Source organism: Poecile atricapillus, chromosome W, assembly GCF_030490865.1.
Source record: "Poecile atricapillus isolate bPoeAtr1 chromosome W, bPoeAtr1.hap1, whole genome shotgun sequence".
NCBI classification, from domain to species: domain Eukaryota; kingdom Metazoa; phylum Chordata; class Aves; order Passeriformes; family Paridae; genus Poecile; species Poecile atricapillus.
Genome location: NC_081288.1, coordinates 30,017,380 through 30,238,606, shown reverse-complemented (window position 1 = coordinate 30,238,606; position 221,227 = coordinate 30,017,380). Strand labels below are relative to the sequence as shown.

At 38.6% G+C, this 221,227-nt stretch overlaps 2 protein-coding genes across 2 annotated transcripts; one reads left to right on the top strand and one right to left on the bottom strand.

Annotated features, from left to right (window-relative positions):
• Positions 1–68,763: 68,763 nt before the first annotated feature.
• On the top strand, positions 68,764–181,090 carry LOC131591914 (anoctamin-4). The gene is made up of 27 exons (XM_058863032.1): positions 68,764–68,833; positions 80,356–80,466; positions 85,974–86,110; positions 90,566–90,724; positions 114,851–114,951; positions 115,208–115,309; positions 118,016–118,060; positions 122,680–122,811; positions 132,357–132,463; positions 134,362–134,417; positions 134,950–135,071; positions 141,397–141,531; positions 142,280–142,376; positions 142,895–142,955; positions 149,647–149,729; positions 154,952–155,092; positions 157,120–157,284; positions 160,864–160,900; positions 163,303–163,414; positions 164,422–164,479; positions 167,274–167,371; positions 169,780–169,922; positions 170,925–171,077; positions 172,325–172,472; positions 174,914–175,033; positions 178,005–178,110; positions 180,899–181,090. The coding sequence occupies exons 1-27, from the start codon at positions 68,764–68,766 to the stop codon at positions 181,088–181,090; spliced, it is 2,991 nt and encodes a 996-aa protein (XP_058719015.1).
• Positions 181,091–187,111: 6,021 nt separating this feature from the next.
• LOC131592397 (sodium-coupled monocarboxylate transporter 1-like) lies at positions 187,112–213,791 on the bottom strand. The gene is made up of 15 exons (XM_058863872.1): positions 213,129–213,791; positions 211,039–211,104; positions 207,082–207,133; positions 205,505–205,572; positions 204,476–204,630; positions 202,939–203,079; positions 198,809–198,938; positions 197,218–197,306; positions 195,748–195,860; positions 194,380–194,447; positions 194,003–194,089; positions 192,794–192,987; positions 191,493–191,596; positions 189,695–189,780; positions 187,112–188,219 (listed from the first exon to the last, which is right to left on the bottom strand). Exons 1-15 carry the CDS (start codon positions 213,459–213,461, stop codon positions 188,088–188,090), a joined length of 1,818 nt encoding a protein of 605 aa, XP_058719855.1. The 5' UTR covers positions 213,462–213,791; the 3' UTR covers positions 187,112–188,087.
• Between the last annotated feature and the right edge of the window lie 7,436 nt (positions 213,792–221,227).

Here is a 221,227-nt window from a genome sequence, read left to right as displayed (position 1 = left end):
TGCTGGTCACCGTGGAAACCAGGCTTTTGATGAAGAGGTTGTATATCTAGTAATACTTTGTACTGAGTTCTGATTACAACAAAAAAATCTACTTTTTTTTTTTAATTCTTTCACATCCTCTTCTGCTCCAGAGTTTACTTTTTAGAAGGTAGAAAGAAAGAAGCTGCAAAATAAGATATTTGCTTTTTAAGTACAGAAAAATACTTATTTCAGCAAAATAGGAATCCATTTTGCTGAAACAAGGTTTTTATATAAGGCTAGAACATACAAATGGAAGTGATGGCAAAGGAATTTAAGGCTTAACAACTCTTTGGACATGCATCAAGCTTAAAGGCTAATTGCTTCAAAGAATATGCAGAAAATTCTGTAAATAAAGCAGTGCCTAAAACCAGACATTTGCAGAAATGCCTCTGCATTCATAAACATCCAGACATCCAGCACAGTCTCATGATCTCACTGAAGTTATTCATGCACACTGTGGGCTCTTAGTCCAGAAACACTACCTTGTATAACTTAGCAACCCTGAATTTTGTGCTATGCTAAAAGCTTTTATTAAAAATATTGTTGAAGTTTTTCAGTCTATGTTTTTCTGAGCTCAGGTATATGAATCAGGCAGTGAACATTTGCAAGCTGAACCAGAAGAACCTGTAATGACTGAATAAAAATGGTTTTACACAGAAATCTGAGGATTGACTGACATAAACTTCAGTACAACAGCTTCTGAGACACTTCAGAATAACATCATGTGAGGTCATCTTCATAGGAGTGGGAAATTCTCATTTAATGGGCTTATGTACAGAGGAGAGCTGATCCAGGTCTGAGGTAGTTTCAGTGCATATTTTCAGATGCAGTCATTATATTGCCCTCAGACTCACAAACAAGTGATAATGTTCTTGCAGCATGAACACATTGTTCATTCTTATTTTGAGCAACTTAACTGAATACTAAAGTAATAGTAAAACCAACTGTGAAAAAAATTAAATCTAAATGTTCATACACATAAATGTGACTGATAATACATTTTTCTTTAAATAAGGAATTTTTGTTATCAACAATTATTCCCTTACCAAAATTTATTGAATTTATATATTTTTTAAGTTTTAATTCTATGTTTTACTACTTTTAATTTAATATAATGTTTTTTAGTGTATTATTTTCTGGTCAGGTGCTAATATTGCAGTTCAAAACCTCATCTACATTCATTATATCTTGTGGACTTTCCAAGTCTCATCTTCCTTCTTTAGCTGTGGAAAGTACTCCCAAGATTTTGCCACATTACTCTTTTGGAGCTGACAGGGTTTGTTGAGGTTCTGTGGAATGACTTGGCCCTGTCAGACATGTTTTAAGTTTTATTGATAGAATATTTTTTAGTGGAAGGCTATAGAACCATGTTTCCTAATTCTTCAAAATATAGCATATACAGAGGAGAGTTTGGCTCAGAGAAAAAGCCTCATTTTTTCTTTCAGGCATACTGTTTAAAATTTTCTTTGGCAACTGAGGAGACTTGACACAGACTTGAGTGGCTTAGTAAAAGTATTTTATTCTTAATGTTGTTTTACATTGATTTACGTTTCATTTTGAAGCAACTTAACAGTGCATAACACTTCAAGCATGTCAATGTCTAGAAATTGTTTGCATACATGATTAGTGGCAGTTTTGATGTTTTGGTATTTCATTTAAAAATATGATTATTCTTGTTTCAACATTTATATGAAAAATAGATATTTGACTCTGCAGATCCTGTGCATGGCTGTCTTTAAAAAAAAAAAAAAACCCTCCAGCTTAATATGCAATAGGTTGCTTTTCAAAAATATTTGTTTTGATGCATATAAGACTGATTTTTGTGTTAAGTTCATGCATTTCTTTCACTCTGTTCCTTGCTTATACAAAGCAAAAAAGCTTCTGCTTAATAATTCTGGAATTTTCTATTATGGTAACAAATATATTAATTTAATAAGCTGGGATAAATTTTTGTATTAATATATCTTTATTCAGAGCACTTCTGGTAAAAGTAAATAGTTAATCAGTGCAAATGCATTAGTAAACCAGTCTGAAAATACAAATATCTGATCATTCACATTTACATTACCTTAAGTTATTTAAATAGTTGTTTTTACTTTTGTAACTGAATTAAAACACAGGCATATTTTTAAGGTCTAGACCTTCTGGTCAGTCCTCTGTAAAGGCCCTTCATTTTCCAAGCTAATTAATCATAAGTACTGCTGAGACCATGATGGATGACCTAGCAAAATACTTTAGCTAATGTGTATATTTTAGCATAGAAGCAATCTTTTTACTTTAGTGGTGCTTTCATGTTCTTTAGGTTTGACATTCAAATGTTTTGATCAATTAAGTCTTGAATGCTCAGGGTGGTTGATGCCACCCCAGCGACAGGGTTTGGTTCTCTGTGCAAATGACCTCAGAGTGCACCTTTACCATTTGTAAGGAAACTTGCCATCTAGAGCCTTCTGTGAGGTTTTCTTTATAAAAACTGCTTTGGCAGCTGAAGTAATGAAAGAATTTAGTCAGCATTGAAATAGAAATAAAGTCCTTTTACTGATTCTACAACTTTTTGCCAAGAGGTTGGACTTAGCAGTCCCATAGATTTATTCTTGAGAAACTTTGACATTCTGCAATGCTACTGCAGAAACACATGTGTTTAAAAAATCTTCAAGTCTTCTGATGGTTGACATCCACTTTGAAGCTTCAGAAGGGTTGTCCCTCCTTATTTTAGTTTATAATTTTCAGCTGAGAAACTCTGTGGTTGACCCCACTGTGTGTGTGAAGGTAGATGTGCTGAGGAAGTTAGTCTCTACTAAGAGTACAAATTTCTCTGAACTGGGAGTCAAAGGGACACCTGGAAGGCTTCTTTTGCAGGCCAGACTTGTCTCCTATGCTTTTTTGCTGCAATGTGGTTGATCCCAGTGGAGGGCTGAAAGCAGACTAAAAATGGAAACTTTTGTAAGGTAAGCATGCTACAAATATTCCAGATGGTTTGGTATTCATGAAAAAGTGAGATGGTCCTGAGGGGACTGAAATACCTCAAAAGTTACCTAAGCTTGGAGAAGTATATTAGAGAGCATGATGGCACTCTGTGATCAGAGGGCCTGGAGGGCCAAGAGGGATCTCACTCCTATGCTTTCATATTCTAGTGTCTGGGGATAAAACTTGGGAAATGGTAGCTCTACTTGTTAAGAAACAAGAAACCAGGAGTGGTTTTGCTGCTTATTAAAAAGCAGATGAGAAAAAACCAGAAGATCAGGAAGCTGCCAGTAAATGTCGATATGGGAGCTAGGAGGCTCTGCTTGGCCAGGAGGTAAATGGCTTGGTGCAGCCCCTGGAATGCCCACAGGGCTCAGCTCTGGGGGAATGCAGCTGCCCCATTTCTTTCCCCCTACAGCAAAAAAGGTGCTTCAGGAGTTTCAAGTGATAGCTCAAGGAAGATTCTGTCATCTTATAAAATAGGTTTTGGTTCTTTTGTTCTCCTCTGCAACTTCGTCACCAGAAGCAAGCTTTTGGCTGACAGAATAGAAATGTACTGCTTTCACCTTTTCAATCTCGTTATTAAAAATGAATCCCAATGAAGCTGGCAAACTTAATGTACGTTACTCCTCCAGTTACAGTCAGTATGTATAGGCAGCCACTTGGGAGGTAAAAAGGACACTTCCTGCCAAGCTGCAAGGACAGTTTAAGGACTGGTATTGTGAGGAGCCAAGTTACAGGGAGAAATCTGGTCTTGCAGAGACTAGTGTGTCCTCACAAGCAGAGGTTGTGGAAAACCAGTTCAATCCTTTCTTGGGTGCCTCATGCCATGTTTGCAAAGGGTGGTGTAGAAGCTGTAATTGTTTTGCTTCCATGCTGGTGTCTTGAGTGGATGTGATTTTTGCACCAAGGATTCACTTGTGCTGCTCTGGCACAGCCATTTTGATGCCATCAGCAGGGTTTGTGTTTGCAGCCCCTTCCCCTCGGGAATGTGCTGCTGCCTTGGGAATGTGGCGGCAGGCATGGCAGGATGGGCCGTGCATGGCAGGAGAAGGAGCAGCAGCAGTTTTTGAGGTGAGCTGAGCCTGGAACTGCTGTGATGAAATCTGCAGGCTGATCCATGCCAGTCTCCTTCAGCTCACTCCACCAGTGCCCAGATGGAAGTGACAAAAAGCACAGTGCTGGATGCAAGCACGTGGAAGGGGCAGAACGCTCAGCTCAGCCAAGGAGCAGAACATTGGGGCCTGCCCATGGTGGTGGTGGTCTCCCAGTCACCTTCCTCACCCACCTGACTTGATAATGGAGGAGTGCTTTGTTACTGCTTTGGTCAAATCCCTGCTGGGACAGGAAAACTGAGGTGTTTGATCTGGTCAGGAATTTATCATCTGATCTAGCTCGCCAAAGGGAAACCAAGGGTAAATTGGAAGATACAGGGGAGCAAAACCCATCTCACTTTCTTGAGGCCCACTCTATAGTGGCAGCAATCAGGACAGCTTGACCCCCTCATTGTCCTGGGGTCATATGGAATTATAAATGTAAATTGTTTTTCTGAATTTAACTGTACACCGAGTTTTACCTTAACAATTTTTTTTCCCAAGTCTATGGCTATGAGACTAATGGTTCTGCAGCATTATGGAAATTTAACAAAATCTTCCTTTCTGAGCCCCAGGCAACAAAGTGACAGAAATGTGAGGAAGAAAGGTGAAAGGGAAGAAAAACAGCTTTATCTCAAAAGTTGATATTAATCATTTGTTTGCTTTATTTTCTGCATGTCATAGATTATTTCAGCTGATTGATCAGTCTCATTTGGTGTTCCATATATGTAGGTAAAAAAAATATCTCTTTTCTGGCTTTTCATTACTTCTTGCTCTACAGCTACTTGTGATGATCATATTTTCTTAAGTCATTTTCTTCCTGATGGTCTTTGTTTAGTGTGGAAACAGAGATTAATCTGAATAACCAAACTATTACTTCTTTCAGGGCCACAATAACACTCAAATCCTACCTCTTACATATAAAAATTAAGGGGACACAAAGTAATATTTAAAAATTGCTGTTCTGAATCTGTGTCCCTAGGAAGCATGGAGCATATCAATATGGAGAATTTTTGGTTTAAAAGATCCTTTCTCTTTGAGCTATGACAAGAAAAGGCAACTTACTCCCACTTTCAGAAATGTCTTCAAATAGAGTTTTACTTCAGATGATAGAAATATTTAAGTTGAAAAAACATAATAATAAATGGGAGTTAATACTTCCATGTGTGCCCTGGTCATTCATCATTCTTGGGTAGTATTGGGGAGGCTGAGGATGTATCACAATAAGCAAGTAGTGTTTGCTTTGTATTTCTAGCCTCCCTTGTCTAATTACCTGCTGTACTTTGCACAGGACATTCCCCCCACAGCGTGCATGGGGAGCTGCAGATGGAGTGTTGTGATGTATCATTAGTGCCAGCTGGACACTGCTGCTTGCACGATGCTTTAACAGCAGAGTAATCAGCACCTAAGTCAGCAATCTTTCCATCCAGTCCTAGTTTCATGTCATAGCAGCAGTTATCAAATATCTAAGTAACACAACAGCTTTTTCCATGGGGATGTTCAAGTCCCTTGAAACTTCTTTCCTTGCATATAATTTATGGGGGCCTCAGGCAACTCTTGCTTAAGACCTAAAGCAACTTTAGCTCCTGATATCAATATCAATTCTTTGTAGGCCCTTACAGGAACAGCTTTATTGGGTTACATGTGTTTTTTCTTCATGAATGTTTCTATTGAACTGTGTAGGACTTGGTGCTTTTTCTATCTTCCAGGGCTGGCACATCAGTGTGTAGGTGTTTTCCATTTTGCCAGCAAGCGCTTCTTCATTTTCTTCATCACAAAGGAGAAAGCACTCCAGAGTGGGTGAAATATTTTTAAATTAAACATGACAGCAGTTACAATGAAAATAATAAGAAAATAGTAAATTACAAGTTCTCCACTAGAAGGATTTTGGATATGTGTGTGTGTATGCAGAAGGGATATAGAAACTAAAACAGTGAATATTAATGAATATGATATGAAATTTAGTGAATGATCTTATTCAAGGAGAACCATTGCAATGTTAGTGCCTTTTTGCTTCTTGTGCTTTCAGACTGAGGTGTTCCACTTGGCAAATACTGATGTTTCACAAACTTTTGGTATTTTGGGTGCTTTTTTCACCCTAGATTAAAATTTAGAGAGGTGACAGATCTCCCAAAACTTTCTAGACTAGTCCTGTGTGTCTAAGCAGCAGATCTGTGGTTACATGCAGGAACTATTGTTCTGCACCTTTAACTTCTAGGTGTCCTGAGGTTACCAATTTCCCACTGAGCTTCCAGTATAAGTGTTGAAGCTGGATGAAATTGGATGGCAGAGCACACTAAAAATGTGTTTTTACAATGTCTCTCTTACAAAATTTGAAAAACAGTATTGAAATTACATTTTTCAGTTTATTTTTATTTACAAACAATTAAAATGTAAAATTAAAAAAATAAAAATAAAAATAATTTTTTTATAAAAAAGAATTAATTTTTTTAGAAAAGGAAATGCATCTAAATTAACAGGGAAGGGAGGAAATCAATACAAGGGTTTCATAAGGCAAGAACTAAATAAAGCATTTCTGTTGATTTCAGTCAAAATAGCTTACATTGTCCCATAAAGGTTCTCCACTTAACTAAGCCAGAAGAATCTGTAAAAATATTGCAGAAAACCTTTGTCTTCTTTTCCTCACTATAACTTCAGTTTACCTGCCAAGCTGAAGAAACTGTCGTGCTGACATTTTTAGGCTCTTTCTACACTGGAGAATTAACAGTGGTCTAAAAATACTGTGTATTTTAATCCACAGGTTTTATGTATCACCATAGCATAGACAGAGATAGAAATCAGTAAATACACACAAAATATCAAATTTGTCACAAATAGATCCTAATTTTATTGCATTTTGTCCATTGCATTAGGTCCTAAGTCCCATGAGATAAGATTTATCTCTTGGTGGGAACCCAGTTCTTTTGAGTGCCTTTTATAAGGTATTTTGCAGGGGCATGCAAGGTGTTATTAAAAGGGTTTTTTTTAATTACTATTGTCAGTGTCTGGCAATATTTATGAATGTGTCCTGAAGAGATGCATTTACAAGTGTAATTTCAATTATATACACTACTTAAGGATTTCTATTTTAATTTCCTCTTGCTTTTGGTATTACAGAGATCCAACAGGATTATTGACAGTGACATCTCTAAAATTTATTTTTCTTACATTAAAATTCCATTAAAATCTAGAAAGCACAAATAAATTATAAATTTTATGGTTATTTTATTTCTGTTTCATACACAACATTTTAATGGTTGAATGCCTGAAAATGGTCTGTGCTTCTGAATGAGCTGATATATTGAACCAGCTAATTAGGTAGTAAGTTAATTTAAAAAGTAACTTCACTTTCTGAAAGAACAGTTAATATTCCCATTACTATTTCTAAGAAGCGCTTAAAATATTTCTATAGAAGAAAAACTCCTTTAAACTTCTATAAAGAACTAAGATATGGGGAACTCACCCCAGCCTCAGTAGGTGTGGTGGTATTTAAAAGGTCATCATCAAACAGAGTCACTTTTCAGAGTCTGATACTTTTGAAACTTCTCAGTATGAGATCTTTTATGTAGGTTCTTGCTGGGAGAAGGAACCCAGTAAAAAAAATCTCTTCATTTCTTGATTCTGCCTGAAATACCTGTTAAAGGAATTCAGGCTCTTTGATTATGATGTGCATATGTGTGTGCATGTTCATCACTGGCTATTATTATTTAGTGGTTATCACTAACAGTTTTGCTGCTGTTTGTTTCTATTTGAGAGATTTCCTTAGTTGACTGTTCTTGAAGTCTGGTGGGGTATTTTAGAGTTGTAGAGTAATTTAAGTTAGAAAGCATCTTGAAATCGTCTTGTCCAGTTCCCACACTGGAAACAGGAACAGCTTAGATCACTTTAGATTTTTATTGTTTTGAAAGAGATTCATTCTTACTATTTAATAAAGGAATGGTAAGCCTCAAATCAGAAGTTAGTAAAATACTTTGTCTCTTCATAGACATCATGCATTTTTAAATATTATGTTTAATTTTAAATTATTCTTTGTTTAAACTTCTTAAAGGTCAGCAGTGAACATGTCAAGTATTTAAATGCTCAGCAACACTCAACTGTTGTAAGCTCTCAAATGTTTGTCACATGTGCATGCGTCATGTTGGGGTGTCTGTCCCTAAAGGCCCTTCAAATCTCAATGGCCTGTTCATGGCATCTAACGCTTTCCCCCAAACCCCTGTGCTACATTCTTAATGTTTTGTTTGCAAATCCTCTCACCATCTATTTTACAAATTGTACTAGGAGTAGGTCTGGATGCAGCTATGAAATAGTATTGCAGAAGCAGCAGTACACCTGGACACAGGGCACAAATTACCGGGGGATGCTCTATTGGGGCTGCTCTGATCATTTACCCCTTCTGGGTCCTTCCTCTCTTCTTCAGCATTAACTTCAGGTCATGTTTTGCTTCCATGAAGCTGAGGGATTAATACATGGTCACCTGCAATTTGACCAGAGGTCTGACACAGCTCTAAGACTCTGCTTTAAGAGTGGGCTGGAAAGCCCTCATAAGTGTCTGAGGGCCTGTCTGTTCCTGGAAGGTGGTACCTGCATTCTAGATGTCATCTTTCCCCTTTTTCCTTTCAGGACCTCAGTGTAACCTCTCCATCCTGTGTGACATGATGTAACCTGCCTTTCTCCTTGCAGGTTACAAAAGTCCTACCAGCTCCTCTCTAGTCTACAGTCTGAAAGGGATCTGCATGATCCCTTATATGTGAAGAATATATATATTTATATATATATATATAAATATATATTTGTAAAAAGCTTTTTTTACTTGCTTTGTTAAAGGGTTGTTGTTATTTCTGAATCTTCACCAACTTTTTGATCTCACCATCTTCTACTGCTGGTAGTTCAGTGCTTAAAGACTTTCACAAAGGTAGTTTTCTTTGAGCTATCATAAAACTTGTTTTGCTGTTATGAGTTTAATTTACTTAGTTAAGGAAATAGCTAGAAATAAATTGAATATTCTGTACCATTAAATTACAATCTGTTAAGAGTGCTTTAAATGCTTCATATGTTATGACACTTGTTTCTTGTTGAGGTGCGTGGTACAAAATAAAGTTAATATGAAATTATGTAGGAGTAGCATAACTGATGATGATTATGATGTTTTTTGAGTTTTAAAATATTTAACCATTTAATATTTAATATTTTTTCCCTTTTATGAAGAACAACTTTAAATCAAAACTTCTATTTGTTGGTCCATGCATGTTTGCAGCTTATACCTACAAGCTTGGGCTTCAAACAGCAATCAATTTGTTAGAGGCCCCTTGAATTTGCTTTAACAAAACATGTTCATTATGCTTTAAGAAATACTACCTGTCTATAATTTTCTTATTTGATTTATGGAAAGTCTTACTGTGAGGTCCTCAGTTGAAGACAAATGGTATTGTAGATACTGGAACTGGTAATGGTTGTCTTGGTATGAGCTGTGTTCCTCAGCTACCTCTCTGTATGGCACTGATTTTACTGTTCCTTTAGGAAGGTGAAGAGAAGGTGGGGAGAACATTCTCATTGTCTATTTGTGCCAAAATTGTAGAATTTTGAGGTGTTTGGTGTGGATCTTTCTGTTTGGTTCTTTTTTTGTTCGATAAATGCAGGTACATGGATAACAACAATGAAGCTATTTCTCTTATATAAAACAACCAGGAAAACTCTCCATAAGTGAAACAATCCCTAAATATTGTCTTGCTACTATTTCCTAGATGAATTCTTTTTAGATAAAGTCTCTGGAATGCATACAGGCCCATTACTGATTTTTCAGACAAAAGATGGCTAAGAGACATCAGTTTGGGTGGGGAGGGGTTGAGGTTTTGGGGGTTTCTTATGAACAGCTTTTCTAACAGGGGCTTTGGCTTCATCATTGAAAAGCTTTTTTGGATTTTTCCTTTTTTTTTTTTTTTTTAAGTGTTAGAGCAAAAGTCGTGGAAGCTCTCCTAACACAGAATGAAAGATGCCTCAGTTTCTCTCCACGCAGTCTTGTCAGTTCTGTAGAGCTTCCCACCTGCATTAGGTCTAAACTTACTCTGCAGAAATGGAAATGTCTCTAGATGGTTACTTATTCTCTTTTCCTCTATTTTGATATTTTTAGTACTTCACAAATGGATGTATAGATTTTTTTTTTTATTTTTTTTAATGGTCATTTTGATTTTGCTTAACTGATACCTTTTTCTCGAAGTCTATCATACTTTTTAGCTTCCTTTCCATATGCATGTGTTGTTCAGAACCTCCATTATGCAATTTAAAATGATGCAGCAGCAACATGATCTTGTGGACCACCCACTTTTCTTGAAAATGAGGTTGATAAAATTTCTGCTTGAATTGACATTGATAATTCCTGTTTCATGGCTAAGAGATTTGAAAAATTAAGTCACTTTTTTATAATTATGGATTTTTTATTTATCTGGAAGTAATTTAAGAACATTTTATATTTTCAAAGGAAATGACATTTTGAAGCATGATGTCTTAATAAAATTATATTAATTTCATAACTGTAAGATAAAAATTATAAAATAGGAAAAATATTTGCTGTATTGACAGACATGAATATTAATGCATGTTTAATTCAGTAGAAAATAAGTAAGGTTTCTTTCCAGAAATAACAGTATTTTAGGAATTGATTTTTTACTCAAAACATGTTGGTCTGTTAGAGTTCTGATTGTAGAAAATCAGAATTTTCCATTCTGATCCACACTGTTAAAAGCAGAAATATTCAGTAAATATTTCTGTTCTGAATTTAAGGGGAAAACTGATAGCATAACCTGAAATACCTCATTGTAATACTCACTCAATAGTTTCTAAGTAGAAACCACCAATTATTTTAGAATAAGTAGAAAGATAACTACTTTTGTAGTACTTTTAAATAATTGTTGTAATTCCTAATTGAGCTAAAAAAGAAAAGGCCCTGAAAAATTGCAAAGGAGCCACATGACAGAGGAAAATATCAGAAAACATCTACATTTACCAATATGACAACTAAGCAGGGATTTTTGCCAGTTCTCAATAGATCAATGTAGAGGTTTAAAATCTGATAACTGAAAGCACTTCCATCTAATGCATAATAAAAATAGAAAAATCAGAAAGTTGAAGGATGGTCAAGTCAAGCAGTACCAAGTGCTGATTTTCCTAAGTCACTTTCAGGCAAGATAAAGTTAGCAGAGAGATAAAATTGTTGCTCTCATCACCCTCCTCAATACCAGACACAGGAGCTGGGCTTGGAAACACTCACAGGTGTCAAGTAGTAATCTTTCTCTTGGCATTGCAGTCTGTTTTGAAAGCTTATTGCAAAGTTTAAATGTATTTTCTTCTGCTGCTTCCTTCTTTTCTCATATTCACTCCTGTATATGCTGTATTTTTAATTTTGGTTATCTATATATGCGTTATTATCTGCATATATCTTACCTGCACTAGTTGTAAATGGTAATTGCCTTCCTTTGTCATTTATTCTTTTGATCTGCCTTCACCTGTGCCTACTCCCTCAGGAGGAGTTCTCGTGTTTTTTGGACTAATTATGTTTATGATAAGGGAAGAATAAATATCATGCATGTCTTGTTGACAGTATGAAATCAGCTAATTAAAGCCTAAATAAAATGCAAGAAAGTAATGGGCCTTCTAATGTCCTGCCATCTGAGGGGAATTTTTTTTTTATTAAAAGAGCTAAAACTAAACCAAAACAAAAGAGAAAAAAAAATACATAAAAATAATATCTTCTGAGCAATATGGGATGGCAGCCTAGTGTTCTGCTGTTGTTGCTACTGGAATTTGTATACTTTTGCATTATATTTACACTTTCAAAAATTTTGGAACAGATTAGATGCATTAAATTGGCCTTTAGATTTTAGTCTGTGCTTCAAGATGTAGAAACTGATTTACTTTTTTTTTTTTTTAATGTTGTTGTTGTGTTAAGCCTCCTCTTTCCCTGAGCTGTTCTCCTGTGTTGTTGCCTGATGTGAGCTACAAGTACTCGATACTGATCAAGTAATATGGGTACCACTGCTGGGGATGCTTTGATGTCTGTTTTCCCCATGCTCCCCCCTGACACTGCATGGCCTTTTCATCTTCTGAAATGTGAATATCAGATGTATGATATTCATGATTATTTTGTGATACAGCAAAAATTCAGGACTGACTGTTCTAAAAATGTTTTGAAAATGTAAGCATCTAACTTTTTCTATTGGCAGAGTGTCAGCTTTAAGTAAACACAGATTTCCATGCTGTGTTTAGGTTCCTTACACTATGGACTGAATTGTAAGTATGATCAGAATAGTTTCTCCCCCATAGCCAAATGCAGCCATTTGTATCTTAGAATCAGGAACATCCCTTGAAAGTCACAGTGCTTGGCAGCTTTAAATCTGACCTGCATCACTTTACTGTGTGACTTGGTTCAATGGCTTAAATACCACAGGAATATTTCTCTCCAGATCCTGGATATCCTTATTGAAAATTAAATAGAGGTCTGTTTTGGTTTTATGTTTGTTTTTTTTAATCTTTTTTTGGTGTCAAATAGTATGGTAGAAAGCAGTAGAGCTTTTAATCCATCTGTCATCTTGGCAGGTGCAGGGAGAAGAACTTTGGTCGTGTGTTTTCTGTGGATTTGATGCTGTCTGGGGTCTGTGATGTCATGTCAAAAACCAGCCCCGGCTCTAACAAGGCCATTCACAACATGCCGTGAAATCTCTTACAGACTTCTTTCTTTCTTCTAAAAGATACCTTTGAAGAGGAAGCAATGATTAATGTATGCTTTATATAGGGGAGGAACGGGATGATAAAATGACGAGGTTAGCGACGCTGATACTCAAACCTCCAAACTTTTCTTGCCTCTGTAGGACCGCAGAGGAGCAGCAGGCAGCCTGTGAGAGCAGCAGCCCAGAGGAGGCTGTGTCTTTCGGGGCGCTGCTGCTGGGAGGGGCGGGCAGGCTGGGGCGGGATGCCGTGCCCGCAGGAGCCCCTGCCGCCGCCGCCAGCCACACGAGCCCCGCCGTGCTGCCGTGCCTTGCCCTGCCCTGGGCAGCTGCCAGCCCTCGGCTCCTCTCATTGGGTGCTGCCAGCGGCTGATTACAAATGCTGATGCCGCTTCTGTGATCCTTTCCACTTGGAGGAGAAACCTCTTATCCCCACCCCCGAGCCCACCTCTAGGATGTAAGTAATGGTGAGAAGATGAAGATGAAAACAGTGCGGTGTGAGTGACTGGAAATCCAGCGGTCTGGTTTAGCTGCAGTGTTGTGTAGGTGTCGTCTTCAGACTTCTTACCTTTGGTTTTTCGGCACAAACTGCACAACTGCTTGCAGGTTTCCGAAGGCTGTGAAAGGACTTCCCGTTTGTGTGTTAGTGTTTTCTGTGTATCATCGTATTACCTTGCTTTTTCCCTGGACAGCTGTGTTCAGAGCTTCATGTGGAAATCTTTCTGTTGAAGAGAGATAAAAAGGCTCCTTAATCTGATTCTCTTTGGATCTTTCTATTTTTATGGTAAGTGCCAGCATATATCGGCTGAGCGTAGCTTCTCTGCTGCAGTGCTCGTGCTCTCTCCCTCTCTCCCTCCCCCTTCCCCATCTGTTTTTCTCCCCCTGTAGTCTTAGATAAGCCTCGTGACCTTCACTTAATATCTCGTCATAATTTTCAGCATCTCCATAGCAGATAAGTAAAATACAAGTTTTCTCTTTATTTTGCTCTTTCCCTCCTCTGACCCAGAGCTCTGAAGTATTGACTGCAAGCTGGGTACTGCCTCTTTGTCCTTGAAACGGGAGCTTTGAGCATTGCTCCCGATTGCCTGTGGCAGCAGCGGGGTACGGCTCTGGGGAGCTGCAATAGAGACTGGGCAAAGTGACCGACTCATTTCCCTAGGTCTGTACCCTTGCTCCGAGGGCACAGATATCCCCTGCTTGACCAGCCACGTAGAGAACTCTGAAGCCTCTCAGTGCTCAAGTGTGAGCACACATGTGGTTTGGACTGGTATTTGCTGTCGTTGGCATGGGACAGATGGGCTCCTCCAGCATTTTCGATATAAGCCTATGGCATCAGGTGTTTTTAAATTGGACCTTTTGCATCTCACAAGTGCAGACTAGCTGGGACAAGAAGTTACAGAATAGGCAACCTGATAATCCTCATCCCTATCTAGTCCTTATGATTGCAAATTCTTAGGTCTTTGAAGTGTTTTTACATCTCTGCTTTTAAATGTTGGAAAATCTGTTCTGGCTTAATTTGTGCTCTAAGCTATTTTAACAGCTCTGATTTTATAAAAAGGAAAGTTTCTTATTTAGACCACAGTAAACTGTGTCCTTAGTTCTGGTTTAGGTTTTGTTTATTTTTTCTTGTTTGTTGCATGAGATTTAAAGTAAAACAAATATCCGGATTCTGGTAGTTAGGTGTTTTCCTTTGCTTTTAGTATGAGCGAGCTACAAAAGTATTTATTTTAACTTAAATGTGTTTCATGCTGTGGATTCATTATGTGAATTGACTATGCATAGCCCTTACAGACTGCAGGAATAATAAAGTCTCTGCTACATCTTCAAAGGTCCACTGAAGGCATAGTTATAACACTGGCTCAGACTTGTCACAGGGTGGTCTGACTTCAAGCAGGGCAAAGAGATGTGTTTTTATACCTTTGTTTTACTGAGGTAGGATAAGAATAAAGCTTTTATTCTGTCTCTGCGTTGCCTTTTCTGGGTTTAACATGAAATATGCTGGGGTCTGGGAATTTTTTTCTTTGTTTAATGTAGCTTACATTGTGACTTAATAAAACAATTTCATTCCTGATTTACCCTTTAATTTGGGGAGTTTTGCTTCACATGAGCTAATTAGTTGAACAGAGTTTATGTACTTCCTTTTCCCTCCCTAATGAGTAAAAACTTTAGAACACTGCTGTTATTTTCAATACCCTTAATTTATTTTCTGTACTTGGAGGTGATGTCCCGTTGTATCGTAAGCACGTATGTGTGTGGTGGGGGGGGAGGGAAGCCCAGGTTAGACAAGAGGCACAGTGGGGAGGAGGAGGCTTACCCAGATCTGCAGGTAGAGGACTTCATGCTGCAGTGAGGTACCTGCTGCATTGCCCTCAGAGCAGGCAGCAGTGCCCAGCACTCAGCAGCCCAGGTCTCAGTGGTCCAAGTCATCTCCCCACCAGATCTTGTGTTTTGGCATCACGTAGAGCCCACTGGTGCAGCTGATCCTGACCCTGCTTTCCCTTCTCACTGATGCAGTGAGGGCACGCTGCAAACTTCCAGCTCTGGTAGGGAACAGGCCAGCTTTGACAATTTTGCAGCTCAAGGAACTGCCTAAAAACATTTACCTCCAGAGCAGCCTTCCCACTGTCTGCTACAGAAAGGCTTTGGCACTACTGGTCTGTGTGTTACTTAACCCTTTTATATTAGTAATGAAGGTGCCTGAGTTTGTTCTCTTCCCGTTTCAGAGTGCAGACACGATGACAGCAGCAAAGAAACTTTTTGCTGCAGAAGATGTGCAGGGCTCCTGGTAACACACACAGAGAAGCTGTCCTGAGACCCTGCACAACCTGCAGGTTGTGATATTGCCTTGGAGGAATTAGGCTTAGGCTTTTCTTGATTAAAAGTAAAAAGTGATTGTGTGCATGCATTTCAATTTGGACTAAACTTGGACCTATTTTTTTCCTTAAAAACAATAGGTTTTGCAAAATACATGCACCACTTAAAATATTCTGAAGATCTCACAGTTAATTACGGCCCTTCATGCTATTATTTTTTAAAATATTATTGTAAATTCAGATATTCCTATGCCCTCAAGGATTAACAATTAATCAGAAGTGTGGTTGTCACTCAAAAATTATTAATGTTGAAGTAAAATTGTCTTGTAAAAGCTAATTTTGAATGTAAGTGCATAATCATATCTGTCATTGCCAATAAAAGTTTAAAAGCCAAAGTGCATAAAGTAATGTGCTTTTTCAATAACCTTGAGGCAAAAGGAAGAGAGGAAAATTATTCTGAAGTATTTTCTCCAGTTTAAACTATAGAGCTTGCAATGGGATGTTTGAATTTGGAACCTAACATCTGTGTACTGCAACAGAGAAGTCTGTGCATCTAAAATCCTTGCCAGCACATCTTGTTGCAGGCTAAAGGCTTGAAAAATAAAGATGCAATTCTCTATAACAGTCTTGAGAGGTATAGAGAAGAGTGAAATTCCTCAAATTACATAAAATTCAAGAGGTAAATGTGCTGTTCATTTCTTGGGAAATCTATGAATGCTCTAATAGGGAATGCATGCATAGTACTTCCTTGTTTCACAGCATGGTGTCATGTTAATTCCTTTGCAGGGTGGCTGAAGACTGCATAGAAAACAACTGCAGGGAAAAAAAAAAAAAAGAGCTCTGTTCCTTAGCCAGCCAAAATCACCCAATGGCTTGATGAAGTCATCGCATTTTTTTTCTTGTGTATGATCAATATGCATTCTTCACTCCACTTGTCTATAGAAGCAAGTTTTTTAAAGCTTTTTACTCCACAAATATTCAAAAATATACATTTATGTTGTGAATCGAAATGGGTATGTTTTTACAGAATGCTCATTCATTTATCCATACTGCTTCAGTAATTTTATGCTTTCCATCTGCTCATATCCTTTCTGACAAAACCTATGCAGACAGCTATTGATTATCACTGGATGAAGAAATCAGGCAGTGAATTAGCCATGCTCCAACTTCCCCCTCTGCCCCAGACTGGAAAGTAATACTGAGATATTCATGTTGCAGAGCTGAAGTCATCAGCACCAGGCAGCACTCTGGCTAGTGATTTTTTTCATGCTGTATCAGTTGTGCTTTTATCTGGCTGTTTCTTCATCCTTCCTGACCCACTAATGAGCCCACATGAATAATCAAAAGCCAACTGCACCTTCTAGGCTTTGTTCCTTATTCATAGAGCTAACTTCTAATGTGTTCCTGGACATATTATCCCACTTAGTCTGCAGATTTTATCCAGGATGATTTCAAGGACTTTGTAACTCTAACGTCACAGATATTACAAACCTGTCTCTATATGTTTCACAGCTTTAACAGGTGAGATCTCTTCAGTGCAGTTGCTACTTCTGCAGTTCACGGATGTCTGGAAATCCTGTGTGTGAACACTGTGCTGCATAATCTGTCAGAAGTTTAGTGCTTTGGGGAAGTACTAGGCAGGGTGTGTGTGTGCTACTTGCTTTCTCTGTGTGTGTGGGGAAGGATTAGCTTTCAGGCATTGTAAGGTGTGTCCTGTGTCTCCTGTGCATATCCTGCCTTCTTGATAAGTGCCTGCATTCTGTGCCTGTCATATCTCAGGAGGGGATTGCATTTTCTGCTGTTGTACAAGTGCATAGTGCTTTGTGCAGGTCTGCCTGATTCTTCATGGAAACCGTGGTCTTTCACTTCATGTCGTGCAGGTTTGTTTCTTATGTAACTCCTGCACAGGAAACACTGGACAACCAAGTGAGAGGTGTTCTGTGTGCTACAGAACTTTCTCCTGCATAGCAAAAGTCACCATTGTGTTGTTCCAGACTCAATGTGGTAACAATGGGGCAGCACCAGGCCTGTTTGACTTGACCAACGTTAAGTGTTCACATTTTAGTAACATGAGGCTGTTTCAGCATTGGGAACTCCTCATTGTATAATATAGGGAGAAATAACAGTTTTGTTAGGAGCTATGGGTTAGTTCTTCAGTATTCCTGTAGAAGGGATCTTGGCACTGGAGCAGGCAATGCAACTGTTCTAATAGTTATGAATAAAACCCAGACCAGGATGACTATCACTAAGGCTGCAATTAGGTCCCCAAATAAGGGACCTAGTGGTGTACAGCTCTCTGCACGAATTTTACTCTAGGAAAGCACAGACCTGAGAGAATGTTTTCAGGAAAACCTCATATTTCTAAGAGCTGTATGTAGATATGAATAATGCTGCAATACCAATCCTTCAAAACAGTATCCCTTTATGACCTCAGGAGGAGTTACTGCAGTCTCACCTCCAAATTCAGCTCTGAGAGAACACTAGTTCCCACCAGATGATGGCCTTTGAACATAAATCCAAATATTTCCAGACTCAGCATTTGCAAGCTAATTGTCCAAAGGAGGCTTGCTCTCCAAGGATTTTGAGCAACTTGGTCCCTCAAAAGCCCATACTACCATAGATAAATATTTTTTAAATGATAAACAAATCTTCTGAATGGGTTCTATGGACATGAGTTCTAAGATGCCAGGATTATGTAGGTGTTAATGATGATCATAGGAGATGAGATTCTCATGCTCTATACAGAGGTTACTTACAGAAGTTTGCACTTCCAGAGGGTGGTTGAAAATATGCCTAAAAGAGATGTCCTAATCTTCTTTAAAAAATTATTACTTTTTAATATGAAGCTAGGAAGAGTAAGGTTTCTGTATAATTTATCTGTAGGGTTTATGTCATTAGTACGGGGAGATTATTAGAAGAGAGCCCACATCAAAACAGCTTTTCTACCTTTGTCCATTTGGCCTTGTTGCAACCCCCTGCAGTATTAACATTAATTTCTTGTTTTATATACTGCTTACAGCCTTCAAATACGGAAAAAAATTTCCTGCCTCCCTTCATTTTTGGATGAGGAAATTAATTAACAAAATCACTTGAGAAGAGGAAGGCAGAATCTCCTCTGAGCCAGTTTGCTGCATGGAAAAGGTGGTGATTAGCTGGCTTGGTGATTAGCTGTTTTGGATCAGCAGGAGATATATCCCCATTTCAGATAATTTTCTTTGAAGAAACTGGTTTTCATTAAAATTAAGCATAATACTTTATACATGATCTATTAGACCACCAGAGACTTTTTCTAAATGGGCTTGATACTTCTTGGGAAGCCACTCCCTGTAAAATGCCAGTTAAAATCCAGAGCTTTGTGAAGTCCATTGGTATTTGTCCATGTATCCTGGCAGGCACACAACCTCTCTACATGTTGTTCATCTATCCCCCAGCCTCAATTCAATTCTTGTTTGTGCTCTGTGTCACTCTCTCTCCATTGTTTTCCCTTGGTATGTACTTTTTTATCTTTTTACATATTGATTTGTCTTCACATTTTTCAAAGTTTGGTTTTCTTTTGTATTTGAGGGGGTGGGGTGGGTGGTTATAACCATACTAGTTGCCATCCAATGCTGAGTTTCATCTAGGCAGAACACTGCTCTGATTCAGTGCCTAGGGAAAAGGAAATATTGTTCTTTCTAAAGACAGTGTCTTCTAAGAGCTTGGTCTGCAGCCCCAATATATAGAGAAGCATGCATAGGAAAATACAGAACAAGAGGCAATGACAAACAGGTTTGGCAGGACAAAAGGACTGGAACTCAAGTCAAGTAAAATGCCAGCCTTGTTAACATGAATATTCTTTTCCTTAATCTAGCATATAGGAAATAATATATTTTGTAGCTGTGGAATTTGAGATCAAAGAACCATAGCAAAGAGGAAGTAAGCAGGTCATACTGGTCTGAGTTATTTCAACCTCTCTGCAGTTTCATGCAGGCAACACTGCTGTGGTTTATGTGTAGTGTTTTTGAGGCTATTGCCATAAAAATTCTGTATTTTAGATGAGGGGGAGAAAATTAATTAAGTTGAATGCTGATCTGCTCTCAGGAGAAGGAAAAGCATTACCTCTTCTAATTTCTTGTTGTCCTTTGTTCCCAGGGAAAAATCTGCAGCATTTGATTTTCTAGACTATGTAATTTAAATAAATTCTTCCAGACTGGTGAAGATTCCTGATCACATTTAAACTAAATGTAGGGTAGTCAAGTTTCTACCCACAGATTTCTTTCAGTTTTGAATGATGCTGAGTGTTGCTAATAGTTTTTCTATTCTCTGCCTCTTTATGATAACCACCAGATGAGCCTAAACCTAAGAAGTTCTTTCTAACTGGTCACACTGAAATTGATGTTGAGCCATAGTCAGAATTTCCTTATTTTCCTTTATAATGTGGGATTTGTGATTTGGATTTCAGAAATGCCTTGGCAAAAGATTGGATGACCTTCTACTTCAGCACGCTTCATGAAGTTTACTTAGTTTATATTTCTAATAATAATAGACTCTGAACTATTCTGATTAATATATTATGATATAATTCTGATAATACAAACAAGTTTCTGTCGGTATTCAGTGTCCCATAATGAAGTTGCTACTGCAAGTTTTCATTGCATTATTGTCACCTGGAACATTTCTGCAAATAATGTATGCATTATAATGTAAGAAAAATACTACTTTCTTTTCCTTTTTTACCTAAAAACTAACATGATTCAATTGTTTTGTGATTAGTACATTATATTAATATACCACAACTTTTGTGACAAAATTTAGGTCTAAATTATCCAGATGCTTCCTGTAAAGCTCAGTCAGATCAGCATTCAGGTAACTCTTTTTCTGTGGTTTTAATTCTGTCTATTTCAGCTTCTGTGCCTGATCTTATTTCTTACAATTCTGCATTTTGTGCTTCTGCTTGTTGCTGGACTTCCTGTCCTTTGACCCTCTTCCAAGCTCTGCTCCATTGCCCCTCCAGCATTTCTCTGCTCCTTCTGTTCTTTACCAGCTCTCATTACTGTGTCCAGGTGTCCTGCTCATTTACTAGTGCTTGTTTTTTGCTTAAAGTTTTGAGCCTTAATGAAAATATGAACTCAGACCACTGAGCTGTGGTACTTCAGCATTCCTTGCTGTGCAGGTCACCGTTCTTTGCAACAGCAACCAAAACTTTCTATGAATTGTTTGTGAAACAGTGCAATGGGTGTTAAAGGTGACATTACAATGCATGAAGTGGGAGCTCAGATTTCAATATGATTAAGCCATTTCCTTACCTTAAGGTACACTGCTTGAATTGAAATTTAATATATGTTCCACTGAGGAAGGGATAATAGGTCTGTGCTTGTCCTGATTCTCCTTGTGTGAGATTGGTTGCTAAAGGGTATCACCTCTGTAAATTGAGAAGGGAGATAGGACATGTACTTCCTTGCACTTCCAAGAGGGACAAGGGAGAAAGAAGAGAGATGGGTGTGGCATATATCCACTGGGGTTTTTGGTTGTTTGTTTTTCTTTTTGAGGGGTTTTTTCCTTTGTTTGGTTTTGGTTTTTTTGTTTGGTTTTTTTTTTTTTTTGTTTGGTTTTTTTTTTTTTGTTTTGTTTTTGGTTGTTTTTTTTGTTGGTATTTTTTGGTGTTTTTGTATTTTTGACATTTTGCTTCAGGATCAGATTGTGATTAAAAAAACTGTGCTTCTTGGAATTTCTATGTGCTTTAAGCTACCATGTGATAGCATGGCAATTACCGCACAGGGACTTGTTCATTGTCAAAGATTTACGTGTCTCGCTCATGATCACACAGAAATACAGGTCTTGGTTCAACCCAGGACTCTTGAAACCTGTGCCAGTACCCTGCCCACGCCAGGCTAGCCTGTTTTCCCAGAGTGACAGTATAGGGGAAGTGGAAATTTTAATACTAGCAGATAATTCTAAATATGCTACATTCAAATACACAAGGTAAAGAAAAACCTTTTAATCTTCTAGTTTCTAAAACAAGTAAAGGACCTCAGAGTAGCTTTTAAAAAATAAAAGTGTGGGTTTTTTTTTTTAAATAAAAGGTTTTTTTTAAAAGACAAAATCATATTGTTACAGAGTATGGAGAAATGTTTAGGTTATTTGCTAAATAACTTTGATAACATTGCAGCTTGTCACTGCCTGTCTAAAAATTCCAGTTGTTTGTTTCCAGGGCATACCATGACACCTGGTTAGTTTTTGTCGTGCTGTGATTAGACTGCACTCCAGGCTAAGTAACTTGTAATTGGTGTGTTTCTCTTTTGCTGTTGTCAAACATGTGTCATCTTTGCTGGATGGAGTCCAGGGGAAAACGTGTTCTGAGGCCGTGCTGTTAGCGCTTACATCTTTTGAACTGCATTTTTAGAAACAACTGTAAGCCCGTCAAACAGTTTTAAAACTTGGGCATGGCTTTGTGAGTGCTTCATTGCACTCTTGGATACTAGCACTGCTAGTTTTATTTTACTGAATACCATAGGAGAAGGCAGCATCTAAGACTTAATAAATACTGGAATATTGGTTGGCAGTATTTATGCGATATCCTGGAGACTTCAGTCACATGCTCACATGCAGTGTTTTCCTTGAGTAGTCTTTGTTTCTTTTTATTTTCCTTGTGAAATGTTTTATTCTATGATCCAAACCTGGCTCCAGACAAAACCCAAACAAGTATTTCCTGATATTTGTATTTTTATTGCAATCACCACAATTTCTGCTAATGTCTAATGGCAAATAATTATCCTTCATGGAAACTATGATGTAAGAAGATATTTCTGTTCTTGGTGTCATCTATTCTTATTACTTCATAGATAAGGAGCTGAGGTTTTTGATGTGAAAGGGAGAAGTGTTCATTAGCTTAGGGTCCTGAACATGAAGCATCAAGAGCATGATTTTTTTTTATGTTTTAATCACATTATAGCATTTTATATTATAAAAATTTGGCTTCAGTGGACCCTGACTGTAGCTGTGAGTGCCACAACTTTGGTGTTTTCTGCTGGGTGCTGGGAGCAGTGACATATCCCCTCTGAAGTCACTTCCTTAGTAGCATAGAAAGCAGAGGAGGGTATAGAGTTGAGTACCTCAAAACCCAAAATCTTTGATCCTGAGATGAACCTTTGGCCTCATGCAGTTTCAGTGTGTGTTTCTGTATGGCTTTTCCTATGCACAGAGAATGGGCAGAGGCCAGGTCGAGCTGGTGCTTATCATGGAAGTGTCCATCCTAAGTGCACACTGAGGATAAAAATTCCTGTGTGAAATTAAAACCCACATCGTGTTGCATAAGCACAGAAGTGCTGAGTGCATTTCACAGATGCAGCCTTCATCCTGGCACTTCTTGGGTACTTGATACTGCAAACTCAACAGCCTTCTGGTATAGTTGTACTATGTGTCAACACCTAAATATTTTTAAAATACTTCATAAAATCCAGAATTTTCATCCTCTGATGTTGAGAAAAATGTTGGCTGTACATGTAAGCTATTTGAGAGCCTATATTTTCTACTTCCTTGTCTTGAGGATAGTGAGGGATGAACTTGGTAGCAATGGTTGGAATTCCAGGTCTGGTAGTACTGTCAGAAGAGGGAAGTACAGCTTTTGCTACAAAGCTCCCTGTTGATGGCACTTGAGGTCCTCTACAGACCTTTTTATCTTGACATTAGGATAATTCTTCCTCCTTCATGATGTGATGTGACTGCTAGCCATGAGATCCTGGGAGAGAAGCTCTCTACTCTTCTACCATTACAGTGATGCCCTTGAGCTGTAAGAGGGGAAAATGTACACCACATCTGTTGCTGACAGAAAAAGAAATTAGGCGGCCTATAACTTTAATCATTTTTTAAAAAAAAAATAATTTTTTAAAAAATTTTTTACAATAATTATTTCTCAGAGATAGAGGATGCATAGAGCATGGATATATGGATAGATATTCACAGAATCAATTAGGTTGGAAAAGACCTTTCAGACCATCAAGTCCAACCTGTGACCTATCACCACCTTGTCAACCAGACCATGGGACTGAGTGTCACATCCAGTCTTTTCTTCAACAGCTCCCAGCAGCAGCTGTGACACCTCTACCTCAGTGGGCAGCCCATTCCAATGCCTAATTATGCTTTCTTTGAAGAACCTTTTCATAACGTCCATCCTAAACCTAATTTTCTCCCTCTGGAATAGTAAATTTGCTTTTAAGTTTGCCAGAGCAGATTTCCCAAGTCAGAATTGGCATTTTAAATCTTGAGGCATCTGTGTTTGTATGTGCATGGTTAGTGATTTTATAGCATATTCATTGATGTGGTTAATACTTTAAAGCTGCTTTTTAAAATAAAAAAATGATGTTGATTAGCTATTATGTGAGCACAAGTTCTATCTGTACAGTTTCAGTGTTATAAGTAAATCCAGTTAAATTGTGGAAGTGTTTTCATTCCTCCTCATTAACATAGTTTTAGCAAAGAACTTTACACAAGTAGTAAAATTGCAATTGATCAAATAAAAAAAAAAAAAAAGAAAAAAAGAAATAAAATTGTTTTAAGTGCTATGAGTAAGGCAACTAATACTTTGCTCATGTACCCTTGAAAACAGCACGGGCACTGTCCTGTTTCAGAAGCTTTGCCAGCATCTGGCCAGTGAGCCAAGGTTACGGGAATGCAAATTTTGAATCAGCAATTGCCTACTAAATGCTGCTGGAGTGTTGTTGGCAGGAAGATATCACAGCATGGCATCATGGTGTTTTGTCACCTGCATTTTGCTGTCCCAGGGCAAGAACAAGAATTCTATTTAATGCATAATCCCAGGAAAGGGCCTGAACCTGTCTCTCTGTTGGGGTTCAGTATATACCTTACTCTGGCTTCAGCTGAAGGAAAATCATCACCTAATTTTTCATGCTTTACAATAATTTATTTTAATTATTTAGGGATTGTGATATATTAGGGGGAATATCATGGGCTGAATATACTTTGAAGCCAAAACCAGAGAATTGGGGAACTCAGGAAACAGTACTAAGGATGTTCCTCCAATCATTGTTTATCACTTAGGAGTGTAATTGAATACATTATTTAAATGTTTTCACATGTAATCACACTAACAATTGTATGCTAAAAATACTAATTCTCAGGAGGTGGAGGGAGCCATTTGGACAAATAGAAGCATGCAGAGCAAGATGGTAGGTTTAGTTACCCTGCATAGCAGTTTTAAGGTACTAAGCACCTAATTCTGTGTCAAGGAAATTAGAGACTTATTGATTTCCTCTAAAGAATATACATAAAATACTCATTTCCCCACACAGACCATTTCCTTTCAGCATAAGCAGGCATTTAATAGTTGATTTAGGGCAAACCAGGCTTGCAACCTTCAATAACTAAGCCAAGGGTCACCTCTGTGTTGAATTTCATGCTTTGTGAAAGTCTGGAGAAATTTTTCCTTACTCTTCATATGAAAAGCCTGACACACCAATAATATTATACCCTGTTAACTGCCAGATGCTGAGCACTTTGATGCAATGTTAATCCTCTGGGTCTAGTGTTGCCATTTTGCTGAGCAAGCTCCAACTTCAAGTGAGATAAAATAATTCAGACGCAGGTGCTTTCAAAAAAATGGAGTCATGCAAGACACATTTCAGATCTTCTATGTGTCAATAGGAATTTATATAATTGAAATTCTTTGAAAAAGTGGGAGAGAATCCAGTTTGTTGGGAAATTGCAAGTGAAAATGCATGCTTGCCATTTTCATTCCTGCAGAAGTATTGCTTGGCTGAGGCAGAAGCTGCTGCTGATCTGTAGTCAACAGCACCCCAGTAGCTGAAGTTTGCAGCATACAGCAATACCTGTCTGGTTAACTTAACAATAAATTACAAAAAAAAAAAAAAAAAAAAAAAAAAAAAAAAAAAAAAAAAAAAAAAAAAAAAAAAATTCTAATCTAGCTTGGTGCTATATGGGTATCAGTTTTTATAAAGCATAGCATATTATTTTGGGAGTTTTAGTAAATGATCCATACAATTAACAGCAAATGAGCTTTGTCTCATTCCTGCTTGGCACATTAAGTACACCCTGGTTTCATTCTTTTGCTCAGTTTGTCCCTTACATACAAAGACAGTAAGCACTTGAGACAACAGATTTTTTAAAAAAAGTTTTTTGCTTTTCAAGGTTTTTTAAGAGCATATGATGTCCAGTACCTGAGATTGTGGGATCTTGAACCCTGTTGGAAACCTAATAGTTTTTGTGCCTTGTACAGATTTCTAAGCTCCTAACATTCTTTTGTCTGTTTTGGGTAATGTCATAGTCCTGACCGAGAAATCTCCATTCCTTACAGAAAGTCCCATAAAATCCTGAAGTCAACCCAGCAGCTGGTACAGTGAGGACAAGGACTGAGCAACTCTGTGTCTGGTTTGGACAATTAATGGTTGTCTTGAGTAGAAATTCTTTGTGGAGCTGAGACGTGAAATATCTTTTAATTTCTATGCAGTTTTTTGCCTAATTCTAATTTCTGGTGTTTGAAGAGGAATAATGCTGCTAATGCAACAGAAGTGAATGGCAGTAACAAGTGGAAGTGTGGACGATGAGGAATAGCAGGGTCAGGAGTTTTCTCAGCACAATTTGCAGTTTGTGAGCAGCACAGATGTGGAAAACTTGAATTTGGATCTCTGTGGATTTTCTGTGGGCATTCAAGAAGTCAGGTACCTGGGAAACAAGCAGCAGAGTTTGCTTCTTTGAGGTTTCTCTTGCCCACATCAGAAAGGTCACTTAGTGATGTTAATTAGCAGTTATTTGTGGTAATGATTTAGTCACCCTGCATAGATCAGCCTCCTGCACAAGGCTAGTCTGCATGGAGCAGTTTCCTGCTGTAGGAACAGTGTATAAGGCTATAAAAATCAGTGCTGTGTCATTTTGTGTTTAAATAGATTTTATATTCCATGGGGTTGAAAAACAAATAGAAAAGGTGAGAGGGGAGGTTTTTTTCCTCCCTCTCTTCCTTTAGGAAAAAATCTGTTTTGTTTTAAAAGGCAATTGAAGGTAAAGAATAATGAACAAGGGTAGGAAGTATATTTTAGATATAACATTTGCACATAAAAATTGTGGAATGTGTGAATGAGGATAAGATACAATGTAATGAAAATTGCATTGTTCACTGCTTTAACTTTTTATTGATGTACATTTCTTTCTTTCAGAGCTATACTCAAGTCAGCACAAAAAAAAATTAGGTAATTAGTCAAATAAATGGTCTAAATCTTCATGTCATAATCACAGATGACCCATGGATTTTATGGGCTCTAAATTCTACATTGAGTTTGAGATCTAAATTGTGAGAAATTAACAATTCCTTGCTTAAAGTCTATTGAATAATCTACTAAGAAAAGAAAAAAAAATGCTTTTCTGCCTTAATAGTATTATTTCAGGATCATTGGATAGAAATAGCCATGAATTAATCAACAGTTTAATTTGATAATTCATTTTTATTGTGAGCCATTCACTTGCAGACAGAGAGAGTGCCTTTGTTCTAGCTAGGAGAATCGCTGGATGTATGTTCTGGTCATTGGAGATAAAGACCCTGACAATTTTGTTCACACACTACTAACTTTATTGGTGTTGTCCTCTGTGCTGCGGTGTACACCCTATGCTATTATTTTTGATGGAGAAGAGCAATTATTATGTTTTCTCTGGACTAAAACTTACATGCTTTCAGATTCCTAAAGAAAACTAATCTTAAAAGTTTTCATGCAATCTTAGCCTTGTGCACTTTCCCAACCAGAAGGGACACAATCTTGGGGGGCTTAATTCAACATGCTTCTACTGCAGAAACCTCAGGTGTGACAATTTATGTTCAAAGATGATCTGATTTAGCCCATAGTCATCCATTCTGCAGTTTCCAGAGGTGAACATGAGATGTTGCTTAATTCAAGACTGAAGTGGAGAGTGCTTCTTGCCGTGGTTGTATCTGTGAGCTTGTAACAGTGGGGTCTCTGAGGAGCCTTTGTGAGGACATTGGAAGGGAAAAAAAGAGATGATTCTACCACAGCATGAAACTGGGAAGAAAGACTTCCATATCTACATCAGCATCTACTGATGCTGACCATGCTTAGCTGGGACTCCTAACATTTGCAGGCAGCCCAGAGGGGAAACTACCGTAGCATGGGCAAAAGCACCACTCAAACTGGGCAGGCTCAGTGCAGTTCCTTTGTAAACCTGCACAAAACTTGCAGGTTCAATTTGAATAGAATTAACCTGAACATAATAGAAGTACTATCATAAGGAAGCTAAGCTCTTTTAATTTTTTTTTTTCCTATAGTCATTTTTCAACCTAAACAAGGTATGGATTGCCTCTCAGTTTATTTTATACTGGTGTGAAAATAAATACATAGGGGCAAACCTGACACTAAAAAAATCATAATAAAGCTAGTAAATAAAAAACTTTTTTTTTGCCATAAACATCTTAAAGTATCTGGACAGTACTTACACATTTTTATATCTCCCTTATGCAGTGAATGAACAAAAATAAGGAGAAAAGTAGAAGAAAATTATAGAGTTTTTAAAAATACTGCAGTTCCCACACAGTGACCTTTTCACAATCATAACAAGACAGTATATGAAACATAAAATATGAGTGCTAGCTTAAAGATGAAGGATCTTACAAATTTTTAAGTGGGTGTTCTTGAAAATCTAGATTAAATTGTATTTCTCTACCTTTTCACAGGGCACTCCTGACAGAAACTGGGTTTTTTTTCAGATGTCTTTTTGACTTCAAGAAATAATTTGGGACAATAATTTTAAGACAAAATTGCCATGTATATGATCCTGTTTCGCAACTTTTGAAAGAAAGAGGAAACAAAATATTGAGATTTAGGAAAGGAATATAAGTAGTAGTGAAAGAATTTTTGAACTACATAATGCAATTTCATGGGGGACATACATGGATGTATAGGATTTTAGAGGGAAATCCTAAACCCATTAGGATGTGATATATGGAACAATCAAGGATTCTCACCAGGGAGGTCCAACAATAGGTACAGTAGATCATCTCTTGTTCAGAAATCCACCCCTAGAAATTACTACGATATGAATCAGATTGAATGGATTTTGCAGTGTGTATTTGCTTCTGAAAAGCTGCAGAGCAAAGCAGCCAGACTCCTTACCCTGCCCTTGATACCCAGATCCAGAGGAGCTGCAGGGACACTGCACAGGCTGCTGACTAGGGGAGAAAAGCACTAGCTTGGTGGACATCTGTTCACTTTGGCTAACTTGTGTCACGTAGGGATAATTTATCTGAGTCCTGTTTCCCAGAAATAATGAATGAACACAGAGACAGTCTACACTGCTGTTGGTCTCATCATCAACTTGAACAAAACTTCTTCACTAATACCGCAGTCATACTAAACAGCATGAAACTGCCAGTTGCAGGATGATGACGATAAAACCATCCTAATATTACAGTAGATACAAGAAGATCTGTTAATTTTAAATATGTGCTTCTTTGGGCTACCTTTTCAGCAAACTGCATTGGTGGTAGAGTTCTTTAAATCAATTTTCCATTACAATGAGATCAGTATTACAATGAGATCAGTATTTGAAAATTAAGCGAATCACTGAGGTTCTTAATTATTTAATGGCTCATTTATTTATTTTTTTTTTTTTTTTTTCTGAAGAGAAGCAGGAAATTAGGTAGGGGGCTGATCTCAGCATAGCATATCTAGAAGATGGGAACCTTCTGTCCAATTCTGCCAATATTTTACTTTTTGAGTTTTGGTCAAATGACTTTGCTGGTTAGGCTTGGTAACAGACGCTGCTATAGCTGCACCAGATCCATATGGAAATGAGCACCTCAGGCAGGAGAGATGCAACTTTTCTTCTTCTTGTGTGGAATCACAAGAAGATCACATTCACAGCTAATGATGCTGCACTGATGACTGGAGCATAGACAGCTCTTCATGTCTTTTCTTCTTGTGGGAGAGGTTCGAAGGATGGATCAGCCAAAGTTTGCAAATAGAGGATAAATGTCTAAATTTGAAGTTGTAAATTTCTATTGAAAAGAACTTGGGTCTATATTGCACGGGAAATAGCATAAATTTGCTTAATTTAATTATCTGCCTACAGGCATGTTTATCTGTAATAGCTGTACCTGATGAGATTTTAGCATCTGCAGTGGGCGATGGGAATGAGAGTTGGAAGAAGGTCACTGGTGATACAGCAATATGTAGGGTGCAGATTCAGCACTGGATGCTGTGTTGAGCACAGTCCTTGAATTAAACTGGAGTTTATCACCTCACTTTTAGTGTATTTTTACTTACGTTTGCAAGTGATTTAGAGAAATGCTCTGCCATGCTGTCAAACCAATGACATCCAAGACTTCCTGAGCTTCTGATAAAAGGAAATTGAAGGTCATTTCTTAAGATCAGCAGGTTTATCTCTAATCCAGTGCAGTAAACTAAATTGACTGTGTATTTTGCAACAACAGCAGAAGTTTCAGAAGAGCTGGAGTGCCTCATCCATTGTTACAATAATTCAGATTTGAGTGAATCATAAGGAAAGGCCGTAAGATTTTAATGATGTCTTAAAACTGATGAACCTCCAGAGAATGTGGTTTTGTTTTGATTTTTGACTTAATCTCTGAGTATTTCTGACAAGCTCAGTCAGGTGGTGTTCATGTCCCTAATGTCCCTATTGTTGCTAAGATCTCCATTACTACACTATTCTTCCTGAAGAAGATATTTAAAGCTTCATCATACTGTTGTATTCTGGAGAATATATCCAGGGTCATGCACAAAACAAGTCTTTTATAGCTGAAGTCTATTGCTAAATTGTAAATGGATTCCTGTCTGTATAAGGAAAAATATTCAAAGTATTGGTCCAGATTTTCTCAAATGCCGTCCTTTCTTGTAAGAAGGGTAAAAACAGTCAGAGCAACAGTTCCCAGTTCTTGTACTACCATCTTGATACCTGACTTAGCAGATGCCTCTGCTTGGTCAGCACCAGCAAAGCACAAGCAAGGATTTCTGCCTTCTGCTTTAACCCACTGCCTCTGCCCACTCTGCAGGGCACAGCACTGGCTGCTTTCCTGCCTGATCAGTGTTCCCCTCCATCACTGCTGATCTCCATTTGGCAGCCATTGCCAAGTTATGTCCTATTTGTACTTTTCAGATGATGTAGAGGTGAAAGAACTGACACTGCCGATTTATGATTACTTTGGTCAAGACCACTGCAAAGCCTGGCATTTCTGTTAGGTGACATTTGGCATTTCTGGTCTACACCACTGATGACAGGGCTTTATTCCACAGGGGAGTGCTGCTACCCTAGGGGATAATTCAAAGCGTTTCTTATTCGTTCCCAAAGTCAATGAAAGAATTAAATTCATTACTCTTATCAGTGCATGCACACAGACAAAAATAAAATTGCTTCAAACACGTCACAGTTAACTGCTAGCTGATTTCTCTTTATATATTTACAAGGGTGAGCGAACAAAGGAGCACATCTTCAGCTTCTAGATGAGTATAGCACATGTGATAAACATATGTTTCAGTTTTGGATAAGACTTGGTGATCGTATTCATGTTTCTGAAGCCTTACTGCTCAGCAAAAAAAAACTGACAAAATTTCCAAACAAAGCATCTTCCCTGGGAAATGATTCCTCTTGTGTCAAACATTGACAAGGCATCAAGGAAAGTGAGTTATGGGCAGTAAAGTAAGGAGACATTTACTTGGTTGTGCTTTAAATCTTTTGCCCCCACGTTTATTTGTGGCAAAAAAACCTGTCTTGAAGCTCCAGGAAAAATGGTACAATATTTTTATCCTCTTGCTTTTTCTGATTTGGAGGTTTTAATGTGTTATCCTAGAGGCAAGGATAGTTGGAGATACTACAGCAGTACCTATGAAAGCATCCACAGTGCAAAGACCAGTTTTCTAAACCAGTCCACGTGAGTGAGTAGGTCTAACAGAGTAGGTAACATTTATTGGCACATGTCTACTGGTTTTTGAATTATTATATTTTTGCTGCTTGATTGTGCATTGAAGCATGCCCAAGGCTGGAGGTCACCTTCCTAGCATTGAAAGAGAAATAGACTGATGGTTTTTAATCTGCTGCAGCCATGTCTAAACCAAGAACAAGCTGCATGGATATTGGCATATCTCTAGAACATTGTTCAAGTCTAGCTTTGGTGCGTATGTTGCAGTGCTTAGTCTGTGACAAGTCTGATATCACTGGAAATTCTGACAGCAGGAGGAAGCAGTAAAGTGTGAGGAAGCCCCATCTATTTCCATCTGGATTGTTTGGCTCTTCAGAAATGCAAGTCAACTGGTTTGGATGGTGTAAGATAACAACAATCCCTTTTGCTTCACAGGACATTTGAGCCTGCTTGTAAGCTCTGGGAGTAAGTTCTGCAATCACTTAATAAAACTTCAATGAAGTGTTCGTCTTTCAGCCAAGCACTAAATTACCTGCCTTTCCAGGTCACTAGCTATGTGCTGATTAAGCTCTGATCTCCATTTTGAAAGGGTTTCTGTCATTGAAACAACTGCTCTATCAATCCCCTCGCAGCTGACATAGCCCCTTCTACTGTCCCTGTGCTCTGCTCAGCTTCAAGCAGGCAAACCACAGGAGCAGCTGAAGAGAGAGCAGGAAACATTGCGGGAAAATGAGAATTCATCCTCCCAGCTAATTAAATTCCTGATGCTCTCTGTTTGGCGAGGTGCAAGGAATCACTTCCATGTAACACAGCTTGCGCTTGCTCCATAAGTATTGAAGCATGCACAAAAATGTTACGCAGGCATAAATTTAAAAAATAATTTTGCTAAATGAGAAGGCTGCATCCAGTTCTGTTGTAGACAGGACAGCCACAGCTGTGCCGGGAAGGCAGAGCTTGCAAGATATTCATACAGGAGAACACTTAATGAAAAAAAGGAGTCAGCACCACTGGGATACAAACTATATGTGGAGGGCTGTCCAGTGCAAATAGAATAAAATTACTCACTAGACAGAAAATACCATTTCCTTCCTCTAATCCTGCACATTTTCAGTAATCCCAGGCACTGCTTGGGGTAATGCCAATTTAATACACAGCAATGTAGTTACAGAATGTCTCTTTACCTTGAAATAACACAGTCCTGATGGAAAATTTGAGAGTATCAAGTCAGCACTGTAGATAAAGCAAATCTGTGAATGCTACAAAGTGGAGCAGAACCTGCTAAATCAGATTATTTCTTCATCTACATCATTGTGGTTGGCAATGGACTGCTCTTAATCCTATAAAGAAGAGTAAAGCTTCTTCAGAATAAATTATGGTTATATAATAAGTAGTATGATTAGCATAATACTATGGTGATACTTGGGAAAATTAGGCCTTTTTTACTCTTTGAGATGAGTAGTTTATTTCTGTGAAAGACAAGGTGTATTATCCCATGTGTCAGAACTTGTAAAATTGCTAATTATCCTGTTGATCCAGGACATGTAGGAATCATTTTGTGCTGTTGGCATTGTTGGCGTTTGTTTCTCAGAATATTGTCCATGTAATGGATCTAAAATGAGCTAAAACCCTGTTATTGATCCAGCGGCTTCAAACCAGCAGTTCGTAATGTCAGAAGGGCAGGAATCAAGACAGAGGAAGTAGAACAAATAACAGAGCTCCTATGAACTGACCTATATTTGCATAAGCTTGAAGGACTCTTTACCTGGAGTCTTAGCTTTGGGATATTTCCTTCCTGCTACCTTGCACTGAACTGAAAGTGGTGAGACACAAACTCCTGAGTGAGAGACAAAGGCGTATTCCTTTCCTCTGAAAACCAGCCACAAGGTAAAATGTGACCCTTCCCCCCACATCAGCCTTGCAGAGAGCCAGGAAAGTGGGGAGACAGTAGTTAACGAGTAGGAGCTCAGATTAAGTAGTTGTATGCAGGAAGTTATTTTAGGAAGAGCTGCTCTCCATTGGTAGAAGAGCTCCAGCAATGTGTGTTTGTGGAAATGATCATCCAAAGCCTGTAGGGGTACTTTTAGGGACCTTTAGGCTGTGCTGTCTATTCACTTTTGTCTAGTACCTCTTAGACCTGTAGTCAGTCTTGCATTAGACATATTTTGGTCGATTTTACTTGCCATTATATTCCTTATGTCAGCCTTATTTTTTGAGCATCAAAACTGAATGTAGTGCTGTGAACAGAATAAGGTATTCTGTAGCAAGGAACTTGTAGTCTAATTCAGGCACAGTGACGCACAGGCATACATAATATACATGATAAGGATGCAAATTCAAAGTAATAGAGGTGTCTTGGGAAAAATCAGTGCTGCAGGCTAATTTACTACTTCTGAAGAGCTACTAGACTGCAGAACATAATGAAAACATCGAGCAATTCAAAAGATGTCTTTTCCTTCTTTTTACTCCTTTTTCCCAAAATGCTAATTGCTGATACATCACCAAATGGAGGGCCAAGGCTCAAAGAAAATAGAGAGATAACAAAATTTGGATCTTCTCTGTGTTCCTGTTTTCTGAAATGGAGCCCAGAAAAGAAAATCGAGGATTTCTTTACTTTCTTAATGGGAGTATGCCTTGTGAATTTAGAATTTCATTAAGATAACAAAAAGAGAAGATGGGTTGAACCTGGATTACATCCATTATTGATGTAACAAGAGTCCTGTTGGCAATGTACTGTGAGCTTCTCAGAAAATATTGAGTTTCTACTTGGCTTTAAGATTAAATACCTGTAAGATTGAGACACTGGACATGGCTTTTCTTGCTGAGTATACATGCAGACTGATAAGGTAATGATCCTAAAAGGTAGATACCAGGGGTACCCAAAGCAAACCAATCCATATTTTAATCTGTTTCCCAATCTAAATGTCTAGTGGGGATCTACACAGTTACATGCACAAGGAAAACTCGGGAAGCTGTGATCCTATTGAATTTGCTAGCAATCTTTTACTTTGCATTTGGACTCTTGTCTAAGCCTTGATTTTGTGCCATTTATGGTTCTTTTTTAGGAGTGTCACCCAACGTTTCTTACTTTTGTGGGTCTAATCACATTTCATTTAAATGTTCAGTGATCACAGTGAAGGAGCTGTCAAAAAACGAGCTTTGTATACCAAACACATAAACATCATGTAGCAATTTTGTCACTGATATTGATCCTTCAAACTACACCTGAATCCAGAAGTACCTATAAGGTCAGAAGAAGCAGAAGAAACACAGTTAAAATGTGTACGGACAGAGAATTTCTCTGCAGACTTTCAAGTGGTGGCTGCAAGTCCTTTCAACAGTTGCATCCCTGACAGGTAGTGTGTTCTCAAGGAAACCACCTGGCTTCTCAGGAAATATACTGGTTCCAGTTGAAGAAAAATGTGAAATACAGGACAGTTTTTGAAAGACAGTGATCAAAAATGGAAGTGGAGTTTCACACACACAGACGTACAAACACGTGTACCCATGGATTATTTGAACAGAAGCACCAATAAATTTAGTGAATTCCAGAGAATTAACTAAGTATTTCTAGTGAGACCAAGTACTTGTTTGTTAGCATTTTGATAACACTACAACTGAGAGTCAAGAACTGCTTTAATTTTGTTGGTGGGTCTGTCATTGACTCTTGTGGTAGATGAGCTACTAGCATGGCAACGTTGAATTTTTCTACTTTTCTGAGTATACCTATTTTCACTTGCAATGTCTATAGGTTGAAAGTGATACATTTAACAAAGTTACATGGACAGGTCTTCACAGTAGATGTTTCTGGACTGTCTTCTACGGTGGCCAAAGGGGTATCACCGAGGTTGTGTGCATTTAGCAGGGTAAGGCCAGGAACTTTTCTGTCTCATGTTTTCTTTATGAGGGTAAACCCATTAAAGACTCTAAGATATTCAGTTCCTGTGGGGGCTGAATTAAATACCTCTCTCTAAGACTGATTAATGCTAGGAACAAAAACTGTATGTCTTTCTATGGCATCATTTCATGAGGTTGAAGAAATTCTTTGACGCCTTTTAAAAAATTTGATTACCATTGGTTATTAGAATGCCCACAAGGTATCTCACCGATTCATATATTCTTATGTTCACATTACCCATGTATTATGTTGTTGGTGAAGTATTTTCAACTTTTCACAGGAGTAAGTTTTTTTTTTTAGCACTCTCTGGTCAACAAATGCCAGATGCCAAATACTGATTTGAAAGTACTAATTTTCATTATACTTCCAGCAAAAGGATCACCATCACACTTCAGGGTTTTTTTTCCTCTCAATGCACTGGTATTATAGCACTGTAAAAATTATAGGACGAAAAACAAGTGCATAAATGATTACTTTGGTAAATACCTTTGAAAACAGCAGAGGTGTCTTTCTTATGTTTAAGAAGCATTCTCTTAATGTTTGATTAAGACATCATTCTAGAAAAAGAAAACCCTCTGGTCTGTATCTTTGGAAATTAAGTAAATTATCGGATTCCCAAGAGAGATAAGCACTAAGAGTTGTCCACAGAATCCTGCAAGAGAAAGGTTAACTCTGTACTGAGGGTATCAAAAACCTAGTTTGTAGTCTGAAAAAAAGTACTCATGCAAATTTAGTCTGACAAAACTGTGCCCAAAATTTTAACATTTTTTTGAGCAAGACAAAAAACAACCACTGGCTTTAGCAGCCAAACAAATACCCATTTGGTTGTTCACATTGTGTGAGAGCAGCATGCTGCAATTTTGCAAACAGAACATTTTTATTATTTAATTAGTCTCAAAAGCTAAGCGATTCAAAGAAATAAACTGAGTCCATGAAAATTAAAAAAAAAAAAAAAATTAATAAGAGCAGGCTTGGTGCCTAAGGGCCTTACTCATGAATGTAAAAATGACTGATTTTGTTACCAGCTGTGTACTCTGGTAAATAATGGGCTTGAGCTTGCAATTTCCTCTCCATGTGACTATTTTCTCTGTTTTTTTGTTAGCCAAGATTACTGATGTGCCTTTGAGTTTGCAAGACCAAGTCTATTCAAAAGATGAACGTGATGGGAGATAACACACAGAACCCTTGTTGCCTGGCACTGTGAATGGGAATTCTGGGTTTCTGCTTTTTGTTATGGTGCCTCTTATGCTGTGGGCTTTGGTCTGTCCTGCTCCATGTGTGAAGGCAACACTCCTGTGGGGAGTTAATGTGCAGGAAGAGGTTATCCAAGGCATTATCAGAGTCAGTTTCTAAGAAAGAAAAATTTGACTTAGGAATGTATATGGAAAGTCCACAAGGCTAGAGATTCATGGGGTCTTAGGGGAAATGGACCATTGTCTTCAATGCAAACAGCAAGGTCACTGTGAGGCTAATACCCACCTGTCTAGTCTGCAGCACATATTGGGAGAGCAGCATCAATTCCTCTCCCAGGCAAGGAATCCTTCTGGAAGCATTTTTTTATTTGCTTTGCAACTTTGCTGTCAGTTTCAGGGATTGGTGTAGCAGATCCATGTTCACAGAATCACAGAATACACTAAGTTGGAATGGACCCACAAGGATCATTGAGGCCAACTCCTGGCCCTGCACAGGACCATCCTTAGATCAGGATGTCATACTGCGTGTTTGAAAATATTGTCCAAACCCTTTTTGAGCTCTGTCAGGCTGGTGCTGTGACCACTGCCCTGGGGAGCCTGTTCAGTGCCCAAACACCCTCTGGGGGAAGAACCTGTTTCTAATACCCAACCTAAACTTCCCCTGACACAGCTTCAGGCTATTCCCTTGTGTCCTGTCACAAGTGTCACCACAGAGATCAGTGTGTGCCACTGTTTTTCCCCTCACAAGAAGTTGTAACTGCAATGAGGTCTTTCCTCAGTCTCCTCCAGGCTGAACAGGCCAAGTGACCTCATCTGCTCCTCACACAGCTTCCCCTTCACACAGCTTCCCCTTAAGGTTCTTCACCATCTTGGCTGTCCTCGTTTGGATGATCTCTTAGTATTTTTTTATTGTGGTGCCCAAAACTGTGCACAGCTCTTGCGGTGAGGCCAACCAGTGCACAGCAGAGGGGACAATCCCCTCCCTTGCCCAGCTGGTGATGCTGTGCCTGATGCTCCCCAGGACAGGATTGGCCCTCCTGGCTTCCAGGGCACTGCTGGCTCATGTTCAACTTGCCATCGACCAGGATACCCAGGTCCCTGCTGGACCAGTACCACGGCACTGCTCTCCAGCTTCTCATTCCCCAGTCTGTCTGTACCATACCAACAGGGTTGTCCCATCCCACTTGCAGAATCCAGCACTTCCCCTTGTTGGACTTTATATAGTTGGTGATTGCCTAGCCAGAAAAGAATACTGAATAGAATAGAATATAAGCAGTATCAAAATCTAATAATTTCTTATGCGTTAAGAAAAAACCTCTCTCTTCCAGTAGTTGCTGCTAAGCTACTCATAATAACATCATTTTAAGTACCTCCATGACTACTATCTAAATGTCTTTCCAGCTGTGTGAACTTCTGCACCGAGTAGTATATTCAATATCAACAATAGCACAAGTATTCTTAGTGTTTATTTGTAGCTTGCCTGCAATTTTTACTGGAATCCTTTCTCTCTTAATCCAAATGTCCTTTTAGTTTGGGGCTTTCTTCTGAGTCCAACATCCAGATAAAGTAAATTGCTAGAAGACTATAGAGTTGAGAAGGCATTTTGGAGCAGTACAGGATAACCAAAATACGGGGGAAGGTAGAAACCCAGTCTACAATCCAGGGTTCTGTCAATAGACGCAGCAGCTGATGCACTGCCCTTCTCTTGGGGGACACCTGGGAACGCTCCTGTGGCACCTGGGAACAGCCCTGTTTCCACCTTCACTGGTGGGACTGTCAGCTGCCCGAGTCACAGGCCACTTGCTGACAGCAGCTGCCACTCTTGGACCCTCAAAGCCAAGACCTGAAAGTATTTTGTTGTTAACGTAAGAGATAGGACTTTCAGAATGTTGTCCTAACAGCATTTGCTAGAGAGGGCTAAGGAAATTCCATCTCCTGTGGTGTCCCAGCTACTGCTGATTTTGTCTCCTGGAGATCTGTTTTGGGCATCAGGTCAGCTCACACAAGTATGGGTGAGCAAGGACAAAGGACATAATGAATATTTGGTAAAAAAAGCAGCAGGCATTTTCCAACTACCTAGGCCTGCAGCTCCTTGCAGCAGGAACAGCCAAACAAAAAGCACATTTGTATTTTTGGTTTTTCCGCCTCTTAATTTACAGTTTGTTTTGGCGAGTAAACTCAGCACATCCAAAACTCATCTCTATAAGCAAACAGATACAAAACTGGGAAGAGCAGTTGATTCCCTTGAGGGCAGGGAGGCCCTGCAGAGAGACCTCAACAAATTACAGGGCTGTGGCAGCGTTGAGGAAAACTAGTGGCAACTTGAATCAACTGGAAACTGAAATAAATTTAAATATTTATTTAGAGCATTAATACATTTATCTCTTTGGAATTTAAAGCAGTGGCATCATAATTCAGCAGAGCTCCCTCTCACCGCTACTCCATAGCAAAACAAATGCCAATATGTGACATGTGCTAAATACAGTGGAAAGAGAGTTGTTTCATCACTGTGTTGTCCTGATGCTCCCCAACTACAGCAGTAGGGACTTACCTTGCTGCTTCCTCCACTTTTGTTTACTGTAAGTGCTTCCTGACATTGCCTTTTTGTTTTTTTCCTTCTAAAATTTACAACTTGCTTTGGTGGGTAACACCCTTTGGCAAGGGAGAACAGTGCTTGCAGAGAAAGGCCACAGGTTATAGGGGAGAGAAGCCAGGGAAAGCTTGGCACTGCTGAAGTTCCTCTTACACCCTCTACCAGCTGATCTTTCATTTTTCCCTCTGACTGTCAAAACTTGTATTGAAAATTCAGGCACTTTTGCAAATATTTTATTTCTCTGCTTAAAAAAACCTCCAGATTTCTTTGTGCAAGTGTAACTGTTGAAAAATAGCATCATGCCTCTGAAACTCCAATTTTCCATTACAGTATATATCCTCTTAATTGACTTTTTTTTTTTTTCATTTAACTAAATGCTGTATTCTCAGACTATCACAAAGGTAATAATATTCCTGTTACACTGTATTTCTGTTATTTCTTTCTTGTCTGGCAAATGCTTCATCTACTCTCCTACTTTTTTTCCCATTCACCTTCAGTTTGGCCTCCCCAAACTCCCATGCAAGGAGTTATCCATTATCAACATAAGGCATATAAGGTTCATAATATACTGGGTGTACTGCAATCCATTCATGAAGATTTTTGACAACAAGGCTGAATATCAGGCAAGTCTACATCTCCTGAAATAACATTTTCTGTATTAGTTTTATGAATTGACACAAAATAATATGTTCTCCTATGAGCTGTTCCAAGGAAATAATTGGGGAATACTTAGAAATTATTAAATTATTCACTGTGAATGCCCAAAGAAAACATTTATAGGATTTTCACAAAGTCCTGAAAACTTGTAATTATAGGAGGATTTTTTTTTTTTTTTCATTAAATGGGCCATGAACAGCAGGGAGCACAGGTATCTTCCTGGGAGGAACAAGAATTTATTCCCTCAGGCAGCTTGGCTGTAAATAAATAGAAGTTTACATACAACATTTCAGAAGGCAAGCAGATTCAAATTTAGTTAGTGAGAAGTAAAATAGGTATATAGAGAAGACCATTATCTCTTTGGCAATAGATAAATATAATTTTAAGTTAGTATAAGGTAATGAGGATGAGGATAGAAGCTGTGCAAAACCAGGCACTTTCAGATCACAGAATGAAAATGTCTGGTGGAAAAGATTAATGCAAAATATCTAAGCTAATCCAACATTAGGAAAATTCAGGTCAAACCTGGGATTAGTGCTTTTTGTTCTCTACTGATAACCTTGTTTCCATACCTACCTTTCTCACTCTCATACAGTTACTTAAGCCCCATATTCTTTATGTAAAAAAAAACCCAAACCATGCCTCTTACAGCTCCTGTCTCTTCTGTGTTGGGAACAACAGAACAGTGCTAGCCTGGTGCCTTGAAAAGCTGCAGATGAGTAAGTGCCAGAGATGGCACTGAACAGCTGTTCCTCTGGGCAAAACTCATCTGTGCATCTGTGAGTAGCTGGGCTTTTTGTTGTTTTATATGTGAGTGGCAGCAGCAAAGTGAGGGTGAAGGAACAGGGCAGATTACATAAAAAAAATCACTCAGATTGTTTTTGCCAGATATTTTTGCCTCTCTGAAGCATCTGCTAAAGTGTTTAGTTATTTTTTATGACATTATAGAATTGTTGTTTCACTTATGTTAACAAGATCTTAATATAAATTCTGTTGAATTGTTTTTGAGAATCTTTTTTTTTTTAGCAAATTTTTGGTTTATAACAAATGCTTTTTGACAGGTTGGTATGTCTTTGCTGCTTTGATGAAAAACTATCCATGTTTTGCTAAGACAAAAAATCTTAGAAAATCGGAATTAATTCATAGGCAAAGGAAAAGTTATAAAATTGTGCTTCAAGATAGGAAAAAGAGGCACAAAGCAAATATTTCAGAATTTATTTGCCCAAAAATAAATGACAGCATATGTAATATTATATAAATTATTTATGAATTCAGGTCCAATTCAGTAGTTAGAGCCTCATGAAACAAATAGAAAATAATTGAGGAGATGACAGTTTCTTAAGATCTTGTGTCAACAGAAGTGAGGCCCAGAAGCCTGTCCTCATTCACTTCAGCAGCAAAATGTTGCTGTGTTCTCTGGCAGAACAAAGATAATTTTGAAACTCTTCCCTCCCCCACATCTCAAATTCTGGCACTTGCAAAGTAAGGTTACATTGGAGGGCAATCCAATATTCAAAGGAAACAACTGTGTAAGATTCCAGAGTCTCAATACTCTGGCACTTCCGAGGTAAGGGCTGTGGGCAAGACTTGTATGTAAATTGTGTAAAGACCCAGCTGAGAAAACACTTCTAAGACAGGCTAAAATGGCTTTTTAGATGTTTCAAACCAAGTGATTTCTAATTTGGAGACCTAGTAGAAAATGAGTACATTTTAAAAACTAAGAGAAAGATACATTCAAAGGCAGAAAGAAGAGGAAGAGGAGAGACTGATTTAAAAAGTGGTATTTAATGTTATGAGAGGGAAAACACAATACTGCCAAGGCAGCTTGCTTGTTCTACTGTGCAGGCAGAGGAGCTAATTTGATCTTAATATGTTAAAAAATTACTGATCCATTGATACAGTACAGGATTGTTATACTGATAAAGAAAAAAAAAAAAAAAGAGGAAAAGAAATAGCACCTTTATGAAGGAAGAAAAAGAGAAGCCTGGAATTTGTTAACTAGTTAGTTTGAGATTAATCCCTGAAAAGAAAAAAACAGGAAAAGTTACTTAGCAAGTAAGCTGTGGAATCATATTTAGATGGTAACAAGGAGATAAGCAGCAGTCCCTAGATTATGTCAAACAGAAATTGCATGGAAGCCATCTGATTTTCTCATGTGAGAGAGGCTAATGTTTACTGGATGTGGGAGAAATAATAGTTGACATATTTCTTGGCTTCAGTAGAGGTTTTCACAGAGTCTTTCATGACACTCATTTGCAAACTACTGAAGCCTGATGCTCATGAAACTTTTACAAGGTGTAATATTGTACTGCATTGTTCTGAAAAAGAACAGGCACAGAACAGACGTCAAACCAGTTGCCCTGAAATGCTGAGTAGCACAGGACTTGTTACGGAGGTCACCTGGAGTTTGGTACTATACAATTATTGATAGAACAGCACAATCTGTGACATATGTAATATTATATTCCATTATAGATTTTATATCTATACAATTCTAAGTACATTTACACATTGCACAAACCTGTTAGATATGCTGCAGCAATGTTGAAGGGCAGGGGTCAACCCTAAATAGCCATAAAAAACTGTAAAAATGGTCTGGGGAAAAAAGTTGGATGCTATTCAGTTGGGAGGACCACATTTAGGCAAAAAAAAAATCAACTGCAAGTGTGGAGGATGGGGAATAAGAAGTGACTGCTTTCTGGAAAAAGGTCTGGGGGTGGGGGAGTTACAGTGATACAAAAACTGAGTATGAGCCAGTAATGCTGTACTGCTGCAAACAGGCAACATACTGGGGTGTAGGAGGAGGATAGCTGTGTGGAAGATACCTGGAGAAATCCTCCTTCTGTTGCTGGCACACAGAAGATCTCAGCTGTAGTATTTTGCCTATTTTGAGGCAGTCCCCTACTAGGAGGAGGTGGAAAAACCAGTGGAAGAAATTTTGGGAGAGAGAGCAGCAAGAGCAGCTGTAAAACAAGGTGTGCAGGAGTTCAGCCAAGGAGCTGCTGGTGCTCAGTCTGGCAGAGTCAAGAGTGAGAGCGTGTTTGTCCCTTCAGCTGTGTTACATCAAAGGCATGACTGTCTGGTGGCAGACAGGAAAGGAGTAGTCTGATCTCTCTGTCCACAGCGAGCAGATGGAGAAGTGACCTTAACCTGCAGTAAAGGAGCTTCAGAAGTTAAGGAAAACCTTCTAATCATGAGGAGAGTGAGATGCTAGAGAAGACTGCCTGGGAACAGGCAGGGGCCTGTGCCATCTCTCCTGGAAGATTTCCAGGGTGGGTTAAAGTAGCTTCATGAGTTTGGTCCCTCAATAGTGAATGTAGAGCAGAAGCTGGGTGATCTTGCAAGCTCCTTTCCTCCTGTTTCCTGTGTTGCTCTGGCCCTAGCTCTGGCAAAGCAGGATTTGTATTTCTCTGAAAAGCTGTCACCTGCTAAACTCCACAGCAAGACACCTCAACACAAGCATCACCCACCTGGCGCTGTTGGGGCACCATTACAGCACCAGATTTTGGGCACCATTTTAATATCATTATAGGCATTACCTGCTCCTGTTAAACAAACAAGGTCTCAGAGTATCTTTTGTGGTGCTGCAGAGCTTTACATCAGACTAGGCTCTGACCTTTTGGATCCAGGCAAGCTGTCAGGCTCTGAGCTAGGTGTGCTTTCATATCTGTGGTCCTTGTGGGTGCTTTCTGTCTGTTAGCATTAGTACTATAACACTTGCTAATGTTTCTAGTTTGCAAGGTGTGAGGCTTCTTTAGGGTGCCTCGTGTCTCCAGATAGTACTTTAAAAGACCCTTAGTTACTATATAACCTCATTTCATATAATGAGTTTTATCTTTATTATGTCTTACTTTTTAAATATCCCTTGCTACATCTGAGAACAGCTGTGGGTTCAGAAATCATGTCTTCCTGAAAGGTTACAGTCTGTAACATCTCTGTAAGAGTTTGGCTGCACCTGGAGTCACTCACAGGCTGTCACTACAGCACTGTACAACATCTGCCATCATCTGAGCAAATATCACCCAACATTTCAAAGGGGCTTGCAAGGTATAGAGTGATCACATTTTAACTGATTACTTCAAAAAGATGTTTGTCCAATAAGAGCCGGTGACAACTCAGTAAAATGGAATAGGTTTAGGTAAAATTATTAGCAATGCTTACGTGCTTTAAACAAGAAAAGGGGTGGATTCTAAGGGTATAAGGTGGTAAATGACATAAACTTTGTTTTATGTTGGCAAGGAACTTCTGATGGCATTTTAATTCAGATCTGTGTTGACAAAAAAAGAGTTAGTTCACTTGGCATCTTTTATCTGCCTTCAGCTTTTGTATAGGCTCAGTATCTACTATTACCTCTGCCTTGCTATTGTGAATCTGAAGAAAAGTTTTATAACATGTGTAGAATTGGATAAGCAATGCACTGACATTTTTAAGAACTGTATGGCAAAATCATCCTAGAGGCATCCCAGGTGGTAATTATGTAGTCAAAAATCATTCCAGTCAAATGAAAATGAATCTTCCTCTGTGAGGCAACTTATGAGTGAAGAAGGCTCCATTAGTTCATTGTATTTCATAGCCGACAGGTAGAAGAATTTTCCACAAGGAAATTTGAACTTTGTTGCAAAGGGTTTGGGAATAGCAATTTTTACTCTTATTTGCAGGAAATACAATCGTGCTAGAGAATGCTCATGTTCAAGGAAGGATGTCATGAAAAAATGATTGTTTTTGTCAGATTCCCTAGTACAAAATTAATGGCTTTTTATGTCTTTTCAAATCCTGCATTTGTGGGAAGGCTCCTAGTGTTGGCAAGAGACCCATCCTGCACATCTCCTCCCTGACTTCTCTTGGTCTTTATACTTTCTTATTAGCTTATGTGAGCTTATTTACACACTGCGTATTTTTCAGCCTTGAAATTACTTTTGTTGAAGTCAGTTGCTCAAAAGCTCTATGTTGAATGAACCCATGTTACTAGAAATGGTCTGCTTTGCCAAGGGCCATGCAAGCTAACAACCTCATGGGTAACCTTCAGCTCTGGGATGCTCTGTAGTTTTGTTTGGAAGTGTTGCTCTACCTTTCTTGCCATTATTTTTGCAGCTTTGTTTGAAACATTACCCCAAGGGAATTGCTCAGTGTTCTACATTTTGCTGTAGACTGGCAGATCTTCCTTCTTGCCATAGTGTTCCCTAGGGAAATCAGGAATGTTAATGTTGTGAGGTTTAGAATGTCATCATGACTGTATTTTGTAGAGATGGCAAGTAAGACTGCTACTGTAGTAATACTTATGATGACTGATAACTTGTTCAATATATATATTTTTTCAAATTATTTGAAATGGGTTTTTTTTCAAATATGTGTTAGAGTGTATACACTGAAGGAGAGAGGCAGAAACATCCTTGTTTTGCATATTCTCTTTGGTTTAGCTTTCTGATTAATTTCCCATGGGTAGAACAGAGGCTTAAAATAGACTGCTTTTATTCTCTAGGTTTGTTTTTTTGTTGTTGGTTTAGTTTTTGGGGGAGTTGTTTGTTTGTTGGCTGGGTTGCAGGGGAGGGGGGGTGTTTATTATGCTTATTCATTTTTTTTCATTTAAAGAAAGCTGAGTTTTTTCTGGAAGCCAGGCAGCCTGAGGTAGAAATATGTTGTATATGGATTTGGTACCTAAGGATTTCCCTTTGCATATCAGGAGAGAAGTGGGCCACAGAGGCTTCAGAACAGATTTGTCCTGTCATACTAGTCTGAGCAGTGGTATTTCCCAGCTGTTAGAGGAGAAGCAGGCATTTGCTTTCATTAAATACTATACCTAAGTAATACTCAGCATACTGAAATATTTGTGAATAACACAAAGTTTAGGACCTGCTAGAAATACTGTTTTCCAAGTTCTGATTTTAAATTGTAATTAATAGATACTTTCAGTGAAGGCAATAATATGATGATGTTTTTGTTCTTTTTGGGAGTAAATTATTTTTACTGTGAAATTTACATTCATGTTTTGGCATTTAGGTGTTTGTATCTGGATGTAAGACTTGAAACACTGGATTAAATCCACAGCATATTTCAAAGCTACTTTTGCAATGACAACTTCATTTCCAGCACAATTTAAAAACCTTCCCATAATTACATGATGTCCTGTAAATAAGCTGTCTCCAGAAGGCTTTAGAGAATTAAATAAACAAGGCAATATACAGTAAAAAAATAGTGCTGCAAAGACATTGTACTGCACTTGAACAAAGGCAACCAGATTAATTAAAAGATCAAAGATAGAGGAAATGGAGGAATGCACGTTTTAAGGGATCTGAAATGAGACAGAGAGCAAGTGAAATGGAAGACTTTTTTGAAAGAAGAAAAACCTTTGAGTGATAGATGAGGCTGAGTGGCAAAAGGGTATTGGGCTCCCAAGAAGTAGAGTGGCCCAGGAAGCCAAAGTAGCCCCAGAGGCGATGCAGCTTGGGCTAGAACTGAGCAAAGCCAGGGAGGGACAGAGTGCCAGGAGGACAGTGCTGGCTCCTGACAGAGGTACCTTGGACAGTCACAGAGGACTGCAGGAGGGAGCAGTCAGTTCTGTTTTCTCTGCTCTGCCCAAGCCCTTAAAGGGAGCCTGTGGACAAGACAAGGGGATGTGAAGCAGCACCATTTCAGATTGAGAGGTATTCTCAGAAAAAAGGTTGCACTCCAGCCCTTCATCCCCTGGGCAGAGCAGCAGACTCCAACTCCCCCCATTTTGGGACTGATTTGGCCCTCTGTTGTCTCGGCCCAAGGTCACAACACTGCTGGCATCAGCCTGAATCAGGGCTGTCCCCTCCTGTCAGCAGGTCCTTGCAAGGTCTTCACTGAGTGTGATGACATGTTTCTTCTGGGTAGTGGGCAGAGACCTCCAGGATGACACTGCCAACTTCACATTTTATACATGTCATTTTGAACTGAGCTGGTTAGCAGGATATGTCATTAACAACAAGAGCAGAGCCTCTCTGGGAAACAGGGATACTTTCTATTATGGTCACTTGTCAGTGATTTATTACTTTCTTTTTTCCTTGTAAAAACTGCAGGTCAAGATTATTATACCATCAGCATGAGGTATGTTAGTATGAAACCATAAATGTCTGCATTCAGAGAAAATTATAGCATGTCAGTGGTGCTACATGGTCTTTTACAATGTGACATTGCTTAGGGTGTAATTCTGCTGAGGTAAAATGACTCTTCGGGTATGAAAAATTATTAATAAGCTCCCAAACAAGTCTCTTAATAAAACATACATAATAATGGGCAGGGACTTTGCTTTTCTTTCTTTTTCTTTGCATTTTCCCTCTGTTTGTGAGGCAGGGGTCTGCCCCTCTCACCTTTGAAGGTGGGTGACTTTCACAGGGTGATGTGTAAGACAGACTAGTCATCACCTTCACTGTTGTTTATTCTTGTGTTGTTTCCTAAGTTGCCTTGCAGTGAGTTTTCTGTTTCTCATGATTCCAGGTAAACCTGGTTAAGAGAATCTGTGGTGAATGGATTCTGCATCTTTTCTCACCCTTGCTTCTATATGTGTATTAATATTAATAATAATTTTAATATTTTATATAAAAATGTTTATTCTTACTCTCTCTGACACTCTGGAACTGGTAGGTTTATGACTGAATTTTAGAGGTTACATACTTTCTATTGTCCTTGATAATTCATTAGCAAATATAAAAGCAGGAAATGAGAATTTTTCTTTTACTAAAAACTTGAGGAAGAAAAATGAGAACTAGAGAGAACTAAGAATAACTAATTACAGAAGTGGAACACAGCAAGTGAAAATTTAAGCTCGCTTTTCTTTTAATAACTTCAAAACTCCTTGTATTGTATACGTGGAAATAATGTTTTCATCTTTCCCAGCAATGAAAAGAAAATCACTATTTCTTGTGAGTCATGTAGCCATGTGCCCCTGCATTAGGCGTTTGCAGATGCATAAGTGCAGTGCCATCCACTGAGACCTACATAGACTGGTCAGTGCTCAACCTACTTTTTCTATAAGATTTATTTCTCCCTTCAAGTGGTATGCAGGTTGCTACAGGTTTCTATTTTCATTTTTGTCTTTGCCGGATGGATGGGTGGGGTTTTTTGGAAAATGTTGTTCAAACATTTGTTGAGGCCAAAAGTTGCTAAAGCTTCACAGATCAACCCAGACAAACTGCTAGGCTTCAAATTCCTCTAAATGAGTTCTCAATAACCTACCACTTCAAGTTCATATTTTTGAGAGATAGTAGTAAAATTCCTTCTATGATCTTAAAGTTTATCTGCTGGGTTGAATGGAATTGGGGAACTTTCCACTGGCCCTCCATGGGGCTAAATTAGAGAACATCTAAAGGAGAGCAACAGAGATGGTAAAGAACCTCGAGGGTTCTGAACGAGGAGTGGCTGAGATCACTTGGTCTGTTTTGCCTGGAGGAGACTGAGAGGAGACCTCACTGCTCTTGTTTCAACTTCCTTGAGAAGAGGAGGGGCAAACACTGATCTCTTCTTCTGACCAGTGACAGGGCCCGAGGGAATAGCCTGAAGCTGTGTCAGGGGAGGTTTAATTTGTGTATTAGAAAAAAGTTCTGTTTACACATGATATTTCTAGCCAAAGGATCAAAATGCATTTGCATAGGCCAGGTCTTAGAATGTGAAGGAGTCACCTGCTGTGTTACATGCCTTCTGCCACTGAAAGTGAAGAGACCCTCTCTGTTTTTTCTCAGACTCATGAATCCCCCCTCTGCTCTGTTCCTCATTGGCACTGTATGATGCCCTAGGGTGGGTAAACTGGTATACTACTTTGCTTTTCCCTGTCCTTTCTCATGAGATGCTGTTCATCTCAGGATGTCATTCCATACATCTGCTGGGACAGTGCTCAAGTCCCCTCAGACAAAATCCAGTCTTGCAGGGAGGTCTCATCTCTCAGCAGGTGAAAATAGATTACAGGACGTAGATTTCGTCTCTTGCAATCTGCATAGCCATGCAGTGAAAATTTTTGAGTACCTGTAAGAGCACTTATTTTTTGTCATTTCCCCAAATTACCTTTAGCCTTCAGCAAGGCATGATAAATTATTGACAGAGGCTCAAGTCTTTCTCTCCTGTTCCAAGGATAAACATTGTGGCACTGTGGAAAGTACATGCTGCTTGGTATTTCTACTGCCAGCAACGAGCAAGAGGCTTCAGTTTCTGTATAAAGCCTTCTGTTTCATCAGGGCTGCTATCATGTGTGCTGAGCTAGTGGCTCTGGGCCAAGGCTGCCATGGCTGGCCTCTCTGGCATAGTGGTTCAGTACTGGATAGTTCATGGGTGAGCTCTTCACTAGTATTAATCATAAAGTAATATCACAGGATTGCTGGATTGCTCAGTGCCTTACAAACCCAGACAAACATCTGGTGCCAGGTCTTGGACCATCCCCAGTGTTCACTGGCATGTGCTAGCTGCCTTGAGCACCCTCAGAGTCTGCTAAGCTATGTGAAGGATATGGAGGTGTAACTGATTGTTATTTGAGTCCTTTTGTCTCACTAGTCTGAGTGTTTCCTGGATGACCTGGCTGGCATCTTTCACATGTCCTCAGATACCTGATGTTTGATGGATAGACAGACAGACCTACCCCCCTCGGTGTTCTTCTCCAAATACTTGTAAAGAATTGAATGTAATTTAAGATCATGTTCCTGGATTGTCTCTACCTCTGCTCTATTTCTCCTGCAAGTGTCCTTGCTGAAGCTTTGACACTTGGTTCAGTTTAAACTTCACCTCTAGACCCTGGCTGGTGTTTAAAACAGATCAGCAGTACTTATGAAGTATCAATCAAATATACTGCTGAGCGTCATTGACTCTCTTGATATGATGGGGCTTCTCAGTGCCACAGGAAGTGATAATTTTGTCCTAGGGTAAACAGGGTGTTGTGTTTTTGACATGTTCTAGATAGGAATAATTCCTACTAAATAGGAATTTATATACAGAACTTTGGTCCCTGATTTTAGGACTGTGAAGCCTTCCACCCAGAGGATCTCGTTCCTGAAAGCAGGCTGTTGACTGTCAGCAGGTGTGATTGCATTACTGTCAGACCAATCTTAATGACCCCTCTGTGGTTAACACAATCAAGTGTTTCAGGAAGCTTGGTCTGCACAGAGAGAAAGCAGAAGACTTATTGCTTGAGCTCTAATCACCCAGCACCTTGAGGGCACCATCTTGCTGTCTTCTGCCAAAGCTGTTCTCAGACCTTGGCTTGTCCTGCACTTCTGCCATGCAGTGTGGAGGATGTCCCTCTACCTCTGCAGACACTGAGAGGCAGTCTGCTCTTTCATGGCTATCCTAGGGGCCGTATTTTTGTGTAGCAGTCACAGATTGCCTCCGGGACATATTAATAATTCTTGGCCACCATTCTTCAGGCTAATCGTACCACTTAGAAGTGCTGCAGGAGATTACATTTCAGCGATGCCCCCATCCAGCTAGAAAACTAATTTATCATACTGGTCTAATAGTAAAATTTGCAAATTTAACAGCTGAATTGTGGGCAGCTTGTTCTGATAGTGCTGAATACTTTGTTACTTGCTACATTCATGCTGCAGGTCACTTCCATCTGGAAATGATGAGGTAGGTCCAACTGTGGTCTGGATTTGAAAGGAAGAGGTTGGACAGTCACACTGCCCAGTGCTAATGAGGAAACACTGTCAGGAGGGTATAAGCTGTATCTTCCCCCTTGACAGGCAAATTCATTCCTCTTTTCCCTTTTCTGGGTTCTCTCAGTTTAAGCCTAATCTCCTCATCTGGTACCATTAACACACCTCATTTTGAGTTAGTCCCAGAGTGGCCTTCCTACCTGGAAATACTTATGTATGTTCGGATTGTGTCTCTGCAGTGCTGCCTTGTTAGCTGGAAACATCCACAAAAGTTTTGTCTCTGATTAAATGATTCCTTTATTTTTCCAAGGTTATCTATAGCATGGAGCTTCCAAGTTTATAATGCAAGTATTTATTTTTTGTGCTGAGTCTCCCTTTTTTGAGAGTAAGGTGAAATAATCCAGTATCTGTGTTTAGTCCCATTCTGTGCAAGAACAAAAATTGTCCAGAACTTCTACTGTGTGTTCAAATGTTTCAGACACTGTATTCAGCTACTGTCCTATTCTGTATTCAGTGTATACTGTTCACTGTATTCAGCTAGTGTCCTCATTTGCTTTTTACCTTCATGTCTGGGTGGGCAAGCTTCTGGGAAGACAGCAGATACATATTAAGGAGGAAAGGTAAATCACAATATGATGCTGAGCTGGTATATGTGTCTGCCTGTGTTAGCCCAGGGATTTCTCAAGCTGGTTCTCCAGCCACCTGCCCCCAGTGCCATTCTCCCTCTGTGTGCTGGGCTTCCTTGAATTGCTTTTGGTTTTAGTGCAAGGAGCTGGTGCTAACATATTGGTGATGTCATTTGGGAAACATCATCAGCTTGAGCAAGGGTGACAAAAAGATTAAGTTCAGCTAAACCCACTACATTTACTTTTGGCTTATTTGGTTCATTTAGTCTTTTATTAGATGAAAGAAATATACTTCCAACTTCAGGCTCCAAAAAAATTCACAACTGCTCTATTTAAGATCACTTTACTGTTCTGCAACTTGCTCATATTGAGTAAATGAGAATTCTGGCCTAAAGAAAATGCCAGTCACAAGAAAGGACAGAGTCACAGGAAAAGTAAAGGAAAATACAGGTGAAAAAAATACAGATACAGAGCACATGAATACTTCAGTATTCTTTGTAACTTAACTTATGCCTGAACGCAAAATTAGCCTCAGCCTTCAGACACATCACGGAGCGCTTCAAGTGTGGTCGATCTCATTTTGTTCTGAGCTATAAGGTGCTCTGTGGAGACCTTCAGCAACTTCTCTGCTATGAGTACATAAGGAGATTGAAACTCCTAAGGATGGATTTCTGGAGTGTGGCTTGTCTCCATAATTCTTACAAAGACCCTTACTCAAGAGAGAGTATGGAGAATAGTTGCAGTTTAACCTAACTACAGTCTCTATAAAGGTTAGTGGGTAAAAGAATGAACATACCTGGTAATTATAGAGATGACAGCTTTGAAATATTTGTACCAATCTAGCTGTTTGCACATTGAACTCCAGTCTTCCCCTTGCTCAGAAAATGTATTTTTCTTTGCTTAAACTCTATGTGCTGAAAAGACCAGGTCTGTGGGACAGTAAAAACAAACTGGATTTTCTTTAGGGAGTGTTCAGCTGCCAATAGGTGAGATCTGTCCCTTCAAGAGGAGGCAAAAAGACATGGGGATCACTACTTTAAGAGTAGCATTGCTGCTCTGGGCTCTGGGAAATGCAATGGTGACTGTTTCCTGATCTATTTGCATTGTGTTCATACCTGAAACTCTGATGCCATGCAGATAATGGTTTTTTTTCCTAGAAGTTCTAATAGGTGATTACAAAGCACATGGATTTACTAAACTTTATAATAATAGCAAAGACGCAATAGTAATTATTTGTGTGTTCTGCCATTTTTAAAAAGGTGTTTTCTTTCGTTATCATCATGACCATGTGTGTCGAGTGTAAAATAATTCCATATAATTTAGGATATCTTGCATTTACCACAACTAATGCGGTAAGATCAAGTAAAGAGGCTTTCTTGGGTAGTCATTCAAAGTAGAGTGAATAATGCCCAGGCACTGCACTACATAAGTCTCAGCCTCATTTTCCTTCTATTGGTTTAAGCCATAGAGCTTTAAGGTCAAGCAGGTCTCTAAAACAAATTTAATTCTTTGTATTAAAATCAACTCTGTCTAGGTCAGACATTTTAATTGTGCATGTACAGATACTTTTGCCTAGAGAGATGAATTATTAAACACATAATGAATAATGCAGTTGTCTCACAGAACTGTGGTCTTTGTGTGAATAAAGAAGCCATAAATTTCTTGCGTATTGAATTGGCACAACATTTCCCAGTTTAATTTGCCAGTGATTTCTGCAGTGACATTTTATTCAGGGGCAAGTTGGATGACATAATGTTGAAAATTGTATGGTTTTTAGAGAAGAAATGGTACTTTTCCATCTTCCAGTGCAGGAACAGAGCTGCACAGTTGCCTGTTCCCTGGCAGCTAACACAGCTGTGTGGACAGCCAAGGTTTAAGGTAGCTCTGCACATCACTGGGGAGAGGAGAAGTCAATAGATGGAAACACCCATGTGAAATTATATCTTGAGCCATGGAAATAAAATGGACAATGCCTTAGGTAAAGAGCTTTTCAGTAGTGACCTTTGGTTTCTAGGCTTTTTCTTCAGGAATGCATTTCACTTCTTTCTCTTGCCACACAATGTCACTCTCCCTAGCTGATTCCCTCTGCTGGTTTTTCTATTGAGCTTCAGCTACCCCAACCATTCCTTCCTTGCCTTTCCTCCATCCTATCACTAGTATAACCTACCTACCCTGCTGACTGCAGTCTGATCACTGGAAAATGTTGCTTTTTCCTTCAATTCTTTTGCCTAGGGATGTATTTTCTCTTTAATTTTTAGGTAAAAATAGATGTTTCCAAAATTTTTCTGAAAATATCTCTGGAGCTGAAGTTGCAATTACACAGAGGTTATGTTCTTTAATCTTCAGGATTAAGGTGGAATTTTCATTCCCATTTGTCTTGCTGAGAACTGAACCCTAGCACATTTCTTCTTTAAAGAAAAAAACTTTAAAAAGGGAGAATTTCACTTTTAAAATTAATCACCATGGCAACCTTTGCAGTGAGTTTCCAAACATAGGAAGTTGCCTTTAAGAAGCATCCTCAGCTAAGAGAAAGGTGAGTTTTTACAGCTTCTAGCAATGTTCCCATAGAATATAAGGTTTTACAAGAATCGGTTAGAGGGACTTTTATATGCAAAAAAGGAAGTTAAATTATCCTGGTGATTTTAATTTTTTATGCTGCATGCTAACTAGTCTCATCATAATGCTGGCTTAAAATAGACTTGGAGAACTAGATAGAGCCTGGTGGCAATACTTGTGATATCACTAGATTTCATCTAAGTAGATATTTAGTTAACAATTTGCCAACATTTCTCTCATATTTAAAATATTATTTTTTCTTTTTTCTACTTCTGGACTGCCTTTTCATGCATATTCAGAATCTCAGTGAGAAATATTTTTAAAATCAGAAAGTGAGGTAACAGAATAGAGCGGGAGAAAGCAAGTTGTTTATGCATTAAAAGAAGAAAATCCTTCACACATTAGAGTTCAGTGAAATGTATCTTTAACAATCATCTCATATTTCTCTCAGTACTCAGCTGGGTTATCTTATATCCTATTTTTGGTTAGATCCAAAGAATACGTAATTTATTTTCCCACTGGAATTTCCCCAGTGAACATATTGTACATCAGATGGAATCTTAACATTTTCCCTGAAATGGTAGCTCTGGTGTGTGGTTCTGAAATAATCAAAATAAGAGCATTTTAGAATTAAACTTTCTGTGTCCGAAGTAGTTGTAAGACTGGGAGAAGGAGCTTACATCCAGAGAACTTCAGTTGCTGGGTAGATTTCAGATTTTCAGGTAGGAGGCTGATGTACTGGCAAGAGAAAGCCACTTTTTATCAAATTGCAAAAATACCATGGAAAACTAAAAAAAAAAAAGCCATCCGGTTGGTTCTACCCAGGTTGAATATAATGATCCAAAAGCGTACCAGGGTGTGTGGGAGTGTTCCCACACTGCGTGTAGGAAGCAGGAGGGCAGGTCAGAAAAGGACTTTTTTTCTCCTTTCATGCAATCTCTAATTGTGAGGTCTTGAGGTGCCCACAGGAGGCTGCCACGGCCAGAGTCTGCAGTGGGCATGGTGGGCTTCATCCATGAGCACACCACCCAGGTTTGTTTATTTAGCTATATAGCCACAGTTGTAATTCACTAGTCTTGTTCCCTGCTTGGAAAAAAGCAACCTGGTTCTGCTGGGATTAGGGCTAGCTGATGCTGTAAACACTCCAGTACTTCTCCAAGCACTGCATATCTGGAAGAAACAGATTATGAAGCACCTCTAAGCAGGTGTAAGTTTTAGAAAGCTTTTTAAAAATTTATTACATTAATGTAGCAAGTCATTTAAAGGTGACAGCCTTAAGTTCAGTACCTGAGTTGCTCAATTAAAAATAAGCGCAGTTAAAAATAAGCTCAATTACTGCATTACTCATGTTATGTAATATCTTCAGAAAAGTTTAACTTTTAGAGCAAACTTAACGATGAAGTTATTAACACTTGTCTGAAATGCGTGCTTTTTTGAGATATTTCTGCCATCATGCAGTGGTATTTTTATTCCATGTAAAATGTGGTTAAGTAAAAGATTGCCTTTTGTGCTTTTGTAATGGAGGGTAGAATCAGTGTAATCTGAAGGGTACAAGGTCCTGTGAAGAGTTTCATATTCAATTCCAAAGTCAGCTGAAGCTTGACAAAGTGTTAGGTCAGCAAGCAATACATTTGCAAAATACCATTGAGGCATGGGATGGTGTCTGCAGGAAAGCTGGGAATGGGTCATTCCAAGTGACTGCAAGCTGAACAAGAATCTTTCAAAATAGAAGTGGCTGTTGTGAATTACTGTGGCTAAGTTTCTGAAAAATTGGCTGATGGATTGAGTGTATGCAGTTTGGCAGATATTCTCCTTCCCCAACCCATCTGATAGATGGGATTATAGCTGGCTCACAATCTTTCTCATACCATCCGTCAGCACATAGTAAAACCTAGCGCATAATCATTTTCACTGAGAAAGTCATGTAGTCCTGCATTAACAGACAAAACATTCATTCCTCTTGAAAGGATGAACGGTAGATTTTGTACATCATAAATAACAATTACAGTTTTAGAATAAAGGAGATGAGATGAAATGAGCTGTGCCCTAGCACAATAAGAGAGAAAAAAAATAATTTTCATTCATTTATAGTATCTTGCACTTGTAAAAATGAGGAAGAAAGCAGAGAGGGATTTATCACTTTGCATGAATTAAGAACATATATGGTCTTTCTATTCACTGAATGTGAGTTTAGAGTCAGTGAAAATTATCACTGAATTCTAAATTGCAGATATTCAGAGACTGGATTGAAGATTGAGATATTTTCTTTTGATTGAAGGTAATATAGAAAATATTTTGAAATTTACAATGAAATTCTAAGAAGGAAAAAACAGTTATGGATCTGATAGGGGCACCAAATATCTCAAGCGTATTTGGACAACAATTTTTAGGACTTATGAATATTTATGCATCCTCCTTGTATTTGGCCTCATGTTTTCATTCTGTAAAATGGATTGCTAACTGGAGACTTGAAAGAAAAATAAAGAAAGGCTCAGTATTGTCAGTGATGAAACTGTTTTTATCTTGACTGACTTAGATTTACATTTTAAAAGTCCTGTAATGGAAAAATGTATGTTGAGAGGAATAAGTTTTCAGAGTTGCAAAGGCAGAAGCAAACCCAAAACCCAAACAATTTTTGAAAAAGAGAATGTGTCACAATCAGTTACTTGCCGTGGCTTGATCACTGAAGGTCCTGTTGTCAGAAGTTATTAAATGAAGACCATGCCCAGTTTTAACAAGGAGAGGTGTCACATAAGGAGATGGAAAACATCAGGAACATTATCTGGAATTACAGAAAATGCTAACAGATCATATTCTTATCTAATATTAATTTTCTCACACATTCATCCACTTCAGTTCTAACTCATCTACATATTTGACTTCTAGACAGACAGTATACTTTATTGATTGAAGCATTAAAATCATATATGGAAATTTATTCCCAGATTTCTGTTCATGTAATTGTAATTACAACTGCTGTGATTCATCAAAAGCCTCTTGTTAGCTGGCTCACACTGCTTTGTAAATGAAGAAAAATATTTCTGGTTGATGGTTAACTACTCACAGAAATTTAACAAGAGTATTGTTTCTAAACCCAGACTTTTCAGGATTTAGAACTGTATTCATAAAGGATTAGAAGGAAGAGGTGAATCCAGTGGGACCCATGGTTTTCAGTGCCATTTTGATTCTGTAGATAAGATGTAATGTGAAGAGGTACTCTTGGCTCTTTCTTCCAGGGAGTATATAGCACAGCTTTATAGAGTTATGTCTAACCAGGCATCTCCTCTGAGAAGGAATGAGACAGGTAGATTGGTTGTTTTTATGTTGATGGGACTTGGGTGGGTTTTTTTATATCAAAAATGCCTTTTGCATGTAGAAGGCTTGATGTTATATTTGTTTAGGGTTTTTTTTTTTTTTCACTGACCATCTGCCCATCAGTTTCCTGAAGTTTAATTGCCCTCCTAGTAGGCTGTTCTCTTAGTTTCTCAATAGACTCCTGCCCGTGCATTTGAGTTTTATTTTTGTGGATGTTGTATCATCACCAGAGCAGAGCACACAACCACTTTTAATTGTTCAGATACTGCATATTGATCAAAGACAGACCCAGTTATAACATGCTAAGATCTTCCCAAAATCACTTCAGAATTTTATAAGCAGTTTTGGTGATGAAATTTCAGTTTAAGATTTGTTCATAAATATTCTACACATCTTTTGGTGGAGCTACTCAACCATGGACAAAATGGTACTTGTGAAGAGAAATTGACTCTTTGAATCCTCAAAACCACTTCAGAAACCATTCAAAACCATTTCAGAACAAATTCAGCATCATTGTCAGACTGGAATGGTCTTAAAAATATAATTTTCAGTATACTTGCAATAATTGCAAGTGTAACTTAGAGGTATTTTTAATATTTTTTACATATTCAGTGAGATTTTTTTAAAATATTCTTTTTTATTTTCACTTGGTGGTTTTTAAAATGAATGAACAGTAATGGGACATTGAGTGTCAGGGTTATGAGTGAAGAAAGGAAATGTTTTATGAAAGAATATTCATGAATGCCCTTTTGCTGAGACGACATCAATCACAGGAGCTAAATTTAGGCACAGGTTTCTTTTATTATAGGTTCTTTCTATAATCAAGCTGGTTTGGGTGGATTTAGAAAATTTGTGTCTCTTCTGTGCCACCTCTTAAAAAGTAGGAACATCAAATGAATAGCCAGTGTTTTATGTAGTGCATCAAACATACCTGAAGGTCTATCTTGTGTATTTTGCATGTTTTTCTGAATTGCTAACATATCAGAAAAATATTTATGAAGGAACAGTAGGCCTTGCCCTTGAACAAGGCTGTTATTCAGTAAAGGCATTAAAACATGGACTGTCCTTTCCAGTACAAATCTGTTAGAGGCCTTACATCCTAAAATGCAGCTACTGCATTTTTATAGTGTTCTGCCGTTTCTTCTTCATTCTGCTATAAAGAGCTCAAGAAATTCAAATGGTATTCATGAGAAGAGAGCTTTTTTCCATCTCTATGGAATCTGCCAAATTCAGACAATCACTATGTTGCTACTGCTGTCTTTCAGGGTTTATTAGTCTTCCATCAGAAGTACAGTCTAGCTCAGAAGAATAAGCCAGACCTGTGCTTTGTTCTATCCAGATAAGCGTAAGCTGAGAACAATCTGCTGGATGCCTGTGAGGAACATATGCATAAACATGGCAGGTTTACGTGTTCTTTTCAATGCTGTTTTGTTACTGTTAATGGTCTGAAGTACTGCCAGAAAGATGAGGTGGCAGATGGACACAGATGCTCATTGGCATCTGCTGCACACTACATCTGCCATATCTTCTGGGAATCACCTTCACTTTATGGCCATTTAGAAAGCTTGGCACTGTAGGCTTTATTACAACCAAAATCATTACTTGCCAGGAGGGAGCGTGCTGAAAACTAGCGGTGCACTAAAGAAAGACAAGTAGCACGCGTGGCCCAACATTTCTGGTAAAACTGGCCCTTGTTAATATGTCTGCCATGGAAGAGTCTGATCCAAGCATAGGTGCTGCAGCAAGCGGGGCTGTGCATGCCGGTGCTTCCTCCTTGCAGAGCAATGCCCATCCAGGCTCTGCTGGTACTGACCACAGCACGTCCTTCCAACCCATACAAGAACCTTCCCCAGGAGGGCAGGAGGACTTCTGGGCCTCCACCCACTGGAGATCCAGCGTCAAATCCTGCACATGTGAGATGCTAAAGCCTGGGACATGCCCACAATAGACAGTTGTTTCAGGACATGACCTGTTTACTCAGATACATACCTATCCAGATTCATACCTCTCCAGATGCATGTTTACTTTAAAAACATTTTAGTAAAGTTTATATATTGTTGCAACATTATCTGTAAGATATTTTTCCTGTTTGGCAGAGAGAGAAGTGAATTTCATTGTCTTAAGGCCTGCCCCTGAAGACATTGGCTGTGGTAGTAGATCATCGAAAGTAAAAGTTAGCTGATGGCTGACAAAGCTGGCTGTGAGCATGGAGGATTTAGACACCCAGCCTGCACAAGGGCCAGTATCTGGGGCTATAGCACTGGCTGGGTGCCGGCAGGAAAGTGCACTTGATGTGCTGCTGGAGGGTGTCCCAGAGAGCATGACCAGGGCCTGGCTCTGGAACAGCAAGAGGGCACTGATGACAGATCAGTCCCCTGGAATGGGATGCAAAAAGAGAACGTTAAATTAAGCCTAGTTGCTGTGCTCAAAATCATTACTGTCTGTGCCATGGAGCATACACATTCAGACTTACCTCTTACCAAAGAGATGTCTTCTTTGCCCATCTGTGAAGTCTCCTGAGGTTTTTTCCCTGTTTCATAGATGATGTCTCAGATTCCACTGTTCTGCATCATGGAGAATATCTGATTAAATCAGATAAAATGAGACTTGTGGTATTTGCAATGTAGCAGTTGACATTCAGGCAGGAAATTACAATGGAAAAAAGAGAATTCTCTGCTGTTAAATCTACCTACACTTAGAATACATCTGCATGGATGTGCTCCTTTTCATTCCTTGGCCAGTAAAAAACATCTGAGACTTGACTTGGTGCTTTGTTTCACAGAGCACTGTGGTTTGCCCCAGTGTCTCTACCATTTGTTACTGCTGTGTGTGCATTTACCTTTTATTCTATGGGTAAAAAGCTCAAAATCAGTGCAAACAGGTTTAATGAGAATGCTCTTGATTTTGAAGATCAAAATAATAGCTACTTGCGAAGAAAGAAAATAATTTTAAATGCAGTGCTTACCACAGGTGAAAGTAAGTTTTAAATCATCTCAGTGTTGAGCCTATTTTCAGCTAGTAAATGCTGTGCATATATAATAAAACGAATAAGACAAGATTAACTGCCTCTTAGAGTTTCCAAATCAATACGAGGCACTTAAGGAGACAGATTCAATCTTCAGTTATTTATTTTTTTTAGGAAAAACTGTGTATAAGAAAGAAGTGTTGACGTGATGTTTTTTGTTGTGACAGAAACTGAAATATGTATCTATTGTTTTTTGTATGATCCTACATTCTTCTAATGCAAGTCTCTTCTACTTGATTATAGAAGCAGTGAGTCAAAATCTACAATATCCAATCCACAGAAATTCTAATATACTTGCTTGCCATGTCCCCATTTGAATTTATTTTGAGCACATTTCTACATAATACTGAAAATATTTCCATCAGAATTTGCTTCTGGACTGTTGAAACATTTCATCTTGGTTGGACTTCTTGTGTTCATTGTATTTTGTTATATTATTTTGATTTGTTTTGCTCTTCGCTTTGAATGTTTATGGTTTTAATTATTTCTTACTATTTGTATATTAAAGCAACATTAATTGATGATTGGCAGATAGTGGAATACAGATAGTGTTTCAGTAATTGAAATGATAATTGTTTCTTTAGCTTGCTCAGAGGTAAGTGGTATTCTATGTTATAATTTGTATTCTACTCAATTTGCTAGATTACAGCTTCCAAAGCATCAAGTTGTTTCAAAAAAAAAAAAAAAAAAGGCAATATATTCCAGTCCAAATAAGTTCTGAATCAGTTTCTAAACAAAATTTTTGACAGCAATTCTTGACTTTGGGGCTTTCTTTTCCTGAAGAAAATGTCAATTTTTTGATAGAAAAACACTTCACTGAAAATGTTTTATCAGTCTCAGTTTTTGATTTCTATTGTCTTTATCAGATTTCAAGGCACGGTATTTTTCCTCACTGCAATTTTCATACTGGGGCAAGTAAAGGAACGTTTTAAATTTTTTTTTTTCCAATTACTCTTCAGCATGCATGTGATTCTAACACTAGTGGAAGTCCAATAGGAAGAATAAAGTAAATCAAAACAAACAGTAAACAAACAGAAGGAGAGCAGTAAAAACTACAATAATAAAAATGCAGACAATCTCCAGAAGAGTTCAGGCATCTGGGATGGTGACAAATGCCACTGGTTTAGGGTTGCTGGGTGAAGTGAGGTATAATTTACACACATTTGTTAGGCATTTATTCCAGTAGCCCAGTAAATATGACATACACGCCCTCTACAGTGTGTTTGTTTCTTTGTATAGAGGAACTAAAGAATAATTGTCAGACAGATATAAAAGTACAAGACTTAAAACTTAATCAAATTAGGCACATCGGGGGTGAAAAAAATTCCGTTTATTCACCTGGGTTCATACAACTTGCATAGGCATGGTGTTCAGCACCATGGCCCTGCAACGTGCCTGCAACAATCACCATTAGTTCAACAGCAGTTCTAAAGAGCATTATATTCATTTAGCCAAACTTTTTATTTATACCAAAGGAAGACAAGTGGTTTATCAGAGTGTCATGTAGACCATTAAAGTAGGACTGTTATGACTCTCTTCAAGACATTTTCATGACTTTGTGCTGTTATCTTGCCTCTCAGGGAGCACTATGGGAGTCCTTCAGTTATGCTAAATAATCACCGTTGAATGTTAACTGGTTGTAATTTGATAAACCACCTTCAGGGTTGTGAAAACAACCCTTTTGATGGCCGGCCTAAGGTGGGCATGATCTTTTTATTCATGAGGATTATGATAGACTTAAGTTAACACTGGCTCTGGATGCAGTTTAACCACAGGTAATGTAGCCACTTTTGTAGGGAAGAATAAGCTATTCTGATCTAAAGCCCGTAAGCAAAACCTATATTCCCCTGGAATCTGCGGCCCTTTAGCAGTTCATTTCTAAATCATTGAAGATAAAACTGAATAAATCCCAGTTTGTCCACAAGCCCCTTCTTTCTGGAGTCCTGGTTATAGTTCAGATGTGCTTTTGTTCAAAATGCAGATCTTAACATCACCGGTGACTTGCAGGCTTGGGATGATGCTAACCTCCTCCCCTGAAAGGCAGATAATGGAAAAGAAAGGTAATGCACTGGCAAGTAATACACCTTTGTGAAGGTTAGTTTCACTGATAGAAAAGGCTGTACAGCTCATAGACAAGTAACAAACATGAGTCCTAGAAAGCAACTGATGTGGAAAAAATGCAACATAGGAATGAAAAAAATAATGCAGCATTGTTTCACGCAGCCTTTGCTCGACATAGGGACCTCAAGAAAATAGTTAGAAGAAAGAGTCCTGAGTCACTGAAAAGTTGCCCAAAGAGCTGCCAAATATGACATGGAGGCAGAATCCATCTACAAGTATCTTGGGGCAAATGAAATGACAAGAGAAAGAATAAAACTGGAAATTTCATTGCGTTACTGCGTAAATCCTTGGTGAGAGCACAGTTGGAACATCATGGGCATTTCTGATGTTGCTTGTTGAATTTTTCTTAGTGTGCATTTCAGGTCTTCATCCTTTGAAAAAGGCAAGGAACAGAAGGGTGACCAGGGATGACTGGAGATATACAACAATTAGTAAGGAGCAACAGTTTAAGCTAAGTCTCCTGAACTAAGGCATAGAGACAATAAAGCAGGGGGTATGATAGAGCTCTGTAGTATCATGAGTGGGAAAGGAAAGAGGTCATTCATGATCCCTTTCAATACAATATTTCCATGGATAACATGTTTCAGACAAAAAAAAAAAAAAAAGTTATTCCTCCACCAGCACCAAAGCTGTGTGGTTTCTTTCCATGGAAAATTATATATGCTAAAAATGGATGTAAATTCAGAAGCCAACTGGAAAAAAAAATAATAAAGAATAATGAAAGGAGTAACATTCAGGGAACATCATCTGAAGCTACTACAGATTTTGGAAATCCTGTAATGTCTCCAGTATTTGGGAGGAAGCAGGGTGGGAAGAGCAATCATGCAGAATCTCAGAAAACTGAATACATGCAGCTTGTCAAGATGTACAGTATTAGTCTTTCTCTCCAGTCAGTGCAGTTCCTGGGAAATTCTGTAAGTAGTAGCTTTTCTATTTGCTTACCTGAAGGCTTGAAGTTGTGAGGTGTTTTTTACATCTAATGTAGTCACAAGTATTTCAACATTTCCAAAGCTATACTTGAAGCATAATCCAATCTTAGATATGATTTCATAATCACATGTTATCGGTGGCAAGGGACTTGATGCTGCATTAAAGAGATGATATTTAAACTTTTGAGAACTGATTTAATCTAATATGGAAATCCTAATGATGTTGTAACATTTTTCACCAAGTTAAGGATGCTTTCTGGATGTATTTTATATGTAAGTAATAGGGTGAGAAAAGAAAAGGGAAATGCTTTTAGACTATGCTTTCAGGCATGTGCACAGAGGACAGCAGGAGAATTTTTTTCTCATGTTCCTGCATTTCCACCTAGGATTCAGAGCAAACAGAAGAGTCCATCATGGTATCAAGCACAGCTGTTTCTCTGCTGAATCTCAAATTAAACTGAGTTTACATGAGAAACCTTTTACATTGCTGTCATTTCTGAGATCCCCTTTATCAAGGCTATCTTTAAATTGTGAAAAAGCTGAAGCTGTCTGCAGAGCATCATTGACTTTAATGGGAAATGTGGCAATTTGTATGAGGTGAGGAAAGAGCACTTAGCTTATTAAGGTGGACAAATTAGCTCACTTTCTCCTTTCCTGTGTGTAAAAGTTGAAAGTAACTGAATATCTCATTTTCCCATTTATATACTGCTCCTTAAAGCCTCATTTTCTGCTCTCTGCTCATGCTTACAAAGTGCTTCCTTATCATCTTGCTTATCTTTGCCTTGATGACTGCAGACTTTCCAGATTTCTGTGGCCCTACATGATATAGCACCTGAGATTCTCTTCCTCACTTCTTTCTCTGTGCTCCCCTGTACTTGTTCTGATGTGAAAAGGGCCTTGAAAAAAGGGCCTACCTCAATCTGCTCCTAAAGCCCTCCACATAGGGCTTAAACAAAGTAAAAGACACACATAGAAAAGAGAAGTAGAGGAGTAATTGGTCTCCAACAGGAGCACTGACGCTAATGGTACAAAAACTGAAAGGACTTCCTGCCAGAACTACTTTGTTATCCCAGGGAAGATCTACAAAGCAGGTCAGATCACTTGAGGCTAATCAAGCACTGTTAGCTAATGGATTGTTTGTACAACTTTGTAACTCTGCACTGTATTATTATTGCCTATTCATGTTCATGTAATCTCTGTCTAGAGACAAAAACTTCAGAAAGGAACCTATAAATAAATGCCTGTAACCCAAAGTGGTACAAGATGGAAAAAAACTGGGGCTGACACCATCCTGACAGCCACTATGGTGATGCCTTCTCAGGTGGAGAGATGTCTCAATCCCTGCCCAGTATAATTTGGACACATGGCCTCTCTGACCCAAATTCAAGTGCAAGAGTCTTCTCCACCAGCACCAGAGCCATGCCACTGTGCTCTGTCACATAGAAGAGGTGCATGGTGCACAACCAAAGCAGATGTCCATCAGATGCATTGGCAGAATGATTTCTGAGTAATGCAGGATGTTGTTCATCTTTGTAGCATCTGATGAGCCAACAAAACAAATATCCATCACACAGAACTTTGCATGGGGGCATACTGTAGTGTTTTGAACTTTAATAATTTCTCCTTCCTTTTTCTTCTTTATGTTATGATTTTATTGCTTCATGACTTGGAAGTACTTAATGGCTCCCTTTTAGTGTTCTCATATGCAGGTTTTATCTGGAGCATTATATATCCCTAAGTGCCATAAGTGTATCACCACTTTATAAGAGAAAAATATGCTCAATGTGGAAGGATTGATCGTTTGAAAAAATCTATAATAGAAGTTATCCAGAAGCGGGATAGAAGCTGCCTTTCTATGCTGACAAAGTGCTCAGATGAGATGTATTGGCAGGAAGGTAGTTAAGGTCTTTTTCTCACATGAACCTCCAAGCTCAGAGTCATGAGAGAACAAAAGGTGAGTAAGAAGAGCAGCTCCTCATGGAGTCAAAAAGATTGTATGAGAAAAATAAAAATATGGATAAGGAAGAGAAAGGCACATTAGGATTTGAAAATAAAGGGAAGGATTTTTGCTACATGCAGGAAAAGAAGAGAGCAGAGTGATGTGTATAATACTTAGAAGTTCAAATCTCATCCAGCTTCAAAACACTGAACTACTTCCCATTCTTACTGCAGCCAGCCAGGTGCAGATAGCTGAGCCCTGTCCAGAAGCCAGTCCTCAAATTGAAAGGTTAGCTGTGGATGCAGGACAGTATTTAAGTCTTTTACTTGCATTTGCACAGAAGCCCTGACTCAAAGTAGTGCTCATGAGCCATTATATTGAGCCAGAGGGCAAGGCAGGAGAATCTCCTGATATTTTTAACATCTATGTTACTTGTCAGAGCGTATCAGTGTGCTTGTACCCAGCTACTGAATATGAATGCCAAGCTCACTTAAAATCACCCTGCTGCAGGGACAGGTACAACCAAAGGCCATACAGCCAGGCATGCAATGATAGGGGGATTTTGGTGTCAGCACCTATATGGCCAAGCCTAAAGGGAGGAGAAAAACTCCACCGAATACAGTTTGTCGCAGACCCAGACTACAGTGTGCTGCTGGAGAACTTCTCTTTCTTTCTAGATGTCTTGTGTGGGTATTGTCACGCTGCAAAAGAGTAGCTGATGTTAACTTTTAACATCTACTCTTCAGAGACCTCTTTGCTGTTTTCTCACATCTCTGATACACAAACCCTGGGATTAATCAGCAGCGTGGGTTATTTGCAGGAAGAATAGGGAGAGTTTACTCTAGAGTCTGCTTAGTGCCAATAGTTCACCATGTTTTCATCTGCCATAAGCTACATGCATTGTTCCCAATCTCTTTTCTACTTCTGATTCCCCTGCCCTTTGTCTGTGCTTTTCTGCACGTTATGTGGGGATGTATCTTCAACTGCCAATATCTCTTTTAAAAGAACTTTCGCCCACATGAAAACAAGGTAATGCTGCAGCTTGCTGCAGTATTACTGTCTTACATCTTTTTAGACTTGTAGTTTAGCAAAAGAAGCACACATAGAAAAGCAAGACCTGATCTTTCTCTGGAAAAACCTGAAATTATAATTAAAAAAGGACACTTGCATCTTTGTCCTGTACCTGTTCTTGGGAAAATAATGGAAATTAATTCTCCTAATAAAAGGATATCTTCTGTGAAAAAAATAACTGTAGCACCAATAAGGTTGGAGTGAATAATTTCCAAATATATTGTATACATTTGTGACACCCTTTGTGTGGTTGGTTTTGGGCACTTTTAAATATGTCTAAAGAAAATTTTAAATGTAAAGTTTTCAGTGATGCTGGAACATTCTTTCTCATGTAGTTTGGAAGTATGATTTATCATCCTTCTTTAGTAGAAGAAGCAAAACATTGTATATAACCAGCAGCAAGTTGTTGATGGAACCTAATTTTGGATGTGATCAATCTGCAAATTCTGCAGTTCTCAGGAATAGCAATCTGGAAGCAGTATCTTTTATTTTGATGTCTGAAAAAAAAAACAAAACACGTGCTGCAGAAATAGTTTAGGAAGCTCAGTCACAGCTGCACAAGAGTTTATAGACCATTTTCAGAATGTGAAGAAGCAACTTAACTTGAACCTCCAAGTAATGTAGCAGTCAGTTTATGTTTGGAACCAGTTCCTAAAATAGATCCCTATTTTCATGACCAAGTGAAAGCACAGCCTTACTGAGATCCAGCTAGAAAGTGTGTGTTGATGACAGGCTCAAGTTTAGTGCTGAGCGCTGGCTGACTCCACCGTAAACTTCAGAGGGATGATTGCTTTAAACGAGGCAGCAACCTGTGCTGATGCTTAAAGAAAATGGTTCTAGTTAATTTTTTGATACCTTAGGGATAATTGCCCAGTATTTTGGCCATCACAATGTCCTAGTGACTGCAAAAGAAGTAAGGAACCCATTTTACAGTTGTGGCTTAGCTTCTCACTCTTTGAATCCCCGTACAGTTAGCATGGTCAAAGAAGGCAAGCTCATTGTCATTCTGTTCACATGGATTGGTATGCTGCCTTTCTCAAGAATAAGGTGATTGGGATTTGCTCTGTATCCTAAGGATGTGATTTCAACAGTCTTCAGAAGCTGGCAGTTGCATTAGCCCTAAAACCAGGAAGTAGGTGAGCAGCTGCTGCAGGAAACTCCTCATGCTTTCACATTTTTTGCAGATCAGCTCTGGAGTCAACAAGCACAGGCAAGTATTGAGTGCACAGCTTCGATTCTGAATGCACAAAGCAATTGTAAAAGAAAGCAGTTTGCACAGCCTTTGGTCCTGTCTGAAACCCCACTCTTTTCACAAATTGCCTATGGAAGTGGTAGCTCTCTTCCCCTTGGTAGTATATTATCGATCAAAGTGTATTAATATTGCAGAGATTCTAAACCTCTTCCGTGACCTGGAGGTTCACATACATTGACTTCCAAGGGAGCTGGAAAAGCAGAGTCATTAATGCATTCTTGGATATTTCAGTTCACAAAACTGAGCAATCTAATCAATAATATCCAACGATTTTGGGTGACTGCTCTTTACAATGTGCTTGCAATATCCACATTTTCAGTTGTCAGGGTCTGCTTTTCCATATGCTTTTTAGTTTGCTTATTTTTATCTGGTTAGGGTGTTTCATTTGTTCTTTTTAAAAACAAAATTAGTTTGCTGACAGAGGCAATAAGAGTCACAAGTAAATTAAGCAAAAAAACCAGTAGCGTAGAACTATCATTCAGCTTTCTTGCCCAAAAGAGATTGTTGACGATTTTCATCCAGAGTATGCTGAAAGCAATTCAAGTAGAGTTGGAGCAATTGCATCAATATGAACAAGAGGAAGCCAGAATCAGCAATTTACTGTAAGATAGCATATCTTTCTAAGACTGTGCATTAGCAACATAGGAAATTTCATCTTTGCTTTTCTCTTTGGAAAAATAAAGCCTGTTTTTTAATCACAATTTCAGTCCAAAAAATGATTAAGTGATAAATTTGAGAATTTTGGTGTGAAAGACGATTTCCAGTATTGATGATAAGATTTCACAAGACAAGAGAAAGTGGATTTTTTTTCCAAGCTTAAGGTCTTTTTATCGCCATGTGTAGCCTTACTGCTTTCCTTAAAACAGACCTTTATTTTTTTCCTTAAAAGCTACTTAATACCTCACTTGTAGCATCCTTTCCATATGAGAATTCCTAGTACAGGTAAAGCCTCAGAAGAAAAGAAATAATTTTTGACAAGTTCTAATTCATCAATCAGAAAACTGTCATTTAATAAACTCTGTGATAGCTCCATCATTAATATTGTCCTTTGTCAGCTGTGTGGATATTTTGAAGGAATGGAAGATACTTCCTCCTGTAGACCAGTAAAATGGTAAACCATGACAGTGTATTAATTTAAATATCTATTACTGTGACTGAATCTGGTGTCTACACTGAGCAGAAAAGGTGTTCCCATCTTTAATTTTCAAAGAAAATTAATATTTTAGAGTTCTCTTTTTTTTTTTTTCCTTTAAGAAGATGGTTTCTGCTCCATTTTAAAGCCCAACATTTCAACATTTTATACTTCAATTATTCCATGTTGATCTCTTGTATCTAACAGAACTAATTCTTATTCCTGTCAGGTATAAATTTATCTATTCATGGGGCTGAAAAGCGTGTGCAAGTCTGTCAGAGGAGAACTGCAGCAAGCTACCCAGTGTCACAGCATCCACCTGTGGATGGGCATCCCTCGATCCCACAAGCCAGAGGGTCAGTAAAAATGGAAGCCTCATCTTCTGGATCTACGATTTCATCAGTCACTGGTGGAAAAGCAAAAACCCATCAGCCAGGTAACAGATTTGCCTCGATACCTTTTCCAGTCCCATTTCACGTGTGATGTGCTATGACATGGCAAAGCTGGTGTTAATAACACAAGGTCATGCTTGTGTGGAGATCAATCTGTAGATTGTCAGAATTACCGATTGATGTCTTGTTCCCATTCGATGTTTTTGTTGATTATAGATTATAGGGAGTAACAGCTGAAAGGAGGAAATAAAAATGTAATTTTAATCATAAAAACCCCTACGATGTATAGTGGTGTCCAAAATGTTAAGGCAGAGAGATTTGGGATATTGCTTTTTAATACTGCTTCCCTTGTATATAGTTAATTTTGATATGCCTTGAGCTAATTGCTCTAGAGGCTACAGACATCCCCCATAGTATTCAATAATTGACACTAAAATTGGTTTTGACCAAATACTCAATCCAGGGTGTAGATCAAACTCTTTCTTGCTATAACACTAATAAAACCTGTGGATCTGCACAAGATCTTACAACTTAGGTTAACTGATTAACAAAATGAAACTTTTCAAAAGAAAGTCAGAATCTCTAGGGAACCATCAAATTCTAGCTGGCATCATGAGTTCATTCCTTGTTATGATAATTGCCAGTGCTATTTTAGAAATCTCTTTTCTTATAGCAGGGGAGTACATTTGTACTGGCCATGCTCCGTCATTCTTCACAATGAAAATTAAACTCCAAATTTCTTTCCTGAGCAGAGCAAATTAAAGCTGCCCGTGAAGTCAATTTTGTAGCATATTTATTGGAGTGTCTCAGTAATGTTCCAGTGTTGCTGCCCAAAAAAGAGCATGATATATGATGTATTTAGCTACTTGGGTGCTGGGAGGCAGTCTATTTGCGTGAGAAAGACAGTTCTGCCTGCAAATTCTTAGTGCACCCCTCTTAATTTCCAGATCTAGTAAATGGCTTAATTTTCATAGAAGTTAAAATTTTAGAATATCTACTGTAAATTGCTATACGGGTCTACTGCCATGAGTTTCATGGACTCATAGTATTTAGTCATCATAATCTTTGTCAACACAGATTAAAGAATTTAGAGTGACTCATAACCATATGTTTTGTTTATTTTAGTTCTTCTGTTCACTTGTTTGTCCTGTTTCTTCAGCTTCTGTCTTTTTTTGTTGAAGTACAGAAATTACTACTACTGAAATGTTGCTGTTGCTAAAGATATATAATGATGTATGCAAATATTAAATGATGTGTAAGCAGCAAATTCAGGCCTCTGATTGAGAAAAAGATCCCTTTTTATGTGGACCCCAGAGGTTTCCTAAAATGAAGCTCATTAGTGACCATTGGATAATGATTATCATTCAGTATATGAGATTAGTTTTATCTGTCACGTTCTCCTCTTAGGACAGTAAGAGCATCTATGATCTATGGAGAACATTTTTTGTGTGACAGGAGTCTTCTCTAACTTATATATCTTCATCTGAAATGAAGTCATTTCTATGATTTGTGTCTGTCTTTTCAATTCTATTTGAGACCACTATATTTGTGTTCGTGTCCAGGTTAAACTGCATTTGTGCTGTATGCAAATAGATCTAAGAAAGATTATGATCAGCAGCAACAGCAATGAATAGCACTCCTAAGAGGAAATTCTAATTTAAACAAAAAATCCTACGTTCCTCACTCAGTCACAAATTAACAGCTGTAGCTACATAATAGGTTTAAGACATCAGTTGTCCAGTGGTAGTACCTTATCTAAGATATCATAAGCATCTTGATATTTCAGAAAGACTACATTCTTATGTATATTAATTACTCAGATAGCAGATGTTAGAGCATTCTTTTCTAAGCTATCATCCTGCTACAGCATGCAGTAAGTTTGTAGGATTTTGTTCCTTCTAATTTTAAATAATTCATTCAATTTAGGTTTTTCCTTCTATTGGACTGCTGTTATCACTATCAAGTAGCTCTCACAGTTGGAGTAGTGTATGCTATACTCACTTTTAAATTTTCTTTGTCCACTTAGCAAATACTCCAAACATGAAGGCAGTCTAGCATAACAGAATGCATTTTTGGGACTTAAAATGGCATTTAAATTCTTATCAGTAAAAGAAACTAGGACCATGAAAAGAAATAATCCTTGATAAAGTGCAGGTTGAGAGTATTTTTTTCTTTGATAGCACTCTACTTCTATTTTCTTCACAACAATTTTTTACCCTTTGCACCACTTCTTCTTTCAAGAATGACAACTTTTATTATCTCTCATTATTTATTTGACAGCAGTTTCCTTTGAATGAAGTTCATAGGTAGCTGTATGCTAAGGACAAGAAACAATAGATACTGTTCATTGTTCCAGCATTTCTTTCCAGTTACTTCCCTGCCAGTTTTATTTGTAACTAGTAAGGAGCCTGAGGCTCATGACTTCTATTACTAATCTGGGTGTTAGAGTGATTAGGGAGCAGTGGATTGTCTGTACTGTACCTTATTTAAAAATAAATAAAGTTTTTAAACTTGTTTTGTGCAAGCTTGCAGAGGTCCTGCTCAGCCATGAGCAGAACAACAACTTCCAAGCTTAGATTTTAAGCAGATATAAAGGGATCAAGTAACTGGAACAAAACAGAGGAAAATGGAGAAACAAGTGGAAGAAAAAGGCTGTTAACAGGGAAGGGAAGACTCCTGGCACCTTTGCAGGTGCACCCATATGAGGGAACTTTCTCTTAGAAAGAAGGAAAGCAAAGACAAGTACAAGCAATCAGATGATCAATTTAGTTGTACTGACATTAAGGCAAACATGCATTTCTTTCCAAAATCAGGGCCAGCATGTTTTCAGTTTTGAGAAGACTCAGTTATCATCTTCCATCTATATGAGCAGTTGTGGTGTGTTGTGGCTAGAGGAACACAAGGCTACTGAAATCGAGAGCCCAAAGCCACTGGGGCAGACTGTTGGCTGCAGGGAACTGGCACAATTCCTCCTGAAGACAGTGTAGAATAGTCATGTCTGTGCTGCTCACAGGAGGCTCATTTTGAAAGCAATGGTATCATCATTTAGGGTCTCTGTAACAGCAACAGAATGAAGTATGAAACTAGCCTAGTGGGGGTTAAGCTGTCATCCCAGTCCGTTTCCTCAGTGTCAGTGTTAGACAAACCTGGGGACAAAATATCCCTTGCCTCCCTTCTGATGGCATTGTGTCTTTGCTGTGCAGCGAGCAGTGCTTTGGTTTCTGGGCTTCTGTCTGCTCTTCCCATTGTTAATCTATTCATAATCAGGACAATGTTACATTCCTTCATTCTCTTGGTGACAAATTCCTTTTTCTTCAGATTCTGCACAACTTGTCAAGCCTAATTTTTCTAGGACTCCCTAAATTTACAGGCTGTGGAAAAATGTCTTATTTAATATGTCTAAGCCACAGTAAAGGAAATAATTTCAGTGTGTGAAACTCTGGAATCTTCTTAGTTATTCTCTACTTGCAACATTTCCTAACACTTGTTATCCATTTTGTAACGACAGGAATTCAGAGGTTCCCTGGCAAGATTTTCTCTCTCTCTGTGCTTCTGGTAAAACCTTAATGCATTTTGAGGTTTAGATATATTACTGTATATGCAGTAATGTAGATTGTAATTTATATCACTTATACAGTGAAATCAGTGCTGCAGGCAATCTACAAAACCCTGAAGGAAGGGTTGTCTTTGAAATAATTTATTTCCAAAATTTAGTTAACATGTTAACATTAACATAAAATTTAGTTAACATTCATCACTCTGGGGAGCATATAAAAATATTCTAGAAAATTTTGCTTTCAAGAATTTGCTGTTCAAAAAGACCCCTTTCAAAGCCGAAGAACTGTACATTTTGGAAAGGACATTCCTTTCTACCTGAAATTGTATAGGCATGTCCATGATACTTGAAAGAACTTTGTGTGCTGAAAGGACTGGTTTCTGGCATTATGGTGAAAGTCTACTGGAATTCTCATTGGAATTCACTGAGAAACTTTTCTTGCACTCTCTTGCTTTTTGTGATAAGAAAGAAGTATTTGATAAATTACAAGTTTAAAAGAAGGTATGTTTGCCTTGGACAGGTTTTTCTTTATATTTGGATCCTCTTTTTTTTACTGCTTATCAAGCTATAGTATTTTTATTGATGACTGTACTTACTGAGCTTGTAAATAAGAATAAAGAACTAGGGGGATTGCCCAACAGAAAAACTGACTTGGCAGGCGAATAAAAAAGCATGGTTCTTGAAACTAGCAACCAAATTTAAAGGAAAAAAGGAAACGTGTTTAATAACCTTAGTCACAAATTAATTAACTTTGAATTATCAAAAAATTTAGGACTGAAGCCTTCAACAATGGTAATTTACTGTGTAAAATATATCTTTTTCTCATCACAAAATACGTATATGCTTGTTAGCATTTACATTTGATTGTAAATGGTCTTTTGAAGATCTGCGTTAGTTTGATGTGACTTGCTGGTTAAATCACATTTTCTTTTCTTTGCTGACTGGCAGGATGTGTGGCATGCATCTTTCCTAGATTAAAAGACTAAAACCCTGCAAATAATTCTGCCAGGAAGCTCTGTCATGCAAGTATTTCTTGGCAGCAAATGCATGCGTGGCATGGGGATGGCTGATGTCAATTCATCTAGAAATTTGAATTTGCACTAATAGTAATGCTGTTATCTTACTTGTCTAAAATTATTAGGAGAACAATCTCTTTCAGTATGCCTTCTACTGGGTGTACATAGAACTCTCTCTCATATGGAATGAAGCATAGAAAATGCAAGCAGATTTCAAAAAAGTTCAGTATTCCCCTTGTTAAGCTAATTTTCATATTAAAACCCCACATGTTTGCAAGAACCATCCCTATGCAGAAGGGACATTAATGTCAAAGAAACCAGCCTGCATATTTAACTTTTCCCTTTATCTACAGTCTGTGTTCAAAACACTGTAAGTTAGACACATGGAGCAGAATTTCTCCCATGTTGGTACTTCAAGCGTGATCTGTAAGCACCTCCCTGCTGAACATAGCTCGTTCATTCTCCTGAATTCTCCCGGAATTCTCTCTGCAGCCTCTGCAAAGCTCCTAAGGAGGAGAACAGTTTGCCTCAATCACCATGAGGACCTTTTGCCACCGGGGTGAGTGGCAGGACACCACGTGGTGATTATGCAGTACTTGGAAATTAAGAGCTGAAGTAGCTCACAGACGATGCAGACCTTGAAATCTTCTATCACTTTGCTTAGTCATTCAGCCTATTTCATTCAGCCCTTTACTTTTCTATCACAAAAGTGACTTATTTAAAAATTCCTGGTCTTAAGGTATCAAGTCTCCTGTAGTGGTCATTCTAGCACTTTGGAGAAGACTTTCGCAACAGCATGCTAACAAAAAAAGAAAAATGCTAGCAGAAAAAGCACTGTTTTTCAATGCTATCTCTTTTGTTTAATTTAAATGTATTTGATGCAGGCAGAAATTGCATCCCGCTGTATCAATTTGTGCTGCATGTGACACACGCAAATACTGAATCTATCTGAGAGGGGCTTGTGCATGCCCTCAATAACGGGCTTCAAAATTAATATTAATAATTTTAAGTGGTGTCTTTGAGGGTGTTTTGCTTCTCTGGGGCCTATGTGTTTTTAAAATTAACTCTTTTCAGAGACTTATTTTATTTCCTTTCTTCTTTGATCACTCTCCTGTTTGCAGTTATAAAAAAATCTTTCATTCAGCCCTGCAATCAATTATGCATGGTTACTTTAAAATCAGTACAGTTCACCCTCAGATTTCAGCTCTCCTGGCTGTTGTTAGTTTACAATATGTAGTCACCTCACAAAGGCTGCAAAATGCTGCTCTCCGTGGATATTCCTAATTGTTCTACCATCAGAGTTTCCTTTCAAGGGGGAAAAACAGGAAAAGGCTTAGGACTAAACTCACTGATCTTAGAACAAGGTTATAATGTCCTGAGACCAGTGTAATATAGCTGTCTTAAAACAACCTGACCATTCTATTCTGAAGAAAATATACAATATATAAAATTTTGCAAAGTTTCTGGGAAAGTAACGACACATTTAATCTGAAAAATAACTTATAATTCAAGGAACAGTGAGAGAGACTTTGAATAATCAGTTATTATGTTCTTGTAATGCTTGACTGGAAAATGGGGCTTTTTCTTAGCTCTATAGTTCTTGCTTAAAGGGGTTTAGTGTTATGCAAGACTCTATTTCTATGTTAAATATATTACATATATTCCAAAGAAAGATTCTTGCGGGAAGACTGTCAAAAGATGGAACAAACTAGCTGCTTCTTTGGCAGAAATGCTTTTAAAGTCAGAAAAGGGATTTGGCTAAAGTAGGGTTGCATAGTGTTACTAATTTCTACAAAAGGTTTGTATCATTCCAAAAGATAGCAAGACCTCTTTCCTAACACCAAGCCTGCTGGTTCATTCTGATATCTCAAAATTAGGCCAGTCCTTCCTTTATAAGTAAAAAACAAAACAAAACAAAACACAAAACTCCAAACAAAAAACAAAGGAAACCAAAAGCAACCCAAAACCAACCAACCAACAAAAAGCCCAACCTAAAGCAAAATGAAACAAATCAGGAGGCAGGCTTATTCCTTGGATGAGTAGATATGCTACAGGTAAGTGCTTCTAGGGTTCTAATGGATCCACTAGAAATCTCAACCAATGTACTATGGTGCCAAAAAAGCTCAAAAACCCTTAAGAGTTGCATAAAACTCATCACAGCTTAGACCAGGTATAAGGGCAGCAGCAAAGCAAAAAGGTGACATAACTTCTCCGTCCTTTGTGTCTGAGAACTTCCTTTGGGTCATACAGACCACTGACTGCTCCTGTGCCATGTGTGGGTGGATGTCTCAGGAAAGGAAATGTGTCCGCTCCGTGCTGGGATCTTCACAGAGGCACAATATTTCCTACTCCCATCCTTGGGAATGCAGTTCTGTACTGTTTTATGCTTTAGAGGTCCAGTGGAGCACAAACCATATGACTTTTTGAGGTCTTCTTCATTACTGGTGGTTAAAATAGAAAAAGGGAGATGGCACTATAGTTTGATGCCTTATTAAGTAACTCTGCTTTTGATGCAGATGATGTAACTTTTCTCTAAAAAATCCTTTTTCTGTTTCTCTGTTTTTGCTGCATCTCTTCTGTATTTTTCTTTTTATTCTTGGATTTCTCAGCCTCCTTTGGACTGAATTCTTTTGGGATCCTCCCTCGTGGGGGGCCCTGCTTATCTCAGTTCTTATGATTCAAAGAAAACTCCCGAGCTCATTAGAATCTTGTTTCTCGTGTTTATTAACAGGTGATCTTAACTTACCAGTTAACAGATTAACTTAACAGGTCTCTCCAGGCTGGTTACACAAGGTTAATCTTTGCAGTTTGGCACATTTCTTTCTTCTGATGGTACAAACAAGGCCTTGTGGCACACTTCGTGTCTGATGCACAAAATGGCCCCGAACTACGCAGTTCTTTTATCTTTATACCTATTTTTACCCAATTAACAATAGCCACGTATATTATTTTTCTTAATGACCCAATGACCCATCACCTCTGTGATGCACTACGGCATTTTCTACCCAATCACTTACTATTACCCAAAAACCTCTAGGAGAAGAACATGAAGAAGAAAGAAGAGGGGACAAGGGACAACACCCTAAATCCTCCATCTTGTCTCCTGTTCTCTAAACTAACTTTTTCACCCAGTGATTTAAAAAAACTTTCTAATCTACACACACTTTTAGCTTTTTTCATCTACCTTTAACATTTGTTTTCATGTATCACCATGAAAACATGCTCATGAATTTCATACTATATGAAATTCAGTGTTTTTCTAGATCTTATAACTAAGTATCAGAAACAAGGGCACACACTCTGTATTCCAGACTCCAACAGATGACCTGCCAAAAACGAACAGGAAGAAGTCAATAGAAAATGTGCCTGAAGGAGTGATTCTTTATCCTTTGTTGACATGGGTTTGCCTTGAGGGACACCATGCATAGCAGCTTTCTACTTCCTTCAAAGAAGTGGGTCTGCTAAGAAGGAACAACTTCTCTGTAGAACTTGTATTCAATACTTAGTGCAGCTAAACAAACCTGCTCATCTTAGAATTGTATTTTTCTTGCTAAGTATCACCCTCTTAGAGGTAGATGGCCCTGTGACAGAGGCATCCACCCACATGGCAAAATCTCTTTCACTACAAGTTGGAATGATCTTGTTTAACATCAGTACCATATTAACTACGTTGGTACACAAATTGCTTCTCTGATACATTTGGTCATTTTTATATTTAGAAGTATGTTAAAATTCTGACTTAGGACAAGCCATCTCATTTAGCCTCTAAAAATTAAGTCTTTTAAAAATTTCATTTGTTTTCCTAACATAATTCATTGGGACCCTTCAAGACAAATAAAGGAAAAAATGTTGTTTTATGCACAACTTTATGTATCAATGAGTAAATCAGATGGAGTGCCATGAGGTAATTTAAAATGTTATTTCAGTTGAACTAGAAAGTCTCAGTAAGATGATAAAAATCTCAGACTGATCTTTACAAAAAAAGTCATATTTTTTAAAAAAATCTAATATTTACTTCATTTTTATATGTGTTTATTTCTCATACTTCAATGGAAATTATCTTCTCAGACAATATTGCTTAGATTTTACTCAGTGGGATATGTCATTGATAAAGCATAAATCAGCAGCTGCTAAAGCAAGAAGGAAATGCTAAAGGCAGGTTAGTGATCCATCAATAGCAACAGTGACATCGGATACTGTCTTTGCATGTAGTATTGGAGATCTGTGGTAAGGTAAAGAAAATAAATTTCTGGAACATGGATGAGGTCATTGTGGCTTTTTCCAAAGAGCTGCTAGTTTAAAACCTCTGTCTGACAACAAGCCAGAAATCATTCATTTGGCCAGTCCACAACCCATCACATGGGTGATGTTTCTCTCAGGTAAAAAAATGCGGTAGCCCCTCCTGAAAAGTAGATGCTGGCAGAGGGGGAGGAGGATAGAAGCCCAAGTGCCTAAATTCAAGTCTTTACTGACATGATAAAGATCATGGGAGAAGAAAGCATTCCTGCAATCCCTAATTTAAAAGCTACATTGTTGGTAGATACATTTTTTTCCCTTGTGTTGGTGAAGGCAAGTTTGTAATTAGCCATGTGTTTTATCACAAATGATTGGTAGAAGATTATGGCTGCAATTTTTACTGAAATAGGACTATGCATCCAGATGCTTAATCTGATACTTGTGCAGTGAGGCCAGGTATTAAGGCTACTGTGAATCAGACCAGCATAGAACACTGTCATTTCTGTGAATTGCTGAAATCTCCCTATACTGCAAGAGGATCAAATACAGGAGAGGAAATTCAAATGCAGCAAAATTGTCTTGACTTCATTGTCTGAACTACAGTCAGGTTTAGGCTGGTCATTTTATGACCACTTCCTAGGCATTTCGGTTTTTGTTATTTAAAGAGGGGCTTTGAAGTCAGCTATGCACCTTCTCCAAGAGTTTAATCTTATTAAAGGTCTATGGTTAGATAGTGCATCAGATATCAGCACTTTGGGACCTCCATAGCTGACTGCCACTTTCTTTCTCCCTGGCCCAATTACTTCAGGTCTGCTGGAGATGCTGCAGGGATCCTGCAACCTTCATCTCTTCTGAGGAACGGCAACTTAAATGTAACAAGGATGGAGGGTTTGGAGGAAGAAAGGGTATTTTGTATTTGTCCGTATTGTCATTAATTTGCTCTAACTAGGGTTGAAATGCAGGACAAAGGCTGTTGGAGGTGAAGATGCAAGTATGAAATGGTATATGTTAAAAGTGGTAGCTGAGTATTTAAGAAGAAACTGAATGACATAATTTGCAAAGCTCCTTAACTGAATTGCTGTCCACTGATTTCTTTTCTACTTCCATCATATTGTTTGTATGTATGTTTCAGCAGCTGGAGTATTTTTTTCTTGGGCCTCAGAAATCTCTTTTGGGGCAAATCTTAGCCTCTCATCTCTGAGGCCATCTGCAGATTTCCCTAGGCTACTATTGTATGAATAATCAGTTATCTCACTTAAGAAATTCTCTTTGTTCTACATCATTAAATGCTGACTCCTGCTGCTGCTATGATAGATCGCTTTGCAGGAATCTACAAGGGGAGTTATCTCTGATGTTAACAGTGAATCTTTGCTGTGGAACAAAAGAATACGCTGAAGCAAGCATGAGACAATTTGAATTTATAATATTTTATCACTGAAAAATAATAAAGGATTAAGCTGGTCAAAGTGTACCCATTTTGAGATCTGTATTTCCAAAAAGTGAAGAAGGGCCTTTAAAATACTTTTGAGTAATTTTGTGCCTAGGAATATTATTTCTTGCTCCCATCAAGGCAGTAGTGAGATCATAATTTGGCAAGGAGAAGGGGAAAATACAGTGGACTAGCCCAGAATTCAAAACAAGAGCAGCTTGCTATAGGCAGATTGAATGATGAAGGGAAATGATGAAGGCAGATGAAGGGAAAATGAAGGAAAAATGCTTCCTTCTAAAGCATAAGTGATAGCATCTAGTGAAGCACAGTAATCTAAATGACCTGAAAGTTTGTTCTTCCACCTTGACCTTTTTGTCATGAACTCCTTTCCCAGATATCTCCCTGACCACTGAAGGTCTCTGCTAATTCTGTGCATTAGGTAGTCAAGAGCATCATCTCTAACAGATGCCTTTGTGAAAGGTTTTCCTGCTACCCTTTGAAAACCAGTTACCAGAGGTACTCCCAGTAGTTCCCTCCCTCTCTCTGTCTGTATCCAAATACTCTGTAGCCTTTTGCCCGTTTTCTGTCTACTCTTGATATGCAGCCACCCTTCTGTGCATGGAAAGTGTCTATTTCAAAACTTTCTGCTTTCTTTGTTCATGTTGAAAGAGCATTGAAATGGGCAAATCCTGTGTCTATTTTTTTGTGTAAATAGGCTCGAAACTGTAACCAGCCAGAATAAGTTTTTATTCTGCAATGCTTTTAAACAACAACCATTATATACCAGTGTGAATCCATTTGAAATGGATTCCAGTGCTGGACTTCTTCCTAGACTATGTCATGCCATCAGGTTGGCATATGAGAACTTACAGTGCCCTGCATCTGAAACACGCTGTCCATGCTCTTTTTGTCCTAAAGGCTGTCTTCTGTCTTGCAACTTTGTGTGTGTGGCTTTTTTTAGTCTGCTTGTTCCTCTGTTATTTGTAACAACATCTCTTGTTTGTTTTCACATTTGGGAGCTAGTTTTGTAGATGGTATGGTGAGGTGACGCTCATGACATGGCAGCATATGGTCACTTGAACGAGGGACATGCCAGTGGCGACTCTGCATCATTGCTGATAGCAGAGAATGTTGTTGCTTCATTCTATTTAGCTTTAAATCAGTCCATGTTCTATGTGAAGTTCCTTGGTTTGAAGAAAATTTGATTCTGCTAAGGAGGAAAAAATGGAAATATCTTCATTCAATGTGTATGTTTCCTCACCTGAAGCCCCTTGGCTGGATTTTGTACTGCACTGTCACAAACCCCATCAATCTCTTCAATTTCTTCAGAAGGAAGAGAGGATTTGCAGGTTAACCAGCTGGAAACGCAAATATGGATAAAACCAGAAATACAGAAGACAGATGTGGACTTTTCAGAAATTCTTAATGCAATACAAGAAAGTAAGTTCTTCCTTGGATGCAAAATTGTGTTTATGGTAGAAGATTCAATTGAGATGTATTGAAATTATAACTGAAGGCACACACAAAGTGATGAACTGAATGATAAGTATCCATTATTAAAATCTCTCAGGATATTCAGTGGATAATTGAAGGCTAGTAAGAAATCTTTTACTATCAGAGAAGTCATAGAAAGATTTGAATTGCTGTGTGCCATAGGATTCCAGCAGTATATATTTTCTATGCAGACATAATCAGAAATAGTAAGATTCCTGATAGTTTAATAAATTCTTTGCACTCCTGAGGGGCTGTGTGAGCAGTTAATATGTTAATAATGTGTTAATAATGACATTAAAATGCTGAAGTCTGGATTTGAAGACCGGATTTGAAGTTCCAGTTGTTCCAAAGTGTTGGGCTATATTCACATTTTTGCAGCTGGTATTATTTGGGAGAAGTCATGAAGTTGTTACAACAAGTGAAGGTCCATGTGTCTTAGATACTGCACAAAATTTTCTGGTTTTATATGTAATGGACTGTGGACTAAGAATTAATTGGTTTACCCTTTTTAAATCCAACTGCAGAATGGTCTCAACGCTTGTGCTGGAAGTAGTGCAACTCTTGTTAATAACAGTGGAAGTCATGCCCCCTAACCCAAAACTGATGCAATTCTGGAATCCAATAGGATCTGGAATTTCAGTGAGAATTTTTCATAGGAGTTTGAAATTCTTATGCAGGGTGAGAATCAAAATGCAAGGCATGGCTTCCTGGCTTCCTTATTTTCCAGTTTGATTTTAAACTGGGTGTTTGGCATAAGAATTTTCCAGAGTGCGAAACAGCAGCTTGCATTTTAGAGTGATAAAGGATGAATGAGAAAAAACCCCAGACTCTGCCTGTTTTTTGCCACTTGAATAAGGAACCACACAGAATCAAGCTGTTTAATGGTGGTATTAGTTGGGGGTGGAAGGAAAATGCTTAGGTTAGTATGATGATGGGGGTAATAATTTGAAAATGAATAATTTGAAATTGAATCACCTTATTACTTAAGATACAGGTTTAGGATGAATTCCATGTTTTCTGATTTAAAAAGCTTTTTCCATCAGGAAATCTTAGTGTGAGGTTTTGTCTTCTCCCTTCTCCACACCAGCACAGCCCAGATAAAGGCCTAGGAGCAATTGGGATGCAGACTGGAGAGGCTGAAAAGCCACTGTAGGGTCTTCCAGAGGTGAATAGACAAGATAGCTAAACACGGATAAGCAATTTAATCTGCGCTATTTCAAGAATTAACATTTTGATTTATGGATTAGTCACAAGCCATTTGAGAAGGATGCAGTTTTTACAGCCTTGGAAGGGTTTTTCATTTAGGAAAAGGAAAGGAGTGTTTTTCCTTTATCCAGCCCAGACACAGGTGCTGTTGGGAAGTTAACCTCCATGTCCTTTAGCTACATCTCCTTCCTCAAAGACAAAAGGAATTTGTAGAACCCACTTTCCAGTGGCTCACTGTGTGTCCAGGAGGGTGTTGTCACCTGCAGTCTGTTGCAAACACCATCTAATTGGGAGAAACATGTCTAAAACATGTCTAAATATTCTTTCTAGGGTAGTTGCTCTGAACAGTAAATGTTCCTTTTATTCCCTTTTGCTTTAGCATTGAATGATAATTTAAAAACAGGCTAATAGTACTTCTAGAAACCAAATTATTTTTCTTGCTAAGATAAGCTTTGGAATATTGATCGTCAGCTAGCATTATCCAAAGTGAGAGTATACTTGATGGCTTGGTGGGACTTTTGTTAATAAAATAACAGCAGAAACATGATATCTGAGCATGTTTCCATCTTCTCACAAAATAACATAGGTCCCATTTTTTAATGAAAGTTCTTATTTTTAGGCACTTCCGTTTCAGCATCCTCCTTCAGAATGTTAGAGGAGTTATCTTGTTTTTGAGTCCTACCTTATATCAGCATCTTAATCTGAAGTGACTTGACCCACTGAGATTGTGCATGGATTCCTGCTCAGAATTTATCAGTGTCCAGTTTTTAGAATATGTAGTTTTACTATATTTGGGATAAAAATATTTTTATACCCACTTTTTTTTCCTTTTATTCTTCAAGGGATTCTGACTTATAAAGGAATTTTGATTTTTTTTCCTGCAAAATAGAACAGGAGGGGGAGAAAAGAGATTGCATATTTATGCTGATCTAAAACCAGAGGGAGAATTCTTATTATCTCCTGTAGCAGTGCATTTGCTGCTCTGTATTCCTGTTAAATTTCACTGCTTAAAAATACATGACTTTGCAGTAGCACCAGCCTGTCTCCCAAATGGTATTTATATATATAATAAAGCCATTACATATCATTCTGTTAAGGACATTTGTGGGTATATGCACATCAGGGTCTGAAGGGAACAAGAAAGGTGGAGCCCTGATTATCCTTTTCTGCAGCATTTGGCCATGTAGGTGTTCAGTCCATTGGAGTGGAAGGGCTGAGCTACCTACAGGCAGCAGAAGAGTTATCTCGGAAGTACCATCACCATTACTAATCTAAAGCAAACAGGAATTGCTATATAAATTATCCACTTGGTTTTGTAGAACAGTATTTTGTTAATTGCTTTTTAAATATATAATGAGTCTTGGGGTAGAAAAATTATTTCAGCAAATGTTGGGGGCCCGTATTTTCTGTAGTGACCAACTGGCATGCCAGTTACCCGTGTATTTCTGATATAAACAATTTTCCACTGCAGGCAATTTGGAAGAGTCCTGGTAGCTAATTTCACTAAGCAGCTGAGAGTTGCTTCCACAACATCTTCACTGCTGAGATGGACTGTATTTTAAAATGACCTTAAAATAAGATTGTTTTTTTGGCTTCTTCAGGAACATTCAGTAATTCTGTGTTTCAAGCCTCCAGACACATTCATTGTCTTATGCACCCAGTTCTGTATCTCAAAACATCCACTTAAAAACTATGTATTTTGCAACCCAAAGCATTACCAGCGCTTCAAGAGGCAGAAATTCTAGTATCTCAGAAGCCTCCTCTTTTATACCAAGGCAGTCTTAATGTCAAAACAAAGTTAGTTTAAATTCCCTCAAGTATAACAAACAGGCAAAACTTTCATTTTACAGCTTTCATTGATGCTGCCTGCAACAGATATATGTATCTTGAATAATCTTCAGAAAGCTTCACTATTTAATTATTTTGGGATTTTTTCCACAGTTGTTTTCAGATTATGTTGAAGTTTTAATCATATAAAGATTCATGTGTCATCGTCATGGAGGCACTGATGGGTTTCAATTCAGTGAAGTTCAAGTCATTCAAAATGTTTTCTCTTTCAGTTGTTCTTTCTGTTGAATATTGAGACGAATTCTCATACGAACATGTGCAATATCTGGTCATGATCTACATCCAAATTATTATCTGATGGGGTAGAATATTTCTAGTCTTGACTTTTGAAAGAGCAGGGACAGTGAAGGACACAAGGTTAGGCTGTGCTGTGCTTTGTTGTTTCTCTTTTTTTATATATATATTCTCTTTTCTTTTATAAGTATGTCTAGTATGATTTTTTGTGGATTGAAATTAATGAAGGTGGCGAAAAAAATCTGTAATATTACTGCAACAAATTGGATTATAATAAACAAATCTGTTTATTGCCTTTTAAGACTCCTAGAGCCTCTGTGGTTTCCTCTAGGACAAGTTGGAGGCAGCCACAGTGACACTGAGGAGCTGCATGCTCTCTTCACATATAACTAAACAACACCAGAAACTCAGAATCTCTCTTACAAACTATGCTGCTTAGGTTAGGTTAGCACATTAACCTAGTATTTAGAGTGGATTAATTCAGACATGAGGTTTTCTCTGTTGTCTCTGAAACTTGTAGTTGTTTTCCAAACAAAACTCTTGTAATTAAAAATACAATGTCTTTCATTAACCTTGTCCTTATTTTATGCATGAAAATGAAGATGAAGGATTCTTGAATATTTTGATTGCGTTTTCTTTTTTGATTATCTAGAGATGTAATAATAGATTTCAGATGGTATAAAAAACACACACAAAAAGGGAGGAAAAATTTTCTCCATGCTCATGATTGACAAGGAAAGAGTAGTATATTTAAATTGCAACATATGTCTGTTTTAAGGATGAATATTATGGATAAGACTCTCCTGCTTGTGAGCATGGAAAATAGGCCACCTGCAGAGACTGGGGAGTTGGTATCATCAGCAATTTTTTGAAAGAAGTCTGAAACTGGGCTATGACCCCTGAAGAAGGGAAAGGTGAAAAGGAGGTCACAAAATGCTCATGATGGCTGGGAACAGTTAGTGGCTGTTAATTTCTGGCATCTATCCAGTCTCTCCACGGTGCAGGAATGGATTTTTATACCTGCAGCCAGTAGATAGAAATGGAACTAAGTTGCCACCAGCAATTAGAGATTTTTGGCTGTTAATATAGATTCTCACCAACAGGAATTACAATTGCCTGTCACTAAATTAGGGGAGCTGAGGACAAGCAAAAACAACAGTTTATTGCACAAAAAAATAATTATTCCAAAAGTCATTCAAGCTTGCAAGAAATGTGAATAGGGATAGGGAGTTAGACTAATTTCTGTCAAGACTATTAGATATTTGCTCCCACTGTAGTCAGTGGAAGAGGCTCAGAAGCTGGGACCTTTGGGGGTCCCTTCTAACAGCTATAACTCTACTTTCATAATTTTGGATTTTGCCTGTGAAGCACGAGATTAGAGAGCTGAAGTCCATCCACAGCTGAAGCATGATCCTCAGCTGAGGCATTTTTCTTCTCCTGGAACACATCTCTTCATCATGTTTTTCACCAGACCTGTAGCACATGGAGTGCAGAGTGAACTCACCTGCCCTGCTCCTCCCATCTGGCAGTCACTCCAGACCTTAATATCTATACCTTTTTTCAGGGTTGGTTTACCACAGCTTAAATCTGTAGATGTAAGCAATTGCTTCATGCAAGACTGAGGGCTGTGTGGTAGGTGGATCTGAAAGTGTCAGATTTATATGCATCAAAACATGCTAAACTGTGAAAAGAGAAATATCTGCCTGGGTTCATTTACTCAATGCCTTTCAAGAAACAGCTTTTATTTAAGGCCTTCTGCCTCTGGCTACCCTGTAGATCTGTACAACTTTGAACTTCATACTTTGTATAGTAGGTTAAAATTCTGCCTCCTTATAAGAAACTTTCAGAGACAATACTAATCCAGAAGGCAGTCATTTAAACCATTTGCCCCAAAAAAAGCTGTGAAGGTAGCTCACATCTGTTTTATTGTGACAGCAGATTGTTTATTTTTCATGAGAGAGGTGTTGTGGTGTCCTAAATCTTTATGTGGCTCATTGATGAAGAAAGCATTCCAACAATGCTCATCAGATTTTAAAACTACCATGGTATATACTTAGACCAGAGCTAAAAAGTGAAGTGATTAATGGGTTATACTGGGTTATACTTGCTGTATTCATTTGGTTCAGTGGTGATTTGGATGTATATTTTTATTTTTTGTTTTTTAGTAGCTAAGGATGTCAACATTTTTTTTGATGAGTTAGAAGGTGTGAACAGCCCTTCCAAAGATGATGATTCCCTGCTTCACCATGGTAACTTGACCAGTACTTCTGATGATGCCAGCAGGCTGGAAGTTGTGGGAGAGGTAAGGATATGCAGAATTATTAATACTATATTTATTCATGTCTATTATAAAGATGTAATAAATGTAATTTGATTTACAATCTCATTCTCTACCATCAAATTGTGTCTAATCTTTCCCATGAGAACTGGTTTTCCATTCTAAGATTATAATGCTGAAATATAAAATATCTCAAATTCAAACCAGCTATACAAATCTAAGGCTTCAGTGCTTCTGAAAATGCTGGAAAAGTTTTTCCTATATTCATTCTTTAAGGGGAAAGAGTATGAAGGGGATTTATCTACAAGTCCCTTGAGAAACATGGGTGTCAGTTATGAGATCCAATCCCTTTCCATGAAGAACAATTATGACATGATGGTGCATAATGGTGATTCAGGGAACATACCAGGGAGGGAACATTCTGCACATAGTCCCTTTTAAAATCTGTCTTCAAACAGGCTCATGGACCCATGATGAAAATCTGGGCCTTAATTCCTTCCTGTGTCTTTTGCAAAGAAAGAAAATTATGACCTTTACCTCCCACTGTCCTGTCAGCCATGGACGTTAGGGTTGTTTCCTCAGTGAGTGAAGAGACTTCTTTCCACCACCTCAGGAATGGGGCTGCATCAAGACTTCTTACTGGACTGGACTGACTTTACCTGCAGGTTGTGCCCGAGGTGCTTTTGGCAGAGGGCTGACTGGAACAGACCAGAACTGGCAAGGATCGTGCTAGTAATTAAAAAGAGTGGAAAACCACAGGACATTGCTGAGGGCCCTACCCTGACCCTCTTTTGTTCACTAGTTTTGATAGAGTTTAGAAGAGGCAATTAGAGATTATCTCTTTCAGGAGCTAGAGGGTTTTGTGGTGCAAGATCTTTTGTGCAACACTGCTGAGGGGAGAGCCAGACATTTTCTTTGTTCTAGAAATTCAGCCCATAGAGAGCTTCACTCCTCGAATGTTTAGACAGATAATTAAAGCAACAAAATTCAGGGCACCCTGAATATGTTTGACCTTGCTCACAGTTTCATCTTCCTTAATTGTATCTCTTCCCTAGCTTCCCATACAACATACAAAGGACTCTTTGGCTGCTTGCACCATAATAGGTTAATCTAACATGATATTCCCATGTTGCATTTTGGGACATGGTCTTTAGCAAGAAGGAGCAGGTGAAAGGCACATGATTTTTGTAAGTTAAAGAGGAAAAAAATAACAGAAAATGGTCAGAAGGACATGCTGCTGTTAATGTAATAATATTGAAAAAACAATACCTCAAAACCTTTCTTTCTTTCTCTTAGATGTGTTCTTTTTAGTTTTTTTTAATGGAAAGGGAAAACCTTTGAGGGATATGAACAGATTTAAGGGGTCATTTTGTAACCATAACTGAGGAAAATAGCAATGTAAGTCACATGTAGCTAAAAGATGGATGAAAATTGAAAGTCTTAATAGGACTTCAGGGATTCTGCAGACAACCAAAAAAAGTTTCAAAGTACTTGGTCCCTGCTAAACTCTAGAAGGAGACGATACACTGTTCAGATGTTGTATGGTTTATATGGGTATGTGTGGGTAAGCCCTTTAGCCTAAAGCTCTCCTAACATATGCATGTATATGAGTCATGTCTGAATGCTGATGGCTCCCAGCTGAGCACCTGAGAATATAAAAACTACTGTATTCCTTGGAAAACAAGTCCAAATTATATAACACATATTACAATACAGTCATAAAGCTAGACTGAAATTATAAGCTTCCTGTTAGAGTGAAGTCTTCACTGTTCTACTTTCTTCCAGCATCCTTTTTTAGACGAAAGAATGGAGGTTTGACATATCCACTACACCACTTTTTCACCAAAAAACAGCAGTCAGACCTAGTGCTACATATTCTTTCTTCATCAGTTTAGGAAAACTGATATTTTGATGTCGTAACACGGGTAAGGAAGATGAAATACCTGGAGGAAGATAGGACAAACTTCTGTCAGCATAAGCCTGTAATACTTGGATGATGCAGAAGTCCTGTAGCTGACGCTGCTGAGCCAGCCCTGACTGTCTCTGTATCATGTTAGATCCTCAAGAGTTCTTGCAAGTCTAGACTCAATCTGTAAAGTTGCCTTAGAGTCTGTGACAGAGGGCCAGAGAAAGGGTTCCTTCTCAGAGGCCGTAACAGTCTAATAGGGTTTATCAGTCTGGATTTGACATGCAGTGTTCCTAAAATGAAAAGTACAAATAAGGGTGTCCAAGCTACCTTTCTGAGTGAAAAACTAAAATATTGTATTTGGTAGTTTTTCTCAAATTCAAGAGAAGTAATTGTCCCAGGGAGTCATATTTGTAGTGGAGGAAGTCTAACAAGTCAAATACCTTGGCTAAATCTCATAGATACTCTTTAATATAAGGTTCTGCATTCCCTGATGAGTCAGTACAGGGCAAACCAATTTTCTTCAGAGAAAGAAGAAACAAAGGAACAGGCAAATCAATTTTTCCAGTGAAGTCACTACTGCCTGCAGAGGACACATTCCTCATGGTACTCTCAGGATGGGTCTGAGTTCAGATGAGGAGTGTACATTTGAAGTGGATCTCTCAATTACCTCTACCCATGATTTCTTTGCAGTCCAGAGCAGTGTTGGATTTTAAACTTGTATTCCTTATGGATGTAAGTCCAGTGAGTCTTTTGGACCAGACTACACAGGACCCAAAGTGAGCCCTTAAGCCTCACAGCAGGTCCTCAGCATGGGCTGTTTTACCCTACAGTTCCTTTCCTATTACGCCAAAAATACATGTTGACCCTGACTACTGAACAGGAGGCTTGTCAGGAGGATTAGAAATCGCAATAGGACCACCAAGCTGACCCACAGCTTCTAGATCTCCTGCTACACCCCTCCTTTATTTAAATAACCTTAAATACCCTTTGGGCTGTTGAGGCTTTTTTTATGTCTTCTCAACAAAGATTTTAATGGGAAAAGATAAAATGTGCCTCCTGAGTTGTTTTCACATTTAATGTTTTATGAAAAATACTTCTCATATCTTGATAATATCATTTATCAGCATGATATGCAGTATAGATATAAATAGTTTGCAACTGTTTCTTCCTTAGAGATTAAATCTTTTTTCTTGCTTTCTTTTTGGGCTCTAAGAACTGTTCCACTCTATCAAGTCTGCCCTAAGTTGTGTCAGGAGTTAGGCGCTATAATGAAAGAATGATAGAAAATTCCCTTCTTCCTTTAGTGAACTGAATGTACCAAGGGGATGGGACATTTTGGGTGCTTTCATTGGTTTTCCCATTTAATCAAAATGCCTGATGAGAATCAGAAAGATAGCTCTTTGAATGGGGAAAATTGTTTTGAGGAGGCTTTCCTGTAAAAATATTTTTTACTATGATAATCTTCACTTCATGATTTAAATTCAGAAGCAATTCCCTCATGGAGAAAGTATTTTGAAAATTCCCTGCTTCCCCCAGATATGAAAGGCAAAATATTCTTTTTTTTTTTTTTTTTTGTGGGTTTGTTGGTTTTTTTTTTTCAGAGACTTGATTGTATATTACAGGGCAGGGCTATTTTTGGCAAGAATAGCAGAGTAAGTTTTGGAACGGCAGAAGTAAATTAGCTTATCCTTCCCTTCAGCTTAGACCTGGACTGATCTTGAGGTTCCTGGAGGTCCTTGCCCTTTATACTGCTCAGAGGGAGTGCTGTTTGCTCCCACGTATCCTTCACAATGTACATTTCCTGTAAGAAACACTCCAACCATTGCAAACTGCCATGCATTTCCAACTTGTCTGAAAGTGAAAGTTTAAACCCTGGGCAGGACTTGTATAATGTAGAAGTAGTTTTTAAGAAAAGAGACAGTATTTATTGCTTTTATTGTTTTTATGTACTGCTACGCCTAACACCAGGAATTATCTCCAAATAAATCCATCCTCAGCTATTCCTTAAGTGAGGGATAGTCTGTAGTTAGTTTGATGAGGTATGGCAAGGTCAGTACAGAACCTTCATATTGTTGTCTGTGTCCTATGAGGCAAAGTAATGAAAATCTCTGGTTTTAGTGTTTCTCCCTACAGTAAATCTTAATGACAATGTTTTCTTTTCACATGTACAAAGACATTCAGCCATATTAAGTTACTAATTCTAAATTCACATTTCAGTAACACTACTCTCTGCTCTATTTTATAATTAAGAAATTATTCCTAACCTTATGAAGGGTGGTGGGAGAGAGAGGTTTGCTTGTGTTTTCTGTTCTCTCTTATCCCATCCCCATATATCCAAGCATTTTCCTAAGACCTCCTGATGCCCCTTAAGATCCCTTTAAGTAGGGAAGTCTGCGCTCCTCTCAGATGAAGTCGGAAGCACTGTATGTGAAGAGCCTAAAACTTGAACATCTTGTTGTGATTCCTTATTTTTCCTGTTGAGTATTATGGAAAACTGATGATGCAAACAGCAATGCAGCAATTATCAAGGCAAATTAGCATTACCGAATTGCTTAATTTTCTCTTTACAGGAAGTACCTGATAAGAACAAAACCAATGGACTATATTTTAGAGATGGGAAATGTCGGATTGACTACATCCTTGTGTATAGAAAATCCAATCCACAGACAGAGAAGAGGGAAGTATTTGAAAGAAATATCAGAGCAGAAGGACTTCAAATGGAAAAAGAAGTAAGAGATCTTCCTTATAAAAACTCTCATGTTGAAGCTATAGAGAATCTGGGGGTATGGTTTGTTTACTCTGAAACTCCTTCACTCTGTTGTAGCAGTAGAAAAATGCTTTTAAGCATGCCTAAATATAGGCCAGAGCAGTGCAAAAGTGTAGCCTAAAGAAAAATCAGGCACAGGGATTAAAGGCCAAAACAGGCCATTACAATCATCTTTTTCAACGTTATGCACAGAATTTCATCCAGTGTGCTGTGCAATACAAAAAACAAAGTGTTGCGTTTGAATGGCCTAAATTCTACTGAGTGCAATGCATATTTCTGCACCTAGATTTTCTTCTAGCTACATGCTTCACTATGGTACTCTTTCCAGAGACCTAACTAGATCTCTGCCTTCCTTTACCTATCAGCTTAGGCACAGCGAAAAGTGAAAAGTATTTTAGTAGTTTGAAAACAGCTTAAAGTTTCTCCTTCTGTCTTAACCCCAAGCATTGAAATAATAAAAGACCTAAGTCAGTAGGTCTTTTATGGAGTATAGAAATTAATGCAAAGTGTCTAAAATGTACTGATATGTTAGGTAGCAGGAACAAGGTTTAGAGAGACCATATCTCTTTTGCCTAGCCTATGATCTTCCTTAAACTTCGATAATGTGCTTATCTGGGCTTAAGCCTCACTTCCATCCAGAACAGCTATTGCTGAGTGTTTACTTCTATTTGTGATGGTGGACTGACACTCATGCTAGTATGCAGTTGCGCTGCCACTGATGGAAACAGAAGAGGAATTTTCAGGACATAGGCCTTGATCAATTAAGTAGGTGTTGCACATTGTTTCCCTCCCTTTCACTGAATTCTTGATACATGTGTAAATATTCTGTATGTGTGCTGGAAATGCACCCTTCTTTGGAGAACACTGGGGAGGAATAAAGGAAAGCCTTTACAGAAAAATGAAAATGTTTCTTTTCTTTAAATGTTTTTGATTGAACATGGGTACTGGTGTATGTAAGTGTATTAGGAGTGTTTTACTGGTTACACAAAAAGTTACCCTGAAAGTTACCATAAACTATTCCGTCAAATAAGCTGGAAATCATCATCTGTGAGTCATACAGTGCTGCAGTAATTGATAGATGTTTTCAGTGCCAGAGGTTGTTCATTATTACATTTCCTGTGTACGTGCTACTGTCTATAGGAATTGTAACCCAACATCCATGAACATGAGAGTGTTGCTGCAGCTATTCACCTTCACATCCTAGAATTCTGCCCTGCTTCCACCAGGAGAGATGCTGACAAAGTCTCTGAAATTTGAGCAGTATAGAAAATGAATGGGGAATGAATCCTCCCTATTAATACATATGTCAAATGGTTTCAAATAAATTTTTTCCTACTTTGTGCTTTTTGCAGATTTATTACTGTGCTAAGGTCAGCAGTGAAAACTATGAAATTGCTTTATATTTGAAGTATTATGAAACTTATTGCAACATTCTCTGCTGAAAACTTTTTCAAATTGATGATTTAAGTGCTTCCTATAGAGGTTTTTTTGGATTTCGAGACAGTTTATTTGGACTTTGCTGCTAGGCTGCATGAATGATCTGCCAATCTGATTATTCATTTCAGTTTCTATTTTGCTACTGACATGCAGTTTTATTTCTTACTAATCTCATTTGCCCTTGGTGTGCCTTCTTGCCAGCATCAGTAATTGTACATTTTCTAAACTCCAAATGATCAAAATGAGGTTGTGCTACATGGCTCAGGCTAATGTTTTAAAATCTAGGGTAGAAATCTTTTTTAATATATGACTCTGACCTAAAATTAAACCCTAGCATGTACATTTTATGATCACATTTTTTTCTAAATTTAAATATAATCCTGAAGGAAATATGTACATTCTTAGAACACTCCCTCCCCCATCCCCAGAGACTAAGAACAGTGCTGATTAACACTTAGCTTTAAACTGAGTGATCACCTAGTGTCTAGATTATTTCTCATTATTTTTACTTCTCCTTTTTTTGAGACTACACACCATTTTGAGTGTTAATTCTGGAAAATCTTAACCGCAGGGTTTATTTCGAGTTCTTTATTTACATGCAATATACTGCTTCCACTGAAAAAAGCTTGCTTCCAGATGAAATGAGAAAACTATCTGTGGCATTGGCCACAGAACATATCCAGAGGTTATAGGTGGTAACTGCTGGACTGAAAGAAGCTTTTTGCCTTCTGTGAATTTTGTTGTTGGTTCGTTCTCCTTTGACTGTTCATATCTTGATATTCGATTGTGTTAGCCCCATACTTTTAATGTGAAACCATTGGCAGAGAGGAAAACTTACAGAGCTATCTATCCACACTGCAATTTCAAACCCACACACCTCACTGCAGGGAGGGAGAAATGCACTGCAGTGCCTCTGACAAGTACAGCACAGGGAAATTCCCAGCAAGTGGTGAGTGCAGGGAGCAGAGTGTTCGCTTAGCATGAAATGAGAAAGTCAATCTGAAGCAAATTCACAGCAGTTGAGATAACTTCAGGTACAATGTCAAGATCATGTAGCTGAGAAAGGTCTGAACAGGTGTATGTTTCTGACTCTAGGAAAAGGTGATAATGTTTTGCAGATATTCTCCAATGAATTCACACTCACAGTCATCAGCTGTACCACACCACTCTGCCTTGGAAGTTCTGCCAGATTTGGTGCTCAGTACATGCAGTAGTAAAGAATGAGGGGATCCCAGACCAAGGAACAGATAATGAAAATAATGAAAATTTTAACAAAAAAAAAATAAAAATAATGAAAATAATGATTTTTAAAGAGTGAAAAAAATTAAAATAATGAAAATAAAATTAAATAGTAAAAATAAATTGAAAAAATTAAATTAAATAGTAAAGGTTCTAAATTGAAAGTGGCACTCTAAGAGTGAATCCTAATTGAGTGGTACAGCACAAGTCATTTTATGACTTTTTTATTTTTATTTTATTTTATCCCCCTGCTTTTCTGTGTATATTGGTTCTGGATAAGATGAGTGTGTTGACACTATCAGAGTCAGACATTTCCAGATCACATACAGATCTGTATGTGATCACATCCAGAGATGCTTAAAAAAGGTAATAAAAAATTTAGGTCACTCCTGGAAAAGAAACTGTATTTTCTTTTTAGCCAGGTGTAAAATTTCCTCGGTTGATTTATCCTCTTTTCCAATGTCTCACAAGTGAGATAAGTAACTAAGATATCCTGACTCTGAGATCCTTGATGACCCTGCTGCTCTCATTTTTCAATACTCCTTGAAAAAGACATATGTGTGGGGAAGGTGGAGAGGACAGTCTCCAAGTGGAGCACGTTCTTATGGGAGATGAGGTACCAATCACACTGTACGTTTGCACTGATACCATCTCCAAATATCACATGAGACTCATCCCTTCCAGAGCTGACAGGCAAAAGGTTATCAGGGTGCTACTGTCCACATTCTGATGGTACATTTCAAATTTATCTAAATACAAGATAAACCTGAGATTTACATCAACCCACTGGCATGCTGAAGAGAATTACTTGTGATCACTTTTATGTGAAGAGAAAATATAGATAGTGTCTGTCATTCCAAATTAAATGTTCATCTCTGTGGCCCAGCAATTTCTGGAAAACCTGTCTTTTCAAGAGAGAATGAAGAGTCAGAATTACTTTGAGCCCATGATTTTTTTTCACAAGACTAAATATTTATAAATTTAACCTCTTGGCCAAAATCTGGAGAACTATACTTTTCCCAAATTATTCCTGCAGCATGAATTACTCTTTACCTGTCCTAAATTACCAGGTAGAACTAAGTTGCTGTCAAGAGCATCCACTCAGTTCTGGTACGTAAATACAGTATTTTAGATGACTTTCAGTAAGATACTTTAAACTATACTATGATAATAGATCAGGAACTGAGGTACCCAGCATGCAGCAACTAACTTGTATTACTCATTCACTTGCAAACTTTTTAAGCTGCACTGTAAAGTAATGCAAGTGCAGGACAGAGGCAAGAAATTTATACTGAATTTATATGAACACAGACCACACTTGCATGTGTAATTTGTACCAGAGAAGAAGGTCATCTTGCATTTAACTAAAAACAGTGTATCCAGAATTAATGTGATGTTGGGTTAGGATTTGATCATGTAGCCCTAGGAATGGACCACGTTTAATTTGAGCTTGGCATGATTTTTTTTGGTATTTCTGCTGCTCATGACTATGCTAAACTAAGTCATACAGATTATTTCTACTACTAAATGTACTTGATCATTATGCATAATGATTGTGTCCAAAGCTTTCAATTTATAGATTATAAATTGATATCATGCAGTTTACTTGAAAAAGCAATTGACAGACAAGTAGAAAGCGAGCGACAGAAATGTAGTAAATGGGAACTAACCACATAAGTAGTGAAAATAGTATTCAGGCCTTTTATTTTATATATTTTGTATATTTATGGTAACTATTGTCTCGGTATAAAAGCAAGTAACTACTTTAAACCAACAGCATTCCTTACTGCCCTGGAAAACAGGTCTCCTCACAGCTACTGCATGCAGAATGTGCTTCAAAAACTAGCTTCAGATACTTTACAAGTAACAGCCAATCCGTTTGGACTTCTGCCAACACATTGATCTTTGCATCTCCCTGATAAAAGACGTCAATGTAGTGCTGGTCCAGTTTCCAGAAGAATCCAAGCTATGTGGGTTTTTGTTTTACATGCCTGATTAAAAATTTAAACTTTGCCACCAGAAGTGTCAAGCTGTCACCAGGGCACCTCTAATTGCATTCACTCCCTGCCTCAAGCAGCAGCTGACATTTCTGGTACAACATCTGGCAGCAAAAACACAGCTGGTGTATACAATAGGCAGTAGAAATATATAATAGGTGTTCTCTGGGGAAAACCCAAAAGGACAAGAAAGAAAAGCACAGTATAAGCTTTAGTTGCGTTGTATGACCAAATATCTACTATTGAGTATACTCTGAATCTTAAGTTATGTTAACATGACCTTGGATGTTAACTTTTGAAATCTTTTTCAGTAGTTGATGCAATATAATTGCAAAGTACTATCATTTCATGGCTTTTCAAAGCAGACGTAGGTAGATTACTGAAGAGCTAGTAATAGTTGTGTACAGCAGTTTCTTTAAATGTGGCTCCTTGCTAGTGGGGCAGGACATTAGAAGCCAGAAACATGTATTCAGTAAGATACTTATATTTAGCATCAAGTTGGAGTCTGTTTTCAAGATGATGAATGTTGAGAGAAATTACAGATGACAGAAAGAGCACGCAGAGTATCTCCGTGACTTTTAGCACATCCCTGAGTGTAAAAGGAAAATCAACTTATGACCATGTCAAAGTAAGGTAAAACTTGGAAATAAAGAACATGAAAAAGCTAAGAACTTCAAGGACTGAAACTTCTGAGTGCTAACTGTGTTCAAAAAGTGATGATGTGAAAGAGATATTATAATTGACAGCTATTTCTTCTGAACATAATCAATTACCATCATCTTTCTGGAAAAAGCATGACATCTACTCCTTTTTGTTATTGTTGTTAGTGCTGCAGAGCCAAAACTGTTATGAGAGACTGATCTGCTTTTTTCTGGTTTGTGCGTCATCACTGCAATTGTTCATGAGATTCCTGTTACATAAATGCTTTTTCTGATTGTGATTCATGGGTAGAAAAGAATTAAGCTGACTTCCAGACCCCAAGTGGTGCTTGCAGATCTGAGTTAGAAAAGGTGTTTTATAAATGTAGCTTATGTAATTTAGTTCTCTGAGTGGTGCACAATAAAATCTCTGTGCCTTTATAGTTGATTCCAAGTTTATTTTCCTGTTATGACTTTAGTTTATCCAGTTATTGAAAGAACAATAACTTTTTTTGTAGTTTATTGCTCCTATAGAGGTTAGTTTAATCAACCAGGCATACAGTTTAATCCAGAGTGCTTAGTCTACGGCCAACTGATTTTTTACAACTTGCCAGGAGAGTTTGAGTGGTAGCCAGGAGCAAAAACTGTAGGTGAGCTGGAAAATCTTTTCCTGGCTGCTAGTTTTTATTTGCTGATCATATCCTTTCCCTGTCGTGTTGAGCTTGCTCTGCACGTATCAAAAGCACCCATCCACTAGAGAAAAGGATAGCTAAGGAAATCTTCCACCACTGAAATTATATCAGCTGTCCTCTGAGCTTTTTGACAGCCAGAAAGATCACTATGAGCATGCCTATGTGAGCTATGTTCTAGGAGGCACTGGGACAACGGTGAGAGTGGTGATTATCTACTGAGCATGCATGGTAGGTCAAGCAACATGCAGGATGTCACCCATGACTAAGAGGTTTCCTTTAGGCCAAACTGGAGTTTGGACAAAAATAGGCTTTATTTTTGGAGAAGATGAGGCCTTGTATTGGGTTTGTATGGCCAGGTTTTGGTGGTAAGTGGGGCTACAGGGATGGCTTCTGTGAAAAGCTGTTAGAAGTTTCCCTCGCGTCTATCAGAGCCAGTGCCACACAGCTCCAAGATGAACCTGCTGTTGGCCAAGACTGAGCCTGTCAACAACAATGGTAGCACCTCTGTGATAAAGTATTTAAAAAGAGGGAAAAGCCTGCTGCAGAACAGCAGCCAAAAGAGAGGAATGATTCATGTGAGAAGAACAACTCTGCAGACACCAAGGTCAATGAAGAAGGGAGGAGAGGAGCTTCTCTAGCTGCTGGAGCTGAGATTCCTCTGCAGCCTGTGGTGCCCACCAAGGTGAGGGAGCTGTGCCCCTGCAGCCCATGTAGGTCCACAGGAGAGCAGGTATCCAACTGTAACCTGTGGGAAGCCCACACTGGAGCAGGCTCCTGGCAGGACCTCTGGCCTCTTGGAGAAAAGAGCCCATACTGGAGCAGATTGGTTGGTAGGACTTGTGACCCACAAAAGACCCACACTGGAACAATCTGTTCCTGACAGACTGAATCCCATGGAAGAGACAAATGTTGGAGAAAGTTGTGGAGAACTGCTGCTTGTGGGTAGGACCCAAGTTCGAAAAGTCAGTGGAGCACTGTTTCCTGTGGAAGGGACCCCACAATGGATCAAGGGAAGAGTGTGAGAGGAGGAAGGGGTAGCAGAGACAACATGTAATGAATTGACTGCAGCCCTCATTCCCTGTCCCTACATACCATTGGGTAGGAGGAGGTAGAGAAATGTTGGAGTGAAGCTGAGCCTGGAAAGAGGGAAAGGATGGAGGAAGGTTTTATGGTTCTCTAAAACCTCTCTAAAAAAATAGAGGTTTTATTTCTCACTATCCTATTCTAATTTGATTGATAATAAATGAAACTAATTTCTCCAAGTCAAGTCTGTTTGGCCCATGATGGTAACATCATGGTGGGTGATTTTTCTTTGTCCTTATCTAGACCCGTGAGCTTCTTCTTCTATTTTCGCCCCTGTCCTGATGAAAAAGGGAGTGATGGAGTGCCTTTAGAGGGTAGCTGGCATGCAGCCAGGGTCAACCCACCACAGGTGTAGTTCAATGTTACTCTACTACTGTAACCAGTATAAAAAACTCTGAGCTTTCATGGACTCTAGTAATTCCTTTCAGTCTCTCTTTTCTGATACTATTATTCAATATGTAAATGTCTACAGCTAATGAATTTACAGTACAAATTATGCAGCTTGAAGGCTCTGTATTTTCATGAGCAGCATAACATATTATTATTAGCAGGTGCAGTTTGTTATTTAATGTTTTAAGAACTTCATCTGACTGCATCCACAAATCATGGATGGGGCATCAACATGACATAAACTATGCCTGCAAAAAGGGAACCAGACTGAAAAGCAAACCTTAGCACAAGCATTATAAATGAAAGTGCTTCCAGCTATTTAATTTTAAACATTGGGCTGTTCATTTCATCCCAATTCAGCCAGAGCAAGTGGAAATCAGACTGGTCTTATTATCTAATGCACATACGAAAAGGAGTCTCTTTTCAGCAATGTTTCACAGAAAAATGTGTTGGTACAAGCAGAACAATGTGCTTTCCCAGGGAGTGTTCTGTACAAAAAATCTGTGGTCACTAAAGAGTGGAGAAGTTTCCAACTTCCTGAACTTCTGAGAGAAAAGTTTTAGATTTCAGATGCCTTGTCCACTGTACAGCACAATGGCAGTTTAGAAGAAAAGTCTGAGGAGACAAATGAAAGTCTGGATAGGTATGGTGTGAATTCAAATTTCAAAATGCAATTCTTAAAGATAAGTTTCTTGATATCTGAGGGAGACCATAAATGAATATGTTTCTCAGTTGACAAGTGCCAGCCTTTAACAGGGCTTTGTAAAACTAGTAGGCTAAGCAAATGTTGCTGAAAACTTGATCCACTTTTTAAAAAAATGTATTTTTCAAAGAATAGGGAGGTAATACAGAAAATACATAGATAACTGAACAGGAATTTAAAAGCTTCTGACATACTTCTTTCAGGAAAAGGCAAAATTTCTTGTCAAAGGATTTACTGTCATCAACATCCACAAATCAGAACATAAAAAATATTTTGAAGGAAAAAAAACAGATAGGCAACAGATTAAGAAAAAAATATCATGGTTATATATGAGATGCCTCTATATGTCAGAAGTAATTTTTCCCTTTAAAGTAACTGGTCTTAAACTGCAAATTATTTTTGAGGTGCTGTTTCACCTGCCAGAAACATCAGGAATAAACACAATGCACAAGGCTACAACCACTTAATGCACAGTGAGAGTTTTCACTGCCCAAAGGTGACATGGCTAGTTTGTTGCAACTCTCCCTTATAGTAAAGGCTTAATAATCAAAAATCTAAAGTTGTCTCTAGAAGGACAGAGTATATAGAAACCCAGCAGTAGGCTTTGTGGTCTCATTTTATATTAATCATTTTGGTGTTAAACTTGTTTTGAGAAGACAGTTCAAGTTTAAAGAATCCTGACCTGAGGGAAAAATGCTTCTGAGATAGCCATACTAACTGAAACTTCTGTCAGCCAGTTAGTCATGTCCTCCTGTTTAAAGTCTTATCTGGTTTACAAAACTCTCTCTTGTGCAAAAAATATATTTTATTTTGTTATCTGAAACCTCTTGAAAGAATCTGTAGAAGTACATTTTCGACAGTGTGAAAACCTTTTTTTTTTCCTCTTGGAGGTCTTCATGGTACTCTACTTACTGCTCCTTTTAGGTACAGCTTGTTTTTGTTAATAGACTCAAATAGACATTTCCAATTATAACAAGATTGACTCCCTTTTCTTAAAATATAAGAGTTTTGTGCTTACTTTTTTTATCTAAAAGCCATCTTTTACACCTTTTTAAACTTCAATTTTTTTTCAGAAAGAATTAAACCTCCACAGTGAAAATGTAGATAGGAGAACAAAATGGAGACATGTACATCTGGAAACCATGACTCAATACTTTGTCTTGCAATATGCAAAATTCATGTTCTTCTCTTCAAGAAATTTGTCTTTTCATATTTATACTTCTGCATCTTTTTGTGCCTTATAGGTTAATAATCTATTCTATGACCTCATTTTCTGGGGAATCTGGAGAAGCTCCAGAGTGCTGGCAGGAGGGCATGTCTGAAGATCAACTTTGTGAAGCAGAGCTGTCACCAATGCTAGATCAGGATGGCCATGGCTTTTTTCTATAGAATTCTATGGATTTTCTATAGATTATAGCCTGGCTCTTCATCACCAGAGTTCTTGAAGCTGTACTGTGAGTGTTACTGCTATTGGAAACTGTGACTTTCTGAGACAAGATTTAATTAAAAAAATGTCCTGAAACGGCAGTTGAGAGGATAGAAGCTGTGATTTTTAGTACATTCCAGGTCAATGTTCTTGTGCAAATTTATGGATTTTATCATTAGCTTCAGAAATTCACAGGAGAAAAGAATTCCAGTAATGAAATACAGAAAGTACTGACCAAATTCAAGAGGCCTTTTTAAGTACAGAGAACACTGATGGGAGGCTTTGTTATTTAAAGATCTGCATTTCCCTATGTCTTCTCTGTGGAAAGAATGAATAGGGTGGGATGGGGGAAATGGATGGCAGCCAAGGCCTTGTAAAATGTTCTAAATCAAATGCTGCCACTGTGATGTCTCCCAGACACAGCTGAGCAGTGCACTAGAGGCACCCATGAAGGTGCAGTTTTAGGAAGAAACGTGGCCTCTGCTGCTGCAGAAGTTGATGTGGGTGGTGAGGAAGGTAACAGGAGCCCAGGGAAAATAAGTAAATGTACTTATGTACAAATGCAGTTGTACTGCAGAGCCCCAAGAGGAAAAATCCAAAAACATTTTGGCTGTAGCTGTTGACAATGTACATAATCTGGACAGGTAGGAACAAGTCCTTAATATGCATCAGTTCATCTCATTCTGAGGAAAGTAGAACAAATGAATTACACCTTGAAGGTGCCTGTTCCTCTCCATTGCAGATATCTAAACTTAGTTGCCCTGAATCACACCTGTGGTGTCTGCTCCTTGGGAGTAAGCCTTCAGGGAACTTCTCAGGATCAGTGGACTTAGAGACATGATAGTGCCAGTGTTTTGATACAAATATAGTGGCCTGCCAGTATCCAGCTGGGGAAACTGGGTCAGACACCTGTCACACACCATATCTATGAACTACTCAAGATAAGCCTTTTTGTTTGCCCTCTGTCCAAGTGTTATCTCTAGTTTTATATTAATAGATCCGTGGATCGCAAGATCATCCCCAGCACTGGTATAATGTAAAGTATACAGCTAATGGAATTGCATGTAAACTGAAAATTTCCTTTCCAAAATCCCCAAGCTGTGGAATGGATTCATGTTTCTGCAGTTTTTCCATTATTTGTTCTTATTTTTTGTTCTTTGATGTTTTGACTGGAAATGGATGAGTACTTGCCATGCCCATTTACATTTCCATCTCAGGCTGGCTTTTCGTCTGTCTTATGAAAGAAAACACAATTTATGTCTCCTTCTAATGTATTATTCCAGCCAAAAGGCACAACACAAAAAAGATTTGGGAAAGGTGAGCGCATTAGAGTTTTGGGAAAGGGGGGAATTTAGAATGATGGTGAAAAAGCATAAGAGGACACTAGAATAAAAATGTGTAGGTATATCCACATTAAACCATGGCAAATATGTAAGAAAAGCCCCCTTCTCATTTTATAATTCCCACTGTAAAAATGTGAGTGTAAAATCTGTTTGGAAATACAACACAGGCCCTTAACATCTTGAAGCAATTGTTTTGTATTTATGGAGGCTGTCTTAACAGAATGCAACAAAGGAGGAAGGCAAGGAATTTATAATCACTAGTATGATTAGACCCAGGAAAGAATTTTAGCTAAGGGAAGGGAAACATTTTGAATACATGAAAATATTTCATTTAAACAGATTCAGTATTAAACACCTGATATTAAAATGTCATTCTAGTTGTTAAAAGGCTATCTTTACAGAAGAGAAGACAGATATAATCCAGTGAAATATCATAACATGCTATTTTGTATGGATAGTTTTTTAAACTAAATCAAAGTGAAAATGTGCCCGTGTTTCCTGATAAATTTTTAGAAGCCTTGTCCAATTCGCTGCATTTTCATAAAATGTATTCACGTTGGTGTTGCAGCAAAATACTTTTCTCTCTTATATGGCATCACTGCTGATCACTGAAATGTTCATACAGGACTAACCATGCTTCGCTAGCAAAAGTTTTTATATGCTATCTTCTTAATTCATTTCATAGATTATTTGTAGGGCACAAAGAATATTTTCCATTAGACAATATGTTACATAAAAGAAAACCTCATTTCCTAAACTCATTACTAGATTCTTGATGCAGAAACAATCTAACAGAAACCTTTGCAATAGGGTCTCTGGACCAGCACTTCATTTCATGTGACTTTATAGAAAAGTAAATTTGGTTTAACAGACTGGGATGTAGTGCTGGGCCACAATTTGGTTCAGGTCTCATCAGGATGTATGTGGACATGAATGGATCACTTGCATTTGCATTCCTTATCCTGTGTTCAGAGATTATTATAGTCAGTTCCTAGAACTCTGAAAACTAACATGGGAACATGAGTATGTGTCAGGTTTTCTTGAACACCTAGAATTTGTATTTTCTAAACAGTGCATATGCACCTCTCTAAAAACCTGTCAGATATTGTAACTCTACAGCGAAGTCCTGGAGCACTGTCAACAAACTATTATCAATATCCAAAAGCCCTGATCGCTCTCATTGTGTTATTCCCGAGTTCCTAGCCACTTGTAGATTGAGTTAAGTGTATACCTCTAACAAAGAGAAGGTATGTTCCTGGTGCCCTTAACAGCTAAATTTTGATCTTGAAGCCTGCAAAAACTGAAGCTCTTAGAAAGCAATTTTAAGTAAAATAATAACATATTCCACAGTAAGTATAACACACAGATACTGTTAAAACTCTGAAGGATATCGGATGTGTTTGAAGAAACTTATGCTTTTAATACCACTTTTGCTTGAGTCCTCTGTGATTTTATCAAATAGCTCTTTATTGATTTTCCTACAGTGAAAGCAAAATACGTGTGTGGATGTGGACAGAGTTTAAGTAAAGAACCATTTCTGCCTTCTTGACAGGGTTTATTACAGCAATATCCACATGAGAGCATAATATAGGACTTCTCCTTTTATCCCAGGCTAAGCACTCTCAGCCTCTCATATATTCCTTACAGCCTTACATGCCAAGTCCTAGAAATTCTTGGCTGGTGTTAGATAGGATCTGACCTAAACCTCTTTTTCTACAATTTAATCCAGTTGTTTCTTGCCTGATTGAGAAGGAAAACAGAGTGCAGTTCATTCCCTTCCTATTCGTAACTATTTGTTACTTATTTTTAAAATGTTACTGTGGTCTCTGCTTAGCATTTTCTTTGGTGTTTTGAATTCCACAGTGTTTTGAACAATCTTTTTCCCCTAGGTCAAGTTTCCCAAAACTCTTTATTATTCTTATTGTCCTGCTCTGATCTTTCTTTAATTAATCCATCTATTTCTTACTCAGGCTGTACTTTACCCTCTGCTGAATAGCTGTATAAAATAAAGGGCTAGGGATTTGAGTACTGTATGCTCTTGACTTGATTATTTTTTTTTAATCTTCATGCAGTTTACCCTAGTCTGGCTTCTGTTGCTGGCTTCTCTTCTTGATTCTAACAGTGATATTTTATGTGTTCATCTTCTCTGCATTTAACTCTCAGCCACCTCTCTATCTTCTGTGCTCTGTTTGTCAAACACTAGAGTGTAACATGAGACGTCATTTACCTAAACACAGAGCATGGTTTCCCCCTCCCCCATTTTCCTTTGCTCTTTGTTATACATTAAAAATATTCATATGTTAGATGAGTGCATCACTTTAGGCACTTGGTGACATTTCCAACATTAGACTTTCTATTTGTTTGTCAGTGTTGCTGCCACTGCACTTTCCACCAACGATGTACAGTGGTGATGATTGCTCAATTGTTACCTAGAGCTCTTTATTATTAGTATTTTGATATTTTTCTGTTAACCTTTCATGTTTTAAAGGGGAGATGGCATCTGTGTTAAATGAGCTCTTCACTTAAAATCTGCCAGAAAAAAAAATATTTTAAAGCTTTCAGTTTTCTCCCATTTTGGGCTTAAATACCATCTGGACAAAGCAAGAATCCCCACATTCTTGTTCCCTTGGCAGTTTGGAAAATTCAGTATATGTATATTTTATACAAGATTCCTCCATTTTGAAAGTTAAGATGGCTTCCTGTAACTTTTTCAAACTGAAATCTTAAAAAATAGAGATCTCTAATCTGCTGTGCTCCAGAAGCTGCCGTTGACAGAGATCTGATATTGGAGCTGCCTCCATGGTACATCACACACAGGCAGAGCGATGGACAGCACTGGTTGTCTTCTGTGGTGGTGAGAGGAACCTGATAAGAAAAATGTGACTTTGATTAGGAGATAAGCAAGCAAGATAAAGATGGGATTATGGAGGAGGAAGCAAATATACCACTGAGAGAAGTATTTGTCAGTTGTGTTTCTGGATATGTGTGACACACAGAAAGAGGGAGGGGGAGTTGCTTTGAAGTATTGTCCTGCAGAAATTAGTTAATTTGTGTAATTTTGTAATCTTTCCTTTTCTGAAGAGCAATATGACAACTGTGGACAGTAGGGCAATAACATTATTTTAGAAAAGAAATTCACAAGCTGTGCTACTGTGATGACAACAATTCAGTTCAAAGCTCTCAGTCCCTAGTACCAAGGACTAGGGGAGGCCATACAATTTTAATACCATTTCTTCCCTGACTAATTCACCACTCTGTTCTGACATTCTAAAGAGGTTATGCACGATGGTGTAGGTGTGTTTGTATAGCACAAGTAATTATAGTTACTCTGCAAAGTTGCATCAAATGATGCAAAGCACATTTCTACACTACACTTCTTGGGCATGTTGGATGTTATATTTTAAATACTTGTCAGGAGCAGCAGCCTGCAGTGTATGTGCAATTATAATACTCTAAGAGGTGGTTTGTCGAGATAGTGCTCTGCAATTTGCAAAATTTTGCCCATTGTCTAGTGATGTGACAGTAATGGAATTTCCCCCCAGTTTTAAAATATCTTTTGTGATATTCATTAAGCCAAAAATGCTGTGTTTTTGAGAAAATTCCTTTCAACAAAATTATTATTATCTATAGACCTATTGGTGTATTAGCCATATTCATCTATGTCAAAAATTATCTAGTGGAATTATAATTTTCCTGTCAGGAAATCTTTGTAATAAAAGAAAATGTCTATAAAAATGCATCTATAAAGAGCTTGAAAAACTGGGATTATTAAGTGAAGTGAGATCTTAATTTTATTTACATGTTACATTTCTATACTTCTCTGTAGAAGAGAACAAAACAGATTGCTGTAAGCATGTTTGTTCCAGAGGTACAATAGATGAGAATTTCAATTCTACTCCAAAATTTTACACTGAACAAAAGGATCTGAATAGTACCACAGAGGTGTAACTTCTGTTTTGTAACTTGTTACACTTTTGGACTGTGAATTCTCTGCTGCAGCTCTGAGAGGCACAGCCCGTATAGAAAATGGGCAAAATAATAAAAAACATCTAGAAAGATTTATCTATCAATAGACAGAAGAGACATTTATATTTTCCTAAGCTGAACAAGCTACTTTTTGTTAGCTGGGGACTTCTTAAAGACAATAATATTTTTTTATCTCTAAAGAAGGACAGTATTGTCCATTGAGCAAAGAATCTTCATTACAGCAGTTTCCATGGTACAAGTGAATCTGGAGAGGGGGATTCTTTGTCAGTGTATGTGTTACTTGTGGCCTTCATTTCACAGCATCATAGGGATCCCAAAATCCAAAATTTTTCTGCAAACAATTTCAGGATTAGTACCACCACTTTGGAACACATGCAATCAGATCAAAACTAATGTTAGCTCATGTGATAGTGATGTCTTTCAAGAAAATGAGGACTTGTTTGTTTTCTGCAACTCCTCATTAAATCTGCATGTAAGAGCTCTAAACTAGCAGAGAAAATCATCTCTGTGCTCTATAACATTTATCTGAACCATTAAAATACTGAGCTCCATCTGGTGCTGCTCTGCTCTTGTGTGTCATACAGGAGGTGTTTTCATCCAGCACCTTATGTCAGTAGGCACACTGGGAACAGCAATAATTGATCAACAGTAGAGCTCATGTTTAGGTGTCTGCCTTGACAATCCATTGTGCCATGTATGGGCATTGCTTCATCACAATAAATTAGAACAGTCTGAAGCCAGTTCTTAATTTGCCCTTGTCATAACTCGACCTTGTTTTGTTTAAAGCATGCCTAACAAATGAGGGGATTTGTACACAGATGCACAAAGGATCCAGAATTTGCCTTCCTAGTTTAGACATTATGTATTTCAATTTCACCTTGTCTCCAGTTAAATTCTAATTACTCTATCTTTGCTTAAGAAAGTGGAGTTTTTCTTCTGTTTCTGATGTGTGCGTTTTTAACATCAGATGATCCAGTTACATAGAGAAGTCAAATTACTTCGAGCTTAGCTGAGCAGACAGGTGAAAAATCTTGTACACCATGAATTATTAGAAATTTCCGCTCTGCACTAAACTGTAAGATTTATTTTTATGATCAACATGAAGCTGTGGTTTGCTGAAGACAACACATTAAGATGAGTTTGCCTTTATCTCTTGGGGCTTTGTATTTAATTTTTTGTGTACAGTCTGAGCATGGTTTGGGATTTAAAAGAAGGTCGTTCTATCTAATTATTTCAATATGAATTGTGAACTGAATAGCATATTCTCACCATCACATTTTGCTTTGGAAAGAACTTCCCTTTCATGTAGTAATGGTGGTGTATCTGAAGAGATGGCTACTCTACCATATGCTTTGGCATATTTACAAGACAACTTTCCTTGTAAAATTTTGTTTACACACTTTTAGTGTATCAGATCTCTTGATCTTATCTTAGTAAGACCACAGAATGCTGTTGCTCAGAAATTCATTTTGTCCATCTTATTAAAGAAATATAACAACTGTATAATAACTGTATAATAACTGTATAATAGTTTGTATATAGGGGAAGAAGAAAGGGAAAATGGCTTGTTCATGTCTCTGCCTAAATGAGGATGGCAGGAAAGTTTTGCAGCAATGATTTGAAAAATGTTAAATTAATTATTAGATGGCTCCTCAAACTCTTTCCAATTCTGATAATCCTTGCAGTAAGATAAGTAAGGCACAGAAAACTGAAATATTAGTCAAGTGAACAAGCATTTGAGTCACCCAGATTAGCAGAATTTATGGGTAACTGTAACTAGTAGAGTTGTGAGTGATTCACATTCTTCACATGCATCTTTCTCCTTCATTTAACTGGATCTTGGTTTTTCTTTGGTGATTTTTTCCCCCTGGAAAATGAGAAGCTGCATTAAGTCTGAGAAGGAGCAGTCAGAGTGAGCTTCTGTGACTTTCTTGCAGAGGCACATGCGGGTTCTGCACAGCCAGGAATGGTGCAGAAACCCAGCCAGGTATTGCCAGTCGATGTAGTTATCCCAGTCCTGCCAGCATGGGACAGCACCTGAGGTAACAAGCTGTGCTAACAAGCATGTGCATTACCCCACTGCTTCCCCCAGGCAGGGGCTAACACCTCTGCCTGTAACTACTCATGTGGTGGGTGTGTAGCTGGCTTGAAGAACTTGGGGCTTGTGTCATGTGGACTGAACTGAACTGACAGTGACCTTAAGAGTAGTCTCTTCCTCAGCTGTGTTCCTGTTGAGCTCATGCATGTCTCCCTTTAGAAGAAATTTTGAGTTGCACCATCAAATACAGAGGTATACAGAGAGAGCTGCAGGGCAGTTCACTGTATCCTGGAAAGAGTGGGTGCTGAAAAGACTTTGGAGTCCGGATTGATAGTCATATACATATTTATTGTCTTCCTTGATTGTATGAGCTGAGAAACAAGACCCTGAAGAGGGAGTTGAGCAGCCAAAGAGCTTCACACTGCTGGAGCATGGGCAGGTGCTCAGAACAGCTGGGCTGCTACCAACACTTCTGCATCCACGTGGAAGTTCAGCTGTGACCTTTCTGTCCAGAGACACTCTGGTGCCCAGAGAGGTTGCAAAGTCTTCAGCCACAGAGATATTTAAGACCTCACAAAGCACTCTAGTTGTCCCTGCTTAGAGCAGGAGATTTGACCAATGGCCTATATTATTCTATGGTGAAATAAACAGCTTATTCTGTTTTCTCTAGGTTATTTGTATGAAAAAACTGTAAGTGTGCCTGCATTTTCTGTTTGATTAATTATCATGTTTGTGAAATTAACTGTTGGTCAAAAAATAAAGTGCCTTTTTCTTTACCAAAGCACTGTTTCTCCAATAAGCCCCTAAAAGCAAACATGAATATTTAATGGACAACTCATTAAATGTAAGTATTTTCTACTTCAAAAAATTATTAATGAGAAATAAATCCATATTGGAAAAATATCAGTTTTATATTTTACACTTGGGATAAATCACGAAGGAAGCTGCCTTATAAAATGTAGTTCAATTGTGTGATGTATTTTTAATGGCCTGTGATGTCAAAAGTAAAATAATGTACTGAAGAGGCCTTTCTTTGTCCCATAGAATAGTCAAAAAGATTTGATGATGTTAACTATCAGTGTATGAAGCATTAATTTTTTAATCTAAAATTTGAGCCCATAACTGATGTTTCATGTAAAGAGACAATGTGAAATACAGTTTTCATAAGTAAAAATGCATTATTCTGCCCAGAGATTTTAGCTATCTATTTCACATGTTTATAGCAATTTTCCAGTCCAGAGGAATTAAAAGATATTTGTCAGATAAAATCCATATTATTAGCTATTTTGTCACAGAGATCTTACCCAGATGGGTCTAAACTGTATTCATTCAGTATTTGCTGATGGAATTATCAAGAAAAGTTTTATCATTACCTCACAGTCCTATCAACCTTTTCCATTAAGATGGTCATGCTGCAGATATTTCTAATTCTTTCCTCTCCGAAGTGCAGTCCAAGCCAGAGGATATTGTTTCCATGGTTGATTTACTACATCTAAGTTACCTTACTGTAAGATCCATTCTGGGGATTTAGATGATTTGTTGGAATTAAAGACTTCCTTCTGATGTCATTTCTTATCTTACAGGAATTTGTATTTCTCTACTGCAGATTGTGAGTTCATCATAGCACAGTAAATTTACTGAGCAGTGAGATAGTATTTGCATTTTACTTCTACTCAAGTAACCTACCCTGCTCTTAAAGATGTGCTCGCACTCACACATTTTTGTCTACACAGAAGGACACTGCAAGCATTTTCCCTTTTTCTGTTCCAGAATTGAGATCATGTCAAATGCTACCAGAAATTAAGCACTGTAACAATGACACCTGCTCTGAGCTGGATTAGACAACACATTGCCTGAATGCTGGCAGGAAGCAGCCACCTGCCTGCATTACTAACTCCACTGGAGCAGAACCACTGCAAGTACTTTGCAAAGTAAAAAAAAAAATCTCTACTCCATCATCACATTTTGTCATGAGATTTCATATAAAAATCATTCTAAATTGTAATCATATGCCTCTGTCTCCTTACACCAAGTTATTCTACATTTCACAGTCAGTGTCCTTAGGTCATAATTGCTTTTATCAACGGCTTCCTATTTTTTACATAGGGCTATCTTTTTTATTCTTATTTTCAACCTTACTCCTTCTGCCCTAAAGTTTCTTGCAAGTTAAAGGCTTCTTAATATCCTAATTAAAATGTGAACAATATATTCCCCTTTTTCACTAAACCCATGCTTTGACTGTAAGTACGTGTGTGAAAGATATTGGCGCTGTTATTCATTAGGTTCTTCAGAAGCATGAATGTGGAGGCTTATGTTTGTGAGTATGCAATACTTTCCCTGAAACCAGATTGAAACCAGATATTGACAGTATCTAAATAATTGCCCAGTGGTAATGTATGCACTGGAAAAATCTTGGCAGAATAGACCTTCTGTTTTTCCAGATCTGTGGAGTTACCCACATGAATTTACATTTACTTTGGTTTTGCCAAGGAAGAACAGTTTAATCAACTAAAATTTGCTGGTTTTTTTTTTTTTTTCCACTTAATTCACTCCACATGGCAAATCAATCTGTGCTGTTAAGTAATTCTCAAAAACAGTGGAACGTGTAGTAGTTACTATTTACTACTCTGCGCTAAGACATCATGCAGAGCTAGATTGCAGAGAGAATTGTTACTAGAGGGAGTATGTTGATTTTGTCTCCTTTTATGCTTTTCCTTGCATAATGATCTTACCAGAAATTAGTTAGATTTGCCAAAATGTAAAGAACTGTTTCTGTTCTGGCTTTTTAACTTGCCTTGTAGGATCTTTCTAAAATAGGTGACATTAATTATATTGTTGAATCTGTTTCAAAGTCTTACTTATCTCATTTTACTTTTATGAGGAAGGCTTTTAAGGGTGAAAAGAGACTCAGCCTTGAGAAATTTTCTCTTAAATGATAGTAGGGAAAACACCTTAACGGTAAATCCTGACTTTTTTGCCCCATTGTTTTGCATACATGAATGAAAACCTGCCTAGTAGCCTCAAGGCAAATATACAATGACACCGTTCATTTGGAGACTCTGTAATTTTATCTTTCTCCAAGGTTATATGCTGTGAATAGGTTTTCTCATTATCTTAACTTTTAGACTCAAGACATGTTTATTTCAAGGTGAGTACCTACAGCTACTTTTGTCTTAAAATTACTTGAAAATATTATTGATAATGAGCTAAAATTAGCAAGGAGGAGGAGAATGTTCAAGAGAATATTTAACAAAAGATAGTAATCTTTAGCCTTGATCCTGGAAGGCAGCCTGCAAATACAGCAAAGTACAGGCTTTTCAAGAGACAGTCCATGTCAGCATAACTCTGCTTCTATTCAGACTAGCAATGATAAGTTCAGAATTAGCAGAGTCAGGTCAATAGCGAATACATATATATTTAAATCCTGCCATCCAAAGACATTAGAAAGCTTGCAGGAATACATGGGAGTTAGTAGCCAGGACTTAACCAGCAGTTAGCACCTCTCAGTGCCTGCTTTAGAAGGAGAGAGAAAACATAACCTTTACAAGCTTTCCTCTACCTAGCTGATGACTGTAACTCACCACAGCAGGTGTTTCTGCTTTTGGAGTTATATAAATGGCTCATAAATGGCTTTAGTTTCTTTCACTTACTGCATGGTGATACTGGAGAAGAAAATGTGTTTTGTTTTTAAATGTGTTTGCAGTTGATTGAATTTCTTTGGGGAAATAGCAATGTCTTTATAAATTTAAGGGTCAAATAGAAAGGTGGCCTTGCCAGCAGGGCAAGTCTATGATATGTGGACCTATAGAACTCCCTGTGTACTGGGACTGGCAGCAATGATACGATACTAATGATGTTTGTCAGTGAAGCCAAAATGTATATTGACTATTTGTAACCCAGACTCTGGTGATCTGAATTCTACCATACAAACCTATTTTGAAGATCAGGTCAATTAAACTAAATATACCTTGCTACTGCTTCTCAATGAGAATAACAATTAAATGCAGTTCTTGTGATAAATAAGGGTGTTTTTAAAGGAAAACAAATCTGGAAAGCAGTAGTTTTAAGCTAGCGTTTTTCTATGGAAGAGAGCAGTTCTTCCACAGAAAATATTCTTTTCTCCAGCCAGTTTCAGTCAGTGGGTTGCCCTAAAGCAGTGACATCTCTGCCTGTAGAGATACTTAGTACTCAATGGGACAAGCTCCTGTCCAAGCAGGCTGACCTAAGTTAGCCCTGCCTTAGCCAGAGGCTTAGCCCAGATGAACCCTAGAGGTCCCTTCCACCCTAGATGAATCTACAGTTGTCTGACTCTGGTAAGTCTCTTGTCACCCTGGCTTTACACTGCTCTGAAGGATGCCGAGAATGTTTGTTAGTGACCAGAAGAAAATCAGGTTTTTTATGGATATTCCTCCTCAATAAATTCATTCAAAACAACCAATTTATTTGAACACTGGTGGCCTGAAGCTTATTGGATGGTGATAACTATAGCCACTGGTGCTACAGATAAATTCCAAACATTTTTTTCCATTTCTGTGTTTGCTAAGTGTTTAATCTCATTGGTCTGCCCCCTTAATTGCTCTGCTTTTCTTTCTTCATCATCTGTACATCACTTCATAGCAGCTTCCTCATGTCAACAATTGTCTTATTTAAGTTTCCAAGGGGAATAACATTACATTGATTTTTGTTTGCACGTTCCCATAATGTGAAATTGAGTTTACTTCTCCAAATCATTTAACGAGCCAGCCCTTGAAAGTCAATGACAGCAGATTAATGTTCCTCTATTCTCAGTTGGGACATTTATAAGATGAACGATACTGAGTCTAAATACTAATCTAACCAAGAGAGTTTAGTAGATTCCATTCACTAAAGTATTTTTGTAATAAAGACGGTCTTCATTATATTATTTTTCCAGATATTTGGTTAGCTATTTACTCCTTAGATTATGTGAGTGTGACATCTCATTCAATTTGTCCTCCATCTGGGTTTGTTATTCTCTTTCCAGTCTTGTTTTTTCCAGCCTTGCTTATCTCAGCCTTGCTTAGTGCTTTCCTTTATGAACACTGACCCAAGAGAAATGGATTTTTATATTAATAATTTAGCATTTTTGTTTCTTTTTTTTCTGAATATAACTGAACCTGCTAAGTGTATTTTGATTAGATTTTCCATTGGTTAGATCTTCTGTTGGCAAAGCTGATTGACATATTGAAAAAATTTTGATATGGCAGCATTGCAAGATACAGAGTAAAAAATATCCTTTAAACATCTGTATTGTGATAGCTGTTTGAAAGGTTTTCATGTTTCTGCATGAAAACATGTAACACATAAGATACCAAATTTAGATAGTGTTCACTTGTGAAACAGCATCTTCACAAGTCATGTTTGGCTCCCACATCTAGTATGGCTTAAATTACGCTATGCCGGAAAATACCTATAAACTTCCTGTTTAACAGCCATCACTAAGTTTAGAAACTGATTTCAATAAATTTCCTCCATTTCTCAGTTTTTATTGGTGTGGCAGTACTGTAGTTTCTTTCTGTATCTTAGATGGTTCTTTTGAGTTTTGGTGGATTTTGTTCTGTTTTGTTTTTTAATCCAAGCTGTTAATGACAAAAATTGTCAATCCACTGCTGACTTAACCTCAGCTTTGAGAAAGCAGTTTGCAGGAGATTTTTAGAGTGGCAGAATTTAGTTTTGGTTTTGTGGCATCTCCTTGCTAGATTCTCATGGGAAAAATAAAAGCTAATTTATGAAATGTACCTATAAAGAAAAACATAATTAAAGCCTGATTTAGAATCCATAAAAGTCAGGGAAAGAGTGCAAGTGAATTCATTGTCTCTGAAGAAAGTCTCTCGGGGGCATTTTGTTGTTGTTGTATCATTTTGTATTTAAATATTTTTCAGAAATTCATCAGCAAAGATGAAAGATTTTTTTTTTCTGCAGGTTTTAGCACCAGAAAGTCACTCATTCCTTTGTATGTTAAATCCATATTTGCACCCCAGTAATATTTTGAGTACAAATATTTCTCTGTGTCAACAAATATTATATTTGTTTATAAAATGTTAAGTCTATCATGACTGGGTTGGGATTTGAGGTTGGATGGGTTTTGGGCTTTTTTTTCCTTTTGTTTTGGTTGCTTGTTTGTTTGTTTGTTTGTTGGAGTTTTTGATGTGCAGAAGTCATATATATGTTTCTTAAATGTTGGAGTTTTCATTTCTGTCATGTCACAAACTAGTAATAATGCTTTAACTACTCTAAGGACAAGGACATGCAAATTCAATAATTCCAGCCTCTATCAGGACAGTGGAGGGAGAGTGTAACAAATATAAATGTCAGCCTCCCACCCATATAGTCACAGTAGTTTCCAGATAAAAAAGACTAGATTTAAGAACCCCTGGTAAGTTGTGTCAACAAAGAAACATTGAATATAGGACAACATCCAAAAAGCTGGGAAATCATCCCCAAAGCTAACTAACAATTTTCTTGCCTAGTTTTCTGTCATCTTAATTTCCTTTTCTCATACTAAGTACATCTTTACATATTTCTTGGAATGCCATCCACTTGATTGTCTAAAATTGTGTTGTATGTAACTTCATGAAAATTTAATTAATATTCATTAGAATTTGAACATTTCGTCTTCCAGTATTATCATGTGGCTCTCTGTGTTTTCACATCAGCTTCCACTAAACCTGCTGTAGCTTTCTTGTAGAGCACTGTGTGTCCTCCTGAGTGCAAACAGAGCTAAATTCCTCCTCTTCTCCTCTTTTCTGCACATCCTCTGGTCTTTGCCAGACAGCTTTCTGTTAAGGAGCAGCCATGCTGATGTGCATGCCCTGCATAAAGTTCTCTTCATGTTGTGTAGACTCAGATAACCCATAGGTGCACCGGTCTGCCCTCCATGTCCTCTTTTCCATGCAAAGGAGGGACACATGCTGGCCAGAAGGGAGTCACAGCATGGCTTTCAGGACAGCAGAAGAAAAATGAGTTGACAAAATACTGATACAACCTTTCAAGAAGAATAAGGAATTGCAGAGGGACACATTGACCTCTGACTATGGTTTCTTTGTTTTTCACTTGAGAAAGTAAGCTCTGGTGGCTGTTTTGTTTCTCTTTTGCAGTCATCCCTAACAAACAGTGACATCATCTTTGTGAAACTGCATGCCCCTTGGGAGGTCCTGGGCAAATATGCTGAACTAATGAATGTAAGAATGCCTTTCAGGTAGGTGTAGTTGTATTTTGTCTCAACATCCAAAGCCACACTGAACTGTAAAGTTAATGTGATAATAACACCAAAATGCCTATAGAAAAGCTCTTCTATAAGATTCCACACACCTTTAGAAAATATAAATGGAGTTCCTTAGATACCACATGCATTGCTGTTTCTTGTTAAAGCCTACAATTTCAGTACAATACTGGTTTGAGATTAAGATGGGCTGTAGCAGTGCAGCTGTTTTCATGGGGTATTCTGTCCTCAGGCCCTTTAACCCCTTCAATGCTGGAGCCCCCTGCATACTTGTGCGGTGCTGTTTTTTAAATGGACATTTCATTGAAATCAATGGGAGGTCAAGAAGATCCAGGTACGTAAGGCAGCACAGAAAGTGCATGTCTGTTTGACGTATCTGGTATGCACCTGTAAATTGCTTGTGTAGTATGTAATTAGTATCCCATAAATAAGTATAAATAAGTATCTCATCTAATAGGAAAACACTTTAAGCTATAAATGCTTTTTTCTGTGGAGAAAATAGAGAACTTATATTAAACGCTACTGATAACCAGATTAATTCCACATTGAAATTCAGGTAATTTTTATAATTTATTAAATTTGCATGTTAGGCTATGAAATTTTCTATGTAAAATATTGCTTTTACTCTTCTGGTTATCAGAACTTTTAAAGTCCCACAAGGACTTTCACTGGAACTGACCACAGCCCATGAACTGAGAGGCCTTGATTCTTCTTTCAATTAGCAGGGTTTTCAGTATAAAGCTCCATTGATTTTAATGTAACTACTCCTGAACAAGAAAAGAATGAGACCCAGAATATGCAACTAGTGAGCTGGTGCCTTTGTAAGATTCCTTCTCTTGTTTCTTACATAAGTATGAAAAATGTCTCTGGGTATGAGAGACCCTGTAGTGGTGGAGAACTCATAAGGAAAAATGGATATGTATGAAGGAGAAAATTGCAGGCTTATTTTGTATTTATTTTGTTTTCATATTCACAGCAACTCTTCAACTGTTCTTTCTTATGCTTTAATTGCTAAAGAGAAAATTCTAAAAGTAATCACAAGTCATTGAAGCATAGTAATATTCTTTTTTATAAGTGTTCTAGCCATAGAAACAATGGATTAGGCCAAAAGTGTGCCTTCTTTGACTTCTGTGGCATTCCTTGAGATGGACCTGCTCTGGCAATACAGTGCAGTCTCATGATTCAGAAATACACCAGAAACTCTGAATTTAGTCATGGAGCACCTTGTTCTTTCCTGATCCCTCAGAAGATAGCGAAGTAGGTGTCATACAGATTATATAGTAAGCTTTGAAAATAATGAGGTTTTCTTGACCTGCTTCAGGATCATGGCTTCATTCTTTCTACATCCACAGAGAGAGAATTACTACAGCATTGTTAAGAGGAAATCATGACAATTCACTAGTGACTGCTGGGCAGGCTCTTCAATTTTATCTTAAAAACAACAATACGGTTTACCATTTCAAAAAAATTTTGCAAAATGTCCACAGGTCTAGATGGTGTGTTTCCAGATGCCTTTGTCTAAGCCCTTGTTTTAAGAGCTGATGATTGCTTATTGCTCCTGATTATTCAGGTTGGAATTGTGCAAGGTCCATGCATGACTGAAAGAAATCCTTGTTGTTTCAAAGCAGGAGCAAAAAAGTGGTGGATACCACTGAATATTGGAAGCAAAATCAAGAAGTGGATGGCATCTTCAAAAACACTTAGCTTTGACCTTTCTCTGTTCCTATTGAGTAGAGCAAGATAAAAATCACTTTCCAAAGAAGACTGGCCAATATAAAATAGTTTAAAAAATTTTACTTCACCAGCACGATATGGACTCTGAAAACAAAAATGTCCAAAGGTTCTGAAAATTAACCTGGAATACTAACCAGTTTTTTTATCATTTATAAAGCATTAGTGCTGTCTTATTTTAGAGGACTTACTTCCAAGGCACTAACAGCATTCCTACACTACCTCTACTACAATATTTAGAATATGAGTGGTGTAAGCCTTCATTTTCCAGAAGTGGTATAGTTCACAAATGGAACCTCTCAGAATACACAGAAACCCCCTTGATTTAGCAATGACCTTCAGTGGATGACAAAGTCAGCCTCTGGAGGAGGAATTCAGAGTTTGCTAAGGCGCCCACATCTTCCAGTTAGGAGTATGAATCCCAAATCCATAGTCAAAAACCCTCAGATTTTCTTAACTCTCATGAAGATGCGATCTCTGTGCTGAAGGCAATGTGTCAAATCCTGATAGCTGTGGTATGATAGGCATCTATGAGAAGAACAAGAGCTGCCAGCAGGGGAGTGGCACGGGAGGTGGACTCTGTCCTGGATCTACACATGATGGTTAGGGGCTGCTCTGCGCTGCAGGGCTGGGCAGGAGGCAGGCTGGGAGTGGGTTCAGCATGTGTCTGCTCGTGTCCCCTTGTCTGCTCACTTGCTCATTTGCTCTCACACAGCTTATTGCACTGACAGCAGAAACCAGCCTGTCTGAGGGGCAGAGGGAGCGGCTGCACACTTGGTGGGGTGCTGAGCACATGTGCATTTGCTTCTGTAGCCTATATTCTGTTTCAAGGGATGTTATCCCAACACAGTCACCGACCCTGCTTGGTACTGCATGTGTTACAGCATATTGCAGCACAAGGTACAGCTTTCCTGGCTTTTCTAAGCAATTCCCCCTTGTGTTTCACCAAACACAGCTCTAATAAGTCATCGCTAGTAGACGTCATATAATTTTTCCATATTTGTGTCACTCCTATAGAATTCCTGCAACAGTTTATGAAATCTGAAATAGAAACGTCTTTGGATCCCCTTCTTTCACACATGACAAATAGCAGAAAAGGAGGAAACAATGGGAAAATGATGACCTGGCAATTCGAGTGCCACCAGTGTATGTGTGGCTTCCTGTGACAGTTCTGTTAATCTCTCTTTTAGTCTCTTCCTCCACCTCTTACAGGCTTCTGTCTTCAATCTCCTTTCCTTCCTTGCTAGTTCATACTGTAACTGACGATGGGTTTTCTTCTCGACTGGCTTCATTTTTGCTGTTCTTCCAGGAGAAAAATCTATTACCTGCATCGCCGATACAAGTTCATGAATAGGTGAGTACAATTCTCATGCCAGCCCAGTGTATGGTCATTTGAACCCAATAACAAAAATAATGGTTGAAGTCATGCTGGAAGGAAAAGTTTATCAGTTGTGTTTGTAGAAATGATGAAGTTACATACTAGGACATCTGCAAAAAAAAACAAACAGAAGTTGCATTTTTAAGGCATTTGCATTGTGAAAGAAGCAATTAATTTTATCAGTTTTGCCTTTTTTAGGAATAAGAAAATATTTTTCAACTGATGGAGTCTTTAAAGAAATAGAAGTATGCTAGTGCAAATGATGTATCTCATCCTTTCCGTGTAGCTCATTAGGGAGTTTCTTGGGGTTAGAGTACCACAGTTACAGGGTTTTTTTCATTTCCATGAACCTTGCTTACTTGTAATTGTGATGCCATTATTTATTTATTGCTTCCTTTGTGGGGATGTTTAGTTCTTTGTTGGTAGATAGGAAGCCAATGAACCAAGCTTGAGAGATGTGTATTTTCCAAGAATCTTTGAAGTATTTTCACTCAATTATTAAATACCTTTAAGGTTATGTGTGCTTCATTCCCAGTTTATGTCTGACTTGATGCAACGAAACCCTTTCCCTGCAGCAGTTTTCATTTGCTTTTTGATGCCTTGGAAAATTAAATGAAAATATCTCCAAAATGCCTAAAAATGATACAGGCTTGGCAAAAACCAGATCATTTATATATCTACATTTATCTATCTACAATTATCTCTCTCACTGTATGTAGCATATGTGTATGCCACGGGACTGCTGATGCACTTTTCAAAGGGGTCTAGCCCCTGACCTACTGTTTTATTGAGGTCAATAGAAATATTCCCAAGAACCTCTAAGACAGAAAAATTAAATTTGAAGAATCTGCATTTCAAAGTAAACAGCCATACCATTTTGATACATTTACATCCATGGGATGATCACTCTGCAATATGAACATATTAAAGAGCATTTTGGATATGAAATTATGCCACAGTGTGTTGGTAAGTTGACAGCACCAGCATTGATATCACATTATAGAATTTGCCTTTTCATAGTAGTGCTCATCAGAAGAGCACTTCATGGAGTTGAGATATTTTATCCCTCTTTGGCACAGGGTAAAAGATGCACATAAATATTTTAAAACTTGTTGATGCTGCTGCACTTTCCATTCCCGCCTTACAATAGATACTATTGCAGCTGTTAGCTTTGGAATTGGTCTTAACTTTAAAGAAGACATGGCTGCTTTGACTAAAGCAATAGATTGGAAGAAGAAGGTGAAGGTTGCATCATTTATGTGTGTTATATGAAGTTTTGCTTCACGTTCATTTTCTTATGAGTTAGGATGCAATTTGAAGTCAGTATGGGAAGAGGTATGATCTTTATCTGGTATTTAGCTCCTGAATGATGAGAACACTTGGATAAATTCAGTTTTTATGTTCAGGTCTATAAATAGTTGCTTGAGGAAGAAAAGCTGTAAATGGATCGCCCCAGAGGGGAAAAAAAGAAAAAATATTCAGCTTTATTTTCACTTATGTGAAACTTAGATATATGTCTTCAATTAAAACCTCTATTTCTCTAGTCCTAGTTCAGTGTAGATTACAAGTACCCAAAGCCTTTGTCTGTTTTTTGAGTTAATACAAATATTATGCTGACGTTTGGGTAAAATTTATTTTAGAGAGGAGTTTCATCACAAGACAAAAGCCAGAGCAGGTCTCTTGCAACTTTCGAGCCTGACTCGAATTTTCTCTCTGAAAAATTCTAGTGTTCTCAAAACTTCTCTACTTTAAAGGAAAGACGGAGTATCAGACACCTTATAGCACCTGCATCATGGTTAAAAACTAAACTAATAAAATAGCTAGCACCACAATATGCATAAAGTTCTATGAAAGTCGACCCACTCATAAAAATCAGTCTCAATTCAAAACCTTTCCTTATTTTACTAACTTTCCTTTGAAAAATGGTTCTATCCCTACCCCACTTCATGGTGAGAAAACAGTTTCTTTAAAATTATTTTAGAAAGTCTTTGTGTGAGTTAAACACAATCTGTATCTTTAGAAAGAGGCGCCGAGTAAAGCCTAGACTTGGAGAGCAGGGGCAGGATTGAAGTGGGAGAGCCTCTGTCTTTGAGGCACTGTGTGAAGCAGCTACCTTTATCATCCCATCTCTCCTGGATAGGTCACACTGCTTTCCAAACAACACTCCCCTATTCCGCTGAGTATGGGGAAAATGAGGCATGGATTAGCCTTGAAGAAATGATTTTAAAAAATTAATTTTTAGCACTGTGTGTCTGTATTTGTTAGGACCAACACCATTCATTCAGCTTTTTCCTTTTGCGAGATGCTCCTGTAGAGTACAAAACCTGCACTGCTGACTGACGGCACTGTTGGAATGAGCCGGAAGAAATTCAAACCTTTGGTCATTTTTCTTTTCCAAGGAGATAACTAGGGGGGCTTGCTTTCCCTGCAGAAGGCTGTACTGCATGTTCTGTGCTTTGCAGTAAGATTTTGCAACCTTCTCAGACCCGCTTGCCAGCAGGCTGACTGAGCATGCCAAGTAATCTGAGTTTTGGGAATGGCAAACCGCTCGAATTCTGGGTACACTCACTGAGAAGCCAGCATGAATAATGCATCGCTGCTAAGTGGGGAAAGCACTCAGTCCCTTTGTGCTCTGCTTGTGTGGTGCGATAAACCTGCAGTAGGCAGTATCTCAAATATGCACATTGACTTGCAGCATGAATGGGAAAGGATTGCAGATGGGCAGGGGTGCTAATAGCTCAGAGAATTCAAACAAGTTTAATTAACAAGAATGGAACAAGATATTTAGAAAAACCCTCTTCCTAATTCCCCCTCCCTTTTCCATACCTAGACACACTAAGCCTGTCGAATATACGGTAACACAGGGTTTACTGAATTTACAGAGGAAAAACCAGAGGCCAAAAGACAGGGATTTCCCCCGAGAATTTACTTTCCCTTGGCATTTCTATCAGTGGCTACACAGAGTAGCTCAAGGCTATCATGCTGGATGCTGCAGCTGGAAAGTTACAATTGGTCAGGCCCTTTAGTGCCCTGGGATCTGACATCTCACCTGCATTCAGCACAGACATTTGCAAACTACCTTCTCCTTTGCTCCAAACTGCTGGGTCAGTGCAAACACTGCCCATGGAGAGGTTATGATTAATTAAGTGTAAATCTTATACAAAGTTTGCATACATATTCCAGTTTTTCCAAATAGTCCTGATGATAAATTTGCATACATGTGTAACATCTGACACCCCTCACCTCACATTCCAGATTGAGAGTGCACAAATGGGACCAAAACAGTTACAGCTGATTTATTTACAAATTTGAAATGTGCTCATGTTTAAAAATGAACATTAACTTCCTTATCCAAGATTAAAGTTCCTGGTGGAAGAAGGCTGAATATTCCAGGAAAAACTATATTAATTTTAAATGAAAATATGTAACATTTTCACATCACTTCCCCATATATTCAGCTGCCTGGATATGGGTTGTCCTCTCTCAAACTGACTGTGCAGAGGTACCAGCATTTGCTTGTCTTAGAGTTCTTATGTTGGCTCTGTCAAAAAAACAAAAAAACCCAAAACAACAACTATAAAAAAAACCAGAAACAAACGAAAACAAAAAAACCCCCAAAACCCCAAACAAACAGCCTCCGCAACCATATTTCCAGTCCTTGAGCTTCTTTCAGAACTAAGCTTTAAGTTCAAAGGAAGTAAATTCTTGTCCTTTAGTTCCACTTCTGGAAGCGTTCATCCAGTGTCTGAAGAATGGACACACTCAGTAATTTGTAGTCCGGGATTTTTGCAGGGATCAGTGGTTAGAACTTGGAGTAGAGCTCACTGTGCTAAACATAGCTTTCTTAAGTGTTTTTCATTATAACATTCTAGTATGGATTTCAATTTGGTTTAGATTATCTTCTCCAATGAGCTCTGATTCTTCCCTTCGTTTCACTGCGTATCTTTGCATGAGCACACCTGTGGTTAAATTTGCCCTTTCTTCAGCTCAATTGTTGTTTGTTTTCACCTTCTAAATGTAAGAATCTGCATAGCAGTCACCTCTTAGCCTTAACACCCAGAGTTCTGGTTTCATGGAGGTTGTAGTGTTGCAAGAAACTTCAGTTGAACAAAATTAACAAAGTAGCCTATTTTTTAATAGCTTCAATTGCAAGGTAAGAGCCCATACAGAGAGCAAGAATGGGATGTAACTTGCTGAGGTTTAGCTGCCAAAGATCTTTGTCACAATCTCCAATGTTCTAACATTTATATGGCCAAAATCCAATGTTGGTTAAGCCTGAATTTTAAACTAACTGAAAATCTGAGAAATAAAGGTTTAGAGACATGCTGAGCACTCACTGGGCTTAGTAAGATTTATGGCAGCATGTACCATCAGCATTGCCTTTTCTGTTGAGACAAAATAAATGCTCCTCTGCAGAAAGCTGGTTATTAGTAATCAAGTTCAGCATATGTAATTTGGTCTGCCTCAAAAAAAGTCAAAAGACATTGCACCTTTCCTAGCTGCAAATATTAAGTGTCCTAGTTTGACAACCTGTGCTTCATAATGTAGTTAAAAAACCAATTATCACAAATGCTCATACTTATCATGTGCTGCAGGATCGAGAAACAGATAAGCAGGTTCCGAGGATGGTTACCCAGAAAGCCAATGAAACTGGATAAGGAAACACTGCCAGATCTGGAGGAGAATGACTGCTATACTGCTCCATTCAGCCAACAAAGGATCCATCAGTGAGTATTCTATCATATCTCTGCTGCAAGGTGAAAACTTTTCCTTCTGAATTCACCTTGGAAAAATTGATTTCTTTGTTCATGTCTTAAGGACCAGTGCCTTCATGTTAGTCCTTTTTCACTAAGAGGGAGAGATAGCAAATCTACATTTCTATTAATTAAAGGTCCAGGTCAAAGCTAAGGAAATCAATGGGAAAGTTCCTTTTAATTCACTGGAATTTCAATTACATCCTTAAAGGGGTCAAATGGCTATTTTCTCTCAGGTCAGAATTGTAGTTGTTCTTTTTCACTATAAGATGTGATTTCAACTTTTCTCAGCATTCCTTTGTCTTTAGCACAGTCAAACCTAGTCCTTCATCACTGATGGCTGAACTACTGATACTTGCATTTCATTCCTAGTTATAACTGTAGAACAAACAAAACTCTAAAGAAAACAGACAATGTCAATTTGATTGCATTTCTCTTTCAATATTATGGAAACAAAACTTCTTGCAAAATGGCAGTGTTTAGACAGTTTTTAGACCTAGCAGTGGCCCTTTTCTGCCAATAGCACCAGAGCTGCACAAATGTCAGAGAAATCATTTGGGTACAAAAAGCCTTTATTCACTTGCAAAATGCAGAGCAGAAAAACCCCAGATAACATTCACAACTCATATGGAATTTAAGGGATGTCAAATTTTGGATGTCTTAAGGGTAGTTACAATGTTTGTGATATGGGAAACAGTCATTGACTGAGAGGAAAACCACAAAGATTAGGCAGCTCTGTTGAAGGTACTAAAAGAAGATGCAGAATGAATTAATTACAGGTTGCTCAAAATTTTGAAATATGTGGTTTTATTCAGGGAGAAGCCAGGTTGATAAAGTTCTGAAGTGCCTCATTTTGAATGAATAGTTTTATGGGGATTTGATTGACTAGCTGCAATAAAAACCAGTAAAATAAACCTCTGCCACAAATGGCATCTTTCCAAGTACAGCACAAAAACAAGAACAGGTGCAAAACTCCAGGGAAATTTCAATAGAAGTCTGTTTGATACAGAGATGGGTCAGTTATCGTGCCCTGCAAGAGGAAGAGTAGGTGCAAATTAATTTGAGAATAGACCAGTGATACTAAAAAAATAATAAATTGGGATGTCAGCATTAATGTTTTTATTACCAGTAATATTAGCTGCTAGCTTCCCTTAAAATTACTGCACTTAGGAAAGGGGTTGGTAGTTTGTTTTGAGAGATTTTTTTTTTGTGGCTGAAAGGGGAATTGACATATATGAACTAGATTTTTTTTTTTTTCATTCTTCTGTCTTGCTCATATTCATGTTGGTAAATTGGCAGGAGAGTTTATTAAGTAGTGCTAGTTTCATTAACACTCCTGCTGTTGCTTGGCGCTTCTTTTCAGAGTTCAGTCTGAATCATTGCAGGCTTGGAAACTTTACTCCCTGGCAGGCCTGACATTTTCTGCTTAGCCTTCTGTACGTAGTCTTCCTTACCTTTTGTGTGGGGGCTTATAAAACGTTGGCTGAGCTGGTCTCCTTCTCCCAAATGATGCTGGCTCTGACAGCAGTGGTGTTCCTCTCATTCTCCAGCCTGCTTCCTGTGTTGGGATTTTTTTTTTTCACTCAAATTTTGAAATACAATTTGACTTGTTCAGTATTTTTCTTGTGAGTTGCATGCAGGTATTTCTAGTTTTTAATCCAGAGACCCACAATATTGTTTTAGGAATGTGAAGATAAATAATCACTGAAATTCTTGAGGTGCTGAAAAGAAGAATTTCCATCTACAGTAATGCTATGATAATTTAGCTTTTGTTTTGTCAGTGGTATGAAAAGTCCATACATTTTGATATTTGGGACAGTTGAGGTTTTGCTAGAGCACTCTCACCATACCATATTACCAATACAATGTAATTATACTGGAGGCTACAAAATTGTCATGGGAAAAAATTGCCTGTGGAGTTCAGTCTTCCACAAGCACATCATCCTATATGCTAGAAGAACAGTGACAATCTCTTTCCTACTCTTGGGCTTTTAGCTGTGACTCTGCCTCCTCTTCCACCACATAGTTGTGCCAAAACTGATTCAGAGAGAACAGGTACAGGACAGGAGGAGTCCCAGTACTGCACCAGTGCTCAGCTGGCTGACCTCAGTGCTGTTTAAGACTTCATCGAACATATGGCCATTTTTTGAGCAAAGAAAATGTTTGTAACTCATTCAGTCCTTGAAGTCCTCAGAGAATGCAGAATAAATGCAAGGCTTTTAGTCCTTTTGCAGTGTATTAAGGTAGTAGCTGAAAAATGCCACTAGTGTCTGCTTTTTGTCAGAACTTATGTACAGATTATGGGTTTTAAGTTTATAGTAGAAGCCATTAGATTTTCCTGCAAATCTAGAATCCTAAGTGAGAAGGAGAGATGAGTGGGAAGTACATTCAAACTGTTCTTTGAGCAATACCCACAGGAACCCAAAATATATAATCAGTCTTTTAATTACACTAATGAGGATTTTTCTGGCTATTGTACAAGTATTTCTGGAAAGCCAGATCTGTACTTTTGGCAGTTGAAAATGTTTTAGATTTCTGTGTTGCCATAAATCATTGTTTATCCATGACATGCTTAATGACCATGAAGTAAATCACTCACAACCATCTTGGATGTATAAAACTCCATATCCTTAGTTTTCAAATAAGAGCTTCATGGTCTTACAGTAGATTTTGCCATATACCCTACCTGGATGCTGCCAAATTCTTCCTTTTTTCCCAGTTTTCTGTGCTTTTTGTTTTCTAAAATACTATGCCTTAAATATTTATAAGAGCTTCGCTGCATTTGACTTTGTCCAAATATTGCAATTGGGGTCTAAAATTGCTTATTTCTTCCTTCCTTCTTAGCTTCAGATGCCTTTCATGTCATCAAAGAACTGCCAGTTTATCTTTTGGGATCTAGCCACAGTTTCCAAATAAAGGGCTCCAGTCTGATGCATATTTTATAACATGATCTGACTAGAGACTTCATTTGTAGTAGTTTCTTTTAAAAGCTTCGAAAGACAACAATTGACAATACTTACAATTCAATGTCTGGGGAGGAAATTAATTAAAAGAAAAACCTGATCAGAACTTATTTCCATAGGAATTAGTATTTTTTAAATATTGATTTACATTGAGTGTGGTAAATTTTAGTAGATCATATCAATAGACTTCTTGTTTCTTGCATTTTTCTTTCCCATTCAGAAGGAAAAAAGCCAGATGTGGAGAAATTCAGCTTGCAAAAAAAAAAAAAAAAGTTTGTTTGAAGAGGCACAGCTAGCCATCTGTCCTTCCTCCAAAACAGGCAAAGAAGAAAACACAAGAATGACATTTGCGAGATGTGCCTGTAACTTTTGCAGCATGGCTCAGGTTTTCTATTGAAGGAATTATAGCCTTCTTCATAGTGTATATCAAAAAATTGTCTGTACAAGAGAAGACCAAAATTCATCTTATTTCTTTAGTAATAGAAAATATCTTTTTGGAGGGAAGAAGTTCCACAAAACGCTTTTTCCTTTTTTTAATTGTGTGGAATACAAAATGATAATTTTCAAGATAGGCTTCTGAGTAGTATCTCTTTTCTGCAACCACAGTTTGGAAAAGGCCATGTTTATACCAAAGTATTTCTTCTGAAAATTATCAGTTACAAGAATGCGTAATATGTAAAAAATGTTTACAATTAGACACACTTAGTAGTTCTTCTACTACATCTTAGCTATTTCATGTAGTCAGCTGCTAGTCACTTGGGAATAGTAAAACTAGCAATTAGCTGCAATTTTTAAGATAACTGTACACTTGCTAGCAAAATATGTTAATTGCTGTTTAGAGATTTTGAACTCTATACCAGGAGCTATATTCCTCTTTGTTTTTTTCTTTCAAAAGCGATAAATTCTCTGATTAAATATTAATCTAATATATAATTGAATAACCACTTAAAATAAATATTTATTACTTAGTGAAAAAAAAAAGATTAAAAATTTACTCATTTAGGAGGACTAAGATAGTAACTTGATTATTTAAGCAAAAGTGACCCTGCATACCAGAGGTTAATGGAGTTCTTCTCATTTGTATTATACATTTGTATTATATACATTTGTATTTGTCACCCTGTGGTACATGAGTCTTGTATTTTCTCCACATTTCCAAGATATGTGTCTCTCAGGATGGAGATAATTTTCAAGCTTTTTCTGATGTTCAAATTGATCTTAACAAACCCCATCACTACCAAGATGATCTGTGCCCATGTTCTCTTGAGCCTCCTTACCCCAAAATCATGGATAGATCAGGGAGCTGCTGCAACTGGAGACATGGCACAGGGCTGCATGGACACTTACTTGTTTTGAATGAGGATGGTCATTCTGGTGTTTAAATACATCTACAGTATAATAACTACACATTTATAAATGGCTTTTTATAAATGAGGAATCATGGTTTTGTAAATCCTGTTCTCTCTCAAACAAATCCTTGTGCTACCAAACATGGACATGCCCTGCAACAGGTTTTTTAAATTCCCTCTGATTCTGGAAGTTTTAATTGTCTGACAAATAGAACAAAACAGAGCATCCCTGAAAAATACGAAAGGCTCCTTCTATCTCAGATGAATATTTCTGAGTGAACTAATTTAAATTAAGAAGTGATCTGGGGGAAGGGCAGAGGAAGGTGGAGAAGAGATTCAGCACTTTCATGACGTTCTGTTTTACTTCAGCAGTTTTGAGGCCATGGTGACAAATTGGAAACAGAGAGAGCCACTACAACATTCCTCATCCCAAAATGACCCTGTTTTAGGCATATGATATGAAAACCCCCATTAATAAAATGTCCTTTTACATAAGCAGAACAGTCAGCTGCAGCCTTAAAAGTCAAGCAAAAAGAAAATTAGCAAGTGCTAATAATACAGCCATTTTCAAACAAATAAAGTAGAGAAATGTGGGGTATTATTCTCAGGGGAATAGTGCAGACTCACATTGTTGCTGCTGCTATAGCTGGTGATTTACTTTGTCTATGTTAAATGAGCTAAAAACCCGCTATTATCTCAGCCAACAACAGGCTGGCTGTTGGCTCAGTGATTTACCTGGGAGTACAGAAGGCTGGGCATTTCTCCTGTGCTAAAGAATACACTGCTCACATAGTGATCACTATTTCCAAAAACATCTGTGCTCTTGGTTTGTACTGCTTCCAGCAGAAGGTAATTTTAGATACGGTGAGTGCCAGATGTCAAATGTTTCAGTGTCTGTGGATCCCACAGTGCAAAGATACACATGGATCTGTGCACGCATCCATCCTTCAGACCTGTGTCACCAGACCACAGGTGTTCAGCTTGCAGCTTGTTTATCTTGCCAGTAAAGCAGAAAATAGTCTTTTCCTGTCTTTTGCTTTCCCAAAATGTATAAATTAAAATAAAGCAAGAAAAGTGAACCCACTTTTTTTCGAATGTGTATTCAAAGGTTCAAGAGCTATATTTACCCTGTAAGGGTTTGTACAGCCTGCAAAATTACCAAAGAGAACGTATGAGCAGGAATTCATAGGAAATTTTTTCTTGGTTGAATTTGCACTAATCTGAGGCCTTTCTTTAGACAACAGCTTTGCTGTGCTTTGCTTCTATCCACAGAGAGATAGTTTGAAATTTCCAGTTAACAGTTTAGTTATGAAGGCTACAAATATAGTTTGAAAGCAATTAACCTTCACTGACTCTTCATGTCTCTTACAGCATGAGTGTAAGAGCAGTATTTCCAGAATGACGTTTTTGAAAGGAGTTTTAATTAAGGATCAGCTCTGGAACCTTTCCTTCCAAAAGTACTCCCATTATCTTTTTTGGGATTTTCCTTTTGAGTAAGGACAGCTCACACAAATAAGATTTACAGGACCAAATTAATGATTATAGCTGTTGTGGAACTAATCACTGGCTTTATCTACCTATACATTAACTTCACAGGTAATTAAAATTGTAATGTATTAATCCTTACTTATTTTTTGTCTTACAAATGAAGCAACAAAATGATCAAAACCTTCAGTGAAGAGTCTCATAAATAAAGTCTAAACCCTTATTGAGCCTGAAGACAAGCAGTATTGCTCTTATGAATATTCAAGTCCTTGTGCATGGTGAAAATCTAACAAGGGCAGCAGAAACAGAACAGCTGAGGAAATTCTTCCACCTAAAAGCAACAAGGATTAAAACACTTGCTAGAAAGCCTCTGCTTTATACAGTTTATAGCTCAGTAATGTCTGATAAATGTTTATCTGTACCTAGTTTGAGATTGTTTTAGCTCTGGCCCCTGTGAACTGAAATTTGAAGTGTGAGATTCTTCACAGACTGAGAAAATCTTTCTCCTCTGAATTCTTCACTGGATGCTGTAGAATATGGAATAGCTTTGATGGTTATTCTGTGAATAAGGATATACCACCCACATTCAGAAATAAGACAAACTGAAGCACAGAAATTTGGGGGGAAGAGACATCCATGAAGCATGGGAAGAAGGGGTGGTGGTTGAAAGGGGTAAGTCCTACACTGAGCTGCCTGATTCTCCTCTGACAAGAACAACTCCTGTGACTTTTGAGATAAATTGAAACCTCCCTGACATTGTCTTAATTTATTTCAATGTCTAACTGGGATGTTGTAACACAGATACAATCACCTGAGATATTCTTGACCTTTCCACTCATGTCTGCCTCTTTTTGTTTCCTGTGCCAGAGGTCCCTGCCCCATTGATTATGGTGATGCTGCTCTTTCTGGATCTACAGACAATTTCACAGAAAAAAAGCCAGAGTATCTGAGTTAAGAAAATTTTAAAAGCCCTATGATTTTTATGTTCAAAAATAAGTGAGGATTATTTTTTAGGTGTTACCACATGCAATTCTATCCCAAAATAATGATGTTGTTAGGGATGGTCCAGGATATCCAGATGACTCATTTTTGACACCCCTTTTTCACCTTCTCTGAACTCTAGCATCTCTTCTTCATCCATGTCTTCATTAATAACTTTGGAAAACACTCCAAGGGCATGTTTTTGGCCCACTCTGATCATGGTGAGTTCTTCCTCTCCTCTTCCCCTGCTGCCCTCAGATGCCTTTTACTGGCACAAGATTGGGCAGGGCAGGATCTCTGCAGCTCATATTCTCACAGGTGTTTCAGGACTGCTTCAGCTATTCTGGAATAGGCAGAGTTCTTCATGGCAGTTATTATGCTGAGGTGTTTGCATCTGCTTCACCGACACATCTGGTTATTTCTTCTTGCCCATATGAGAGTGAAAGATATAATAACACAATTGCTAAATTTGCAAATGAATGCAAATGACTTAAGTGTTTCTTTAAACAAGTGATTATTTCTTTTGTTTTTTAGAGTTTGCATAATTCTTGATTTTTGCCTTTTTGCATTCATGACTCATGAAAATAGAAATGCTTAAATACTAATACAACTATGAAACAAGTTCTTCAGAAAATATGTTGAAATGGCTACCTCTGGTTGCAGTATGAGACAGTTGTGATAACAGATGGGCAAAATAACCTTGTATTACAAGGAAAATAGATTAAGGTGTTATCTGGTTCCATGTTGCAGTTTTCCCATATGCAGTGATTTAATTCACAGTTGAATCCTACAAGAACTTGTAGCTAAATCAGAATGAAAATGAGTATGCTGTCTTGATATCTGTGAAATTATCTTCACAGTTCTTTAACATATAGTGCTGTCTGGGAGGTGAGGTCTTGGATAGGCAGACAGTAAAAGAAAATTAAATAAACAGCAAAAATCTCTAATCGTTCATTTCTGTTTTACTCCTGCCTTTTAAATTGTTTCTGCTGCTGTGACAACTGCCTAATACAGAGTTCCAGCTTCAGCTGAAAGCAATTGTTCTAACAGATTCAGACTTTAATTTTTTTTATATATAATTTCAGCATATATGATTTTCAGCATTGTCAGCATTAACATCACATGATGACAGTATTTCTTTTTTTCTCAAAACACTTTTAATAGTTATTATCTTACATACTGATTACTTTAAACTGAATTTGATACAGGTGTAGCATTAAAGATATATCTTTATATCCACATGTCTTTTGTATCTGAAGGATAAGCTCAGTCTTGCATACCTTCTGTGTAATAGCAGCTTGGAATGGGATGGTGGCCCAAAACTGTTCCTATGCAGAAAAGGCAGTGGCTGGTGGACACCAACAGCATTTGCTGTTTGGTACCAGCCTACTGGTGGTCAGCCAATATGCATAAATCAAATTCCTTTTGGTAGATACTGTAGGGCATGAGTAGGACTTTGGGGATTGCAGGGAAATGGGAGGAAGCCAGAAGTACTGAGTGCAGTAGTGAATGGACTGTAGACAGAGAAATGGCCTGTGAGTATCTGGGGTGGAGTGGCAAAGGAGACGTGAGATAGTTACCTCTAGAAAACCAGGTTTCATTACTTCTGGCACACTTGGAACAACTTGTCTTACATACCTTTAGGATTTTATTTTTTTTTTAACTGTTGGCCTTTGAAGCAGACCATAAGGAACTTATGTACACACTGTATTGTATTCAAAATTCAGCTGAGAATTTTGATAATAAAGAGGGATCAGATGAAGTTCCCAAAGTCCAGAAGTTGGACTCCTCATTTTTCAAAATTACTGTGGAGGTGCAAAGCCGTATATTATTTCCCAGGGGTAAAGATTCATTCTGAAAAACACCCAAATTTTCATTTGGGTAAAATTACCTGAGGGGAAAACTGAGCAGTGAATTTCACATCGTGCAAAAGAGAAGGTAACGTGAATCCACGCCAAGCTCCTGATTATGATCTCATTTAAGATCATATTTGTCTAGTGTGCTGTCCTACAGACTCATCTCTCTATGACACCTCTATGACCTTAACATTTTATTTATCAGTTTATTCAATTCTACAGCTCTTCAAAACCACAGATGAGGAAACCAATATTGCCTCCTATCCACAGGATTTGTTGGGTTTTTTTTAATTTATTTGGACTCACCACAATTCTGTCTAACCTGTTAAACATAGAACCTGTATTCATACTTAATAAGTGAATTCTGAGACCTAATTTTCTACAGTATTTTAGCTTCCAGGACCAAATGTAGGAGTATATGATACTTTAAATTTCTAACATAGTATTCAGTAATAGTTTTCAGTAAGAGTGGTTTACCAAGTAGATGTTTCCAACTGACTCTTAATGGTAAAGCATAACAAAAAAGCCTGGAACAGATGTGAACTTCTACTGCTGCACTTGCAAAGATACCCTTTTGCAAATTTTCGTGAAGAATTTAGTAGTTTTCAGTGAATTATCTAAAAGTGATGCTTATCATAATGAATACTTAAATATCTTCTATCTTTCTCCAGACTTCTCCATGTAATTCTTTGTTAGAGCATGAATACTGCTACTGACAGAATCTCACCTGGCTAATCATCTCTTAATCAAGTGTCTTTAGTTCTCCTTGCACTTGCCTCGTGCTGTAGATTTTTAGAGTGCTACAGAAATTAATGGAACTAAATATTTGCCTAAACGTGTTATTACATATTTCTGAGATACCCTTGGTTTTTATTTTCATGTAGCTTCATAATACACAACAAAGATACTTTCTTCAATAATGCTACAAGAAGTAGAATTGTACACCATATCTTACAAAGACTGAAATATGAAGAAGGGAAAAACAAAATTGGTAAGTACTGAGAAATGTGCTTTTAAATGTGTGTTTAAAATAAGAAAGAAACCCGCCTGGCCTCATAACAGACTCTTTTCCTTCCTTTTTAACCACCTCAGTTTTGACTGTTTACATCTCACCCACTGCTGTTGTATGGGCTTTGCCTGGAAGATGTGATCATCCCCCTGTAATATCAGTCAGCTTTCACAGGCACGTCACCACATGGGATTTATCACCTCTGCAAGGGAAGAGGCTGATTTAAACATGAAATATGAACAGATTACGAGCAGTGGAGAAGCAGAGAGACTCATGTAGGAAAACCTTTATTCTTTCATAAAAATGTGCTTGGAAGGATGGCAAGATTTGTGCTGCTCTGAGCCTCTGCATCTCAGGCTACAGGGCTTCTCCCTGGATACCTACCCATACCTGAGGGAGATGGAAGACTGTATCTCTATTGTTGGTGTAAGTCAAAATGGAGTTCACCATTGATGTCCTCAGTGCAAAGAATGCTATGCATAGCTGTGGCTTCATTTTCAATTAGTGAGTGGAGGGGAAATTTGGAGTGGCCCACATGCAGGTCCAGGAGAGCAGTCAGTGACAGAGGAGGGATAGAACATGAAACAGTGGCCCACCTTCTGTCCAGTCATACAGAGCACATACTGCTCAAGTACCACACAGAGACAAATATAGAGACAATCTCCATAAAATTCTGCAGTCTGTTTAATTTCCCTGCTGTTTAAACCTCACCTTTCCTGAAGAGGAAGAGAAATATCCCAGAACTTCACTTTTTTTTTTCTTTCTCAGCTGCTGGGATGAGGGCAGCAATAGCCCTGAGCAGAGGTGATGTTGCATCTAACCCAAACACCAGCAATCCCTGCCTACCTCAAGATCCCAATTTCCCTCACATATCAACTTGTGCTGTACCTATAAAGAACACAACCTTGCATTGATCACTGGGCAGAGCAAAGCCCAGCTCAGCTGTACAAGTTTTACTTTTCTCACAGTGACACTGGAAGAAAGCATATTCTGCCAGGCAGATACTGATGTTACCGCTGAAAGTGTTATTCATATTGACTTAATACTTCTCACTGCTGTGTTCTTGCTGCTGTCTGTCCCCTGTGAATGAGGAAAGGAATCAAGACTCTATGCCTTTTGGTCAATAGAGTTTACATACCTCCAGGTTCTTAGTGTGGATGTTTTATTTTGCATTGCCTGGTAACAGTTCAGTCCTATTTTGATGACTTTTCAAGAGAAAAGCACCAATATCTCAGCAAGCATTATTTCTCAAGGCTCTCATTAAAGAGGGACAAGGCCTGAGTGAGTGGGTTGTATGGTTACTTCTTTGTGCCACATAGGAATGATTTTGGTTCAGGTTCCTGGTTTTCTTTCTGGTCTTGTACTGCTGCAGCTTGCCTTCTTCCTTTCTGTCTGTCCAGCAACTTTCATAAGACGTAAGTTGAATGCATTTTAGAAAGTTGTTATCATATGGAAATAAAGAGTTTCTGTTGCTTTATTCATCTGAAATTCAAAAGTGTCAAGACCTTCCCTGAAGTTTTTAGCTCCCAAGATATGCAGTCTTTCATCCAAATAGTTTTGTTAGACCATATTTTATAAGGTTGAACTTTAAACCTGGTGTGAGGTCTTCAATTGCACTGAAGTTACACTAAAGATAGATTTGGCAAATGAACCTTTAAGCCTCTAGCATAATAAATTATAGATTCTCATTAATATTTGAACAAGTCTTTGTGTTATATCTTAGTTATCAAAATCTATAGAAGATTCATTTCTCTACAGGTATCGTGTACTGTTAATTTGCTTCAATCTTCATTTAGCCAGTTGATGAAAATGTATTTTGCTTTTTACTTAGCAATTTTTCTGCTCCTATTGGTAAATAATTGAATACTTTTGATTCTTAGGTCTGAATCGATTGCTCAGTAATGGCTCCTATGAAGCTGCATTTCCTCTTCATGAGGTATTTTGCTCTTTTTTTTTTATTATTTTTATTTTGAACAGACATTTCCCTCAAAATGAATTATTAATTGTGTAATTATTTATCCTCAATCTTACTAATGTTTGCCGCTGACATGCTTCCATTTAGCAATGCTTTTTTCCTTGGGGAAAAATAAGGGGTGTTCTCTTGCAAAAAGAGATGAGTAAAGAGAGTTGTTCTGGATCTGTTCTGTAAAAACTGTTTGAGTTGATTTATCAGTATGTTTTCAGAGAGGAAAAGCATCACATTATGGGGGTTTTTTTATATATTCTCCAAATATTTTCTCTGCTTTTATAGGCTATCACTTGAATTTAATTTATTATAAATTTCTTAGGAAGAATAATCTCAAACCTTAGTGACATCTGTTGATTTTTTTTTTTAATGCCATATTTAGCTTTTGGAGCACAAGCATGGAATTTGCATAAATTGTGTTATCCATACCGCTAGTAAGAGAGATTTCTTAAATATTCTTTTTTGTTGCTGTTATTCATTAATGCCCAGATTTGTATTTTAGGGAAGTTACAGAAGTAAGAATTCAATAAAAACCCATGGAGCAGAAAACCACAGACACCTGCTCTATGAGTGCTGGGCTTCCTGGGGAGTGTGGTATAAATACCAGCCATTGGATCTCGTAAGGTAAGACTTACCTGATTTTGCTGTGTCACATTATAGATACTTTGAGCATAGGTTGTTTCACTTCTGAAAAAACCATGAAAAGCTCAGTTAATTCATGTGTTTTTTAAACACTGACCCTGAAGTCATGGGAAACCATTTAGTTCATGGTGACACTACATCCAAAGAAATATTTATAGAGGAGTTTGTAGAAGGAATTGAAAGAGAAAGACGTTTCCTTCCAGAGTTTCCTGAAACAGTAATTTGTAATTAAGTGTTTACAGGATATTTAAGAGAGAAAAGAAAGGAAGAGAGAAATCTGTGAAGGCTGGATAGACTTGATTAGACGTCTGACCACAGGAAGAGTTCCTCCTCCTCGGAGCACATCTTTGGTAAAAGATAGGCTCTCACCAGCTAGATCTTTTTCCAAAAAGCAGCCACAGAATGAGTTCTGGATGAATTTTCATGATGCTTACAATTGGGACAGAGCAGAGCTTGCAGTTACTGAGTGTGCTACCGTGCTCAGCAACACTAGTGGTGGAAGTCTCCTCTGTACCACTGCCCTTTAACTCAGACCTGTCACCACTGTCCGGATCTTTATTCATCTTGGAATGCAGTCTGCAAAGAAAAAAACACTGAGAAAGCTGAGATGTGACTCCAAGTTCTTACAATCCATTTAAATAATGTTTTCAAATAGCCTTGCATGCACTAATAGAGGATTACATATTTCTTGCATACATCTGGTCTCTCTTACATACAGAGAGACCAGAGCCTTTACTGATCATGTTGGCAGAACAATTATTGGACAGTAATGGGCTTTTTCTACTTGAAGAGAGGAATATGGAACTACAAGAACCTATTAATAAAGTCTTCAGATGTATCACAAGCACTGAAGATACATTGGCCATCAGGAAGGGTCATCCGCAACATGCAATTGGTCCAGCTTATTAATTTCCTCTTTCATAAGTCCTGTAACTAATAGAAAACTTTGCTCTTATTTATTCTCAAAATTGTTTCCAGATGAAAGATTTGTAGAGGGTAGCCCTGGAGACTAACAGTGTTATTGATTAAGGCCATATAAAACCTATCCATTTCGTAAAACAGAGAGTTTCATTTCCATGAATAAAAAGTTAACCAAGAAATACAATAAAAAATTTTACTGAGTCATTTAATCCTTTTAATGCTTTACAAAATAATTTATTAAATCTCATCATTTAATCCAAAAAGGTTTTTATTTCTTTTTTAATACTCTGGATAGAAATATGAAATTTTTGTCAAATTACACAAGAGAAATTGTTGATTTATGGAGGAGCCAACAGTTAAACTGAAGAGGTTTTTGCTTTCAATATCCTAGTACACAAAAAAGATATTATTATTACACTACAAACAACTTATTTCTATAGAGTTTTATAACATTTGTCCATAGTGGTCAAGGCTACTGTTCGTCATCACTTCTTGTTCGTGAAAGTGCTCTTGAGGCAATATCTGGTGTTTGGTTTAATTTGATGATCAGACATCTGAAAGAATTTTTTAAATATGAGAATAAATGGTTACAGAATAAGCAATGTTAGAGATATGATTATTCTAGACCTTGGTAGCAACCTTCTTGCATAGCCTGGTTTTAAAGTTTATGATATTTTAAGAAGCTTAACTTTTTCATCAAATAGAGTTTCCAAAATCTATTAAAAAAAAAAGAAAAAAAGCCTATAGACCCCCTAGCTGAGGTCAGAAGTGTCCTGCTGTTGTTGAGAGTAGGTGTTTACCCAGAGAGGAGAGGGGCAGGGGGAGCTGTGAGATTCCCTGAGCACTGGCAGCAGACTGAGTCACAAGCCACCAAACTCAGCAGCTCCAAAGCTGCAGCCCCAGCCCAGCCTGCCATTTGCCACCTGCAACACATCCACAGCTGTAATGAATTCACTGAAGGAGGGTGGCAAAAAAGAGAAGGGGATGCCTTTTTCTTCTCACTTCACAGATGCTGGATTATTCACATTTCCTCAGCTCCTGCTGAGTTTTCAGAGGATTTGAAGATTTGGGAGGAGCTAAGCAAATGTGAGTAATCCAGCAGCCGTGAATCAATCTGCCATGTCTCCTGCCACTCTTAGCAGTTCACATGTCTATTGAACAGGAGACTTTTCCTTGAAGAGCTGATGACACCAGCAAGACCTGCTGTTCATTTCACTTGGAAGTGTCTCAGCAGGCACACTTTAAAAAGAAGCTTTTTTCAGCACCAGTTCTACAGCAGGATTTTATTTTTTTTCCTCCCATAAAAGGCATTATGTGGGATCATGCTTGAAGGGTGTAGTGTTGTCATCTGTACAAAAGGAGTGGCTGGACCTTGATTCTTCCACAGACATCTGACCAGAACTTATGCTGCTAGTTGATATTATGCTTTAGAAAGGCTAAGTAAATTAGATGCAGATAGTACAATTATGTCATTACTAGAAGTGCTATTTCTACCTTAAAGTCAAGTTACCACAATGATAAGTGAAAATGTTCATACTTCTGTGCTGTTTTATTTTTTCCTTAGATGTTAAAAGGAGGTTTCCATCTCCTGTGCTGCCAATTTGGCAACTCCCAAATATCATTTAATCTCATCAGCTGGCTGTTATGGAGATACTAGTCACTAAAAATAAATGAGGAAAAAGTAATTTGAGGGAAATTGTGTGACTCTGCTTCCACCCTGCTTTGAAACATGTGGCAGTGTGGTGGCCCAGACTTGGTGTAGCTTACAAATCTACTCCTGTTAGTCAACAGATGTGGCACCATGACTTTAATTACACATCTCTTGGAATTTAGTGTTCACAGATACTTTACAAGAACAATTTATGATCCTTAGAATTGATTATAATTGGAAAGAAACAGGACTCGTTATATTTATATGCTCTGGGACCATGTAAATCAACAGAAGCAGCTTCAGTGATTCCTGTGGACTTTGGATCACCTCCTTCACACTTCTGTGCATAGCAGCTTCCCTCTTAATTGTGCACAAATTGCTCCTGCTGCTGCTTGTGCATATAACTCACAGGACAAAAACACAGGGAGAAAACAATGGTTTTTTAAGCCATTGTGAAGCTATCTAAATGAACCTGGAAGCAAAAACTGATGCTTGAGTAACCTGCATTTTACTCCAGGTTTCCATTAAATGTCTTGACTGCTGACTACTCCCTTTCAGTCTTCTGTTAAGCCTTCCTACCCACCCCATCGCTTCTGTCATGAGAACTTCATATGCCCAAAACACCTGCTGGAAAGCTCTAGTTTCTGTGATGTAGAAAGTTCTGTATAAAATTTCATTCTTACCTGCAAAACAATAAATGAAAATAGATAGGTTCTTGGCTTGAGCCCTGATCTGTCTATATTCTAGACCCACAACTTCCTTCTAGGCATGCTGAAAGCAAAATATTCTATAATGAAGGTCATTAAACATAGGATATCCCAATATCATATTTCATAGGTCTAAAATTAGACTTTGTAGCTTAATACTTTTTAAAAATGTGCCTTATTGATAAATATTGATATTGAAATCTTGACCCAATTAAGTCATAGCTCTACTACTGGAAATGGGTTGAGGGGGTACAAAACTCACCATTAAGGTAACTGATGTTGAAGGGATAGTATACAGGCTAGCTTACAACTGAGAAGCTGAAATTACATTTTTATTATTATTTTGATGGTACAGCACATATAAGGATGGGACAGATGGATTATTCTATTAGGTGCTTGGGGGTCTTTTATGTCTCTGCTTTTTGTGGAGAAAAATTTTCTGTGGGAGAACCATTAAAGACTCAAACATTTTTTTTTCTGTCCATATTAATAATCTGAAAAATTGGATTGTAATAAATTAGCGAAGTTTGCAAGAACACAAAGATGTTGTCAACACCAGAAAATTTCAAAGTGGCCTTGAAATGAGCAGAATGATAACAGGTGAAATTTAGGTATAAGAAAGGTGCAGTGATGCATTCTGGAAAAAATCCTCTAGAATTCTTTGTGTACATTGCTGAGCACTGGCTCAGAGAGAACTGCCCGCACTGAGGCTAGCTATATGAAATTTCTGCTCTTTACATAGTGACAGAAGAAGAGAAGAAACAAATGTGTTCTTCAAACAGATATTTGGGGAAAATTAAAGGGAATGACAAAGGTATCTCTACACATTTTTCACCTCCTGAGGGTCACGATGGTCCAGACTAGCTGAATTACATACTGGAATAAATGTGGAACTGCTCTGAATATGACACCTAGGAAGGCCTCCAAAGACCTTCTTACTGGCATAGTTAGTTTCCATAGCATTTGACTGAGTGGTATCTGAGCAGGGACTGAAAGGAGAAATATGCAAACTATGGGGCCAGAAGACATGTTATGTCAAATTGATCCTGATGCAGTTTACAGTAGTACAGCCTGTGCCTGTGGAGTATCAGCTGTGCTGCAAAGGGCAATAATGGAACCCCAAGGCTGTTTCTCCATATTTAAACCGATACGTACCACAGTAATGTCAACATCCTTCATTTATTTTTAAAACCTGGCTCAGGTGCCTTTTCCTTACTTTTCAGGGAAGGGTTGATTCCCATCATGGACAGTCTTCTTTATGCACACACCAAACTTTGCTTGTGTCTTCATCTAGGATGAAGATGTTTGACTTCTAGATCAAAAAGAATACTATGATTTGCACTGTTAGATTGAAGGGCCCAACAGGATAGGAGACTATTTTTGCCATTCATGCTTGTCAGCTAGAGGATTGGAACAAGGAAGTATGAAGTGAAAAATAAAGCTTGATGAGGATTAGGTGGGCTTCACTACTTCAAACTGTATATGTGGAAAAAAATAGGTTATCCATCTTTAGTAGAAGTAAGCTCAGATGTGAGTTTGTATTTCTGGAGGTGCAGGCACAGACTGACATCCTAGGTAAGGAAAGCAATTAGGCCAAAGGTTTCATTTACACTCTTAAGTCAGGTCTTAAAAAGCAGTTTGCAGTGTGTTTTTTTACAGTCAGACCCTGACCCTTGTCAGAACTGAGCATGTTAGCATTAGCTTCCCTTCTCTTTAGCCTGTGAATTTGAGTCTCTGTTGAATGACAAAAGAATGAAAACAAAATGGCAATGTTTGTGTTCTTATACAGAGCTGGCAAACTCAAATGAAAATAGTCACTGCAGGTCAGTATCTTTCAGCTGAGCATGAGCTCAGGCCAGAGAGATATTTCTCACACTGTGAATTTTTAATAACAACTTAAAAACTGCTAATTTTGAGCAGTCCAGATCAAGTGTCCTCCAGGGCACACAGCACTAGAGACAGTCCTAGGCCTTTCCATTCTCACTGAGAAGATTTGGCCCATGATGTTTTCTGGTAGCACAGAAGAGACAGTAGTGCTGGGTCACTGCACTTACTCTCTGGATAGATCAGAAGTTGCATCATTAAGGTGAAAGCCAGTTTCCAGCAGCAGCTGTTTTCAAACTGAGTGGACATGCAAGTTAAAGTTTCCTGCAAAGTCTCTGAAACACAAATATATCATCTTGCCTCATTCTTTAAAACCAGTCTTGTAAATAATCCCCTAAAATCTCAGCCTCCTGTGCACAAGTCAGACACAGGACAATACATGAGCCTGCTCCTTTGCTGATGAGCTCAGCAGGTTTTTGTGTGCCTGATGTGTTCCCTAACACAAAAATAAAGGCTTGGCTGTGTTTGGGAGGAAGAAATTTGCTAATGAATATGTAGCAACACATTTCTTTGTGGCTACTTTGCTGCATGTTTTTGAGCAATATATCTAATAAATTAGGATCAATTCAGGCTTCTTTCCTCAATCCATTGCAAGATGATGGACCCCACTTGCACCTCACTTTCCACTGCAGTAGAATAATGAAATTAGTTTTCCAGGAACTGAGCTAAGAAAATGAATAATCAAATGGAAATAAACTGTATTGGAGAATGGGCTCTTGTTAATTGAATTCTTAGAACTAATTTGAGCTCAAATAATTTTTGCTGTTAAACAAGCTTTAGGGATAAAATTTATTTCAATGCAATTATTTGGGCAGTAAAGTCCAACAGCAAAAATCAAAGCACACCATCAATTTCCCAAATACAAAGAACTAGCTTTCTAAAAGTAAAGTTTCCTCCCAGTGTTTCCTTCATGAGGTCTCCACTTATCTAACTGTAGACTGGAGTTCTTGAAATTTTTAATTAATGTTTTAAGTTCATTCCTGAAGCAGGTCCCTCAGTGTGTATTTAGAAGCTTAGCTGAAGGCTTTTTCTCCTCTTTAATCCACTTTTTAGATATGATAGAATTTTATTTTTTCTACTAATGAGCAAGATTAAGTAGATTATTCTAATTAGCAGGTAACTGCTGTGTTTTGTTTTAAAACAGACGGTACTTTGGTGAGAAAATTGGGCTGTACTTTGCCTGGTTAGGCTGGTACACAGGGATGCTCTTCCCAGCTGCCTTCATTGGATTGTTTGTCTTTTTGTATGGAGTCACCACTTTGAACCACTGCCAAGTCAGGTAATGTGGGAACTTTTATAAAGAAGTTGCAGCTGTGGGTTATTATGAATAATTTAAGAGATCTTCCCACAAGCTGTTAATTATTTTATTTTGAACTGTTGAATGAACAGCCAAGAAAAGATTGCTTAGTTGTCATAAGATATGGTATGATACCAAACTTCCCATGTTTTATGCTCCTGAATTGGGATGAAAGGAAATGCTTCTGCCCAGTTCCAGTTGGTAATGGTGCTGGCAAGTCAGAATGAAGTAGGGAAAAAGTAGACTCCTTCATTACTCTTTAAGAGGCCAGCACAAGAATGGGGAATTTTCACTCTCTGTAAGGCCTTTCCCAAAGATCCACCACAGAGAGACATTCCTCAGGTGAAGAGAATACTGGACCTTCTCCTGAGTGATGCATCTCTAAGTTTTTGGGCACTTAAGTCACAAGAATAACTTTGTCTGAAGTTACCCTCACCCTCCTCCTAGAAAAGGTCACTCTGACTCAAGGAGAAGCTGGAAATGGTGAAGAGATACTGCTAGGTTGTCCCTGGAGAACTGCACTCTGCAGTTATGACTGTAAACTCTGTAGTCTTAGATAGTCAACAAATATTAATTATGCACATGCAGTTATGAACATCTTGGCTTCGGTTACAGACCAATTTTGTTCAATATGTAAATTGTATTAGCAAAGCCTATCAATCCAGACAGATTGTCGTGCAGATTGTTGTAGTTAAGAAGCTATTAATTTTCATCTCCTCTATTTTTCCAGTAAAGAAGTCTGCCAAGCTACAGATATCATTATGTGTCCTATATGTGATAAATACTGCCCCTTCATGAGGTTGTCAGACAGCTGCATTTATGCCAAGGTATGTTTCAGGCTATGCAAATAGATGTTTCCTGGTAAAAGCATGAATTCTGCCTTTTGAATTTGTCCTTAGTGAGCTTGGGTAGATAAAATCTTGAAGGGACAGATCAAGTTCAGCCAACATTAACATTGGTTTTTCACCAATACTTAGTTTGAGTTGTAAAACATTTGAATGCAATCTGCACTTGGAGATTCAGGAGTCTCAGAGGTCTTGCCCTCAAGCTGTGTGTTGTGGTGTCCTTGACATCAGCCTTTATCTCCTCATCCATCCTCTCTACATGGCTCCAAAATATTAATGCTTTGGGTCTGAAATGTTGCTCACATCTGGTGTTGGCAGGGGCCAGTCCCAGGCCAGGCTGTCAAACAGTCCTGCAAATTCACAGGTGGATTTCATGTGTCAAGGGAAGGTTATTCAGGATTGTCAGACCAGCTAAACTCATGATCACATTAATTTTCATAAGTGGAAATAGAAAATAAAGGCTTATTTTCACAAATTGATAATTTTAATATCTCTCTCAGGTAACCCACCTTTTTGACAATGGAGCTACTGTCTTTTTTGCTGTTTTCATGGCAGTGTGGGGTAAGTTTTCATTTTGATATTTTAATTGCACCATCTTTTTCTTTGAGAATGTGATGCAACATAGGCCTTTTTGTTTTCCAACACACTCTTTTTCTGATACTAAGAAAAAGACTATAGGCTTGAGACATTTCTGTTTCTGAAGAAGGAAAATGGAATTAGTTTAATTAGTTTTTATTTTATAATAATTTTTTATATATTATATATATATATTTATATATATATAAATATTTGATAATAATTTTAATTAAAACAAAACTGTGAATGCAGTTATGTAGTTTATAGATATATGTAATTCTGTGGGATTTCTAACCATTTTAAATCCATTGGTACTAAGGCCTTCTCTCTATTACTGCTCAGGGCTTCTCCTAGCTTAGGGCAGCTCAGTTTAGTGTCAGTATTAAAATGAGGTAATGTAGTTTTTCCCCACCTTGCAGAAAGGCAGTAAAACTTAAATCTATGTAAGCTGGTTGCAGTTAAAGCCAAACACCAATAAAATAAATAAAATATTTCACTGAATGTCAAATTGATCTGAGTGTGGTCTAACTGTTGCCATGGAGGCTGAATTTTGCCCATAGAAATGTTCTATTTTTGGGTCAACTCTTTTTCCTACTATGTCATGTAGGCAGAATTCAAGGCAAGAGGAATCAGTAATTTCTGACAACACAGAGATTGTTTCAAACAACCCTAAACACGCCCAGGCTCTTAGCTGCTACCAAGCCATTCTGAGAGAAGGTTAACATAGAAAATGGCTCAACAAGGTGACTCAAAAACAGCATCCAAGTCCTTGAGCTATCCGGATTTAGTCATTGTTCTCCTGCTCTTACTCACACATCTCCAGCTGTGGTGTCCAAGTAATTCTTATATTCTTAATTTTAAACTGCAAATCTCTTTACTGAACCACAGAAATATCCAGGAAGTGACATGAGAGACAGCAGGACAACAGAGATTAGCCTGTCTACCTCAATTCCTACCTCCAAAACTCCAGTTTTGTCTTAGTTAACCAATTAAATTAGGTGATATACCAATCAAACCTATTTATTCCATTTCATGTAATACTGACAATATTAAAATATTACAAATCCCATTTAAGAAAAGTCCACAAATCATACAAATTTTATGCTTCTCTTTCATACCTCATCTTTGTTTTAGAGCTACAGAGAGCTAAGAATCAACAAAAATTTCTATGCCTTAAAGATTACTTTTAGATGCTTACTCAGTTTTTCCAGACTCTTTCTCCATGTATTCACTGAAGTTGATAATTTCCAAGACAAGGACATCTCTATTTCCAAGGCAGAGACCTCTCTAGCTAGGAAAACTGATGGGTTAACATTGCTGAACATTTATGGCAGCGTTCCTAACTGCTGGTGAGCACGTCTTTGGAGTGCAGAGTTTTCCACTAGTGCTTTTGTTCCTCCTTAACAATAACAGTGCTTTCAGAAAACAGCTGTGCTCACAGCACGCTTCTGTGTCTTACTTTAGATCCAGGGCTGTAGGAAAAGCAGCTCTAGATAAGGGGAGTCCCTCACAGAGGTGACCGTGCCCAGTCCTGCCTTGTGGTTGCTGCCTTTGAGAAGGCTGAGGAGGCTGAACACGGCTGCCTACACCATGTTGTACACCCTCCCTCTTCCCTCTCTTTAGCTGGCAGGAGCCACATCTCACTCTGGTTAGCCTCTCCTTCCTCCCCTTCCTTCAGCATCACTGTCAGACTCCCAGACCCAGTTCCCTCTGGGAATCTCCACACCAGCCTGCCAGGACTGAGCAGTGCACTGCCCACCCATGCAGCACCTAAGTCCACAGTGAGATAAGAAAAAAATACAAATAGAAGCTGCCCCCTGGATGATTTGGCTACTGGAGAAGAGACTATAGGACAGCAGCTGGGGAGAGAGCTCTCCTCATCACTTTTTTTGGCTTACTGTGATTGTGAGCTGACTGCCAAGAGGGACAGAGGGGCAGCCCCAGCAAGAGCTCTGAGTGTAGGGTTTGGTTTGGGGAATGGAGCAATCCTCCGACTCTACACAAACCATACTTCCTTAAAGAAGGCTTTGCAGAGAAACAGTGATATTGTGGAGGTATTTTCCATGCAGATAGGGCTAAAGCAACGTCTAATAGGGGAAGTCACGCTTTCCAGGGATTTTCTGGTACTGTATTTAGGAGTTGGCTTACTGCCTGTGTTAAATGGGTTTTCAGTCTGCAGTAGGCCTATTGGCAGCTGCAGGCATTGCCATCATCACAGTAAATCATAGAGGAAGAGAAGAATCAATGGCAGCAGTTTGATTGTGGAAATGTTTCTTCTGTCAGCATGAAACAACTGGCAAACACATAAAATATTGGCTGTGAAAAGTTCAGCCTTCCAGATGATCCAGTTTGACAGACACTGATATATTAAATAATTATGGCAGTTCTTTCATAAGAAGAGAACAAAAGCAAAAACAAGAAAAGGCAGCTAGAACTGTGTTACCACTTTTGCCAGAAAAAAAATTAACAAATCTAAACCACTAGACAAAGACAGAAAGTGAGAGAAAGATGTTAATTCAAAAAAATGTTGACATTTAAAGTGAAGGGAAAAGTAATTCTCATTAAAGAAATCTAGGTAAATTTGGCACTCAGTTGACTTCAGTATGTTCAGTAAAGCCAGATGGAATTGTAGATTTTGCTTTTCCAGTTGAGGAACTGGGGAAACCTATTGCAAAGCTATTACTGCCAAGGTGTTTCCTGAAGCTCTATAGCAAAATTCTGTAACTGTTCAATAGGGAAGTCCAGCAATTTATCATTTCTAAAACTGTGCTGAAGACAGGATAGGCTGACAGTAGTTTCTCTCTCTGTGCACATCTTTGGGGGACCAAGGGATGCAAGAAAAATCCTTTTTGAAATTTCTTCCTGTGTAGCATGTTTCCTTTGATAAAGGAAGTAGCTTCAGAACACTCACTGAAAGGCAAAATTGAGAGGAGAAAGAAAGGACTGGCATGAAGAACTTAACACTTTTTTCAAGCAATAAGGAATGCCAACATAAAACAATTTTTCTGTATGTATCTGTTAGTCTAATAAAAAAAAATTACTTTCCTACAATGCTTGCCTCTAGCATAAAACATTGACACTGATCTGCTCTCCGAGGAGATAGAATTTAAGGATGTTCTTCAGCAATACTGCTGGTATATAGAATATATTCTAGGAGTCAGGATGGATATATTAAATGGTGCTCTGAAATACAATAGAGAAAGGATTTCTGAGAGAAGGTCAGGGTGAAGCTATTTCCAACAAGAGGCCATTTGCATTACGAGATAAGATCACAACTTGCTACAAAAGCATCTGAGGAAATGATGTTGACAGCTTTTTGTACAAGTGGATATTGAGGACCCAGCTGCAAGGTTGAGTTCTGAAGCAGGACAAACATAATATAGGAAAAGATCTGGGAGCTAAGACAAATGAGAAATGCAAAATTCCAAGCAGGAATTTTTGAGAAAACTCAACATCTGGTTTATACAAATGGGAAAACACACAAGTGGGAAAATACAACTCTGTTCTATTGAATGTCAAAGTCAGAAAAGAATGCTGAAGTTTGTATGGGGTATTTGTAGTTGAAATTAAAATTAGAAAATAAGCAGAGAAATTTGAAAGGGCAGTACTTTTAGAAGACCTCAGCAGCACAGTGAATCAATCAAAGATGGTTATTTATAGCACATTTTAAAATATCTAGCAAGGGAAAACTGTATACTGACCTGAATAGAGGCAGAAAAGTGTAACACAGTGAAAGCTTAAACAGCACTGTACAGAACATCATATTTTCTACTTAACTATTAGAAAATAACTTTCTAAAGAAGCTTCGGGAACTTCACATACTTACTCTGACAGGTGCTAAATGTGCTAAACATAGTATGTATAAATTCCTCACTCCAGGTGTGGGAAAAACAAGAAAGAAAAGAAGCATTGTTCAACAAAGACATATCTGAGAGGTTCAGGGCTGGGACTCAAACATCTACTGGAGTTCTGCTACCAGCAGCTTTTTGAATGGGAACAAAGTGGTGGAAATCAATCAGGCTTCTTTCTCCTAGGTTTCCAAACAGTGCAGGACTACTTGTTTAGCTTGAACAAAATAATTCAATATGAGCTGATAGGAGAGAAGCAGTTCTACTAGGAAAAAAAACAAGGAATGAACCATGGTGTGGTTCAGCAGCAGTGGAGCCTCATTAGCACTTACTAGTTTTGCTGATCACAACCAATCATACTGCAATTATTACAAACATTTATAGAAACATTGGGCTCATGACTCTCTATTAGACTAAAATCAAAGTGATTGTTTCTTGGTGTAACATAATTCCAGCTTCCAGAAAAATAATTACATGATATATGAAAATGTCTTCAAACAAAATATCTGCTTCCTTACATGTGATTTTGATACCTTACCTTGTCTGCTTGTAGTGTTCATTTCCTCAGCATACTTTCACTGCACTGGCTAGTACAATAAAACATAATTCTTACTGTCTAAAAATTAACTTTTGCCAAACTGATACCAGTACTTAATATCAGGTCCCATTTTTATCAGTATGCTGCAGTAGGGCAAACAGACCTTTAAGGAGATGCTTTTATGACTGAAATATACTGCCAGACTATTGTGACACTGTTACAGCTGATACTGTGCTAGCTCATGAACAAAGAGATTTATGTTCTCTGTTTATCAATCTGCTTCTTCTCAGTGAGCAATAAAGGAAAGAGATAAACTTCACAGTGGGGAGTGGAAGCCTGCCCATTGATTTGTGTTAGCTTTAGGTAGTTTCTACATTGTTTACACAAAATAAATGTTTAAAACCCCTGTAACTTTAACCAGGCTAAGTATTAATCTTTGGATTATGAGCATATTATGTTTTTACTGTTTTCCTGATTGTTCTTTCCATCAAAAAATGGAAGCACAGTTGTCACATTAAAGGGGGGATTTCCTCAAATCCTTTTTATTTGATTGGTCTGTCAGTGCTCCAGGAAAGCCAATACCTCTGTGTCTGAGCACTGTCCTGTTATCAGGTAACACTCTGTTACCACTGTCCTGGTGACTCTCCACTGAGCTGCCCTCTGGGTCAGAGGATGGTTTGACTGACTTGTTCAGGGACACACACCAACAGCAGAAGAAAGACTCTTCTCAGGTCTTCACACTTTTATTCAAGTGTGTTTCCCACTGCTGGCAACTGCCAGTGCCCTTGAAGGAGTCACACCAACAGTTTAGGGGACAACACTCTTTATTAATATACACATTGTGAGTGGAAATTGTGACAGGTGAAAGTTCGACGATTGACAGTGACAGTAGCTGACATCAAAAAATTTATTCAAAGCAATGTCCGGACAAGGTCTAATCATCAATCAAACCTAGCTCAAGATCATTCAGCAAGAACAGAGTACAGTTATTACCCAGCTCCTTGGGAAGAGGAGACAAGTTCAACCCGTCCCCTGACCCCACAAGTTATGATGGAGTCTTCTCTAACTTTTCCCCATTAACTTACTTTTATACTCTTTGTTTACATTTAGGTGGAGCTTGAGTGGCTCTAGTGATACACACCTTTGTTATTGATAGGTGTAAAAATTCTCTCACTTCTCTCTTAAAAAAATTAAATATGGAGTGAAGGCCTGTGAGGGGGGGGAGGGTGACTTTGGGATGGAGGTGTGTGTTAATATTAGTTAGGTTTTAATGAACCCAGTTCATCCAGGGACAACAATTTCACCACAGTTGCTGGCTCAGCAACAAGACACCTTCTCCTATCTCCCCTGGTTGACAGGTGCTATGTGTTTATCAGCTGCGAAGTGCCATCAAAGTTCCCCTCCCTGCAACGATTATGTGAAAGCCTGATCTCTGTGTCTCCATTCTGCTCCACCCTCCATTCCATTCCCCTTAGCACATACTTAAATTTGCAGATTGGGTATATGGGTAGTCATGGTGGAATAGGTTTCAGGCATGCCACCCGCATTCCATCCAGGGAGCAGCAACTGTATTTTACCCTGTAATTTCCATACTGTTCAAACTTCTGTTCAGAATATGAACATAACCTCCTTGCTTTCTCTAATTTTACTCCCAGTCATCTTCCCATAGCAGTCATGAGTAGGCCTGTTACTCCATCTTGAACTCTATCAATAAGGGCTGTACTATACAATTTTTTAATACCACACACCCTTTACGAACTCACATAGTGTAAAAAAAAAAAAGGGTTGGATTAAAAAGGTGTGAACTGGAAGTTCCCCTTTCCCCAGTAGTACTCCACAGATTTTCAAATGCACTGGACTGGGCTTCCTCTGGGTGATGGTTTCTGTGTAACATAAACGGTCTTCAAAGAAGCAAAGTTACTCCTTTATGTGCAATGGCCCCAAGAAACCTTTAGCTTCATCAGAAATCTGCTTTATCGAGCAGTGATGACTCACAGGAACAATTTTATTCTTTGAGAGCCCTCCCTTGGTTGGTTAGAAATTAAACATTCTCATTTAGCACTAAATGAAATCTCTAAAGCCTCAATCATACTTGAAGCAAGCAAGCTAATCCTTAGAAAGCAACGCTTTTTGAAAGCAGCTTTGATCATCAGCATGATTTGCTGTTCAAAGGAACCCATTTATGCAAAAACTTAAAATAATGTAACAGCTTCATTCAACAGTTTGTGATAGTCATTAACATTTTCTTGACTTAAAAACAATTTTGCATCTCTTTTTCTACTTGCTCTAGCCACTGTTTTTCTGGAATTTTGGAAAAGAAGGCGAGCAGTAATTGCTTATGATTGGGACTTGATAGACTGGGAAGAAGAAGAGGTTTGTATAAAAACATGTACTCCTTAATCTTTAATACAAATTTACTTGGTTGAAAATGTAAGGTTTTATTTTGCATTTATTTCAGTTCATTCTTTAAATCTTTATAAACTATGAAATAAGCATTTTTCTCCTCAGATGTTTCCTTTGGAATGTAAAGAAACTTTCTCCAGGCAAATTTGTTGTCTTTTTTCACACTTTTGCAAATCTAAATTAATTTGAGAGATTTCAGGGAGAAATGCACTGTGGGAGAAATGCATTTTATTTTGAAAGCTGGAAATTCTTGGCAACCCAGGGTACTGTGAATTTGGCAAATGAGCTTTTATCTGTTCTTTTAGTTCGTCACTGAGAGTATTGATGAAAGGAAAGTCTTGTGAGGCTTGTACCAGCTTCTGAACATTCAGACACTGGTCATCTGAGAGAGAGAAAGCTTAATTTGTTCTGTGTTGGTAGAGGAAATCCCCTTAGGGAAGAAAGTAAACTGCAGAAAATATCTTTAATCTTTTCCTCTGGTGGTCACCAGAAAGAAACAACATGCTCTTGGGACTGAGAACTCAGGTCTAAATAGAACTAGAAGGTTTTAGTATGCAGGAGAAAAGCAAGATTCAGTGTGTGTTGAAGAAAAAGTGTTCCTCAAGTGGGATTTGTACATATGGTGTCTACAAATCTGCTCTCCTTACTCTACAGAAGCTGTGGGAGTGATGGTAAGAGGCTGCTGTGGTGGTCTGAGTGAAGTTGAACCTCTACATTGCTGTTTTGGTGGAAGATTTTATTTTTTATCAATCTTGCCAGCAGAGAAACAGACTTCTGAGTTATGGGATTTTTGTCTGTATGAGGCAAAGTAGTTCAATGAGGCCATGAAATGGTGGAATTGCTGGTAGGATTTTTTTTTTTTTTTTAAATGCTTAATTACTAAGAAAATAACCCAAGAACGTAGCATGAAATAACTTGCGCAACTGGAAATCAATCTCTTTATAACAGTTATCTGTGCACATATGCAGTCAGTTCTGGGTGATACCTCAGGCCTATCTTCATATATATAGGAAATACTCTAATACTGATTCAACTCTTCTGAGATTAGCAAGTTGCTCTTGCCAATGCTGGCAAGCCACAAAGGGATTGAGATAGTCCTGCCTGAGGTTCACACAGTGGTCAGGATTGGCCTGCAGGGATCATGTCTTCTCATGGCTAGTTGCAAAAAATGCTGTCCATGCTGACAACTAAGAAAAAGCTTTACCAAATTGCAATTTCCAAGTGACAGTTATGCCTTCCTCTGAGTCTCTGGAATGAGAAGGAGCCTTAAAACTAATAAAATACAAAAGTAAGTACAGTATGGGACCCTCTTTATGTTTTCCCCAGGAAGCCTGGTCTTGCAGATGTTTATAGTTTGGGATGTTATATATCTTCATCTTTCACCATCTAACCTACCTGGATTTGGGATTATGCTGATTTATAAAGCCATCCACCTGAATCTTCTATGATCAGTTCATTTAAAAATATTGAATTTCCTGGTAAGGTTGATCTTAAGCGACAGTTCGCTTTTTTTTTTTTTTTTAAATAAGATATAGTTTTATTCTTCTGGCAGATTATTTCAGTTTGGCCTGCAGGATGGTATTTGCATGTTGGTAATTTTCAGAGGATACATGCTTTCTGTTGATGTCAGCTGATCTTTTATTCTCACACCAGAGTTTTTCCAGTAAGCTGCATCAACAAGACCTCTCAGGAGTAGTGGGGATTGTACCTGCTCCAGAGCTATTCAGTGTACCTTCTTACAGTTCTAGAGGGAATCTTACAAGTCTCTACAGCAGGAGGTAGAAGTTTTTTCAGAAGCAGTGTGCCAAATTGTACCTTTCTCAAATTAGAGGACTCAGCAGGCTACTTCTCGAAGATTTGTGTGTCTACCAATTAGAACATCAGTGGCTTGTTGGCATTTGAGGCATCACTTCCTCCTTTATTCAGCATTCAGTAGGATCCAAAGAGTAGGAGCTGATTGCCTCCTAGAGGGATCTTCTCTGAAGATCTACAGCCCCCAGTGCCCATACCTACAGCACAGCTCAAGCGTGTCTCTGCTTCAGGGTCAGCCCAATGGTCCACTGCCACCTCTGCTGGAGTATCTAATGCTGCACTTTTCCATTGGAACTGCACTTTCCCCTGAGAAAGACACAGTTTGGAAGCAGGTGCTCCAGATGAAGCAGTGTGGAGATCATTTCCCTGCTCTGGTTCAAAGCCCACCTCTTCACTTTGCCATTATCTTCACCTGCAAACCACAGGCTTTGCTTGGAGGCTTACTTCTGGGAATATTATACTTATACTGGTCATTCAAATTTTCAATCTACAAATTTTTTTTCTACATCAGGGCTATAGAGAACAATATGCTTGGACTCAGAAAGATGGGACTATTTCAATAACTTACCTGTTGAAGGATCAAAAAAATCTTGAGGAAAAAAAGGAGATATTTTGCAAAGAAATTTAGAGTACCTCTTCTAGAGCATAAATGCCTTGTCTAAGACAATTCACATTAATCCATATTTCGTACTCCAGAAGTCAATATGGTTTCTCTTATGAAAAGGTTGGAATTATCCATGTGCGAGAAATAGGAAGGAAAACAGTCTGTTTTATGTAGATTGGAAAAGATTCATCCTGTGGAGTTTCATTGGGAAGTTGTGTGTCAGTGTGAAGTCAATGAGAATTTTGACTCCATAACGTGAGAATTTTTCCCCTAAAAGTGCTACTTTCTAATAGAATCACTGCTAATTAAATTTCCTTTCTGCTTTCCATTCAGTTATCACTAGTCAAAATCAGCTGATTGCTTGTATTAGTTATTTCAGACATCGATTAAACAGTTCTAATTACCATTTTGAATCTCAAGCTTTTGATAATGAAGATAAGTGTCCAGCCTTTGCTTGCTTTAATTTTCATTGTCAAATTGAAAAATAAGGTTTTTTTACAGAGTAAAATTTATTAATTCCTAGCAACAATACACTGAAAAGACACCATTTATAAGGCTTCCTATCTCTTTGTTATCACCTTCCTGTTCTAAATGAAGAGACAAATAAAAGAAACAATGAAGACGATGGAAAGAAGAATTGCACTTATTCAGATATAGAACCTTGTAAATTCCTCAGCACTTTAGATTCTCATCCAAGAAAGGCAGACAACAACTCCTGCAATGTTCAGGCCTCTCAGCCTGGGGATATGAACTGAGTGTGTTTTGGCACTTTCAACCCTACATATCTGGATTTCCTGTTCATGTAAACCAGGTGCAAGGTGGGAGACATGAAGAGCAACTGCATCTTGGGTGGGCACGCCACAAGAAACCAACTGCATGCAGTTCCTGGCTTCCTCCCGGATGAAATCCTGCCTTCTGCTTCTATTTGTAGCATATTTTTTATTTTTCTTCAGCATCACCTTCTTTCTATCATTAACCTCAGCCAGACACAATACAGTTTAGTTGCCCAAGCATTGTGGAGTATCATTAAACAGGGACAAAGTGTCATGCTAGATTTCCAATTTTTTTTGAGAATATCTGTAAAAATAGCATTTGCATTATTTGCATCAACTGGAGATCACAGGACATGTGGATATGATAAGAACTTCCCTACACCACAGACTGTAAAAGCTAATCAAACCTTGGCTCAGAGAGGGATGCAGAGAAGTAAAAGTTTCTTGTCCATGACAAGCCAGCTGGCAGAGTCCTGGAACAATCTGCAGGGCGAAATTCTCAGGAACCTTGCTTCACTGCTATTACACTCTGTACTTTTTCATGCCCCTGGGCACACAGGAATACTGTTTACATTGTTCCTTTTGCCAGATTGTGGTCTGCTCAACTTCTTTTGGCCCTGATACAGCAGGAACAGCCTGAGCGAAATAGAATAAGAGCAAGGTATTACCCTGCCTCTACAGAAACATATTTCACCTTTTTGTATACTTGATGTAGGGCTGGTTCCCTCAAGCATATTCTTAGTTACAGAGGCATTGCAGCTAGCCTGCCACTTCATTTGTTTTTATAACTTGTTACCAGGTTGCTGCGTGAATTTGGAAGTTAACTGTGTTGAGAAAGCATCTTCAAAACTTGGAAGAAGGAGAATAAGACATGACTTCTTTCCACCCCTGCCCCAAACCCCCTCTTCAGGGGAATTCTGAAAAAAGTATGTAGGCTTTTAGGATATCTCACCGTTAGTCACATTCTGAAGACTTGTGTGAGCAGTTAACATTCGCCTATTTCAATAGTCATTTAAGGTCTGGGCATTTCCAGGTTTAGTCAGAGTTCAGTCACATGCAGCTGAAGGGCTGGAAGCGACTGGAAGCTAGTTCTTGTCTGCTCCCTTGTAGGCAGTTGTACCATGGACCAGCTCTCCAGAATACAGTAGAGTACTACAAACAGTGCTCTAATATCTGCCAACATTTGTGAGAGTCCTTCCTCCCAGCCTGGTGCTTTATCTTGCCTCTGACAGTGTCCTGGATGCCAGACTGGAAGGAGGTGGCACAGGACACGTGGCTCTTGGTGAACGTCTGCGTGGCAGGGTGGCAGGGTAGCGCTGCTGCAGGTGTCACCTGCACCAAGGGTGAACCCTGTCTTCTGGCAATGCTGTGAACAGATGCAACCAAATCTCTCCCAAGTAATCCCCAGGTTTCATTTCACAAGAGGGTTCTTAATGGCAAAGCAGCCTTTGACATTTCTGCTGCTGAAAGTTGTTCCTGCTAGTAATATTGTCCTAGTTAAGATGTAACTGAGCAGTTAGATGTTAGATGGCATGGGTTGTTCTTCAAATGCTGACAAGCCTTTTCTGGTAATGGAAATGTAACCAAATGCCTAACAGCAATTAGGTTTGGAAAAAGGAGGTTTGGTTGTTAGGGTGGTTTTTTTTTGCTTAGTTGTAAATTTCCAGTATCAATAGGATAATTACAGACTGAAAAATTCTTTGGTATCAACCTTAAAACGATTTGTCTTGCAGCCACATAGTTTTGAAAGAGCATTATTTAGAGGAATAGCTAATTGGGGATTTTACTAAATACTTCCAGTACTTACTTTTATGGGTACAGTGATTTATTCTAGTTCTCGTGAAGGAGACCTGATTTCCCAGCTCAGCTTTTATAGTAGCTGTGCCAGCTGCTGAATTCAAAGATGTAATTCCCCAAAACAGTGATCTGATAAAAGATCTGAAGTTTCCTACAGAGTTTTTCCTAGCTGTGCTGTATGTGAACTTTATCTGTCTGCTCTTTAGGAGGAAATACGTCCACAGTTCGAAGCCAAATACTCCAAGAAAGAACGAATGAACCCCATATCTGGGAAGCCAGAGCCTTATCAAGCATTTGCAGATAAATGCAGCAGACTCATCGTTTCTGCATCTGGAATATTTTTTATGGTTTGAGCATTTTTACTTATTAACTAGTTGAAAAAGAACAAAATATCATTATCTCTGCTAGTAGAGTAGGTAAATATTGGGTATGATTGCTTGAAAGTGAAATAAACTCTATGCATGTTGAAAATCTATATAGCAAATCACCTGAGTTTCTGTCAAGTGCTACAGTGGTTCACTCTTCACTGAGTCTCACAGATAGCTAATCCCTTCCTTCAAGGCTACACCTGTGGCACTGTATGTAGTGACACATGCCAGAAGAGTGACACTATCACATCCAGGCACCAACTTCAGTTGACTGAATTAGCTCACTGGTAGCTCTCCCTGTGTAGGCAGTGCAGAGCGATGGGGAAAGTTGCCATTGGAGAAGCAGTTGTTCTTTGTAAGCTTCATAGAGAACCTAAATAAGATGCCTAGGGTGTTTAATGATGTTAATACAACCTAGTTTCACAGTGTACTGAAGAGATGAGGAGAGTTCATATTCCTAGTGCAGTTGAAATGGAGAAACCAATGTTCCTTGACTAAAATGATGCATTTATCCCCTTTACAAAGTGCAAAACTAAAAGGAGTAGCAAAATCTTTCCTAACAGAGAGCTTCTGCAGAAACACCCCCATCCTCTTAATTTCAGTGGAGCAGTAGTGGGCTGTCATTCACATGACAACAGGCGTGGTAGTGCTGGTCTTGAAAACACAGTGCTGGTCTGGAATCAACGGACTGCCACAGAATTTACCAGGGCTTTTCCAGGAGACAAGAAAATGATAGATGAGTACAGCTCAAGAGTTGTGGAGAGTCAGGTAGGTGAGTAACCCAGCAATAGGGCAGAGGACAGTAAGAAACTGATGGCTTCAAAATTGTCCAAAACATCTAGGTCAAGAAAGGCAAGAGCATTATTGAGATGAACTGTGCTCTGGTACATCAGGTGGATGGACACCGTGACTCAACCCTTGAGTACACATACTCTGGACTGCAGTCTCTGCTCAGAATTGATACTACAGCTCTCATATTTTGTATATTTTCCTTTTTTTTTTTCTTGAAGGGTGGCAGTATTTTACCCTATGCAAACTCATTCATTAATCTTCTTAGACTAGTGACACATCTTACTCAAAGTGCCAGAGAGAGTAGCCTTGCTCTAAATTGCATGCACCACAAATTACTGTTCCCATAACAGCCCTTGAAATAGGACAAAAATTATTTTCACTGAAATTAGTTTTATTGTTAGCATAACATGGGCTTCCAGCAAGTCAGAAAAACTCCACCTTTTTTGACTGTTTAGATAAGAATCTTTTTTTAATTACACCTATAACAGGAGATATATACACCTACCCAACTTTAAGTCAGAGCAGTTCTCAAAATTTTTCAGCATAGACTCTCCCAGTGTACTAAATAATACAGCTCAACTATTGCTTAAGGAACATTAAGTGACTAAGCAACCTGGTTCAGCTGCAGCTTTCTCATTCTGTCACATTTGCTGAAAGTTTCATCACAGAAGAAATCACAAGGGCAATTGAACTGGTTACCTTCTCCAGACAGAAACTTTCCAGAGCTCTAGAAAGAAACAGCTAGCTAGGCTAGCTTGGCAGGGCTGTTTTTGAGGCAGTGCTTACAAATGGAGATATTTGTGGGAAGCATGAAGTCCATCAAAGCACAAAATCCGTCTCAAGTATGATACCATCAAGCTGCAACACCAGCTTGAGACTACCCTTTGCACATCATGTACAGACAAGGAAAATTTCTAATTCCCAGAACTGGTGATACTGTTTCCCACATTAATGCTAAGGAAGCGGACCATTTTCAAGAAAATGTTTAAAATGAAAAATTATTTTAATATTATTTCAATGATATTTTTTGTTCTAAGAAATAGAAAGAACTTTATAAGAAGAAAAATCATGATGTTGAAGCCTTTTTCTGCAATCCAAAGAAATTCTCTTTTGAAGTCTTTCATTTCATAAATTTTCAGAGTTTCAGGGAGAAGGTAATTCCTGTTCCACTGGAAGTTTTCAGGTCCTTCTCACTGATTTTTTTCTTCCTTTAGATCTGCGTGGTGATTGCTGCTGTTTTTGGCATTGTTATCTACCGTGTTGTGACTGTCAGCACTTTTGCTGCCTTTAAGTGGGCTTTAATCAGGAATAACTCTCAGGTTGCAACTACAGGGACTGCAGTGTGCATCAACTTTTGCATCATCATGCTACTGAATGTGGTGAGTAAAATTAACATATCCAAAGTTATACCTAAGCCACAGGAGCAGTAGATATCTCAGTCAGCAGACAACCAAATGCCTTCACTTCTTTTTCAGCAGGAATGGAGGGTCTTGCTAAGGCAGACATGGAATTATTGGTTAGGGACATCATTCAGTACTTGTATAAAGTGCAATTCCAAATCCAAAATATTATTTAAAGTATGTTTGAATATTCTGAAAATATTTTAGGGAGACATGATCATACCCCTGCTTTATCCTCTGCCACTACTTTCCCTTTTATATGTTTGCAGTTTTCAGTCCACTTCATTAATATTCTTCTTTTTAATTGTGTTTTGATGTTATTTTTTAATATAGTGACAAAGCTAAGTTCTTATTTACACTATTTTCAGCAATTCCAATTTCAGTTTTCATGGTAGTTTTCCAATGAGGATATGCATATACAGGCTTAATGTCCATAAGCAGGACTCTCTTGAGCTGAAAGCTTCACAAGGCTTGAGCAGACACGGATATGCTCTAGAGCTGCCCCTAGCCTTTGCCAGCATGCACCAGAGACATGGTCTGGGTGCACTGCAGTGGGGCTGGCTGCTGGCAGATTATCGTTGTGAGCTGCTTTGAAACCAGACTTGGGGCAAAGACAAAAATGGAATTTCTGTGTGGCAACAGTCCCAGTAAGACAGTGTAGCATAGATTAGATGGCGAATGAGTTTCCTCCTTCCACTGAGATGCTGATACTCCTGTATATTGCTCTGACAGCAATGTGTCTGCTCTTTATTGCTCTTGGCAAGAGGTGCATGGCCTTTCACTATCAGATTTTTGTCAGCTGACGTTATAAGAATGCCTTTTAGGGAGAAGAAGGGCTCAGCCTACAAACCAGCTGGGTAGGGGAGCCAGGGTGGAGTATCTCTACCTACTCAATGGCAAGCATCTTCTGCAAACAGCTATTTAGGCTTCACTGCAGGAGATATGCTGATTTACTTCTGAGGGAAAAGATGAGCTATTATTTCAGGTCTGCTCATTTCCAAGGCTGGCTTGGAGACTTCTTTCTTTCCTATGCAATGTCCAAGCATAAATAATTCTTTTTGAATTCTTTTTGAATTTCTTTTTTATATGGCAGGAAATTCCAAGAGTCTTTGCTGCAGGACTTTGCTTCTTCCTTTGGCATAGGCAAGACTGTATCAGTGACTAAGACAGTCTGTCTAGAACTGTTGTTTTTCCTATGTTTTCCCTTAGGTGGGACTATAGGCTGAGAAAGGCAGAAAGGAAGAAGCTGGTTTTCTGTCTATGATTTTACTGAGGGCTCTCCTCTTTTATGTTATTTTTATTTTATTGGGTTTTTTCTCCAGTTTTTTGGCGTTTTCTTTAGTCCACCTAGAACACGCAATAAGCATAAAAAAAAAAGAAAATTATATATATCTATGCCAGTACAACATCCATTTTCAAGCTGTCAGTGTAAGTCATTGTATATGCAGTGAAGCAGCAACAAAGAAACGCTGCACAAATTAAATTTTTTCATTCTCAAAGAGTTTTACAGCTCAGAGATTTTTCTTTTAAATAATTGAAGATTGCTTGAAGGTGCCTTTTGAGAAACTTTGTTTTATTTCCTAAAATAATGAAATAAGTGGAGGACTGCAAAGATGGATTTCTTAAGCCTCAAACTCATCACCATTCAATAAACACCACAACCTTAGATCTGGATATAGCTCATGGAAGAAAAAGATCCACAAAATATGAAACTGCAGGAGTTTTTCAAAGGAAGGTTTTAGGAACATAATCCCTTGCTTCCCATGATGGATTAATGGAGTTTACTGAAGGGCAATAGTGGGATTTCTTTTGGGAGGATTAAAATCCCCAGAAGCAATTCGGGTAGTTGAATCCTGCATGAACTGTGACTCAAAAAAAGTGTCAGAAGAGCAAGAAAAGATACAGTAATAAAACCAGAAGGGACCAAGATGTGCACAGCAGTAGAGAATTCACTGCTAGAAGCCTTGAAAGCCAGCAGTGATTCTGATACAAGTTGACAGCCTCTGCAAGCATCAGGGGAAAGGTCTAGACCACAAGTAAATTCCAGACCAGACATTCTGAGGTACGTCACTAGGTACCTATTCTGACACATCCGTCATGGCAAAACAAAATGACCCTCAAGCATAATGTCTCCCAGATAATCTTGCAGCCTGACCTGAAAACAATCGCCAGCTTTACCTAGGCTGTGTAAAACAGTTAATTCCAGTAATATTTCCCATGGAAAATGCAAACAGAGAACAGAATATGATCCCAAACAGGGTCCCTTGAGGGTAGCAGTGATAAACTACAGTAGCAGACAATTAGATCCAAACATTGTTAACAGAATCTCTAGCAGAGTTCTACTGTTCCAAATGGAATAGCAACAAATTGAAGTTTTGATAAACCCTTCTGTAGAGCAGTGAATATTTGTAAAAAAGCTACACTCCCTGCTGGGATCAAGATATAAATGACCCAGACATTTAGCACATTTACAGTTGCCCTTAAGAGATGCTTTTAAACCCATAAGAAACTACCTTTTTCATTACTTGAAACAAAACCATTTACTCCAAAGGCAGTGGAAAGCTATTCTAAGCATGAAGTGGTTGTTAACGTGGATGAGAGCTTTCAGGATGACTTCAGTTCTTAAGCAGGCAGTTTGTTCTGTAAACAGTACATAACTCAATTTAAGCAAGAGATTCTAAGGATAACTGCAAATAAAAAGAAACACTGCTGATATGCACTGTAGGAGTAAGTAAATTCTTGAGTCTGAAATATGAGAAGCTTTGTATTCCTGTAGGCATCAGTGAGAGTTAAGTACATTTAGCAATTTGTAGGAACAGGCTCCAGACTAATTTAAAGCAAATGAAAATCATAGCATTAATTTACTCTAATACCAATGGTGTTGGTGATGTAGGTAATAGGTTCAAAACTCCCTTGCAAATACTGATTTTGAAAACCCTCCAAGTTAGTTTTGTAATCTTTATGAAGTTTGGAGTCCCCTGGAGAGTTTGAGAGCATGGTACCTGAAAGTGCAGAAAGGACCACTTAGGATTTAGAAAAATGACACTGGCTCAGAGTAAGAAATATGTGTGGTGGTGGGGATTACTAAAGATTTTCTCTGAAGTAACCCTGTCCCCCCTGTGTCTTTCATTTCAGCACCAAAGTGCCAAACCAAACCAAAAAGCCCCAAATAACCAACATACTATAGCAAGTTCTTCTAGGGTGATTATTTTTCTTGTGAGGTGATTGTTCCATAAGTAACTAAAACAAAAATTTCAGTTGTGCTATTGTTTCTGCTTTTCTTTTTGAAAAGTTCTCTCACCCTTTTTCACTCTGTGCATAGAATAGGGACAGTGACAGCATTTCTTCTCCATATATTCTGGATGAGCATTAGATATGAAAACTTTACTTTTCTTGTTTGATTTTATCATTACTGTATCATTATATAGTTTTATTGTCATTATCAGAACATCACAGATATCATCTGTGTGTCAGATTTAACATGTTCTCTCCCTATAAAGCAGTTCCATATTTTTGAACCAGCCATGTAACTAAGAGGCTGTTTCTTCTCTGTTACAGCTGTATGAAAAGGTTGCTCTTTTCCTGACAAATTTAGGTAAGTAATGTTAAATATAAAATTGAATAATATTGTACTGATTTATTGGTCCATGCACCATGATAAAATTCAAAATGTCTGCATAAATATGAAAAATCCTAATTAATTTGCAATCTATAGGAATAAATGTTTTTCTTAAGTTTCTAATAAGAAAGTATATAAACTAAACTACTGTGCCATTCAACCAGTGGTGACAACAATCATCCACCTTTGTTCTTGTTTCAACCACCTACCATCTAAGAATGTAAACAAATTGTTTACATTACAATAAATAAATGTAAATTTTTTACCTTGGAGGTAAAGACACGAGTTTTCAAACAGACTCAGCACTCACAGCCTCCAGGGTTTGCAAACATGGAAAAGGGGAGTAACTTCTGGAAAACAAATTCATAGCTTGAAACTAATGTGCTGGTTTGCTATCAAACATTTGCCTTTAAGAAGGGCAGTAAGGAGGAAAAATGACTATGTGGATCATCAACTCTACCTACACCTAAACTATATGATGTTCTAAATTTCAGTAATCCTTTCAGCTCACTCATAAAGGCAGTCTTTATGCTAGAGCAAGGAAACCTGTTTTCTAAGGAGAATATCTACCACCAATGGGGTAGCAATAGGCTATCATCCATATATCCATGGCTCAGAAAGGATCTCTGGAGATCCTGACATATTTGGAAGACTGTCATGGTTGGTGGCAATTGGCATGGGCTCTTTAGTGTCAGTAAGCCTGAAGTGAGACCGTGGCTGAAGGCCTATTAAGCAAACCATATTATTGCACTTATATGAGTGGTTTGAGGAGGTTATTTAGTGCTCCAGGAAACCCGTGTACATTGATGATGTTCAGTACGTTATTTTGGACCAGATGGACAGATTTTGATGTTTGTCTGCTCAAACAACTGATTTTAGCTATTCTCAGGACTTTTCTACATTCCAGGAGCCATTGGTAATGTATCTGCATACAATAGAATTTTATTCCTTTAATTCTTAGTAAACTGAGAGTCCTCGTTTGTATTTGTAGTTTTAAAATATTTTTGCTATCCTATATCAATGAAGAAGATATCTGCTAGCCACAGCTGAGAAATATGACTTTCAAGTCTGTGAATTGTACAAGCTATGTCCTGATAGCCTGGGGACAGTAAGATATATTCTAGAGACCTTGAAGCTTGATTACTTTCTGTTAGGTTGCCATCAAGGTAGGACTGCTTTTTGCAGAAAGCACTTGTATGAAAATTCCATGGGTCAAGTTTTTTCGATCCTGTTCAGACAGTTTTGTGATTTTTACTCTGGTGACCTGAGGAACTGATTTGATCTGAATTATCTTTATCAGTGTAATAAGCTCAAAGTAGAACTGGCAGCAAAACTACATTGAGGGCATTGAGTATGTCCTTCTTCAGTTTTTACATGACCTTCTTCAGAACTCACATCTGTGCTCCTCCAGAGCATCACCATTGTCTCTGATGGGCATGTGACCAAAGCTTCAGCTGCAGCAGCCTTGTTATGGTCAAACATGTTCTTCCTGCAGACTGGCGTCCAAGTAAAGAAAATCAAGTTTATTGCTTTTTCTGTTCTTACAGTACTTTACTGGAGGCTGCTTTGGAAGCAGTATCTGAGTACTATCATTATGATACTCAGAATCACCATTAGTATCTGCACTTCTCTGATTACTCCTGTTCACAGCAATGGTCAGCTAACAGCAAGCTCCTGCCAGCTGGAAAGTAGTTCCAGAATATGGTACTGGTGTGTTGGCATGGACATTGTTTTGTTAACATCTGTCTTGATATTCCTTGAGATGGAGAATAAAGGAACAGTACCCAAAGGCAATGATATGTCTTTCCCTTTCCTGTTTGCCTTAGCAAAAATTATTTTTTGCTTAGCAAAAAAGCACTGGAAATTATTTTTCCTTGTTTTTCTGTGGTGAGTTCCCTGGGACAAGGAAGAGGAGTCATGCAGTGGCACTCCACTGGGCATATGGGAAAATCCATGAAACAGAATTACCAGAAGGATTTTCTTCAGTTCAGTGTGGCATCTCTAAGAAAAATAGCTTTGGTGGAGTGGCAATGTCATTATGGTAGGATACAGAGAAAGAAACAAGAGAAACAAGAGCCTGAGCCTGTAAAGGCCACTTAAATACAGGAGAGATGTTTAGTGTACACATTACCTCAACCACTTTCTTACAGTCACATGGGAACATACATACACGGACATCAGAACAGATTTCTAAATCTCTACAAGCTCACTTGCTGAGCGCTGCTTCTGGATGCAATTTCTTCTGCCAGGTTATAATTTGAAAACAGCAGGCAAATTTGCAAATGCATTGCCAGCTCTTACAGGTGTGTGCAGCTCTTGTGCCAAGGGAAATGGATAATCTGAATAAGCCTCTGAAACTCTGATAATTTTCTTCACAGAGCAGCCTCGCACCGAATCGGAGTGGGAGAACAGCTTCACTCTGAAAATGTTTCTTTTTCAGTTTGTCAATCTGAACAGCTCTACCTTTTATATAGCATTCTTCCTTGGAAGGTAGGATTGATGTCTGCACACTCATATGTGCAAAATGAAGTAGAGAGCAGAAATAAAATTGTTTGTAATGAAACAAAATGGACCATATTATCACACATGTTAAAATGCAAATTCCATACTAGCAAAGCAGAACAGATTGCAGTTTTATACTCCTTTCAAAAGCCCAGAAAAAGATGCAGTTTTCATTTGCTGTCACCACATGGTCTCAATATTAACTTAACAATTTCACTGTTGGAAACAGATGCATCTCACAGTACTGTACCTGCAGGTCATTTCACTCTGTTTTTATGTGTGCTATTTGTACATATAAATACAGGATAGGATAGGATAGGATAGGATAGTTTAGTTGGAAGAGATCTGCTCCTATTACATGATCTGAACTGTTAAGAGTTATGAGCTATCATTTGGAGGAGGTTTCCACATATGTATTTATTATATATGTTTATTGTGTATTTTATATATATGTATTCGTGTATATCTATGTATCTATCTAAATATATATTATTTGTGTATCTTTTTCTGTCAGTCTCCTAAAAAAGGACCTTTTTAGCAGAGAAGTTTTGAATAGTAGAATCCATTAGTATGGATTATTTGCATATGGGAATAATTTTGGGGGAAAATATGGGAGAATAGTTAGAAAATTATGGGTTTTAATGAAAACTAAAATTTTCACTGATTTCACAGGAAGGCAGACATCACAGAGCATTTTATGGTGTAAGGAAATGGGCTGGCAGTTGAAAGCCATTTTCCAAACTGACACGAGCAGTTTGTTGAATATCCAACAGCAGAGTGTTGGTATTGAAATAAAACTGAAAGTAAACATATCTGTAGTCCTTCATGGGGATTATTCCAGGAATACCCATAAAACTTTTTACAGCGTATCATCTTTTATAGTTATACCAGTCACATTAAGATAACACCAGATTAAAATAAGAGTGTGAGCTTTCTTTTACTACTGTGAACAGACTGCTTACACAACATAGCTGAAACATATTCCTGTGTTGAAGATTTACAGGACACCCTGGTGCCTACTTAAGGCTGATAAACCGGTGGAGGCTGGAAGAGGTGAGTGCTCAATAACTGCACGCGGATTTATCTGCTGCCCACAGATGCCATGAACACAAGCAGAGGCAGACACATAAATCTGCCGAGGCATTTTTGAGAGCGTTATTGGGTTTTCAGTTGCTGTCTAACTCCACACTATTGACACTGCCGTCTGCTACAAAAGCATCTACATATTGAGATATATATTCCCTTTTCAGTGCTAGCAGTTCCAGTGTTTGCAACCCATCGAACAGTGGTATCAGATGGTTTAAAGATTACTCACATATTTGCATTGGAAATATTTTATCCTTGGAATGAATCAAAGTCAAATACAAATCTGACAACTTTTTGCTTCCAAAAAAGTCCTTTCTTCTCAGTTTTTCTAGCCTTGTGGACTAGAGAGCTAAAATAATATAGTAACAAATTAAAAATTCAGACACATAAAATGTATGTGAAATTTGACCAAAACAACCAAATGAACTTCCTGAACAAGCTACTGGCATAATGTCCCATGTCTATAAAATCAAATTAATATGAAAAGCAATGAGAGTTTGGCTTTGCAAGTTACTCAAGGACCAATGCCATTTTATTTATTTTGTTTTAATAAATACATTCAGAATTCAAAGCCCATTTGACAGTTATGGGAGATGAGCAGCAGCAGTTTCTGGACCAGTCATTTACTTTCCAGTGCTGCTATGGGCACATTGAAATCCCGTGGTTTCTTTCCTGCTTCACAGATGAATAATTGAAACAACTTTGCAGATAAATGGCAAATGGTAAGTAGAAAATGTCTGCCAGCTTGAATTTTCAAACACTTCTGGATATATAAATATTTTGGTTAGTAAAGACCATTCAAATATTAGCAAAAGAAACAAACAAATAAACAAAAAAAGGATTTGAGTTTGAATAAAAGCATCTTTATTTTGTAGAGAATTCTGTTCATTCAAGGGAAGAATACTTGGTAAATGGGAAGACAGAACATTGCTTAACATCCCTCCAAAATCTGGCTGGGGCTGAGCTGACCTCAGAACTTGCTGCTGTCAAAGTAAAACAGTTCTGCTCTTCCTTTCAGTCCTCCCCCTGAGGCTTGTTCCTTCCTTTTCCTCTGTATTGGTTCTCACCTGTCCAGCCCTGTGAGCAGCCTGTTCAGTTCCTTGTATCAGCAGTAAACTTCCTTTTTCTGGCTGAATTACTCTTCTGATGATTCAGTGGGCTGATTCATTTCACAGAGGAATCAGAGAACAGGAAAAGAACCTCATCTCTGTGCAGGAGCAGTGATGGAAGGAGAACCAGGTTTGTGAGGAAAGTGCAAAAATGAGGTGTTACAGGTCGTGTCAGTTGCTGGTGGAAGCCACTCTTAGTAGTCCCTTTTTAGCTTTTCACAGAGAAAAAAGTGAATATTATTATTATTACTATTATTATTATTATTAATAATAATAATAATTTTTTTAAGTCTAATTAAAAAAAGTCTTGACCTTATTGACTGTATCAGTTAGGTCTTACTAGAACTAACCTGCCTTAGAATACCATGTCCAGATATCCCTCCAATATTTCTCTCTTCACCTGTTGAATTTAGCCAAGTCTAAGACATTTAGTAACACTAGTCCAGTGTCCATGGGCACGCTCAGACCGCAGTTTACATATTAGTGATCTTGTGGTTGTAACATTGCTGCTACTTCATTAACAGCGCACCTGCCTCTCTCAGGTTATATTCAGTCATGTGACCAATTCCTAAAAACAGGAGGATGATGATCTAGTGATAATGACAGAGAAGTCAAACAAACAAACAAACAAACCACACCACAAAAAAAAAAAAAAAACCCAAAAAACAAAAAAACACGCAAAAAAACCCCTAACAACTTGTCATCCCGTTAATCTAAAAACATGCTAAATTAGGTCAACAGAAACCTCAGCAATGATCCAAGTTCTGAGACCTGGATAAAGCAATATGTATAAGAAATTAATGTTTTATTTTATTCCAGGTCATAACTAATTTTTCTCCCTAAAAGTTAAGAAGAAATAATTCAAGTTCTGTGACAGTGATTTTTTGGACTTATCTGTAATACCCAAAATTTTAAAATACAGCTTGAACTACACTGTTTGGATCTGCAAAGCCAATTTCACAAAGTGTTGTTTGAGAGTAGAAAGCTTTAGATCCCTTTCTGTTTTTTCCAATAGTAGGTATAAAATTCCCTAAACTTTTACTAGCCGAACATCTCTCCCAAAAGCAGCACCACAGCTTCAACATCTGGAGCCACTGCTAAAGCAAGCAAGCACTCAAGAAGAAACACTAAGAATTGTTACTCAGCAGTTAGAGATTTTTAGTTCTTTAAGAAGAGAATAGCTTTGCATGGTCTACTCAGTCATACATTAAACAGTACCCAATTAATAGTTCTAGGTCTATCCTCTAGGCATAAAGTGTTTACTTTATGTGCAGCCAGGAAGAATTTTCTCTTGATTCTTTGACTTTGCAGTCACTCTCCCCAGAAACTATTGAAATCAATAGAAAAACTTGGTAGCCTTTGCCCCTGCTCTGCCCTCAGCAGAGCAGCACGTTAGAAGCACGTATGTGAAAACTGCATTGGTTTCAGCTGACTCTGACCTCTGCAGAAAATTAGGTGATTAGCTTAAAATGCTGACAATATGATACAGTGTCATCTGTTCCCATGAGTTTACACTCCTTTAAAACATAAGGAGAATGCATTCAGTTTCCTTTTAGTAAATGAATGATCCAGCATCATTTATGGCCTTTAAGAAACACTTTAAAACTCAGTATTATTCCTGCTTAACATTTTGTTTCTTTTTTTTTCTGTAGTGCCACCCTAGTGGATGCCTTATTGACCTCTGTATGCAAATGGGTATTATAATGGTGTTAAAGCAGACATGGAATAATTTCATGGAATTGGGATATCCGTAAGTACCTATGCTTCTGTAGGTCACAGAATACTAAGTTGATGCTTTCCTTATCACCAGTTAATAAAAGTAAGATGCAGTAGCCACTACAACAGAAAATTCCCCCCCAGGATACTGAACTCCAGATATATAGATGATGTTTGGGGCTCTTTTCCACATTGGACACAGTTTGCAAAAGTGAAAGTGTAATATTAAAATATCAACAAATATTAATATTAGTTAATATTAAAATATTAGCAAATAAGTAATACATGGGAAATACTTGATATTGTTAAATTGTATTCTGTGTTCTAAAACTTCTTAAAAACAACTGTGTAACCACTGTGTTGCTTACATGAAAACAATTACATGTATCATTTCTTAGCTATGTTACTAAGTTCTACATTCAGTTTCTTTTTGGGTGATAAAAGATGCCTGAAAAAGCAGGTATGAGCTAAAAAAATGCACTGCTGGCACATGCACTCTGAAAGACAGAAAAATGTACTGACTAGTAAGTAGACAAGTTCCCTTGTGATCTTCAAGGTAACATGAAGCTGTGCCCTAGCTAAAAGATTGGCAAATATTCGTTTCCAATTGGTTCATTCCTTATTGATTAGTATTTAATGAGCATGTTTAATATGTTTAATATAGGTTTAATAAGATCAGTGTAGTTGATCTTACTAGAGACAGTGTGGATGGTCATCAAGGGAAATTAGCAAGTGTGAAAATCTAAGAGAGAGCTGACATTGTCAAAAGGCTTGCCCTTGCAAAGTTCAGAGAGATTTGATATTTCTCCGTCTTTCCTGGGCCTAGCACTCCTTGCCAGTGTTTGCAGCTATTAGGGCTGCAGGGATTAGTTGGGATGAGCAGGAGGGAACAGTAGCAGCAGCACTGAACCTTCTCTTTCCATCCCCTACCTCTTGCCAGTTTTCATTAGAACTCTCTGCTTTCTGGTAATACAGATCCTGAAACTTAACAAAGAGCACAGAAGAGAAATAAAAGGATGGTGATTGATAGAGATAGGAGGAGATTGTTTAAGAACGAGTGGTTTAATAGGAATAAACTGCTTCTTCAGGTGAAGTGAATCTTCACTTCAGAGTCACAAGGAAAAATCACAACATAAAAGACACAGTTACAACACTCAAATGCTTCAACTTACTCTGATGAGAGATGTGTTTGCTCTTCAGACCCTTCAGTCCACCTTCTAGCCCTGAAATGCTGCAAGCAGGTGTATTTCCTTTAGTGTGAAAAACACCTTTCTGCTAAGAACTTGGCAGCAGCCAACACAATGTGGATGGCCAGAGGACTTGGAGGCAACCCTGCAAACTGTAGCTGAATTTAGTTGAACTGCACTTAGTTGCACCTACACTTCTTTAAGGAGGACAGGAAAAGCTGTAACCTTTCTGATAAATTATGAAAATGGAAAAATAATCTCTAAGGGTCAAGAGTGCAAGCAGCTGTCCAAACTCTTATCCAAATCCAATGACTATTTGCAGTCCCTTTGCACCATTCACAGACCATCTGTCACCCCCTGTGAGGGCAAGAAGTGAAGCATGGTCAGGAAAAGGACTGAATTATTTGGGTGATCTATAACGTTTTTTCTTACTGAGACAAAGTGGCCAACCTCAGCTTCAGAGAAAATCTCAGTCACTGTGGTTTGGGCTTTTTCTTTGCTCTCCATACTAACTCTTAACTGGTGCCCTTTGTTGACCAAACCAGTGCACCTCCCTGAAAAGGTGTTTATTTCAGAGGTGAGAATTCATTAACTTTTGGCTCACTGCCTTTTGCAGTGGTCTTACACATGCATTTCTTTGGGAACAGCATTTTCCCCCTGATGTCCAGTACAGATCTCCCATTTCTTGGGATGTTGGTAGCTCACATGTCAGCCATCCATCTCTCAGCCACAATGTGCTGTCTGTAGTTCAGGGGCACTTCTTTCTGCCTCTTTCTCCTCTGAGAGTTTGGCTGCAGACACCATTCAGAGTTGCTTTTTCCCTTCCAGGATTTCCTAGAGACTGCTACCCGGTAGAGACATGCAGAAATGCCAGGTCACACACACAGGAAAGAATCAAGCAGCATTAGCACTCTTTATTTACTGAGCTCAGCTATCTCCACACAGCATTGCATTCTGCCATATAAACAGACCCTGAAGTGATTTGCCATTCTGTGCAGAGAAAAAGAAGTAAATAAATAATGAAGCTATGTCCAAATCCTTTTACCATTTTAACAAATCTAGGCTGGGATTACAGCTCATCAGCTGTATCTGTTTTCTGTGTCATCAGCCACATGTATTACTAATGCTCTATCTTCTTGTACATTGGGCAATGAATTTTGCAAGATACGTTGTACCCACTTAACCTCTTCCAATTTTGTGATAAATAGCCATTAATATTCTTTACTTTGTTTCTTTAATTTAATTTAAAATGTAGGCTAATTCAAAACTGGTGGACCAGGAGAAAACTACGGCAAGAGTATGGCACACAGGGAAAAACAAGCTTCCCACAGTGGGAAAAGGACTATAATCTGCAGCCTATGAATGCTTATGGACTCTTTGATGAATACCTAGAAATGAGTATGGCTCTAACCTTCGTTCTCTCTCTTTCACTAGATTTTAATGTTGTTGCTTTTTTGTTGATGTGGGCTTGTGAATTCTTTTAATTATCACTATATGAAGCTAAGGAGACTGCAGAAAGGTTTTCATTCTCACAGGTCAGGTGAGGAATGGGAGTAAGTTTTTAAGAACCAAACCAATGTAGTTAAGCGCACTGCTGATGGTTTGCTAACCTCCCATTTATGAAACATCCCCATTCTGGATTTATTTTTCCAAACCAGAGCCCAGTTCTTTATCTGCATACATTTCTGAAGAACTTTGCTGTTATTTTCTAAAGAAAGTTGCCGTGTGCTTTTACTTTGAACTGCATGGTACAGACCTGCATGCTTGTTTATGTTTAAAATCCTCCCTTATTTACTACCTCACATTTACAAAGTACCTTACTGCCAAAAGGCATTGCTCTATGCAAAGGAGAGTGGAGGATAACTGCTCAAAAAAATACTAAAAAACCACAAACTTTTACTCTATGTGACTGAACTGCTTTTGTCATGATTGGTTTTTTTCTTTTCTCCCTCACACAATTCTTCCCAAATTAATGGGAAATCTGATAGTCTGAAGACCTGCCTCTGGAAACTTAAACAGAATTTCAAACTTCTTCCCATCTGAACTCTTAAAAGGAATGTATTCATTCCTAATCTTTGCAAGTATTGAGAGATCCTAGTTGATGCTGGAGTAAAAACGTCCCTTTCTAAAAGTTTGTCCACCACTGAATTCACTCCAAATTAAAAAATTTAGAAGATATTGTCCATTCCAGGGTCAGATGTGCATTTTCTCTTTTCATTCTTTCTTCTAGCTTTTGACAAGGGCTTTCTGTACAACTGCCACTAGACCAGTATATAGTATGGCATATTAAGAAGTGTCTGTATATTTTGTACGTAGTGTTTATTTGCATGCACTTTGGTATCTTAGACCTTGGAATTAGATCCTAACAATTATACTGTGATATTTCCTTTTTTCCCCCAGTTCTCCAGTTTGGGTTCACAACCATTTTTGTGGCAGCTTTTCCACTGGCACCACTTCTGGCCTTACTAAACAATATTATTGAAATTCGGCTTGATGCTTACAAATTTGTTACTCAGTGGAGAAGACCTTTAGCTTCAAGAGCCAAAGATATAGGTGAGCTCTTTGTATGGTGTTTGTTATGTATATGTGTTTTTTGTCAAAGCTTTGACCACTTCAAGTAAGAGTAGATTAAGACATTTTCAGTCATCTTCTCAGTTAATAATACACCCCTTGATTGTTCAGAAAAAACCTTAAAATATCTGATGCCAACCTACTTATGCAATTAATAGTCTATACTGGAAAATGTCTTTTAATGATTTTCTGGGGGACTTAACAGCCAAGGTGTCAAGTGATCAGTGTTCTCTGCAGGTGCTGTGCTGTGGCAGACACACTGTGCAAAACATGCTGCTGCTCAACTTGAATATAATAACCAGACAGATCAGGCGAAACATAAAAGCCAAGTTGAAGTGGCCACCATCCTGTAAGGGACCTGTATGTTTTATGTTTACCTGGCCAAAACCAAGCTCCCCTGTGACTCAGGGGCCATGCCCACCAGGTCTCTGGTGGGTCAGACAGGGTGGGTCTGGATCCCAGCAGACAACTTGCTCTCAGTGAGTCACACCTGCATTGCTAAACACAAGGTCCATGTAACTCTGAGGTCATCCAGCCACACACTGTTGCAAAGGATCTCTGAACTTATTTTGACTACAAATCTCTTCTGTCCTTGCAGTATTCAAAAGCAAAACACCTTTAGGAAGAACTCTAAAATAAAGTAATCTGCCCCAGCATTGAATCCCTGGTGTTTTCAGAGGGGTAAATAGGAAACCTCACTAACCAACTGCATTGCAAAAATCCATAGCCCACACCAAGAAAGAGCAGAAGCTCAAGCTTTGTGCTCTTACAGCTTTCTACTATGTGCCTGAAGTCTGTGTCTGATTAAAGCTTTGAATGCAAGCAGTGTGAATCTGTAGGTTTTGGCACAAGCCTGGACACGGCGTACACTGAAGACATAATTTCTAAAAAAACCAGTTATATAATGTAATTAATAAAAGCATAGGAAAATGCATTTTTTAATGTTGATTCAGATGTGATTTCTCAAAATAAATTGCATTCAGCAAAGTTTTCAGGGGCAGTTTGATGCCTCATTAAATCAATGAGTATGTCTAACCTTCATTTGGTGTGATTCACAGTGATTAGGTCTTGCTGTTCAATAAGAAAATTCATTTTTACTCTGTGACTCTTGGATAAAAACTGCATAAGAACACCTTGTGGAGTGGGGAAAACTACTTCAGATCATGCAGTATTTCAGGCACTTTGGTTCTTGTTTTTCCTGGAGCAAACATACTGTCCTTGTTGAACAGGCATCTGGTACGGGATCCTGGAAGGCATTGGAATCCTTTCTGTTATCACAAATGCATTTGTTATAGCAGTGACGTCAGATTTCATCCCTCGCCTTGTTTATGCTTACAAATACGGACCTTGTGCTGGCCAAGGAGAAGCAGGACAAAAGTAAGTTTTTTGGCTTTTTTTTTTGGAGGGGTGGTGGGAAACAGATGTACACAAAAATAACTTAATACTTGAATAGATGCAGTATTACTGTCTGTGTATGTTCTGGTTCCACTGAACCAAAAGTATTGTTTGTGTTTGGGTAACAGATACCAGCCATGGGTACTGATGCTTTGCATGGTCACAGAATGAGTTGCTGTGATTCAAAGCAAACGTTGCAGCTATTTCAGAGGTTTAGCGTGTGTGACAGGATGCTGCCTAAGCTGTACTTTCCAGCTGGTAGTACATGGATATAATCCTCTTTTTTTTTTTTTTTTTTTTTTTTTTTACCTGAAGCAATGCTGATGCTAATCAATAAAGAATTTGTTGAGCATTTTAAACTTGTAAACTGGGTTTTTTTCCTGATGTAATATTCAGTTTGTCTTACTCAAAAAAGTAGTGTCCAGCAAGAGGAAAAAATTTCCAAGTAATACATCAAGATATACTTACAAGAGAAAAGTAATTTGTTTTTCTTCTACAACTAGAGTTCTTAGATTAAATCTTGCAGGAGACATTTGTGATCTGAATCCCTGCTGCCTAAGTGGATTTTCTTTTAGTGTTTCTTCCAGTGTTGAGATTATGTTAACATGCACACACTCCCAACAAGTATGAGATAGTTGCTGTGTGGCCACTTGTGACATCTCAGCTACTGGGCTCTGGGAAGGTCCGTGAACCCAGCCAAACACAGACACAGGTTGCAAACACTCTAGCAGTGCCATTGGCAAGGAAGCTGCTGTTCAAAGAAACCCAAGCTAAACAGTAGACGGTGACAGAGAGCATGCATTCTGCTACTAGGCATATGGCAGATTGATTTCTTTACTCCCTGCTGCAGAAACTGAGTTCATCTGTTGCTGCTTTTTTTGGCATCTTTTGACTGTCAATACATTTAATCATATGATGGAAGAAGGGCATCTGGTGTGGCAGCTCCCGATTAGCAAATTGCTATCCTACAAGGAGTTGGGCATTTTAGCTGGGGCTAGGGAAGATGGTCTGTTTACTTTTATGAAGAGTTAAAATCCTATCGGGCTAAAGTGGTCTGGTGCCAGTTGTTCCTGAGCATGTGCCTCTGCTCATGCCATTATAAAGAACTACAGGATATTGTGGCACTGTAAGCAACTCTCATTGCTAAGGAAAGCAAGGATTTTCTCAGCACCACTGTGCATGAAAAAACAACACCTTTAGAAATATTTCTCGAGATTCAAATATGACTCAGTGGCTTTGAAACTAGATCTGCATAGGGGAAGTAGTTTGGCTCTTCTTTTCACAAACCTCTAGCACAATGTTTTCACACTTCTGCTGCTTTTTTGAGTGAATTTCTAGACGAAACCATCAGGTAGTAATACTTTGAAGGAGATGATCTGTATTAAAACTGTTTATGTCAGCATTCTGAATAATGGTTTTAGTAATGTTATAAGTTATTAAAGCAAGAAGATATTAAAAAATCCACAGGAATAGTGAGTTTTCTCAAATTAAGGTCTGAAGACCATCTGTTATCATCTGTTATTTCTCAAATTAAGGTGTGAAGACCATCTGAATAGCTTAAAAGAGAGGTACTCTTTTCTTTGAAAAACATCTGTAGGTATTAGATCCATATGACACACGATGATACTAGAAAAATACTGGAATTAATTTAAGTTCTAAATCTAATCAGTATGGAGGCAAAGCCAGACGATATTTGAATATAATTTCTCAAAGACCGTAAAGTCCATATTTAGAAAAACCAAAACCAAAAATCCCCCAACCCTTACTAAGCATTATATTCTGCACCAACCTGAGTAGTGTGCCTACACTTGCCTGTGTTTGGGCAGTGAAGCATGAATATCACAACACATTTTAGCTGGATCTCCTCATCTTTGCTAACACCAAACTTGACCCTTCTATTGACACCGACAGCCCTTCAACAGGGGACTTAACTTCTACTCAGTGTTCTCTAAATTTTGCCTGGCCCTCACAGTGCTTAGTCACCCTGGGATCTTCTAGAATGGAGTTCCTCTGATTAACTTTTTCTAAAAAGTTGTTTTAAGTGTATTATCTTTCCATCTGATTTAGTCTCCCTTTGTGCTAGTACCATGAGTGTAACAGTGGGAATATTTTGATTATCTTCCTAACTCTCCTCATTATTTTCGCTGCCCCTATTGTGTCACCATTTAGGAGACTATTCAAAAGTAACCAGTCCCAATCTTCACCATTCCTTCTCCCATAGAATTCTACCACTGCTTCACTTTTATTGTTCATCTGACCTACTTTAGCCTTTCTTTTATATTGCCTCAACATCCCTTTCAAATATTAATAAGCTCCAAAATTGTACTTCGGGTTTTTATGAAACCCAAAGAGCATCCTCTTGAGTACAACAGTTAATGGAAAAACCTTGTTGTGTCCTGCTGACAGCATTTTGTCCCCTCTAGGTGTATGGTTGGCTATGTTAATGCCAGTTTGTCAGTATTTCTGGTGTCTGACTTTGAAAATCGTTCAGAGCCAACATCGAATGGAAGTGAATTCTCTGGTTCACCATTAAAATATTGCAGGTAAGTTTCTGGTCAACATACTTCTCTGCTTTAGGACATTGAAATGGAGAAGCATCATAATAAATCTGGAGTTGAAGCTAATTTTTATAAGTTAAAAATGGAAAGTTTTAACTGTGCTGTTCAGGGTCATGCTCTTCTTGGTACTGCTTGGCTGTTACCTGCATGATTTCTTACTTAGATAAAAGAGAAGCTGAGAAGTTGGTGTCTGGAGGATGCTCCTAATGCAGGATTTTTTATGGCATCATAGCTTGACTCAGACACAATCATCATGGATAAATGTGGTGTCAAAGGGCCAGTAATAAATGCCTGATTACTTAGGTGCCAGTGACACCCAATTGTGATGAAATTATATCAGAGGACGTGCACAGGGAAGTCAAGGTTGCACAGGAGCAGCTACACTGAGGTATTTCACAGGTCTGACAGGGATAAACAGGCTCTGTCATAAGCTGTCTTTACGTAACCTCAAATCCAGCATTTCCGAATTGTTGAATTGTTAATATGTTTACATTGTTTCTTACTGGTGTAATTATTAGTAATAATCATATACTTGTGGTTTGAATCCAAAGAAGATGAGCAGTTAATTATCTGCATGTCTTTCTCCTCAACAACAGATTGGAGAAATTGCAGTCTGAGTAAAGTCTGTAATGGAAGATTTGCACCTGAGTGATTTTAATGGCCAAAAACCTCAATGATCTCAATAAAGGTCTTAAATGGTGTCTCAAACAAAAATACCAAACAAATACAGCTACCAGTTTTTAATTGCAATGTTACCTTACAAGCATGAGACCTTGTAGTCCTTTAGCAGATACGCTTAGTCCCAGTATTTTTCACTGTGAGGAATTAAAATATCTTTTCATGAGTGCCTCAAAAGAACAACAGATACTCTGTGATATCACAAAGGTCTGTGATACAGAAAAAATCAGTGATACTTGCCATATTGCAATGTTTTATGAATAGGGAGAATTTTGAGTGGTATAGTATAATACATGGGGGAGGGGTAGAATTAATGCTTTCATTTAACTAACTTATATTTAGAACTGTTGAAATTTACTTGGAAGAAAGAGTATCCCAATGTTGAATTCACCTGTGGAGCAGAACTACAGTGAGAATCCACATTCCATTCCAGATTGTTTACTATAGCATTATTTAATAATTTTTTGTCATTCTGACCATTCTCTTCCCCCCCACCCTGCCCCACTTTCTTCCTTTCTTCCCCAACTTCTTAGCATGAAGTTGCCGCTCCCTAAATCTGATGATGGAAATCCCACAATTTAAAAAAAAAAAAAAAAAAAAAAATTTGTCGGCTCAGTATCCCCTAAATAGAACACTTTTAAAATTGTGTGATAAATCTCCAAAAGAGATATATGCTCCTTTGGGAGACACAGAATTATTATGTATATCTACCCTTGAAAGAAAATTAACATTTTCTTTAGCTGAGCTTATCTCTCAGGTTCTTACTCACCTGCATTGGGCTAAAACATCAGTCATTTTAATTGCACTTCAAGGCAGATATTGACAGGGAGGTAAAGAAATATTGTCTTCTACTGTGTAATAGTGTAGGCATTTTTCCAGGAAGGCAGTTTGTCTGAACAAATTTTTCTTTTTCATGTGTAACAATGGATTTCTAGCAAGGGAAAAAAAAGATATATACTCTACTGGGGCTTGGTCCAGGGATTTCTTTTTTTGGGATGCTCAGAATATTGTAGAACATCCTAAACTATGAATTCAGAATGCTACTTTCACAAGGAAAGATCATCTCAGTTTTAAGAACTTATTCTAGAAATACTGCAATTTCTGAGAGATTTGATGCTGACTAAGATGTCAGGACAGTTTATTTCAGACTATATAGCACCCTCTGCAATCTAAGAAAGTGAAGCCTCATGGAGAAATATGAATTATCATAGAGATTAAATAACTGTTTATTTCTTTTATTCATCTGCATTTTCATTAGTTTCTTAAAACTAACTTAGTGATCAGCCTGTATTATTTACTATGGTCTTTGCAATATTTTTTTACAGTGCATTTTCTGTCCCATCTAGGAAACAGAGTAAGAAGCAAACAATTTTTACACTACTTTTAAATAAGTATTATTTTAGAATTAACAAAATGCTAGTAAAAATGGACTCCAGAATGTATGACTTAAACAGATTCATGGTTTGTAAATACAATCTTGGAGTATTCCTGGATCCAGCTTTCCCAATAGATATCTACAGTTAAATTTTGGAGTCCTAAAGTCTTTCAAGAAAAACCCTGTGAGAAAAGACACTAGATGACTTTCTCACATGGTCCTCACCCTGTTGATATACCAAGAGGTGCAGTGCTGGATCTGCTGAAGTCAGGATGAGTCATGTTTTACACCAGGGATGGCCAACTAATTGATCAAGGGCCAGGTGGAGTCCATGGGGCATTTTTATATGGATTTTGGGAGAACTATCAGGCTGACAAAACCGGGGACACTAATAGGTTTAAAATGTCCTTGAAGTGGGAATAAAGCATCCCTTAAAAGAGCAGAGCATCCCACCCTTCTCCAGGCTCTGAGGAGATGCCTGAAAGGAACATGTCTTGCTGCCAAGAAGATGTAGGGTTGAAGCACCCACCATCCTGTGTGTTTGCTTCAGGGATTTTCTTCAGACACTGGTTTGTGTCCTTTGTACCCAATTTCCATTAGCACTCCTGGAGTGCATTTTACCAGTGTGTTTCAGCTGAAAGTAAATCCATTTGCATGAAGAAAAGCATGGTAAGTGCAGGTGATCAAGACTCTTGCTTCAAAAGCAGGTGCCTGACCTGAAATCAAACGCTAGCACAGACCCAGCCTTAGAAGCAAGCAGTATCAGGTTAACCTGTACAGTTTGAACTGAGCTAATTTTTGGTGCAGAAAATGTAATGATCAAGAGAAAGTGAGTTTTGGTTTTGCCTTCACCCAGGCAGCAGTGCAGAGCTTGCTAAGTACCACTCTGTGCTTGTCTTTCAGGTACAGGGACTACCGGGACCCTCCTCACTCCCCAGTGCCCTACGGTTACACACTGCAGTTCTGGCACGTCTTAGCAGCGCGCTTGGCTTTCATCATTGTCTTTGAGGTCAGTGACCATTCAGATGGCAGAACAAAGCCAAAAAGAAAACAAATTTCCCTCTGAAGCTTTGCATTGGGCTGATCTATGATGGCAGCTGCTGAGGTGTTTTTTGTCTTAGTTTCTTCTACTTATATTGTGCTTTGTATTCTCAGCTTTGTTTTCTGAACAGTCACAGCCATGTAGGTTCTCACAGAAAAGGGAATGTAACACTGAAAACTATAGCAGTGACTTGCAAAGAGGGGGAAATAAATTAATCTTTTATTTACTTTCTGAGTAACTTGTCTAGGTTGGGAAACCATATGCTGACTGTTGTGTAAGGGTAGGAGTGAAGGAACATGAGAAGAAATATTAAATCTGAGCATTGGAGAAACAATGACAGTTAAAGTTACACTATTTACACATCTAGCTATTTTTCTTGGTTTTTTTTTTATGCCCTTCATTCCTTCAGAATGATTGGCACCAAAAAGATGATGACAATGAAAAGGATTCAATATCCTTGTCTACCTTCATAATATTAGTATTTACTGTCAGTACCTCAGATGTCTTTAAGGCAAACCAGAGGAGGTAATACCAACTTCACATGACTGGTATTCCCATGTTGATTTTGAAAAACTGAGCTAGAAGAGTAGGAAAATAGGATGAGATGATTTACCAAAAAAAAAAAAACCAAAAAACTGAAGTCCTAATTTCAAGTGCCTGAATATCCCCACCATAATCCAGGAGCTCAATATCTCTCCAGCACAAGAAGTTTGAAATGCCTTTTACACTGTGAAGAAACCAAAGAAGCAACACATGACTTTAAAAGACTCTTCACTCAATCCTCTGCTCTGAATTCATAGCAACAGGGAATTCAACACAGATATGGAAACTGTAGTCACCATACAGGCATATGGCATAATCTTGATGAGCACCTCTTGCATTCTGACTCACAGAACAGTGTAAATTCATTCTGAACTGAGCTTTCAACACACCTCTTTGGTTAACGCAGCAGAAGCATTCGTGGTACAGCAAAAGTGGAGAAGAAGCATTTTCTAGATTATTATTTCTATTCTTCGTGGCTTAGCAGAAGGCTGAGGGCTTCAGCAAATTCCCCATGATTGTAATTTTCATACCTTCCCAGGTGAAGGAATATGGCACTGCAGGTTGGGCACTCTTCCTCCTTTACACTAGGTAACTTATTAGCGGTTGGTTCCCAAGGAGATAATTTCTTCCATCAGTTGTTGCACACTCAGGGAAACATTAAGGGAAAGAAAGAAAGATTTGATAGAGGCCTGCGGGGCTTAATGTCTTCTAGTTTCATAAGCTGCCAGTACTGAAGGTCGGGGTATGCTTCTCCAGAAAGGACTACAAGAATGATTTTGGCAGGTCAGCCTAAGAATCTTAAAGACTGAAGAGAGTCTGACCTCTCGATGCACACTTGACATAAAGGCAGTACAGCTTAGACATAAGGAGAAGTGAGGCAAGAAAAATGAGTCCTGTTCAAGTTTCAGTGTCCAGACAAATTTGTGACCAGATGTGGAATAACTTTTTGAGCTGCCTGTTACCGGCACATCTGATTTGACTTTGCTTTATCTCAACCAAAGCCATAGGCTGGCTCATATTTGCCTCCCTCAACATGAGCTACTCTGTTTATTGACACTGCAAACTGTCTCCTTAACTATATCTATGAAATCAAAAAGGTAATTGCAGCAGAAACCATGAGCTTTCTTTTTGAAAACACCAATGGCTGTATTGTGAATGCTACAGTCCTTACAATAAATATTGCTCTAAGAGATAGGGGATTCAAGGTAGGTTTTTTCATAAATTAACTACCTAAGCTCGGACCCCTTTTTGGTACTCTGAGTGTGGTTTGTTTTGGAGCTTAACCTCCTTTGTCACCACAAAAGGAATTATTTGTCCAGGTTAAACTCACAGAAGAGGCTTTTTTTCTCTTTTTAGGTTTGGAAAACAAACCCCAACAATTAGAGTATTGTGAGTTTATTTATCATGAGGGAAGAATACATGGGAAAACATTTTACATTCTCTTTTCAGTGAAGGGTTTCTGAAGGGTTTTCTGAAGGGTTCTGCTTGAAGAAGAAGAAATACCTTTATTTCCCCAATCTAGAATGTATGTCCTTTCTGAGATTGAGGACTTTTCCATTTATATGTTACTCCTTTCAAGTGAAGTGAGTAAATGTCTAAGCAGCATTTTTGTTCAAACAGAAAAGAACACTCAAGCAACCCTCGGGCATCAAACTTAAGCTTTGCAGTGTCATGCATAGAATAGGAAGGCCAAAGGATCAACCTGTATTTAATTGTGGTGTTTGCTAAACAGGAATATATATCTTTGGATAAGAGACACAGTGTAAGAAAAAATGTTTAGATTTCAATTTATATAGATACACTACTACTTTTGTATAGGTACATTACTTCAGATTTCTATGTGTTTATGGCAACAGGAAAGTGTTACATCATGTAAGCCTCCTCTTCCTGCAGAGCAGGAACTAATACCACTACTAATACCAGGCTCTATCCAAACAACCTTACCTGGGATTTGAACACACAGCTCATAGAACAGTTTTGAAGCCTTATTTGAACCCACCTGCTCATAATTTCTGCTGTGACCCATAATCCACTGACTTTGACTGGAGGTTTTGTGGGGGAAAAGACTTCATGGTTTGCTTTCTTAAAATTTAGTAATGGAAAACACAGTATCTGTCTGCAAATTGGAAAGGTAAGGTTTTCAGAAGATATGAAAAGTACTTGTTTTCTTCTTGGGGTTTTAAATTTGTCATTCCTTTTTTTGTGTTCACAGCATCTTGTCTTTTGCATAAAGAATCTGATCTCCTACTTAATTCCAGATCTTCCAAAAGATCTGAGAGATAGAATGAGGCGAGAAAAGTATCTGATTCAGGAAATGATGTATGAAGCTGAACTAGAACGTCTTCAAAAAGAGCGAAAGGAAAGAAAAAAGAATGGAAAATCTTATCACAATGAGTGGCCGTGACAGGATGAGGAAGAAACTGCTTAAAAGAAGCACTCTTGTTTATAAAAAAATCCTGGTTTTCTACAGCAGAAAGTGCACTGAAAGGAATAGTCAGTAATGCTGTGTGCACTTCGTGCATGTGTGCCCCTGTTCAATAGGGTGGATTTTGTCATAAGCCTTTTGAAATTAGAGGTGTTTCCAAGGCTTAGTCTTCTCCAGAGCTGATGTCAACATGAGCACATCAGACCAATACTACATCACTGCACTCTTGCCAGGAAGCTCCAAGGCCCTGACCAAAATTTGAGGCCCTGAACTTCAAAGCAGTTATCCTACTTACAGTGCTTTAAAGAACTTGGTGATCTTACGGCTCATTCTCATGAAGTTGCTACTTCACAAGCAGTGGCTGCGCCTTGGCAACGTGGCAGTGTTTGTCCGTGTGTGTGGCCACCACCTGCAGCACGTGCATGGCAGCGTTGCTCTCTTCCACAGTGGACCCAACGCGTTAGTTTGCATTTGCCACCAGTTAAGGTCACATAGGTAGACCATTTCCATTACTCAACAACAGTGAAGTATTATCTAGAAGGAAATGCATGATCACGAGTCTGATCAACTGCTCTAACAATGCTGAAAAATGTAGGCATCAGAAGTGCAGACAGGTAGCCGAGCATCTAAATATGGCCAGAGTTATCTAGCTGTAGGGTCATTTATTTGGAAATGACACTGTGAAAAGTTGGTAATATATGTTAAAGATTTGAACAGTGCCTTTTCAGCTATAGGACTGTCTGGTGTCTGAAGGAATCAAATCAGGTTAGGGCATCTTGCCCAGAACTGCCCATGTATTTGTGTTGCCAGATCACGTTGAGGCCTAGTCAGGAATTAGGGTGTACTTACACACATAACAGATGTCAGATGGTGTCTTAAAGACCTGTCTGCCTAAGTAAAACAGACAAAAAAAACCAGACAGATGAACAAGGTCAGCAGAATAAAACACAGTCATCTAGAATATCTACACTTGTAGCACTTTCTGTATTTATGATTCCATTACCTATGAAGGGGTGGAGGGAAAAACCAAAACAACAGACATGAAACAGCTTGAAATCCTTAATGCTGAGCAATTCTACACAGGCTGCAAATTAGACTTGGGTGAAATAAGCCACTGTCAATATCCTTTAGCAAATTCCTTAGTACTGATAAATTTTAAATTTCTGATTTAATTAAGAAATTAAAAAATTCCAGACTATTAACCCAAAAGAGTGGACTTGTAGCTTTGAAGACATCACACCTGTTGGATGGAACGACATGAATCAAAATACTGAGTGTTGTAAAAGCTCTTCTATCAGTTGTTTCCACAAGTTATTCTGGAAGTAATTTGATAGGAGTAGAATTTGCCCTTCTGGACAGATCACACAGAATGCAAGCTTCTATGGATGGATACCTCAAGCTCCACATGACAACAGGACCATTTGCACCATGACAAATATCACCAAATTAGATCTATTAACTTTTTTCCACTACTAAGAACTGTGCTATTTTCATGAGAGGGGGAAGCTTTAATGAAAAGCAACATGACTAGAGCAAAGAGAGGGATGAAAGAAAATGTGAGCACCCTCCTCTCTGTAGACACTGCCTGCCTACACAAAAAAGCAAGGAATCTCCTCCAGTAGCAACCCACCATCCCACCTGAAGAGGAAAAAGGACATAGCAGTTCCCTTTTATCAGCTGTTCCTGACCCAAGCCTGAAAGTCCCGTGAGACATGAGCACTGAAGGAATTTTAGGATTAGTCTTTTCTGTGTTGGCTCAGTGCCAAACTGAGTGGGGAGCACCACTAGGAGTTGTGGGGTAAATTCCTGATTAATGGGGAAGTGAACTTGTTCATCCTTGCTTCTGCTTACAGCAGCTGTGGACACATCCCACAGGACAGTGGGAAATAGGAGTGTTTCTATCTCTGTAAATAGGGGGTGGGGATCAGGCAATGTTGACCTCCAATACACACATGCCAGATGGGTTAGTATTTACCATCCACCACCAACAGTTGCAGCCTGGGGACTTTGGGGCAGGATCACTGGGCAAAATCATATTCAGACCAAATTCTCATGAATAACTGGATTATTTTGGATACCCTCTGTTTAATGTCTAAGCCAACAGATGACCAGAGCTTAGAAACTGCTAAGTAGTAAAGTGAGACATGAGCCATGCATAAAATCAGTGTCACCCATATGAGCAAAATGGACCTTTGCAAATCCCTGCAGTAAGATGCTGCGTTGTCAATTTAGGTCTCTATAACTTCTGAGAACTGAACTGAACAATAGAATAGAAACTAATTTCCACTCCAGAGAAACCACTGCAGTAAAATGTGCCAAAACAAATAACACGCAGCAGAAATGCAGTAGATAATAATTGTTTTTGAGAGTAGTTTTCAAGATAGCTCCATTATGATGAATTTTCCTGACAACACATTGCTAGAAATTGTGTCCTGCTCTGCTCTAAATGAGACCATAGGTTGGCTGCTTGCCAAGCTTGTGCTCAGTATCATGGTGCAAGGGGCTCTGACCTCCCTGGCAGATCCTGAGTACATCTCTGTCACTTCAGATTGACCAGTCAACCTGTAAAGGTTTCTCTGCTGCTGGTCTGATAATAGATTTCCCTGGAGTCCTTCAGAGCTACATAGCAGAACACTCAGGAAATATGCCCCCTTTTTATTTATTAGAAAAATAAAATATAAATAATAGTATAATAATAAATGGAATTTTAATAGTCTCTAGAGAACTAATTTATGCCGTTCTCTTCCTGATCTGATGATGGGTTTTGTTTAGATCTCCATGTGACAGTCCTGTATGTTGTTTACTTATTCCAGCTCCACAAGAGCACTACCTTCAAGGGAATGAGAAAGAAATGCAACCTCAGTGCATGGCACAGACATTTTACATAGCAAGCAGGACAGCACACAACAGAGGATTTACTGTGAAATCATCTTGCAATCAGCATAGGATTGTTCTCTATAGGCCATTCTTGACAGCAGCATGTACTTCATGAGCAGTTACACACCAGTTTTTAAAACCAAGGGAAAAATGTATATTGGGACTGTTTTTCAGCCCGTTTGTTAAGTTTTTTGCATTCTGTCCCATGCTGGTTTTACAGATCTTAGACTAAAAAATGTAAATGAACAACCTGGATACTCTGACAAAAGAAAAATCTAGGATTAGAACATCATCTACATTCAAGCCACCAAATACTATGACAGAAACCGTGTTTACAAATCAGTTCTTTTTTATTTTAAATCTTTCTGAGGGGAGTTACATTATTGACCATATATATTATATATATATATATATATATAAAGTATATAGAGAGATTGTTTATTTGTAAATAGAAAAATTCTATGGAGAAGAATGTCAAGTTTTCACACTTTAAAAAACAATCATCAACATAAAGCCATGTTTAATGCTTGTATAATGTGATGTAATAAACTTTAAAAATAAATTATGCACATGAAATATTTACCGCTTGTAATTCATGTGTTTCTTCCTGTTTACCTTATTTGTTCAGCAAGCAAACTTACCAGTCAGATTGAAGTAAAATTTAAATGCAGACCAAAAAGAGAAAAAATCTTTCACTGTTTTCTCTCTGTGGTTGTGTATTCACAGAGTCAAATGTTGTTACCGTTGTGGGGTTTTTTTAGGGCTGGAATTTTTTAATGTTTTTATTTAAAGAGGTTCCTAATTGTTTTGTTTCATGACCCTGCAAGATGCTGCATGTAATTTGGACACTGTGGAGTGCTGCCACTCCTGTGAAATGAATCAGTTTTGAGCATCCCACATTTCTTAATCAGGTGAATTTTTAACTGGGAGAGATGAAGGATCAGGGAGCCGGAGTATGGTGGAGAGTCCAAGAATTGTCTTGCTTTTACACAGACAAGGAAGACCTTGGCTTAGTGTTCAGCTAGCAGAGGACAGTACATTTTCCCAGAGAAAATACTATTGAAAACCGGTGAATTGTTTTAATTAATGAAGCAAATTAAGAAGGATATAGAAAAAAAAAAATAGAGCCAAAAGAGTTACTTTATAGCTCTGGAGCAGTCACAGGCAGTTAGATAGCAAGAAATGGGATAGTTGCAGAGGTCACCTGCAAAGAGTAAGGGTGTTTGTCTCTAAACTGCTTACAGCAAGATATACTTCCCAGTGAAAACCCATCTTGATGTTATGATTGTGGACCAATAAATATTTCACTTTCACTTCATACCATACTTTCACTTCATATAAACCTTCACTCCAAACCATAATTTGAGTTAAATGACTGCTCAGTGCTTAAATAGTGACTTCAGCAATAAAGGTGAGGTAAGATGGTAATTTACACATTTCCTCTGTTTTAAACAACTAAATGAATTCAAAGCTTGGAGGAGAAAACTACATTTTTTAAGTATGATAACCAGGAAGATTAGTCTTCATGAACAAAGCAGGTAGAAGTTACAGATGATCTAAGACAGTCTAAGGCAGCATCAACTACAGCACAGTAATTTCAGCACAGAGTGATGCAGAAAGGACATGCTGATGCTGTATCACACAGCAGTGACCAGTCACCCTCTGGCAAAGCACATCCTTATGGGAATTCAGCATTTGGATTGGGAGGGTTGTAGCCATAGCAGCAGGCACACAGCTCAAGGGCTTGCTGCAGGTTTCTGTTCTCTGTTACAGCTTACTCTCTCACAAAGCACAGGTACACAGAGGCACAGCAGTCCACTTCAGCACTTTGAGCAGTGTGGAGAGAGCAGTACTTACCCTCTTTCAGATATGTGGGCTGAAAGTACCTGGTAAGTATGAATTATTATATTCCAAGGCTGAAGAAGTGTTCCATAGCACAGAATGCAGTATCTGCTTCTGGGTCATGAAGACAAAGCACAAGATTAAATGAGCTGCACTTACCTTCTGAGACATGAGAAACACAGCCAGCTGACTCAGTCAATGAGCTAATTGTCTCAGAGTAACTCAGTCCCAAAACAGAGATATTCCTGTCCTGAATCCTAGAAGACTTTATTCAGGATGCTATTGTTTGACTCAGATCTTAGATATAGGGACACAAGACCTAACTCATGGGATCTATCCCACTTGATCATATCCCTTCCCTTCCACACAGTGGCTTCTTCAGGCACTGACCTGAACCTGCAGCAGAGGACAGTGAGAAAAGGGGCTGGACCTAAACTCTGCACTGAATAATGCAAAAAAAGTTCTTCAGGAGGCATGGATGAAACCTGCCTCCATCACATAGTTTTTTGTGCTGGATTAGCCAATAGAGTCATGGCCTTGGTGGCACCCACCAGTCTGGCTGCCCTGTTCTCCTGTCTGATCCTTGGAGTCCATTTTTTCACCTTTGTTTTCTGATCTTAATAGTTCATCTTATGCAGTAGATCATCAAGTGCCCTCTGTCACAAAGGCACAGAAAAAAATTGATTTAGATGCTACAGGACCTCAGTCAAGGTAGCTAAGCTAACACTGTGTCATATTCCAAGTTACAGCAGCTCAGTACTTGGTACAAATGCATTGTAACTTTCAGAAAGCATTTAAGGCATGCAGTCAGTTTTTCACTTGATTCCCAAGCATGACTGCCTTCTAAGCTTCATAGCTCAGCTTTCCGGCAATGGCTTTAATTTTCCAACTTGATTCTGCTGCTACAGGAGAGTTTTAAACACTCTTGTACAGCCATAGTAAAAGTCTGAAGTACAAAAACAACACAGTGGGTCAGAGTCTGTTCCCCACTGTACCCGAAAGGAGGCAGGAGAAATAATGGGGTTTTTCACCCTCCCAAACACCAGCACAGTGCATTGTCTCACATGGATAGGCTGTTAACCTTCTCTTGGCAGCCCCACCAGAGGATAAGCCATTCCATAAGCCCTGCAGCCCTGGAGAAGCCTTCGGAATATGACATCCTCTGTGATCCCTTCTCCATCCTGGAGAATTGTTCAGGGGGCTCTGCATGCCTGCCAAAACACAGTGTGCACTTGCCTGATCTGAACCCCCAGATCTGAATCTTGCCTGATCTGAATCCCCAGAGTGGAAACAAGTACAGCAAGAACAAAGAGGGCTAAGGCTTCAGCTCATAGCTCTGGAGAGAACTGCTGTGGCAACTGCAGATGCAGCCTTTACTCCTGTCCAGTATACCCAAAAGGGAATCCTCTTTACTGATATCTCTGCTGCACTGTGCCCAGCTCAGTGCAAAAGCAAGCCCAGGCCAGCAAGCTGGGCATGCAGTAGAAGGCTACTGTGGTTCTGGACTATGGCACTGAATAAAAAGTTTAAATAGATTATTTCCTTCATGAGGACCAGCTCTGTAAGGGCAAGACAGGGGACAAGACGGAGATGGGGCATGAAGGGAAAGACAGCACTGACTCTTGCCTCTATTACCACCACCAAAGTCACTCTTGCAGCTCCCAGCAGTAAGCACAGAGGAGAGGTACAGGTAACCAAGAAACAAGTGGGTTAAAAAAAATACAGACGACAAAACCAACAAAATAAATATGCTCTCAATCAGTTCTACAGAGGAACCATGTAGCACTAAATATACCTCCCATACAAAAAAAAGACTCACTGTTTCTTGCAATCTGATAAGGTCCCACACCCTAATCTCTTCATACTTTCAATGCCTTAAAAGAAAAAAAAACAAGCCAGAAAAAGCAGCCATGTCTGGGTGAACAGTACTCTTCCCAAATAAAAAATTCACTCTGACGATGAAATGAGATTAAAAGCAGATCTTTTCCAGGAGGCTCAAGAACATCAGGCAAATATTTCACATAGAAACATTGCTTTAGGTTCTGTCAATAAGAGCCAGAGTGAGAGAGTGAGGAAGTGCAAGAAAAACCTGATTCCTTTCTTGACTAATGTCAAGGTCATGCAAAGGTGATAGTGCCACAAAGCTCAGCAGATGCCTGCCCATGACCCCAGTAGAGCTGGTAACTGACCCAGAACAGGAATGTCAACAGTGCTTTACATGAACAAAACTGTCCTCACAGTCTGACATGGCCTTGTGTCATATATGAAGACCATTGACTTTGTTCTTGTCACTTGCAACATCCATTTCAATGTGGCTGAAGGCAGGGTTGTCAGTTCCTTCATCTGCCATGGTAAATGGTTTCCAGTTCAACACTTCCACTTTCTCTGGCTAAAAAACAAAAGACAAAAGCTATGCTGTGAAACAGAGGAAACAGTCTTCCTCTCTTTGACCTCTTTTTGGCCAGCAGAGTCAGGCCTGACATACAGGGTGCCTTGCAGAAAAACAGTTTGCTTGCTGACAGCACAAATACTCATTGCAGTAGATGGTATTTTTCTAGGGGCATGGAAAGTTTTGTATTGCATAAGGTACTAATTGTGCAAAATGTCCTTGTCACACAAAATATTCTTATCCTGCAAATTGTCTAAAGTGGTTTTGTGTGTGCAAAGTTCTAATTGCTGTTTTCATGTGTAGCGATATGTCATCACTAGGTCTTTGAGCTATTGACTCCCAACCCTTCATCCTTGCCCCATCTGTGACAGGAAGAGCAGATTAACATGCATCATTGCCTTGATGTTGCATTTCTGTTAAATAGAATGAGATATTGAGCTCTTCATGTGCAGAAAGTTGCTTAGTTAGCTCTAATTCTTTTATCTCATCAACTTTCTGCATTATTTGTGATGCCAGCACTTGTTATTCAGCTCTTAGCCATATAAGAGATAAGATACTTGTTTCTGATTCCAGGCATAAAATAAGTATGGCTGTGGACATTAACTTCCATGTGGGTGGTGGATTGTTTTTGGTTTTTTTAAGACTTCAGGGATTAAATCCCCAGATGGTGGAAATAGATGTTGACCCATTAGAGAATGACAGTAACTGGATAGTTGATCTCCAGTACTGTGCAAGCAGAATTAGTAGCAAGCTGTATGGTAAAATATCCCTTTTTTCACTGGTGTTCTTATCCAGAAGCTGAAATGCATAGGATCATTTTAGAAGAAGCTGTCAGTATTGAGGAAAAACATTTTGCAAGCTAGACCATCTTAAAGATATGATTATTGTCTGAACTACTGAACAAAGCTGAGCTTGAATGTTCAGCTGATGATATTGATTAAAAAGTATTCTGTAGTTTACTTCAAAAAAAAAAAAAATCCCCTGTGTTTTCCCTTCTAATGGATGTTATTACCCAATATTTCCCCTTTTTTTCTTAGGATGAGAGCTAGGAAACAGATATACTGACTAGAAAGTTTTTCTCTCAAACAGTAGCCAAAGTTACAAAAAAAAATCAAACCGTAGAGAACACATGTTCACAAAGGAAGCTTTGCTGAGTCCAAGGTGTGCCTTGGGGCAGCTTCCCAGAGGCCAGTTAGGGAATATTTTAGCAGAAACATGGATAAACCTATCCCTTTTCTCAGTTGCTTCTCTGTTATTGACTGAAGTTAAGCTGTGGCGAAACTGCTTCCTTGCCTGTGGCAGCTGCCTTATTCCCACCTGCCTTGTGCTCTGCTACTGCCTTAAAGCAGATAGTCCTATCAGGCAGCATCAGGTGCTATTCACCCTAATTGGCAAAATGTAAACCAGGAAATTTGCTTGCATTTGTCCCCAAGAGGAAAGATTGATTTAAATCAGAGATGCACAATTACACTTACTTGCTCAGTTTCAGACCGTGAGAAGTTGGACAGGAAATCTTCCTTGGTCAGCAGGAATTTACGATCCGTGTTCTGCTTTAGTCCTCCTAAAAAATAGGCAAGTTTCATTCAGCCAGCTTTACACATGCAAACCCTGTGTCAGACCCCGGCTATGGGCACCAGGCCAGGCAAGCAGGACACGGTCATGCAGCAAAAGCCATCAAGCAGTCACAGACCTTAAGGATCATTTCTTTACAAAGATGTATATCCTGCTCTTCTCAATATATAAAATGATCCCTCAAAGTCTATTTGAAATGCATTAGCTATTTCCCAGTCTCCTAGATCCTCCTCAGATTTCCTATTTTGTAAAAAATTGAATCTGGAAATCAGCAGAAAAGAATGAATCACATACAGTGATGTCTGAGACTACTCTGCCAGTCCAGGAGCTGTGGCACCAAGTGCTACCCTGAAACCTGAGCTCCAGTTCTCAGCTCCTGTCAACAAGACTCCTGTCTCCAAACTCACCAGCAATTTATATAGCAAATTATTTAAGGGCATGCCCAAGATGGGGAGATGAGGGTTAATGGAATATCTGGGCATTTTTAAGGCATGGAAGATTAGCTGTTCTTGGGAGAGAAACAAGAGGTGTAGGTGCTGGGAATTAGCTCTGCTTGCCACCTGAGGCTTAAATGGAATCTTGCTCCATGAGAAGCAGGGTGACATTGTGGCTGGGTTAATTCTTTTGTGCTTCTGTTCTTGGGCCGAGTATTTCTCATCTGGATTTAGTGAGTTTTCTAGTTTTCATGCTTTGTTTCATGGCCTATAGGTAACCTGATCCCTACCTGGTATAAAGCAATGTTTGGGTTCAAGCATCACTACAGCCGTGGGAAGAGCATATGCTTGAAAGAAAGTGTGGAGGAAATCTTCTAAAAACTGAGAAGTAAAAGAAAATTAGATAAATGTAACTTGTGCTTATTAGTTGCAAGGCATAGGGAAGTTAATGGAAGTGAGTTTGTCTACTAAGTTTGGAGTTTCATAGTCCTGGAGCTGTTGTGTATCAGTCTAAAAATTTGAAATCTAACAGCCTCAAAGATGAGGGCTGTTTTATGAACCTGGGGATATGGGGTAAAGCTGTGAGAACCCTGCTTTTTTTGCTGTTTCTGCCATGCATGAGGTGAATGACCTGGATGCAAAAGTGGTGAAACCATGGGCTGGAACTGAACTCCCCACTCCTACCCATGGCAAGCTGCTTTTTCCCTTTGCACAAAAGTACCAGGAAACTGAGAAAGAAGCTAAAATAGCCATGCAGAAGATCTGCAGTTCTTAGGCATGTTCTTGAGGAATGTGGTGAAAAGCATGCACTCTGCGGATGCAGACAACAGCCCCTGAGTGCTCTGAACTCACTCAAAGTAAAACTGCTTTTGTCCTCTAGAAGCATAGGTGTATATCTTTGCTCGGAGTTGTTGCCATGTTCAGGGACCAGTCTTAAACCTCCAGCCCCTGCAGGCATCTAATAAAACAGGAAAGACAGATGTCTTTTTTTTTTCTTCTTCTTTTTTTTTTTTTTTGCCCCTTAGGTTTTAAAATACGCTGTAACTTCTTCCTCCTTAGAGACTTGTAGTAACTTGCTGTGAGCAAAGATCAGGATTGGGATGCAGAAGCACCGAGGGGAGGAAATTCAATTTAGGATAGTAACCTTTACACAGTGTTTACAATAGGTTACTGGCACTTCCTGTGGCTCTCAGGACATCTCAGTTTGAAAGAGATCTGAGATACATTCAATCTCTGAAACTTTCATTCAATACTCTGAAACTAGTACCTGTTAGGAGACTGATAATTATTCCCACAACTACTGTGACAAGTGTCCCAAGTGTGCTGAAGTAGAGGTAAGACAAGGAATACCAGTTGTCTGCCAGGGCAGGCCTGAAATAAAGCAAAAAGGTATTAATCTCTCCTTTTCCAAACAACTTGAAAATGTTTGTTTCCAGATGTATAAAATACAGAGATACTTCTGAACCAAGCAACATGGTAATCTTGAGCTACCTCCATACAATCATATGTGCACTGAAAATTTGTTCCAAAATTTGCAGAACAAGTTCCTTTGTATGAGACAAGGCCAGTCAGTACAGTGAGAGTGAGGCAATGCATGAGACAGAGCAGGTAAAACAGGACAGTCCTGTCTCTGCTACAAATCTAGTGCACAACTGAACACCCCGGTTATCCGGATGAAGGGATTAATTTCTTTAGCAAGGGTGATGTTATTTAAAAGAAGGGACACCAAAAAAAAAAAAAAAAAAAAAAAAAAAGACAAGGAAATCAACCCCATGAAGCTCTAAATAGCCAGAAACAATAGAGCAACTGTCTTTACACCTCATTCTGTTCTTCCTGAGTATGTGCTCTGTTGCAAGAGGTGTTTCCCAGCAGCCAGGAGCAATGCTGAAGGGCTCATGTGAGAGATGTAGTCTATAAAACTGGATGCTGGGCACCCAGGTGTGTGTCAGGGTATCTCTTGATTGTACAACGCTCTAAGCTGTAAGGATCTGGAAACCCTAGAAATGAGGTTTTTCAGCTTCTTTCTGTTCCTGCTGTTCTCTGTATTGTCATTCACGTTAAATTTAATTGTGATCACCCAGAGTAAGACATTTGGCAGTGTCAGAGAGCAGGAAATCCCTTATATTGTGCCCATTCTGAATGTACTGAATAGAACTATTCTGCACAGACAAGCTGCTGTAGGTAGAGCTGCTAACTGGCATTTTGCCCTTTAACTGCCAATTACTCGATTTCATGCGACAGATTGTGGAAGTCAATCCAATAACTATAAATGATATCTTTGTTCAAAACTGTGGTCCACAGTAAGGCATGTCCAAGCCTTTGCACTCATTTGAACAGAAGCTTTTCAGATCAGTATGAAGATTCACTTTGACTTCTGTTGTGGGATAACTCAGACAAACTTCAGTCTGATAGGAAAAAAAAATAAAAATGGAGAAAACTTCTGCATCTCAAACAGTGTGGTAGATAAACCAGAGAAGGATACTTATATTAACCAAAATACTCTGCAGATGTGTGTGTTTCTTTAAAAAACATACATGCTTTGTTACTACACTTGATGAACTCATATACCTTTCTGCACCTGGTGTGCTGAAAACTGTTGTTAATGGAATTTCTGTTGATGTTAAATTTCCTGAGGATATATTACAGCCTGCAATCGAGAGATCGAGTGGCTTGGTCCTCTCTGGAAGTGGAGGATAAATCTGGGATCCAATTCCAACCCAAAGTGAAATAACGAAGCCACTGACAAGACCCACAAATGCCCCCTGCAAAACAAAAATTGAAACTTGGATTCACATGAAAAGCAAAAGATATTTGAAAGAAACAACAACAGACAAGTAAGAAATAGTCAAGATAATCTAAACTGTAATCTCCATAGCAGAAATTAAATAAACAGCTGGGAAGTGCTGGGGACTTTACTTCACTCCCCTTTGGGGAAATACAATGTTTTCTCCCACCTCCTGAGCATACCACTTTTTATTTGGCCACTGTCTTTACAACTGAAGGATAACTTTGGCCTGTATGGTGTATGGGAAAATCCTGCTTTATTTGAGGCCCTCCTTGAACAAATACAGAAACAATTCGTCAATTTTCTCATGTGACCAGTTTTAGCAAAAAAGTCTCTCCTATGTCAGGGGTAGGTGGGGTTTTGGCTGAGAGCTAGTAATTTATTTTTTTACTTTACTATATGTATATAATTTGCAACAGCAAAGAGGTAAAGATCAGTGATTAGTAAATCTGGCAAGATGATTGTTTAGGTAATCCTGCCAGACTAAACCATGAACCATATTAACAAAGTTTGTCAAATCCTTTTTTTGATGGAAAAGGTTTTTCCTCTAGAAATGATAATTTTACATATGGAAGCACTCTGAGAATACCCCAATTTGGTCTGCAAGTGCTTAGGCCCCATATTCCTGACCTGATCCCCATTTGCTCAGACAGGCCAGGATTCTCTAAGCCTACCGGTTGTTCATCTACATCTCAAGATGCATTGTCCCTGCTTCTAAAACTGGTTTTAAGAAATCCTTGTCAAAGTTTCATTTTTATTCAGATTATTTTCCCCCGTCTGGATGTGTAAATCTCTTCATGGGATGGAAATTCAAGTTTCTGTACAGCTCTCTTTGTCATTTCCTTGGGATGAGGAAGAAAGGGAGCAAGGGGAAATGTACCAAAGACATCTCCCTTGCTGCCCAACATCAAATTATTGGTGTGAGAGGGAGAAGGAGATGCCCAAAATTATCAATAAATTTTGGATGAACAGGTCTTTAAATTACTACTTACAGTTCCATTTGCAAAGGAGCAGAGGATTCCCAAGGCAAACAGACCTAGAAGGGGCCCACCAACCATGCCAAAAATGCTGAGTGCTGCCTGAGGAAGGAAGAAAGTCTGCTATCAGGTGCTGTACAAGAAAGGTAAAGCCTCCAAAGTGACGAGAAGATCTTCAGAAAGCTATTATGAGGCTTTTTTAACTGGTGCGTACACAGCTGCCAGGCCTTGATATATGGATGCTTAAAACACAGGCTGATTCATGAGCAGTTTCACATCAGTACCCGACAAAGAATAAAAACTAATTTCATAATGGTATTCAGCAATTATTTTCTTACATAATTTATTCTGGGTCATCCAACATGGGCATGAAAAAGCTGTCTGACACCTACCTGCAACAAGGCTCCCAGAAGAGATGCTACTGCAGCCATAGCAATGCAGACTCCACCATAAAACAGGCCTGTGTGTGAAAGGCAGAACAATGTATAAATCTGCCAAAGTTTGAAAAGCACTAATGGAAAAGTTTCTGTCTAACCCAACATGGCCCCAACATCTCCCAAATAAATGTGCTAACATCTGGAGTTTTCTAAGAGAGCCTGAAATGGCCAAAAGGTCAGGTTTCTGTTTACATTAGGGAGAGATCAAGGAAACTTGACAAAATCTTCTTTCTTTGTATTACTAAAGATTAGCTAATAAATGTCAGCCATATGGATTAGTCATGGTGGCATTAACCCACTTATTGTTCTTATTTCTCAGCTAATCTCCTGTGTCATTGTCCTTGTTTTGAGGAAATGATTTTCACTTCTTAGTCTAAAGTCTAGGAAGCAAAAGAGTAAATGCTGGCAGATCCCTGGGAGCTGGCACAGTGACAGAGAACATCCCAGGTCACCATGACATAGTGTCTCCTTCCAGGAGCCGTAACACTGGCTTACTTGTTTTTTTCCAGCTCTACCCTGATGAGTTTCACAGCTCTAGCAAGAGGTTAATCTCACTATTCATTGTGATCAGGCAACTCATGACACCACAAACAACATTTTTTGCATAAGCATTGTTTGCAATGTTTAAGAAACTCCTCTCAGGTGAAAATATTTAATACTTGCTACCCTCCCACCAGTCTGCTGTGCTCCCTGGTATGGGCTATGACACCATGTTGGGACTGAGGTATTTTCATTCTTACTACAAACACTTTCTTGGGCTACACCTGCAGCTGGTCACAGACAGTACAAGTAGCAGACATGGCAAGTGCACTTCACAGATTTAAACCATCTGCTCAGTCTAGTTCTGATTCTCTTTGAGTAAGCAGAGGAGCTAAACAGAATGACAGTCTGAGAGTATGTCACAGAAGATGTGAAATTTCTTGTTCTCTGTACTAGTTTTGGGATACAATGCTATTGCTTGCATAGCAATTTAAAAAAAAACTTGTTACAAAAAAGCTTCCTTTGCTTCTCATTTTTGACAGATAAAAGGAAAATAGCAGGTGTTTAAGTCAGAGGTATTTGGCTTTGTAGATTTGTGAGTCGATACCAAACACAGATGCATCTTTCCTTATTAAAGACCAAACAAGATGGTTTCATTTTTTCCTTAAACTCACTTGCCCCCAATTTATGTAAAACCTACGCAGCTGATCTTGTCTCCCCCAAATGTTCCACCAACATAGTCCCACTGGTGTGAATTACTTCTCCAGACATACACCATCATAAGCAAGATCTGAATCAAACCTTCACTTTGTAAAGCAAAAGCAGAAAATATGTTTTCCATACTCATCCCCATGGAAATCCATGACAGCTTCTTTTCAGAAAGAGATTTGAAGTAGGGCTTAATGAGGTCTTCAACAGTCACAGCGGCCAGAGCATTGATGCTGGAGGACACCGTACTACAGAAAGCAAGATTAATACAATTTTTTATATATTAAAAACTGAAATAATACATAACAGGTAGGTTACTGATACAGAGAAACTGCCACTGTCTAGAACAGTGTCAGAAAACTAATGTAACTGCTGCATAGGTCTAAATAACTTATTATTCCAGAGAATGCAGTAAACAGCTTAGAAAAAAATGTTTGAAGTAATTATCCTTGGTAAACTCAAGGCACATACTGATGAAAAGTTGGGCTGGGCCTGGAGAACTGAATAGAAATATCTACTAGATATAGCTAGGCTGTAAACACTACTAGTATACATGATACCTTTACAAATGATCTACAGTATATATCTGGGTAGGAAAAATTCTCAAATCACAGTTTACTTTCAATGCACTCTCAGAGGAGGATTCAGATAATCTAATTATGGTCACCTAAAAATTAGGCATCTAGTCCAAACGGAACTACTGTAGATTCCCTGTGGGATCAGAGAAACCAGCACTCCTAAGGCAAAAAACAGGTGATCTTTAGTCTGTGTAAAGATCTTTAGATCTTTACCTCTTGCTCTTGCAAGCCACCAGCTTTTATTCAGCAGGTGATACAAATATTTTGGCTGTTCCCTCTATTTATGTAGCTACAAGTATTCAGAATAAAAAAAATAAATATATTCTGGTGTCACATTTGTAAGTTTCTTCATTTCTATCTGCTTGCTATTGCTCAGAGCCTTCATTGAGAAAGACAATGTTTCTTAAAGATATTCCTTGGAAAAGCTGAACAAAACACTCCCCAGTATGGGATAGAAGGGTATCAATCTGTCTCCTACAGTACAAATATATGGTGATTGTTGTTTCATGGGATTCATTCAAGGCAATTGGAAGCCCAGGAACCCTGGAAAAGAGGTCTCTAAAGATCAGGGGTAAGGAAAGGCAGATGGCTTTGAAGTTATGCGGGTTTGAAACTGGAAAATTAGATGAGCAATAGGAAATTTCCCCAACTGTAGGTATTTGGTGTAACCAACCATCTACAATACTAAAAAATTCCTGTAGCAGATGAGCTTTAAAAGCACAGAGGAGGATTTTTTAGTGTTTTATATGACACGTGGCTAGCTGTTTCCTCATGTTGTTAGTAGGGAACTCCAAACAGCTTTGAGTCCTAGGACCCAAATATTGGAAACCATGGATTTTTAAGCTACATCATCAAAGAGGTCATAGCGATTTTTTCAAATAATAGAAATTAGCTAGACAAAGAAATAAGTACAAATGGTTTATAGTATAAATATAGTATAAATATAGTATAAATATTGTACAAATGCAACTTTAGCTCTAACCAAAAAGGGGAAAAAGAGGAAGTAGTTTCCAGATTATTAAATTACCTTAATGTCCCACTATAGGCACTAGCCACAAAAAGCCCCGGCACTCCTGGAAAATCACGCATGATATCCAGCACTAGGAACGGCATTAGCTGAAAAGTTCAGATTAAGAAGTATTACCATCTTGTGCTAATTTTTCATTTTATCACTGTATTGTATTTTACAGCCTTCTCACCAGTATTCTGTCCAGCTGTTCTAATTTTTAATGCCCTATCTTACCCTATTTATTGATTTTTTTCAGAGAACAACAATCCTAAAACATCCACTAGAGTTACAGAGAGTCTGTTGAGACCACCTAGCTGAGGTGCCATGTCATCAGGACCTTGGTTTCCAGCAACAATTGTAGAGGAAGCTAGGGCTGGGTGGCAGGTAGTCTGTACTGTACATCATTCCCTTGACGGTGCTGGGTGCCACAGATGCTTTTTCTGCTCGTGACTCGACAAAAAGGGGATTATATACAGTCCAATAATTTCAGATATTAGCACCTGAGAACAATTTCCTTATTGGAAACTGTCTGCCATTTTATGGCATTTGCAAGATCTGAGTGCTGGAAAGAGAGAGGAATTTGAAGATTTTCTTCCTATGAAACTTTATATTTTCACAGACAAGATGATATTTTTAGTATCTTGCTTTCAGTCTCTATCAAATTAATTTCACTGATAGCTACAACTTAATTTCCTTCTGGTTTCCACCTTGGCTCTTATTTTATTCTACCCTTAAAGACCAAGTGGTCCTGCCTAAGTGCTCCACTGTCTGTGCTCTTTTCCCGGCTTTCCAGCTACTGTCCATTGGACCATTATCCAGAGCTTGTGATTATCTTAGACTTAAAAATGCAAATATTTTTATATAATAAAATAATGAACTTATTTGATTTCTTTGGGCCCTGACTCTGGACAGTCTACGGGCTGCCAGAACTCTTGTTCCTCAGGTAAATCTGCTGCTCAAGTTCTTTTTAGGGAGAAGTTATCATCAGTGGTGAGGTGGTTTCTCTGCAGCACAGTTTGATAGCCCATCTCTCCTCTGAAGGAGGGAAGGATTCACCATCACTAGCAAAGACCTGCCCTCTGATAGCCTTCCTCCAGGTGTATGCTTTGGGCATAAGTATGTTTTGAATCTGAAAAGGATTTTGCCTTCATCAGCCCAGAGGAATTTAGGTTGGATGACACAAAGCACCTCACCAGGACCCACAGTCACTCACAAGGGCACTGCTGCTTTCTTCCCCTCACTTCTTTTCAAAGCAGTTTCATGCAATGCTGGCATTCCTGAACCCATTTTGAGTGAAAAACCCACACATTTGCAGAGATGGGTGGACTGAGCACTCTCTACATTGCAGCTCTCCCTGCTGCCCGCCCTACAAAGCGCTGAGGGATTTGCAGCTCCAGGATAGCTGGGGAATGCAGGGACTGAACAGTGCCAAGGACGGGTCTGCTGCTTTCTCCAGGGTGTTCCCTCACACTGTGGTCTCAGCCTGACACAGGATTCCAGCATGTCACTATTTCCAACCCCCTGACTCCTGAACTGCCTTTGTCTGGTTATTATGGCTGCAGAGAAAGGATACCCTTCCACCACCTTTCCCCGAAATGTGGGGCCCTACCTGGTCGAGTGCCGACACCTGGTTGGACGTCCAAGGGTCACAGTGTTTGTAGATGGAGTAGAGGGACAGCCCACACAGTGTAGCACAGGCCAGGATCGCCCAGAGTCCCACCAGGTTGATGTAGAGGGACCTGCACCAACACACATGGAAATGCTATGTTAGAACTCAACATCCCACAAAGACCTTGCCAGGGCCACGCAAGGAAGTGCCCGCGCCTGCACCGAGGAGACCCCTGGTCAATCACCATATGACTCCCAGCACTCCACCTGGAGTGAGGTCACATTTCCAAATGTACAAATGACACTTCTGGTTTTGGTGTCGCAGTCTGAGCACTTGTCCCCTGACAATGGAGTTGACGGGAGTGAAACAGCAATCCCCACATTTCATCATGTGTACAAGTTGTACATTGCAGGCAGCAGGCCAGAGGATGCTCTCTCCCCCATGCCACACCCCTTGACAAATGCCAAGCAGATTTGTAAGGCAGGGTGCCCCAGATCCAACTGTGGAGTTATAGTCAGCACCAGCACTCCTTTGCCTCTGGAGCTGTAGGATCATGCTAACACAATGCTGGAGCTGCCCTTGTAAAGCTACAAATCCCCCATTTCCTCCTGAGACAGTCTCTGTGGGAAGCAGCAGTGAGAAACTGGGGCCTGGGAACTGGTCTGGAGCTACCTCCGGCTGCTACTTCCAGAGAGCAGGGATTCTCAAGAAGCCAGGGCTTCCCCTTCATGATGAGTCTTGTATCATCCAGAAACTCCATCACCTCCCCACGTCCTGATGCAAGCTTCAGCTTCAGCTGATGGTGAGACCAGAAATGTGTTTTCATCAGGCAATAATGCTGCCTATGCCACACAACAGGTGGCTTCTATTGGCAGCGAAAAGCACATAGTTTTCCTTGCTCAGTGAGGGCTTTTGTTTTCCATTTAAGTCTCTAGTTTTCTCAAATGTGTCTAAGCTCTTGAAATCTCCTGGGTCACAAAGTTCTTCTTGCCTACGGTGGTCATTTCAAGCAAACATACCCACTGGGAGCAAGGCCTTGAAAAACAGCGTTCCTTTCCAGCAGTTGCCTCCTGGTTATCTGTGTATCACTGATAGTGATTTAACTTCCTGACAGATCACATACTCTGGGCCTGTGCCAATCTGTAAGATCTCCTCTGGGAGGACATTTGGTTTCTGTGCAAATATATCCATGCTTCCAATCCTTCAGGAGGCCTTTTAGTGCTTTTTGTTCCAAAGAAAGCAAGGGTCTACAGCCTTCGTATTTCTGTAGAGGACCAGCAGGATGAATGAAGAAGTAAACCCAACTTTATAAGCCTTGTTTACATTGAAATTGAGATTTTCAGAAAGGCATAATGTAGATTAACTAACTGAACTATCAGTTTTATACAATAGAAAAGTTATTGGCAAGCACAAACTCTTAGAAAAGACCTATTTAAATAAAAGCTGATTTATGAATAGTAGGGGAAACTCTACATTTTTGCCTTGTTTTTGCAATTAGGGGTGGTCTAAACACAGAGCCAACAGGACTTTAAATTTCTCTCTAAACTAATTTAGTAAAAATGAAGCAGTCCTCTTCTCATAGACGCTTACATATTGATTGGATGTCTTGAATCCACTTAGCTGAAGCCGTTACTGCACCGCACTGGCATAATCTATGTTGATATACAGCACCCAGAAACTGATATAGCACAAAATCTAACCAATGACTAAAATCAATCCAACGCTTTTGAACAGATGTAATAGAAGAATTAGCCTAGAGACTGTAGTGAAGATTAGAATGTCAAGAAGAACACATAGAAGCAAAATTTGTTTGTCTTGTTTTTAAGCAATTCTTGTTTTTAAACTGAGTCAGTGTTTGACAGAGAGCTGGTTTTTTTCCTTCTCATTTACATCCCAGCTCATGGAACACCCTATGACTAAGCACTGGAGAACAATAATTGTAGCACTGTTGGAGGAAGGTGTTTCCATTAATTCTGCATGAGTAACATGGGGTGGAGTTTGGGTGAAGTAGGCATTTTGACTGCAGAAAGCTTATTTTCAATTGTTTGTTTCAGTCTGGCTCTAAGAATTTAGCACTGAAATATGCCAGCTGATGATCTTGGAAGGAAAGTAGCAAAAATGTGTTAGTAGCCCATATTTTTCTGACGGTGTAGCTCTCCTGCTCTGAGTGCCTCTTATCATTCAGATATAAGCATTATGTTCAATTTGCCTAATGAACATTCGAAGATGACAGAATGTGCTCCTACCTAACAGTGTTTCTTGAATGGGGTGAAATCCTTTCCCAAAGCCTGAGAAAATCCCTGTTCTTGTGCCACTGTTAAAAGCCTTCCCAAAACCTGCAAGTTTGGATCTGTGAAGGAATTATTTTCTGAGCTCTGATGTGATACTGTGCTGTCTCTTAAAAAGCCTTATAGTAAATGGCATGGGGGTAACAAAAACCTATTACTTGGACCTGATGACATTTTGCACTTCTGTGCACAGATTAAGTGACAATAAGAGGTACAGGCCAACAACATGACCTGCCAAATGTGTTTAATTACATTTGAAAATTAACTAGATAGTCACCACAGAATAGCAGTGTTTATAGTTGTGGCAAGCTGCAGCAATTATGCAAAATGATTTCTTCATGCAGAGCAAATATCTTGCACAAGTGAGGCACAAGTAAGATGCTATGGAGTCCAACCACGCATGCCAGCAGGACAGGGTTCTACTGATTAAGGCTCCACAACCATCAACATGAGAGCCTAAATTCCATCCAACAGCCTACAGAACCAGACAGCTTCCAGCCCTGGCCAAAGCTTCTGCAACAGCTCAGAAAACCTACCCTGAGGCTGCCCTGGTGTCAGATTCCCTTTGGTCACACTCTGCCTCTGAGACATTCTGGAGCTGTCTCTGCTCTCAGAGAGGGTAGGGAGGGTGCAAGAGAAGGGCACAGCCCCAAGCGGAGCAGGTGATGGGAAGAACAGCCTGACTGGCACACAAATCTGGCACAATGTATGTGTCTGTTCTCCCATACACAATCATTCCAGGGAGATGTGGGATGTGTCTCTGTAGTGTTGAGAACCTAGAACCAGCCACGTGCCAGAGACTGCAGAGAAGCGATCTGGTGTGCTGGAGATGTGGCAGGGAACGCTGAAGATAACAAGCATCAGCTCATTCCGGTCTGTGGCACAAATGGCTGAAAAGCAGATTTTCTTTACTGATATAAACAAAATATTCCACTTGTAAATGGTGTGTGATCTTGTGGCATTTTGCTAGCTTTATGAAGGGAAAGACTTCATAAATCTTCTCTGTAGGTCACTGTACCATAGGATGACAGAATGTATAGGGACTATGGTTATGATGTGTGCTTCTATATTTCTTCTATAAATGAACTTCATGAGATCACTAGTAATTCTTAAATCCTGAGCTGTGAACTAATGCAATGATACTAAAGATAAAGATAAGATAATAGAGCTAGTAAATATACTCCATTCTAGAGTAAAGGCTCATCAGAAATGTTTACATTCAAGGAAAACATAACCCTCTGCCAGTTTCCAGAGTTAATTCCTTAAAAAATATGTTGATGATTATTATGAACACAAAATACACAATTACTCAGTAATTTTATCACTGAATAAGTAATTTCTGGATTTTCTCATACCTATATTCATTGTTATGGAAAAAAGTTTTTATTCTTTACTACTACAATTCCCAAACAATGATTTAGGTTTAACAGAGCGGCAATTCAAGATACTTGATACGGCTTCAGTGTAAGTACTATAATATTTGATCTTTGGGTTGCGCATAAACTTAATGCAGCTATTTCCATATGAGAATACTGGCACAGTGAAACATTCAGGCACAAAGTTCAATGTAACAGCAATCACATGTAATTCATATACCAGTACTTATTGTGACAAATTTCTTCAACCTGGTCCACAAAACAAAAGGCAAAAGTTGTTAGCCTTTATAAATGTATTTTATACAGAAAAAATACCTCCACATTCCTTCTAAATAAGTCACTCCTATAAAGAACTTACATAAAGATAATAAAGAATAATAATAAATAATAATAAAGAATAATAATAAAGAATAATAAAGAATTAGCCACTGCTACACTCAGACAGTTACTGCAAACAGTAACTTACAATTTTGCGTGGAATCTGCTTTTGCATGCAATGTATCTCTGGACTTGAGACTGGTTAACCCCATATATACCACTCCAGGTGAAAGTCCCACCTATAACAATCGTCCAGAAGGTGTGCCTTTGCAAAGGATTGGGATCAAAGCTACAATGAGAGGAAAAAGAGAAACCAAATTCAGAACATGAAAGTATTCTTAATATGTAAAGACCTTAATGCTTAGAGGAAATAATTTCTCCATGCTTGTTCTAATACAAACGTTCTTAACTTGGCCAGATTTTGAACATTAAGTTACTCTAACTTTATGTAAAGCCACAGAAAGCAAATTTTAAAACTCAAAGCTGATATCCTGAGCCAATGAAGCACTCTAAACTGTCCAAAGGTGAAGCTGGAGGGCTTTATTTGCCTATAAACTACAGTCTTATGTAAGGTTGTATGATAGCTGTGATGGTTGTGATGAAATGATGCTGCAGTAAAAAGTGTAATGTGCCTGCTTATCTAGAGGGACATCAGTCTAACACCAGTATAAAGGTGTGTTTACAATCCTAGCCTTTGTGGACAGAGACTCTATAAAACATTTTGCTGGTTTAGCTTTAAGTAAATAGCAGATTTTCAGTGGCCATGAACAATTATTATTTTTAAATCAAACTTTAATATAGCAATAAATTATATTTATCTTGGTGAACATTGTAGTATTATTTCACCTATTACATCCTTTATTCCTTTTCTTTTTCCATCTGTGAACTCTGTGACTGGGAGAAGAATCAATGCAGTACAACCACTGCAAATGAGCCAAACAGATTGAAATAAATTATTACTCATAAGAAGAAAAAAAAATACACACAGACTAATTACTGAAGAATTTGGTGAAGAATTTTGCAGAACAACCTGATTAATATTGTGAACTGATAGACAAAGGACAAATCACAATACTTGTCATACTAAACTTTCACTAAGCACTGGGTGAAGGTTCTCAGAAGAATCTTGTATTCATCAAAGGTTCAATAACTTTTTTACTTGAAATGGTCTTTGATTCAACATTGTCAGAGTGAATATTCTTGAACTTGTAAAGTGATATTTTTAGCTTATGATTACTTACAATAATGGAGGGTAAAATACTATTAAAACTACTTTTTTTTTGTTTCAAAGAAAAGAAAAACATTTCCTTTTTTCAGATTAGGCAAAAATTATTATTTTCCCATTTGTTTTGGTCCAGTCCCTGAAATGCCAAATCAGCTGTTTGCAAATTGTAATTATAATACAAATGTGTTCTCTCATTCACCATTCTCTTTCAGTGGAATCCCAAATGTATCCTTAAAACACCTACTTGACAAAATAAAAAGGTTTTCTCTTTCCAAGATTTTGCATGGTGTAAAACCTAAAAAATATCCCTCAAACTAGGTAAGCTTGTTTAAAAATATACAGAAACTGGGTCACAACTTCAGCCTTCCTCCTCCCTCAGTAGCAGTTTAATTTCACAGTTAGTCACATGAGCTCTATTTGTAGGATTAGAGAGGCACATCCTCTGCAAGTAAAAACTCACTCCCAGAAGTTTAATCTTCCTCCGTGGTAGGAATCATTTACAATGCGTCCAATTCCCTCCTGAACCACCACAGCTCGTATGATCACAGACGAAAATCCAGCAACCATGATTCCAACCTGGAAAACGTCTGTCCACACCACTGCCTTCAGACCACCCTGCAAGAGGAACAGCACGTATCAGGTACAACAAGGCATCAACACTCCTGCTTTGTGCTCACATTCAACCAACAGAAACAATACCATCTGTATAATGTGTAATAGATGAATTTCATCTTCATCTTTAATGGAACTAATTCTGTACTAATGTCTTTAGGAATTGTATTATGAAAGCTATTCAGGACATCCTGGCCCTTTTATGAAGTGCATAGGAGTTTACTTTGGCCATACACATAGTTTAATCCAGTATTTCCTTCACCACATACTCTAATTCAGAAGTTGGTATCAAAAGATAAATTTTCAGACAGTGCTCATCTTACTTCTATATAGTACCACTAACTCCAGAAGGTATACCATTCATCTGAATAAAAATAAACATTATTCAATTCACCATATGCAAATAAATTTGCCACTGAGGTTCTGTTTCATCATTTCTAGACACTTGGTCAATTAACAGTAAATTAAAGACCAATCTGTTCATGTTCAATTTATTTTCAGTGGCTCTCTTCAACAACACACAAGACTTACAGCTGCATTGAGGTTTGACAAATTGCGCAGCAAAACCCTACTAGTTCTGAAGAAAAATCATGGGAGCATTTTTTGAAAGGGAAATCTATCTGTTTTGCTATTCTTTCAGCAACAACAGAAGTTTGAGTAATAACAAACAAGTAAGTATCATAACAAAAAAGATTTCATTTTCATACAGGCTGCCTATGCATTCAGAGAGGTCCCTGGATGAATAAGACCCTGTGGCTACACCTGTAAAATTTAATTCCATGGAGTAACCTGATTATTAGGCTACTTTTTAATAAATTTCATATTTGATGAGAGTGGTGAAAGGAACAGATTTTTCTCAATTGAAGGGCTCATGTACCAGTGTGCAGTAGAATGTGCAGACCACGCCAGTCGCCACCACTGCACCCCACAAGTCGAAGCCAGTGACTGAAAGAGAGGGAAACAGCACCAGTGTGAATGAGGCATTGGGGATAAAACACTTTAGATTGGTCAATTACTGGAAAAAGCTAGAAATAAATTAAATGCAAAAGTAGGAGGAATAAATGGCAATGAAAAGATTAGTGTGCCTAAACCATGGGATTCACCCTAACCAGTTCTAAAACTGAAACAGTTGTTACAGATTTGGAAAATGCTAAAAGGCTGAGATTTACTTCAGGATGTAGGAAGCTATTTGCCTTTAATGTGAAAGCTGCCAAACAACATGTCCAATATGTCCCAACTCAGGAAGGTTTTATAATACTTGTCCTTCCTTGAAACACCTGTGTAGTTGCTACCAAGCCCTTAGGCAGGGATTTAAACAAGTAAACAGTATGGGGGTTCCCCATAGAGAAAAGGTTGTTCAAGCATTGTCTGGAAGTAGAATAAAAGCCTTTCTTTTATTCTTCCTTCTCTTAAGGCTCATATGTTTCTGCTATACAGCACTGAGCTGTGGTTAACACACAGGTTGTCACTGCCCTAGCTTGGCATGCTCACCGGCTGCCAGGCAGGGCATCAGGGGGCTCCCTGACAGAGCCAGATTCACAGGCTAATGAGAAACACTGAAACAAAACTAGTGAAAAAGATAAGTTATTCTAGTTAGGACCCAGCTAAGTCATAGCTTGGTTTAGCATCTATTTGCCAGGCAAATATAAATATCAAAGACCCAAAACCCGTAGGACTTATACCCTGGAGGAAATCAGTACACAGAGTGTTGGGTTTTTTCTTCCTTTTTGTTCAATGAACAGGGAAAAAAAAATTCAATAAAAAGAAAAACTATGACTTGATTCTAGCCAAAATGATTAATTTTTTTATTTGCATTTTGTTATTCCCTTTTCTTGCCAAATGAACAAATTAATGGTGTCAGATTAAACGTTTGAGTTGGCTCCATAGAAAAGCTTTTGCCCTTTTAGAAATGAATGCGGCTCATTTTCAAATCAAAGAGTCATTGTGAAGTAGAAAATGGACATATTTAACTCAGTAAATATCACAATAAACATCTTAAGTTAACAACCTCTTTGCTGTTGACTTGGTTTTCCTGGGAAAACAACAGACCATATTAAACAGTTCCAGGCAGCCCAAAATCATATTTACAGAACTTTTGCCTTGCTCTCATCTTGAAGATTAGCACTTAACCAGAGGAATTAAATTTGTCTTTAGTGCCTGCATTGCCTTCAAAATTTACTTAAGTCTTCTCAACTTTTCTGAATAAGCCATTATCTACAGGCATTGCATCAGAGGTAAAGTAAATAAGAGCCAGTTTTCCCATAAATCTCTTCTGTAATTCCTTACAGGCAGGGATTAAGGGACTAGGATTATGAATTCCCATTAAAAGACTTCACAGTCAAGCCTTGAGCTATATTTTCAGGTGTTGCATTACCAAAAAAAACCCACCATACCAATACTATATACAGAAGAAATTTTATCAGTAGAGGAACAGTTGCAGTATATTCATCTTACCTTGATTTAGTGCTAAAGCTGGAGCATAAATGACAATACCAGTGTATAAAGTCTAGAGCGGGGAAAAAAAATAAAAAAAATATCAAAACAAATTTAAATTCCTGGAAAGGCGATAACTTTCTGAGATTATTTCTTTTCAAGCATTTATGTAGTCTATATTTCCTAAATGCATAACTGTTGACAAATAATTCCAATTAGAACACAAATATCTGAGGCTATTAAACTCTGCAGTCTCACAGCCTAGTGTTCTTAAAACAAATACCAGGGACTCTTAAATATAAAATCCATCTTCATCTTCTCCTGGCTTTTATAATTAACTTATTCTATTCCTTTAAAACTGCAAGGGAAACAAGAGCAAAATGAAGTTAATGAGGTTTACACATGGTTTGTCAAGGAATCTATTACTATCATTTTCTCAATCTTGAGATCAATATGCCTTTCAGTATACAGCTATAATTTGTGTGAGTAAGAACACAAAAGATGACATTAATTAGTCATTACAGATAGAGTTACAAGGAATTATAACCTTCAGCTTTCAAAATGAAGCCATACATGACTGTATTTTCAACCACAGTAAAGGTACAGACAAATCAAGGAGCTACACCATCTACCTTTGTGGGCACAATGGGATCCATACACTGATATCCTTAATTTCTTTGTATATGGTTTTAAATCCTGTTTGCTTTTTTAGCACTGTTATTACTGCTACAAGTTCAGCTGTGACATGGGTCAGGAGAATACAGTTTCCAACGTGCTGATGGCTTCTGTGAAGGTCAGTGGTCTTGATTCAAAGCATCTGGATGACCAATATGTTGTGAAGTGGCGTGCATCAGCTTTCCATGGCTGGACTCCCCTGACTTTACAGGGATGTGATTTGGGTATGGAAAACCAGCAGAATCAGGTGTCATCCAAGATTCAGCCAGCTTCTGCCCTTCCTGCAAGTGTCCACACCAGGCACAGGTGGCAAACCAGAGAAGCTAACCACTGAATTACTTGCCATGGCTTTTGAGCAAATGAAAACCAGTCCCCGAGGTGGAGCTCTACTACATGGCCAGTGGCTGTGCTGGGAACATAGCCAAGAGGTAACGGGAGTGAGCAGTTCTCTTGCTGTATGAGGAAATTAGTATGGAGAAGCTGCTTCACCCAGCCTAATCTAATTGCCCTTACCCTCTGCTGCACACCTGCTACAAGCACGTGCCAGAAGGGATAGGGCAGCCATTGGGGAAATAGTTATTCCTACCTGTGTGCTACTCCCTGCCAATGTGTGTGCATACTTGTTTCTCTCAGTGCCATGAGTCCTCTCTTGATTTTGAGATATAGCTTGTATGACATGAAAGCTGCCAGTTCTGACTAGCCCCTGGTGAATGTCTCCTCACATCACCTCCCAGCCAGCTCCTGACACTTGTCTAGCCCAGCCAATGTTTAACTTGCTGTCCATACAGTGACTGTCAGCATGCGCTGCTGAAACATAGAATCATAGATTGGTTTGTGTGGGAACGGTCCTTTAAAGAACATCTAGTCCAATGCTCCAGCCATGGACAGGCACACCTTCTACTAGATCAAAATGCTCAGAGCCCCATCCAGCCTGACTCTGAACACTTCCAGGCCATTGCACTTCTTCTCCAGGGTACCTGGTCCAGTATCCCACTATCCTTGTTGCAAATAATTTATTTGCAACTTCTTTATATCCACTCCAAATCTATCTTCTTTCCGTTTAAAACTATTATCCCTTGTCCTTTCACTACAGGCCTTGGTAAAAAGTCTCTCTCTACCTTTCTTATAAGCCCTTTTGGAAGGCTGCAATAAGGTCTCCCCACAGCCTTCTTTTCTCCAAGTTTAATAATTAGTCCCAACTTTCTCAGCCTTTCTTCACAGGAGAGGTGTTCTACCCCCAAGACCATTTTTGTGGTCCTCCTCTGGACCCTCTCCAAGAGGTCCATGTCTTTCTTGTGTTGGGGACCCCATATCTAGATGCAGTACTTCAGGTGGGTCGCACAAGAGTGGAGTAGACAGGGAGAATTGCCTCCCTTAACCTACTGGCCACACTTCTTTTGGTGAAGGATAGAATTGGCTTTCTTGGTTGTGGCCAGACTTTTTGGCTTGTGTCAAATTTTTCATCCACCACTATCTCCAAGTTCCACTCTGCAAGGCTGCTCCAAATCAGTTCATCCTTCAGTCTTACTGATATTTGTGATTGCCCCTATCCATGCGCAGGACCTTGCACGCGGGTTTGTTGAACTTTATGGGGCCACTCCTCAAGTCTGTCAAAGTCCCTCTGGATGGTGTCCTTTCCCTTTAGCAAATCAGCTGCACCGCTGAGCATGGTGTCATCCACAAACTTCCTGAGGGTAAACTCTTTCTCATTAGCTATGTCATTAATGAAGGTATTAATGACATACTATTAAATAGTATTGGTTCCAGTACATACAGCACTTATTACTGGTTTCCATTGGAATATTTAGCTGTTTGGATGCAATCATCAAGTTAATTCTTTCTCCTTCTAATAGACCATCAGTCAAACTCATACCTCTTCAAGCCTGTTAATTCAAGGGATTCAGCATGAGAACTTGTAGCTTTCTCATACACACCAAGTAAGTGTCAGAAGTTTTGAACCACCAGAAATTAAAATTTGTCACAATTATGATCACATTTTTGTGTCAATTTAAACAGAACTGTAACAATCTTTCCACTTCTTCAGTAGGATTTTTTTGGTTGCATTATTATATATCCTTTTCTTTACTTTCTTTTAAGTATTAATATTCACAGAAGAGTTAAAATTGCACCATTGAAATCTTGGGAGGTTTTCTTTCCTCACTAGTATTTAATTTATTCAGGTTAAATTTCAAGTGTTTGGCAGAGAAAGACACATACAGATCTTTGGTTAACTTTCTTGAGCACATATTTAAGTTGTATAGAATTATTTTTATCATCTTTGCAGGCAAAGATTATGCTTAGCTCTTCCAACTTATGCAACTGTGATGTATTCATATGTGCTGGTGAAACAATGTCAGGTTTCACACATGCCAGCACTCTACTTTTTCCATGAGCTTGTACATCTGAAAAAACCTGTAAAAGCTAAGCAGCACTGCTCAAATAAGTAATGAGCACTGCATTGGGAACCATCTTACTGGTCCAAGTGTGACTGCCCTGTAAATTTTGGTGTGCCTTAAAAAGTACAAAAATGGACAAAGAACAAGCATGTAACTTAGAAAGTTTTCTGATTGTATAGTCATTCTTACTTTGAATTACCACAAAAACCCACTTCAAAATTGTGAAAAGAACACATTTTTGTTCTGGTGCATTTGACATATGCTCAATGACATTTAAAAGCTGTGGTCCCTTAGTGACCCTTTGGAAAGGCCAAATACAGCAAACTACCAACAGTAATTTCAGAGATTGCTTTAGTTTAACATTCCCCAGGGCAGGAATTTTCTACTTCACCATTTGAAGACACCTAAGGTTTTTCCAGTGGTGGTGGTGCAAGCCCTTGTGCAGTGAGTAAATGGCAGCTCCTGACAACCTGTTTCATCACTTCTCATTGACCTTTGAGAATTAGTCAGACTCTGAGAATCCTCACACCAGAGGATGAAAACTGCCACTGTAGATAACTGGCGCATGTTTATATTTTGAACTCATTGCAGGTTTCTCCAGCAGGCAGGCAAATGACTCCTCTTCATGCTGCTGTCCTGTAGTGAAGGGTTGCTCATCTCTTGGCATGGTGCTGGTGTCAAGTGACTGCTCTGGGTATTCAATAGCGCCCACAGAGACCCAACAGGCAGACAGCCCAGCACCTGCTCCCCACCTCATTGCTGTGGAGCAGACCTTTGCTTCTCCTGCTCCCAGCCACCCAGGCATTGTGGTAACCTCATCAGCTGCTCAGAGAAAACAGCCAGTTACACCCAACCAAATAATTCTGGTGGCCCCGAGGACCACAGAACAGCTTTGAAGTTTACTTGCCGTTTGTATTATGAAAAGGACCGTCCCACAGAAGCGTAGATATTTATTAAATCGAAGTTCTAAATACTGCAAAAAAAGAAGAAAAAACAAATGCTTATATTGAATTTGGCACTATTGATAGGACTAGAGTGATGAGATGAGCAATGCAGAAAGAGCAGAGAGTAGGTTTTACATTTTCATGAATGACTAAAACTCCTAGACTCCCCTTGTTTGGTATCTCTTTCAACTTGGTTTGATATTTCTTTACAGACCTCACCACTGCATAATAACACACAAACAAGTGAAGTAGACATAAGCTAGTCACTATACAAGGGAATCTACAGAAAAGACCAGACATATTATCACAGAATCACTAAATATGCTGAGATGAAAGGAGCAAAGACATAAAAGAACCATCAAGTCCAACTCTTGACTGCACAGGGTAACCTAAAAGCTGACAATGACATAGCAGCCAGAAAATAGAACCTGCTAGTTTTGTGAAAGCAGAGAGAAAAAGAAAACATTGTGACTATTCCTACATCTTAGTCAGTTTGGAAACTCTGGTATTATATGAGTCCATCTGAAATGCTGCAAGAGAGGGCAGATGATTTTCAGTGGTCAGCAGCTTCTCCCCATGTTAATCTCACCTTCTGCACTCTCCAAGGCAGCCTGCTATATTCTACTGGTAAGTCAAAATTTAGCCTTTTGTGAAACAGGAACCCTCACTTTCTATCAAGCCTCTAAATGAGTCTGTCATGCTGTAGAGCAGATTTCTTACCACTATCTGTCCTAAAAACCCTCTTGGTGTGTGGTTGTACAGAAGAAATCTCATTTGTCTGATGAATCTGTTCAATCAACACAGATAAACACTGAAGTACCTCAAAGGGCTCACTCACGAGCTGAGCATTTAAAATGTGATCTGTGGACATGTCCACACAGGGAAGCAGTCTTGAGCCCCTGGACAGACACAAAAGGTTGTTAAAAATCTGAACTCTGTCCACAAATAGAATATGTATCTTTTATAGGTGCATTACTGATTCAAGTAATAATAGTGATAAGATAACCAGTGAGTTTCCCGTCATGACCATAAGCCTGTATTTAAAAGAGCTCTATTTAAGTATCATCATGACAGTCCAAAGATTAATAGATTAAAATATACTGGAAGACACCAGAGAGTTATGTTGTTGAATTCTTATCTAAATCTACCAACACAAATCTTGCTTGCAGCCTCCAGTGCTGCAATGTCTCTGTTCAGTGTAATAAAATGCTAAAGACCAAAGTAGCCAGTGAAGGACTTTCACCTGCACTGATGCTCCTTTCCCAAAGTCCTCTGCAAAAAGAGCAGTTTCCTTCCAAAACTGCAGCTAGGAACTATCTCCATGCAGGAAGATAAACAGGTTACATAAACATTCTGAATCAGAAGAAAGCACTGACCAGGTGCTTCCCCACCCCAAAACTCTCAGACTCGACCTGTGATTATCCCACTACCCCAGCTGTCTCTGTGCTGATTGCTATAGCTTTAATTTGCATGCTGGGCTGAAGACCAGCTCTGTCTTATTTTGGTGGAAGAAAGCATTTTCTGACTTCCCTGTATAATCGTAACAGAGAAGACACTCAGTAAACAACTTCAGGTGACAAGGGGTCTCTTGAAAATCTCTAGGAACAGCACAAATACATATTCTGAAAAAGGAGGACTTTTGTGGTTGCACCTAAGCTTAGAAACCAAACTCTGGTTCCTATAGTAGATGCTTTTGTGCTCTAGTTTGGGTATATTAATTACGGATGATTAATGACATGTCACCATCCAAGCTGCACTAGGATTAATCCACCTACTGAACTGAGTGTCTGGCATGAGGAAACAAATCTGGTATGACACACAGCTCCTGAGCTAAGGCAGCTGGGTTGAGCATCACCTGTCTGCAGAGACAGTGTGGGCAGACTTGAGGACAGAGAGGGTTGTAGCCTGCTCTTAGGAGTGAAGTGATACAGGACAGCCAAGAGTGCAGGGAATTTGGGGGAAGAGAATATGGAGGGCAGACATGTAGAAAGTAGGCATGAGAAGCCTCCCAGCTCCTTCCAGCTGGGGAGAGATTCTTTCCACTCTGCCTTACCTCATAGGTGCTGGTAATGCCCAGCCTGTAGAAGACGGGCAGGAAGATCTCAGCACTGCACAGCACCACCAGGGCGTAGGTGATGGCAAAGATGCAGAAGACGGCACCGTAGCGATAGATCTCAGCAGGGGTGCCCAGCACCGTGACGGCTGACATGAAGCTGGCGGTGAGGGAGAGTGCAACCGGGAGGGCACTCATGCTCCGGCCTGCCATGAGGAAGTCCTTCGATGTCTTCTGTCCCCCTCCCACGAAGGCATAGTAGACACCAATGATGGCTGAGATGAGCAGCATGGCCGCAAAGACCACATAGTCCCACACGGTGAAGCGCCCCATTCTACCGGAGGAACTCACCCTTGGAACCGTGAACCTTCTCCAAAATCAGAGGGATTGCTGCAGGGCTGGCATAAGCAGGAGGAAGCAGATGGGAACGGGTCCCCGGGGAGGTGACCCCCACCGGTGCTGGGGCAGGTGCGGTGACACCAGCGGGACAGAAGCAAAAAGATGCGATGCGGTGTCCGCGGATGGGCCAGGTGCGGAGCGCTGCGATGCAGTGTCCCCCTCCGGGACAGGTGCGGTGTTCCCCGCCGGGACAGGTGCGCTGCGGAGCGCCTCGGGCAGGTCCCCGCGTGTCGCCGGGGTGGGAGCGGCTGCGCCGGGAGCCGCGGAGCGAGTGCCGCAGCCGGGACAGCGGGCGGGCCTTATACGGTCCCGGTGCCCGCTCCTCCCCGCGGCGCTGGGCGCCCCCGCGGAGCCAGAAGGGGCGGCGATCCCGGGCCCGGGCAGCCCGCCCCGCGCCTCCGGGCTGCGGGACAGCGCCGCGGCACAGCCCCGCCTGAACGCGGTACACCGCAAACTTGGGTCACGGTCCAGAGCTTTTGGAGGGAAGACGTTTCACACGAGAGTTCCACAGGATGGGGAACCTACCTTCGTTCATTAACATATCCCACCATCTCCCCAAAGAACGGAGGTGAAAATATTGTTTAATATATACATTTCCATGAGTTGTGCAATCTGGAAGGAAACTCACTGAATCAGATTTCCCAAGGTGAGTTGCTGAACACTGCAGTTGTGCAACGGGGAAACCCTGCTACCTGCACAGTGCTTTAGTTTTTACTAACAGTCTTCAACTAATCACAGGTTCAAGAGTCAAAGTGCACAGGAATATCACAAATGGAGCTTCACACACCTTAGCCAAAGAGGAATACATCAAAAACACCTATGGGATTTTAGGGTCACGCATGTCAAGTGTGCCTGTTTCTGTAGGTAGCAGTACACACAGGACTAACATAGCAAATACAGCATTTGGCCACTTTGCCATATATTAGCAACTCCAGGTAGGGAATGAAGATGAAAGGATGCCAAAGCTAAGGTGTGCTTGACAGCAGCACAGCCACACACAGCACACCTTGCAGCAGAGTTTAGAAGCTTTGCACAGTAGCTTTCCGTCTTTAGCTGTACATTGGTAAAGTGCTATGCTGGAGGTGATTACCTAGTAAAAGTCAGAAACAGCTTGAGGATTAAAAATTACCCTGTTTTCCTTCATGGAAGGTAGGATAATTTTCCTTCCTGTCCAGCCTCTTCTGGCTCTTATCCACAGCTGGATAAGCTAGGAGTAGTCTGCTGCAAGTGCTCTGGGCTCAGCTCAAGGTGCTCTGACCTGCCTGTATCTGATCATTTTGAAACATGGTTTTCAGCAGCCTTCTGTATCTTAGACTGAAATGACCAGACACCTGAGAGCCAAGCACAGATGATGAAACACTCCTCTCTCCTTGGGAGCTCTGGAATTGCAGGCCTTTTGGAGTTACTTCTGAGTGCATATTGGAAGGAAGGGGGAGCGGGTGGAAGTCTGGTCTGGCAGGATTATTAAGTCGAGCTGTGAAATCATGTCTGTTGGTCTGGTGTCTAGATGCCTATCTGGGAGTATGAATGTCCCTGAAGAGACAGAAGCTGGCCAAGGTGTGCAAGTGGCATGTCCTAATCTCACCACAGCAGGTTAGGGCATCTCTAGCCCAATTACTCTCTAAATACTTACACACTGAGTAAGAGCTTCCAGATGTCCTATTGAGGAAGAGCAAGAAAGAAACTTATGCTCTATACCTACCAATTAGGCTATTTATTTATTGATCATCTGAAGTGGTTGTCCTAATAAATCTTTGACAACATGAAAGATGAGAAACTTTCCAAGCAAAACTTCAGTCAAAACCAGCACAACCCCACTCAGTGCAATGAACAGGTGTTGTCCATAAGTATTTGCTGTCAAAAAGCATCACCCCTTTTTCTCAGGAAAGATATAAATGGGCTCTGGCCCAGACCTACAGCTTGTGCTGCTCAGAGCTTCATCTCAGTGTCCTTTGTTTCCACTCCTTCAGGAATTATGTTGCTCAAACCATTCAAACAATAACATGCAATTAAAATATTAATTACACAGGATTAATACAACTTTGATTATGCTTCTTTATAATTTTTGACATAATGTAAACACAGCAAGTGATAACATGCATTAGAAAACAAATAGTTTCTTAACTGAAACACTAGCAGCTATGAGGAAATGCACATCACTCTGGTTTCAGGTGGCATCCTTGGTTCTTTTACCAGAAGTGTCAAGTAAATTGTCTTTCAAATGTCATCATGACCAATATGGCCTGAAAGGCTGTATACTCCCATGTGGGTGTTTCCATTTTTGGAACCAGCAACAAATCTATATGATGGCCACGTTCTAAATCACAGCAAGTGAACCTGGAGAACTGGTTCTAACTAAATGTTAGAACTAAATGTTTTCCTGGATTTTTTAGATATGTAAATGTCTCCCAGACTCAGAGAGTATATTTCATTGTCTTCTTTAACACTTTGCACCATCTCCACTGGGCCTTATGTGATATCTCACTGCCACTGTGACTTTATTTTTTGTAAGATCTACTGACATCAGTGGGATTCAGTGTTTAATAGCAAGAGCAGAAAGATTCATATCTCTCCAGCACCATCAAATTAAAAAGGCCATGGATCTGACCAAACAAACCGCAGACTGCCCTATGGGTTCCAAATGGTTCCTTCCTTGTATTGGGCTTGGGACGGCTCTGTGAGGTGTTACTGGAAGTCTGTAGAGAAGGACATTCCTTTCCTGTTATTTTTCATGTGGTTGGGCCCCTGCATTGGGAGATCAGTGGGATGGATTTTCTCCTGTAGACAAGACAAATATATTAAGCCCTGAACTTGGAGAGATGCTGCCCTACTCTCCGAACTAAGTTGTGAAAAATAGATTTATTATCCTGCTTGTAGACAAATGTGGGCATGGGCAGAAACATCTGTAAGCAAGGGAGGAGAGCACTGGAGGCTTGGTGAGCATTGTTCAGCAGAGATGCAAGACCTTTTGTATTTCACTTTGGCAGCCTGGGAGCTCTCCAGCTTCCAGTAATTCTTCGCCTGAGTGTCAAGTTTCAGACTGTGTGGGGTTCAGCTGTACCTACACCAGCTGAGCTGAGTTTGCAGATGAAGAACAGTTCATGGTCAATTTTACTCCTGTGTAGTGCCAGGACTGGCCACTGTTCTCTGCCGTTTACACGGGGATCAGTTTGGAAACCTTGTCAGAAACTGGCTGGCTGTTGGCAAAAACAAACAAACAAACAAACAAACAAACAAATAATTTCAAAACAAAATCTGCAAAAATGGATGATTGGTTAGGAAATCAGGGATGTGAGATCATGCCATGTATGTATATATACAAGTTTGCATGTGGAAGGTGTTTGCACTTTGTGCAATGACCACAGTACACCATCACCAAATCTAGAGAGATTGGGGCCTCAGAAAGATTAAGGAGCTATCAGTTGCACTAAAGTAGATGGAAAAAAATGCAGGATCCAATAAATGTTCCTGTTGAAAGGAACACTGTTGCAGGAGCTGAACCTCTATTAGGGAATGGTGAAACCATTTGAAAGACCTTAAAAACACAAAACTGCAAGCAACTTTTCATCCGCTTAAGTTCACAAGCCAACCAACACTAAGACACAGTGATATGAGGATCTAGGTTCCATTTACTCCTCTCTTCATGGAGCTACCCCTTAAATTCCCTTTACATGACAGTTCTTGTTAGGAAGAACATAGCAAAATTAATCATTTACTTCTAATTAGACCATCTGATTTTTCTCACAATGCAGTACTTCAAGTAAAAATGCACTGCTTTTACTTTTGGAAGATTTTAATTGCAGCAACTGCTTCCTGTACAGCATCCCTTGTCACTTTGAGAAGCCTGTTGCATTTTGGTGTAAAGGAAGCTCATTGCTAATCATGTTTCATATTTCTGACCATCAGTTAAGGTGTTCGGATAGACCCTAATCTCTTCTACTTGCTGTGCTTTTCCACACACTGCTGTTTTGAATTGCTGGGCATAGTACAGCTAGTTACCTGACTACCACCGTCATTGGCTTTGCTTCTCCTGGTGTAATGTTCCTGTTGTGGTTTACTTAGCCAGCAGCTAAGTACTACACAGCCACTCAATCACTGCCTGCCCCCCGCCTTGCAGTGAAGAGGAGAAATGGAAAAAAAAGAAAAGTAAAACTTGTGGCTTGAGATAAGAGCAGTTTAACAAGTGAAGCAAAATAAAATACAATAATAGTATTTATAATAATGACAATAATAATAATTTTAATTAAAGGGGGTGGCAGGAACCCAAAAGAAACAAGCAATGCACAATACAATTGCTCCCCACCCACTGATTGATGCCCAGCTCACACCCGAGCAGCAATTAGCGTCTCCTGGCCAACTCCTCTCAGTTTATATACTGGGAATGATGTTCTGTGGTATGGAATATACCTTTGTTTAGTTCAGCTCAGCTGTCCTGGCCATACTTACTCCCAGTTTCTTGTGCACCTGCTTACTGGCAGAGCATGGGAAACTGAAAATCTTAGCTTAGGGTAAGCACAGCTTAGCAACAATAAAAACATCCGTGTGTTAGCAACGCTCATCTCATACTACGTTCAAAATGCAGCACTGTACCGGCTACTAAAAAGAAAATGAACTATCCCAGCTAAAACCAGGGCAGATATCTTAGAGAAATCTCCCAGAGTCTTGTTTAGTGATTTTCTTAGCTTTCTTTTTAGTTATTTTTTTTGTCAGCCCTTTTTCTGTTAGTGTTTGGACATGACAGAATTACCCTGAAAGGATATTCAGAAGAGCAGCATCATCATCAATATTCCTTGGAAAGTTAGAATGAGTTTCTTAGAAATAGTCACACCTCTTGCACAGACTGTGTTCCGTTTGTGGGCAATAATGAGGATGCAATGATATTTGCAAGTGTCTTATGTCTTAAAAAACCATAAACAAACCATAAACATAACAAGTTAAATGTTTCAAGAAGCATGGCTCCTAATTCCGTATCTGTAGCATTTCCAATCCTCATCCTATCCAAATCCTATATTTGAAGAGGTGTAGATTTGGGAAAGGTCTTTCCTTCAGACCCTAATCATAAGGAAGTCTTTCAGGGTAACAACTTCTTTGCTTGAAGTGCTTGTCCTCTCATGCTTAGCATGTCTGGGACGCAAGGACAGCAAGAGTGACTTGCAAAGAAAAAGATCAACACAGAGAAAAGAGCCAAAGAGTCACAAAAGTCACGGTTTATGTTGATATTGTGAATGTTCTTAGTTGTTTGTTTTTCCTATTTTCACATTCCAGTGAAATTCGAATGAATGCAGTTTGCAAGAAAAATAATTTAAATATGAGTACTTAATGATCTTGAGAAGAAAACTTCAGATTGTGTAACCCACTAATACCAACACACCTTTTAAAATCAATAGTGAGTGCTCCAGGACTGAAGAAAATACTTAAGTTAGCCTTGACTACTGAGTATTTAAATCTGAATGATTAGGAGTCTATAATGCATTTGCTGGAAATTTCTCCTCTTTCATCTAAAAGAACAAATTTCAAAATTTATTTATGGACTGTCCATGCAGTGAGATGTAGCATACATAAATACTTACTTAAGAGAACAATTAGTATGGGAATAAAATTGTGGTACAGATTTCACTTCTTTAACTCAAATGGATAAATAAGTTACACGTTTGAACTTTATTCCCATGGCTTTGGGATCTTTTGTTTATTTAAGGTGTTCAATTCTGCATCAAGAGAATTACAATTCAACTAGTTTGCTTACTTGCAGTTAATGTATGAGAAAGGGCTGTCAAATGTTCACCAGAATGATGAACAAAAAATTGATTTTTTTTTTCTGAGTAAATTTTTCTGAATTTCTGTGTTTTGTTTCTGTTGTTTCCCTCTTTTTTTCACTACCTGCTATCCAAACTATCTCAGTTCACATGTTCTAGCTGATGCTACTTTGATATGTGTTTGCTTTAGGTGTCCTGTGTAGGTACTTTAGTTATGCAGCTTGGCTCCCTACTGAAGGAGAGAGACAGGCTCTTCAGAAAGAAACTTGCTTTGGTATGCTCCCTGGAGGAGCCCATCTCTCTGCATTTTCTACAGAGGAAGCCTCTGGAAATGAGCCTGCTAACTCTGCCGCTTCAAAATACTCTGAAAAATGTTGCCTGCCCCTACCCCAGTGACCTAACTAGCTTTTTGATTGTTTTGATTTATTTTCCATTTATAATCCAGAGCGTCTATCACCAGTTCTGACATCTCCCTTGTTGTCTGCCTCCCATCCTTCTTTGTAATTGCTACTGCTAAATCCTCTGTGCTCCCTCAATCCTTTCATCTCTGCCCCCATCTCTTCACATAAAGAAACTTTATCTTTCTCCTTCCTCACACACTTCTGCAAGAATCCTCTTCTTTCCAGACCCACAGCCCCATGAGGAATTTCCCCCAAAATTACTGTTTTCTATCCACTTCATTCTTCCAATTCTTTAATGTCTTTAGGAATTGACTGCCTTGCCTCTCTTTTAAACCCCTTTCTGATAGTCTTCAGTTCTTCTACTTTCTGTTAAACCTGCCCATGCTGAGATCACACAGATGCATACATTGCTTGGAAATGTTTGAAGGCAGTCATGCATATTTACACCAGCTCTATGTGTTTAATTGCTTTGTTTGTCAGACATCCTCAAAGTAACATCCATCACCAAAAGCAGGTAAGGAAGGATGTTTTTTCCCTCAGGTTTAACCATCTGAATCTGTTGACTTTGGCTTGATTTGTTTCTTCAGATTTCCTCTATAATGTGAGATTTGGTGCACCTATTTCTGATGCTCTCTGGACATTTCAAGTAGCAAATCCCTGTTTTTTCCAGGAGAGTGGAAACTCAAGGATGCCAACATCCTTGGTCTCTCCCAATATGCTGCTGGGACACACCATAGGTTTTTTTGGCCTCTTGTACTGCAGTCTTATGGCTGTTGTAGGATGCCAAGAAGTGATGGGTGATCTGTGGTGGGTGGGGGACTGTGTACACGTGTCATGTGGATGTCCATGCCCAAACTCCATAGCAGGGGGGACTTTATTAATCCAGGCACAGTGTGACTCTTAAAATTAATGTCTGTTGCTTCAGTGTATTGCTATCCAGTTTTAGCACATGATCAAATAGACTATTGAGTGGGGTTTGTTGAAAATGTGGATTTGAGGCTAAGGCAATGGAGAAGAAATAATAACTTTAACATACTTTTTTAAATAGGCAAAAAAAATTATATTGATCCAGCATCATAAAGCCTCCACAGCTTTTGCATATCAGGTTAATACTATGCGATAGGGTTAGCACTTTGCAAACTTCGTGAATGAGGTGATGCATATGGAAGTGCAGCAGTAAATGGCAGTCGAGGAGAAGCATTTTGGCTGCAGCTAGATTTAAGGGACTCCATCTCTTGGTACAGGAGATGCTCTGTATCTCTACAGTACCATTAGCTGATTGTAATTTTAAAGGGGCTTATTTCTAAACATAAATTAGACCCACAAATCTGTATTAAAAGCAGCAGTGGTGTCCAAAAACTTACTTAAATTTATGGTAATAATGGACACTTCTATTTTTTTTTTTCTTAGTGTTAGCAACTTCTCTGCAGTTACAGCATCAATAAAATTTTTTGGTGGTTTTTTGATTGGTTGTTTGATTGGTTGGTTGGTGTGCTGGCTGGTATGTTGGTTGGTATGGTTTGATTTTTTTGGTGTTTTGCTGGGG

Bases quoted from the DNA above. Each gene is read 5' to 3' on its own strand.
- LOC131591914 (XM_058863032.1), top strand. From the start codon at position 68,764: ATGGAAGCCTCATCTTCTGGATCTACGATTTCATCAGTCACTGGTGGA. The intron at 157,285-160,863 runs GTGAGTAAAATT...TCTCTGTTACAG, and splicing joins TCATCATGCTACTGAATGTG to CTGTATGAAAAGGTTGCTCT. The intron at 164,480-167,273 runs GTGAGTGCTCAA...TTTTTTCTGTAG, and splicing joins ACCGGTGGAGGCTGGAAGAG to TGCCACCCTAGTGGATGCCT.
- LOC131592397 (XM_058863872.1), bottom strand. From the start codon at position 213,461: ATGGGGCGCTTCACCGTGTGGGACTATGTGGTCTTTGCGGCCATGCTG. The intron at 192,988-194,002 runs GTAAGTAGTAAT...TTTGTTTTGCAG, and splicing joins GCTCCTTTGCAAATGGAACT to GGGGCATTTGTGGGTCTTGT. The intron at 189,781-191,492 runs GTACTAGTTTCA...CCTATTTTTTAG, and splicing joins AATTATCAGTCTCCTAACAG to GAGGACTAAAGCAGAACACG.